Here is a 288358-nt window from a genome sequence, read left to right on the forward strand (position 1 = left end):
ACCGCGGCTAATGTTATCACACCTATCTCCCAAAAAAGCGGCTTATCGCAGCCTGAACGTTCCCTTTTATCGCGCCTATCCTATTCCAAAATGGCGATAATGGGATTTGCGCTATCATAATACCCAGCAAAAGCTGAGATAAGTATAGGAGAAAGTGGCCAAATCTGCCTGTACCCCCCAAAAAGCCAAACTAATATAGGAAAACCTTACAGAAGTCTATGGGGGAGATTCAAATGTTTGAAAAGTCGGTTGGGTGTCTGTTTTTTCATGTCTATTAGATAGGAAAAAACAGACTCCCAACTGACTTCTCAAACATTTGAATCTCCCCCTATTAGTGGCCATAATATAACTAATTGTTGTCATTAAATAGGGTCAAATGGCTGTTATATGCATTTTTTTTAAACTGTGAAAAAATGATAGAAAGCAGATTTTATAAGCAAACTAAGTGCTCTCTGTAAATTTGGGGTGTATAAAAATGGGTATAAGTATATATTTGGGTCATTTTAGGGGACTTTTTTTTTTAAAAAAGTGGAAACAATAGGATTTTAATACCTATTCCTTTAGGTAAATCCTTTTCTCTTAGTCCGTAAAGGATGCTGGGGTCACTTCAACAACCATGGGGTATAGACGGGATCCGCAGGAGACATGGGCACTTTAAGACTTTCAAAGGGTGTGACCTGGCTCCTCCCTCTATGCCCCTACTCCAGACTCCAGTTTAAGGAAACTGTGCCCAGGGAGACGGACATTTCGAGGAAAAGGATTTATTGTTAAACCACGGTGAGCATCTTACCAGCTCACACCTCAAGCATGCCGCAGAACGTGGCATTCAATAGAACACAAGCCAACGGCATAAATAATTTTCAGCACTATGCTGACAAAAACCATAACACAACCTGTGTGTAACCACAACCAATAACTGCAGATACAGTACACACTGGGACAGGTGCCCAGCATCCTCTACGGACTAAGAGAAAAGGATTTACCGGTAGGTATTAAAATCCTATTTTCTCATACGTCCTAGAGGATGCTGGGGTCACTTCAAGAACTATGGGGTTAAACCAAAGCTCTAAAACGGGCGGGAGAGTGCGGATAACTCTGCAGGACTGATTGACCAAACATGAGGTCCTCATCGGCCAGGGCATCTGTGGCCGGAGAGACCAACCAGCCACACGTGTAATGGCGGCTGCGGCACTGAAGGTGTTAACCCTCGTGCCCGGCGCCATATTAAGGGACAATGGGCGCTTGGCGTCACTGTTAAACGTACTTACGGCGCTGGGCGCGGACTATTTAAAAGTTTGTTTAATGATGTGTTTTAACATGTCATATGTAGTGCTCTATGCACAATTGCAGGAATGCATGTTTAACTGTATTTATTTTATATTCAAGATATGGTCAGCTGTATCTTAAGGGGGAAAATGCACTTCCTATAGATGTCTGAATAATCATCTCCTGTCAGTAGGAAGTGGAATGCTAATGGCCCTGTCCTAGCAGAGAGGTGTGAATGACAAAACCTTTTGATGTGTAAGTTCCTTAGAGAGAGGTGCTAATCACGGGGGATCTGGGTTTGCCTGGAGATGTGAATGGGACAGAAACATTTGTATTTTGAAGCTATGTGATAAATTTATTAATAGTGAATGTTAATCTGATACCAAACGTTGTCTGGGTGACAGGAAGGAGGATATTGTTTTATTTCACTTATATCCTTGTAAAATGTATTTATTTATATTTTCTGCGATAACCTGATTGGTTGGAGAAGACAGGGAGGGCTTACCCCCCTGTGGTACTGTGTGTAGAACTGAGATAAAAAGAGGATGCCTGTGAGCCTCCAGGTTGTAGGTAGTTGTACCATCTTTATTCTGCTGAAACATCTGATTGTATGCTGTTGCCCCTAGCAATAGGGAGGAGCCTTTTTAAAGGTTGTCATTGAGCAAATAAACATCATTGCCTCAAGAAGACTGCTTCATCTTGTGACCTACAGGGTTAGGCCAAACCTAGCCCCGTCCTCCAGCTGTCCAGGGAAGCACCTAAATGTCTCCAAGTTCCGCCTTCCGCCAGCTACCGGTAGAAGCCTAGCAAGTGGCTAGTTGGGATTCGTCAACACCACACAGGTGTGGTAAGGCAGTGCGTCGGCACATACAGAGCAGAACCGTGGTTCCAAACGCCACGGCCGGTTAGGAGTTTGGTGGTGGCAGCATAAACCCGCCCACAACGCAGTGGGTGGATTCAGTAACAGACGGTTACTGACGGTAAGCGGGAATCCCCTATGTGGTCAGGCCTCGTGTGACTTGACCTTCCATTCTGTGCGCAGCCAACGGGACGCGAAAGCGGCGAGTGCTTTCGTACGGGACCGTCCTGTCACAGCATCAAACATGTAAAACATTGCAAAAGTGTTTTAACCCGACCAAACAGCTGCACGGCAAAGTTGTAATGCCGAGATCCCCCGGGCAGCTGCCCATGCCGCGCCCACCCTTCTAGTAACATGGGCATTCACCGAATTCGGTAACGGCAATCCAGCCGTGGAATGAGCATGCTGAATCACACCACAGATCCAGTGCACAATGGTCTGCTTGGAAGCAGGACCCCCAATCTTTGTCGGGAGCCTACAGGACAAACAGAACTTCTGTTTTCCTAATATGAGCCGCCCTGGCGACAAAACTTCAAAACTCTAACCACATCCAGAGACCTTAACTTAGCAAAGGCGTCAGTAGCCACAGGCACCACAATAGGTTGGTCCTTGTAGAAGGAAGAAACCACCTTTGGTAGAAATCGTTGACGAGTTACCAACACTGCTCTATCTTCATGGAAGATCAAATAAGGTCTCTTGTGAGATCAGGCCGCTAACTCAGACACTCGCCTTGCGTATGCCAAGGCCAACCTGATGACCACTTCCCAAGTGAGGAATTACACTCCACCTTTCATAAAGGTTCAAACCAATGCGATTGAAGGAACTGCAACACCACGTTAAGATCCCATGGTGCCACTGGGGCACAAAAGGAGGTTGGATGTGCAACACGCCCTACACGACAGCCTGAAGGAAGTCCAAATGATTCTGAAAGAAAACCAAAAAGGCCGATTTTAATTGAGCCCAACTTTAGGCCCGCATCCACCCTGCTTGTAGAAAATGGATAAAACGTCCTAGCTGAACTCTGTCGTAGGATTCTTCTTGGACTCCCACCAAGAAACTTATTTTCTCCAAATACGGTAGTAATGATTTAGACGTTACCCCTTTTCTAGCCCGAATAATTGTTAGAACTACTTCCGTGGAAATACCCTTATGGACTAGGAATTAGGGTTCAACCGCCATGTCGTCATAATAGACGCACGGCCCCCGCCGCAACAGGTCCTCGCGCAAAGGAAAAGGCCAATGATCTCCTATGAGCAATTCCTTAGATCTGGATACCAAGCTCTCCTTGACCAGGCTGGGAAAATGAGGCTCACTCAAATTTCTGTACTTTTTATAATCCCAGAACCTTTGGAATGAGAGAAACCGGAGGGAATACATATACCGACTAAAAAACACCCACGGACTCTGAAGCTTCTTGTGAATACGAGATGCCATCATGCCTACTTGAGGAAATCCCAACGACATGTCACCTATTTGAAAACTACTTGGAGGAGGCCCCCCTTCTCCTGTATGGAGATCGTGTCTGCTGATGAAGTATGCATCCCCGTTGTCCACTCTTGGAACGAACATCGCTGACAGAGCGCTTGTCTGAGGTTTTTTTTACTAGCGGAAAAAACCTTGTCGCTTCTGCTATTGCTGCTCTGTTTTACATTTGTAGAAAACCGCTGTAAGCGGCCCTTAGCTCTATACCGTTTGTGTGGTGACAAGTTTTCTAACTTGACCATCTTCCTTGGAAGTTTACCGCCCTGTGTGACTGCTCCCCAGCCTCGGAGGAATGCATCCGTGGTCACTAGGATCCACTCCTGGATCCCGAACCCGCACCCCTCTAGGAGGTGAGAACTGCGCTGCCACCACAGGAGTGAGACTCCGGTCCTGGAATACAGGATTATCCTCCGGTGCATGTGTAGGTGGGAACTGGACCACTTGTCCAACAGGACCCACTAGAACACCTTGGCAAGGAACCTGCCAACTGAATGGCCTGGTAGGCCGCAACCATCTTTTCTAATGTATTGATGGATTGACACTCCTGCTGGTCTCGGAATTTGTATGACCAGACTCTGGATCTCCAGATCCTTTTACACTGGAAGAAAAAAACTCTCTGTAGTATCTAGTATTATTCCCAAAACCGACAACCGCGTCGATGGGCCATCAGTGATTCTGGCAAGTTCAGGAGCCAACCCTGTTGTTGAAGAACTGTCAGGGAGAGTGCAACGTTTTGCACCAACTCCGTACTAGAGAAGGAGAACCATCATTACCGCCATCCCCCTGGTGAAATTGGTAATGACCATCCTGAATAGCAAACCTCAGGTAAATCTAATGCGGAGGAAAATGTAATTAGACCTCCTTTATCCTTTTTCCAGATTGGATATCACTGCCCTGAGAGATTTCATCTTAGATTTGAAATTCTTTAAATAGAAATCGAGGGATGTCAGATTTAGGATTGGTATTACCTAGCCGTCTGGCTTCGGGAGCACAAAAAGGCTTGAATAACAGCCTTCTCCCTATTGTGACAGGGTACACCAGGACCATGACGTAATCCTGACACAACCCTTGTGTTGCGTCACATACTACCTCCCAGTCCGGAGGAGAATCAGTAATATTGAAGAATTGGTGAGGGAAAACGCCTGGAAACTCCAGTATGCACCCTTGGGACACTATTCGTAAAACCCACAGGTCCAAATCCATTCCAGGACTGACTGAAAAGTTTTAGACGTGACCCCATCGGTGTGGGCTCCTGCACGAGAGTCCCAGCGTCATGCGGTGGATCTGGCAGAAACAGAGGATGATTTCTGCTCCTGTGACCTTGAAGAGGCTGCTGACCTCTTCCCTTTTCTCCTTCCTCTACCTGCAAAGAAAAATGGGAATCAGTATCTATTGGGCCGACATGAACGCATCCGACAATTATGCGTCATCATCCGTTGTGAGGGAACATAGGCCCAGAAGGTAGACTTACCAGCGGCATCTACCGAGAACAAATTAACTAGGCCGTCACCAAACTAGGCTTCACCTTCATCGGGAAGAGACTCCATATCTTCTCGAAGTTAGCCTCAGCATTCCATTGGCCACGAACCCAAGAGTCCTCTATCCCTTGCAGTCACACGAAAGCATGCTGCAGCGTCCTTGAAATGACCCAACGTAAGGAGTATCCCATCTCTCCCCAGGGTATCTATAACGGATGACCAGGCAACCAACCATTTTTGAATACTACTACTCCCCCATGCGCATGTAATGGCAGGTCTAACTGACGTACGCGTGGACACATAAGTAGAATATAACGTAGCCTCCTACATATGTTCTGCTGGCTTTGTGACAGGGCCCCGTGCAGAACAGGGGGTGACACCCACTGTATTCCATCTGCGTCGGGGAAAAGAATAAACAATCGGAATCCTCTTGAGGATTTTAAACCATCTTATCAGGGCTTACCCAGACTTTCTCAAACAGAGCGTTCAGCACATGAGAATGAAGAATGTCACTTCAGCATTATTATAAATTTATATATATAAATACATATAAAAGAAAGAGCAAGATTGCGCAATGAGAATTGAAAAGTCTTTTTGTTGCAGTCCAAAGTTCGAAATGTAATTTGCCGCTGTCCTCCAGGAGTTACCGTACTCCTCAAAACATGTAAAAGAGAAAGAATGGAGGGCGCAATCGTGAGTAATAAATCAATAATAAATTACTGGCCAGCATCAACTCACATACATTTCAAATAAGGGGTAACCGGTGCAATGAAGAAAACCAGTGCAGCCTCCGGAATGCTAACACTGGTGAACGCCGCTGCTCCTCTTAATCCCACAGTCACTGCGATATCCAGCTCCACGGACCGTACAACACAGACCTCACTCGGGTGCTCCGGTACTCGGGTCAAAAGTGTCACGTCACACGTCCTGCTGGCCACGCCCAATGCGTTTCGTCACGGGACTTCGTCAGGGGGTGTGGTCAGCTTCAAGATCTCATCTAATTTATGCCAACACCACAATATTGCACCGTACTAATTAAGCCATTAACAATACAAATTTAAACAAGACTTAAACAAATTAATAGACATAGCTTATCATAATAAATTTGAAACATTAAAGAGAATACATTCAAGATATATAATAGCATTTTGCAAAAAATACAAACAATGTTAAAATACATAGAAATAACGACATCTAAAAAGGAAAATAATGAGCTTAAAATCAATTAATAATTTAACCCTTTATATTTAAATCCACATATAGTTATAAAAAACTATCTTTATATAAGATTATGTTCAAAAAGGGATATACTACAACCAGGCATTATATCACCATGAGCTGAAATAGGTGTATAAGGACACAAAGGGGTGAATAGCCCAACTTCAATGTATCCCCACAACCCATTCCGCATCAAATGGATCCTAATGCAAAAAACGGGGTAATATCATAATTCTCATTCAGCCCATAAGGGCTGATAGTATTCAAAGTGTGTATCCAATACATTTCCCTTCTTCCCAACTCCTTTGCAATATCACCTCCTCTATCCCCTAATTTTACATGTTCGATAGCTTTAAAACTAAAGTGACTGAGTGCACCTCCATTACAATTAAGAAAATGTCGCGGGACACTATGATCTACTAATTTATTGGTGATACTTCTGGTATGCTCCAATATCCGAATTTTCAGTTGGCGCTTAGTTTTGCCAACATATCGTGCTCCACACTTACATTCTAAAAGGTAAATTACCGAGGTTGTTTGACAGTTAATCATACTTTTTATATCCCAGTACCGAGTTCTATCCACATTCCATATTTTTTTCCTTTCCTTACTAACAAAAGTGCAAACTTTACAATGGCTACAAGGATAACACCCAGTCACCGGTGATTTTTTCAGCCATGTTTCCTCTGTTAAACTTTTTAAGTTACTAGGAGCCAGTGTATTTTTTAAGGATCTCGCTTTTCTAAATACGATTTTTGGATCTTTAGGTAAAAATTCATTTAAGATAGGATCTAGGGTTAAGACATCCCAATGATTTTTAAGAATAGTTTTTATTTCTTTACTCTTCGTATTATACCCCGTAATAAAGGGTATAAATGTATTATTCTCTCTTATTTGATTCCTATCTTTATACACAAGTAATTGATTCCTCTCCAGAATATCCGCTTTTTCTTTGCATCTATTAATCAGATCAACTGGGTATTGTTTATCTAAAAACCTATTTTTATAAAGTGCAGCTTGTTCATTATACTTGTCTTTTTCCACACAGTTCCTTTTCAACCTTAAAAACTGAGAGTAAGGTATATTAGTGACCCAGTTCTTCAGGTGACAGCTATTAAAATGAATATAATTGTTGCTGTCTACCTTTTTCACATAAGTGTATGTATTAATCTTTTTATCAGGACACCAGTCAGAAGAATCTAAAACCAAATCTAAAAATTCAATTTTATTCTTATGATATTTAGAGGTAAATTTTAAATTATAACAATTCTTATTAAGATATACCATACAATTATTAAAATCATTCTCACTACCCCTCCAAATAATTAATATATCATCTATATATCTATAGAATGAATGTATGAATTCTAGAAATGGGTTATTAGCAAAAATCACCTCTGTTTCCCATTTACCCAAATAAAGGTTAGCAAAGCTCGGGGCATATGGGGTCCCCATTGCACACCCACATAGCTGATTATAAAAAGCACCCTGAAATTTAAAATAGTTATTGTTAAGAACATACTTAATACATTCCAATATGAACTTTCTTTGATCTTCACTTAGGGTTTCATCTTGACATAGATAAAAATAAATAGCATCTAATCCTTCCTTATGCGGGATGCAAGTATATAACGACTCAACATCTATAATACACCAACTAAAATCCAAATCCCAGTTAATTGTATCTAGGTTCCTTAATACATGTGTGGAATCTTTAATAAAGGATTTTAAACCTAAAACATAATTCTTAATATAAATATCAACGAATTCCGATAATTTGGAAGTAGCAGAGTCAATCCCTGCGATTATAGGCCGGCCAGGGGGCTTTTCTAATCGTTTATGGATCTTAGGAAGATAATAAAAGATTGCTAACCTTGGATGTGGATTAGATATATAATTTATTTCTTCTCTACTGAGACAACTTTATTGAAACCCTCCTCTAATAAATTCCTAATTTCTTCCACTATTTTAGATGTGGGATCAGAGGGTAATCTGGTATAGGTTTTTTCATCATTAAGTAATCTAAAAGATTCATCCAGATAATCTGTTCTATTCAAAATAACTACACCTCCTCCCTTATCTGCCATCTTTATAATAATACTAGGCGATTCATCGCGCCCTACGGGCGCTCTTCACACCGTCGAAAGGGGCTACGCCCCCTTAACCCCTGCACGCCTTGCTGGGGTTCAATATTTGTATGAGTATTACCTGCATTCCTAGGTTTGTCAGTGGTCAAATATTGCACGACGAAAGGGCTTGAGATGGTGAAGGGGGTGTAGGCCCTTGCGACGGCGTTAACGTTGCCTGCAGGGCACGATGTACAGAAAGTTGCGGGTGCGGGGGGGGGGGGGGGGGCGGATGAGGCAGGGAGTATGTAGATGCTGCGGGTGGAGGGGGGGTGGATGCAGGTGGGGGGTGGGTGCAGGACCTATAACTATATGATTGTATGTGTAACAATATATAGGACACGGATAAGGATGTATGTGATATAGACATACCCGCATGAAGAGGTATACGGTGTCATTAGACACAGAGGGAAGTGCTGGTACAATGAGGAACAGAGGCAGCTGTGTCCTCTCTCTACACCGTACCATCCTTCAGGTGTAGCAACGCGGACATGTTGCGCACGCAATGTCTCCACGCGGCCGCAGCTACACCAGTCCCCTCTGCATGCGCTATGTGCGTGCCCCCCTCAGGTGCAGTAGGAGGAGGGTGCGCAGACTGGTGCTGCTCCCAGGGCCAATGGGCATGGACAGCGCGGTCATGTGCTCGGTGCTGGGCTTGCGCCCTGCGCTTGCCGAGTGAGGGATAGGGAGGAGGCGGCACAGCGGAGCATCACCAATATACCGGTAACTATGGGGGGCACCGCAGGGGGTTATGGCTCCTGTCCTCCTGGTGAGGGTTTGTCAGGGAGGTATCAAGGAGCCGGTGGTATGGACTGTGTATGGGACGCAGAGGGGTAGGGAGAGGATACAGAGACGCAGGGCGGTAGGGAGAGGATACAGAGATGCGGGGCGGTACGGAGGGGACAGAGATGCAGGGCGGTAGGGAGGGGATACAGAGACGCGGGGTGGTAGGGAGGGGATACAGAGATGCGGGGCGGTAGGGAGGGTATAGAGAGACGCGGGGCGATAGGGAGGGGATACAGAGATGCGGGGTGGTAGGGAGGGGATACAGAGACGCGGGGCGGTAGGGAGGGGATACAGAGACGCGGGGCGGTAGGGAGGGGATACAGAGACGCGGGCGGTAGGGAGGGGATAGAGAGACGCGGGTGGTAGGGAGGGGATAGAGAAACGCAGGGCGGTAGGGAGGGGATAGAGAGAAGCGGGGCGGTAAGGTGGGGATACAGAGGCGTAGGGAGGAGGGGATACAGCGACGCGGGGCGGTAGGGAGGGGAAAGAGAGACGCGGGGCGGTAGGGAGGGGAAAGAGAGACGCGGGGCGTTAGGGAGGGGATAGAGAGACACAGGGTGGTAGGGAGTGGATACAAAGACGTGGAGCGATAGGGAGGGGACAGAGAAACACTGGGCAGTAGGGATGGGACAGAGAGACGCAGGGCGGTAGGGAGGGGACAGAGAAACGCGGGGCGGTAGGGAGTGGATACAGAGAGACGCGGGGTGGTAGAGGCGGGGCGGTAGGGAGGGGATATAGAGACGCGGGACGGTAGGGAGGGGACAGAGAGACGCGGGCGGTAGGGAGGGTACAGAGAGACACAGGGCGGTTGGGAGGAGATAGAGAGACGCGGGGCGGTAGGGAGGGGACAGAGAGACGCGGCCGGTAGGGAGGGGACAGAGAGACGCGGGGCGGTAGGGAGGGGACAGAGAGGCGGGGCGGTAGGGAGGGGACAGAGACGCGGGGCGGTAGGGAGGGGACAGAGAGACGCGGGGTGGTAGAGGCGGGGCGGTAGGGAGGGGATATAGAGACGCGGGACGGTAGGGAGGGGACAGAGAGACGCGGGCGGTAGGGAGGGTACAGAGAGACACAGGGCGGTTGGGAGGAGATAGAGAGACGCGGGCGGTAGGGAGGGGACAGAGAGACGCGGCCGGTAGGGAGGGGACAGAGAGACGCGGGGCGGTAGGGAGGGGACAGAGAGGCGGGGCGGTAGGGAGGGGACAGAGACGCGGGGCGGTAGGGAGGGGACAGAGAGACACGGGGCGGTTGGGAGGGGATAGAGAGACGCGAGGCGGTAGGGAGGGGAAAGAGACGCGGGGCGGTTGGGAGGGGATATAGAGACGCGGGGCGGTTGGGAGGGGACAGAGAGACGCGGGGCGGTTGGGAGGGGATAGAGAGACGCGAGGCGGTAGGGAGGGGAAAGAGACGCGGGGCGGTAGGGAGGGGACAGAGAGACACGGGGCGGTTGGGAGGGGACAGAGAGACGCGGGGCGGTAGGGAGGGGATAGAGAGACGCAGGGCGGTAGGGAGGGGAAAGAGACGCGGGGCGGTTGGGAGGGGATAGAGAGACGCGGGGCGGTAGGTAGGGGAAAGAGACGCGGGGCGGTTGGGAGGGGAGAGAGAGACGCGGGGCGGTAGGGAGGGGATACAGAGACGCGGGGCGGTAGGGAGGGGACAGAGAGACACGGGGCGGTTGGGAGGGGATAGAGAGACGCGGGGCGGTAGGGAGGGGACAGAGAGACGCGGCCGGTAGGGAGGGGACAGGGAGACGCGGGGCGGTAGGGAGGGGACAGAGACGCAGGGCGGTAGGGAGGGGACAGAGAGACACGGGCAGTAGGGAGGGGACAGAGAGACGCGGGGCGGTTGGGAGGGGATAGAGAGACGCGGGCGGTAGGGAGGGGAAAGAGACGCGGGCGGTTGGGAGGGGATAGAGAGACGCGAGGCGGTAGGGAGGGGAAAGAGACACGGGGCGGTTGGGAGGGGACAGAGAGACGCGGGCGGTAGGGAGGGGACAGAGAGACGCGGGGCGGTAGGGAGGGGACAGGGAGACGCGGGGCGGTAGGAAGGGGACAGAGACGCGGGCGGTAGGGAGAAGACAGAGAGACGCGGGCGGTAGGGAGGGGACAGAGAGACGCGGGGCGGTTGGGAGAGGATAGAGAGACGCGGGGCGGTAGGGAGGGGAAAGAGACGCGGGGCGGTTGGGAGGGGATAGAGAGACGCGGGGCGGTAGGTAGGGGAAAGAGACGCGGGGCGGTTGGGAGGGGACAGAGAGACGCGGGCGGTAAGGAGGGGACAGGGAGACGCGGGGCGGTTGGGAGGGGACAGAGACGCGGGCGGTAGGGAGGGGACAGAGACGCGGGCGGTAGGGAGGGGACAGAGACGCGGGCGGTAGGGAGGGGACAGAGAGACGCGGGCGGTAGGGAGGGGACAGAGAGACGCGGGGCGGTTGGGAGGGGATAGAGAGACGCGGGGCGGTAGGGAGGGAAAAGAGACGCGGGGCGGTTGGGAGGGGATAGAGAGACGCGGGGCGGTAGGTAGGGGAAAGAGACGCGGGGCGGTTGGGAGGGGACAGAGAGACGCGGGGCGGTAGGGAGGGGACAGGGAGACGCGGGGCGGTAGGGAGGGGACAGAGACGCGGGCGGTAGGGAGGGGACAGAGAGACGCGGGCGGTAGGGAGGGGACAGAGAGACGCGGGGCGGTTTGGAGGGGATAGAGAGACGCGGGGCGGTAGGTAGGGGAAAGAGACGCGGGGCGGTTGGGAGGGGATAGAGAGACGCGGGGCGGTAGGTAGGGGAAAGAGACGCGGGGCGGTTGGGAGGGGAGAGAGAGACGCGGGGCGGTAGGGAGAGGAAAGAGACGCGGGGCAGTTGGGAGGGGATAGAGAGACGCGGGGTGGTAGGGAGGGGACAGAGAGAGGCGGTGCGGTTGGGAGGGGATAGAGAGACGCGGGGCGGTAGGTAGGGGAAAGAGACGCGGGGCGGTTGGGAGGGGATAGAGAGATGCGGGGCGGTAGGGAGGGGAAAGAGACGCGGGGCGGTTGGGAGGGGATAGAGAGACGCGGGGCGGTAGGGAGGGGAAAGAGACGCGGGGCGGTTGGGAGGGGATAGAGAGACGCGGGGCGGTTGGGAGGGGATAGAGAGACGCGGGGCGGTAGGGAGGGGACAGAGACGCGGGGCGGTAGGGAGGGGACAGAGACGCGGGCAGTATGGAGGGGATAGAGAGACGCGGGCGGTAGGGAGGGGACAGAGAGACGCGGGCGGTAGGGAGGGGAAAGAGACGCGGGACGGTTGGGAGGGGATAGAGAGACGCGGGGCGGTAGGGAGGGGAAAGAGACGCGGGGCGGTTGGGAGGGGATAGAGAGATGCGGGGCGGTAGGGAGGGGACAGAGACGCGGGGCAGTAGGGAGGGACAGAGACGCGGGGCGGTAGGGAGGGGACAGAGACGCGGGGCGGTAGGGAGGGGAAAGAGACGCGGGGCGGTTGGGAGGGGATAGAGAGACGCGGGGCGGTAGGGAGGGGATAGAGAGACGCGGGGCGGTAGGGAGGGGACAGAGACGCGGGGCGGTAGGGAGGGGACAGAGACGCGGGCAGTAGGGAGGGGATAGAGAGACGCGGGGCGGTTGGGAGGGGATAGAGAGACGCGGGGCGGTAGGGAGGGGACAGAGACGCGGGGCAGTAGGGAGGGGATAGAGAGACGCGGGCGGTAGGGAGGGGACAGAGACGCGGGGCGGTTGGGAGGGGATAGAGAGACGCGGGGCGGTAGGGAGGGGAAAGAGACGCGGGGCGGTTGGGAGGGGATAGAGAGACGCGGGGCGGTAGGGAGGGGAAAGAGACGCGGGGCGGTTGGGAGGGGATAGAGAGACGCGGGGCGGTAGGGAGGGGACAGAGACGCGGGGCGGTAGGGAGGGGACAGAGACGCAGGGCGGTAGGGAGGGGACAGAGAGACGCGGGCAGTAGGGAGGGGATAGAGAGACGCGGGCGGTAGGGAGGGGACAGAGAGAGGCGGTGCGGTTGGGAGGGGATAGAGAGACGCGGGGCGGTAGGTAGGGGAAAGAGACGCGGGGCGGTTGGGAGGGGATAGAGAGACGCGGGGCGGTAGGGAGGGAAAAGAGACGCGGGGCGGTTGGGAGGGGATAGAGAGACGCGGGGCGGTTGGGAGGGGAAAGAGACGCGGGGCGGTTGGGAGGGGATAGAGAGACGCGGGGCGGTAGGGAGGGGACAGAGACGCGGGGCAGTAGGGAGGGACAGAGACGCGGGGCGGTAGGGAGGGGACAGAGAGACGCGGGCAGTAGGGAGGGGATAGAGAGACGCGGGCGGTAGGGAGGGGACAGAGAGACGCGGGCAGTAGGGAGGGGTAAGAGAGACGTGGGCGGTAGGGAGGGGACAGAGACGCGGGGCGGTTGGGAGGGGATAGAGAGACGCGGGGCGGTAGGGAGGGGAAAGAGACGCGGGGCGGTTGGGAGGGGACAGAGAGACGCGGGGCGGTAGGGAGGGGAAAGAGACGCGGGGCGGTTGGGAGGGGATACAGAGACGCGGGGCGGTAGGGAGGGGACAGAGACGCGGGCCGGTAGGGAGGGGACAGAGACGCGGGGCGGTAGGGAGGGGACAGAGAGACGCGGGCAGTAGGGAGGGGATAGAGAGACGCGGGCGGTAGGGAGGGGAAAGAGACGCGGGGCGGTTGGGAGGGGATAGAGAGACGCGGGGCGGTAGGGAGGGGACAGAGAGACGCGGGGCGGTAGGGAGGGGATACAGAGACGCGGGGCGGTAGGGAGGGTATAGAGAGGCTGGGCGGCAGGGAGGGGATAGAGAGACGCGGGGCGGTAGGGAGGGGACAGAGACGCGGGGCGGTAGGGAGGGGATAGAGAGGCGCGGGGCGGTAGGTAGGGGACAGAGACGCGGGGCGGTAGGGAGGGGACAGAGACGCGGGGCGGTTGGGAGGGGATAGAGAGACGCGGGGCGGTAGGGATGGGATACAGAGACGCGGGGCGGCAGGGAGGGTCCCCAGTGAGGAAGCTGATGAAGAAAGGGGGGGAAGTAGTGGAGGGGGCGGAGTTATGTAACGTGGTGACCAGACATACAGTGGCTAGGATGGGCGGAGGGACTCACCGTTGGGGCTGTGGGTGGCTGCTGCAGGCTGTGAATAGTCCAGTATCCAGAGGCGTCTGTACTATGACATTTCCTCCCCCAGGGCTCCCTCCCCCCCGCACGGCGAAATGGGGGCGTGGCCTAGAGTAAAAGAGGCGTGGCCTCACGGGTCTTTTCTCTCTCGCTCCGGGGGTGTTTCCAGCTTGCCTGTAGATGCTGGCAGCCCCCGGAGACTGCAGAGTGTGTGTGCCGGCTGTGTGACTGGAGGAGAGTGCTGCAGGAGATGACGTCACTGCAGCACTCGGCTCCTGACAGCTGGATGTGTGTGGAGGAGGCGGCGGGTCTGTGTACGAGGGGCAGGGAGGGCTATGAGAGCCTTCTCCTGCGCCACCCGTCCCTCCTAATGTGTATGCCGGGGGCAGCAGTTGTTGTTCGGCGCGCCGTGGCTGGTTAGCCAGATTTGCTGGGGGAGGGGGGGGGGGAGAAGAAGGGGTGTGACATAGACAGGCAGCAGGAGCAGAGACTTGCTGCACATGTGGTGGGTGGGCTCTGTGACTCCGCCCACCGCTGTGACTCCGCCCAGCGTTACGGGCACAGAGTCACAGATTTCAGCAAATATATAGGAGATCATGATTATTCTCCAATTCAGAAATAGCCTTTCTCTCATCCTTACTCAAATTATCTCTACACTTTTTATCGGTTTTACACAATCCAGGTCCTTAAAAATAAGTTTAGAGAAGGTCTCAATATATGACCCTCGTGATTCTAATGGATAGAAATTTGAACCCTTCTTTAGACCAGTAAAATTCTTAATGTCTTCATCATATACCTTTTTCTTATCATTCCTCTCATTCTTCATAAAATGCCTTTTAAGGATTAAAGTTCTAATAAATTTATTAGCGTCAATAAATAACTCGAAATTATTTGGTTTTGTGTTAGGCGCAAAAGACAAACCCTTTTGCAGTAATTGAATTTCACCTGGTTTCAAATCATAATCAGATAAATTAAAAATACCTGTTAATGGTTCTGCTTTCTTTCTTTGTTTGTTCTTTCCTCCTCTCGTACCTCTCTTATTTCTTCCTGGATTTTTCTTTTTACACCAGACCTGGGACTGTGCAATTCTACTTTCTCGATGGGGTCTAAACGGTCTCTCCAGCTGTGGCCCCTCCGTAAAAAATCATTTTTATATCCCTCTCTCTTATTGGGAGTATTAAATGAAGCAAATCTATTTGTTAATGGGATTTTAGCTGTCTCTTTTTGATAATAACCCTTATACTTTTTGTATGGTACCTGTTGCCAACCGTTATCTCTATAGTTGTTCCTAAAACCACTCTGATTTCTATAGACATGTTCATTATTTCCGTCTATCTCACGTGTTTTACCATTCCTTTTTCTAACATTACCATTTTTATAATCAGTTAAATCACGTTGAAACTTTCTGACCTTCGTCTCTATAGTGTCCTTCTCTGTTTTTTTAATCCTAGCGTCACTCTCCAATTTTAATTCATTGAATTCTCTCATATCTTTAATTGGTTCAATTTTTTTTATTAATTTCAATTATCTCTGAGTCAATTTCTTTTAACTCGTGTTTCCTTTCTTTAATAATTAAACGTATGAGATCTTTTGAACAATTATCAAGTATTTCATACCAAGAGTCTATAAAGGTTTTCCTCTCATTACCAAACGTGGGTGCTTTAATAATACGTAAACCTCTAGGTATACGATCTGCTTCTAAATAGTGTTCCAATGTCGTTATCTCCCAGCTCATTTTAATCTCTTTAATTAAAAACTTTTCCATTTATGCACAAATGGCATCAAGATCACATTCGGTGTCATTTTTATTTATATTAGGCTTCACCATGTGATTCCCTAACTGTTCATTAAATATTTTATGACATTCTTCAAACCTCCTTTGTCTATTTTCCATTTTGACAAGGAGAAATCAACATACACAGAAGAAAAAGTGAAACCAACCACACAGATTGGGCCAGCAGATACAAATTAGCAAGACTAGATTCAAAATGCCGCAGTCATATAGTAACAACAAGTAAAAGAAAGAGCAAGATTGCGCAATGAGAATTGAAAAGTCTTTTTGTTGCAGTCCAAAGTTTGAAATGTAATTTGCCGCTGTCCTCCAGGAGTTACCGTACTCCTCAAAACATGTAAAAGAGAAAGAATGGAGGGCGCAATCGTGAGTAATAAATCAATAATAATTTACTGGCAAGCATCAACTCACTTACATTTCAAATAAGGGGTAACCGGTGCAATGAAGAAAACCAGTGCAGCCTCCGGAATGCTAACACTGGTGAACGCCGCTGCTCCTCTTAATCCCACAGTCACTGCGATATCCAGCTCCACGGACCGTACAACACAGACCTCACTCGGGTGCTCCGGTACTCGGGTCAAAAGTGTCACGTCACACGTCCTGCTGGCCACGCCCAACGCGTTTCATCACGGGACTTCGTCAGGGGGTGTGGTCAGCTTCAACATCTCATCTAATTTATACCAACACTGCAAAAAAAAGACTTTTCAATTCTCATTGCGCAATCTTGCTCTTTCTTTTACTTGTTGTTACTATATGACTGCGGCATTTTGAATCTAGTTTTGCTAATTTGTATCTGCTGGCCCAATCTGTGTGGTTGGTTTCACTTTTTCTTGTGTATGTTGATTTCTCCTTGTCAAAATGGAAAATAGACAAAGGAGGTTTGAAGAATGTCATAAAATATTTAATGAACAGTTAGGGAATCACATGGTGAAGCCTAATATAAATAAAAATGACACCGAATGTGATCTTGATGCCATTTGTGCACAAATGGAAAAGTTTTTAATTAAAGAGATTAAAATGAGCTGGGAGATAACGACATTGGAACAATATTTAGAAGCAGATCGTATACCTAGAGGTTTACGTATTATTAAAGCACCCACGTTTGGTAATGAGAGGAAAACCTTTATAGACTCTTGGTATGAAATACTTGATAATTGTTCAAAAGATCTCATACGTTTAATTATTAAAGAAAGGAAACACGAGTTAAAAGAAATTGACTCAGAGATAATTGAAATTAATAAAAAAATTGAACCAATTAAAGATATGAGAGAATTCAATGAATTAAAATTGGAGAGTGACGCTAGGATTAAAAAAACAGAGAAGGACACTATAGAGACGAAGGTCAGAAAGTTTCAACGTGATTTAACTGATTATAAAAATGGTAATGTTAGAAAATGGAATGGTAAAACACGTGAGATAGACGGAAATAATGAACATGTCTATAGAAATCAGAGTGGTTTTAGGAACAACTATAGAGATAACGGTTGGCAACAGGTACCATACAAAAAGTATAAGGGTTATTATCAAAAAGAGACAGCTAAAATCCCATTAACAAATAGATTTGCTTCATTTAATACTCCCAATAAGAAAGAGGGATATAGAAATGATTTTTTACGGAGGGGCCACAGCTGGAGAGACCATTTAGACCCCATCGAGAAAGTAGAATTGCACAGTCCCAGGTCTGGTGTAAAAAGAAAAATCCAGGAAGAAATAAGAGAGGTACGAGAGGAGGAAAGAACAAACAAACAAAGAAAGCAGAACCATTAACAGGTATTTTTAATTTATCTTATTATGATTTGAAACCAGGTGAAATTCAATTACTGCAAAAGGGTTTGTCTTTTGCGCCTAACACAAAACCAAATAATTTCGAGTTATTTATTGACGCTAATAAATTTATTAGAACTTTAACCCTTAAAAGGCATTTTATGAAGAATGAGAGGAATGATAAGAAAAAGGTATATGATGAAGACATTAAGAATTTTACTGGTCTAAAGAAGGGTTCAAATTTCTATCCATTAGAATCACGAGGGTCATATATTGAGACCCTCTCTAAACTTATTTTTAAGGACCTGGATTTATTGTGTAAAACCGATAAAAAGTGTAGAGATAATTTGAGTAAGGATGAGAGAAAGGCTATTTCTGAATTGGAGAATAATCATGATATTATTATAAAGATGGCAGATAAGGGAGGAGGTGTAGTTATTTTGAATAGAACAGATTATCTGGATGAATCTTTTAGATTACTTAATGATGAAAAAACCTATACCAGATTACCCTCTGATCCCACATCTAAAATAGTGGAAGAAATTAGGAATTTATTAGAGGAGGGTTTCAATAAAGGCTGTCTCAGTAGAGAAGAAATAAATTATATATCTAATCCACATCCAAGGTTAGCTATCTTTTATTATCTTCCTAAAATCCATAAACGATTAGAAAAGCCCCATGGCCGGCCTATAATCGCAGGGATTGACTCTGCTACTTCCAAATTATTGGAATTCGTTGATATTTATATTAAGAATTATGTTTTAGGTTTAAAATCCTTTATTAAAGATTCCACACATGTATTAAGGAACCTAGATACAATTAACTGGGATTTGGATTTTAGTTGGTGCATTATAGATGTTGAGTCGTTATATACTTGCATCCCGCATAAGGAAGGATTAGATGCTATTTATTTTTATCTATGTCAAGATGAAACCCTAAGTGAAGATCAAAGAAAGTTCATATTGGAATGAATTAAGTATGTTCTTAACAATAACTATTTTAAATTTCAGGGTGCTTTTTATAATCAGCTATGTGGGTGTGCAATGGGGACCCCGTATGCCCCGAGCTTTGCTAACCTTTATTTGGGTAAATGGGAAACAGAGGTGATTTTTGCTAATAACCCATTTCTAGAATTCATACATTCATTCTATAGATATATAGATGATAGATTCATTATTTGGAGGGGTAGTGAGAATGATTTTAATAATTTTATGGTATATCTTAATAAGAATTGTTATAATTTAAAATTTACCTCTAAATATCATAAGAATAAAATTGAATTTTTAGATTTGGTTTTAGATTCTTCTGACTGGTGTCCTGGTAAAAAGATTAATACATACACTTATGTGAAAAAGGTAGACAGCAACAATTATATTCATTTTAATAGCTGTCACCTGAAGAACTGGGTCACTCATATACCTTACTCTCAGTTTTTAAGGTTGAAAAGGAACTGTGTGGAAAAAGACAAGTATAATGAACAAGCTGCACTTTATAAAAATAGTTTTTTAGATAAACAATACCCAGTTGATCTGATTAATAGATGCAAAGAAAAAGCGGATATCCTGGAGAGGAATCAATTACTTGTGTATAAAGATAGGAATCAAATAAGAGAGAATAATACATTTATACCCTTTATTACGGGGTATAATACGAAGAGTAAAGAAATAAAAACTATTCTTAAAAATCATTGGGATGTCTTAACCCTAGATCCTATCTTAAATGAATTTTTACCTAAAGATCCAAAAATCGTATTTAGAAAAGCGAGATCCTTAAAAAATACACTGGCTCCTAGTAACTTAAAAAGTTTAACAGAGGAAACATGGCTGAAAAAATCACCGGTGACTGGGTGTTATCCTTGTAGCCATTGTAAAGTTTGCACTTTTGTTAGTAAGGAAAGGAAAAAAATATGGAATGTGGATAGAACTCGGTACTGGGATATAAAAAGTATGATTAACTGTCAAACAACCTCGGTAATTTACCTTTTAGAATGTAAGTGTGGAGCGCGATATGTTGGCAAAACTAAGCGCCAACTGAAAATTCGGATATTGGAGCATACCAAAAGTATCACCAATAAATTACTAGATCATAGTGTCCCGCGACATTTTCTTAATTGTAATGGAGGTGCACTCAGTCACTTTAGTTTTAAAGCTATCGAACATGTAAAATTAGGGGATAGAGGAGGTGATATTGCAAAGGAGTTGGGAAGAAGGGAAATGTATTGGATACACACTTTGAATACTATCAGCCCTTATGGGCTGAATGAGAATTATGATATTACCCTGTTTTTGCATTAGGATCCATTTGATGCGGAATGGGTTGTGGGGATACATTGAAGTTGGGCTATTCACCCCTTTGTGTCCTTATACACCTATTTCAGCTCATGGTGATATAATGCCTGGTTGTAGTATATCCCTTTTTGAACATACTCTTATATAAAGATAGTTTTTTATAACTACATGTGGATTTAAATATAAAGGGTTAAATTATTAATTGATTTTAAGCTCATTATTTTCCTTTTTAGATGTCGTTATTTCTATGTATTTTAACATTGTTTGTATTTTTTGCAAAATGCTATTATATATCTTGAATGTATTCTCTTTAATGTTTCAAATTTATTATGATAAGCTATGTCTATTAATTTGTTTAAGTCTTGTTTAAATTTGTATTGTTAATGGCTTAATTAGTACGGTGCAATATTGCGGTGTTGGTATAAATTAGATGAGATGTTGAAGCCGACCACACCCCCTGACGAAGTCCCGTGATGAAACGCTTTGGGCGTGGCCAGCAGGACGTGTGACGTGACACTTTTGACCCGAGTACCGGAGCACCCGAGTGAGGTCTGTGTTGAATGGTCCGATTTGATGGATATCGCAGTGACTGTGGGATTAAGAGGAGCAGCGGCGTTCACCAGTGTTAGCATTCCGGAGGCTGCACTGGTTTTCTTCATTGCACCGGTTTCCCCTTATTTGAAATGTATGTGAGTTGATGCTTGCCAGTAAATTATTATTGATTTATTACTCACGATTGCGCCCTCCATTCTTTCTCTTTTATATAAATACATATATACACATACATACAAATATATACATATATACACACATAGACCCCTTTGTTCGGAACAGCAGGGTCCACAGTGACTTAATACGTTATTATTATGCACTAATCATGTACTAAATGCTCTTTTTTTTCCGGATCTCATCAGGAAACATTATGGGCGACATAGGAATTAGCATCTGTCGGTATCAGGGAGTAGTAACTGGGCAAAATAACCTGTTTGCGACCCCGAGGGGTCTGAGGGAAATATAGCTATGAACAAGACATCCTTAGATATTTTTACGTAGGTGTCTATTACACCAAATGATGCAACCTTATTATATATATATATATATATATATATATATAAACTGAAAAAAAATGAAGGCGCACTCATTGAGTCTAGATATCAAGTATAATTTACTGAAGGTAACAAGCTCACGTACATCAGAGGTATAAAATCACCAGCATGCAGAAGAAATCCCTGCTGCCTTCGGAGCAGTTTCTATGTATCGAATGAACAATGTTGGCAACATTGTTTAACAGAAGCGCCTGCACTCACAGCCAATATATATATATATATATATATATACATATATAGCCCTTTCTGATATGCATCACATTATTATGCATTTTTTTACCCAGTCATATATTGGTGGTGTCGACAGGGCCACCCACCCACGTCTGTGTCCCTAATATAATTTTCTCTTGGGAAAAACATTCATCCACCTACATGTTGACACACATGTATCAAGTACCATCAGAGGTCGGTGGTGCCGACAGGGTCACTCCCACAGCCCTTTGTGGGAAGCACTCCGCCCCAGACATGCCGACACATGTGTACCAAACATGTCAGAGAGACACAGATAGCTTGCCAGCTAATAACTCAGCGCTTAATCAACAGTTCTGAACACTATAGAATGCCCCAAACCTGCAGCGCTTTTATATTAAACACATATTGCACAAATTTTACTGTAACCCCCCCCCCCCCGCCCCCCCGTTTTGCACCATGATACTGTCAGCAGTGTGAGGAAGGACTAGCATCTCTGCAAGAGAAAATGGCGCTGGCTGTATGAGCTGTGAGGGCTAAGCCTCGCCCCCGCTTTGGTCCCGCTATTTTTGTTAAAAATCTTTATACTGGCGGGGGTTAGGACAGTGCCCTGGCACCTATGTCTCCTGTTGCCAGTCTTATATTGAGGTATATATGCTGCCCAGGGCGCCCCCCCAACATCCACCCCACCCCCACCCCCGCACACACACACGCGCCCTGCACTCTGGAGTGCTTCTGTGTGTGGTAGCAAGGCGCGCAGCGTGCGATCGTTGTGCGGTACCTCAGAAACCATCACTGAAGTCTTCTTTGCTTCTTCTACTCACCTGTCTTCCGACCTCTGGGAATGAGCCCCTAGGCGTACCTAGTGATCAAACCCTCAGGAGCTAATGGTGTGCTGTAGCCAAAGAAGAAGAGCCTTGAACCTCACAGAAGTAGGTCTGACTTCTCTCCCCTAAGTCCCACGAAGCAGGGAGCCTGTTGCCAGCAGTTCTCCCTGAAAATAAAAAACCTAACATAAGTCTTTTTCAGAGAAACTCAGTAGAGCTCCTCAGAGTGCATCCAGTCTCACTAGGCACAGATTCTAAACTGGAGTCTGGAGGAGGGGCATAGAGGGAGGAGCCAGGTCACACCCTTTGAAAGTTTTAAAGTGCCCATGTCTCCTGCGGATCCCGTCTATACCCCATGGTTCTTGAAGTGACCCCAGCATCCTCTACGGACTAAGAGAAAAGGATTTACCTAAAGGAATAGGTATTAAAATCCTATTGTTTCCACTTTTTTTTTTTAAAAAAGTCCCCTAAAATGACCCAAATATATACTTATACCTATTTTTATGCACCCCAAATTTACTGAGAGCACTTAGTTTGCTTCAAAAATCTACTTTCTATCATTTTTTCACAGTTTAAAAAAAATGCATATAACAGCAATTTGACCCTATTTAATAACAACAATTAGTTATATTATGGCCACTAATAGGGGGAGATTCAAATGTTTGAGAAGTCAGTTGAAAGTCTTAAAGTGCTCATGACTCCTGCGGATCCCGTCTATACCCCATGGTTCTTGAAGTGACCCCAGCATCCTCTAAGACGTATGAGAAAGACTGATTACTCCCACCTGCAAGCCAAAAAAACACTTGTCCCACTCATAAAGCACCCCCATATACCTTTACCATACCTTGTACCCCAATTTCCATAACTTTGCACTTTTTAACACCAACAATGACGTGTCATTATTGGCCAAATAAAAATAGTTAAAAACTTCTAAGTGCCTAAGTAGTCATTCAGGGGGTGTCCCAGGGTTCTCAACCAAATCCCGCCATTTTTACCTTAAAATAGAGATTTTGCACTACTTATCACCTGCTCAGAGATGGTGAAGAGAAATCCGCGATAAACCCTATGGAGACTTATCGCCGACAACATATCACCACTAATAGGATACCGAATTATCGCATTTGCAATAATTTATCGCAAAACTGGGATATCACAGCTAATTGGATACCCCCCTAGTGTTTCTCCTGTAGCCAGATCTGTATGGGTACTGCCATATTGGATTGACCAGCTGATTTTGGATTTGTCCAATTGACAAGGAACTAGTTCCCACATGACTTGAGTCACCAATGACTGTTCGGAGTGCCCTACTTAAACCCCTCAGTTGCACCTACTCATTGCCTGTACATCCTGCACCTTACCTGTTCCTGTCAGCAGCTCCACTTCGGGTTCCTGTTTTATTACCAGCGACGGCTGCTCACCCTGGGCCTCAGGGCCAACCAAAGACTGAAGGGGGGGGGGGCGACCAATGGGAATCTGAGGACAGGTTTATTGAAGATAGACCAGCTAAGCACTGCATGCCTGTGCCCATGCGTTCTGTGGCTGCTGAATCAAAACCTGATAACTATTACTGAAATAATAAGAATTTACTTACCGATAATTCTATTTCTCGTAGTCTGTAGTGGATGCTGGGGACTCCGTCAGGACCATGGGGAATAGCGGCTCCGCAGGAGACAGGGCACAAAAGTAAAAGCTTTAGGATCAGGTGGTGTGCACTGGCTCCTCCCCCTATGACCCTCCTCCAAGCCTCAGTTAGGATACTGTGCCCGGACGAGCGTACACAATAAGGAAGGATTTTGAATCCCGGGTAAGACTCATACCAGCCACACCAATCACACTGTACAACCTGTGATCTGAACCCAGTTAACAGCATGATAACAGCGGAGCCTCTGAAAAGATGGCTCACAACAATAATAACCCGATTTTTGTAACAATAACTATGTACAAGTATTGCAGACAATCCGCACTTGGGATGGGCGCCCAGCATCCACTACGGACTACGAGAAATAGAATTATCGGTAAGTAAATTCTTATTTTCTCTGACGTCCTAAGTGGATGCTGGGGACTCCGTCAGGACCATGGGGATTATACCAAAGCTCCCAAACAGGCGGGAGAGTGCGGATGACTCTGCAGCACCGAATGAGAGAACTCCAGGTCCTCCTCAGCCAGGGTGTGCCCCTGACCAAGTAGCAGCTCGGCAAAGTTGTAAAGCCGAGACCCCCCGGGCAGCCGCCCAAGATGAGCCCACCTTCCTTGTGGAATGGGCATTTACATATTTTGGCTGTGGCAGGCCTGCCACAGAATGTGCAAGCTGAATTGTACTACACATCCAACTAGCAATCGTCTGCTTAGAAGCAAGAGCACCCAGTTTATTGGGTGCATACAGGATAACAGCAAGTCAGTTTTCCTGACTCCAGCCGTCCTGGAAACCTATATTTTCAGGGCCCTGACAACATCTAGCAACTTGGAGTCCTCCAAGTCCCTAGTAGCCGCAGGTACCACAATATGCTGGTTCAGGTGAAACGCTGACACCACCTTAGGGAGAAACTGGGGACGAGTCCGCAGCTCTGCCCTGTCCGAATGGACAATCAGATATGGGTTTTTGTGAGACAAAGCCGCCAATTCTGACACTCGCCTGGCCGAGGCCAGGGCCAACAGCATGGTCACTTTCCATGTGAGATATTTCAAATCCACAGATTTGAGCGGTTTAAACCAATGTGATTTGAGGAATCCCAGAACTACGTTGAGATCCCACAGTGCCACTGGAGGCACAAAAGGGGGTTGTATATGCAGAACTCCCTTGACAAACTTCTGGACTTCAGGAACTGAAGCCAATTCTTTCTGGAAGAAAATCGACAGGGCCGAAATTTGAACCTTAATGGACCCCAATTTGAGGCCCATAGACACTCCTGTTTGCAGGAAATGCAGGAATCGACCAAGTTGAAATTTCTTCGTGGGGCCTTCCTGGCCTCACACCACGCAACATATTTTTGCCACATGTGGTGATAATGTTGTGCGGTCACCTTCTTCCTGGCTTTGACCAGGGTAGGAATGACCTCTTCCGGAATGCCTTTTTCCCTTAGGATCCGGCGTTCAACCGCCATGCCGTCAAACGCAGCCGCGGTAAGTCTTGGAACAGACATGGTACTTGCTGAAGCAAGTCCCTTCTTAGCGGCAGAGGCCATGAGTCCTCTGTGAGCATCTCTTGAAGTTCCGGGTACCAAGTCCTTCTTGGCCAATCCGGAGCCATGAGTATAGTTCTTACTCCTCTACGTCTTATAATTCTCAGTACCTTGGGTATGAGAAGCAGAGGAGCGAACACATACACCGACTGGTACACCCACGGTGTTACCAGAACGTCCACAGCTATTGCCTGAGGGTCTCTTGACCTGGCGCAATACCTGTCCAGTTTTTTGTTCAGGCGGGACGCCATCATGTCCACCTTTGGTCTTTCCCAACGGTTCGCAATCATGTGGAAGACTTCCCGATGAAGTCCCCACTCTCCCGGGTGGAGGTCATGCCTGCTGAGGAAGTCTGCTTCCCAGTTGTCCACTCCCGGAATGAACACTGCTGACAGTGCTATCACATGATTTTCCGCCCAGCGAAGAATCCTTGCAGTTTCTGCCATTGCCCTCCTGCTTCTTGTGCCGCCCTGTCTGTTTACGTGGGCGACTGCCGTGATGTTGTCCCACTGGATCAATACCGGCTGACCTTGAAGCAGAGATCTTGCTAAGCTTAGAGCATTGTAAATTGCCCTTAGCTCCAGTATATTTATGTGGAGAGAAGTCTCCAGACTTGATCACACTCCCTGGAAATTTTTTCCCTGTGTGACTGCTCCCCAGCCTCTGAGGCTGGCATCCGTGGTCACCAGGACCCAGTCCAGAATGCCGAATCTGCGGCCCTTTAGTAGATGAGCACTCTGCAGCCACCACAGAAGAGACACCCTTGTCCTTGGAGACAGGGTTATCCGCTGATGCATCTGAAGATGCGATCCGGACCATTTGTCCAGCAGATCCCACTGAAAAGTTCTTGCGTGAAATCTGCCGAATGGAATCGCTTCGTAAGAAGCCACCATTTTTCCCAGGACCCTTGTGCAATGATGCACTGACACTTTTCCTGGTTTTAGGAGGTTCCTGACTAGCTCGGATAACTCCCTGGCTTTCTTCTCCGGGAGAAACACCTTATTCTGGACTGTGTCCAGAATCATCCCTAGGAACAGCAGACGTGTCGTCGGAAACAGCTGCGATTTTGGTATATTTAGAATCCACCCGTACTGTCGTAGAACTACTTGAGATAGTGCTACTCCGACCTCCAACTGTTCTCTGGACCTTGCCCTTATCAGGAGATCGTCCATTTTCTTTGAAGAAGAATCATCATTTCGGCCATTACCTTGGTAAAGACCCGGGGTGCCGTGGACAATCCAAACGGCAGCGTCTGAAACTGATAGTGACAGTTCTGTACCACGAACCTGAGGTACCCTTGGTGAGAAGGGCAAATTGGGACATGGAGGTAAGCATCCTTGATGTCCAGGGACACCATATAGTCCCCTTCTTCCTGGTTCGCTATCACTGCTCTGAGTGACTCCATCTTGATTTGAACCTTTGTATGTAAGTGTTCAAAGATTTCAGATTTAGAATAGGTCTCACCGAGCCGTCTGGCTTCAGTACCACAATATAGTGTGGAATAATACCCCTTTCCTTGTTGTAGGAGGGGTACTTTGATTATCACCTGCTGGGAATACAGCTTGTGAATTGTTTCCAATACTGCCTCCCTGTCGGAGGGAGACGTTGGTAAAGCAGACTTCAGGAACCTGCGAGGGGGAGACGTCTCGAATTTCCAATCTGTACCCCTGGGATACTACTTGTAGGATCCAGGGGTCCACTTGCGAGTGAGCCCACTGCGTGCTGAAACTCTTGAGACGACCCCCCACCGCACCTGAGTCCGCTTGTACGGCCCCAGCGTCATGCTGAGGACTTGGCAGAAGCGGTGGAGGGCTTCTGTTCCTGGGAATGGGCTGCCTGCTGCAGTCTTCTTCCCTTTCCTCTATCCCTGGGCAGATATGACTGGCCTTTTGCCCGCTTGCCCTAATGGGGACGAAAGGACTGAGGCTGAAAAGACGGTGTCTTTTTCTGCTGAGATGTGACTTGGGGTAAAAAAGGTGGATTTTCCAGCTGTTGCCGTGGCCACCAGGTCCGATGGACCGACCCCAAATAACTCCTCCCCTTTATACGGCCATACTTCCATGTGCCGTTTGGAATCTGCATCACCTGACCACTGTCGTGTCCATAAACATCTTCTGGCAGATATGGACATCGCACTTACTCTTGATGCCAGAGTGCAAATATCCCTCTGCGCATCTCGCATATATAGAAATGCATCCTTTAAATGCTCTATAGTCAATAAAATACTGTCCCTGTCAAGGGTATCAATATTTTCAGTCAGGGAATCCGACCGAGCCACCCCAGCGCTGCACATCCAGGCTGAGGCGATCGCTGGTCGCAGTATAACACCAGTATGTGTGTATATACTTTTTAGGATATTTTCCAGCCTCCTATCAGCTGGCTCCTTGAGGGCGGCCGTATCTGGAGACGGTAACGCCACTTGTTTTGATAAGCGTGTGAGCGCCTTATCCACCATAAGGGGTGTTTCCCAACGCGCCCTAACTTCTGGCGGGAAAGGGTATAACGCCAATAATTTTCTATCGGGGGAAACCCACGCATCATCACACACTTCATTTAATTTATCTGATTCAGGAAAAACTACAGGTAGTTTTTTCACACCCCACATAATACCCTTTTTTGTGGTACTTGTAGTATCAGAAATATGTAACACCTCCTTCATTGCCCTTAACATGTAACGTGTGGCCCTAATGGAAAATACGTTTGTTTCTTCACCGTCGACACTGGAGTCAGTGTCCGTGTCTGTGTCGACCGACTGAGGTAAATGGGCGTTTTAAAGCCCCTGACGGTGTTTGAGACGCCTGGACAGGTACTAATTGGTTTGCCGGCCGTCTCATGTCGTCAACCGACCTTGCAGCGTGTTGACATTATCACGTAATTCCCTAAGTAAGCCATCCATTCCGGTGTCGACTCCCTAGAGAGTGACATCACCATTACAGGCAATTGCTCCGCCTCCTCACCAACATCGTCCTCATACATGTCGACACACACGTACCGACACACAGCACACACACAGGGAATGCTCTGATAGAGGACAGGACCCCACTAGCCCTTTAGGGAGACAGAGAGAGAGTTTGCCAGCACACACCAAAACGCTATAATTATACAGGGACAACCTTATATAAGTGTTTTCCCTTATAGCATCTTAATATATAATAATATCGCCAAATAAGTGCCCCCCCTCTCTGTTTTAACCCTGTTTCTGTAGTGCAGTGCAGGGGAGAGCCTGGGAGCCTTCCCACCAGCAGTTCTGTAAGGGAAAATGGCGCTGTGTGCTGAGGAGAATAGGCCCCGCCCCCTTTTCGGCGGGCTTCTTCTCCCGTTTCTCTGACAACCTGGCAGGGGTTAAATACATCCATATAGCCCCAGAGGCTATATGTGATGTATTTTTAGCCAGCATAGGTACTTTAATTGCTGCCCAGGGCGCCCCCCCCAGCGCCCTGCACCCTCAGTGACCGCTGGTGTGAAGTGTGCTGACAACAATGGCGCACAGCTGCAGTGCTGTGCGCTACCTCATGAAGACTGAGAAGTCTTCAGCCGCCGATTTCTGGACCTCTTCTCTCTTCAGCATCTGCAAGGGGGTCGGCGGCGCGGCTCCGGTGACCCATCCAGGCTGTACCTGTGATCGTCCCTCTGGAGCTAATGTCCAGTAGCCTAAGAAGCCAATCCATCCTGCACGCAGGTGAGTTCACTTCTTCTCCCCTAAGTCCCACGTTGCAGTGAGCCTGTTGCCAGCAGGACTCACTGAAAATAAAAAACCTAACAAAACTTTTACTCTAAGCAGCTCAGGAGAGCCACCTAGATTGCACCCTTCTCGGCCGGGCACAAAAACCTAACTGAGGCTTGGAGGAGGGTCATAGGGGGAGGAGCCAGTGCACACCACCTGATCCTAAAGCTTTTACTTTTGTGCCCTGTCTCCTGCGGAGCCGCTATTCCCCATGGTCCTGACGGAGTCTCCAGCATCCACTTAGGACGTCAGAGAAAATTTTATATAAACAATAAATGAAAATGTGAAGCAATAAAATATCACGAGGCTTAGACAGAAGTGCTTCTCTTACTCCTAAATTGTATATATAATGAAGCATTCACTAGATGAGGAGCGATATTCTGCTCTTACATATACTGTAGCGTGTATCCATTTCCTGTGTGGAGATAATAATGACACCGCGGAAGTAATAGCGGTCATTGTGTATGTGACGATGCAGCAACAAACATACCCAGCGCGGGCTCGTAATCCTGACCGTTTCCTCCGGCCAACCTTCTGCTTTCCTATCACTCACCCTGTGGCATCTGATTAGATCTCTACAGTTTCAGAATTGGTCGGATATTGGCTGTCTCAGAAGACATCGTTCTATTTGATAACTAAAGCGTCTCACGTTCCCTTGCAAAACACTGATTTATAATATAACAATATACTGTACAATATAACATTTTACAAGGTTTAACATTATAGAATTTTCTATCCTCATTACTATATCCTGGAAATGTCTTCGAGAACAACTTGTTGTTATTATACTTATAAAGAACCAGCATATTACTTAGTGCTGTACAGATGGAGTCACACTCATCTAGGCTTCTCTGCTGCACCTAGGTGCACCAAGGGTTATTAGCATAAGCCTTTCATCTATTGTTCTCAGCTGCAATACAATACAGAGAGAACAATACAGCAGGGGATTAAGTCCGACTGCCCTGGCTCCATTAATCCTATTAAAGGGATAGACAGAACTGCCTGGAGCCTGTACCCATGGATATTTATCCCCATCACCACCCGCTGTTGTTACACAGTTACCTTACCTATTAAGGGGCTGATTCCTAGCTGGACGCAAGGCCAAACACGGATAGGTCCCCCCTGGCGATCTGTAACCTGTGCATGCTCCATAGAAAGTAATCACTGACTGCGCATGTGCTGCACATAGCATACGCACAGGGACCGAGCTGAGAAGAGCAGAGGGTTTGACCTGTGCATGCAGTGTCGGACTGGGGCATGCAGGGCCCACCAGGGGGATGCAGTGGTAGGGGCCCATGTTAGGGGTGTGGCTAGTCTGAAGAAGGGGTGTGGCCTGCCACCTCATTGGTCTGACTAACCATTAGAGAGTGCAATGTCTGGGCCCCTTCATAAATATAAACAGTAATTCAGCTGCTGCATGCATGATAATGTACCAGATTAATAACAGCAATGCATTGTAGAAAATACACATAGTCCAGTATAATGTAACATATGTATAATGTATAATTCAAGTGCACAGTCTGGAACCTGATCCTTAGAGCAGGAGGTGGGCCCCCAGGCAGTGGGGCCCACCGGTGGTTTCCCCTGTACCCCTGTGGGCCAGTCCAAGCCTGTGTGCATGGCAGGGTCACTCTTCCATGAAATGGGCATTTCTAGGGGGAAACTAGGCAGCTACCGTGGGACCCCATGGAGCAGATCTGTCTCATAGGAATGACATGGGACTGTGGGGGGCATGAAGGCCATCTTCTGCATTCCTCTGAGGTGTGTGGGTGGAGGTGGAACATCTGTAGGAGATGGATCTTATGCACTCTACAAGCGGCGGGAGTAAATCCCCGATACTTCTGATGATGGTTGTGGCTGCGGATGGAAGCAATTGGTTGGGATCCACAAGCCTGGATTCTCACAAATGGGGATGCCGGCTACTCCCATTAGCGTATGGTAGTAATCTGACTGCCGCAGCTGTATGGGAAAGAAGTCATAGATGCGTCCAACTCCACATCAGGCCCTACATGCCTCCTCCTTCTCCTTCAGCAACCAGTTACACATAAGACCCCTAACAAAGTGTTTCTGAAAACTTTTACTTGGCTTTTACAAGACTGAAACACTCTGTATCATGTACGGTATGTGTGAAATAAGAGTAATCAGGGGTCCCATAACCCCCCACACCTTACTCATCTACTACAGCAGACCTTGTTGGACATCTAGCTGAGCATGGCATATCTTTGTGGTTTTTGAAAAAACAACATTTGATACATTTTGCAAGTGGGATAGAACATAACACATCCACAGCTGCTTTTAAAAGTCAGTCAAGCTTTATTGAACATTCCAAGTACTAAAAAATTGTTGCGGGGGGCAGCATTCCCACCTCCTGAATCACAAGCCTGTGCAGTGCTACGTACCTTCACACCGAGCATCACCTGTCTGTAGCATTACTGAAAGTTTGGTAATGTCCGTTCCACTCAGTGCTGGATTTTACCTGGATGCTGGATGGTTGATGTCTAACCCCCCCACCCTCCGCCCACACACTCCCCCCATTCCTACCAGTTAGAGGGCATTGCTAGACCTATGGCACCTCAAAGCAAAATTCAACCCCCGCCCCCCTACCCAACTACTCAGTGTGGGCCAGGTGTTCACCAGTTGCGGATCCGGTGGGGGGGGGGGGGGGGGGGGTGGCAATCTTTCCCATTACACTCAGTCACAGCCACATCATACTGCAGCTACGGGCAGAGGCGGTGTGGCAACCACTTACAGTTAAACTATATATAACTATATATATATATATATATACAACCATACTGCTAGGTGACTTGTTTGTGAATCATAGTCTGCTTACGTTATCACATTATTATTTCATAGACAATTAGAATAAGGGAGACTATATAATGTTTTAAAATATATATTTTTGTTTATAATACCTACTAAATGTTAATCAGCGTTAACTTAATCCTGTATGTCAACATATATGCAAAAAATAACTCAGCCTAGTAGTATGGCTCTAGCAGGAGACATGGGTGAGTGGGTAAGTCATACTGTGTGTATGGTATGTGGCTGGCCACAGCACTGTAAGGAGCTGCCACTGGCTACACTGCAACCACTTTCTGTTCTTTTCCACATGTTTCTTTCAAGTATTGAATTATGTTTTTCACTATTCATCCACTGGAGGTATTGGCTGATGTATTAGGTGTACAGTCATGAGACCACTCTGTTCCCACCTACCAACAGCCACGTAACCCCGAGTGTTACATCATTTGGATCCATAGTAAATATTGAACATTTCTGTGATATTTATATATTATGTGTGTGTGGAAGAACGAGGCAGCACTCCAAGACTTATGATAAAATACATTTTAGTGCACACTACAAAGTGCAGGCATTACCAGTGTATTTAGTAATTATATTAAAGTATAAGTATTTAGTAATGCCTGCACTTTGTAGTGTGCACTAAAATGTATTTATTCATAAGTCTTGGAGTGCCGCCTCGTTCTTCCACATATACAGGGGGTTGCCATACCCCAGGAGTGCACACAAGCAAGCTATTGGATTTGGGGTTCAGCTGCTCTGTTGGAGTGTCGGGTCTGGACTGTTATATATATATTAGCTGTTCCACTCGTTCTTCGCACGGGAGTTTCTGATATTCATGGTTGTACATATAAATGAGTGTTAATAATTTGGTAAATCTACAGTATAGAGTTGTAAATTTGAGGCGTCTTAATGTAAGTGAATATGAATCCATGGTTCTTGGTGGTAGCAGATACGGTAAAAAGTAACAGGACCATTTTTGTTGTTTATTACATTCTACATACTGGAGGTGCAATCCAAATGTTGATCCGTTTGGGCGTTATCATTCCCGCAACGCAAGCCATGCATCGGTAATGTCGTCATTATGTCAACCCCCCTTTTCATTCCCTTAGGGGAGGTTTAGTAAAATTCTAATTGTGTAGTTTTCCTATTTCCCACCTGAAGATACCTATGTTACATTTCAGCTTCCTAACATATCGGGAAGTAAGAGAATTAGTGATGAGTCAGTCAAATCAGTGAGTGAGTGAGTGAGTGAGGCTATATATATAGCTATATATATATATATATATATATATACACATAGATAGATAGATAGATAGATAGATAGATAGATAGATAGATAGATAGATAGATACAATAAACAACACAAATAATTTAGATATTAGAACACTATGTACAGGTGACACGCGGGGACCTCAGCAATAGTCCTTCTGAGTCCAGTTGTCTGATGTCCACTTTTTCTCATCTGAGAGTTCGTTTGTAGAATTATAAATTGTATTCACTTTTTGGGTGAAACTTGCGTACGGCTCCACCTCTTCTATAATCTGACAATAAAATATATATTCACATTAGTCAGTAACAAATGAATAACAGATTCACGTTAATCACCAACCAACATTCCAAATTTATACATTGTATTTGTAACACATTAGGACATGCTCTCAGTACAGTACCTTACGTACCTGTCATCCTAATAATACCCCTTTCACACCGCCAGCTTTGAACACGTTATTGCACGTGAGTGCGCATTACCCATGTTGCTGTGCGGTGTGAAAGGGCCCAGTTGGAATAATCCGGGTTGAGTGACCCGGTATTCCAACTCGGGTAGCCAGCAGGGTTGAACATGTGTTCTCGCTGTGCTTTGTGAACAGGAACCGGTTCGATGCAACCCGTTTTCCGTTAACTGTGTGTGGACGGGCGGCGCATGGAGATCATGTGACCCTGGGACAGGGGCGAATTTAGGGGTCATGGCACCCCTCGGCACAACAGTAATGGCTGCCCACCTCTGCCTAGTTTTAATATTTAAATTGATCGGTTATAAGCCCTCATTAGATGATTGGCAATTTAATAATAAAAAAGCCATGAACTGTAACATTTTGTTTTTATTTGTAATTATTTATACATATTTACGAAGTAGGACAGCTTACAGGGGCAGTCGTACCCATTTATACTCCACACAAGATGCCGTATGGTACAGTAGAGTGGAAATATTTTGCAGTTACTGGTAAATTTCGGTCAGACAGTACCAAACAAGCATCCAAATGCTGCCCCCTGGCAAGTGCTGCCCCTAGACACGTGCCTAATAAATTCACCACTGCCCTGGGACCTCCTGTGTCAGGCCCCCCGGGTGCCTCCTGCCTCAGGTGGTGTGAAAGGGGTATAAGTGTCGACCATTACACTATTGATCCATTGAGCCTCATCCAGCTCCTAGTGCTCTGAGTATAGACTACTTATCCTGTTCCCTTATCCAATCAGCATCATTTCTGTATCTTGTTATTAGTGACAGTTGTACCGTGTATGTTCTCTTGAGCTCTTAATTACTGTGAGGAAATAACACAGCCCCCCTCCCCCTAGTCTTATACAGTGTGTTGTATGAGTGGACGCAGTGTCTTACTATCTCACTTTATTTGTGTAGAGTACTGGATGCTAAGATAGGGAGTATTCTGCTGCCCCAACTTTTTTATAGAATACAGTAGTTATTTGATAGCTACAATATTGATACCACATGCCCCTATACTGTATAGATAATATGTGAATAATAAGTGATAATATGTGCAATGTTTCACACTAACACCAACTGAGGAATCACGCAATCCTCTTATCTCTTTCTTTCTGAGATTGGGGGTGTGATGTAATCTGTAAACATCTTCCGTCCTATGGGGAGCTGTCCATTCCCAGATTACATTTTGGGGATATTGAATTAATGTTTTTGTAATTTAATAAAACGAACCAAGTTCACATAAACCTGACTAGATGCCACGTATTTGGAGACAAATGTACAAATGCAACTTTTTTGTGTGTTACTGTAGGAGAACATTTCAGTAGCATCCTATTTGCCCTCACCACATTGGGATTTTCTTGCACGTCTTCGGTGTTGTCCTTTTCCATACCTAGACAAGGCCTGGTGAATAAAAATATGAGCATGTGATATTTTTACATTTTTATGACTATATATATATATATATATATATAACTTGCAACTGTACATATGTACAAACCTGCAATGTAAATGCTGTTCTATGATATCCTGCTTCTACTGTTGCTGGGTTACAGGTAATCATACGGTTTTGCAGACCAAGATGTTATTCTCTCAGGTGTGGGATGATAGATAGGACAGTCGATAGATAGACACCATATGTTAGACAGACATTAGGTAGACATGGTCAGAAGGTCAACATGAAAACGGTAGACAGTACAAAAGATCGACAGGGTCAAAAGTTCGACATGAAAATGGTTGACACAAAAAAGTTAGGCACCATTTTTTTTTTGCATTTTTGTCATTTTTGTGGATAGTTTTGTCATCTGGGACCCCCAATTGTAGAAAAAGACATTCGCTCGCCACGCTTCAGGCTCGGTGACTCGACACAAGGTTTATAACCAGCTCTATGCCGACATGGATAGAGAATGTATGAAATAGTCAAAAAACATGTAAACATTTTTTCAAAAACTGTCTACTTTTTTTATTTCTACCATTTTCATGTCGACCTTTTGACCTTGTTGACCTTTTGTAGTGTCTACCTTTTTCATGTCGACCTTTTGACCCCTGTCAACCTAATGTCAGTCTAAGATATGGGGCCAAATGTAATAGAGTGAGAGTTTCAGAAAGTGAGAGATGTGGTAAGGTTTTTCAGGTTATTTTTAAAGCGGCAATCATTTATACTGCAAAACCAAGTTGATCTTGCTGTGTAAATGATTGCCACTTTAAAAAAACGGCAAATCCTTACCAAATCTCTCACTTTTTGAAACTCTCACTCTATTACATTTGGCTCATTGTGTCTATCTATTGACTGTTTCACTAGACACTGTCTATCTTTCATCCGGATACCACTCTCTCCAGGGGGTAAATTTACTAAAGGTCGATATAAAAATCGTTGTTATGTTTCAGGCTGTAACGTGCACATTCACTAGCAGAGTATTTTTTATATTGATTTTTTAAATGTTGCTAAATGTGCGAAAAACATCACTTTAGATTGATTTTAAATCAATTAAAATTGACCTTTCAACAATGTATCCCCAAGATTCCAAGTATGTACCATCTCCTTAATGAATAGAGATCAGACACCTGCAGTCAAAGAGGCAATTATATTCAACACAACACAGGCCTGGATTTGAATTTAACACAATTGCCCCTTTAAATTCAGGCGTGGACCTGCTGAAGACGCTGTGGCTTTGAAAATTGTGCAGCATAGTGAGTTTAGCTCATATCATTCTGTAGACCAAAATTATTGAAATAATATATAGCCGTGGAGAAGACACATTTTGGGGGAAAACCCTAACCTAGTTGGAGGACCCATAAGATTTTATCTCAGCAAACACTGTATGAGTCACTAATACCCCTTTCACATCACACAAATAACCCGGTACCGACAAGGCATATTGCCGTGTCGAACCGGGTCAGTGTGCGATGTGAAAGCACACTGGCCGATTTAGCGGGTCGCCTGACCCGGTAAATCAACCCGGTAAAAAAGAAGGGTTTTACCCGGGTTGATTACCGGGTCAGGTGCGGTGTGAATGGGAGCTGTGTCGATGCGACACGGTTCCCATTCACAGCATAGGGAGAGGCGGCGCAGGAGATGAGCTCATCCCCCGGCGCCGCCTCCACCCCCGCCCCTGCTGCTGCTGCTCCCTCCGCTGCTATGGCAACCGACCCGGTATATTGCCGGGTCGGAAAGCCAGCAGCGGAGTGCAAATGCCGGATCCCACCCGGTAAGTACACGTTTGTCTTACCGGGTAGGATCCGGCATTTGCAGTCTGAATGCAGCATATCTCTATCTCTGTACCTTTATTAGGACATACACTATGTTACAATGTACAGCTGTGTATTTGGGCCAAGTTTACCTTATTTTACCTGTACTGTGTGTTAATTATCTGAATCAAGATTCACTCAATAAACAGCGCTGCTTATAAATAAAGAATAATACACATTATCTGACATTTCCATCTGGACTACTGAAAGAAAGAAAATGTATATTTGAACCCCACAGGAGAAAATGTAAAGTATTGCAATTTAATTTAATTTTATATAGAAAAAAAGTAACTTTAGCATGTATTCATAATTATCAAGACTCTCTCTGGTGCATATACTTCAATATATTAAATTACATACAGTTATCACTAACACTATCAAGTCCCACAAAATGACACCAATAAAACATAAAAAAGTGTGTCGACCATTTCCATGTTGACCTTTTGATCCTGGCAAACTAATGCCTGTCGACCATATGGCGTCGACCTATAGACTATCGAATAACTGTATAACTATTTAATAACTGGCATACAGTAGGTCGGGTATAAATACTATTAGTTTTGAGCTGGATACATCTTAAGATTAATCAATGCATACAATGTAAATACACTTTAATTTCTGTATTTTCTCTGTACATTACATGCCTAATGGGATTCTACTCTAGATCAGTTCATTACCACCTAGCTAAATGCACTTTTCTGTGCTTAGTCCTTTTTGCTATTTTGTATCATATATAGTGTACTGTATTATCATGTTATTGTAGGATGAGTCACACCTTGCAGTCTTTCCCAAGAGGGTTACACACTGGAAGAGTAGCATGCATGGAAACATAGAAGCACATTTTAACCGCACGCAAACATCTGTGGGGCAAATGTATTTACACTGACTAAAGGCAGTATTCCTACTTGTCAGTATGTAATAAAGGTATTCCGTAGAGAAATAATGGATTTCTGACTCCAGTAGCTTCTAACTGAATGTACAGAAGTAAAGAAAAGTAAAGAAGTTGCCCATGGCGACTAATCAGCATTGAAGTAACATTTATAGTTTGCATTCTAGAAAATTATACAGAGCAGCCGATTGGCTGCCATGGGCAACTACTTCACTGGCTCACTTCTCCACTCTTTTCACTGCTTCATAAATAGACCCATGAAAGAACTTGACGTGTATAGTTTGCATCAGAGAAGGGAAAGGGGGACATGATTGAGGCTTTCAAATGTATCAAGGCTTTTTTGAAGGTATAGGAGGGAAACATTCTTCAAATGAAGAAGAGTATTAGAACACGAGGATATACACTGAGACTGGATGGAGGGAGGTTCAGGGGAAAATTTAAGGAAAAATTACTTCACAATAAGGGTAGTGGATAAGAGGAATAGCCTCCCATCAGAGGTGGTAGAGGCTAAGACTATAGAGCAATTTAAATATGCTTGAGATAAGCATATAAATATCCTTACAAAGAACTCAAAGAGGGTTGAGTTTCCCAAAAGGATAAAAAAAAGGGGCACACTATATGGGCCGAATGGATCTGTCATCAAAATCTGTGTTTCTATGACAAGATTTTTGCTTATTATTCTACTGATTATTAGCAATTTCTGCTTATTATTAGGACTCGATATATGTTTATTATTTGGTTATTATTAGGAATATCTGCTTATTATTAGGACTAGTTTCTTGGTGATTATTCTATTTATTATTAGTTATTTTTGCTTATTACTTAGGCTATATCTAAGATTATTATTCTGCTTATTATTAGTAATTTCTGCTTTTTATTAGGACTAGAATATTGCTTTTTATACTGTTTTTATTAGGAATTTCTACTTATTGTTAGGATTTGCTGCTTATTATTAGGACTAGATTTCTGCATAGTATTTCTGCTTATTATTAGGAAATTCTGCTTATTATTCTAGTTATTATTAATACTATATTTCAGTTTTTTATTAGGACTATATTTCTGCTTAATATTTTACTTAATTTAGGAATTTCTGTTTATTATTAAGACTAGATTTTTGCTTATTATAAAAAAATGTGGCTTATTAGGAATAGATTTCTGCTTATACTTCTGCTTATAAGCATTTTTGTGTATTTTTCTGCTTATTATTTTACTTATTATTAATACTATATGTTTTTTATTAGGACTATATTTCTGCTTAATATTTTACTTATTTTAGGAATATCTGCTTATTATTAGGACTAGATTTCTGCTTATTATTAGGAATTATTGCATATTATTAGTACTAGATTTCTGCTTATTATTAGGAATTATTGCATATTATTAGGACTAGATTTCTGCTTATTATTAGGAATACATTTATGCTTGCTATACCACTTATTTTAGGAATTTCTGCTTATTATTAGATTTCTCATTAGTAATTTATGTTTGTTATTAGGACTACAGCTAAGCTTTATATTCTGGTTATTATTAGGAATTTCTACTTATTATTATTACTACAGTAGTTTTCTGCTTATTTTTAGGATTTTCTGTTTATTTATTATTAGGACTAGCCTCCCATCAGAGGTGGTTAGCCTCCCATCAGAGGTGGTAGAGGCTAAGACAGTAGAGCAATTTAAATATGCATGGGATAGACATAAGGATATCCTTACAAAGAAATAAGGATCAAATAAGGTTAGTGATAAACAAAAATAAAAAAAATAAAAAAATAAGGGGCAGACTAGATGGGCCAAGTGGTTCTTATCTGCCGACAAATTCTATGTTTCTATGTTTCTATGTTACATTTATGATTATGAAGAATGTCACTGTCAAATAATTTAAATAATCATAGGAAGCTAACAAATATTTTATGCATAAGTATATCAATGTAATAAAAATTCAATATAAATTGTGCACATTACCTGAGTCTTGTATGTTGCCAGGACATAATTATCACTATAGCGAATACAAGGATGAGGATTGGCGCAGACACCCACCAAATATTATATTCTCCTGAAAGAATAAGATTTAGGAAATGATATAAATATGATCAGGCTAGACCAGAAAAAATAAACTATAAAAAAAAATAGCAAAAAATATATTACATCACACAAAGGGCGGGATTCAAATCCTTTCACCCCTTTCCACACCCATTCTGTTTCTACCCTCAGAGACGTTGTATTATTATTTCAGCTCACTAACCCCTGATTAGCGAGGCACCAAACCCTTTACACAGCTAAACCTGATTACTATGGGCGCAATATGCGAGATAACGGAGATCATTTTAGAAAGGAAATTGGGCGTGATATATCATTTGAATCTCACCCAAAATGTTAAATCGACTGAACAGTATAAAAACTAATCTGTAGAAATAAATGTAACACTACATGCTTGTATTTTTCATTTATTTGTAGATTCTTGAATTTGCATCTTTCAGGTAAAATGTCAGCGGTTCATTACTACATTTAGAAATGGCAGGAGTTGCGGTGTAGTGTGAAACTTCGGCATGGAGGTGGAAAAATTATGTTACATGCCTTCCAGAAAAAAAATTGTGGATGAAGCGCCACACATTTGTCATGTACTGTAAGCGGAGCCCCTCCTGGTTGGCAATTTGGGATTGCACCAGTAGAGGGAGTGTGTGTTTATTTGGTGTTTGCATTTTTATTTTTACTGTAAATAAAGGTCATTTAACAAATAAGTATTATTAATATAGTATTCACTGAGTTATTTACACCAATTTGTGTTTTTTATACTGGATTGTAAGTTTATAAATCAGTTACAGTATTTACTGAATTAATCAGGAGATGATTTTTTTTTATTTTAAACCACATTTATACGATACCATTGAAAGAAGCACATTTAACAAAGGAATTCAAAAACTGAATCTGGTATCAATAAACATAAAAACTTTTATTGCCTCACCCACATTTATAACATTTGTAAAATTTACTTTCATGGCAGTAATGTGTTCATCAGTTGTTTTTGAAATTTTTGTTATCAGAAAAAGTATTAAAACACATATAATACCTTTTTGAAATCCTTTCTTTGAATTATTAGCTTGATTTTCCCAATCTGAAATATATCGCACTGTTACACACATGTTGATTAAATCCAAAACTAAGCCGATTGTAATTCTGTTCCTTTCTGCATAATGTTGTATATCAATGAAATATGGTGTTATTCATTCATTCCCATTACTTTTGGCCATGCTTACAATGGTCTCAGCATATTCTGTGTCTTCTCCATTCTATTTCATGGTAGGTACAGAAAGTTGAGGAGAGTCAGACTATAACATAGAGATCACTGATCCCTATAGAGGCAACCGCTCCTAAGTGGGTCAGATTGTTGCATTAATTTACTTTACGTCTACCTTATTGTGCAACCTATTCATAGCCAAATTAAGGAGGTGGGGAGTGCAGGGCATACTGTTCCCCAGGACCCCCTCTGTCAGGGGGCCCCCCGGGTGGAGCACACGGACATCACTAGTTCTCCCTCTTGTGCAGCAGCAGATCCAGCCAGCCAGAATGTGAGCGGGACAGCACGCAGTGCAGGCAGAGGCACAGGAGTATCAGGTTTAATGAGATACCGACAAAGAAGAGATAGGATGGGGGAGAGAGCTGTAAGTGACCCAGGCATCCCAGCTTCCCCTCCTCCCCGCCTGGGTGTCAGGGTTCTGTGTAACTTGTTATCTAGTGAGAGCATTCGGCTCAAGAGAAAGACACACACAGAGTATCCTCCTGAGTCCTGTCCCAGTGTGTAAGTAGCGCAGAGGCTGCTATTACATTCTTGCAAGATAAATTATAGATTTTATTTTTGTATGTGTATTTTAAGGTTAAGTTGTCTTTGTTCCACTACAGGAAAACTTTATAAAATAGTTGTCTCTCAATTCGGTGGAGCTATAAACAGTACTCTGGAATTATTAAACTATTAGTTTAAATCTAATATACACCATGGTTTAAATTTAATATACACAATCCATACTTCTCAACATGACCCATTCCCGGAGGGACATAATGCTCTCTACCTGAACTTCCCTCTTAATTTATGATTGTAATCACCTCTGTTGAAACCTTTCTTATGAATGAAATTGTTCAACACAGGTGACGCCAATCATATATTAAGTGGGAAGTCCAGGTAGAGAGCATTTTGTCCCTCCTGGAATGGGTCATGTTAGGGGTTATGCACAGTCTAATATACACCCCCCTACCCCCGGGACCCCCTGTCTTAAGTACCCCCCCCCTGCCCAAGGCTTAACCTATTATCGGGCCCTTAACCTATTATTGATTTTGTGACGGAGCCTGCTTCTTCTCCATACTTTCCCTAGCGCTATAGGTATTATCATATAATACTGAAGCAAATATACTATTCAGCTTTTAATAACTATTTCTTATTAATAATAAATTAATATACAGCTCACAAAGTTATAACCATTTCCAGTTGTTTCTATTTTATTTCCAGCAATTTTCTCCCACAGAATGCATTTAAGTGATTGTCAATGTCCTGAAGTAAAACTGAATCATAGCAAAATTTTGCACAAATTGAGCTTGGCGGCAGACAGCGGCATTTCCTAGGGGTGCATAACATTTTCAAGCCCTAATTTTGCTTTGCTATTTCAAGACATGCTATTCTGCACATGTGCATTTGCACTTCTAGGAGTTTATAGTTATAAATAGAACTGGTAGGCCGGGGTAAAATTGGGAGCATTTCAGGTCAAAATGTTCACAGAGACCATTGCAGAATGAGTACATATTTCATGGCACAGTTTTGTAAGAGTTGCCCAACTTTTACTTGAGGATTTTATGAATGTGCTTTCTGCTTGTGTTAGAGAGCCACCTTGTGGCAGTTATAGCTTTGTGCAGGCTTTAATGTTACAAAATATAAAAGGCAGGAAATACAGTACTTACACTATTCCTTAGTCATAGTTGCCTACTCTCCTGGAGTATCCCCTATTTGCATCACAAACATGTCTAGAAGTGTGTCATATGTGTTTTAACACAACAAAGTTTGAATTATTCTCCATTCAATGTGTGCGTCCAAAGGTAGATGTCACACAGCGCCAATTAATGTTTAGTTCCTACACAGCAGATACACCTTAGCTTCTACTATACAACAGTCAACTCTAACCATTCCCAGCATCCCACGCACAGCATAGATTGTAAGCTGGTGAGCAGGGCCTTCCTACCTCTATGACAGTCTGTTATTACCCAGTCTTGTTCTTTCACTGTAGTTTCCAATTGTAAAGAGCAAATTAATTTGCTGCGCTATATAAGAAACTATTAATAAATCAATAATAAATACATTTTCTTTATACTGTAGCAGGTTAGAGTTGAAATTGAAAACTTAAACAGCTGGTGAAAGGTGTCAGTTTCAATACCCCCAAACTGCAAGCAGTGTAGGCATTACCACCAGAGCTAGCCGGCCAATCAGCATTAATATCTTATATAAAGGGGGCAATGTAATGTATCTTATGGCTGCAAAACTATGATTGTTTGTGTGTACAATAAAGTGTACTTATGCTGTAAATTATTATTTTCCAGCACTATAAATGCAGCTGACTTCATGCAATAATGACACCTGCCCCATTATAAAATGTGAGTTTGAGTAACCGATACTACATTATAGGAAAATATGAGCATTAATGAGTAAACGGTCTCTTAGACATACAAGGAATTAGATATATAGCTACATACCCACAACAGGAATGGTTATGGTTCTTCTGACAGGATCCGTAAACGTTGGGTGGGAGACGACACAGGTGGCTTCTGTCACATTCCCGTCTCTTGGTCTGTAGGTGCTGATCACTGTAGTGGTTCTGTTTCCCTCTGTGTAATTCCTACTTTTTATATCATTGTAGGACTCGGAGGTCCATGAGATACCTGCAGCTGGATTCCCACCAATAGCTCGGCACTCTAGAGACCCGGACTGGCTTAGCGTTATTAATACCAAAGGTTCAGCTAAAAGTAAAACAAAGAGTCTGAGAACCCAATGTAACTCTGCATAGAATAACATGTACTGGATAATACTTCCATCCCCCACAAGGATATGAGACATCAATAAGGAGTTCTGCGGCCAAGACTATTATACATGACACGTATCTCATAGGTGATTTCTGATAACGCTATGTTCACCCCATTGGGAATATTTTTCCTTTGTAATTCATGAGTAGTAGTTTTTGAAAAAATAATTTAATGATATTTGTAATTGCATTACTATTTTGTTAAATTCTGTCTAAAAAATTATTTTTCTTATTACAGGGGTGATCTTATGGCCGTCCATCACAAAAGTTCGACAGGTTCAAATAATCGACATGACAATAATTGACACACATATAGAGGCACTACAGAAAAGGAGGATATGGGGACATCTAATAACTATATGAACAGGAGAAGGAACAGGAAAATTGCATCTCCAAACAGGACTGCACTTCTTGGGAGATTCCATTATTATAGGAATACATCAGGGAAATGCACATGACATAGAGAAACAAGTAAGGTGCTTACCTGGAGCCACATCTCCAAGGGATAAAGAGCGCAAGATGGGGAGGTGGATGTCATTGTCCACCTAGGGACAAATAACCTGGTAAATGCTGAACTCATGGCTGTAAAAGATGAATTTAGGAAGTTAGGGACTGCTCTGAAGCAGGTGGCAACCACTGTATCCTTTTCAGAAGTATTGCCAGTACACAGAGGGGAAGACAGAACTCATCGCATCAGAAACTTCAATGTTTGGCTAAGGACATGGTGCAATGAGGAGAGATTTGGATTTATAGGCCATAGTCACTAGAGATGAGCGCCGGAAATTTTTAGGGTTTTGTGTTTTGGTTTTGGGTTCGGTTCCGCGGACGTGTTTTGGGTTCGACCGCGTTTTGGCAAAACCTCACCGAATTTTTTTTGTCGGATTCGGGTGTGTTTTGGATTCGGGTGTTTTTTTTTAAAAACACTAAAAAACAGCTTAAATCATAGAATTTGGGGGTCATTTTGATCCCAAAGTATTATTAACCTCAAAAACCATAATTTACACTCATTTTCAGTCTATTCTGAATACCTCACACCTCACAATATTATTTTTAGTCCTAAAATTTGCACCTAGGTCGCTGGATGACTAAGCTGGGCAACCCTAGTGGCCGACACAAACACCGGGCCCATCTAGGAGTGGCACTGCAGTGTCACGCAGGATGTCCCTTCCAAAAAACCCTCCCCAAACAGCACATGACGCAAAGAAAAAAAGAGGCGCAATGAGGTAGCTGTGTGAGTAAGATAAGCGACCCTAGTGGCCGACACAAACACCTGGCCCATCTAGGAGTGGCACTGCAGTGTCACGCAGGATGGCCCTTCCAAAAAACCCTCCCCAAACAGCACATGACGCAAAGAAAAAAAGAGGCGCAATGAGGTAGCTGTGTGAGTAAGATAAGCGACCCTAGTGGCCGACACAAACACCGGGCCCATCTAGGAGTGGCACTGCAGTGTCACGCAGGATGGCCCTTCCAAAAAACCCTCCCCAAACAGCACATGACGCAAAGAAAAAAAGAGGCGCAATGAGGTAGCTGTGTGAGTAAGATAAGCGACCCTAGTGGCCGACACAAACACCTGGCCCATCTAGGAGTGGCACTGCAGTGTCACGCAGGATGGCCCTTCCAAAAAACACTCCCCAAACAGCACATGACGCAAAGAAAAAAAGAGGCGCAATGAGGTAACTGTGTGAGTAAGATAAGCGACCCTAGTGGCGGACACAAACACCTGGCCCATCTAGGAGTGGCACTGCAGTGTCACACAGGATGGCCCTTCCAAAAAACACTCCCCAAACAGCACATGACGCAAAGAAAAATTAAAGAAAAAAGAGGTGCAAGATGGAATTGTCCTTGGGCCCTCCCACCCACCCTTATGTTGTATAAACAGGACATGCACACTTTAACCAACCCATCATTTCAGTGACAGGGTCTGCCACACGACTGTGACTGATATGACGGGTTGGTTTGGACCCCAACCAAAAAAGAAGCAATTAATCTCTCCTTGCACAAACTGGCTCTACAGAGGCAAGATGTCCACCTCATCATCATCCTCCGATATATCACCGTGTACATCCCCCTCCTCACAGATTATCAATTCGTCCCCACTGGAATCCACCATCTCAGCTCCCTGTGTACTTTGTGGAGGCAATTGCTGCTGGTCAATGTCTCCGCGGAGGAATTGATTATAATTCATTTTAATGAACATCATCTTCTCCACATTTTCTGGATGTAACCTCGTACGCCGATTGCTGACAAGGTGAGCGGCGGCACTAAACACTCTTTCGGAGTACACACTTGTGGGAGGGCAACTTAGGTAGAATAAAGCCAGTTTGTGCAAGGGCCTCCAAATTTCCTCTTTTTCCTGCCAGTATAAGTACGGACTGTGTGACGTGCCTACTTGGATGCGGTCACTCATATAATCCTCCACTATTCTTTCAATGGTGAGAGAATCATATGCAGTGACAGTAGACGACATGTCCGTAATCGTTGTCAGGTCCTTCAGTCCGGACCAGATGTCAGCATCAGCAGTCGCTCCAGACTGCCCTGCATCACCGCCAGCGGGTGGGCTCGGAATTCTGAGCCTTTTCCTCGCACCCCCAGTTGCGGGAGAATGTGAAGGAGGAGATGTTGTTGACAGGTCGCATTCCGCTTGACTTGACAATTTCTCACCAGCAGGTCTTTCAACCCCAGCAGACTTGTGTCTGCCGGAAAGAGAGATCCAAGGTAGGCTTTAAATCTAGGATCGAGCACGGTGGCCAAAATGTAGTGCTCTGATTTCAACAGATTGACCACCCGTGAATCCTTGTTAAGCGAATTAAGGGCTCCATCCACAAGTCCCACATGCCTAGCGGAATCGCTCCGTGTTAGCTCCTCCTTCAATGTCTCCAGCTTCTTCTGCAAAAGCCTGATGAGGGGAATGACCTAACTCAGGCTGGCAGTGTCTGAACTGACTTCACGTGTGGCAAGTTCAAAGGGCATCAGAACCTTGCACAACGTTGAAATCATTCTCCACTGCGCTTGAGACAGGTGCATTCCACCTCCTATATCGTGCTCAATTGTATAGGCTTGAATGGCCTTTTGCTGCTCCTCCAACCTCTGAAGCATATAGAGGGTTGAATTCCACCTCGTTATAACTTCTTGCTTCAGATGATGGCAGGGCAGGTTCAGTAGTTTTTGGTGGTGCTCCAGTCTTCTGTACGTGGTGCCTGTACGCCGAAAGTGTCCCGCAATTCTTCTGGCCACCGACAGCATCTCTTGCACGCCCCTGTCGTTTTTAAAAAAATTCTGCACCACCAAATTCAAGGTATGTGCAAAACATGGGACGTGCTGGAATTTGCCCATATTTAATGCACACACAATATTGCTGGCGTTGTCCGATGCCACAAATCCACAGGAGAGTCCAATTGGGGTAAGCCATTCCGCGATGATCTTCCTCAGTTGCCGTAAGAGGTTTTCAGCTGTGTGCGTATTCTGGAAAGCGGTGATACAAAGCGTAGCCTGCCTAGGAAAGAGTTGGCGTTTGCGAGATGCTGCAGCAGGCACGACCTCCACCCGGGAGAGTGGGGACTTCATATGGAAGTCTTCCACATGATTGTGAACCGTTGGGAAAAACCAAAGGTGGACATGATGACGTCCCGCCTCAACAAAAAACTGGACAGGTATTGCGCCAGGTCAAGGGACCCTCAGGCAATAGCTGTGGACGCTCTGGTAACACCGTGGGTGTACCACTCAGTGTATGTGTTCCCTCCTCTGCCCAGTGGGCTGTCACAGTCATATAGTCCTGACCCTGCCCTGCTCCACTTGTCCACATGTCCGTGGTTAAGTGGACATTGGGTACAACTGCATTTTTTAGGACACTGGTGAGTCTTTTTCTGACGTCCGTGTACATTCTCGGTATCGCCTGCCTAGAGAAGTGGAACCTAGATGGTATTTGGTAACGGGGGCACACTACCTCAAGAAATTGTCTAGTTCCCTGTGAACTAACGGCGGATACCGGACGCACGTCTAACACCAATATAGTTGTCAAGGCCTCAGTTATCCGCTTTGCAGCAGGATGACTGCTGTGATATTTCATCTTCCTCGCAAAGGACTGTTGGACAGTCAATTGCTTACTGGAAGTAGTACAAGTGGGCTTACGACTTCCCCTCTGGGATGACCATCGACTCCCAGCAGCAACAACAGCAGCGCCAGCAGCAGTAGGCATTACACTCAAGGATGCATCGGAGGAATCCCAGGCAGGAGAGGACTCGTCAGAATTGCCAGTGACATGGCCTGCAGGACTATTGGCATTCCTGGGGAAGGAGGAAATTGACACTGAGGGAGTTGGTGGGGTGGTTTGCGTGAGCTTGGTTACAAGAGGAAGGGATTTACTGGTCAGTGGACTGCTTCCGCTGTCGCCTAAAGTTTTTGAACTTGTCACTGACTTATTATGAATGCGCTGCAGGTGACGTATAAGGGAGGATGTTCCGAGGTGGTTAACGTCCTTACCCCTACTTATTACAGCTTGACAAAGGCAACACACAGCTTGACACCTGTTGTCCGCATTTCTGTTGAAATACTTCCACACCGAAGAGCTGATTTTTTTTGGTATTTTCACCAGGCATGTCAGTGGCCATATTCCTCCCACGGACAACAGGTGTCTCCCCGGGTGCCTGACTTAAACAAACCACCTCACCATCAGAATCCTCCTGGTCAATTTCCTCCCCAGCGCCAGCAACACCCATATCCTCCTCATCTTGGTGTACTGACATCTTCAATCTGACTATCAGGAACTGGACTGCGGGTGCTCCTTCCAGCACTTGCATGGGGCGTGCAAATGGTGGAAGGCGCATGCTCTTCACGTCCAGTGTTGGGAAGGTCAGGCATCGCAACCGACACAATTGGAGTCGGACTCTCCTTGTGGATTTGGGATTTCGAAGAACGCACAGTTCTTTGCGGTGCTACTGCTTTTGCCAGCTTGAGTCTTTTCATTTTTCTAGCGAGAGGCTGAGTGCTTCCATCCTCATGTGAAGCTGAACCACTAGCCATGAACATAGGCCAGGGCCTCAGCCGTTCCTTGCCACTCCGTGTGGTAAATGGCATATTGGCAAGTTTACGCTTCTCCTCCGACAATTTTATTTTAGGTTTTGGAGTCCTTTTTTTACTGATATTTGGTGTTTTGGATTTGACATGCTCTGTACTATGACATTGGGCATCGGCCTTGGCAGACGACGTTGCTGGCATTTCATCGTCTCGGCCATGACTAGTGGCAGCAGCTTCAGCACGAGGTGGAAGTGGATCTTGATCTTTCCCTAATTTTGGAACCTCAACATTTTTGTTCTCCATATTTTAATAGGCACAACTAAAAGGCACCTCAGGTAAACAATGGAGATGGATGGATACTAGTATACAATTATGGATGGACTGCCGAGTGCCGACACAGAGGTATCTACAGCCGTGGACTACCGTACTGTGTCTGCTGCTAATATAGACTGGATGATAATGAGATGTAGTATGTATAAAGAAGAAAGAAAAAAAAAAACACGGGTAGGTGGTATACAATTATGGATGGACTGCCGAGTGCCGACACAGAGGTAGCTACAGCCGTGGACTACCGTACTGTACTGTGTCTGCTGCTAATATAGACTGGATGATAATGAGATGTAGTATGTATAAAGAAGAAAGAAAAAAAAACCACAGGTAGGTGGTATACAATTATGGATGGACTGCCGAGTGCCGACACAGAGGTAGCTACAGCCGTGGACTACCGTACTGTGTCTGCTGCTAATATAGACTGGATGATAATGAGATGTAGTATGTATAAAGAAGAAAGAAAAAAAAAACACGGGTAGGTGGTATACAATTATGGATGGACTGCCGAGTGCCGACACAGAGGTAGCTACAGCTGTGGACTACCGTACTGTACTGTGTCTGCTGCTAATATAGACTGGATGATAATGAGATGTAGCATGTATAAAGAAGAAAGAAAAAAAAAACCACGGGTAGGTGGTATACAATTATGGATGGACTGCCGAGTGCCGACACAGAGGTAGCTACAGCCGTGGACTACCGTACTGTGTCTGCTGCTAATATAGACTGGATGATAATGAGATGTAGTATGTATAAAGAAGAAAGAAAAAAAAACCACGGGTAGGTGGTATACAATTATGGATGGACTGCCGAGTGCCGACACAGAGGTAGCTACAGCCATGGACTACCGTACTGTACTGTGTCTGCTGCTAATATAGACTGGATGATAATGAGATGTAGTATGTATAAAGAAGAAAGAAAAAAAAAACACGGGTAGGTGGTATACAATTATGGATGGAGTGCCGAGTGCCGACACAGAGGTAGCTACAGCCGTGGACTACCGTACTGTACTGTGTCTGCTGCTAATATAGACTGGATGATAATGAGATGTAGTATGTATAAAGAAGAAAGAAAAAAAAAACCACGGGTAGGTGGTATACAATTATGGATGGACTGCCGAGTGCCGACACAGAGGTAGCTACAGCCGTGGACTACCGTACTGTACTGTGTCTGCTGCTAATATAGACTGGATGATAATGAGATGTAGTATGTATAAAGAAGAAAGAAAAAAAAAACCACGGGTAGGTGGTATACAATTATGGATGGACTGCCGAGTGCCGACACAGAGGTAGCTACAGCCGTGGACTACTGTACTGTACTGTGTCTGCTGCTAATATAGACTGGATGATAATGAGATGTAGTATGTATAAAGAAGAAAGAAAAAAAAAACCACGGGTAGGTGGTATACAATTATGGATGGACTGCCGAGTGCCGACACAGAGGTAGCTACAGCCGTGGACTACCGTACTGTACTGTGTCTGCTGCTAATATAGACTGGATGATAATGAGATGTAGTATGTATAAAGAAGAAAGAAAAAAAAAACCACGGGTAGGTGGTATACAATTATGGATGGACTGCCGAGTGCCGACACAGAGGTAGCTACAGCCGTGGACTACCGTACTGTACTGTGTCTGCTGCTAATATAGACTGGATAATAATGAGATGTAGTATGTATAAAGAAGAAAGAAAAAAAAAACACGGGTAGGTGGTATACAATTATGGATGGACTGCCGAGTGCCGACACAGAGGTAGCTACAGCCGTGGACTACCGTACTGTGTCTGCTGCTAATATAGACTGGATGATAATGAGATGTAGTATGTATAAAGAAGAAAGAAAAAAAAACACGGGTAGGTGGTATACAATTATGGATGGACTGCCGAGTGCCGACACAGAGGTAGCTACAGCCGTGGACTACCGTACTGTACTGTGTCTGCTGCTAATATAGACTGGATGATAATGAGATGTAGTATGTATAAAGAAGAAAGAAAAAAAAAACCACGGGTAGGTGGTATACAATTATGGATGGACTGCCGAGTGCCGACACAGAGGTAGCTACAGCCGTGGACTACCGTACTGTACTGTGTCTGCTGCTAATATAGACTGGATGATAATGAGATGTAGTATGTATAAAGAAGAAAGAAAAAAAAAACCACGGGTAGGTGGTATACAATTATGGATGGACTGCCGAGTGCCGACACAGAGGTAGCTACAGCCATGGACTACCGTACTGTGTCTGCTGCTAATATAGACTGGATGATAATGAGATGTAGTATGTATAAAGAAGAAAGAAAAAAAAAAACACGGGTAGGTGGTATACAATTATGGATGGCCTGCCGAGTGCCGACACAGAGGTAGGTACAGCCGTGGACTACCGTACTGTGTCTGCTGCTAATATAGACTGGATGATAATGAACTGAAAGAGAGGGGAAGGGGCCACAGTTAAGTTGCAGGGATATTCAGGAAAATAAAACATTTACAGTGGAGAAGGTCCTAACAGAACTTTCAAAGCTAAAAGTGGACACATCTATATGGCCAGATGGGATACATCCAAGGATACTAAAAGAACTTAAAGAGGTGCTGGTAGCACCATTGACAACATTATTCAACCAGGCATTAGCTACAGGAGTAATTCCAGAGGACTGGAAAAGCACAAGCGTAGTCCCACTGCACCAAAGTGGAAGCAAGGAAGAGGCAAACAACTACAGACCAGTGAGTCTTACATCAGTAGTAGGGAGATTGATGGAAACACTCTTACAAGAAAGAGTTGTAGATGATCTCAAATCCAGCAATTTACAGGATCCCAAACAGCATGGATTCACTGGGGGGAGATCATGTCAAACAAATCTTATTGACTTTTTTGACTGTATGACTAAAGTGATGGAAAAAGGTGAAGCCGTGGATATAGTTTATCTAGACTTTAGTAAGGCTTTTGACACTGTTCCACACCACAGACTGCTAAATAAACTTGGAAGCTTGGCATTGGATACTAGGATTATTGAATGGATAAGATCCTGGTTGCAGGATAGAAAACAGAGAGTTGTGTTAAATGGAGTGCATTCACAGGAAGGAAATGTTACCAGTGGAGTACCCCAGGGATCTGTACTTGGACCAGTGCTTTTTAATATATTTATTAGTGACATTGCAAATGGCATTAAAGAGGAAGTATGCCTTTTTGCAGATGACAAAAAGGTATGCAACAGGGTAGACACACCAGGGGGGGATAAAACTTATGATTGAGGATCTAGGAAGACTAGAGGAATGGTCAAGAGAGTGGCAATTATAGTTTAATGCCAAAAAATGCAAAATCATGCACTTGGGTCTCAAAAATCCAAAGGCTAAATATAGTATTAACTAGGTGACTCTTCGTGCCCTACGGGCACTCTTCACACCGTCGCAAGGGGCTGCACCCCCTTAACCCCTGCACGCCTTGCTTGAATTCAATATTTGTATTATTTGGAGTATCAACTGCATTCCTACTTTTGATAGTGGTTAAAAATTGCATGACAAAAGGGCGTCAGATGAAGGGGGTGTAGCCCCTTGCGACAGGAAGGGGCAGGGTAGTGGGTGCCATGGATGGGGGAGGGGGTCCGGATGCGTTGTGGGTGGCTGAGGGGTGGGGGTGAAATGGGTGGTGGAGGGACAGGTGCAGGGCTGTTGCGGATAAGGCAGGGGTTCCGGATGCACTGCGGGTGGGGGAGGGGCAGTTGCGGGGGTGCAGCAGATCGGGAAGGTGGTCCGGAGGCACTGTGGCTGGTTTAGAGGTGGGTGCAGGGGTGTCACGGTGGGGTAGTGGGTCCGGAGCCGTCGTGGGTGGGGAAGGGGTGGGTGCGGGGGTGCTGCGGATGGGGGAGGGGCAGGTGCGTCGGAGGAAGACGGAGCGGTTGCGGGGGTGCAGAGGGTGGGGGAGGGGCATGTGCGGGGGTTCCGCGGGTGGGTGATGGGCAGGTGCGGGGGATGGGGGTCCGGGGGCGCTGCGGGTGGGTGAGGGGCGAATTAGATGCCATGTGGGGGCTTGCCCCAGCCCAAGTGACCGGGCAACACCATTGTCCACAGCAGAATGGCACCAAATATGGAGGTGGCAACATAGAAGGTGTGACACTCCCTGCACCCAGTGCTGCAATGTGTGCCCTGAGCAGTGAGGGGAGGACATCCTCAGCCCCAGACAGCCTGGCAGTAGTCCACAGCATACCCCTCCCCCTCTCTCTGGTGGGGGGGGTGCTGCATGACTGGTGGGCAGGGTGTGAGCTGGCACCAGAGAGGGGTTAGGCAGGCCCTGTGTGACACTTCCCCCTCCTCTGCTGCTGCTGTATTTTCCTCACCCCACACCGCTCCCCCTCCCCCCTCTGCGGACGCAGGAGTTGGGGGCTCTGACAGGGAACCTGCTGCACCAGAAGAAGGCGTGGATGGGCTGCGCAAAGGTCAGGGGCCACACCGTCCCTTCTGCAGCAGGTGTGCAGGAGCCGGGGCCTCAATGGGCGCACAGGGTTTACGGGCCAGAGAGGGTGACTGCTGCTGTGCATTGCTCTGTGCTGAATAGCACGCTGAGCAGACGCCGGTGGAGCGCTGCGATTGTCCTGCGATTGTCACGCGGCACCAATGTTGCTGCTGCTATTCCCGTTGCAGGGGCTCCCTATGTGCACAGCCGCCGCTCCGAGGACAGGGAGAGACGGATGACAGACGGACAGCTGCCGCCCCCTCCCTGCACCGCTGAGTCACCGCTCCCCCCTCCTTGCACGCCTGGGTCCTGCATTGCTCTATTCTCCTGAGCTACTCCTGCGGCAGGCCGCAGATCTCGGGTATGGGTCCTATCTATTAGCCCAGCGCTGTGACTCCACCCAGCGTTATACACACAGGCACAGAGTCACAGATCTGGGCTATTATATAGGAGATGGCACAATACTGGAAACTACTGAGGAGGAAAGGGATCTAGGAGTCACTATTTCAGATGACTTATAGGCAGGTAAGCAATGTAACAAGGCAATGAGGAAGGCTAGTCAGATGCTTGGCTGCATTGGGAGAGGAATCAGCAGCAGAAAGAAAGAAGTAATAATGCCACTGTACAGGTCATTGGTACGGCCTCATCTAGAATACGGTGTTCAGTTCTGGAGGCCATATCTTCAAAAGGATATTAATACATTAGAGACTGTACAAAGGAGGGCAACTAAAATGGTGCATGGCCTACATCACAAAACATACCCAGAAAGACTAAGAAATCTCAATATGTATAGTTTGGAGCAGAGAAGGGAAAGGGGGGACATGATAGAAACTTTCAAATATATGAAGGGTTTTAACAAAGTCCAGGAGGGAAACATTCTCCAAATGAAGAGAAGCAATAGGACACGAGGACATGCACTGAGACTGGAGGGGGGGAGGTTCAGGGGAAATTTGCGGAAAAATTATTTCACAGAAAGGGTAGTGGACAAGTGGAATAGCCTCCCATCAGAGGTGGTAGAGGCTAAGACAGTAGAGCAATTTAAACATGCATGGGATAGACATAAGGATATCCTTACATAGAAATAAGGATCAAATAAGGTTTGAGATAAAAATATGGTAAAAAAAAAAGGGGCAGACTAGATGGGCCAAGTGGTTCTTATCTGCCGTCACATTGTATGTTTCAAATTCTATGTTACTGTATGGTTGACACAATTTTATTGGTTCTATTTTTTATTTTTTCCGACTTTTTCATACTTTCCCATCCCTGTGGACCGCGATTGGCAATAGTAACCTTGCCCGAAGCATGGAGAGCAAAGCGAGCCAATACGAGGGGACAATGTACACTAATGGGGTTTTTTTTTAGGCAGAAAAGCGACAAAATACTACGGAAAAAAAATTGTGTCAATTTTATTATTGTGTTGACCATTTCCGTGATGACCTTTTGACCCTGCCGACCTTTTCCATTGTCTACCTTTTTCATGTCGTCCTTTTGCATATGAACCATTTGGGTTTATCTAATGACCCACATCCCATATCGCCACTGGAGAAGCCCCGATCACTGGCCTACAGGTGTGAGCAAAAGAATCCTTTATTTAGTAACTTAAATATGACATACAGATGTTGCAATGCTCATCTCACTGCGATGCGGCATGATGCAACACATCTTGCTGCATAGCAAGCCAGGCTACAACTATTTGCAGCTATCGATATCTCCATTAATTCCTTTAATTGTGGATTGTGGATAGTCACAGTCTGGCTATAAGCTATAAGCAGAATGCTCCTTCTGCGTGTTATAGTGTGTAGCCACCGGAACACTATTGCATTTAATTGAATCTGCCCCAATATATCCCTTTGGATTTACTTTGTTACTGTGACGTACAGTAGCCCCTCCCCCATTTATTTATAACTAAATCAGCATAAGAACAATAAACCGGATCTCTTACCTAATACTTGTAGCGTAACTGTGCTGCTATACGTTCCTGTCTGGTTTACAATCTCACAGGTGTAATTTCCCTCATCGGAGATGGTGCTGTTGTCTATCCTGAGAGACACCCGGTTTCCACCCAACTTCAGACGCATCCGATTGCTGCAGTTGTTGTATGTTTGGTTCTCTTCTCTGATGACGGACATATAACAGTGAGAGCGATCCAGGCGGTGGAGCTTCCATGTAACCATAAGTAACTTGTCTCCTGGTTGGTGTTTACAATCTAGAACCGTATTGTTTCCAGCACAAACAGATGAGATATCTGTAACAGAATAAAAGAATGTTTATTTTTATGAGATGATGTATTTTTTATTCAAAAATGTTATACACATAGAGAAAAGAAAGAAAATAAAATCTACCCCAACAACCAACTTTCCCAAATAATACTAAGGCCTAAGATTATTCCTATCAGTGTAATAGTTAGTTTGGACACGAAAAAGCAGGATTAAATATAGAATATCTAGGCTCCTGAGACTTCAGAAACAATGGGGGTAATTCCAAGTTGATCGCAGCAGGAAATTTTTTAGCAGTTGGGCAAAACCATGTGCACTGCAGGTGTGGCAGATATAACATGTGCAGAGAGAGTTAGATTTGGGTGGGTTATTTTATTTCTGTGCAGGGTAAACACAGGCTGCTTTATTTTTACACTGCAATTTAGATTGCAGATTGAACTCACCCCACCCAAATCTATCTCTCTCTGCACATGTTATATCTGCCTCCCCTGCAGTGCACATGGTTTTGCCCAACTGCTAAAAACTTTCCTGCTGCGATCAACTCAGAATTACCCCCAATATGAGAACAGTTCATTAACTAACCTTTAATCTTAAAGACTAATATGTAAAAATGTATTACTAAGTAACATTGCAGGATTGAAAATAATCAATAATGATCTGTAATCCAGTGAGGGCAGCTGGTTATCGGATCCTGTGCTGCTCTGTTACCCCCCCCCCCCGGTGTAAAGTGCATCACTTTTACTGCACCGGGGGTCACAGCAGGAACACAGTGCTCCAATGACTGGCTTCCCTCTTGGGATCACCGATCATAGGTCTCTGGGTGCAGGTATCACTTTTTTTTTTTTATACAGTGAGCAGCCTGTGGTCTATCAGACATGCATGGCTAATCACAGGGGCTGGATCCCAGCTCAGCCTTCACTGCCAGCAGGCAGAGAAGACTGTGCAGGAATCAGGGAACCAGAGGGAAACCTAGATAACACTATATCAAGATGGCGTTATTATCACAGGGCTCCCTCCGGTGTTTTTCTTTCTTATTTATAATTTCTTTTAGTTAGTTCGGGCAGATCAAATTTCCCATGGGAAATGCAATCTGCAATGTGAATTTAAGGACTTGGAGGGGAATTTTGCTAATTCTCCCCTTTAGTACATTCTGGTGATACTAAAATAATGTGAAAATGGTGTGAAAACTCCCTTTTTCAAATTATTTAAGTAAAAATAATTCTGATAAATATGCCCGTATTTGTGCACACAGACGTGTCATACTTACACACATGATACCTACAGTATTCATTAAAACTGTATTGTTGCTATCCTATCTCCTATATAATAGCCCAGATCTGTCACTCTGTGACTGCATGGATAACGCTGGGCGTGGCTAGGAGCTCTCATTGGGTTAGCAGCAGGTCTATCACACCCAGTCCACAGCTGATTGGGCAAGAAACGCCCTCCCACACAGGTTACATCCAATGGGAGGCTCTGCCCTTTGGCTGCGGTGTGTTCCCAGAACAGGATTAACAATGGGGCTGATGGAGCTGTAGCTCCAGGCCCAGACCCCAAAATAGGCCCACTGCATCTGCAGCAACATATCCTCCAACAATTTACACATAAAAATCGGTACAAATTCGAAAAGGGGGCGTAGCCAGTGGCAGGTACAGCGGCGTGACCACGCCCCTTTTCCTATACTTTTAATGGGAGTTTGGAGAGCCAGAAATTGGTACAGACCATAAAAAAAGGTCCTGTACCTGCCAAAAAGGTACAGCTGGAGGGTATGCCACTGCATCTGCAGCAAGTCTCTGAGCTGTAGGTAGGGAAAAAAATCCTTTTACTGCAGCGTCCTATGTCCTGCTGCCAGTCTGCCTGCCCCCTCTGGCATCAACAATCTCCACTCCCTAGCCGCGGTGCAGGTGGAATAAAAGCTGCTGCGGCCACCGGCATAGATGTGTATGAAAGCGATGCAGCGGAAGGCTTTCATAGCCCTCCCTGCGCCGCATACTCTCTGAGCCCCGAAGCCTCCTCTGCGCGTGATGTCACAGAAGTGCCTCCCCGACCACAGCCGCGCCCAGATCCCCAGAGGCCCTGACTCCGCAACACAGCACCTGGCTGAGATGGCTAATAATGGATAGAGTGGGTGATATCGTGGAGGGTAATGTCTGGACGCTGAATCAATGTAAAAGGTGACAGTGCTGTGAAGTGCAGTGCAGTGGGTGTGCAGTGTCACTGACACTGCACAGCACTCTCACCTTTTACATTGATTCAGCGAGTCAGTCAGTTCTGCCAGCCAGTCACTATGTTAGCACCGGTGTCCCAACGCGCCGCATTACAGGGAAGTAGACGCACTAAATAAACTACAGCTCACAGCAGCCCTTAGCACCAGAGAATTCCCACGCTAAGGGCTGCTGGGAGCTGTAGTTTATTGAGTGCATCTTTTTCCCTGTAATGCGGCGCTAACAATAGTGACTGGCTGCTTGGCTGCTGTACGAGTGTCCGGGAGAGCCACTGCCAAAGGGAGGACAGTAGCTTAGCTAGAAGAAGAAGGAGAAGCATTACCTGCCCCTCCCCCACTCGCAGTTCCTCCGGGCCCCATCCGTTGACCCCCCATGCCCCCCTCCACCACCCGCGGTGGATCCTGACCCCTCCTCCATCCACAGCACCCCCGCACCTGCCCCTCCCCCACCGGTGGCACCACCGCACTCGCTCCTTCCCCACCCGCGGCATCCCCGCAACCGCTCCTCCCCCACCCGTGATGGCTCTGGACCCCCTCCCCCACCCGCGGCACCCACGCACCCTCCCCCACCCGCGGCACCACCGCACCAGCCCCTCCCCAACCCATGGCACCCCCACAACCACCCCTCCCCCACCCATGGCACCCCTGTACCCCCTCCCCCATCCGCATCTCCCCCTCACTAGCCAACCACAGTACCTACTAGGTGATTCATCAGGCCCTGCGTGTGCTGTTCACGCCATTGCAAGGGGCTACGACCCCTTAACCATTGCACGCCCTTTGTCCGTGCAATATTTAACCACTCACACAATTATGATTGGAGGTAATACTCCATATAATAAAAATATTGCATGCCACAAGGGCATGCAAGGGTTAAGGGGGCATAGCCCTTTACGATATATATAGTAACATAGTAATTAAGGTTGAAAAGAGGCAAAATGCCCATCGCGTTCAACCTGTATTTTGTATTATGTTGAGTTGATTTTACTGTACCTGCTGAAGAATGCTTTATGACTAGTTGACAACTACAAATCATGTTACACCCAGATTAACAATGTCAATTTTTTAAATGTTGTAACCTTGATATCCTTTTCAATCAGAAATTCATCCAATCATCTTTTAAATGCATTTACAGAGTCCACCATTACCACTTTCCCTGGCAAGAAATTCCAAATCCTTATTGCCCTAACAGTGAAGAACCTTTTCCTCCGTTGCGTACAGAATTTTCTCTCCTCCAGCCTCAGCGAGTCCCCTTGTGGCGGAGCTAAGTAAAAATTGGGAGATACCCTCGCCAGTGGATTCGCAGGTGGCGCGGCTGGTAGTATCCTCAGCTCTGCCTGTAACTACCATCACTTCTCTGAAAGAACCGATGGATAAGCGTGTGGAGGGTTGTTTAAAGGCGATTTACACCCTAGCAGGTGCTGCGCATCGGCCCATCATTGCAGCCATCGGGCTGCAGAGGCTATTGAAGCGTGGGCTCCGGAGTTGGAAGCTAAGCTGCCTTCCAACGTTTCTGTTCATGCTAGACAATGTCTATTGTATATTGTCACAGCTTCTCATTACATTATGGAGGTGACTTCTGATGCCTGTGTTCTGGCGGCAAAGGCTTCTACTACGTCCGTTTTGGCTCACCGGATTCTCTGGTTGCGGTCCTGGTCTGTGGATCTGGACCCAAGAAAACCCTGGTATTGAAGGCTAAGAGTACTTCCTTTCGCTCCTTTCATCCTTCAGGGAAAGCAAAGGGTCAGGCGTACCCGAAACAGGCTCGCACTTCCATACCAACTAAGCCCAAACCTAAACGGGCCTGGGTGAATCCTTCACGAATCGTCCCCCTCATCAATTTTGCCTGACAGACGCGTCTTCGGATCAGATGAAGGCAAAAACTCTTCATTCGGTGGTACAGTCCCTCCTGGACACAGGAGTGGTAGTACAGGTGCCTCTGGCTCAGAAAGGCAAAGTGTACTATTCACCGCTGTTCCTAGTTCCGAAACCGAATGGGTTCTCTCGGCCCATTCTCAACCTCAAGTCCTTAAACAACTTTGTGAGGGTCTCCAAGTTTCCTATGGAAAATCTTGGCTCTATTGTTCTGGCCTTGGAACCTAGGAATTATATGGTCTCCCTGGACATACAGGATGCTTACCTGCATATTCCCATTGCAATGTCGCATCAGCAGTACCTGAGGTTTGCGGTTGGCAACCTCCATTACCAATTTCAGGCATTAACTTTTGGTTTGACCACGGCTCCACGAGTCTTCACCAAGGTCATGGCGGTAATGACGGCTGTACTCCGTTGTCAAGGGGTCAGGATCCTACAGTTCCTGGACAATTTGTTGATCCTGGAGAATTCCCCAGAAATTCTCCTACGCCATCTCGATCTGACTATCCGGTTTCTGGCTCATCAACTGGAAGAAATCTTCCCTGGTCCCTGCTCAGAGCATGGTGCACCTGGGGGCATTGTTGGACACTCACAACCAGTAGTTGTTCTTGTCTCAGGAGAAGGCCCTGAAGCTTTAGGACAGGATTCGATGCTTCCTATCTCATCCGCAAGTGTCGATACATTCGGCGATGCAAGTGCTAGGTCTCATGATGGCGTCTTTCGACATGGTAGGGTACGCTCAATTCCATTCCCGCCCTCTGCAGAAGCTGATTATTGCCAAGTGGGATGGCCTGCCTCACCGGATCAGGTATCAAATGATCTCCTTGTCTCCAGAGGTCCGTCTGTCACTGAGCTGGTAGCTGCAGGACCAACGATTGATCTGGGGTGTCCCTTCTGGATCTCCAACTGAGTCCTCCTGACGACGGATGCCAGTCTGAGAGGTTGGGGCACGTTGTTGGAGCAACACTCCATTCAGGGTCGGTGGACCAGGGAGGAGTCTCTCCTCCCAATAAACATTCTGGGACTGCGGGCGGTGTTCAACTCACTGAACTTGGCCCAGCATTTAATACAGAACAGACCTATTCAAGTAGTCGGACAACACCACTACGGTGGCATACATCAATCATCAGGGCGGCACTCAAAGCCGCATGGCAATGAGGGAAGTATCAAGGGTTCTTCAGTGGGCGGAACGCCATCTGCCAGCCATATCGGCAGTATTCATTTCGGGGGTCCTAAACTGGGAAGCGGACTTTCTCAGTCTTCAGGACGTACATGCCGAAGAGTGGAGCCTCCATCCAGAAGTGTTTCAACTCCTCGTCGACAAGTGGGGTCTTCCAGATGTGGACCTGATGGCCTCTCGACACATTCACAAAGTTCCGGTTTTCGTAGCAAGGACAAAGGATCCTCAAGTAGCGTTCGTGGACGCACTGGTAATTCCATGGAACTTTCAGCTGCCATACGTGTTCCCTTCGGTGTCACTCCTGCCCAGAGTAATAAGGAAGTTCAAGAAAGAAGGAGGAATCCTACTTCTGATCGCTACCGCAAGGCCCAGATGACATTGGTTCTCAGACCTTCAGGGTTTCTTGATAGAGCATCCCTTTCTACTTCCGCAGCACCCAGATCACCTCATTCAGTGCCCTTGTGTATATCAGGATTTAGCTCGGCTGGCTTTGACAGCGTGGCTCTTGAAGCTTCCATCCTGAGGACCAAAGGATTTTCTGAGGTTGTCATTCAAACAATGTTGAAGGCCCGGAAACCGGCTTCTGCTCGGATTTATCATAAGGTCTGAAATTCTTACTTTGCTTGGTGCGCATCTAACAATCATGACGCTTACAAGTTTAGTACGGACAAACTTTTTGGCCTTTCTATAACAGGGCCTGGACTTGGGCCTTCGTCTGACCTCCCTCAAGGTTCATATTTCTGCCTTGTCGGTATGGTTCCAGAGAAAAATTGCGACTTTATCTGATGTTCATACATTTACTCAGGGTGTGTTGCGGATTCAACCTCCTGTGGCTCCTTGGGACTTGTCGGGGCCAATGCAAGGGTCTCTGTTTGAGCCTCTTTATTCTGCAGACCGTAAGTGGCTTTCTCTTAAGGTATTGTTTCTGCTGGCTATTGCCTCTGTGTCAGGCTCCGGAGCCTTACCTCTGGTTGGCACGGCTGCGGCAGCAGGGAGCTGCTGGCGGCGGGTCCTCCTGGATGGATATGCGGCTGCCAAGGGCCGGGGGCCGTGGGTCTGGAGAGCCGGGCGCTGCGGCGGGGATCGCTGCGGTAAGGTCCTCTGGTGGTGACACAGTATAGTGTGTCAGAGACAGAAACTGGGTAAAGCTGTGTGCTAACAGCTAAGTAGGTCTCCTGTGCTGGGAGCAGCCATGTTGAATACTAGAGTATTACCAATGAAGTTCCCAATCAGTGTCCAGCCAATCCTGCATGTTCTCCCCTTACAAAAGGGGGCTGGCTCAGTGGGAGAGTAACAAAATAACCACTTGCGCTCCTTGCTGGTAAACAGGCTGCTGGAACTAGAAGTGACTGCACCAATCACAAGAATACAGTAAAAATAAAGAAAAGTTCCTGCGCACTTAAGAAGGTATATGACACTTCTTTTTAGGTGTCTTATAAACATAAAACCAATCCTTCTAGTTGTAAATAGATGAGGATAATACTCAATTTTTAAATGGGTTCTTCCAAACACTTTATTCAAAGCAGAAATCTCTCAATTGTAGAACATAAATGTCCCAATAGAGTCAATACAGTCAAAAAGTCAAGAGTTTGCTAAAGCTCTTATCTGGTCACCTCCTGAATACTCCAACCACTGGAAATAACTGATGGTGATAAAACTTGTAGTAAGTCGTCCCCACCGTTTTCAATTCTCTGTCAAGGTCCTCAATTAAGGTACATGCAAGACAAATAATGGGGAATCATAATGCAGACTTATACAAGTTTATTCTCAAAACTATTTTTTTACACTTAAAATGCGTACCCAAAGTGACCTTCCAGGAAGGCACAGTAACTGGCATACAGGGGAAATTGTAAAGTCCCCCCTGTTAAGCTGTACCTTCACCGAATCCTGGTTAGCAGTAAACACCAACGCGTTTCAACCGATAGGGTCTTTCTCAAGGTGTAAATGATGTATGGAGGACCAGATATTTATAGATAGAACTAAAATACACCCACTTCCTGTTCCAGTGGGTGGGATTACATTCATAAAAAACATTGCACATATATTTTAATGGTAAATTGGCACTTATTGGCCTCAAATTACATGGCATAATAATATAGAAAACATAATGTATTCATCTAGATGTCTACAGATGATTCTACAGTGAGAAACACAGCCTTTTTTAACATGCGTTCCGCCGGAAATGGCGTCGCGGTCTGAAAATAAAAGTTGGGGAGCGGTGAAGGTGTTACACACTGCTCCTCCTTCCGCTGGATATGACGTACTTCTTCCGCCAACCAGAATAGGAGGTGCATAGTAGTGCCCTCCGAATGAGTGGAACGCAAATTCTAGCTTCCGGTTCCGCCGGAAGTGACATTGCGGCTGGTTGGGGGAGTGATAAATAAGTTGTACATAGCTTCAGATGGAGAGTGCCAGTGCTTCAAGTTACCTCCTTGTGAAAGGTTCTCCAGCTCTGTGCTCCCAGGTTACTTCTGGTTCCCTGGTCCTGGTTGCTCTCAGCCATTGGTTACCTAAACGCTGCTGCAGTCCTGCTGTCTAAGTCCGTTGCCACTCGGAGAAGCGCTCATGGGGTCCCAGGTCATAGTGGAGCTCCAGGTGCTAACAGCGGTTCCCGCAAACGTCTTCATTTCTTCAAAGTCCATGTTCTTCAGCCTCGTCTTTCAATCACAAACCACAGTCTTCATTTCTTCAAAGTCCAAGATCTTCAGCTTCGTCTTTCAATCATAAACCACATCTTCATTTCTTCAAAGTCCAAGTACTTCAGCCTCTTCTTTTAATCATAAAACACAGTCTTCAGTTCTTCTTTACCGGAGTTCTTCATCTTCACTCTTCAAGTCATTTAACCATAGACTCTAATTCTACCTGTTTCTTCAATTTTTCCAATAGTCGTGTACAGCCTGATTATTCATAAAACTACAGTTTTTTACGCCCTCCGGCCAATGTTATCATTTAGTTTGGCTTCCACCCCATGAGGAGGAATTACTTTCAGCCACCTCGTTTACTCTCCTCACAGGTAGCTGTCACTTCAGCCAAAACTCGGTTGTCGGAACCCCAACTTACGCTGAGCGTGACACTCTGCTAGACGGGTGTCAGATTTGGGTGCTTTATCTTGTAGGTCCCCATATCTGATTTTTCACCATGACCGGGCGATTCTTTGAACACGTCCCGGGTACTTACCTAAGGTGGTTTCTTCTTTCTACCTTAATCAGGAGATTGTGGTTCTGGCCTTTGCCTCTCCTGACTTGTCTTCCAAAGAGCGGTCTTTGGATGTGGTACGGGCTCCCCGTATCTATGTGAAGAGAACTGCATCCCTTCGTAACTCTGATTCTCTCTTTGTACTGTTACTCACAAGCAGACCCTGGTCGGATGGATTAGAATGGTGATTGCACATGCTTATGTACAGGCTGGCCTTCCAGCTCCTGCTACCATCAAGGCCCATTCTAATTGGTCTGTGGGACCTTCTTTGGCGGACCGCCGTGGTGCGACCCTTGAACAATTGTGCAAGGTGGCTACGTGGTCCTCAGTGAACACATTCATAATGTTCTATGTCTTCGATACTTCCGCCTCCCAGGATGCTTCCTTTAGACGCCGGGGTCTTGTGCCCGCTACAGTGTGTCACCTCCCATGAGGAACTGCTTTAGGACATCCCCAATGTCATTCCCTGTGGAACCCAGTGTACCCCGCAGCAGAAAGAGGTATATGGTAAGAAGAAAAAACTGAATTGAAAGCGCTGTCCACAATAAAGGATAAATAAAATTGTATTTATTTTCTATTAATAAACCATTAATATAACACTTAAAAAATCTAAAACATATTGGCCCTCATTCCGAGTTGATCGCTCGCAAGGCGAATGTAGCAGAGTTACACACGCTAAGCCTACGCCTACTGGGAGTGTATCTTAGCTTCTTAAAAGTGCGACCGATGTATTCGCAATATTGCGATCACAAACCTCGTAGCAGTTTTAGAGTAGCTTCAGACTTACTCTGCCTGTGCGATCAGTTCAGTGCTTGTCGTTCCTGGTTGACGTCATAAACACACCCAGCGTTCGCCCAGGCACTCCCACCGTTTCTCCAGCCACTCCTGCGTTTTTTCCGGAAACGGTAGCGTTTTCAGCCACACGCCCCTAAAACGCCGTGTTTCCGCCCAGTAACACCCATTTCCTGTCAATCACACTACGATCGCCGGAGCGAAGAAAAAGCCGTGAGTAAAAATACTTTCTTCATAGTAAAGTTACTTGGCGCAGTCGCAGTGCGAACTTTGCGCATGCGTACTAAACGGATTTTCACTGCGATGCGATGAAAAAGAACGAGCGAACAACTCGGAATGAGGGCCATTATGCATATCTGCAAAGCCTATTTCTTCAGTGATCCTTATCACAGGTACCTTGTGATTACACTGACAATGAGTACTAATTAGAACAATATAGCATATATTAGGTAGTCTAATTGGCTCCACAGTGAACAATTATTAATACTAAATGTATTATTCAGCCTCCTAAATACTTATGTACACTTATAAAGAACACTTGTTTTCACAGCCCAAATATATCTGGTGGAAATGCATACAGTTGATAAATGCTTTTTCACCTCCCGCTGGGACAGCGTTGTGATGTAATGTGTCCAAAGTGTCTCTGCTGTATAATCAGGCTGAATATGTAACAAAGGGGTGTGGTTCATCAAATCGACAGTATCTAGGTCGACAATGTTTAGGTCGACCACTATAGACCTGTCGACCTAGCACATGTCGACCTAGAAACCCTGTCGACCTTCCATCCATGTCGACCTAGTGACTGTCGACCTATAGTGGTCGACCTAAACATTGTTGACCTAGATACTGTCGATCTTCAGACCGGATCCCGTAACAAAGAATCAAGTCTCCTACTAAAGCTTTCCAGCTAGTTAGCTTCTGACGGGCGTCCCCGTCTGGGCATAAGGTGATTGTGGATAAGATTCTTATGGAATAAACTAATTTCACAGTAACTTGAATGTCCACTGCAGCTAAACTACAGAGATGGCTTATCTCACCTGTTTATGCGGCTACCAATTCTCCCGCCGGGCTCCGTCTCTGCAGCACACAGCGCTCAGCAGTTCCCCTGCTGACGTCGGCGCTGTGTTCCTCCCGTTAGTGTGGGTTAGATGCAGGCGTGCAAGCGGCTTGGAGCGCAGAGATCTTCCGGCCAGTGGTTCAGAACTGCATCGGCTGTTAAGCGCTTGGCCCGTGATGGCAGGGTGGCACAAGTTCTCACCGGCTCCGGCGCTGGGAGAAGTGATGTCGGCTTTGCAGAAGCTCAAGTCCATATTCAGGGGTATAAACTTAACGCGTTTCTCAGCCTGTTACCCGTGGCTGTTTCCTCAGAAGCACTTCCGATACAGTGCTGAATCACCCAGACGGGGACGGCCGTCATAAGCTAATCAGCTGGAAAGCTTTAGTAGGAGACTTGGGGGCAGATGTATTAACCTGGAGAAGGCATAAGGAAGTGATAAACCAGTGATATGTGCAAGGTGATAAACGTACCAGCCAATCAGCTCCAATATGTAAATCAACAGTTAGGAGCTGATTGGCTGCTGCCTTTATCACCTTGCACATATCACTGGTTTATCACTTCCTTATGCCTTCTCCAGATTAATACATCTGCCCCTTGATTCTTTGTTACATATTCAGCCTGATTATACAGCAGAGACACTTTGGACACATTACATCACAACGCTGTCCCAGCGGGAGGTGAAAAAGCATTTATCAACTGTATGCATTTCCTCTAGATATGTTTGGGCTGTGAAAACAAGTGTTCTTTATAAGTGTACATAAGTATTTAGGAGGCTGAATAATACATTTAGTATTAAGAATTGTTCACTGTGGAGCCAATTAGACTACCTAATATATGCTATATTGTTCTAATTAGTACTCATTGTCAGTGTAATCACAAGGTACCTGTGATAAGGATCACTGAAGAAATAGGCTTTGCAGATATGCATAATATGTTTTAGATTTTTTAAGTGTTATATTAATGGTTTATTAATAGAAAATAAATACAATTTTATTTATCCTTTATTGTGGACAGCGCTTTCAATTCAGTTTTTTCTTGTTACAATAAATATATTGGGAATCAACAACCCAATCATTGGAGAGCGGCAGTCCTTAATAAGGAGAGGAGTATTAATGAATTGATAAAGCATTTTAGCATTTTGAGTTGGGACAGCTGACACACATTGAAGCTTAGCGCTTTTTGTTGTTTGGTATATGGTAAGAACTGACCCATCGCGTTCAACCTGTATTTTGTATTATGTTGAGTTGATTTTACTGTACCTGCTGAAGAATGCTTTATGACTAGTTGACAACTACAAATCATGTTACACCCAGATTAACAATGTCAATATTTTAAATGTTGTAACCTTGATATCCTTTTCAATCAGAAATTCATCCAATCCCCTTATAAATGCATTTACAGAGTCCACCATTACCACTTTCCCTGGCAAGGAATTCCAAATCCTTATTGCCCTAACAGTGAAGAACCCTTTCCTCCGTTGCGTACAGAATTTTCTCTCCTCCAGCCTCAGCGAGTCCCCTTGTGGCGGAGCTAAGTAAAAATTGGGAGATACCCTCGCCAGTGGATTCGCAGGTGGCGCGGCTGGTAGTATCCTCAGCTCTGCCTGTAACTACCGTCACTTCTCTGAAAGAACCGATGGATATGCGTGTGGAGGGTTGTTTAAAGGCGATTTACACCCTAGCAGGTGCTGCGCATCGGCCCATCATTGCAGCCACTCGGGGTGCAGAGGCTAGTGAAGCGTGGGCTCCGGAGTTGGAAGCTAAGCTGCCTTTTTGTTGTTTGGTATATGGTAAGAACTTACCGTTGTTAAATCTCTTTCTGCGAGGTACACTGGGCTCCACAAGGCGCCCACCCTGACGCACTTGGCTTCTTTGGGTTGGTATGGCATTAGCCGCTGACACTTCTCTTGTCGTGAGAGTGTGGTGTATGTGGCTACTAATGGTTGTCATCTCTTTTACCTGCCACTGCATTGGATTGGTTAACAAAAACGAAGCTCCTATGCACGGAGGCGGGGTTATAGAGGAGGCGGCGCTATGCATTCTGGGAACAGTCAAAGCTTTTAGCCTGTTGGTGCCTCGGATCAAGATCCTACTCTACACCCCAATGTAATTCCCTGTGGAGCCCAGTGTACCTCGCAGAAAGAGATTTAATAACGGTAAGTTCTTACCATAAATCTCGTTTTTTTTCTCCTTCCCCCCTCTCCACCCCCATTATACTTTATACATCCTTTTTTTCTACTCTCTCTAGTTGCCCCGCTAATTCTTTCTTGTCCCTCCCCCCTGGCACCTAGTTTAAAATCTCCTCCAACCTTCCAACTATCCTTCCCCCCAGCACAGCAGCCTCCTCCTCATTCAGGTGCAATCCATAGCGACAAAAACGATGGCGCCTAACTGAGAAGTCCGCCAGTGTTCCAGGAACACAAACCACTCTTTCCTACACCAATCCCTAAGCCACACATTTACCTCCCTAATCTCCCTCTGCCTCCCTGGGCATGCGCGTGGCACTGGTAATATTTCAGAGAATATTACCCTAGATGTCCTTGCCTTTAGTTTCTGGCCTAGGTCCCTATAGTCTTTCTTAAGGACATCCCATCTACCATTAACTTTGTTGTTGGTGCCAGCGTGCACCAAGACCGCTGGGTCATTCCCAGCCCCTCCCAACAATCTTTCTACACGGTCCGCGATGTGCCGTACCCGAGCACCCGGGAGACAACCGACTGTACGGCGATCACAGTCCCGGTAGCAGATTGCCCTGTCTGTCTTCCTAATAATAGAATCCCCTACCTGGCTCGGGGGTGGTCTTCTGTATACCGGCGGTCGGGCTCCCGGCGCTCATTATACCGGCGCCGGGAGCCCGACCGCCGGCATACCGACACTTATTTTCCCTCGTGGGGGTCCACGACCCCCATAGAGGGAGAATAAAATAGTGTGGCGCGCGTAGCGCGCCACCGTGCCCGTAGCGTGGCGAGCGAAGCGAGCCCGCAAGGGTCTCATTTGCGCTCGCCACACTGTCGGTCAGCCGGCGGTCGGGCTCCCGGCGCCTGTATGTTGGGCGCCGGGAGCCCGACCGCCGGCCAGCCGTAGTGAACCCCTGGCTCGGTACCTCGCTTACTTTTTTCCCCTGAATGTCGGAGGGACTGCTCCTCTGGTTGCTAGAGGGGACGGTATCCTCCAGCTCCGTCATTTCCTCACTACCATCCCCAGAATCCTCGTCCAGTCGTGCAAATTTATTGGGGTTTGTCAGATCGGAGATGTCCTGTCTCCCCCTCTTCTTCTTCCTTCTAACCGTAACCTAGCAAGCTACCTGGCTGTCCTCGTCTATCGGTGTTCCCTTCTGCAACTCCTCCACCGTTCTATCTAAGCGTTGCTGGAGAGTGTGAATGTCTTTCAGTCGTGTAACGGTTTGCTCTGGATCAGTTACCTTGGCTTCCAGGGCAGCCGTTCGCACACACCTCGCGCAGATGTACTCACCCTCGGAGGGTTGCTCCAGGTGCACGTACATTCTGCACGACATGCACTGAGTGAGGTCCTCAATCACGGCCCCTCCCATTTCAATGACTAACTCCCTGTTACTTACAGAAAAAGAATGCAAACAGTACAAAGTAATACAACAATACAATTTATGCAATATGATACTGTACTACGGCCTAGCTATTAATACTATGTATAATAATGTGTCAATGCAAAACAGTCAATATAGTAATGAAAAATGATACTTGAGTGTTCGGGGGGGGGGTTCAGGACCTCCTGCAGCAGCAACTACTTTCAGGTACCTTGTTCACAGTGTCCTGTTCCCATCTCGAGCCTCAGTCAGACTCCCCACAGTGCCCAGCTCCCATCTTCAGCCGCAGTCAGACTCCCCACAGTGCCCTGCTCCCGTCTCCAGCCTCAGTCAGACTCCCCACAGTGCCCTGCTCCCGCCTCCAGCCTCAGTCAGACTCCCCACAGTGCCCTGCTCCCGTCTCCAGCCTCATTCAGACTCCCCACAGTGCCCTGGTCCCGTCTCCAGCCTCAGTCAGACTCCCCACAGTGCCCTGCTCCTGTCTCTAGCCTCAGTCAGACTCCCCACAATGCCCTGCTCCCGTCTCCAGCCTCAGTCAGCCTCCCCACAGTGCCCTGCTCCCGTCTCCAGCCTCAGTCAGCCTCACCACAGTGTTCTGATCCCGGCTCCAGCCTTTTAATTGGTTTTACTCTGATTTACTCGGATCTCAAAGAGGCATCTTATTGGCTCACAGATGTCACGTGTTTTGGATATCCAATAAGAAAAATCCAGGAAAAAAACTGAACCCACTCCAATATATATACTTCACAGCATACAGCCTTGGCGCTGAAACGTCGGCAAGCTATGCCTTTTTCACCTAATGTCTAACTAAAAGTTACACTTTTTTTCATCAGTCCTCAGTGTGCCACCTGGATCTTTTGTATTGGGAGTGGGCCAACGCCAACCCCTCTCTAAGGGACCATACACTTGTATATATATGTATATCTATATATATAATATATATACATAGTATAGTCATGTGATCTCAATCTACATACTGTACTTACATATCACACAAGTCATTGAACATATGACACTTTGGATATTTGGATATCCAGTGATAGTTTTCAGATAGAGGGCCTAATTCAGATCTAATCACAGCAAATGTGTTAGCAGTTGGGCAAAACCATGGAGGTCATTCCGAGTCGTTCGCTCGGTAAATTTCATCGCATCGCATCGCAGCGATTTTACGCTTAGTGCGCATGCGCAATGTCCGCACTGCGACTGCGCCAAGTAATTTTGCTATGAAGTTAGTATTTTTACTCACGGCTTTTTCATCGCTCAGGCGATCGTAGTGTGATTGACAGGAAATGGGTGTTACTGGGCGGAAACAGGCCGTTTTATGGGCGTGTGGGAAAAAACGCTACCGTTTCCGGAAAAAACGCAGGAGTGGCCGGAGAAACGGGGGAGTGTCTGGGCGAACGCTGGGTGTGTTTATGACGTCAAACCAGGAACGACAAGCACTGAACTGATCGCAGATGCCGAGTAAGTCTGGAGCTACTCTGAAACTGCTAAGAGGTGTGTAATCGCAATTTTGAGAATCTTTTGTTCGCAATTTTAAGATGCTAAGATTCACTCCCAGTAGGCGGCGGCTTAGCGTGAGCAACTCTGCTAAAATCGCCTTGCGAGCGAACAACTCGGAATGACCTCCCATGTGCAGTGCAGGTGGGGCAGATATAACATGTGCAGAGAGAGTTAGATTTGGGTGGGTTATATTGTTTCTGTGCAGGGTAAATACTGGCTGCTTTATGTTTACACTCACTCCATTGATGAGTCATCTACTCTCCAGGAAACCTCGGTGGAGAGTAAGGTCAGTGTGGTAGGACGGCACTTTCGCTTTGGTAGATGAACTTGTTCCTTAACCCTTTGTTGTTGTCAAAGGCTGTATAAATATAATGATAAATAACATAATAATAAGGGACCACTTGCTGGCGTAAATTAACCCACCCAAATCTAACTCTCTATGCACGTATTACATCTAGCCCACCTTGCTATTTTGTTTTGCTAAGAAACCTGATAGACCCCCATAGTCAGTGATATGGGTAGTGAAGAAGCTATGCTACAGCTGACCGGCTCAGACTGATGCATAGATGGGCATCTGCTGCTCTCATCACACAGTAAGTGATCTGGGGCAATTTCCTCATAATTACAAGTCCCTGCAGACTGCTTAGTCCCAGCCCCCAAATTGTCCCTTGGCAGTATGTACCAATAACTTTCAGTGAAACTTTTACATAAACTTTGTTTCTGAATAAGCATAAATGTTTTATTCAATACAGAATAATGATCCCTTTCATAATAAATAAATGGTAATGTATATACAACTGGAACCGCGCTCATCTGCGGCCGCTCCATCACAAACGTGCACTCGCGGCGTGACTAGGCGATCTATCCACCTATTCACGCCGGGAGAGCACAGAGACACTCCCATTCTGAGATTCTCCGTCCGGGCTCGCAAGTGAATAGAGCGCGTCTCCATCGCGGTCGCCTGGGGACACTGTCAGCGTTGGGCGCGCTTAGTCACAGACAGAGCCACGATTAGTGTGGCTCCATCTGTATATATATATATATATATATATATATATATATACAATTATATTTTGACATCATTTTTTCGAAACGCAATCTTATACTGTAAAGGGGTTTAATTTTTGTTAACTTCTATTTTAAATATATACGGTATGTTCTACAAGTGGACTGGTCAAACTGGCCTTCTCATCTGTCAGAACCACCTCTACATTTGCCGTGTTTGTCTGCTGTTTTACGGCACGCTGCTTGATGTATAAGGAGGATTACGATCTTTACGACAACACTCAGAATACTGATGTGTATTTTGCCTTTTGTAAATTTGAAAATAGAAAAGCAGTGATTTCATTCTATGAAAAGAGGTACCAGTACAAAGTACCAATACTCAATACAAAGTACCAGTACTCAATACTAAATACCATTACTCAATACAAAGTACGAGTACTCAAGCCAAAGTACCAGTACTTGATACAAAGTACCAGGACTCAAGACAAAGTACCAATACTCAAGCCAAAGTACCAGAACTCGATACTAAGAACCAATACTTAAGCCAAAGTAACAGTACTCGATACAAAGAACTAATACTCAAGCCAAAGTACCAATACTCAATACAAAGTACCAGTACTCAATACAAAGTGCCAGTACTCAAGCCAAAATAACAGTACTCGATACAAAGAACTAATACTCAAGCCAAAGTACCAGTACTCAATGCAAAGTACCAATACACAATATAAAGTACCAGTACTCAACCCAAAGTAACAGTACACGATACAAAGTACTAATACTCAAGACAAAGTACCAATACTCAATACAAAGTACCAATACTCAAGACAAAGTACCAGTACTCAATACAAAGACCCCCATTTATCATGCCTTGGAGAGTGATAAATAGCATGGTCATAAAGTACCAACCAATCAGCTCCTAACTGCCATGTCACAGGCTGTGTTTGAAAAATGGCAGTTAGGAGTTGATTGGCTGGTACTTTATCACTGTGCTATTTTTCACTCTCCAAGTATTGATAAATCTGGGCCAAAGTACCAGAACTCTAAACAAAGTACCAGTACTCAATACAAGGTACCAATACTCAATACAAAGTACCAGTACTAAAGCCAAAGAAACAGTACTTGATACAAAGAACTAATACTCAATACAAAGTACTAGAACTCAGGTAAAGTAAAATGTTAATGCAAGATTTACAGTATAGAAGCTTCCACACTCCGGATAAGAGCGCAGAAGTTTATTAAATTAATTTCTTAAAAACTTTCACTGATTTCTTCCTGTTTCAAGAAGTAGTTATAAGAATTATAAATGAAACAGAAGACGGAAGTCTGTACTGCGTAGCATTGCGCAACATCAGAAACACAAACATTGCAGAAAAGTAACAAGAAAACCACAAAGTTAAATGGTTTAATGCAGGGGTTCCCAAAGTCAGTCTTCAAGTCATCCTAACAGTCCAGGTTTTAAGGATATCCATACTTAAGCATAGGTGACTTAATTAGTACTTCAGTTTGATTATACTACCTGTGCACAAGCATGGAGATTCTTAAAAGCTGGAATGTTGAGGACCAAGTTTGGGAAACCCTGGTTTAATGAACAGAAATACATAAAGCAAAGTTATGCTGAATATTTCAGTAACATAAAAAATAAAAAGGAAGGAAATAAAAAAATAAAAGAGGATAAAACAGTAACAGAACCCCACCCAGGAGCAGATAAAAAACAAAGACAAGAACAGGTAAGATCAGGATACACTATGCATAATGATCCCGTGTGGGGATAGGGTTAAAATCCCGGCAGTTGGAATCCTGACAGTTAGAAGACTGACAGTGGGATTCCAACTGTCAGGATCCCGAATGGATCCCAGAATTTAGTACTAGGTTGGAGATATGCATAAGGGGTGGGTTAGGGTTAGGCTGCGGGGGTGGGTTAGAGTTAGGCTGCAGAAGGGGAAGGTTAGGTTTAGGCTGCCGGGGTGGGTTAGGTTTAGGCTGCAGAAGGAGAAGGTTAGGTTTAGGCTGCGGGGGTGGGTTAGGTTTAGGCTGCAGAAGGGGAAGGTTAGGTTTAGGCTGCGGGGGTGGGTTAGGTTTAGGCTGCAGAAGGGGAAGGTTAGGTTTAGGCTGCGGGGGTGGGTTAGATTTAGGCTGCAGAAGGGGGAGGTTAGGGTTAGGCTGCGGGGGTGGGTTAGGTTTAGGCTGCAGAAGGGGGGAGGTTAGGGTTAGGCTGCGGGGGTGGGTTAGGTTTAGGCTGCAGAAGGGGAGAGGTTAGGGTTAGGCTGCGGGGGTGGGTTAGGTTTAGGCTGCAGAAGGGGGGAGGTTAGGGTTAGGCTGCGGGGGTGGGTTAGATTTAGGCTGCAGAAGGGGAAGGTTAGGGTTAGGCTGCGGGGGTGGGTTAGGTCTAGGCTGCAGAAGGGGGGAGGTTAGGGTTAGGCTGCGGGGGTGGGTTAGGTTTAGGCTGCAGAAGGGGGGAGGTTAGGGTTAGGCTGCGGGGGTGGGTTAGGTTTAGGCTGCAGAAGGGGGGAGGTTAGGGTTAGGCTGCGGGGGTGGGTTAGGTTTAGGCTGCAGAAGGGGGGAGGTTAGGGTTAGCCTGCGGGGGTGGGTTAGGTTTAGGCTGCAGAAGGGGAAGGTTAGGGCTAGGCTGCGGGAGTGGGTTAGGTTTAGGCTGCAGAAGGGGGAGGTTAGGGTTAGGCTTCGGGGGTGGGTTAGGTTTAGGCTGCAGAAGGGGAAGGTTAGGGTTAGGCTGCGGGAGTGGGTTAGGTTTAGGCTGCAGAAGGGGGAGGTTAGGGTTAGGCTGCGGGGGTGGGTTAGGTTTAGGCTGCAGAAGGGGAAAGTTAGGTTTAGGCTGTAGAAGGGGGAGGTTAAGGTTAGGCTGCGGGGGTGGGTTAGGTTTAGGCTGCAGAAGGGGAAGGTTAGGGCTAGGCTGCGGGAGTGGGTTAGGTTTAGGCTGCAGAAGGGGGAGGTTAGGGTTAGGCTTCGGGGGTGGGTTAGGTTTAGGCTGCAGAAGGGGAAGGTTAGGGTTAGGCTGCGGGAGTGGGTTAGGTTTAGGCTGCAGAAGGGGGAGGTTAGGGTTAGGCTGCGGGGGTGGGTTAGGTTTAGGCTGCAGAAGGGGAAAGTTAGGTTTAGGCTGTAGAAGGGGGAGGTTAAGGTTAGGCTGCGGGGGTGGGTTAGGTTTAGGCTGCAGAAGGGGGAGGTTAGGGTTAGGCTGCGGGGGTGGCTTAGGTTTAGGCTGCAGAAGGGGGAGGTTAGGTTTAGGCTGTGGGATGGGTGGATTAGGGATAGGTGTAGGGTGAAAATACTTACCATGATTCTGACTATCGGGATCCCGACTGCCGAGGGTTTTGTACGAAACCCCCGTATCTCCCCCTTTTCACAGGACAGTTCCCCCTTTTCCACATAATTTTAATACCTAATGAACCTAATCTAAAGGAGCAAGGTGGCGTAAATTCTACATAGTGCAGGCATTCCCAACCCGGTCCTCAAAGCACACTAACAGGTAGTAGTGATATTCATGCTTGAGCACAGGTGAATTAATTAGTACCTCAGTTACTTTGACTTAACCATCTGTGCTGAATCCTGGATATAACTAAAACCTGCACTGTTAGCGTGCTTCGGGACTGAGAGAGGGAATGCCTGACATAGGCCCTCATTCCGAGTTGTTCGCTCTGTATTTTTCTTCGCATCGCAGTGAAAATCCGCTTAGTACGCATGCGCAATGTTCGCACTGCGACTGCGCCAAGTAACTTTACTATGAAGAAAGTATTTTTACTCACGGCTTTTTCTTCGCTCCGGCGATCGTAATGTGATTGACAGGAAATGGGTGTTACTGGGCGGAAACACGGCGTTTCAGGGGCGTGTGGCTGAAAACGCTACCGTTTCCGGAAAAAACGCAGGAGTGGCCGGAGAAACGGTGGGAGTGCCTGGGCGAACGCTGGGTGTGTTTGTGACGTCAACCAGGAACGACAAGCACTGAAATGATCGCACAGGCAGAGTAAGTCTGGAGCTACTCTGAAACTGCTAAGTAGTTAGTAATCGCATTATTGCGAATACATCGGTCGCAATTTTAAGAAGCTAAGATTCACTCCCAGTAGGCGGCGGCTTAGCGTGTGTAACTCTGCTAAATTCGCCTTTCGACCGATCAACTCGGAATGAGGGCCATAGTGTTTTTATCTAATTTGAGGTCTACCAGGTAGTATAGGGTATAACAGGGTATATTTATATTTTATGAGATAGTCTGAACAAACTGCAGGCAGGTGGATGCTGGTTTTGCCATTTCAAGGTGACTGAAGCCCCGGGCCTGCAGACACAGGGTAGAGCGTTCTCAAGAGAAACCACTCTCCAGGCAAGATGCATTCTGGGCCGTTTACAGCATGGATCGCTATAGGGACTAAGGGGTCTATTTACTAAGCTTTGGATGGTGATAAAGTAGATGGAGATAAAGCACCGGCCAATCAGCTCCTAACGGCCATGTTACAGGCCGGGTTCGAAAAATGACGGTTAGGATCTCATTGGCTGGTACTATATCTCCATCCACTTTATCTCTCTCCCAGGCTTAGTAAATAGACCCCTCAAACTGCAATTGTCTCAAAACTGCTACTGCTAAAAATCGCATGTGAAGAGACGCCCAGAAATGGTAAAAAATGCCCACCGACGCCATCACAACTCTGCAATCCATACCTGGTTGACCCATGCCTACTCAGAACACTCCTCCCAACATGACCCTCTCCAGGAGGGACACAATGCTCTGCCCTGGACTTTTACTGTATGATTGCTGGCACCTGTGCTGAACAGGTTAATGGATAAGGAAGGTGTTTCAGCCCAGATGCGCAGGGGCGTATCTACACTTTGGCCAGGATGGCACTCGCCATGGGCGCCGGCAGAGCTAGGGCACTGCCCGGCTGTGCCATCCGTAGCCACTGGGTTTAATAAAATAGTGACAGTGAATGGTGTAGGGTGGAGTGCAGATGTGTCTGAGGAGCCGCATATCCCAGACTCCCAGTCATCATTGCAGCGGCGGGGAAAGGTGGGGGAGATTCTCCGTTCGTATCTGAGCCAGCCAGCCAGGTTGGGAGGGACCGGCTGTAGACACCGCTCTGTCTCTCTGTGTGACAGCAGGTGGTGGAGCTGCTTTGTCTGCTGATCCTCCCTCGGACATATCAAAGGCGCCATGTATGGAGTGGGTGACGTGCTGTTACGTGGGCAGCGGCGGAGTGACTGGGCGGTGGGCGCGGACTCAGCGCTGGAACATGGGTGAGAAAGGAAGCTGTATCTGTGCTTGCGGGAGAGGGCAGAGGGCAATGGCGCTACCGGGTAACAGAGGATGAGGGAAGGGTTGGGGTGGGGGAGACATTTAGTGGGTGAGTGTTTTGACGCAAATGGATTCTAGAATTTCAATATACTATTCCTCCATATCCCCTCTCCCATCTTCCATAATTGAAGATGACAGTGAGGGAATGGCATGTTGAGGAAAAGGCATATGGGGGGGTATATTAAGGTATTTGGGTTATAGCCTATTGAGCAGGTGTATGGGGGATGGTCTATTGAGGGGAAGGGGTGTATGGGGGGGAGATGTCCTATTGAAGAGAAGAAGTAAATGGGGGGGTTGGCTTATTGAGGGATAGGGGTAAGGGGTATGGGTGGGGAATTGAGAAGTGGTATATGGGGGGGGGAGTTGGCTTATTGAGGGGTAGGGGAATTGAGAAGTGGTATATGGGGGGGGTACATTGAGGAGAGGGCCTATTAGGAGAACTGGGGTATGGTGGAAAGCCAAATTGGGGAGAAGAGCTGCAGATGGCTGGCATTTGGAAGGCACATATGTGGTAATGGTGATGATGAGACTCTGGTAGTGTAGATGAGAACGGATATCGGGTTAGATGGCATGCTATGGAAAAGGGATATGGGGAGGGGTGCTGGTGTTTAAAGTAGATGGGATATGGATGGTGCTGTCATGAGACGTTAGCTGGCATATTGAGAATGGGTGTGTGTTAAAGGAGAAGGGTATGGGGGGGGGATGATGTGTTAGAGTGAAGGGACACTGCTTTTTTTTTAAAGAAGGGAACAGACTTGGAGGGGTTGAATTGTGGGAAGGGGAAACCGTAGAATGGCTGATATCATGGGACAGTAGTTTTCACTCAGCTACACAGCAATTGTTCAAACATATGTACTGATGGTGTAATCCTATTTCAAATATGGGGGGGGCGTCAGCCCCGTAATTTGCCAGGGGCGCTCGGACCCATAGAAGAGGGAAGTCCAGGAGCAGAGCATCAGCTTTGCAAATGCAATCCACAGCAATGCAAATGAAGTAGGACGTGTATACACACCTCCTTGCTGCATTTGCGATTGCATCGATGTGAGCGCGTCATCTGCGACGGCAAGCTGAGTAAACCTAAGCTTACTCAGGCTTGTCGTTGCAGGGTGGCTTACATGGCCAAGGAAACTGCATTTCATGACGCGGTCCTTGGTCTTGCCATTCCCGGAAAATGAGGGCAACACCTACCCATTTCTGGCAATGACACTGGCCCCTCCCCCTGAACGCCTCTGTGTGTCAATAAGGCAGAGGCGTTTGCATTCCTGCGATGCGATTGCAGGACCCATTCTGCATTCCTACACACGACAGGGATCCAGACAGGTGACCTGGGGGCCGTGGGGAGTTACCAGAGAGGGGCCGCGTCTGAGCTATCAACTACAAGTGCCGTGATCCATCTAAATTATAATCCATCCATGCTAGCTGTGGCAGCCCGCACCCATGCTTATTATTATTATTTACCAGAACCCACATTGAATGTATCTGGAGTCATGACATCCAGAACTGACCAGTTTTCATCCACAGTATCATACCTTCCATTATTTCAGAAGCCCGGGACGGGACTCCTGTGCGTCTTCGGCCAAAAAGGGGGCGCGGTCTATATGAAAGAGGACACACAAGCCACGTCCTCATTTTCCATTACAGAGGGGTTGGGATGGCCATTCTGGGTTGTGCAGAGACTGCACAAGATCTGTTCGTACAGCTCAGCTACACATGCGATCGCACACTTGCACAGCTAAAATACACTCCCCCTGTAGGCGGCGACTATCTGATCGCAGCAGTGCAAAAATCGCTGCCTACCGATCAGGTCTGAATGAGGGCCTCTATATCCTGAGGGCATACAACTGAAGATTATCTGTCCAATCTTTCTGGTTGGAACAAAAATCTGGGAATGTCTGGGAGCAAATGACAATTGACCATTTGCTCTCAGACTCAAACACTGGAGAACAGACAAAAATGGACTTTCAGACAAATTGCTTAAGTTTGTTTCATTAAACCAATTTATCTGAACAACCGTTTTGTCCATTTTCTGGATTTTGGGAGCAAATGGTTGATTGTCATTTGCTCCCAGACATTGGCAGATTTTCTTTCCAATCAGTCAGATTGGGCAGATAATCTGTGAGGGCGTCTGAGTGGGCCATAATGTACGACATACTGGGCCATAATGTACGACATACATTTGTCCTAAACCCCAGGGCCGGATTAAGGGCCACATGGGCCTGGAGCTGAAAATATTAACGAGTGTATTGGGAGAAACGGGGGAGGTTTGATCAGTGCTGTGTGGGTGTGGCCAGAGCCCTGTGGGCGTGTACATCCTCTACACTATCAGCTCCAATGTCTACCTAAATATGTAAAAATAAAAGAAACTGCATAATTTGTGAGAAAGATAGAAATGCAATCTTAATGGTTATGTTCCCTGAGATTCGAACCCTACTGAACCTCCCTCCCCGAGTCCGGATCCGAGTCATGCTCGGGTTTTCCCACTTGACTCGTAAACCAGAACGAGGCAAAACGTCATAATCTTACGGGGTTTGGATTCCATATAAGGAGCAGCGCGTCACCGCCATTTTCACTCCGGCATTGGAGAGTGTACAGAGAGGACGTGTCTCCGTTATCTCAGTGTCCACACTGTCCGTGTCTTGTGCTGCATCTGTCCAGTGACAGTGGTTGTGTCCTATGCTGCCATATGTCCCGTGCTGCTGTATAGGGTGCTGTGTTGTGCTGCATCAGTTCAGTGGTGGTGTATTGTGCTGCATCAGTCCAGTCACAGTGGTGTCCTCTGCTGCCATATGTCCAGTGCTGCTGTATAATAATAACAAGCCCCTTACAGTGTTGCTGTGTTGTCTTGCATCAGACCAGTGGTAGTGTCCTGTCCATCAGCCAACAGTCATTCCAGTGACCAGTCACAGTGGTATCCTCTGCTGCCATATATCCAGTGCTCCTGTGCCGCATATTGTGTTCTATAACTCCAGAAAAATAATGGAGAACAAAAATTTGGAGGATAAAAATAGGGAAAGACCAAGAACCACTTCCTCCTAGTGCTGAAGCTGCTGCCACTAGTCATAACATAGACGATGAAATGCCATCAACGTCGTCTGCCAAGGCCGATGCCCAATGTGATAGTAGAGGGCATGTAAAATCCAAAAAGCCAAAGTTCAGTAAAAAGACCCAAAAAAAGAAATTTAAATGGTCTGAGGAGAAACGTAAACTTGCCAATATTCCATTTATGACACGGAGTGGCAAGGACGGCTAAGGCCCTGGTCTATGTTCATGACTAGTGGTTCAGCTTCACATGACGATAGAAGCCCTCATCCTCCCACTAGAAAAACTAAAAGAGTTAAGCTGGAAAGAGCACAGAAAAGGACTGTGCATTCTGGTATGGTATCACAAATCCCCAAGGAGAGTCCAATTGTGTCAGCGGTTGCGATGCCTGACCTTCCCAACACTGGACGGGAAGAGGTGGCTCCTTCCACCATTTGCACACCCCCTGCAAGTGCTGGAAGGAGCACCCATAGTCCAGTTTCTGATATTCAAATTGAAGATGTCACTGTTGAAGTACACCAGGATGAGGATATGGGTGTTGCTGGCGCTGAGGAGTAAGTTGACGATGAGGATTCTGATGGTGATGTGCTTTGTTTAAATGAGGCACAGGGGAAGACACCTGTTGTTCGTGGGATGAAGCAGCCCATTGTGATGCCTGGGCAAAATACCAAAAAAAGCCACCTCATCGGTGTGGAATTATTTCTCTATAAATCCGGACAATAGGTGTCAAGCCGTATGTTGTCTCTGACAGTCTGTAATAAATAGGGGTTAGGATGTTAACAACCTAGGAACATCCTCCCTTATACGTCACCTGCAGCGCATTCGTCAGAAGTCAGTGTCAAGTTGTGAAACTTTGGGTAAGAGCCTCAGCAGTCCAATGACACCTAAATCCCTTCTTCCACTTGTACCCAAGCTCCTGCAAGCCACACCACCAACTCCCTCAACGTCACCTTCCTCCTCAGCCATGAACGTCAGTAGTCCTGCAGGCCATGTCCTCGGCAAGACTGATGAGTCCTCTCCTAACCGGGATTCTTTGGGAGGATCCTTGAGTAGTACGTCTACTGCTGCGGTTGCTGCCGCCGCTGCTGCTATTGCTGCTGCTGGGAGTCGATCGTCATCCCAGAGGGGAAGTCAGAGGACCACTTGTACTACTTCAACTAATTGACTATCCAACAGTTCTTTGTGAGGAAGATGAAATATGACAGCAGTCATCCTGTTGCAAAGCGGATAACTGAGGCCTTGACACTTATGTTGGTGTTAGACGTGCGTCCGGTATCCGCCAATAGTTCAGTGGGATTTAGACAATTGATGGAGGTATTGTGTCCCCAGAACCAAATCCCATCTAGATTCTACTTCACTAGCCAGGCGATACCGAGAATGTACAGACGTCATAAAAAGTGTCACCAGTGTCCTAATAAATGCGGTTGTATCCAGTGTTCACTTAACCACGGACATGTGGACAAGTGGAACAGGGCCGACTAAGGACTATATGACTGTGATCACTGGGTAGATGTATTGCCTCCCGCAGCAACAACAGCAGCAGCGGCACCAGTAGCAGCATCTCGCAAATCCAATCTAGTTTCTAGGCAGGCTACGCTGTGTATCACCGCTTCCTGTAAGAGTCACACCGCTGACCACCTTTTATGGAAACTTAGGGACATCATTGCACATTGTCTTACCCCGCTTAGACTCTCCTGGGGATTTGTGATATCGGACAACGCCACCAATATTGTGCGTGCATTACAACTGGGCAAATTCCAGCACGCCCCATGTTTTGCACATACAATTAATTTGGTGGTGCAGAATTTTTTTAAAAATGACACGGGTGTACAGGAGATGCTGTCGGTGGCCCGAAAAATTGCGGGCCACTTTCAACATTCTGCCACTGCGTGCTGAAGACTGGAGCACCACCAAACATTCCTGAACCTGCCCTGCCATGAACTGAAGCAACAGGTAGTAACGAGGTGGAATTCAACACTTTATATGCTTCAGAGGATGGAGGAGCAGCAAAAGTCCATTAAAGCCTATACATCTACCTACGATATAGGCAAAGGAGGGGGAATGCACCTGACTCAAGCACAGTGGAGAATGATTTCCGTCTTGTGCAAAGTTTTCCAACCCTTTGAATTTGCCAACCAAGAAGTCAGTTCAGACACTGCCAGCTTGAGACAGGTGATTCCCCTCATCAGGTTTTTGCAGAAGCAGCTGGAGAAATGAAAGGAGGAGCTAAGACAGAGTGATTCTGCTAAGTATATGGGACTTCATTCGCTTAACCAGGATTCAAGGGTGGTAAATCTGTTGAAATCAGAGCACTACATTTTGGCCACGATGCTCGATCCTAGGTTTAAAGCCTACATTGTATCTCACAGGGACCTGTGATGGTGGATTCCAGTGGGGACAAATTAATACTCTGTGAGGGGGATGTACATAGTGAAAAGGGTGAGGTTTCGGAGGATGAGGATGAGGTGGACATCTTGCCTGTGAGAGCCAGTTTGTGCAAGGAGAGATTGATTGCTTCTTTTTTGGTGGGGGCTCAAACAAACCAGTCATTTCAGCCACAGTCGTGTGGCATACCCTGTCGCTGAAATGAGTGGTTTGGTAAAGTGTGCATGTCCTGTTTATACAACATAAGGGTGGGTTGGAGGGCCAAAGGACAATTCCATCTTGCACCTCTTTTTCTTCTTTGCATCATGTGCTGTTTGGAGACTATTTTTTTAAAGTGCCATCCTGTCTAACACTTCTGTATATGTCCAGTGGTACTGCCATATAATTCCAGTGTTATTGCTGTATAATTCCAGTGTTATTGCTGTATAATTCCAGTGGGAATTGTTTGTTTCGCTTGGCTTAGTCATACAGCTACCTCATTGCACCTCTTCTACATCTTTGCATGAGGTGCTGTTTGGGGCCTTTTTATTATATCTGCCCTCCTGTCTGCCACTGCAGTCCCACTCCGAGATGGGCCAGGTGTTTGTGTTGTCCACTTGTGTCGTTTAGCTTAGTCATCCAGTGACCTCGGTGCAACCTTTTGGCCTAAAAACAGTATTGTGAGGTGTGAAGAACAGACTGGAAATGAGGGGAAATTAATGTTATTGAGGTTAATAAATACCGTAAGATCAAATTTACCCCCAAATTCTGTGATTTTAGCCGGTTTTATGTTTTTTTCAAAAATCATCCAGATCCAAAACCAAAACACGAAAAGTGCCCGCCGCACATCTCTAGTTATGATTTATGGACGATCATGCGGCCAGCTGGTGGCTAGTGATCATCATGCTGCCATGATGAAGGGCCTATTTTTATGTGTAGGCCTGGAGCTCCATCTGCCCCATTGTTAATCTGCTAAAATCCCTTGCGTCAACTGTATAGCTTGCAGTATAATTGTATTTCATTGAAATAATAAATGTAAAGCCCAGCAGCTGCAACATGCTGAGTGTACAATCAGACTGATATTGTGTGCATGCTTTATTACAGAGAATTCCCCATCACACTGAGCTGTGGGCACCTGATTTCAGGGAACCTCCTGCCAGTCACGGTTATGTCAGACTTATTCATCAGCCTACGCTGTGCCGCCTGCAGACTATGAGACTGCACAATCACTGTGTCTGCCTATTACTTGTGGTTAGACAATGTAATGTCATATTCTCACATCATCAGGTAAGACTGTTGTGGCTTTGGGGAAAGCGGCAGACACAGAACTGTAACTGGGAAACATAAAACAACAGTACGCCTTTATAGAATAGTTCTGTGACATTGGTGGTATTGGAAGAGGAACATGGTTGGTCGACAGTAAGTAGGTCAATATGGTTTCTAGGTCGACAGGGACTCTAGGTCGACATGACAAAAAATCAACATTAATTTTTTCCATTTTTTTTCCATTTTTTGAACTTCTTCATTCTTTCTGATCCACATGGACTACAACTGAGAATAGTAACCTTTGCCAAGCGCTGTGGTAGTGGGACGAGGCACCTTGTGAGGGGACACGGTGTACTAATTGGGGTTTCTGGTCACTCTACGAAGAAAACGACACCAAAAATATTAAAAAACTCACGTCGAGCCTTTTTCATGTTGACCTAGTACATGTCTATCTAGAGTTCCTGTTGACCTAGAAACCATGTCAACCTACTTACTGTCAACCAATAGTGGTCAAACTACAGTAGACACTGTCGCCCTAAGTCAAGTCTATCTAACATACCACACCCGTATAGAACATACATGCACAATGTTTCTCCAACAGATCTCTACAATATATAATAACATCTTCTGTTCACTATATGGCTCAATGATACAAGTTTGTCTACTGCACCACATGGAGAGGAGGGGCCTAATCAGAGCCAGCATACAGGGCCCCCATCTCTCTTAAACTGCCTCCGCATCGTACAGTGCCAGTCTATACTGGTCATGTGACAACATTATGGGCAGAGCCGGCCCTAACCAATATGATGCCCTAGGCAAGATTTTGGCTGGTGCCCCCTTGCACAGATGCTAATTCCGCCTCTGACCCTGCACCTCTTTCCCAGCACCATCACCCCTCACCCATAGCAGTCCTCATTTTGGTGCTCCTACCCCCTATATTTTATTTGCACATTCGGTGCGCAGCCCAAAACGGGGGGTATTTTTGCTGGGAAGGGGCATGGCCACACAATAAAACCCCCAGTTGAAATAACGCCACACAGTACTGCAACTTTATTCACGTTATATCATGCAATAGTGTCTCTTATTCACGTTACATCACACAGTAGTACCATGTTACTCCTCACAGTAGTGCCCCTTATTCACATTATACCACCATATTGCTCTTTATTCACATTACACCACACAGTAGTGCCCTTTCTATACGTTACGCCACAAAGTACTGTAGTACACCTTATACACATAATGCCGCACATTAGTAATGCAGATAGAGCCGCAGTAACACAGAATATAGGCATGCTGCATATCACTTTAATCAGCAGAAGCTGCTTGTGCCCCTAAGCATTCCAAATGCCCTAGGCATTTTCCTGGTTTGCCTATGCCTAAGGCCGGCTCTGATTATGGGGGTCAGGCACGGAGACTGCACATTCACCCATCCTCTCATATGGCACCCCTGGATTTATTAATCACACTTTGCAGTAATGCGTTCTCATTGGAGTTGCATAGAACCCAACCCACATTCTGCTCTTAGCAACTGTGTCCATAAATTACTGTGATATTTTTCAGCAGTGCCATAACTAGGGGGGTGACCAGTGCTAGTCCCGCTACGGCCCTGTTCTGCAATACTGCAGGTGGAATTGGAAAGATGTATACTGAAAACCCTCTGACTACATAGAACCTTCATAAACTTCAACTTTTTATTTTTCTCTTCCTTAAATGTCACTTGTGCATCTCTTCATTTTGTAATTCAGCATTAGTAAGGGTCTTATTTTATAGGAAAAAATAGCAATATTATTCAAAAGTTTTCTTTCTGATTGACACAATAGACTCAGTCACTCATAGGGGTGTATTCAATTCACGTCGGAAACTGCCGTCTTGTTGGAAAGATGGCAGTTTGCGACTTTTTTAGGTCGGAATGGGTTCTGACCTATTCAATCGGGCTGCTTTTTTTCCCGACAAGTTGGCAATTCTGACTTGTCAGAAAACACGTGGATCTGCGGAATAACCACGGATCCTCGTACTTTTGTCAGAAACGCGGCCAAATCCAACAGGTTTTGTCCCTGTTTCCGGCAAAAAAAAGTAAAAAATAGTCAGATTGAAGAGATGAGATGGGGGAGCGGGGACATGTATGAGGGGAGCGGGGACATGTATGAGGGAGCGGGGACATGTATGAGGGGAGCGGGGACATGTATGAGGGGGGCGGGCACATGTTTTGAGGGGTGTGGGGACAGGGGAGAATTAGGAGGAAGAGACGGCGGGCAGGTGAGGAGGACGGGAGAGGAGATGGGCGGGGACACGTCATGAGGGCGAGCAGGGACATGTAAGAGGGGACGGGGACCATGTGATGAGAGGAGGAGCGGAAACAACGAACAGCAGCAGCATGGGCAGGACACCGGCACTCTGCATTAGAGGACCCTCCCACCAGACAAGTCAGAAATAGGTGACAATAGGGGCATGAGATAGTTGTCGGGAATGGACAAATCTGATAGTCGGATTTGGCCGCTCATTGAATACTGCATTGTCGGATCCTTTCCGTTGGAAAAGGATACGACAAGCATTGGGGTCAATTCTATTCAGCGACAGTTGAATAGCGCCGGGAGTTAGCTCCCGTTGCTATTCAATTCAGCTCATGTTAAGTCGGCGAAGGCCCGTTCTCGCCGACTTAACAGGTTGAATTGTCGGGAGAATGGGCGTTCTCCCACTTAACTCCCCGCCTCGATGCTGATTCCCGACTGAATCAGCCTCGTGCCGGCCGCGTGGCAGCACTTTTGTCGGATTTCCTCTCTCATCCCCCAGGGGTGAGAGAAGAATTCCCGACAATTGGTGTCACTTGGCGCTGTATTGAATAGTACCGTGAGCTGAATAGAATTGAGCCCATTGAATACACCCCACAGTTGTTAATACAATAAGTAACAAAAAAAGTTGTTTTTAACTTAATTGAATACCATAACATTTTTGGCATTAGTCAGTTAGGAGCAGCGCCCACAGTGCGCACGTCAGCCGAAGTTACTGTAAGCCCCAAATTGTACACACCGCTATGGGGCTACAAATTAAAATGTGAAGTTTAGGAAACAATCCAACGACACACATACACATTGCCCGTCAGTCCTCGTTTGCTGAACACTTAGAATTATTCAAATACATACAGTATTTTATTTTTATAGAATTTGTCATTAAAATTGAATGAATCTATGTAATCTGCAGAAACTACACAACTAACATTTCATAATAGTAACGACATATACTGGGAGAATATCAGACCAGTAGGATACTTGTATATAATTTAGGTTCAGTCTGGGAATTATAGGCCCTCATTCCGAGTTGTTCGCTCGGAGATTTTCATCGCATCGCAGTGAGAATTCTCTTAGTGCGCATGCGCAATGTTCGCACTGCGACTGCGCCAAGTAACTTTGCTATGAAGAAAGTAAGTTTACTCACGGCTTTTTCATCGCTCCGACGTTCGCATTGTGATTGACAGGAAATGGGTGTTACTGGGCGGATGCACGGCGTTTTAGGGGCGTGTGGCTGAAAACGCTACCGTTTCCGGAAAAAACGCAGGAGTGGCCGGGGAAACGGTGGGTGTGCCTGGGCGAACGCTGGGTGTGTTTATGACGTCAGCCAGGAACGAAAAGCACTGAACTGATCGCACAGGCAGAGTAAGTCTGAAGCTACTCAAAAACTGCTAACTCGTTTGTGATCGCAATATTGCGCATACATCGGTCGCACATTTAAGAAGCTAAGATTCACTCCCAGTAGGCGGCGGCTTACCGTGTGCAATGTTGCTAAAAGCAGCTAACGAGCGAACAACTCGGAATGAGGGCCCTTGTTCGCTTGGTTACTAGAATCTCAAACTTGGCAGAAACATTCAGCTCATTTTTAAATGCAACGTAGATTAGGACAGAAATGTTCCCCGTCCACAACCAATTGCAAATGTGCCCCTGCAGGTTCAAAAGATGTTCTGCCTTTCCAAATACTATATACAGTATGGTCCTGTAACTGAGTGACACCATGATCAGATGTAACAGCCAATTTATATTGCAAATAAGCTTCAATTTCAGTCAACTAAAGATCAAAGAAAACAAAAACCAGGATAGATAGATAGATAGATAGATAGATAGATAGATAGATAGATAGATAGATAGATAGATAGATAGATAGATAGATATTGTACATAGATAGATGAAAGATAGATAGATAAATAATTTTTATTCAGCGTGGTCTATATCTCTGTATAGCCACAACTACATATAAATACAATGAATCAAGGTCTTACCTGCCATAACCATATGTCTGTATGTAAGTATTAGTAGTTTCAGGATAATGTGCGCCTGCCAGAGTTGCATACTGAACTTCTCACACTTCATGTAGAAAGGATATGGCAGCGTGCAGTGCTGACACAGCAGAAGTTATTCTGCATTTCTGCTTATTTTCCATCAACTTAAAAATAGGTTCTTAATACCCTGCTCCATGAAGATAAGGCAGACTGGGCTGGAGAGGGTCCTATCGTACAATACTCCCTAGCTGCCGGCTTCCTGTATCTGTATTGTAGTGACACAGAGGAAACACTGATATACAGTAGATGTTACTGTCAGCGACTTGTGATGTGCAATAGATGCTACAGTAACATGTTATTCTGTGACGCGCACAGCGTGACTCATAGCAGAACCCATACAATATGACATTTGCCTTGATAAATATCATCCACTGTAATGTAGCCGACTACTGTGGCAGAATGTCTTGTTGTTTCCTTCACAGTTTTGTTTTTTTGTCGGTAAGTCAGAAATGTAAAATTCTGTAAATATAGAATCAATTTTATTGAATTCGTAGTAATTCAAATATCATATAGCGTAAATTACTTTACACTAAATCTTTTGATTAATTTTGTTCAATGCCAAAAAGTTTAAAAAAAAACTAACAACGACATAAAAACTGCCCCACAGGTGTAAAGTCTGGCCAGACATAGCGAGTGGCAGGTTGGTAGATGTGTATAGCTTACCAATCAGCCGCTCAGTCAGCTCATTCGCCGGTTGGCGGATCTGTTCGTTTGTTCGTTGTAGGCTACCGGTGGGGAGTAGAGATGAGCACAGACCCCGTGTTTTGGGTTTGGTACTAATTTCTCATCGTGCTTTGTTTTTGAAAAACCACCATCAAGTGTTTTGGGTTCGGTTTCGCATTTGGTTTTGGATTTCTTAGAAAACTTGATTAAAAAAAACGCTAAAATCATATACAGTAACTTGGACCTGTTTTTGTTCCTATATTATTATTAGCATCGATAATAATAATCAATTATATTAATTTGCAGTCAATTTTGCCCCCCTCACCATACACGCTTGTATGGGGTGATATTTTTAACTACTTTATGGCGCCATTTGTTCATGTATAAATCCATTTTGTATTTGTATAACTTCATTGCTTTATATACAGTATGTACTTTTTATTAGGATAAGTGCTTTTGCAGACATATAGGCACAAGTTACAAATATAGCTCCACAGCTGTCTTTCACCTTTGACCTAGGGACTGCATCACTGCATCACTGCAGCGGCAACGAACTCAGTCTGAATTTTTTTGTGTGTGCACCCCGGGAGCCCTGCGAGATGCTAAAAGCATCTCAAGACTGCGATCGCCTCTGCCTGATTGACAGGCAGAGGCGGTCGTGGGGTGGAAGGGGGCGTGCCAACGGCATTAGAACGCCATTGGCGGGGCACAGTCCGGACAATGTGGGCAAGTCCGGACCATTGGGAGTGTGGGCTGCGGTGGCTGCGTGACGTCACACGCAGCCTCTGCGACGCGGGATTCAGCGGATAGCTCCCTGCGAGAGTGCAGGAACTGCGCCGGCAAGGAGCTACTCGCCGGGTCCAAAAGTATCGCTGTCGTGTGATGCTTTTGCACCAGCGCAGGGCGGAGGCAGAGCCAGATATGCGGGGTGGACTAGCCCTGTGCTGGGCGTCCCCCCACATGTCAGAGTTATTAATTTTAGCACATCTACGATCAGATCTGAACTAGGCCCCTAGTGTGAAAGACATAGGCCCTCATTCCGAGTTGATCGCTCGCAATGCGAATGTAGCAGAGTTACACACGCTAAGCCTACGCCTACTGGGAGTGTATCTTAGCTTCTTAAAAGTGCGACCGATGTATTCGCAATATTGCGATCACAAACCTCGTAGCAGTTTTAGAGTAGCTTCAGACTTACTCTGCCTGTGCGATCATTTCAGTGCTTGTCGTTCCTGGTTGACGTCACAAACACACCCAGCGTTCGCCCAGGCACTCCCACCGTTTCTCCGGCCACTCCTGCGTTTTTTCCGGAAACGGTAGCGTTTTCAGTCACACGCCCCTAAAACGCAGTGTTTCCGCCCAGTAACACCCATTTCCTGTCAATCACAATGCGATCGCCGGAGCGATGAAAAAGCCGTGAGTAAAAATACTATCTTCATAGCAAAATTACTTGGCGCAGTCGCAGTGCGAACATTGCGCATGCGCACTAAGCGGAATTTCACTGCGATGCAATGAAAAACACCGAGCGAACAACTCGGAATGAGGGCCATAGTGAGCAGTGGCGGAACTACCGCCGGTGCAGGCAGTGCCTTGCACTGGGGCCCGCCACTGTCCAGGGGCCCAAAGCATGTAATGAGTCAAACTGACTCCGAGCATTCACAGCGGCGGAGAACAGCCTATGGTGAAGCAGAGGGACAGCCGCAGCAGCGCCTCCACCAATTACACAGCTCTGCTGCGGGTCCCTCCTCCACCTACCTCCTCCTCCTTCTCACCTGCCGGGATCTCTGCAGAAGCTTCACCGAGGAGCCTGAGCCAGCGGAGGGAGTAAGTACAATTCTTTCTTTCTTTCTTTTCTGTCTGCCTTAATGTGTAAAAAAGGGGACGCTGTCTGCCGTAATGTGTAAAAAAGGGCACACTCTGCCATAATGTGTAAAAAAGGGTATGCTGTCTGCCGTAATGTGTAAAAAGGGGACGCTGTCTGCCGTAATGTGTAAAAAGGGGAATCTGTCCGCCATAAGGTGTAAAAGGGGCTCTACCTGGTGCAGTGATGCTACTGTGCGGCATAATTTGAATAATCGAGACTACTGAGCACCGTTATATGAATTGGTATTATTTTGTGGCCACACCCCTTCCCCACGAAGCCATGCCCCTATATTTTTTGCATGTAGGGGTGGGGCTCCGATGCCGTTTCTTGCACACAGTGCTAAAATGTCTAGTTACGGCACTGTTGCTAGGTATCCATTTCTCTGGCCCTGAATAGGTCCCCCTCACCAGATCCTCTCCAGGGATGAGGGGGTGGACTTGGATGAGATGAGGGGGGGCCCAAAGCATTTTGTCGCACCTGGGCCCACCGCTCGCTAGTTCCGCCACTGATAGTGAGTGTGGTGTGTACACAGCTTTTAGGCTGGCTGATTGTAATAAATACATGTTCCTATTGTCAGTTTCTCAGTCTAGTAAGCTGTTTGGGTATTGTGTTCATAAGTTGGTTAAAGGGGAGACTTGTCATGTATAAGATAAGATATGAATCTCACCAAAGATCACCCAAAGAAAGAAAAATCAAACATACTGTATATAGTACAAAATTTTCTTTTTACTTTTAAAGACATTTAAAAAGACATACAATTTATCATAAAACCAATGAACCCATACACATGTCTGAGTACAAGAAGTTGGAATAGATTCCACCCTCACCGTTAGCAAAAGGTGTGAGCTCTGTGTGGAATTCACATACACCAAGATACGCGTTTCGTCTTAACGACTTCATCAAGGGTATACAACAATAACATTCAGATTTACTGCATGGACATGCTCATTTCTTGAGTTAGTCTTTGAAGACCATAAATCATGAGAGGTGGTGGCACAGTTGCTCTATAGTAGGGATTTTGTTTAGATGAAATTTGAAGATGGCATCCCAAAGGGTTGTCCTGTGTGAATATGACACTTCCAATGTGATGACAAAAAATAGGTTCACTGGTATACTGTAATGAATTCACGCTGATATATTTTTGGTGGAACCACAGTAGTATAGAACCAAGCTCCAACTTAAAGCATGTGCGCAGGTCACCAGTCTAACTGGAATCTAGACTGGTGACCTGCGCCCATGCTTTGAGTTGGAGCTTTGTTGGAGTCTGATTTTTCTTTCTTTGGGTGATCTTTGGCGAGAGCGTTTATTTTTAAGGAACTTTGCCCTGACCATCTGAATCCTACCAAACCTCAATACATTGAACATTGGATTGACCTACTGGAGCGAATAGCTTCTTTCCAAACTGTATTTACAGTCATATTCAGGGGTGGATTGGCCATAGGACTCACCAGGAAGAGTCCTGGTAGGCCGACGAGTCTGTGGAGCCGGTTTTGTGTGTTGTTATGTGGCCCCACCCCCCACATGACAGGCAGCCACCCGCACTCAGTACACGGCACTGTCCCCATTCATTCTGTTATTCCTTCTCTGCAATATACAGTAGCCATCCAGTGATGTTGCCATGGCTACCAGGTATGTTATACTGTACCTCTTGTGCTGCCCATGTCGGACTTCTACAAAATTTTACAGGACCACTTCCAGTTCCCAATCCACCCCTGGCCTCAGACACAACTGCAGCAAAAGATGCAAGGAAGGCCGTAACTGCATACAATCAGGTCCTATGATGAGGAAAACCACCACCCCATCATCAGGCCACGCCCCCATTAGGGCTGCTTCCATAAATTTTCCGGGCTGGTTTTCCATCCCAATCCACCCCTGGTCATACTGTATAAGCGCACAGAGATATTAGAAACATAGAATTTGTCGGCAGATAAGAACCACTTGGCCCATCTAGTCTGCCCCTTATTTTATTTTTTTTATATTATTTTTTATCACTAACCTTATTTGATCCTTATTTCTTTGTAAGGATATCCTTATGTCTATCCCATGCATGTTTAAATTGCTCTACTGTCTTAGCCTCTACCACCTCTGATGGGAGGCTATTCCACTTGTCCACTACCCTTTCTGTGAAATAATTTTTCCGCATATTTCCCCTGAACCCCCCCCCTCCAGTCTCAGTGCATGTCCTCGTGTCCTATTGCTTCTCTTCATTTGGAGAATGTTTCCCTCCTGGACTTTGTTAAAACCCTTCATATATTTGAAAGTTTCTATCATGTCTCCCCTTTCCCTTCTCTGCTCCAAACTATACATATTGAGATTTCTTAGTCTTTCTGGGTATGTTTTGTGATGTAGGCCATGCACCATTTTAGTTGCCCTCCTTTGTACAGTTTCTAATGTATTAATATCCTTTTGAAGATATGGCCTCCAGAATTGAATACAGTATTCTAGATGAGGCCGTACCAATGACCTATACAGTGGCATTATTACTTCTTTCTTTCTGCTGCTGATTCCTCTCCCAATGCAGCCAAGCATCTGACTAGCCTTCCTCATTGCCTTGTTACATTGCTTACCTGCTTTTAAGTCATCTGAAATAGTGACTCCTAGATTCCTTTCCTCCTCAGTAGTTTGCAGTATAGTGCCATTAATACTGTATTTAGCTTTAGGATTTTTGAGACCCAAGTGCATGATTTTGCATTTTTTGGCATTAAACTGTAATTGCCAGACTCTTGACCATTCCTCTAGTCTACCTAGATCCTCAATCATTTGTTTTACCCCACCTGGTGTGTCTACCCTGTTGCATACCTTTGTGTCATCTGCAAAAAGGCATACTTTCCCTTTAATGCTATTTGCAATGTCACCAATAAAGATATTAAAAAGCACTGGTCCAAGTACAGATCCCTGGGGTACTCCACTGGTAACATTTCCCTCCTGTGAATGCACTCCATTTACCACAACTCTCTGTTTTCTATCCTTTAACCAAGATCTTATCCATTCAATAATCCTAATATCCAATCCCAAACTTTCAAGTATATTTAGCAGTCTGCGATGTGGAACTGTGTCAAAAGCCTTACTAAAGTCTAGATAAGCTATATCCATGGCTCCACCTTTATCCATCACTTTAGTCACACAATCAAAAAAGTCAATAAGATTTGTTTGACATGATCTCCCCCCAGTGAATCCATGCTGTTTGGGATCCAGTAAATTGCCGGATTTAAGATAATCTACAACTCTTTCTTTTAAGAGTGTTTCCATCAATTTCCCTACTACTGATGTAAGACTCACTGGTCTGTAGTTGTTTGCCTCTTCCTTGCTTCCACTTTTGTGCAGTGTGACTACGTTTGCTCTTTTCCAGTCCCCTGGAATTTCTCCTGTAGCTAATGACTGGTTGAATAATTCTGTCAATGGTGCTACCAGCACCTCTTTAAGTTCTTTTAGTATCCTTGGATGTATCCCACCACCCCATATATATATTGTACTGTATATATATCTCACACACACATATTCCACAGTGCTTTACAGAGAATACTTGGTTATTCACATCAGTCCCTGCCCCACCAGAGCTTACAATCTATATTTCCTGTAACATGTACACATACATACATACATACATACATACATGCTGGGAGCAATTTATTTGTCAGGTGCCAATTAACCTACAAGTATATTTTTGGATTGTGGGAGGAGACCAGAGCACACACACATGTAAGCACTGGATCAACATACAAACCCTTGATCCTGACATTGGTATATCTATAATGGGTTCAGGAGGGCAAAACAAGGCACAGGTGCCATTTTCCTGGAGACCTGTACATGAGTAGTAGACTCTGAATTTGTGCCAGAGTCTACTGCTCATGTGCAGGTCTCCGGGAAAATGGCACCTGTGCCTTGTTTCCGGGGACATATCGACTGCACATGTGAAAATCACTGGGAAAATGGCTGCCACACCATTTTCTGCAGCAGTGTGGCCGCAGCCAAAGAGGAGGGGGCCCACACTCTCTTAATCCGCCCGTACTTCCTGAATTAATTTACTGTAGTCACCCCCCTTCTGCAATATTTTAACTGTCTATCTTCCCTCCAATTTCAATGTGTGTCTTTTTCTATTTTTTTTTTAATATAAGAGTATTCCTTCCCTATCCTCTGTAAAAGGACTCTAGTCTATATTTAATTACCTTTCCAGTGGGATATTTAATGTGTTGCCTGACATACCCAGCAATGGGGGTCATTCCGAGTTGATCGCTAGCTAAAAATGTTCGCTGCGCAGCGATGATGCAAAAACCGGCACTTCTGCGCATGCGTATGCGGCGCAGTGCGCGCACGCGACGTACTTTCACAACAGGCGTCGCATTTTTACACAAGGTCTAGTGAAGCTTTTCAGACGCAATGACAGCCGCAGAGTGATTGACATGAAGGGGGCGTTTCTGGGTGTCAACTGACCATTTTCAGGGAGTTTTCGAAAAAACGCAGGTGTGCCAGGAACAACACAGGCGTGGCTGGGCGAACGCAGGGCGTGTTTGTGACGTCAAAACAGGAACTGAACAGTCTGCAGTCATCGCAAGCGCTGAGTAGGTCTGAAGCTACTCTGAAACTGCACAATTTTTTTTTTTAGCCGTTCTGCGATCCTTTCGTTTGCACTTCTGCTATGCTAAAATACACTCCCAGAGGGCGGCGGCATAGCGTTTGCACGGCTGCTAAAAACTGCTAGCGAGCGAACAACTCGGAATGACCCCCAATATCTATACTTATGCTTGCATCACTTAGTAGTTCCCTGACAGAACAGATTGGGAGCATATAATCGTTACTGATGTCACTTCCTCTGAGAACTAGGTTACTACTGTACCTCTAATAACACTCTTTAATGTCAGTACTTACTTATATGTACAGTGACACAGCTCAATAACATCTGACATCAAGCTACAGTATGCTGTACATTATTCATCTTGCAAACGGTAGAAATAATAACATTCACACGTGGCATCTATAATGCATTTGTACAACTAACCCTAACAGGTACAGTACAGTTGAAACAAGAAATATAAACCTCCCTAGTGCATGTAGCGCAAGAGCATGTAACAGGAGAAAACAACAAGAGAAAATCAAAATAAAGTATGTACGTCCCTGTTTTAAGACTGTAGAATCAGGTATTTGATTTTCAGGTTCTCCAGACGGATGATGTTCAATATAGATGTCACAACGAGAAATATGAAAATAAAGAACATAAGAACCAATGTGTAGTATTCCACATAAGAATTTGTTTCAATCCCAAAATTTCTTAAGATTAATATGGATGAATGACTATTTGAATACGGTGCGTACCCCAAAACTCACAAAGGAGAGTGGTGTACAGGACACATAAAGGTTTCTTTTACGATCTCTAGGTTTTCATATATGGCGTACCGAAACTCACACTTGATGATGTGGTAAGAATCCTATAAAGGTATCTTTAGTTCGTCTTCCTTTTTCACAGCCAGAAATCGTTAAATTGATCTCATACACCCTCGATTTCATGTGAAAAAAACAGGAAAAGGAAGACCAATGTGTAGTATGTAAAACAACCACGTTTTGTTTAAACTTGAACCTCGCGGTCGGGGGTAATATTTCAAACACACTAGATGTTTCTTCAAGAAATGACGTACCCCAACTTACACTTGAAAATGCGAGATAAGTCCTATAAAGGTATCTTTAAATAGACCTGTTCCCCAATTTCCTGTTTTTTTCACATGAAATCGAGGGTGTATGAGATCAACTTAACGATTTCTGGCTGTGAAAAAGGAAGACGAACTAAAGATACCTTTATAGGATTCTTACCACATCATCAAGTGTGAGTTTCGGTACGCCATATATGAAAACCTAGAGATCGTAAACGAAACCTTTATGTTTCCTGTACACCACTCTCCATTGTGAGTTTTGGGGTACGCACCGTATTCAAATAGTCATTCATCCATATTAATCTTAAGAAATTTTGGGATTGAAACAAATTCTTATGTGGAATACTACACATTGGTTCTTATGTTCTTTATTTTCATATTTCTCGTTGTGACATCTATATTGAACATCATCCATCTGGAGAACCTGAAAATCAAATACCTGATTCTACAGTCTTAAAACAGGGACGTACATACTTTATTTTGATTTTCTCTTGTTGTTTTCTCCTGTTACATGCTCTTGCGCTACATGCACTAGGGAGGTTTATATTTCTTGTTTCAATTGTGTATGTGGAATGTGGTGACATTCATTTTAAACCTCTAAGTGTTACAGCAGCATTGCGCCATCCAGGTACACTATCCTATTTTTCTGTTATCTAGGTACAGTACAGTGTACATTGGCCCTCATTCCGAGTTGTTCGCTCGCTAGCTGATTTTAGCAGCATTGCACACGCTAGGCCGCCGCCCTCTGGGAGTGTATCTTAGCTTAGCAGAATAGTGAATGAAAGATTAGCAGAACTGCTAATAAATAATTCCCTGCAGTTTCTGAGTAGCTCCAGACCTACTCACAGATTGCGATCAGTTCAGTCAGTTTCGTTCCAGGTTTGACGTCACAAACACGCCCTGCGTTCGGCCAGCCACTCCCCCGTTTCTCCAGCCACTCCCGCGTTTTTCCTTGGCACTCCTGCGTTTTTAGCAAATACTGTGAAAACGCTGAGTTTCCACCCAGAAACACCCACTTCCTGTCAATCACACTACGATCACTCGAGCGTTAAAAAAATTTAGCTCGAGCTTGTGTAAATCTACTAAGTTCTTAGTAAAATTACTAAGCGCATGCGCTGTGCGTACCATGCGCATGCGCATTTTCCACCTATTCGCTGCGTTGCAAAAATCGGCAACGAGCGAACAACTCGGAATGACCACCATAGGTATATTGCTGGCATAACCCCCATCAATGTTGCCAATTCAGAAATGCACAGAGGCAAATCGTCATCAAATGCTGTACACAGGTGAGATGTATGATTTTATCTCCGGTTATACTGTATATATGGATTCATGCTCTGCTCAGTCTCTATACCAATGATTTCTGCAGCATGCCCAGTATATGGTATGGCTGGCGTATCGCCTGTGAGTCTTCTTTGGTTATACAGTAAATGGGGATTAGGAGCCTTATAGTCTACATACAGGACTACATTACACAAGCTAAGTGCTAATGGTTTAATGTCTTGTTTCCAAACCAGACATGATTTTCCATATGTGCTCCTTGCAGACGTCTGGCTCCTACATATATCATACAACCATACAGTGTCTGTATATCTGTACTGGATCCAGGGCTGTTGTCTCATATGACATTTTGCAGACTGCATCATTCCTTTGACGCTTGGCTATAAATAGTATTTTCTTTTTGGGTGTACATTGCGTATGGCTCAAATTCTTGATTGTCCTGTAAGAGTAAAGACAATATTAGTTACATAGACCGCCCAGTTCTGGTACACAGTAACCCTAGTTATCACTATGCTTTCTGGGAAGTTAAATCCTAATAAATGTCAAATATTTAAAGTTTTCTTACTAATACAAGTATACGTGCCAAATACATTTATAGAGAAAACAAGCTTCTTTATAAATCAAAAAGAGAAATATTACCAGCATTGAGAGGCAGGGGGCGGGGCCACGATGATGCGATTCAGCATCAATTGCGTCATCTGGCACTCCCGGACCGCCCACTTCAGACAGCGGCTGTGGCCGGTGATGGAGGGGTTGCTGGGCAAATCGGGGGGGGGGGGGGGGGGGGGGGATATTGCGTGCTGACAGTGCCCGGCCAGGAGTGCCACCCAATTTTCAGGAGCCTAGGCAAGTATAATGGCAACCCTCTAAATATATATAAAAATTAAAGAAGAATCTGGGTAGAGCTTAATAACACACTCAAAAAGTACTGTACCAATAGAATAAATAGTTTTAATAAAAAGGAGAATTTAATACCTACTGTACCGGTAGTTCCTTTTCTCGTAGTCCGTATTGGATACTGTGAATTGATCAGTATAGATCGGGTCCACTCGAGCCTGGCACTTTAAGAAATTAATAGTGTGTGCTGGCTCCTCCCCTCTATGCCCCTCCTAGCAGTCTCTTGAGAGAAGGATACTGTATATCACAAAACAGTGGTGAGGTAATGAACCAACACACAACAATAACAAAGATAGCAGACCTAACCAAAACAGAGGAAAGCAATGCTAACTATACAGTAGAAAGATAGCAACGCTAACCAAACATGGAACAGGGAAAGCAACAGCAAACCCAACCAAGAACACTTACAACCAAGTAAGCAGGAAACGAAGCACTGAGGCGGGCGCCCAGTATCCACTACGGACTACGAGATAAGAAATTACCGGTAGGTATTAAATTCCCCTTTTCTTTAACGTCCTAGTGGATACTGGGAATTGAAGATTACCATGGGGACGTTCCAAAGCTCCCAGAACGGGTAGGTGAGAGTTGAGACCCCTGCAAAAACCGCTTGACCAAACTGAAGGTCATCCTTGGCCAAGGTGTCGAACCTGTAGAACATTACGAACGTGTTTGAACCAGACCAAGTAGCTGCCCAGCACAAGTGTAAGGCCGAGACAGCACGGGCAGCCACCCAGGAATAACCCACCGACCTTGTGGAGTGGGCCCGAATAGAACTCGGCGGCGGTAGAGCTGCTCAAGTATAGGCTTGTTGAATAGTCAACCTGAGTCACCTAGCAATGGACTGTTTAGAGGCAGGGCGACCAATCCTAGTAGCATCATAAAAGGACAAAAAGCGAATCCGACTTCCTGTGATGAGCAGTCCTGATGATGTAGACCTTCAAAGCCCTAACCACATCCAGGGACTTTGGAAGTGTTGAATAACACTGGAACCACAATTTGTTATTCATATGAAAGGCCAACACAACCTTCGGCAAAAAGTGTGGGTGAGTTCTGAGTTCCGCCCTATCATTATGAAATATCAAGTATGGGCTCTTATAGGATAAAGGCCCCCAATTCCGACACCCATCGAGCAGAAGCTAAGGCCAGTAACATAACTGTCTTCCACGTTAGGTACTTCAAGTCTACCCTATGTAAGGGTTCAAACCAATCCGACTGGAGAAAGGTCAAGAACACATTGAGGTCCCACGGAGCTGTGGGTGGGACAAAGGGTGGTAGAATGTGCATAGCCCCCTTTAGAAAAGTCTGTACTTCTGGAAATACGGCCAGTTGTTTCTGGAAGAAGATAGAGAGAGCCAAAATCTGAACCTTGATGGAGCCTAATCTTAGGCGCTTATCCACTCCTGCTTGCAGGAACAGTAGAAACCGGTCCAGATGACATTCCACAGGGGAAAATTTTTTACCCTCGCACCAAGATGTAACCACCTTACGGGCCTGGACCATAGTTGAAATAACCTTGGAAGGGAGACCCTTTCTAGTTAAAATCTCCCTCTCAACTTCCACGCCGTTACACGTAGCAGCTGTAAGTCTGGATAGACAAACGGTCTTTATTGAAGAAGGTCCTTGCGTTGCGGCAGAGGCCAGGGTTCTTCCTGAGCCTGAGTCAGGAGGTCCGCATACCAGGCCCATCGAGGCCAATCTGGGACAACCAGAATTGCCTGAACTCTTTCCTTTTTTATTATTTTTGAAACTCTTGGAATGAGAGGAAGCGGAGGAAACAGGTACACAAACTGGTAAGTCCATTGTGTCATCAGAGCGTCTACTGCTATCGCTTGTGGATCCCTCGTTCTGGAGAAGTGATGATGGAGCTTACTGTTGAGACGAGAAGCCATCAGGTCTATTTGCGGACAGTCCCACTGGTGAATGAAGGTTGTTGAAACACCTGAGGGTGAAGGCCCCATTCCCCCGGATGGAGGTCGTGCCTGCTGAGGAAGTCCGTTTCCCAGTTGTCCACTCCTGGAATGTATACGGCTGAGATGGCCATTGCGTTGGCTTCCGCCTAGAGAAGTATTCTTGACACCTCTCACATTGCGGCCCTGCTTCTTGTTCCTCACTGTCGATTGATGTACGTCACTGCCATGGCGTTGTCTGACTGCACCTGGATGGCCTGATTCCAAAGAAGGTATGAGGCTTGCAGGAGAGCGCTGTAAATTGCTCTGAGTTCCAGGATGTTGATTGAAATTGCAGATTCCTGACACGACCATTTCCCCTGGAAGTGCACCCCTTGGGTCACAGCCCGCAACCCCGGAGGCTGGCATCCATTGTTAACAGAGTCCAAGACTGGATATTGAAACTTCCGACCCTCCACCAGATGGGACACTTGTAGCCACCATAGTAGAGTTATAGTCTGATGCATGTGCAGGTGAGAACCTGACCATTTGTCCAACAGATCCAGTTGGAATGGCCATGCATGAAACCTGCCGTAATGTATCGCCTCGTAAGAGGCTACCATCTTGCCCAGCAAGCAAATGCAAAGATGAATTGAGATCCTACGTGGTTTTAATACCAAGTGGACCATAGACTGGATTGTCAAGGCCTTGTCCAATGGAAGGTAAACCTTCTGAGACACCGTATCCAGGATCATTCCCAAGAATTTAATTCTCTGCGATGGTTCCAAGTGAGATTTCTTGAAATTGAGGACCCATCCGTGATCTGTAAGTAGACGAGTAGTCAAGATGATGCTGCGCAGCTATTGTTCCTGGGACATAGCCTTTATCTGGAGATCGCCAAGGTACGGGATTATGTTGACCCATCATATGCAACTGCAACATCATCTCTGACTTTCGTGAATACCCTTGGGGCTGTGGAGAGACCAAAGTGTAAGGCCTGAAATTTGAAGTGTTGGTCCAGTACAGCGAACCGTAGGAACGCCTGATGAGGTGGCTATGGGGGTCATTCCGAGTTGATCGCTCACTAGCAGTTTTAAGCAGCCGTGCAAACGCATTGTCGCCGCTCACCAGGGAGTGCATTTTCGCTTTGCAGAAGTGCGAACGCCTGTGCAGCAGAGCGCCTGCAAAATCTTTTTGTGCAAAACAAGACCAGCCCTGTAGTTACTTATCCTGTGCGTTGATTCTAATGACGGAGGGATGGCTTTTGACGTCACACACCCGCCCAGCGAACGCCCAGCCACGCCTGCGTTTTCCCTGACACGGCTGCGTTTTTCTAAGCACTCCCTGAAAACGGTCAGTTGACACCCAGAAATGCCCTCTTTCTGTCAATCACCTTGCGGCCCTCTGTTTGCGACTGAAATCGTCGCTAGAACCAGTGCATAACCACAAAGGACTTTGTACCCATACGACGCACGTGCGCATTGCAGTGTATATGCATGCGCAAATTAGCCGTTTTTTATACTGATCACTGCGCATCGAACAACGACAGCTAGTGATCAACTCGGAATGACCCCCACTATTTGGATATGCAGGTATGCATCCTTGACATCCAGGGATACCAGGAACTCCCCCTCCTCCAGATTTGCTATCACTGCTCTCAGTGGTTCCATCTTGAATTTGAACACTCGAAGATAAGGGTTCAGGAATTTGAGGTTCAGGATCGGCCGTACAGAGCCGTCCGGTTTCGGAACTACAAAGAGGCTTGATTAAAACCCCTTTGTGTGGAGTTGAGGAGGTACTGATACAATAATTCCTGTTGAAAATAGTTTTTGAAATGCCTCTTGTAAGGAAACCATTGCTCTAGGTGAAGCTGGTAAGCCTGACCTGAAGATTCTGAGAGGAGGGAGTTCCTGGAATTCCAGCCAGAACCCATGGGATACGAGATCCCTCACCAAAGGATCCCGGCAGGACTCTGCCCATATGTGGGCAAAGTGTTGAAGGCGAGAACCTACCTGAAAATTGCTTGCTGCTGGGGCCACCCGTCATGCGGAGGGCTTTGTGGAAGAGGATCCAGAGGCCTGGTCCGTAATTCCAGCAGCCGCTAGTTTACAGGCCTTACCGCGAGTTCCTCTAGCAGCATTGGGAGGCACCTCTGGCTCTGCCTCTAAATCTGGCTACATGAAAGGACTGCAGAGAGGACCCAAGATAGGGACGTCTAGCAGGTGGCACAGCAGACGGCAGATATGTAGACTTACCTGCAGTCGCCTGAGATATCCACTTGTTCAGTTATTCCCCAAACAAGGCATCACCTGTAAAAGGAAGGTTCTTTACCCCTTTCTTAGAATCAGTGTCTGCTGACCATTATCGCAGCCACAAGGCTCTGCGAGACGAGACCACCACAGTCATGGTACGGCTGTTAATGATACACAGTTCCTTAACAGCCTCACTCAGAAAGTTTGCAGCATCTTAGATATGTTGAAGTAGTGTGTAACTATCTCCTCTTGAGGTAGTCTATACAACCCTTTTAAAAGAATATCAGAACATTTGACCATGGCTCTGGAAATCCAGGCGCACACTATGGTAGGGCATTGGGCTACACCTACTGCAGAATAAATAGACTTAAGAGTGGTCTCTATTCTGCGATTAGCAGGCTCTTTGAGAGAAATGGCCCCAGGTACAGGTAGTACAATTTTACGTAACAGCCTGGGGGTTTGCCCAGATTTTCCTATCCTCTATAGGACACAGGAAGGAATTTAGTACCTGTTTAGGAGTGACAAATTTTTTTTGTCAAGATTTAACCATGCAGCCTTTGCCAGAGAATCTAATTCTTTAGATACTGGGAAAGCAGCAGAGGATTTTGGCTTTACGTTAAAATGTAATTCCTCTGTAGGTTCTGCTTCCTTATCAGGAATATTGAGAACCTCCCTAATAGCAAAAATTAGGGCCTCAACTCCTGGGGACAGAGAATTATTCTCGTCCGCCCCTAACTCATCCTGTTAGGATTACTGGTTGACAAGAATGTGTCCATAGACTGTTTCAGGGTATGCCTCTCTTGTTTAGCCATATGAATTTATGTTTGCAATCATATTTTTAAAGGAATCCATCCACTCAGGTTCCTTCACATCACTACCCTGTGAAGGTAGCGAGCATTGGGTACTCATTAGAGACCCTTGTGAGGAAGGTGTAAACCTAGCCTTGCATTTGTGACACACCCAATCCGAGTGTGAGTGCGACTACCTTATCGATGCGGGGAAACCCCAGTTCTTGTTATCCGGCAGTTCAGAGATACCTGCTGGGGACTCAAGGAGCAAGTAACACTAGGGTTATGCAATTAGGGTCTTTTATTATTCCACAATTGCTACAATCTGCATGTATACTACGTCACCGGGGCGAGAACCCCTGTATTTCTCTATGCTGTCAGACATCTGGTTAATAAACAGGTCACTTCAATAATGCTTCTGCACTCTCATCAACAGTAAGTGAGTTACTTTATCTATAGCTTATCTCCTATATAATAGCCTTGTGACTCTGTGCCTGCATTTCTAACGCTGGGCGGAGTCACAGTCACAGATCTGGGTGGCTGGATGCTGGCCAGGAACAGTTCCCTCCCTCGGTCCGCCCATCCCCACCCAGTCTCCTCCCCATCTCCGCCCAGTCCCCTCTTTCCCTCCTCCCCATACACTCCTTGCACCCTGGTGACACTGCACCCGGTGACTGCTCAGCTGCCACACAGTCCGGAGGAGAATGCCATGGACGACCTCTGACTGCCGCACCCACGGCACCCACAGCCTGCACAACATCCGCCCCCATTTGCGGCACACGCCCCACCACCACACCTGCAGCACCCACTGCCCCTCCCCCACCCGCGCCCCTCCACCCATAGCACTCACATCTGCAACACCCCCACCCCTCCCCCACCCATAGCACCCACGTCTGCAGCACCCCCGACCCCTCCCGTGGCACCCCGACCCTCCCCCACCCACGACACTCCCGCCCCTCCCCCACCCACGGCACTCCCGGACCCTCCCCCACCCATAGCGCCCATCCGCGGCACTCCCGTCCCTCCCTCCACCCACGGCACACTCCCCTCCCCCAACCACGGCACTCCTGCCCCCTCCCCCACGCGTTGCACCCACACCTGCAGCACCCCCCGCACCCCCCCTACCTGCAACACTCTCACCCCTCCCTCACCCGCAGTACACGTCCCTCCCCCACCCACGGCACTCTCGCCCCTCCCCCACCTGCGGCACTCCCGCACCCTCCCCAACCCGATGCACCCACACCTGCAGCACCTCCTACCCCCTCCCCCACTCGCGGCACATCCCCCTCCCCCACCTGCGGCACTCCCGCACCCTCCCCAACCCGATGCACCCACACCTGCATCACCATCCGCACCTCCCCCACCCGCAACACTCCCGCCCCTCCCCCACCCGCAGCACATGCCCCTCCGCCATCCACAGCACTCCCTCTTCCACCCATAGCACCCACACCTGCGCACCCCCCGCTTCTCCCCCACCCACCGCACCCCCGTCCCCTCCACCACCCGTAGCACCCACAAACCGCAGCACCCACAGTATCCACCACATCCACCACATCTGCCTCATGCCCCCTCCCCCGCCCATATCACCCACACCCGCAGCACCTCCTGCCCATTCCGCACCCACGGAACTCCCGCCCCCACCTGCAGCACCCCTGCCCTTCCCCACCCGCAGCACCCACCACATCCGTCCCCCACCCCGGCACACGCCCCTCCCCCACCCGTGGCACTCCAGCCCCTTCCCCCACCCGTATCACCCACAACCCGCAAAACCCCCCACCGCTGCCCCGCCTGTGGCACCCCCCCACCTCCATACCCACCTCTCTCCCCGCTACATCCCCGCACCGTCCACCCCACCCTCCCCCATACCCACCTCTCCCCCCCACCCGCACCTCCCTTACCCGCGGCACCCACAGCTTCCACCACATCTGCCCCCCACCTGCTGCACACGCCCCTCCCCCACCCGAAGCACCCACACCCACAGCACCCACCACCCCTCCCCCACCCGTGGCACCCCCGCACCCCCATACCCACCTCTCCACCCCCGCACCCTCCACCCCTCCCCCACCTGCGGCACCAACAGCATCCGCCCCCCACCCACAGCACACTCCCCCCTCCCACCTACAGCATCCACCACATCCCCCTCCCTCCTGCGGCACTCCCGATCCCTCCCCCACCCATAGCTCCCCCACCCATAGCACCTGTGGCCATTGTGTGCATAAGTGACACTGCTACCCATGGCCATTGTGTGTATAATCGACACTGCTACCTGTGGCCATTGTGTGTATAAGCGACACTGCTACCTGTGGCCATTGTGTGTATAAGTGACACTGCTACCTGTGGCTATTGTGTGTATAGGCGACACTGCTGCCGGTGGCCATTGTGTGTATAAGTGTCCCTGCTACCTGTGACCATTGTGTGTATAAGCGGCTCTGCTACCTGTGGCCACTGTGTGTATAAGCGCCTCTTTTACATATGGGAATTGTGTGTAGAAGTGGCATTGCTACCGGGGGCCATTGTGTGTATAAGCACCACTGCTACCTGTGGTCATTGTGTGTATAAACTGCTTTGCTACCTGTTGGCACGTTGTGTATAAGTGTCACTGCTACCTGTGGGCTCTGTGTGTATAAGCGGCTCTGCTACCTGTGGGCACTCTGTGTATAAGCACCACTCCTGCCTGTGGTCATTGTGTGTATAAGCGACTCTGCTACAGTACCTGTGGGCACTGTGTGTATAAGCGTCTCTGCTACCTGTGGGTATTGTGTGTATAAGCGTCTCTGCTACCTGTGGGTATTGTGTGTGTATAAGCTGCCCTGCTACCGCTGGCCACTGTGTGGATTCGTGGCTCCGTTACCTGTGGCCACTGTGTGTATAAGCTGCGCTGCTACCTGTGTCTATTGTGTGTATACGCGGCTCTGATACCTGTGGCCACTGTGTGTATAAGCTGCGCTGCATACACTACCACTATATACTACACTATGTTATTCATTGTGCTCTGCGGCCACTCTTCAGGCCCTCACAAAGGGCTACACCCCCTTGACAATTGCACGCCCTTCCCCCTTGCAATATTTACCCACTAGCATAAACTTTTTGGCAGGTAATACTCCATATAATAACAATTATAGCACAGCTGAAGCCCGTGCAGGGGTTAATGGATCGCAGCATCTTGCAGCGATATTTTCTATCTAACACCTTCCCTCTCTTTATCCTCTCCCTACCACCCTGCCTCTCCCTATCCTTTACCGATCACACAGTGTTTCTGTACATTCCCTTTCTCCCCCCCCTACGCCTCTCTATCTTTTCTCAACTGGACCCCATTTTTGTATGCCCTCTATACTGCCCTGCATTTCTGGATCTGTTATCTACCGGCCTGCGTATGTTCAAAGGCGTGCAGGTGTTAACGGGGCGTAGCCCCTAACGACTTTGTGAAGAGCGCCCGTAGGGCGCGATGAATCACCTAGTATAACATATCACAACAGTGCGATTAATACTAGTATGTCCCACTCACTATTTTAGGCTAGCAATGGTATACCTTTTATTACTAACACTTGCAAGTGTGTGGTAAACAAAACCCGACCTGTGCACAGGGATTTAAGTCTCTATTTCTGTAAATAGGGTGTACACCCACAGTCACTGTCCCATTCACCGTTGCTGGGTAGCAGAATCTGCATTTGGGCATGTAACCCAGTGTTAATATGAGCTAAGGAAGGAGAGAAGGGGAGACATGTGTCTTTGTAATGGCCCTGGCTCAGTACTGTGGTGGCTAAGAGGGTACCCAATAGCCCTGGTTCAAATCTGTGGTGGCGGTGCTGATGCCCAGTGTCCCTGGCTCAAACCTGCGGTGGTTGTGAGGGTGCCCAGTACCTTCCCCAGTTGCCAGCTCCAGCTGGATGTTGCAATCCCTGACTCACACAGTATTACTCGGTCACTGTAGTCTCATCTAGACGTGCCCACACGGCAGCTGCCTGTGCGTGGTAGGCCTCTGTGGAAGTGATCGCTGCCTGGCTGTCTTCAATCCCAGGTCACGCTACTGTGGGTGCTATGAGTTGCCGCACTCAGCCCTGACCCCTTGTCCTGCTCCGGTAACACAGCAGCTGCGTCACTCCTGGTCCGTGCTACGTGTGTCCACACACTGGCCCTCCTGCGCACTCTCCACACTGCAGCTCCTGCTCCTTCCTCTGCATGTACCGCTCCAGTTGCTCAGCTCACTCCTCACACAGGTCAGGGGTTATCATAACAACAGGCTTTTTCCTTCCTGCTTTACAGAGCTGAGACTGCCTTTCCTGGGTCCTAGTGCCCCTCTTGTTCCATTAATCCTGTGTTGTCAGGAACTTGAATAGTCTGAGGGAATCTCTGATGTCTATAGGGCATAGGTCTGCAAACTCGGTCCTCATTACCCCACACAGTGTATGTTTTGCAGGTAACCCAGCAGGTGTACAGGTGTATTAATTGCTCACAGACACATTTTAAAAGGTCCGCAGGTGGAGTTAATTATGTCACTTGTGATTCTGTGAGGAGACCTGCAAAACATGCACCGTGTGGGGTCCTGAGGACCGAGTTTGAGAACCTGTGCTCTAGAGGGCAATCTTGCAGGGGTCCCTCCTGGGACAGGGGAACCACACATGCACTACTGCTTTTGTAGAAAACACAGAGTTAAGAGAGAAAAACACAGTGCAGTATTATAGAGACAGCACACTTATTCTAGACAACCCTGAATGGAGTGACACAGAGAGAAGTTTGGACCAGCACACGATACCTCAGGCAGAGCAGCGCCCCGCCGGGTATATATATTATGTGTTATTTACCTCACAGCGATGAAACCACTGACACTGTGCTCCCCCCTTCACTATAACCCCCTGGTAACAGTGAGCATTGGTGATACAGTGGGTCCTGTGGAGGAGCAGCCCGCATGAAGCCTGTACAGCAGCCGCAGCAGCAGGAAATGGCGCCTCAGAGCCTCTTGTCCCGCTCTCCGGGAAGCCCCGCCCCCGTAATGGCGGCGGTCCCTCTAAGTTATTTATACTGGCATCTCCTTAATATAATAAAAAACGAGTGTGGAACCCCTTTTTTATGTAGTCGCCTGTGTGGGTACTCAGTAGGCACCACAGCCCGTAGCTGGGTGATCACTGTCCTTTTGTGCCGGGGAGCCGCTAACTGGGACCCCAGTGTATTACTCACCGCACCGCACCGCATCTTCGGCATCTGTTAGGGGTGGCAGCATGCTGCCGGCGTGGGCTCAAACCTGAGGGGTATGAGAAACATCATCTCAGGAGCTCAGTGTCCTGTCAGTGGGTATACGAACCATTAACTCTGAGGAAGTTGGTTCGGTCCCCCCAGTGGGCCCTCCACATTCGGCGACCCGCCGCTGAACTGCCCGACGGCCGATTCGGCAGATGGGCGACCCGGCGGCGGGGGTAGGTGATGGGGGAGTGAAGTTTCTTCACTTCCCACCTCACCTGGCTCCATAGCAGTGCAAGCTAATATGGATGAGATTGTCCATATTGGCCGCGCATCGTGCATCGTTGGTGCCTACACACTGAATGATATGAACAAGTTCTCGTTCATTAATGAATGAGAACGTTCATATCGTTCGGTTATATTGCCTAATGTGTAGGGCCCATAAGTCCCTCGACGCAGGCAGACTGGTTGCCAACCAATGCTGCCTGAGAATAATAAACTAAAATAAATTTCTGAAGAAAACTCTGGAGAGCAACAGAATGCACCCGGCTCCTTGGGCACATTTTTCTAAACTGAGTCTGCTAGGAGGGGCATAGAGGAGTCAGCACACACTATTGATTTCTTAAAGTGCCAGGCTCCAGTGGACCTGATCTATACCCCATGGTAATCTTCAATTCCCAGTATCCACTAGGACGTTAGAGAAAAATGTATAGTAATAAGCACATATAGAATTAACCTCCCGGGGGTTAGAGCAATGTAAATATAATATTAAATATATAACATATGCGGTATATGATTATATAGATAAATAGCAAATAATGTAATCAGCCAATACAGTGTCCTGTGATCCAGCTATGCTTATATGTACGGAATGCCACAAATATAGCCACCAAACAGCGGGCCTGTATCTTCTGCGCGTTTCACCGCACAGCAGGGCGCTTTTTGAAAGGTTTAATACATTGATGATGTCTTCATTCTGTCTCTATTATCTATGGTACGATGCTAGATGTTCTTTGCTCATAAACAAAGCTTTACTGAGGGTTCTAATTCCAGTATGACAGTTTGGTGAACCAGCCAGGATATGGCGTTAGTGAGCTGGGTCAGACATTACTGTGTGTGGTCAGAAAGTCAGCCGGACAAAAACAGCAGCTGTGTAGTCTGAAAAGCAGAAGAGAGCATTTAGGGGGATATGTGTCAAACCACAGCAACAGACTAACTTCTAGCTATCAAGTAAATTCTATAAACTGATAGCTAGAAGGAGGTTTGATACATCACCCCTTACCTCTCAGAAAAGTGTCTGAATCTACAGGCTGAAGTAGGATGTCTGCAAGGATTTGAGCATTACATACGATACAGCTCTATTACCCAAACTGTACCAACATACAGTACATCTCTTCACTCATCTCAAAATATTACCCAAAATATTACCCAACCCGACCTCTCCGCTCTGCACAAGATCTGCGTCTCTCATCCACACTCATTACTCGCTCCCATTTATGATTGCAGGACTTTCCTTGGGCTGCACCCACTCTGTGGAATGCCCTCCCACGCACAATAAGACTCTCCTCTAGTCGCCAAACCTACAAGCGTTCCCTGAAAACTCCCCTATTCAGGCATCTTATCACATTCCAGAACCGCTCACATAACCTTCATAAGCTTTCTTATTCAATTACATCATACTTACCTACTCTCCCGGAAGCTGCGGGAGGCTCCTGTTTTTTGGGGTAGCCCCCCGCACCCCTGGAAGAGTGGGCAGGTCTCCCGCATCCTGCTCGCACCCTAGTGATGCGAGCAGGTAGGATAGATTACCTCCCGCAATCGCGGGTCCGTCGGGTGGAGTAGGGTTAAAATGACGCAAATCGCGTCATTTTAGCCCCGCCCCCTTCCCGCGGACCCGCAAATCGCGGCATTTCCCGGTGCAGGGGCGGGGCTTGGTGATGTCACAGTCCGGCCCCGCCTCCCGAAGACACCTGTAGGTAAGTATGAATTACATCCCCTCTGTACAGTCCATAGATAGCCTCACATACAGTATTTTCTCTTTCTGCATTTTCCCATCCCCCTGACCTAAGGCAAACATCACTGTGTGACCATATCATACAGCCCACCAAGAACTTTTGCAATCTGGTGGACCATTGGGGGTCATTCCGAGTTGATCATAGCTGTGCTAAATTTAGCACAGCTACGATCAGGCACTCAGACACGCGGGGGGACGCCCAGCACAGGGCAGAAGTGCCAAAGCATCGCACAGCAGCGTTGCTTTTGCAGTTTAGGAGTACCCCCCGGCCAGCGAAGCTCCTGCGGCTGGCCGGAAGAACCTCTTAGCTGCCTGGGTCCCATCGGCTGCGTGTGACGTCACGCAGCTGCCGTGGCCCGTCCCCCCAATGGTCCGACCACACCTGCGTTGGCCGGAGCGCGCCGCCGTACAGCCCCCTCCCGCACAGCGACCTCCTCTGCCTGCCAATCAGGCAGAGGCGATCGCTAGGCAACGATGGTCTTCGGCCTTTCTGACCCGATCACACTGCTGCGAACAACTGCAGTGTGCAATCGGGTCGGAATGACCCCCATTATGCAATAGATTACACCTATCCTCGTGTATCAATGCCTAGTTCCCTAGAAATTGAGGAGGGGGCAGGGGGGGGGGGGGGGGAATGGTCCAGATTTATCAAGCCTTGGAGAATGATAAATTGCACAGTGATAAAGTACCAACCAATCAGCTCCTAACTGTCATGTTACAGGCTGTATTTGCAAAAATGACAGTTAGGAGCTGATTGGTTGGTACTTTATCACCGTGCAATTTGTTACAACTGGGTGTAAAAGGACGGATGGATGAGATTGTGAAATATAAACATAAGTGTAACCTCAGTTAGAGCAGAAAGCAGGCAGAGATCCGCATAGGCTCGAAGCCACATAAGCACCCGGATTTTTTCTGACATGTGTTGAGGATAGGCAGGGCTAGCCTTAGTGATTGACAGTGTGGTCAGGTGATCGATGGGTGCCTATTAGGGATAGGTAGGAGGAGTATACACAGGGGTATATAGTTTAGGGTTTTGGCAGCCATCTTCCTCTTGACAGTTTTTCTTGGATGCCCTCCCACCCTCCCTGTAAGGTTGCTTGAGGCTCGCTTTTCGGACCTCTATTTTTCATTCATAGCAGGCTTTGATAGCCAGATGGGCGGAAAGTCGCTACCAGCCAGCGGTCAAAAGTTACATAAGTGGTCACTGTGGGGCACCCCCTTTTGATTGAACAGCGGGTATGCCCTCCCCTTGCGGGTGGACTATGGATGTTCCCGTACGGGTTCGTCCACGGCTCTGCTAAAGTAAGGGGGGTGAGCCTGCGCAGTGCAGGTTATGTTAAGGAGGCGGTTGTGAGGCCCCTCCTATTTTATGGTTTATTATAGTTGACTGGTGCTGGTGAGTTGGTAGCGCCTATTCTCGCCATCCTCCAATATTCTTAGTTTAAACGACAGGTCACCAAACAATAAATATCTGTTTGACCTTTAAAAATCTAGCAGTTGGTGTCCGTGTGTTTATTTCTTAGTGATAAGCTAGCTAGTTATAAATGTTAAGTTCGTCGGAATAAAGTCATGGGTGGCTTATTAGTAAAATAATGATTACTTTCGATCTTAAAACAAAGAGAAAATGATTCCAGATAATTAGTGAAAGTGAAAACTCTGCAGCTCATGCAGAAAGAGGAAAACATCCTCCCCTGGAGCGGAAACTCAAACAAATACCTGTGTTGTATGACTAAACACTTACAGTAAGAACAGAAGTGTCGTGTACACACACGGATTGCAGTGTTTGTGTGAGAAAGTTTCTTCTCATTTGTTTTAAATCTATGGGGGAGGTTTATCAGATCTTATTAAATCTCCCCGGGTGTTTGTTAGCAGACAGGAAATGCATGTCAGCAATTTGTGTGACTGAAGGAAATCTCCTCTTCAAAACTCTCTTTATATCTTGTTGGGTGATCAGTTTTTTATGCAATAAGTTGTCAAGTTGTCTTTATACTGGATATTCTGTCTATGTTAGTGCTTCTACTGCCTTCATTCATCTTACTAACAGTGGAAGCAGAGAGGGTGCCAGGAATACACATATACAACAGCACAAAGGAAATAAAGGTTAAGGAAATAAAGGAAAGTGCATCCTTCCAGAAATGACTGTGCAAGCTTTGCTTATAGAGAAACATATTACAGTGTATATGTATGTAGTATATTGTGACAAAAGCACTGGTGAGGTTGTACATGGGAGATACAGTATAATTGTCCCAGGTTTCTGACAGGAAAATGTCTGTGATTGCACACAGACTAGATAGAAGTATGGACTTTAGTAAAATCCAGTTAAGGCTTCCTGGGGGTATGGATGGAGAAGGCAGGCTCCATCATTTAGGTCCATTTTGGTTTGAAGCATACTTGCCTACTTTTAAAAAAGCATTTCAGGGAGATTGTGAAAGTAACACCTATCAGCGCGGGTGTGCAGGGCCGGATTAATAATGGGGCTGATGGAGCTGCAGCTCCAGGCCCATCCTCCAAATTAGGCCCACCGCATCACAGATCTCTGTGCTGCAGTAGGCAGGAAAAAAATTCCTTCAACTGCAGCAGCCTGCGATGTCATAAGGGGGCCGCGCCCCCTCCGCCCTAAACATCGAAGACGGGACCCCACTCTCACGGCCGCGCCACTGGCGCCACTCACACGAGGGCAGAAAGCTTTCCCTCCACCGCATATACAGTTGACTCGGAGGCACCTGAGCCAGATGACGTCACAGCGCGTGACGTCTAAAAGGGACCGCCCCACTACTATCGCACCGGGCGTCCAGGACTCCACTACACACTCACCAGCCCAGGGCAGGGCTCTGAAAACAAAGTAGCCCCTCAGTGAAGGCAGCCTGGGGTCGATTCAACAGCAGGGTGACTGATATCCTCCAAACTAAGGTGAGGTATCAGACCTGTCACCTGCTGGCTGCTGCTGATGTAATGTAGTAATGTGGCATACTGATGCACTATTAATTACATAGGTATGTATGTATATATGAATGTATGTGTGTGTGTATATATATATATATATATATATATACTATATAAAAAAAAATATATATATATATATGCGTGTGTCTGTATGTGATTTATATATATATATATATATATATATATATATATATATATATAATATAGTGTGTATTTTTTAAAGGAAAACCAGGATGTATAAATGTATGTGTGTATATAAATAAATTTGTACTATACATGTGTGATATATATCATTTATTTTCAGGGGATGTAGTTAATTTGCCGCCAATCTGTGAAATGCAGATGGCCGACAGAAGCCTGGTATTCCCAATCAGGTGGTTGCCCACCCCACCACCTGACGGGCAATATAATAGTGTGGCGAGCGAAGATCTAATAGTGTGGCAGAGCGTGGTGAGCCTGCAAGGACAGTCACTGCGCTTGCTGCCGGGATTCCAGCTGTCGGGATCCCGGCGTTGGTCTCCTGACCACTGGGCTCCCGACCACCGGCATTTCTTACCGAACCCATTTTTACCAAAGAGAACTGCCAGCACTCACAATAACAATGGCAGCTTGCCCTGAAGCACAATTATAATGGGACATACAGATGGAGCCACCCTTGCGGCAAAGAAGTCGCGCCATGTGTGCCAGTGAATGGCTGCGTGCATATGTATGTGCACGGCCATAGCGAATACATTAACTAGGCACCAGGCGCAAATAATTGCAGCTCAGCGCACCAAATTGCACCATAATGCATATGCCCACGGACGAGGCTGGCTACATCTGTATGTCTCCAGCAAACAGCACCCAGAGACTTCTTGCTGGCAAACAAGTATTGTGGCCGGAGAGCCCCAGCCACGAGGGAAATGGCCGCCTGCAGCACTGAAGGGGTTAACCCCTAGTGCCCGGCGCCATTTTCACAGACAAAGGGCGCTTGGCGCCAGATTTGAAAATACTGTGGGCGCTAGGCGCCGTGTTTATAACAGTGTATAAAATGTTTAAAATGCTGTATTTTAACTGTGCCGTGGTCCCGGACCCCTCCGGAGACCACGGCAGGGAGGACAGCCCCCGGCGCGCTCAGCAGAGTGTGCACGCCGGGGGAGAGGAGGCAGCCGCTGACCGCCGGAGTCCGGGAGCTCCGCTCCCGGCAGCGGTCAGTGTAGCCCCGGGCGCACTGGAGTGTGCGCGCCGGGGAGAAGGGTGAGCGCTGCGGCTGGGAGCTCGGCTCCCGCTGCAGTGCTCTATGTGAGAGCCGCCGCTGGGGGCCGGGAGCTTTGCTCCCAGCGCCTCAGCCCAGCACGGGTGGCCAGCCGCAGCAGCCGGGACGGACGTCCCGGGCTGCTAGTCGGCGAGGGGGGTGCGCTGCAGCCCGGCTCCCCGCCGGACGCTGCAGCGAGGCCACAAGACAGGCGCCGCTCAGGGGGGACCAGGCTAGCCGGCTCCCTAGCGGCGTGGGCACATTAGGCGGGCCAGCAGGATGGTGAGCGCTGGGGTCCGGGAGCTACGCTCCCGGCGCCTCAGCGCTGAACAAAGCCAGAGTCACAGCGGCCGGGACAAGTGTCCCGGGCCGCCGGGCTTAGGTACAGGGGGGTGCGCCGCTGCGTGCGGCGAGGCCACTGATTAGTGCCACCCTGGGGGGACAGGGAGAGCCAGCTCCCTGGAACCCCAGAGGCAGAAAAGCAGGCTGGAGGATGGGGGAAGCCAGCCCCATACCTCCAGCACACAGAGAGCCCTCGCAGCCAGGCTGCAGGGCTAGGGAAGGCACTGCAGTGCCTGAGTATGTAGAGTCTGTGCAGGGCACAGGCTCAGTGTATATTTAAAAGGGGAAATGTACAGTGTGATTTTAAAATGTAATGTATTTAAAGATAAAATGCACTTACTTGATTGTGTGTCCCAGGAGGGGGGAATCCATAGCTGTGCAGGCTGATGGATTCTCCCAGACCTTTTCCCTAAAAACGGAATGCTTTCCCATCCAGCCTCACAGTTCCAATGGGGACAGGGAGAAAAAGAAGCAGCTTAGCTATAAGACAAGCTGAGTGGTTTCTTGGAGCTCCATGGAGATCAGCCGTAGTGGACCAGAGACCTGGACCGGGGAGCCAGGCTGCCCAGCTCTGGAGCCCAAATCCAGGCTGCAGGCAGTGAGAAGGGGTCCCGGGCAGGTTTCTGGAAGTCAGTTTAGGAGGGAAAACCTCCCCCCAGCCAGACTGAACGGCACCGTGGGAGTAGCCTGCTCTCCCAGATGGGAGAGACAAAGGAGACCGACCACTCCCCACTGTCCATTGGGAACAATGTTGTGTGTGCATGAGACCAGAGCATGCACAGCTCATGGGTAAACATTGATTGGTTGTACACCACAGGGCGGGCTTACCCCCTGTGGTAAGGGGTCTTGGAGAGGGATAAAAGGAGGGCAGTTGGCCCATAGGATTGTGTATTGTAACATCTTCTTCTGCTGAAACATCTTAATTGTATGCTGTTGCCCCTAGCAATAGGGAGGAGCCTTTTTAAAGGTTATTTTGAGCAATAAACACCTTTGCCTCAAGAAGACTGCTTCATCTTGTGACCAACAGGGTTAGGCCAAACCTAGCCCCGTCCTCCGGCTGTCCAGGGAAGCACCTGACGTCTCCAAGCTCCGCCTTCCGCCAGCTACCGGTAGAGGCCTAGCAAGTGGCTAGTGGGGATTCGTCGACACCACACAGGTGTGGTAAAGCAGTGCGTCGGCACATACAGAGCAGAACCGTGGTTCCAAACGCCACGGCAGGTTAGGAGTTTGGTGGTGGCAGCAAGAACCCGCCCACAGCGCAGTGGGTGGAGTCAGTAACAGGCGGTTACTGACGGTAAGCAGGGAATCCCCTATGTGGTCAGGCCTCGTGCGGCTTGACCTTCCATTCTGTGCGCAGTCAACGGGACGCGGAAGCTGCGAGTGCTTCCGTACGGTATCGTCCTGTCACAGAAATTGGTGGCATAGAGGTGGGATAATCCCAGGCGGCTTTTCATCACCTGATTGGAGAAGCCGAGTTACTCAGGAGAGGAGTAACTGCAGCGCAGGAGGACGCACAAGATGGCGGAATTCAGCGGAATGTCCAAGGAGGATCTGGAGATCGTATGCCAGGGGAAGGGTGTGGACATCCCTTTCAACGCGTCCAGGAGCGTCATGCAGGCGGCGCTCAGGAGCTGGGAGGAGTCTCAGGTGGAGGTGGAAAACACTGACGGCGTCAGCATCGCAGAGGACGACCCAACAGTGGACCTTCGCACAGGACCGGTGAGATCCACAAGCCCCGCCCTCTCTCACAACAGCCATGTTTCCCAGCAATCCCTAGCAGGGCCAGGATCCCAACGTCCCAGGGGGGGCGACCCGGATACCCTAGCAGATCGGCTAGCGGAATTGGGGGAAAGGGCAACGGAGCAAGAACGCATGCTTGTCATTCGGATGTGGCATGCGGAGCGGGCACCACAGGCCGTGGTACCCCGGGAGCCGTTGTCAGCTGTTGTACACAGATCAGGACGAGTTCAGTTTGCCAAGTTTGCAGACAGTGATAGGGACATTGATGGACATTTGCAAGTTTTTGAAAGGACTTGTAAACTACATGATCTACCCAAGTCAGAGTGGGTGAGACACCTTGTGCCCACTCTGCATGGAGAGGCCTTGGAGGCCTATCGAGGAGTGGCGACGGAGGACTGCGGGAACTACGACGAAGTCGCAAAGGCCCTCCTCCAGCGATTCTTCATCACTCCAGAGTCTTACAGGAAGAAATTCAGAGACTTGCCTAAGAATCCTAGCAGCACCCATGAGCAGCTCGCCACCCAGCTGCGGCAGTACGTGGTGAAGTGGGTGAAGGATTCGGAAGCCACTACATGGGACGCACTGATCGACCTGATCTGCAGGGAGCAGTTCTACCGCCGGTGTGCCCAGGAAGTGAAGGAGTGGGTGCTAGATCGGGAGCCACCCAGCTTAAAGATGGCTGCCCAATTAGCCGACAAGTATGTGGCAATTCGGCCACGGGGGCAGAAGCGCCCCGCCAGCAGCCAGCTCCAACAGACTGTACCACCAAGGGGACCACCCTCTTCAACTCATCACCCCCAAAGACAAGCATCTTCCAACATGGGTGCTCTTGGCCAGCAACCGCACCGCAGCGTCCCTGCAACTGATCAGAGATCATCGGTGCCACGACTGGAGAAGAAGTGCTACGGCTGTGGGAAAATCGGACATCTGAGGATGAACTGTCCTGCATCCCAAGCACCCCAGACTCGTGCCCCAAATCCGAGCGCTGGAGCCCGGCTCGCTTGTTTGACGAGAGGAGATGAGCCTACAGAGACTGTTCCCCCTCCAGTCAGTCCGATGGAGTGTGGAGAGAGACAGGTGCACTCTGCGGAGAGAGTCACCTGCATGGCCAAACAGCCCCTACACAACATGTGGAGGCACCTGCAGCCAGTCCACGTGGGACCCCTGCAGGGAGAAGGCCTAAGAGACTCTGGGGCCTCAATCACTGTGGTGAGCCCCCACCTTATAGATCCTGCTGCAGTATTGCAGGGTCGCATTGCCACGGTCACCCTGGCAGAAGGAACAGAAAAAGTGGTTCCCATGGCAAGAGTCTACCTGGACTGGGGAGCTGGACCAGAGTTGCGAGAAGTTGCCGTCATGGATGGTCTCCCAACTGATGTGGTCCTAGGAAATGATCTGGGTGGTGGGATCGTCACTATGTTTGTTGGCGCCATTCCCCGGAGTCAAGTTCCAAAACCACCGTTGACATCAGCTACTCCAGCACAGCCCAGCCCAGAGGAAAAGAATACAGCTGCTAGACAACTGCCAGCACAGCCAACCACAGCATCAACCAGCCCAGAGGAAAAGATCACAGCGGCTAGATCAGTACATCGACCCCGCATGCCTTTTGCCTCTGGTATGCCTACGTCCCCTAGCAACGCAGAGGATGTCGGTTCCAGCTCGTGTGATCCTGTGGGGGTGCCCAATGATGTTCCTGACCCAAGTGGTTTGCCAACTCCGGCGGTGAGTATGAGAAACCACATTGACTTTTCCATGACTGACCCCTACCAGACTGACCCTAGTAGTCCCCACCTAGATCCCCCTGTAGAGTGTCCCAATTTAGGAGAAATTGAGGGCCACAGGCAGGAGTTTAGGGAGGCTCAACTCTCTGACCCATCCCCGAAAGGCATGAGGCGCCACTCTGGCAGCGGCCTTGACAGGGTTGGGGCGGGGAGGTTGACCTGGCGGGAAGGGTTAAGGTACAGGGTAGCCAGGAAAGTGGGAGGGGATAGACCAGATAGGGAATGTGTCCAACTGGTCCCCTCAGGGAAAGTTCCTGCGCAACCGGTGTCGGTTGCCAGTGAAACCCCTTTGGACAGTAACCCGGAGACAGACCGTACCCTGAAGTGCCTGACACAGAGCTTACCCTGGTCTGGAATGTCGGATGACGCCCAGACCAACTGTAAGGCTGGTGCCATGCGTTGGCAGCCGGGGCACTCCAGCGGTTGTGTTGTCTCTGGGCCTCTGCCCATAGGAGAACCCTTGCAGCAAGTTGCTGTGGACATAGCAGGTCCCCTGCCTGTGCGCAGTAGATCGGGGAAGACACGCAGCCTCCCTGTGGTGGATGCCACACAGGATCCAGAGACTGGTGGTCTGGCCGCCATCACTGTGGCACAGGTAGCGGACGAGGAGGGAAGAGTAGACCTAGGTGACAGGGTAGATTTCCCGAGTCATAGGTCGACAGAAGGGGATTGGAGGGCAGGTCTGACAGTTAGGGCAGACCGTTGCCAGATAGGTATGACGGAGGTGCAGTGCCTGGGGCACCATGTGGGAGGAGACAGGGGTAGGCCCAACCCAGAGGGGGTGGAGGCAACCAGAGGCTGTCCCCGACCCACATCACCCAGACCGGTACTGACCTTAGAACCTGTAAGGCCCTACGGACATGTTGTCATTGACTTTAGTCCTGTAGTGAACCCCTTGACAGAGATGGCTAGGAAGGGCATTCCCCAGTCAGTGGACTTTGCACCCGCTTGCGAGTTGGCATTCCAGTCATTGAAGGAGGCTCGGGTACCCGCTCCAGTGCTGATGGCGCACATTCTTGACCCGGACTGTGTGTTACGAACTATTGCGCCACTGCACGGACTGGGAGCTGTACCAAGCCAGAAAGAGCCATATGGGCAGGAGCACCCTGTGGCCTGGTTGAGCAGTATACTGCTATTGTGGGAGGTGGGGTATGCCACAGTTGGGACACCGTGGGTGGCACTTGTTTGTAACCGGCCCCCCACCGTGGTGACTTACCACCTACCTGTTAGGTGGCTGCAACCGACCTTGGGGGAATTGGACAGACTTTTGTGGTGGAGCCTTGAACTTGGACTTCAGGTGGACTATTTGAACATTGTGCACCCACGAAGAGAGGCCCACTACACTATGGATGAACTGTCTAGGCCAGAGCCTACACCCCCCAGGTAGCGTCCCCTTCACCCCAACGGACTGCGGGACCAGGACCCAAATCGTTGGGACATGGGTCCCTGGTTGACCCGCTTGAATGGGGGGGGAGGAGTGTGGCCGGAGAGCCCCAGCCACGAGGGAAATGGCCGCCTGCAGCACTGAAGGGGTTAACCCCTAGTGCCCGGCGCCATTTTCACAGACAAAGGGCGCTTGGCGCCAGATTTGAAAATACTGTGGGCGCTAGGCGCCGTGTTTATAACAGTGTATAAAATGTTTAAAATGCTGTATTTTAACTGTGCCGTGGTCCCGGACCCCTCCGGAGACCACGGCAGGGAGGACAGCCCCCGGCGCGCTCAGCAGAGTGTGCACGCCGGGGGAGAGGAGGCAGCCGCTGACCGCCGGAGTCCGGGAGCTCCGCTCCCGGCAGCGGTCAGTGTAGCCCCGGGCGCACTGGAGTGTGCGCGCCGGGGAGAAGGGTGAGCGCTGCGGCTGGGAGCTCGGCTCCCGCTGCAGTGCTCTATGTGAGAGCCGCCGCTGGGGGCCGGGAGCTTTGCTCCCAGCGCCTCAGCCCAGCACGGGTGGCCAGCCGCAGCAGCCGGGACGGACGTCCCGGGCTGCTAGTCGGCGAGGGGGGTGCGCTGCAGCCCGGCTCCCCGCCGGACGCTGCAGCGAGGCCACAAGACAGGCGCCGCTCAGGGGGGACCGGGCTAGCCGGCTCCCTAGCGGCGTGGGCACATTAGGCGGGCCAGCAGGATGGTGAGCGCTGGGGTCCGGGAGCTACGCTCCCGGCGCCTCAGCGCTGAACAAAGCCAGAGTCACGGCGGCCGGGACAAGTGTCCCGGGCCGCCGGGCTTAGGTACAGGGGGGTGCGCCGCTGCGTGCGGCGAGGCCACTGATTAGTGCCACCCTGGGGGGACAGGGAGAGCCAGCTCCCTGGAACCCCAGAGGCAGAAAAGCAGGCTGGAGGATGGGGGAAGCCAGCCCCATACCTCCAGCACACAGAGAGCCCTCGCAGCCAGGCTGCAGGGCTAGGGAAGGCACTGCAGTGCCTGAGTATGTAGAGTCTGTGCAGGGCACAGGCTCAGTGTATATTTAAAAGGGGAAATGTACAGTGTGATTTTAAAATGTAATGTATTTAAAGATAAAATGCACTTACTTGATTGTGTGTCCCAGGAGGGGGGAATCCATAGCTGTGCAGGCTGATGGATTCTCCCAGACCTTTTCCCTAAAAACGGAATGCTTTCCCATCCAGCCTCACAGTTCCAATGGGGACAGGGAGAAAAAGAAGCAGCTTAGCTATAAGACAAGCTGAGTGGTTTCTTGGAGCTCCATGGAGATCAGCCGTAGTGGACCAGAGACCTGGACCGGGGAGCCAGGCTGCCCAGCTCTGGAGCCCAAATCCAGGCTGCAGGCAGTGAGAAGGGGTCCCGGGCAGGTTTCTGGAAGTCAGTTTAGGAGGGAAAACCTCCCCCCAGCCAGACTGAACGGCACCGTGGGAGTAGCCTGCTCTCCCAGATGGGAGAGACAAAGGAGACCGACCACTCCCCACTGTCCATTGGGAACAATGTTGTGTGTGCATGAGACCAGAGCATGCACAGCTCATGGGTAAACATTGATTGGTTGTACACCACAGGGCGGGCTTACCCCCTGTGGTAAGGGGTCTTGGAGAGGGATAAAAGGAGGGCAGTTGGCCCATAGGATTGTGTATTGTAACATCTTCTTCTGCTGAAACATCTTAATTGTATGCTGTTGCCCCTAGCAATAGGGAGGAGCCTTTTTAAAGGTTATTTTGAGCAATAAACACCTTTGCCTCAAGAAGACTGCTTCATCTTGTGACCAACAGGGTTAGGCCAAACCTAGCCCCGTCCTCCGGCTGTCCAGGGAAGCACCTGACGTCTCCAAGCTCCGCCTTCCGCCAGCTACCGGTAGAGGCCTAGCAAGTGGCTAGTGGGGATTCGTCGACACCACACAGGTGTGGTAAAGCAGTGCGTCGGCACATACAGAGCAGAACCGTGGTTCCAAACGCCACGGCAGGTTAGGAGTTTGGTGGTGGCAGCAAGAACCCGCCCACAGCGCAGTGGGTGGAGTCAGTAACAGGCGGTTACTGACGGTAAGCAGGGAATCCCCTATGTGGTCAGGCCTCGTGCGGCTTGACCTTCCATTCTGTGCGCAGTCAACGGGACGCGGAAGCTGCGAGTGCTTCCGTCCGGTATCGTCCTGTCACAAGTATATTCCACAATTGACATTTCTGGGCATTTACCCTGTTGTCAGGACCACATACAATACATTGTATGTACTGTATGTGGTCCTGTCAACTGTGCGGATGCCCTGAAACATTCATTGTGAACTATATTTGTTAGCCAGTATATACAGTACATGTTCACAATGGGCTGTTTTAGCCCTTCAGCAACACCGTGCTAAAATAGCCTGCTGTGCTGCCATCTCCACCATGTAAATAGGTTCACATGACATCATGGCATCACTGATGCCGAAAGCAAGCTCCTGCAACCTGCCAGCCCGGAATCCTAGAGGGAATAATATAATCTTAGAGGGAATAATAAATATATATATATATATTCCTGAGAACTGAACCCTACCGAACTTCACTACCCGAGCCAGGACGAGGCAAAACGTCATAATCCTGCTGCTGGATTCTCGCGGGGCTTGGATTCCATATAAGGAGCCGCGCGTCGCCGCCATTTTCACTCTGGCATTGGAGAGTGTAGAGACAGGACGTGTCTCCACCCTAAGTGTCTTTGTGGGAGGGATAGTGGGGTGGTGATTCCAGTGCTGTCTTGTGCTGCTCAGTCCAGTGTAGTGTCTTGTGCTGCATCATTCCAGTGTTGTCTTGTGCTGCTCAGTCCAGTGTAGTGTCTTGTGCTGCATCAGTCCAGTCACAGTGGTAGTGTCCTCTGCTGCCATATGTCCAGTGCTGCTGTATATGTCCAGTCCATTGCAGTGGTGCTGTGTTGTCCTGCATCAGTACAGTGGTGGTGCTCCGGTACTGCCGTATAATTCCAGTGGTACTGCCGTATAAGTCCAGCGATACTGGTGTAGAAATCCAGTCCAGTGGTACTGCCGTATATGTCCAGTGGTACTGCCGTGTTAATCCAGTGGTACTGGCGTATAAATCCAGCCCAGTGATACTGCCGTATATGTCCAGTGGTACTGCCGCATAAATCCATGGTACTGGCGGATAAATCCAGTCCAGTGGTGCTGCCATATAAGTTCAATGGTGCTGTCCTGTGTTGTATATTATTTACTCCAAATAAAGGGGTAATTAATATTTAATCCAAATCATTTTTAAAGGGTTTGCCCTGTGTGGTGTAGAGGTATGCTCTCCTTTGCTGCATTTTGTCATATAACTCCAGAAAAATAATGGAGAACAAAAATGTGGAGTTTAAAATAGGGAAAGATCAAGAACCACTTCCTCCTACTGCTGCCACTGCTGTTACTGCTGCTGGGAGTCGATCGTCATCCCAGAGGGGAAGTCAGAAGACCACTTGTACTACTTCAACTAAGCAAATGACTGTCCAACAGTCCTTTGCGAGGAAGATGAAATATGACAGCAGTCATCCTGTTGCAAAGCGGATAACTGAGGCCTTGACAACTATGTTGGTGTTAGACGTGCGTCCGGTATCCGCCATTAGTGCAGTGGGACTGCAGTGTCACTCCTAGATGGGCCAGGTGTTTGTGCTGCACACTTGTGTCGCTTAGCTTAGTCATACAGCCACCTCGGTGCAGCCTTTTGACCTAAAAACAATATTGTGAGGTGTTCAGAATAGGCTGGAAATCAGTGGAAATGAATGTTATTGAGGATCAAAATTACCCCCAAATTCTGTGATTTTAGCTGTTATGTTTTTTACAAAAATCATCTAGATCCAAAAAAATACGAAAGGGTGTATGTATGTGTGTGTGTATGTATGTAGTTTCGGTTCAGTAGAACTACAGTAGTAAGCAGGGGCGGATTGGGATGGAAAACCAGCCCGGGAAATTTCTGGAAGCAGCCCTAATGTAGGCGGGGTCTGTTGAAGGGGTGGGGTATGTTGAGAGGGGTGGGATACTCTTCATAGAGCCTGACACAGCCGTCCTTGCATCTTTTGCTGCAGTTGGGCCGCTAACATTTATGCTAATTCTACTACATAACCCTTCCATGGTGGCATTTGTCTATTCTCACTATATACAGTACTTTACTGTCCTAATCAGTGGTCATTACTTAGTCTGGCTCAAGTTCAGAACATGGGAACCCTGGTCTATTAGTTTCACTATTCACGTGGACATCTAATGGGAACAGTAACCTGTGGCAAGCAAAGTGGAGTGAGCCGCCCCGCCCGAAGTATGCCCACGATGGTACATTTATTGTTTTGACCAGTGTAGTTATATTAATCCAAGGGATCTCATATTCTGAACTTGAATCCTTAGTTCTGCTATATTCCTTATGCTCCTACACTATATTTTTGTTACATTCTGTGGTATGCGGTTAACTCGTCGAGATCCCGACTGTCACAATACCGATGCCGGGATCCCGACGGCGGGGGGCACCATACTGCTGCCGATATACCGGTGAAGTAGATCATTCCCCTTCTATGGGTGTCCACAACACCCATAGAGGTAGAATAGAACCTGAGGTGATTGAAGCTTGCCACCGAGCCTGCAAGGGGCTTCGTTTTGCTCGACCCCCTGCCGGCATTCTACCGCTCAGGATGCCGATGTCAGAATACAGATGGTAAATCATACCGAACCGCACTGTCTCATCTGTACCTTTTATCCTCTTTCTTCTTTGTACATTCTGTCATGCCCTACACTTTACTCTTGTTCCACTTCACTTATTATATAGTCTCTCCTTTATTTTATCATAGTAATATTATTCTCATTATCTTTGCTCTTCGTCCTTTACTTTCTCCAAATTTCTCTTTTTAGTTTCCTTAATTTTTTATCTGTCCACGCTCTCATACTACATACTCATACTATATTATACAGCACACAGATCCCTTTCCCTCTATACTACAACACACACAAGTCCCTGTCCCTCTATACTACAACACACACAAGTCCCTGTCCATCTATACTACAATACACACAAGTCCCTGTCCCTCTATACTACAACACACACAAGTCCCTGTCCCTCTATACTACAACACACACAAGTCCCTGTCCCTCTATACTACAACACACACAAGTACCTGTCCCTCTGTGTTAGAAAACACACAAATCCTTATCCCTTTATATTACCAAACCCAAGTACATGTCCCTATTTATTACAACTCACGCAAGTCCCTGTCCCGCTATATTACAACACACAAGTCCCTCTGTATTACAGCACACACAAGTACTTGTCCCGCTATATTAAAACATGCAAGTCCCTGTCGTTCTATATTACAACACACACAAGTCCCTGTCCCGCTATATTAGAACACACAAGTCCCAGTCCTTCTATATTACAACACACAAGTCCCTGTCCCTCTATATTACAACACACAAGTCCCTGTCCCGCTATATTAGAACACACAAGTCCCTGTTCCTCTATATTGCAACACACAAGTCCCTGTCCCTCTATATTACAACTCACAAGTGCCTGTCCCTCTATATTACAACTCACAAGTGCCTGTCCCTCTATATTACAACTCACAAGTGCCTGTCTCTCTATATTACAACATGCAAGTCCTTGTCCCTTTATATTACAACACGCAAGTCCCTGTCACTCTGTATTACAACACACACAAGTACTTGTCCCTCCATATTACAACACGCAAGTCCCTGTCCCTCTATATTACAACACGCAAGTCCCTGTCACTCTGTATTACAACACGCAAGTCCCTCTATATTACAACTCACAAGTGCCTGTCTCTCTATATTACAACATGCAAGTCCCTGTCCCTTTATATTACAACACGCAAGTAACTGTCACTCTGTATTACAACACACACAAGTACTTGTGCCTCTATATTACAACACAAAAGTCCCTGTCCATCTATATTACAACACGCAAGTGCCTGTCTCTCTATATTACAACACGCAAGTCCCTGTTCCTCTATATTGCAACACACAAGCACCTGTCCCTCTATATTACAACACGCAAGTACCTGTCTCTCTATATTACAACACCCAAGTACCTGTATCTCTATATTACAACACGCAAGTCCCTGTCTCTCTATATTACAACACCCAATTACCTGTATCTCTATATTACAACACGCAAGTCCCTGTCTCTCTATATTACAACACGCAAGTCCCTGTCCCTCTATATTACAACACGCAAGTACCTGTCTCTCTATATTACAACACCCAATTACCTGTCTCTCTATATTACAACACGCAAGTACCTGTCTCTCTATATTACAACACGCAAGTACCTGTCTCTCTATATTACAACACCCAAGTACCTGTCTCTTTCTTTATTACAACACGCAAGTCCCTGCCTCTCTATATTACAACACCCAAGTCCCTGTCTCTCTATATTACAACACGCAAGTCCCTGTCCCTCTATATTACAACACACAAGTCCCTGTCCCTCTATACTGCAACACACAAGTCCCTGTCCCTCTATATTACAACACACAAGTCCCTGTCCCTCTATATTACAAAACACAAGTCCCTGTCCCTCTATATTACAACAACACACAAGTATCTGTTCCCTTTTCTTGACTCTTTACACTCTTTGAAGCCTCTTTAGTCTTTATACTTTAGTCTCATTTATTTTGTCTTCCTTTTTCTCCATAATAGCTTACTGACATATTTTTCTTCTAATCCCTGACATAGAGCCTCTTAGACCCCTTTCACATCGCACAAATAACCCGGTATCGACACGGCATATTGCCGTGTCGAACCGGGTCAGTGTGCGATGTGAAAGCACACTGGCAGATTTACCGGGTCGCCTGACCCGGTAAATCAACCCGGTAAAAAAGAAGGGTTTTACCCGGGTTGATTACCGGGTCAGTTGCGGTGTGAATGGGAGCCGTGTCGATGCGACACGGTTCCCATTCACAAGATAGGGAGAGGCGGCGCTGGAGATGAGCTCATCTCCCGACGCCGCCTCCACCCCGCCCCTGCTGCTGCTGCTGAGCTCCGTTGCTATGGCAACCGACCCGGTATATTGCCGGGTCAGAAAGCCTGCAACGGAGCGCAAATGCCGGATCCCACCCGGTAAGGACACGTTTCCCTTACCGGGTAGGACCCGGCATTTGCAATGTGAATGCAGCATTACTTGCCTTATTCTCTCACTCTCTCTATCACATACTTTTCTTTGCCACCTCAATTTATTTTCTTTCACTCCACTTTTATTTTCATTAGTATCCATATACCTCTCTGTCCTCTCCCTCATCACTTCTTCTACTACATCTTACTGTACTTTACCGTGCACTGAGCTACTGAACCTCTTCTGCCCCTGTAGTCGGTTCAGTCAGTTCTCTGCAGCAGAGCAGTGCCGAGTGCTAGCCACGCCCCCTACATGACGTCATGTCTAGTCCGGAGCTTGCTGTATGAGGAAGTGCTGCACGGACTGCAGTATCACTGGCAGTTGCTGTGCACTGTGTGCAGGGGCCGTTTCCAAGCTCTGCCTGATCGGAGCTGAGCTCCGATCGCGGCCGGAGGCCAGGTGGAGGGGTGAGTCAGCCCGCTAAGGGGACAATGGGACCGGCCAACCAGGAACTGGCCCGGTGTCCCGGCGTCCCAATCCGCCCCTGGTAGTAAGGTCTACAACAATAGGTTGACACATGAAAAGGTGTCATATTTGCTGTCAGAGCACAGGGAACCCCAGTGAGTGTACTGTGTCCCCTTGCTTCGGGCAGGTTACTATTCCCAATCGTAGTCCATGAGTATGGTAAAGGATGAAAAAAAAATAATAATAATAATATGTTGACCATTTCAACCTGTCAACCTTATGGACATATCGACCATTTACACATCGACCTAATGACCATGTCGACTATTTGGTGGCAACTTATTGACTGTCTACCTAGACACTAAATCTATAGATTGCATAATATATATATATATATATATGTATGTATGTATGTATGTATGTATGTATGTGTGTGTGTGTGTGTGTGTGTGTGTATATATATATATTATATTATATTAGTAAATCCGTGTAGCCAGCATTAGATTGATATGATTGATGGTAGGTGGATCGCTATGCTCTCCGTGATGCCCCACCCTGATGCACAGGCCACACCCCCATATCGGTAGTTACTCCCCTACCATACTGGTCACACACTCTGTGGCGACGCACAATAGGCCTTTTATACATTTCAGCTCCAGGCCCATCAAGACCTTAATCTGGCACTGCGGGTGTGTACTGCTACATCGGGGAGGCGTGTCATGAAAATGACTTACATCCAAATATAAATGAGCCCCAAAGTTAGTAAGATCTATTTGTTGAAGAAAAGACAGTGATATTTTGCAGGATTTGTTTGTGTATTGTGTCTTACAAGAGGTTCCATATATTGTAAGTGGCCATAGGGATCCATTGTGCCTTATAACCAATGCAGGGAAATGGCACTAAGGATCCCATTTGAATGTATGTATCTCTGATTTATTTTTCCCCCTAGAATGAGGGAGATTGATGGACTTTTCAGGGAGTGAGGGAGATTGCTGCTATTTCAGGGAGTCTCCTGCAGAATGAGGGAGGGTAGGCAACTATGGGTTGAAGCCTGAAAACAGGCTGCACAGTGAACAGCACTCAGAGACTAATAGAAAAATAACACGCTGATACACCTGTCTGATGCTGATGTTTCATTGCATCCACTCATTGATCAAGACATATAATATATATATATAGTTGGAGAAGGTGCCCGGCACTCCTGGTCCTGTTAGGGTGTAATGCCTGGGTGCCCTAGTGGTATGACAGTTGAGCAAAATAAGACAGCGTCACTCCAGGACTTTGAACCTTTAAAAGTGTATTGAAACAAATCACATGTCCAACGTTTCGGCGTAAAGGGGCTGCAGGCCCCGAAACATTGGACATGTGATTTGTTACAATACACTTTTAAAGATTCAAAGTCCTGGAGTGACGCTGTCTTATTTTGCTCAATTAAAAAAATAAAAATATATAAACATTTTATTTTTATTTTTTAAGTGCAAATTCTGAAAAAAGGTATGGTTTGTATCCAGTACTGCACAGAAATGAAAAATCTGGAATCTAATTTAGAATAAGCACAAACAGGTTCAGTTAAGTACAGGGGTCATACTGCAAATACCTAATAATGACTAAGCAGCAAAGACAAGCTAATAGACAAATTAGTTCCACTATCCATGATGTATAATAAATACAAATAGAGCCACGTGAGGAAGTTCTACAGGTACCATCTGCAGCGATATAACTTTCAGAAGGAGTTCCATAATTACCCCTCCACCTTCATCCTTTACCTCTTCAGTTCCATCCTGTAGCTGAGGCGGGGTTGTGTTAAGTGACATTTTGAAGCATTTTCTGCAAATGAAACATAGATAAATGTTACAATTTCAACCCGTGTCACACATGCTGATCTTAATTCCTATGTGGCCCTATGCACCTATTTTACAGCCTATTTGTGGATGTAGACACAGCGCTCGGCGGAATAAGATGGCGGTGACTGCGCTATAGCTATATTTTGCATATTATGATGCAATGCGGTCGCAGGCAACGTGGCTGAATTGTGGTCAGCCACAGAAACCTGATTTACTATGCAATAATCTACATGGCCAATGCGTGGTTACCATGTGTCCTCAACTCAGAATGAGGCCAATGATTGGAAGGTTCTTTGCTGAATAGTCTAGGCACAACGCTTAACCATAACCCTAATTCTGTGACCAAGAGCAAAGTAATATGTTTCACAATAATATATTCTTATGAAACATCAAGGGTTAGAGACTGCACAGTCTCTCTGAGGTGGCAGTGACACGGTGGTGCCATTTCTGTGTCTGTGACTGACGCCGTTCACGGATATACAGTATCTCGTATCGACCCTGCAGAACAGCCAATGGCCGATTTATCTGCAGATAATCAGGGCATCCTGCAGCGTGTACGCAGAGCCGTAACTAGACTTTTTGGTGCCCTGTGCCAGAGAGAGGATTGGCACCCCCTACCCGCATTCTTTTCAATAGGGATATAAGGCGCATGTCTCATGGGGAAGATGACAAGATTGATCCACGAGAAAGTCCCCTTCCCATATGATAGATAGAGATAGATAGATAGATAGATAGATAGATAGATAGATAGATAGATAGATAGATAGATAGATAGATAGATAGACAGACATTTATAGACCACTGCAAGAAAATGGATTTGGACACAAATCCTCTTTATACCACATTCATGCACATTATTTGAGAGCTCGTTGTTATTCAGTCACAATACCCTTTATTAAAGAACACATTTTAATATACTGCCATACCCAGGAGTCAAACCTGTAACCTGTTGAATTCTACTCAAACACCCTACTCGTTGAGCCATTTGATCCGGCATAGAAGCTATTAGTACTTTGTAAAAACAGCATTGTAATTGATCAGATCTATGTAGTGTGCAGCCACACATCCAGTCTCTCGCAGCCACACACTACATAGATCTGCTCAGCCGCAATGCTGATCATTTTCTCACAAAGTACAAAGTTAGCTTCCAAAAGTTAGAATTCTCTGGCTTAGAATTATCTACCTTTATATGCAAGGGAAGATATCTGAATTAATAGATTGTCTGACCGCAATGCCACATGAAATGGGTTTGAATCCTGGGTATGTCAGCATCTTGAAATGTATAAATGTGACTGAATAAGAAAGAAATCTCAAGTTAAATTAATACAGATAATTGAGAAGTGCAGCCAACAGCACCCCCTACCCTGAAGCGCTATGTTCGGTGCCCCCTCCGCACACACCTAGTTACGACCCTGTGTGTACGGCTGCTCTGCAAATTGTCCATATACAACTGAGCAGGCACATGTAAATCCCCGCCCATTTGTAATGTCAGACACAACACATCGGGCCGACAATCGGTAAGATAGATCAGCCAGACACTTTTTAATAGGAGACCCCTGTATGAAGTTCCCCGGACTCCCCATTGCCTTAATTTTGCCTTGCTTATCTGAAACACTTTAGCACCCAGTATCCACCCAACTCCTCCTATTGGATGGTGGAATCATCTTGTACCCCCATAATCGCCAAAATGCTAAAATATTTTTCAGGGAGGCTGCTGCTGAACATCTAAGGCCCCCTGGGTGCACCATAGAGCACTACCGTTCAATCCTAATCATAGGCGTGCGCAGGGGGGGTGCCTGGTGCGCACAGGCACCCCCTAATGTCTGGCACCCAATCTCATATGCCTGATGCAATTATCGCCGAGCAGGCTGATTACTGTCCCCTCTGCGCTGCACCCTGTCAGGACTGTATTACTGACCGGACGCCTGGGTTAATCAAGGGTGCCACTGCCACCGGCTTTCAAACTTCCGGCTCCACCTCCATGTACAAAAAAAGCATGATGTGATGTGATTACGTCATGCTGCTCGCATGCCCACCTCTTTCCTTCTATGCTATGCCAACGCCAGCCACTGATGAGGAGCAGAATGCAGCCAGCGTTCCTCTTAGGAAGACAAATTCAATACTGGCAGGCAGTCGGCAGCAACATTGACACGTCACTCGTTTATCCAGCAGCAGCAGTACTAGTCTGCGACTGTCAGTGTCAGTGAGTGGATGACTTGTAAGTAAGCTGCTGCAGCTTGCAGGGGAAAGAGAGGGGGACCCAGACCAGGCTGAAGAGGAGCAGTGTAATTGCAGTGAGTGCCATCAGGGGTGTTTGTTTGGTGCACACAACAACATCTGACAATGTATCTGCTTTATTAGGATTGGTACAAGGGTGTATATTTTATATTGCGTTGACCGTCAATAGATTGTGCTAGACACACCCCTCCGATGGTGCACCCCCTAATAAAATGTGCTGCGCACGCCAGTGATCCTAATTAGGACATGTTTAACAAATTTGACTATACAAGGATTTTTGAAATTCAAATACTGTGTTCCTCTTCAATAGAGGTTACCTTATAAAGCCCAGGCAATTATAATAGACGTGCAGAATTGTGTCTAACATAAAGAAAATAAGGGACTGAATTGAGCTGTTGGACAAATTTGAAATATAAGGACTTTTTCAGGGAAAAATATTTAAAACCTGTGACTGTTGGGGAATTTGTGACTACAAATCCATGTGATTAATTATACTTAAAATCTAGAGTATTTGTACAAATGCCGGCTTGCAGTGTTACAAATAGGGTTTGTACTGCGTTTCTCTGATCTGCAGTGTTTAAATTACCCTAACAGTTTCTATACACAAAAGGCCTAAGCAATGGCTAAAGGAACAAGATGGGAGATTCTGGGTTCATTTTGTTTTGTTCTTCAAAGTGACACATATAACAAAAGATAACACAAAGTCACCTCACTCTCATGATTAATCAAAGACATATCCCTCCCTCCACCACTTCATCTGCATTGTGAAAGCATACAATGTCCCCCTCAGCAACTGACCAGGGCCCCTGATGTCCCCCTTTAGCATGCCCAGGCCCAGGTAAACAGTACTCGCTCTGCCATACCTCTCGGTGCCACTACCCAGAATGCATTCTGGTTGCCATTTCATTATGGAAATCAGTGTAGCCTCATAATTCATTAGATGGTCACCGTGCCAGCACTCTTGGTTATTTTAATATTTGCACACTCACATTTTATTAAGACTACACTTTATTATATTAGGTTAACTAGCGTACCATAATATTTCCTTATGTTGCTCTGTGTAAGGGCTTGTATCTTTTAAGTGCTGCTTGGATTTATAAGTGTGAGTTGTAAACAGCAAAAAGGTGAGTTCTGATTATTCTCTGTCTATCCATATAGGGATAGTAAAATTGTGAGAGGAAGTTAATCTGAATCTGATTGTTTGTATCTATACTGTTTCTTTTTTGTTTTAATATATCTGTACTGGGGGGTTTTTTTTTGAGGAAAAAAATAAGAATTTACTTACCGATAATTCTATTTCTCGTTGTCCGTAGTGGATGCTGGGGACTCCGTAAGGACCATGGGGAATAGCGGCTCCGCAGGAGACTGGGCACAAAAGTAAAGCTTTAGGACTACCTGGTGTGCACTGGCTCCTCCCCCTATGACCCTCCTCCAAGCCTCAGTTAGGATACTGTGCCCGGACGAGCGTACACAATAAGGAAGGATTTTGAATCTCGGGTAAGACTCATACCAGCCACACCAATCACACCGTATAACTTGTGATCTAAACCAAGTTAACAGCATGATAACAGAGGAGCCTCTAGAAAAGATGGCTCACTACAGCAATAACCCGATTATTGGTAACAATAACTATGTACCAGTATTGCAGACAATCCGCACTTGGGATGGGCGCCCAGCATCCACTACGGACTACGAGAAATAGAATTATCGGTAAGTAAATTCTTATTTTCTCTGACGTCCTAGTGGATGCTGGGGACTCCGTAAGGACCATGGGGATTATACCAAAGCTCCCAAACGGGTGGGAGAGTGCGGATGACTCTGCAGCACCAAATGAGAGAACTCCAGGTCCTCCTCAGCCAGGGTATCAAATTTGTAGAATTTTACAAACGTATTTGCTCCTGACCAAGTAGCTGCTCTGCAAAGTTGTAAAGCCGAGACCCCTCGGGCAGCCGCCCAAGATGAGCCCACCTTCCTTGTGGAGTGGGCATTTACAGATTTTTGGCTGTGGCAGGCCTGCCACAGAATGTGCAAGCTGAATTGTACTACAAACCCAACGAGCAATAGTCTGCTTAGAAGCAGGAGCACCCAGCTTGTTGGGTGCATACAGGATAAACAGCGAGTCAGATTTTCTTACTCCAGCCCTCCTGGAAACATATATTTTCAGGGCCCTGACAACGTCTAGCAACTTGGAGTCCTCCAAGTCCCTAGTAGCCGCAGGCACCACAATAGGTTGGTTCAGGTGAAACGCTGAAACCACCTTAGGGAGAAACTGAGGACGAGTCCTCAATTCCGCCCTGTCCGAATGGAAAATCAGATAAGGGCTTTTACAGGATAAAGCCGCCAATTCTGACACGCGCCTGGCCCAGGCCAGGGCCAACAGCATGACCACTTTCCATGTGAGATATTTTAACTCCACAGATTTAAGTGGTTCAAACCAATGTGACTTTTGGAACCCAAAAACTACATTGAGATCCCAAGGTGCCACTGGAGGCACAAAAGGAGGCTGTATATACAGTACCCATTTTACAAACGTCTGAACTTCAGGGACTGAAGCTAGTTCTTTTTGGAAGAAAATTGACAGGGCCGAAATTTGAACCTTAATGGACCCCAATTTCAGGCCCATAGACACTCCTGTTTGCAGGAAATGTAGGAATCGACCCAGTCGAAATTCCTCCGTCGGGCCTTACTGGCCTCGCACCACGCAACATATTTTCGCCAAATGCGGTGATAATGTTTTGCGGTTACATCCTTCCTGGCTTTGATCAGGATAGGGATGACTTCATCCGGAATGCCTTTTTCCTTCAGGATCCGGCGTTCAACCGCCATGCCATCAAACGCAGCCGCGGTAAGTCTTGGAACAGACAGGGTCCTTGCTGAAGCAGGTCCCTTCTTAGAGGTAGAGGCCACGGATGCTCCGTGAGCATCTCTTGAAGTTCCGGTTACCAAGTCCTTCTTGGCCAATCCGGAGCCACGAATATAGTGCTTACTCCTCTCCATCTTATAATTCTCAGTACCTTGGGTATGAGAGGCAGAGGATGGAACACATACACTGACCGGTACACCCACGGTGTTACCAGAGCGTCTACAGCTATTGCCTGAGGGTCCCTTGACCTGGCGCAATACCTGTCGAGTTTTTCCCAACGGTTTATAATCATGTGGAAGACTTCTGGGTGAAGTCCCCACTCTCCCGGGTGGAGGTCGTGTCTGCTGAGGAAGTCTGCTTCCCAGTTGTCCACTCCCGGAATGAATACTGCTGACAGTGCTATCACATGGTTTTCCGCCCAGCGAAGAATCCTTGCAGCTTCTGCCATTGCCCTCCTGCTTCTTGTGCCACCCTGTCTGTTTACGTGGGTGACTGCCGTGATGTTGTCCGACTGGATCAACACCGGCTGACCTTGAAGCAGAGGTCTTGCTAAGCTTAGAGCATTGTAAATGGCCCTTAGCTTCAGGATATTTATGTGAAGTGATGTCTCCAGGCTTGACCATAAGCCCTGGAAATTCCTTCCCTGTGTGACTGCTCCCCAGCCTCGCAGGCTGGCATCCGTGGTCACCAGGACCCAGTCCTGAATGCCGAATCTGCGGCCCTCTAGAAGATGAGCACTCTGCAACCACCACAGGAGGGACACCCTTGTCCTTGGTGACAGGGTTATCCGCTGATGCATCTGAAGATGCGACCCGGACCATTTGTCCAGCAGGTCCCACTGGAAAGTTCTTGTGTGGAATCTGCCGAATGGGATTGCTTCGTAGGAAGCCACCATTTTTCCCAGAACCCTTGTGCAATGATGCACTGAGACTTATATACTGTCCCTATCTAGGGTATCAATATTCTCAGTCAGGGAATCCGACCACGCCAACCCAGCACTGCACATCCAGGCTGAGGCGATTGCTGGTCGCAGTATAACACCAGTATGTGTGTAAATACATTTTAGGATACCCTCCTGCTTTCTATCAGCAGGATCCTTAAGGCGGCCATCTCAGGAGAGGGTAGAGCCCTTGTTTTTACAAGCGTGTGGCGGGAAAGGATATAATGCCAATAACTTTTTAGAAATTATCAGTTTTTATCGGGGGAAACCCACGCTTCATCACACACCTCATTTAATTTCTCAGATTCAGGAAAACTACAGGTAGTTTTTCCTCACCGAACATAATACCCCTTTTGGTGGTACTCGTATTATCAGAAATGTGTAAACCATTTTTCATTGCCTCAATCATGTAACGTGTGGCCCTACTGGAAGTCACATTTGTCTCTTCACCGTCGACACTGGAGTCAGTATCCGTGTTGGCGTCTGTATCTGCCATCCGAGGTAACAGGCGCTTTAGAGCCCCTGACGGCCTATGAGACGTCTGGACAGGCACAAGCTGAGTAGCCGGCTGTCTCATGTCAACCACTATCTTTTGTAAAGAGCTGACACTGTTAATTCCTTCCAACAGTTCACCCACTCAGGTGTCGACCCCCTAGGGGGTGACATCCCTATTACAGGCAATTTGCTCCGCCTCCACATAATTTTCCTCCTCATACATGTCGACACAAACGTACCGACACACAGCACACACACAGGGAATGCTCTGATAGAGGACAGGACCCCACTTGCCCTTTGGGGAGACAGAGGGAGAGTTTGCCAGCACACACCAGAGCGCTATATATATACAGGGATAACCTTATATAAGTGTTTTTCCCCTTATAGCTGCTGTATTGTTAATACTGCGCCTAATTAGTGCCCCCCTCTCTTTTTTAACCCTTTCTGTAGTGTAGTGACTGCAGGGGAGAACCAGGGAGCTTCCCTCCAACGGAGCTGTGAGGGAAAATGGCGCCAGTGTGCTGAGGAGATAGGCTCCGCCCCTTTTTCGCAGACTTTTCTCCTGCTTTTTTATGGATTCTGGCAGGGGTTAAAATTCATCCATATAGCCCTGGGGGCTATATGTGATGTATTTTTTGCCAGCCAATGTGTTTTTATTGCTGCTCAGGGCGCCCCACCCTAGCGCCCTGCACCCTCAGTGACCGAAGTGTGAAGTGTGCTGAGGAGCAATGGCGCACAGCTGCAGTGCTGTGCGCTACCTTGGTGAAGACAGGATGTCTTCTGCCGCCGATTTTCCGGACCTCTTCTTGCTTCTGGCTCTGTAAGGGGGCCGGCGGCGCGGCTCTGGGACCGGACTCCATGGCTGGGCCTGTGTTCGGTCCCTCTGGAGCTAATGGTGTCCAGTAGCCTAAGAAGCCCAATCCACTCTGCATGCAGGTGAGTTCGCTTCTTCTCCCCTTAGTCCCTCGATGCAGTGAGCCTGTTGCCAGCAGGTCTCCCTGAAAATAAAAAACCTAAAACTAAACTTTTCACTAAGCAGCTCAGGAGAGCCACCTAGTGTGCACCCTTCTCGTTCGGGCACAAAAATCTAACTGAGGCTTGGAGGAGGGTCATAGGGGGAGGAGCCAGTGCACACCAGGTAGTCCTAAAGCTTTACTTTTGTGCCCAGTCTCCTGCGGAGCCGCTATTCCCCATGGTCCTTACGGAGTCCCCAGCATCAGAGAAAAAAGTGTGAGGTGAAAAGCCAGAGGGGTTAAATCAGGTGTGAGTAATCAGGAGGAGGAGGGGCTGACTAAAGCAGCTGGCTGAACCTATATAAGCAGTGATTAGACTCTTTGGAGCTTGCTCTGTGTAAGGGCTTGTATTTTTTAAGTGCTGCTTGGATTTATAAGTGTGAGTTGTAAACAGCAAAAAGGTGAGTCAGAATACAGAAAAAGGTGAGTTTTATAATACACAATCAGGAACACACATTTGCAGTACCATTAAACTTCTGGTGAGGCTGCAAGGGGATGACCTTGTGAGTGAGTGAGAGGGTCTCTTACTTGGAGTAGCAGAGGGGCTGTGATTGTGCGTGTGTGAGGGGCTTTTTTTTTATTTTTAGCAGGAGCTGGAAGCCAAGTGAAAAGGAGGTGCAGTGAGCTGGAACAACTGCAACTGCCAAGTGGAGTATAGGTGCCGCAGGAGAGAGTACTACGGCTGCATAAAAGTGAAGGACCAAGAACCGCACAAAGATAGATAAGTATAAGCCAGCTTAATTATTGTATAAGTGAGATTGTTTGTCTTCTACTTTTTATTTTTGCTGCTTTTTCTTTGAGAGTAACAGGGAGTTAGACCTTACAAACAATATGGGAGGGGCTGTGATTGAGGACCTCACTCACTGCATGTCGTGCAAGATGTATGCACACCTGGAGCTACCGGCCCAGTGTGATTACATCTGCACGAGGTGTGTGCGAACGGTTGCCCTGGAAGCCCAGGTATCTGATCTAGAGCAAACCGTTACGCGACTGAGGGGGATTCACAATCTCGAGCGTAGTTTAGACAGAACAGTGGAGGAGTTGCGGGAGGGGTCACTGGTAGAAGAGGATGATGATCAGGTAGCCAGTTGGGTCACAGTTAGAAGGAAGAAAAAGAGGGGGAGGGCTCGACATCTCCGAACTATCAAACCCGAACAAATTTGCCCGATTGGACGAGGAATCAGAGGATGATAGTGAAGAAACGACGGTGCCGGAGGAGACTGCTCCCTCTAGCATCCAGAGGAGCGGTCCCTCTGGTACGGTTGGGATAAAAGATAGGGAGGTACCTAGTCAGATGGTGGTGGTAGGGGATTCTATCATCAGGAAGGCAGATAGGGCAATCTGCTACCGGGACCGTGATCGCCGTACAGTCTGTTGTCTCCCGGGTGCTCGGATACGGCACATCACGGACCGGCTAGATAGATTGTTGGGAGGGGCTGGGAAAGACCCGGCTGTCTTGGTGCACGTTGGCACCAATGACAAAGTTAGCGGAAGGTGGGATGTCCTTTAGAAAGACTATAGGGACTTAGGAAAGAAACTGAAGGCAAGGACATCTAAGGTAATATTCTCGGAATTATTACCCGTGCCACGCGCTAATCCAGGGAGGCAGAGGGAGATTAGGGAGGTAAATGTGTGGCTTAGGGATTGGTGCAGGAAAGAGGGGTTTGTGTTCCTGGAACACTGGGCGGACATCTCAGTCAGGCGCCATCTCTATTGTCGTGACGGATTGCACCTGACTGAGGAGGGGGCAGCGGTGCTGGGGGGGAGGATGGTTAGAAGGTTGGAGGAGATTTTAAACTAGGAGCCTGGGGGGAGGGTTTAGCTAGAAACTACGGGTCATGCAGTGAGAATAGTGGGGATGGCGGTAGTAAACGAAATGGGGGAGAAGTTGGGGGGAGAGTAAGAGCAGACGGTAAGGTTACTAACATGGGTACTAAAAGAGATTTTACCAAAGCACTAACCAATGACGATAACAGGTCATCCTTGCTACATAAGGTGAAAGATGTCCCTAACGCAAGGGAAAATACTTATCTTAGTTGTATGTATGTAAACGCCAGAAGCATTACTGGTAAAAAGGGTGAACTAGAAATACTTGCAGCAAGCAAACAATATGATATTATAGGCATTACTGAAACTTGGTGGGATTAATCTCATGATTGGACAGTCAATCTAGAGGGCTATACACTGTTTAGGAGAGACAGACTAAATAAAAAGGGTGGAGGGGTGTGTCTTTATGTAAAGCCGTTTTTAAAACCTAATATATGGGAAGATATTCAGGAGGGTACTGTAGACACTGTCGAGACATTATGGGTAGAAATTGCATGCGGGGAAAAAGGAATAAAAAAGTTAGTATTGGGTGTATGCTATAGGCCGCCTGGTATCAACGCATCTGATGAGGAATTGTTACTAAAGCAAATTTAAAGAGCAGCAGGAGTAGGAGACATAGTAGTGATGGGAGATTTTAACTATCCAGAGATAAACTGGAAAAACGATTCATGTGATACTGCTAGGGGCAATATGTTTTTAAACACACTTAATGATAACTACTTAGTGCAACTAATTGAGAAACCAACTAGGTACAATGCAATCTTAGACCTGGTATTAACAAACAATGGGGATTTGGTATCAGGTATTATAGTAGGGGAACCCATAGGAAACAGCGACCACAGTATGGTCACATTCAGTATCAGTTTCCATAAACAGCCCTATACTGGCTCAACTAGGACAACTTTAGCAAAGCAAATTTTGAAAAGATGAGGGTATTTTTCAGGGATATTGAATGGGAAGGTTTGTTTTTAGGAAAAAATACTACGGAGAAATGGGAGGTACTAAAATTCCTGCTAGCTAAAAATACACTCAAATTTATTCCTATGAGCAGCAAAAAAAGGAATAAAAATCATAAACCGATGTAGCTTAACAAAAAGATTAAGGAACTTATTGGCAAGAAAAGGCGAGCATTTAAAAAATACAAATCTGACGGGGAAGCAGAGTCATTTCAGCACTATAAGGAATGTAACAAAATTTGCAAAAAGGAAATAAGAGCGGCTAAAGTAGAAACTGAAAAACTAGTAGCAAAGGAAAGCAAAGCGAATCCCCAAAAAATATTTAAATACATGAATAACAAGAGATTAAAGAAGGAGAGTATAGGCCCTTTAAAAGACAAGTTGGGAGTCTTAAGCAAAAATGATAATGACATAGCGGACACACTAAATGAGTTTTTTTCAACAGTATTCACTAGAGAGGACCCAATTCAGGGACTGACACACAATCTCAATAATGAGAATATCCCACTGATAGGTATTTATTTAAGCGAGGAAGTAGTCTGTGACCGATTAAAACATTTAGAGATCAATAAATCACCAGGGCCCGATGGTATTCACCTAAGGGTTCTAATGGAGCTTCACTCTGAACTGGCAAAACCGCTATTTTTGATTTTTAAGGATTCAGTTATATCAGGTATGGTTCCCAAAGACTGTCGTATAGCGGAAGTAGTGCCTATATTCAAAAAGGGAAGTAAAGCTGAACCAGGTAATTATAGACCAGTTAGTCTTACATCTATAGTGGGGAAAGTATTGGAAGGTATTCTAAGAGATAGTATTCAGAAGTTCCTTGAAGTCAATAAGGTCATTAAAAGGAATCAACATGGGTTTATGAAGGACAGATCCTGTCAAACCAACTTACTTGGCTTTTATGAAACAGTAAGCGCAAACCTAGATCAGGGTAAAGACGTGGATGTAATCTTTTTAGACTTTGCCAAAGTGTTCGATACTGTACCACACTTGAGACTTATCTACAAGCACAAGAATCAGGGCTAGGAAGCACAATATGCACTTGGGTCAAAAACTTGTTAGATAATAGGGAGCAGCGCGTTGTGGTTAATGGATCTTTTTCAACTTGGACTGAAGTGCTAAGTGATGTGCCGCAAGGCTCAGTATTAGGACCGCTATTGTTCAATATTTTCATTAACGACCTAACAGAAGGTCTAGAGAGCATGGTGTCAATTTTTGCAGATGATACCAAATTGTGTAAGGCTATAAATACAGAGGAGGAAGCCGAGTCTCTTCAGAACGACTTAGTTAAATTAGAAGCATGGGCAGCCAAATGGAGAATGCGCTTCAACACAGGCAAGTGTAAGGTAATGCACTGTGGTAACAAGAACAAAAATTACACCTACCTACAAAATGGGATAAAATTAGGGGATTCTGGACTGGAAAAGGACTTAGGTGTCCTCATAGATAGCAAACTAAGCAGTAGTACCCAAAGTAGGACTGCAGCAAAGAAGGCTAATAAGATATTAGCATGCATAAAACGGGGTATTGATGCTAGGGACGAGAGTATTATACTCCCGTTATATAAATCACTAGTGAGGCCACACCTTGAATACTGTGTACAATTCTGGGCACCGTACTACAAAAAGGATATCCTGGAGCTAGAAAAGGTTCAGAGGAGGGCGACCAAACTAATTAAGGGCATGGAGACGATGGAATACAAGGAAAGGCTTGAAAGACTAGGCATGTTTAAATTGGAAAAGCGGAGACTAAGAGGGGATATGATCAACATCTACAAATATATAAGGGGACAATACACAGAGCTTGCGCGGGACCTGTTTTTGGTCAGATCAACACAGAGGACTCGTGGACACTCGCTCAGGTTAGAGGAGAGGAGATTCCGCACAATACGGCGTAAAGGCTTTTTCACGGTAAGGACAATACGTGTTTGGAATTCCCTGCCTGAGGGAGTTGTAATGGCGGAATCTGTCAACACCTTTAAGAATGGGTTAGATAAATTCCTAATGGATAATGTCAAAGTCAGAAAAATATCTCTATACACACTGCCATATTTGCACCCCATACTGGTCCGCGCTGCGCATGCGTGCGCTCTCCCGTGAGTGCGCATACCCGCTGTTGCGTGCACCCGCTGGTGCTCGGTATGCGTATTTACGGTAAAGTTTATGTAGTCGTAGCGTGCGACTCAATCGTTACATATTTTCACTAATAATGTATTTTGTAGATCATGGTCCCTTTGATAGATTCTGAAAGTTTGGTTAACATAGCATGTTCCTGAACGGAGAGATTCCTCTTTGTATTGTACGAAGGGTCTAACAGGGGTCATACAGTGGTGTTTGGTACCCATCGGAAGAGTATTTAAATAGCAATATTCCGGTGTTGGTTTGGAGCGGATTAATCGCTCGTGCGAATAGTTATGGACATAAGAAGTTTATGTCCATTTACTATTATTTGTTCTTACTTAGTCATGCGGCGGGAAACCCAGTATCCCACCCACCTGAGCTGTTGGAAACAGTCACAGCCCACCTGTATGAATCAACCTATGACCTTTTGTTATAATGCGAAGCCGAATTCCTGTGTCCAATGGACAATGAGATTGTAGGGACCATTGAATTGTATTGTGTGTGGAGCATAAAAGACGAGCCTGTGGCATCCAGCTTTCACTTCTCTTCAACGGTTCTCATTGCTGATAATCGGGAGCTGGATGTCCAGAGGCGCTTGCGATCGTTTCCCCTTGTGCGTAAGTTTTCTCCGTAATCATATTGTCTTACTGTGAGCCATCTCTCTCTCTCTCCCTTCTCTTTCTCTCGTATTTTCCCTTAATTGTATTGTATTGTATTTCCCGTGTAGTTATCTGGTTAGTTAGTCTATGTTATATTGTAGTGTATCATTTGTACTGTGATTCCTTTTTGCAAGTATAATAGTTATAATACATATAATAGGTTTTGGACCCTAAACCCAGGTATCTGTGTATTCTTTATAGTGTTAAGTATTCTCTGAGCGTCGGTGACGCTCAAGCAGCTTTGTAGTTAATCAGGTTACACCAGGTTGCACTTACACTCTGTCTCTACACTAAGGTATACTGTGTATCTCATTGTTAAAGGTATAGATATAAAGGTTTTAACGTTGTGAGCGTCTGCGCCGCTGGTGATCTCCTCGTGGTCCCGAGCGTCCGCTAGGCCTTAGCGACTCATTACGTTAGTCGGCAGCCAATAGCGTGCTTGCCGTGATCTCTGAGCCGTGAGCGAACGCAACGCTTGAGCGTCTCGACTACAGCTGAGCGATTGTTACTGAACTTGCGTACCCTTACGGTACTTCTTACGTAGATAGCGTACAGTGTTCTTAGACCTCATAAAGGGTGATATATACGATAAATATTCTGCTTTATCAATTGCGGGCTCGTCCTGTCCTTCACATATCTGCACTAGGTAGATCAGCAGACATTATCCCTCAGCAAAGGGCGGGAGGTTGTATCCCTCGTAGTGCTGACGGGATAAGCGTCTGCTTCGCTTAGGTAAAGAGTGCTGAAGGAATCCGGGAACCGGAGGTAAGAACAAAACGCTAGTGGGTTTTTTTTAGTTTTTTTTAAACTGTTTATTTTTTTTCTGTCTTGCGTACACACGCACGCACACATATATATATCTGCATTTCTTTTTCAATTGTGTATTTTCGTATATCACTCTCCTGTCTGCCAGATTTATAGTTGATAAACGTGCTAAAAGAGATTTGCTGTTATTTCATAATTTAAGAATAGAGGTAATATAGTTAAAGTGTAGACAAACACACAGTTTTGCCTGGGAGATAAGGCGAAGTCAGTGTGGTATGTGGTAGATGATCAAGGATCATCTACATTGATAAAAGTATAAATTGTGTTACGGTGGATCTTTGCTTTGCGTGCACGTGTCCCTAACAAAGACTTGCGTACGCAATCCAAAGGCCAACGCACGCAGCGTATATTACGCAACGGAGCGTCCGGTTACGCCCACGTAGCTCAAGTCACGATAAGTTGATTTTTAACGCAACGCGGTAAATAGCGCAACAGGCGATAAATAACGCAAATCTATTTTTGGGTATCCGAAATTTAAATTAACAGATCCTGCTCCTAATTGGTAACACATCTGGTCTAAAGGAAAATTTCTGCGCAGAAATAGAAATAGAAACAAAAGTGTACATGTGGTGAGTGAGTGTTTTCATACATTTATACAATTTTGAGGTTGAACCAAAAGAAATCACCGAGTACTCGTGAGGAACATACGTGTAAGTGACATGCACGGTGGCTAAGGAGGCATCCTTGGTTAAACATAATATATGAGCATTAGAGTATAGCGGACCAGGAGGTAACAGACCAGGAGGTCATACAGCAACAGACCAGGAGGTCATAGCAAACCAGCAGGTTCAGGTACAGTAGACAAGGAAGTCCGCTATACAGTCCACAGGCACAACACCGAAAAGGGTTGGTGCAACACCCATATAGGCCATACAAGCTCGCTGAAGGAATTCGCAGCCGCAATTTTCGATTCCATTGGTCTTTCCGTACATAAGCTTAGTTGCTTGTGTGCTGAACGATTGTACTGCACGTAATTGTGTACAGTAGTTAGTAATCTGACCTAGTACCATTAGAGTAAAGGGGTCACAAACGCTATTTGTACATTCTGACGTGATTTGTGTAATTTTTTATTTTAATAAAAAGGGAAGTTCGCTGGTCACTCAGGAATTATCCAACAACCCCACCTTTACTGGAAAGAGTAAGTGTTCTTCGGATAACCCTCGCATGTTCCAGTAAACAAAGGTTTATAGGTGCCCTGGATCGAGTGCGCCAGCACCATATCGGTGTGATCAGGTCGCATTGGTCGGCGTGGGCGAGCGAGTGAGGTGCTCGGTAAACTTCACCGCCTACCTATCGTGAATATTTTGGTTTTCTGTAAGGGTTCGCTGAAGACCCTGATATAGAGATCAGAGGAAGAGTAAGCAACACCTGCAGATTATGGGGGCCAGTTGTTCAGGAAGGGGGCGATCAACCTCGGTTCGGGTTGACCCTGTAAACCGACCAGTAGGATCGGCCAGGTACGTAATGTGTGAGAAATATGGAAGTCACACAGAAGTTTTATGTGATGAATGGGAGAGAATGACGGTACAAGACAGGGAGAAATTCCCAAGAATAGGTAGCTTCAGCCCAGAGGTGTTACAAAATTTAAGGAGGAGGATATGTCTCATAAAATCAACAAAGAGACGAATCCAGCATTATGATTGTTTGCAGTTGTGGCAACAGGAGGGTGAGATACAGAGAGGTTTGGCTCAGGCAGCGGGATCTGGGTCGGTCAGAAAACTGATAGCCACGGCCCCGCCGCCACCATATATTGCAGGAGAGAAGTTGATTGCGGAGAAAGACGCACTAAGGTGTAACACACAATCACTTAGTAACCATGTAAATGTTAAAGATAATGTTGAACCATTAACCCATGCAAGTATTAACCCGTGCAAGTTGTACCCTGTTTTGAACTTTCCTCAGGAGTGTGATCAAGAGGACGAATCGGCAACGATTTCAGCGCTCTCTCTAGCAGCCACCATAGCAGAGACCACAGTAGGCACAGCTCCACCCACGAGATTAGTAAAGGCCCCTAGCGGAGGGATAGGTGAGGTCGTATCAACTGGTAAGTACAGCACCATGCATTATGCTGAAACTATTTCACCACAGCCTGTAGAATCTACACAGAATGAGGTTGTTAGAGTTAACCCTGTTAGAGTAATAGCAGTGCCAAATGGGAAAACAGACACATCAGGAGCCACTCCCATTAGGAACATTGCCATGTACACCCCATTCTCCCGAATGGAATTAAGGACCATAGTGTCTGAATTTCCTGACCCCAGAAAAGACTTAGTTGCCAGTCAAAAATACATCAGAGATTTAGGTAACACTGTAGAGCCCAACAATAAAGACTGGCAGATATTGCTGAGAGCATGTTTACCCTCCAATGTCGACGCAACTCAATTTTTAGTTGATTGCGGATTAGATCAGGATGTACCTCTTACAGATGTGTACAACCAAGATAATGTGAAAAGAATAAACTTACAGTTAAAAGAGTATTTCCCAGCGGTAGCTAAATGGAATAAGATATTCTCCATTAAACAGAGGGAGTCAGAGACAGCTGCAGAGTATTTTCACAGAGCATTATTAGAAATGGCAAAATACACAGGCATAGAGGACATTAAAACAGACACAAACCATCGGGAAGTAGCAGTATCGGTACTGATGGATGGTTTAAAAGAGTCATTGAAGACTAGGGTACAGACCACACAACCATGTTGGCGAGGTCTGTCTGTGGCTACTTTGAGAGAGGCTGCTATTGATCACGATAGAAACATCACCAGACACAGGGAGTCACAAAGTGATAAGTTAATGTCAGTAAGTATACAGGCCCTGACCACAAAGCAGCCTGCGTATGTACCACCAAACCCTGTGGGTAAGTCAACTGTGGTAACATGTTATTTTTGTCACAGACAGGGACACTTTGCACGAGACTGTAGATCAAGAAATATACAAAAATCTTACCAACCCCCTAGACAACGACACGACACACGACATTGGGATCAGGGTCCACAGAGACGGAGTTATGAGCCACATACAGGGGAAACAAAAAGATATCCCCCAAACAGAGACTGGCATGCCTCTGGTAGTTCCCAACTATCTCCCTCACAAGTAGTTGCTGCCAGCGGGATTCAGGGAGGTCACCATACCCAATAGGGGTGTGGCCATACCTGTAATCTGCAGCCAGTAAAATTGATTGCCAACCTTGGAAGTGAACCCGAGGTCGCAATTAATGTAGCTGGTAAAACTTTAAACTTTCTTGTAGACACAGGGGCGGCCAAGTCAGTGATAAATTCGACAGTGGGCATGAGAACCACTGGTAGGACAATTCCAGCCATGGGAGTAACAGGAGTAGTCCAGCACTACCCTGTTAGCAAACCAGCCGAGATTACAATAGGGCCTTTGCATACCAAGCATTCCTTTTTGCTGGCTGCATCGGCACCAACTAATCTCCTGGGAAGAGACTTACTGTGTAAAATGGGGTGCGTCATTTATTGTACTCCTGAAGGTGTATTCTTGGACATACCTGAGAATCACGCTCAGGAAGTACGAGACATGTTAGACTCCCCATCAAAATTAATGTCACATACCATTATGACAAATAGGAACCCATCCCAAGTAGAAGAGATGACATCTCAGATACCAGAGTCACTTTGGACAAAAGACGGACAGGACACTGGATTAATGGCAAACGTAGCTCCAGTAGTTGTACAAGTAAAAGATGGTAGGATAGCTCCAAAAATCCCACAGTATCCTCTGAAGCCAGAGGTGGAGTTAGGAGTTTTCCCAGTAATAGAGCGCTTGCTACAACAGGGCATTCTGGTAAGAACGTCCAGCACTGCCAATAGTCCCATCTTCCCTGTTAAAAAGAGTGGGGGGAGGGGTTACAGGCTAGTGCAGGATCTAAGGGGGATTAACAAAATAGTTGAGAGTCAGTTCCCCGTAGTGCCAAATCCAGCTGTCATCCTAATGCAAATCCCTCCCACTGCCAAATTTTTCACTGTTATTGACCTCTGCTCCGCTTTCTTTTCGGTACCTCTGCACCCTGACAGCCAATATTTGTTTGCATTCACATACAGAGGAGTCCAATACACGTGGACTCGATTACCCCAAGGTTTTATAGATAGTCCAAGTATATTTTCTCAGGCTTTGCATGATTGTTTACAGTCTTTCCAACCAGAGAGTGGATCAGTATTGATACAGTATGTGGACGATTTACTGCTGTGTTCAGATTCACTGGAAGCATCCCTGAAGGATACGAAACAGCTCCTGTTTCATCTTTCAGACACAGGACACAAGGTTTCCAAAGACAAGTTACAATTATGCCAAACTAAGGTAAAATATTTGGGACACTGTCTAACACAAGGACCGAGACACCTGACCGCTGATAGAATCCAAGCAATTAGAGACATGACTCTGCCACAAACCCAGCAACAGATCAGAACGTTTTTAGGAATGTGTGGGTATTGCCGTAATTGGATCCCAGGGTTTTCCATTTTAGCGTTACCTTTGCAGGAAATGGTCTCCTCAAACAAACCTGATCGGATTTTGCATACAGACGAGTCCGAAACAGCATTTGAGAGACTCAAACAGTGCCTAACGCAGGCACCAGCACTAGGTATGCCAGACTATGGGAAACCCTTTGAACTATACGGAACAGAAAGTGCTGGTTGTGCGGCAGGTGTACTAACCCAAAAGCACGGTGATGCCAGCAGGCCAGTTGCATACTACAGTGCTCAGCTAGACACGGTAGCGCGATCCCTCCCCACATGCTTGTGAAGCGTTGCTGCGATAGCATTGCTAGTGACAAAAAGCGAAGATGTCGTGCTAGGCCACAACCTCACAATCCATACGCCACATGCAGTGTCAGCCTTATTGAATTCTGCCCAAACCAGACACGTCTCATCAGCGAGGTTTACAAGATGGGAATTGGCACTAATGGCCCCCGTAAACATCACCATAAGGAGATGCAGTGCATTAAATCCTGCAACATATCTCCCAGGTGTGCCTGGTCAGGCACAAAGGGTGGAAGGTGAGAGTGATGGGGAAGGAGGATTTAATACAAAGGAAGATACACATGATTGTATGGAATATTTGACCCAAAATTTTACCGCAAGGCCTGACATCAGTGATAACCCACTGGAAGATGCAGAACTCACGTTCTACACGGACGGTAGTTGTCATTGACAGTCAGACTCGGGAGACTTGTGTACTGGATACGCAGTCGTAGATGACCAAGACACCATAGAAGCGGAACCGCTAGGCCCACCTCACTCAGCCCAGGTTGCTGAACTGGTCGCCCTAACCAGAGCATGTGAATTGGCTAAGGGTAAGTCAGCCAATATCTACACCGATTCTAGATACGCCTTCGGGGTAGTTCATGATTTCGGAGCCCTATGGCGCCTCAGAAATTTCATGACGGCAGCTGGTACACCGATAGCGCATGCAGCTCACATAAAAAGGCTTCTAACAGCGATACAGGAACCCGACAGAGTGGCTGTTATCAAATGTAAAGCACACACATATAGCCAAGACCCGGTATCACTTGGTAACAGCCGAGCAGACGAAGCTGCTAAGTTAGCAGCTGCTACCCCCATACAGACAGACACCACACAATTGATGGTATTTAATACCATCAACACACAGAAGTTGTGTGAAATGCAAAATTTGTGTTCCACACAGGAAAAGGCAGTCTGGAAGGCAAAGGGATATGGCCAGGAGTCCTCAGGACTCTGGACGGCTGGACATGGTAAACCAGTGGCCCCCAGAGCATATCTTCCATGTCTGGCTGAAGCAGCTCACGGGTTTACTCATCTAGGCAAGGAAGGGATGTGCAAGTTGGTAAGAGCATATTGGTGCGCCCCAGGATTCTCCTCTCATGCGAGTAAAAGAGCAATGTCATGCCTTACCTGTTTGAGAAAGAATATTGGAAAGGCAATACCTACAGAACCATCCCATATCCCACCTGCCAGCGGCCCTTTCCAGGTAATACAAATTGACTTTATACAATTACCCCCTTGTCGGAATTTGAAATATGTACTTGTCTGTATAGATGTTTTCTCGAATTGGGTCGAAGCATTTCCGGCGGCTACAAATACCGCTATGTTTACAGCTAAGAAAATTGTGCAGGAATTTGTATGTAGATATGGTATCCCTAGAATAATTGAGAGCGATAGGGGTACCCATTTTACAGGTGATGTCTTTCAAGGAATGTGTAAGTTGATGGGAATTGATAGCAAGCTGCACACTCCGTACCGTCCACAGGCGAGTGCAAAGGTCGAAAGAGTGAACAGCACTATTAAAAATAAATTGAGTAAAGTGATGGCAGAAACAGGATTGACATGGCCAGAAGCTTTACCCATTGTTTTGTACAGTATCAGAACCACTCCCAGGTCCCCTCTTAATCTGTCCCCCTTTGAAATCTTGTTTGGTCGACAACCGCATGTCATGATTAACCCTCAGGATGATTTGAAATGTAACAACGAAGTGACTGTAAAGTACTTGATTAACATGAGTAAACAGTTAAGGAATCAAAATGATAATCTAAAGTTGGTGATTCCTGATCTACCTGATAGTAATTGTCATGACATTGAACCTGGGGATTATGTAATGATACGGAATTTTCTACGCTCAGGTTGCCTTATTGACAGATGGGAAGGACCATACCAGGTCTTATTGACTAGCACCACAGCATTAAAGGTTGCCGAGAGAGAGACTTGGGTTCATTCGTCCCACTGCAAGAAGGTTGCTGATCCAGAGAAGTCCCGTGATAAGGAACAGACGGTAGAGGTTGTATCACTGGAGTGTCTGTTCCAGGAGGACTGAGGCAGCACCTGAGCCTTGAAAGATCACAAGACCAAGAGCCGTTGTCGACTCCCCACTCCCTTTTATTGTTTTTCTCCACTTCCCATCCCCTCTCCCTTGAAATTTCTTTTTCCCCCTTCTCATTCTTCTCCATTTCCTCCTCAAAGATGGACTTGCCCCAAGAGACTGTGATCCGGATTTTCCTGTTGACCATGATGTTGACCAGAGCAGTCTGTTCCGGCGAGAGTACCATGGAGGTCGAGAGAGGTTCTGGAATGGGTTCTGATGATAAAGATGGAGGCGTAGTTTTCCAAGATCAACCTAACCAACAAGCAAAGGCGAGTATCAGAAAACGATCCGATAGCATTGACCATAGAAGAAATTGTGACGGATTGTTAGCTGAAGAAAACTGTATCTGTAGGCTCTGTAACAATGTCATTGAGGATGGGTGCATTAAGAAATGCCAATCCAGTTTTAATATCCATATGGACCGGCATCCATTGAGTGACTATCACTCCTTAGTGGGTAATGTGTTAAACAAAACAGATTGTTGGGTATGCTCTCAAGTACCTCAAGGTCATAGCAAATCAGGGCTATTACCATTTCCTTTAACGATAGGGGAGGTACTTGAGTTAAATGGTGGGAGACCGGTGGACCGGAGGTTTAATATCTCCAGCCCTCCTAGTTTGAAGCTCCACCAATACCATGTGGATAGGTCCCTACTATGTTTCAACATCTCCAATCCCAGAAAGCCAGGAAATTGGGAAGTGTCATGGAGTAACCACACCATGACCTTTTCACATAGAGCAGATAGAATGCCTACAGATACAGAGCTTGTACGCCACATAGCCAGTAGAGGAAAATCTTTCCGGTATAGGTATACCTTAGGGAATAGGATTACTAGAGTTGGAGAAGTATCACCAGGATACTGTGCACATATCGTACAACCTGATACGTGTACTAAGCAGATGGAAGAATTAGGGTCAGGAGATTTCACATGGAAGGTGTGTAATATGGTTATGTCCTACTCCGTCCCATATGTTCTCCCCGATGATGCATATTTCATATGCGGGAGAAAGGCGTACAAGTGGCTTGCCCCAAACTCTGAAGGATTGTGTTATATTGGAAAAGTACTGCCTGAAGTAATGACTGTGTCACATGACAAAATGAAAGACATACACCGTGGTGCCCAAGCTCCTTATACTCACACCCACTACGAGCACGTTGTTAAAAGGCACCTTATAGAGAAGACAGAGCATCCGGCCTCTGATCTGATAAATGAATCCACCGGGATTCAATTCTTAATCGCGTTAGATTTCACCCGCACCGCTAGAGGAGTGCTGAATTATAAATACATATCGGCGCTCGCAAATTTGTTAGATAATATCACTGAAATGTATGATGACACGTTTAGATATACTGGAAGGGAACTTCAAGCTTACAAAACAGAACTGGTACAGCATAGAATGGTTCTTAATTACCTCACAGCAGTGACAGGCGGATATTGTGTTACATTGGCAACACAGTACGGCGTGAAGTGTTGCACGTATATCACGAATAGCACCGAGGATCCGGTCGAGGTCATAGACCAAAAGATGGACGATATTCTCCAATTGAAGTGGGAATTTCGCCGAAAACACAATCTCACTCTTGCTGCTGTAGGTAATGAGCTGACTGGTTGGGTGTCATGGTTGAACCCGCGAAATTGGTTCTCCGGTTTAGGAGAGTGGGCTCAAGGAGTCATAATGGATGTTGGGAAGTTTCTTCTATGTATCTTGGGTGTCATTATATCGATTGGATTGATATTTAGATGCGGTCAGGCTTTAATGAAGTGCAAACAAAGTACAAGAGTGATGAGTTTGAGGAGTGAGGAAACTGTAATTAACCTGGATTTGATTTATGACCCAACGATAGAAACAATGATGTGATGAAAATGCGATTATACGGTCCGTTTCTTTCACCTGTTTTTCTGCTTTTCCCCAAGATAAAAAAAGACCCCCTTGGACGAGGAAGTTGACAAGACGCTATACAGACAACGGATAGACCAAAGAAGAAGTTTTGACCACTTGAGATACGGACATTTTATGAACTTTGCCATGGATCCCCAGTTTCCCTAGAATTCTTAAACTTACGCTAGCCCAACATTTTTTTTGTAAATCTAATGGCATTGACAAAGCTTTTTGCTCGCCCCTAATGGGCAAAACAGCGCAAAGAAGACGACTTTCAACTGATACCGAACAAAACTTCAACCGACAGATGTACATTAACCTGACATAGAATATCACTGCATTTTCCATAAGTGTTCTTTATCTTCATCTCTACAACCCTCAGGTAATGACACACATAGTCGATAGGGAAAACAGGCACAGATATCAGCAACCACATACCTCCCCCATTCATTTATCAGCAACTAAAATGTGCTTCCCCATTTTGTTACAACTGAAAGCCGAAATGAGCTCGGTAGAGTTTGACAGCCCATCCACAGACCCTTAATACGGGATAAGAAGGAATTCAAATGTATACTTCGCAATACCTCGAAGCTTGATTTACAACACGTACGGCACGATGATACATGACCCCCCAAACATGGACTCATACCCACATGCTTCTTCTATCTCACTAGGTCATACCCTCTTCACACCTTCTCCTCTCTTCTTCCTTACCCAACCATGGAAATAAATTAACCCCTGACATATATATTTTTCTCCTTTTGAAATGTTTTAAAAGGTGGCAGTTATTATTGACTGCCAAAGGGTGGACTGTCAAAGTCAGAAAAATATCTCTATACACACTGCCATATTTGCACCCCATACTGGTCCGCGCTGCGCATGCGTGCGCTCTCCCGTGAGTGCGCATACCCGCTGTTGCGTGCACCCGCTGGTGCTCGGTATGCATATTTACGGTAAAGTTTATGTAGTCGTAGCGTGCGACTCAATCGTTACATATTTTCACTAATAATGTATTTTGTAGATCATGGTCCCTTTGATAGATTCTGAAAGTTTGGTTAACATAGCATGTTCCTGAACGGAGAGATTCCTCTTTGTATTGTACGAAGGGTCTAACAGGGGTCATACAGTGGTGTTTGGTACCCATCGGAAGAGTATTTAAATAGCAATATTCCGGTGTTGGTTTGGAGCGGATTAATCGCTTGTGCGAATAGTTATGGACATAAGAAGTTTATGTCCATTTACTATTATTTGTTCTTACTTAGTCATGCGGCGGGAAACCCAGTATCCCACCCACCTGAGCTGTTGGAAACAGTCACAGCCCACCTGTATGAATCAACCTATGACCTTTTGTTATAATGCGAAGCCGAATTCCTGTGTCCAATGGACAATGAGATTGTAGGGACCATTGAATTGTATTGTGTGTGGAGCATAAAAGACGAGCCTGTGGCATCCAGCTTTCACTTCTCTTCAACGGTTCTCATTGCTGATAATCGGGAGCTGGATGTCCAGAGGCGCTTGCGATCGTTTCCCCTTGTGCGTAAGTTTTCTCCGTAATCATATTGTCTTACTGTGAGCCATCTCTCTCTCTCTCCCTTCTCTTTCTCTCGTATTTTCCCTTAATTGTATTGTATTGTATTTCCCGTGTAGTTATCTGGTTAGTTAGTCTATGTTATATTGTAGTGTATCATTTGTACTGTGATTCCTTTTTGCAAGTATAATAGTTATAATACATATAATAGGTTTTGGACCCTAAACCCAGGTATCTGTGTATTCTTTATAGTGTTAAGTATTCTCTGAGCGTCGGTGACGCTCAAGCAGCTTTGTAGTTAATCAGGTTACACCAGGTTGCACTTACACTCTGTCTCTACACTAAGGTATACTGTGTATCTCATTGTTAAAGGTATAGATATAAAGGTTTTAACGTTGTGAGCGTCTGCGCCGCTGGTGATCTCCTCGTGGTCCCGAGCGTCCGCTAGGCCTTAGCGACTCATTACGTTAGTCGGCAGCCAATAGCGTGCTTGCCGTGATCTCTGAGCCGTGAGCGAACGCAACGCTTGAGCGTCTCGACTACGGCTGAGCGATCGTTACTCAACTTGCGTACCCTTACGGTACTTCTTACGTAGATAGCGTACAGTGTTCTTAGACCTCATAAAGGGTGATATATACGATAAATATTCTGCTTTATCAATAAGGATATCCAGGGGTATGGTGCATAGTCATGCATTATAGTTACTATAAATAGGGATAAAATGCAGCGGCTGACAGCAGCATCAGTCAGAAATTGTAGTCAAATCATCATGCATAGGACACCACAAATAGGTTGAACTCGATGGACAATTGTCTTTTTTCGGGTTCACTACGGCTGGCCGGCGGTCGGGCTCCCGGCGCCCAGCATACCGGCGCCGGGAGCCCGACCGCCGGCTGACCGACAGTGTGGCGAGCGCAAATGAGCCCCTTGCGGGCTCGCTGCGCTCGCCACGCTACGGGCACGGTGGCGCGCCACACTATTTTATTCTCTCTCTATGGGGGTCGTGGACCCCCACGAGGGAAAATAAGTGTCGGTATGCCGGCGGTTGGGCTCCCGGCGCCGGTATACTGAGCGCCGGGAGCCCGACCGCCGGCATACAGAATGCCACCCCTTTTTTCAACCTCAGATACTATGTTACTATGTCAGCAACGCTGCTGTTTGGTTGGACAACATTCAAGACCTAGCTAGTTCCTAATATTGGTGGTCAGAGGCAATGCACATATGCCTGAGCTGAGTCCTTGTGGTAACTGTTAGGGACCATTGGGAGCAGCGGCGTTTCTAGAGAGGAGGGGACCCGTGTGCAGACTCCGTGTGTGGGCCCCCTCCTCTCCTGTAGCCGCCACCGCCGCTGTCCGCGCTGAGACTCTGACATAGTGCCAGAGTCTACAGCGCATGCACAGGACTTCAAAAAATGGCCGCTGTGCCATTTTTACGGAGTCCTGCGCATGCGCTGTAGACTCTGGCCCTGAGCTAGAGTCTTTAGCGCTTAGTGCGCTAGCAGCGGCAGTGACGGCTACGGGAGAGGAGGGGCCACACACCTCACCAATGGATGCCGGAAAGGTAAATATTGAAAAAATGGGTGCAGTGTGTGTGGTGTGTGCCCTCTCTGGACCCAGGGGCCCGTGTGCACCGTACACACTGCACCCATTATACATACGCCAGTGAGTGGGAGTAGGGGCGGACTGACATTATTCAGATGCTAACACGAGTTCTCTCTCCTCTATGGTGCTTCTCCAATGTCAGGATGGGTAGCTTAACACTGGGTTGATAGGTGCAATAGCTTCAGGGCTGCCATTAGAAACTGTGGGGCTCGGGACTGACAATAGGCACTCTCCCCACCCCAAATTTTAAAAAAAATAATTCCTGTGCACATACAGTACTCTGAGCAACACTATATCGTGCCCCACAAAGTAGTGCCCCTTGCGCCATTATAAGCCCACACAGTAATTCCCCTCACACCATATTAAGCCTCCACAGTAATGCTCCAGACACCATATTACGCCCCCACAGTTATGCCCCCCAGTAATGCCCTTATTACTATACTATTCCCCCACAGTTATGCCCCTGTCACCTTATTATGCCCACATAGTAAAAAAGCCCTATGCGACAGTACCTGCTCTCAGTTCTGCCCATTGTCAGGGGTTTTGCTCATCAGGGGGCACCCTTCAACCTTTTCAACATGTACCTCCCAAAATGGCCTCCTCCTCCTCTATCATTAAAAATAACTGTCTCCTCTGAGGCGGCGGCCATTTTGGGAGGGACATGTTCAATACTTAGAGCTGGGGCCCTCTTAGTAGTGGGCAGCAGTGGGCAGTAGAAGGTGGCATGCAGCCAGGGCCCTCCAATCTCTGTCAGAGCGGCCGGGCCGTGACAGTTGTGCCCCCAGCACCCCCCTGATGGCGGCTCTGAATAGCACAATACTGTAGCGTGTGATCCTTTGAGGGGACATTCATCAGGACTAATGCAATAGACCCATCTACAGGGGCCTGATCCTCGTGGGTTTAGTAACAAACTTTCTTCTCAAAACTACAGCAGAGTCTCTAGCAGAGTCTCTAGCAGTACTGTTATCGGCCTTCTCACTTGTCTTGTCTCTCTCATTAACTAGCCAGTCTTACTGGTGGGGGAATGTATATGTTACGGGCACAAATGTTACTGGTATAACTTATTACAACCGTACACATTTTTCTTACCTGAGTTGTGATCGTTTCCAGTAGACAACGTATCCTGTGAAGAAGAGGAGGATGGGAATAATTGCCAGCACCCACAGGCTGTAAGTCTCACCTCCTGTAGAGAGAAATGTGCATATAGTAACTGTTCATACCAGGAGTGCTGGCTGAGATTAATATTTAATTTCACCAAATGCACAGTATAAAACTAAGGGCCTAATTCAGATCTGATCGCAGCAGCAAATTTGTTAGCTAATGCACAAAACCATGTGGCTAATTCACACCTGATTGCGTTCGGCTGCCGTTTTGGGGGCATGGTTTGGGCAATGCAGGCATGCTTGGACCGTGCGGGGGGCGGACCGTGCCAGCTGCGTGACATCACACGCAACCACTGTGACCAGGGACACGGCGAAAAGTCACCTACCAGCGCAGTAATGCTGCGCAGGTAGGGACTTAATCACCCCGTGCGCTAGCATTGCTGCCGTACGATGCTATCACACCCATGCGGTGGTCGGAGGGCCAGACATGCAGGGTGGACTAGCCCTGTGATGGGCATCCCCCCCATGTCAGGGTGGCCGATCGTAGCCGTGCAAAATTTTGCACGGCTACTATCAGGTCTGAATTAAGCCCCATGTGCACTGCATGTAGGGCAGATGTAACATGTGCAGAGAGAGTTAGATTTGGGTTGGTTATATTGTTTCTGTGCAGGTTAAATACTGGCTTCTTTATTTTTACACTGCAATTTAGATTTCAGTTTGAACACACCCCACCCAAATCTAACTCTCTCTGCACATGTTACATCTACCTGCCCCTGGAGTGCACATGGTTTTGTCCATGTGCAGAGGTTTGCGATCGGATAGTCACCGCCCAAACAGAGTAAATACCTGCCCCATGCAAGTCTGAATGCGCTGTGCGAAAAGTTCTGCAAATCGGTTCACAATTCACTCACCGCCAAATGATTTTCCTGTCTGTGCGTAGCCCAGGACTTATTGCTACAGTGTGAGAGAATTAGGCTGATCGGTGCCGGAGCTGACGTCACACACCCGCCCTGAAAACGCTTAGGAATGCCTGAGTTTTTCCTGACACTCCCAGAAAACAGTTACCACACCCAAATGCCCGCTTCCTATCAATCAACTTGCGTACGCCTAACGATCAAAAAATATATATTCTACAAAATATATTTTTAGATGCTGTAATCATCTGTACAAATTATTTTCAGCCTCAATGTAGGATCAGTTCCTGAAAGTTATGTTCAACCTGGAAAAGATTCCACTTCATACAGCGTTTTACGCAAAAGTACAGTATGTAGTAATGCGCACACGCAAGGCCAAACTGCAAAAGAAATCAGCTTCTTTTTCATTGTTTGTACTGTGGTTAAAATTGCTTTGAAATGCCTGGAAATTAAGGTTATTGGGATTAATACTACTCTAGGAACAAAAAAAGGCCAAATCACGTGATTGTAGCTGTTTTTGAAAATAGTTTGTAAAAAAAAAAAGAAAAATGAAACCAAAATCAGCAAAAATGGTCTGACATATCTTTACCAATAACTAGATCAGGGGCCCAAGGAAGGTAGAGTATGTACTGTATGTAGGTGAAGGAAGGATTGATTAGTAATTTCATTTAAATTTAATGAGTCATTGCGGGCATTGGTGACAGTCTTTATTGCATATACAAGAATTTTAAATGATTATTGCACTAATCTGACTTTTACTTTTTCTGCGATTTTACATGCCCTGATTTAAGCCATCTATGCCTCTCCTTTTAATTGTTCAATTGTTCATCCTCCATATCTATCAACAAACACAGTGGGGTACAACACACACTACAATTAGTACAAAAAATGTACCACCTACAGTGTCACACAATCTAACGCTACAATTTACTTTCACCTACAGTGTCAAACAATAAGTGCATGAGTCAGAAATAGTCATCGAACACTGTGGTTTAATTTTACCAACAGTGTCACACAATACGTGTATGAGATGAGCACGTAAATATATTACTGTGGTACCACCTTCACCCGCAGTGTCACACAATACGTGTATGAGATGAGCACGTAAATATATTACTGTGGTACCACCTTCACCCGCAGTGTCACACAATACGCGTATGAGATGAGCACGTAAATATATTACTGTGGTACCACCTTCAACCACAGTGTCACACAATACGTGTATGAGATGAGCACGTAAATATATTACTGTGGTACCACCTTCAACCACAGTGTCACACAATACGTGTATGAGTCAGAAATAGTAATCGAACACTGTAGTTTAAATTCACCAACAGTGACGCACAATAAGTGTATGAGAACGTAATAATACTACGGTCTGACTGGCAGTGTCAGAGTACTTATTAAAATAAAATAAAATTTGTATAGTACACTGGGGTACAGCACAAAAAAAATTATTTTTTAAATTATATATTTAGGCTGTTTTTAGCTTTTATTATTTTAATTTTACACTGGGGCGGAGCCTCTGGATGGACGGACAGATCATCCTTTTCAGATACAGCAGACAGAGCACCGCTGGACTGATACTGATAATATTACACACCAGTCCCTGTATGTTATACTGGGTTCATATGATTAACATTGGGGCAGAGCCCCCTGGGTGTATGGACAGACAGAGCACCCCTTTCAGATACACCAGCCTCACGCCAGCCAGACAACACAGTACTGAGATGGACACGTCCGTTCAATACACTCTCCACAGCTGGAGTGAAAATGTTGCTGATCACCGGGGACCTACGGATGGAGCCACGATAGTTGTGGGTCCGTCTGTGACTAGACTCAGATCCACACACACAGCAAACTTGGTAGAAGAAGCTGCTACCACTGGACATGTGCATCAGCTCTGCTCTGTCCCTTACACTGCATGATGTGGCTACAGTTCTAGTAATCCTATTACAGTATATACCATTGCTATTGTTTTCATAATTCGAGACACTTGCCAAGAGGAGGGGGTTTCCAGGCAACCAGAAACCCCCCTGCATTTGCCTATGTATGTATATATATATATATATATATATATATATATATATATATATATATATACACATACACACTGCTCAAAAAAATAAAGGGAACACTAAAATAACACATCCTAGATCTGAATGAATGAAATATTCTTATTAAATACTTTGTTCTTTACATAGTTGAATGTGCTGACAACAAAATCACACAAAAATGATCAATGGAAATCAAATTTATTAACCCATGGAGGTCTGGATTTGGAGTCACCCTCAAAATGAAAGTGGAAAAACACACTACAGGCTGATCCAACTTTGATGTAATGTCCTTAAAACAAGTCAAAATGAGGCTCAGTAGTGAGTGTGGCCTCCATGTGCCTGTATGACCTCCCTACAACACCTGGGTATGCTCCTGATGAGGTGGCAGATGGTATCCTGAGGGATCTCCTCCCAGACCTGGACTAAAGCATCCGCCATATATATGTGAGTGCCGTGCTATTTTGGAGGAATATATATATATATATATATATATATTTATTATCCAGGATGCGGCACTAGAGGATACGGTCATGGAATAACGATAATGGCAGCAAACCACAGGTTCAACGTTTCAGTTTATCAACTGTTTTCAATAGCATAACAAACACCACACAATCTTACCTTAATATACCCAGCATCATCACCATGTGAAACAATGCAGCTGCTGCTGCCCCTTGTCAGTCCGTATCAGATGACGTCACCACATCTCCGTCGCGTCCGGTGATGCCATTACGCCGCTCACCACGTGAGCGCCACCACCGCAATCGTTGCTAAGCAACCGTACACAGCATTAAATTCAACAATTATCTAGTTAAGATTCCTCAACGATCTAAACATAGTGAGCATAATAAGTACATTATAGCGGGCATCCAAGTCGCAATTCTTATGATAATTAGTTGGATGCATATAGTCATAATTGAAACATTTGTTCACAAGTATCTAAGGCGCTCATGTCATGTAACGCTAGATACATAAACACCTGGGACCCATAATATTCATGGCAAGCATCCGGTCTCATACTATTTTACAATGTGTTACTTGGGAGGTTCGTAACCACCAAAACCAGACAATCCCAACAATCAAGGAAGGTCCCCATCCTGAGTAACACATGCATACACACTATACACTTTCATTCCCAACACTCCCCAACACTGTCGGACTGGGGTGAGAAGGGCATACCTCCCAACTTTGTCCTGGGCCAAGGAGGGACACCGCACGCGCTCTCAAAAAAGGGGCGTGGCATGTGCAAAAGGGGGCAAGGCTTCGCGGGAGGACCCGCGATCGCGAGACATGCCCCAGTTTTCGTCACTGAAGGGGCATGCCCAGCACTCCGTGAGCCGCTGGCATGCCCCCTCTCTCTCTGTCTCCAATGAATAGACGCTGTGCGCATGCGCACAGCGTCTATTCACCGCTGCTCTGCTAAGCAGGGCAGCGAGAGACAGAGCCTCCCAACTGACCCCCCCACCGCGGGACACTGCGGCCCGCGGGTGGGACAGCGGGACAGTCCCCAAAAAATGGGACTGTCCTGCGAAAATCGGGACAGTTGGGAGGTATGAGAAGGGGTCCCACTGGGGAAAGCAGTGGTAGTGGCACAGTTTTGGGGGTGTCGTCAGTGTCCAAAGGGGGTGTGGCCAACCACATTGGTCTGCCTAACCATTACAAAGTGTATGGTCTGGGCCCCTTGATAAATATATATAGTAATTACTGCTAGTGCATGCATGATAATGTACCAGATTTAATAACAGCAATGCACTGTAGAAAATACAACACAGTCCTCTGCAGTATAAGGTAACATATGTTTAATGTGTAAGTCAAGTGCCTAGTCTGGAAACTGATCCATAGAGCAGGGGGTGGGGCCCCTGGCAGTGGGGCCCACTGGGGGGGGTTCCCTGTACCCCTGTGGGCCAGCCCAAACCTGCTCCCCAACATCTATGGGGGCTGCTTGGCTGTCAAACTTGTCATGTTCCGGAATGCATCATTGTTATATGCTGTTGTAGCTGCGCTTGCCACAGATTCTATTCCCATCCTATGGGTGTCGTGGACATCCACGAGTGGGAATAGACCCTGTGGGTCGGCAATCCGTCGGATGGCATTTTCAGCGTTCGTGATTCCGGCATTGGCATGGTGACCATCGGGATCCCGAGCACTGGTCACATGACCACTCCCAGATGCAGCAGGTCAGAAACCATCAAAATTGCAAATTGTTGGCTTTATCCCAACATGTGAATCATCTCATTCTGTTTTACACCTGAAAAGTTTAAAACTGTTTCCACAAGTGATCATTTAAAGATAAAATGATTCCACAAATCACCCTGCACAGAGGATTATCACATAACATTGTTGCTGCTTCCCAAAGTGACATGTCTGAATTTAATTTATTACAAACAGCCAGCATTTCTGACCACCAGATGTTGTAGGACTGGGCTTTCCATTGAAACTTTATGAAATGCAGTTAAAAATAAACTAAATTGGACATCTTAAAAGCCTCCTTAAATAAATAGAATTCACAATATTTATACTTTGGGGTTTTGTACTCCATAGTAGTACCCTAATTGTATGAATCGTATTAGTGCCCTAATTCACATTATGCCACACAGTGCCCCCAGTTCACATTATGTACTAAGCATTTAAAAGTGATAAAGTGGAAAGAGATAAAGTACCAGCCAATCAGCTCCTAACTGCCATGTTACAGTTGTGTTTGAAAAATGACAGTTAGTAGCTGATTGGTTGGCACTTTAACTCTCTCCACTTTTTCACTTGCCAACACTTAGGTGGTCATTCCGAGTTGTTCGCTCGCTAGCTGCTTTTAGCAGCATTACACACGCTAAGCTGCCGCCTACTGGGAGTGAATCTTAGCTTATCAAAATTGCCAACGAAAGATTCGCAATATTGCGAAAACACTTCTCTGTGCAGTTTCTGAGTAGCTCGAGATTTACTCTGCCAGTGCGATCAGTTCAGTGCTTGTCGTTCCTGGTTTGAGGTCACAAACACACCCAGCGTTCGCTCAGACACTCCTCTGTTTCTCCAGCCACTCCCACGTTTTTCCCAGAAACGGTAGCGTTTTTTCAAACACTCCCATTAAACGGACAGTTTCCGCCCAGAAACTCCCACTTCCTGTCAATCACACTCCGATCTCCAGAACGAAGAAAAAACCTTACAATGCCGTGAGTAAAATACCAATCTTCATAGCAAATTTACTTGGCGCAGTCGCAGTACGAACATTACGCATGCGCAATTAGTGGAAAATCGCTGCGATGCGAAGAAAATTACAGAGCGAACAACTCGGAATGACCACCTTAGTACATTTGGCACACAGTGCCTTCAGAACATTGTGTTACATTGTAGCCCCCCCCCTCCTCCCGCAGACAGCAGAGCAGATAGCAGGGACCAGCCAACTCTTAATAGAGGGGGGTACTATCTATAGTAGGAAATTCCATATCGAGTGCAGATCTTCTTCATTTTGGCACACGGTCCCTTTCTGGAACAGTCCTAATCTCGGAGCTCATTCCTTTTCCTCACTTAATAAACTCTGTAATCATGGAGAAGATTACTCTCCAACAGAGTCGGGTCACTGATTAGCTACAGTAATAGCAGATTAGGTATAACCCACCTCAGGGAGATGCATCACATCAGTGAGGATCCTTATTGAGAGGGGGATACAAAGGCCGCTATACTCCTTGGGTGCCCACGAGTCCCCCTTTTCAAGGCAAGCAGCGGGCCCATTCCAGTTGATTTGCAGGGACTTCTGGGAGCTTGGTAGACATCTACATGACCTGGGTGCATGGTAGCACGTTGTATACAGACTCAATTACACACAGATGTACAAATGTCACATACCAAACTAATCAGTGTAATCTTGTCCCTAGATGTAATCCCTGTTATAGTGTAATCAACCCAAAATGGCATACAGTAGCTTGGCACAGGGTGGCATACAATGGGTCAGATGTATTAACCTGGTGAAGGGATAATGAAGGGATAAAGCAGTGATAAGTGCAACGTGATAACGCACCAGCCAATCATTGCGGGTTTGAAAAAATGGCAGGAGCTGATTCGCTGGTGTGTTATCACCTTGCACTTACCACTGGTTTATCACTTCTTTATCTCTTCTCCAGGCTTAATACATCTGCCCAATGGGGGTAATTCAGACCTGATCGCATGCTAGGTTTTTTCGGTGCGCTGCAATTAGGTCAAAACTACGTATGCACCACAATGCGCAGGTGCATCGTACGGGTACAAAGCGTATCGTTGCTGAGCGATTTTTTTTTTTAACGAAGAATCCATTTGCACAGCGTATCGCAAGGAGATTGACAGGAAGAAGGCGTTTGTGGGTGTCAACTGGCCGTTTTCAGGGAGTGGTTGGGAAAATGCAGGCGTGTCCGAGTGTTTGCAGGGCTGGTGTCTGACGTCAATTCCGGGCCCGGACAGGCTGAAGTGACCGGAGCAGCTGAGTAAGTTCTGGGCTACTCACAAACTGCACAAAACTTTTTTGTACCGCTCGGCTGCACATGCGATCGCACACTTGCAAAGCAAAAATACACTCCCCTATAGGTGGCGACTATCTGATCGCAACAAAAAATAGCTAGCGAGTGATCAGGTCTGAATTAGGCCCAATGTTCCTCCACTGAATGGTAACAATCCCAGGATACAGAACTGGTATCGGTTATATGATGACACACTCTCTGTGTTATTTATTTCCATTTCCTTGGGTTACATATCAAAAGTGCAACGGGATATGCTGGCGCTATATAAGTAAATGGTAATAAATAAAGAACTACATTATTTGGGGGTAGAAACAAGCTTGCTGTCCCCTGCTTTAGGCATAACCAGTCTAGACTACGGTACTGGTGCTGTGTGTTCAGCAAGGGGGTGACGGATTGACTGAATTACTTGTTTTACTGGAAATTGGATGTTAGAATGAAATATTTGAGCCATTAGCAATAAGCGTCCCCCAAGCAGCCAGCACCCATATTACATTCATACCAGTAACTCTGATTCAGGCTGTTATGTTATAGAACTGGGTGCAGAACACTTACTGTACCTACCACACACTGAGATGGATTTCTCCTGGGGACCCATAAACGTAGGATGAGATACAGCACAGGTCACAGAGGTCACATTGCCGCACATCACGCTGTATACACTGGTCACTGTCCATGTCCCATCCAGATTCTCTGCTCTTGTTGTGTTTATATCCTGTGACTGTGGGACCCAGGAGATGACTGCTGCCGGGTACCCCCCAATGGCCCTGCACTCAGGAGACCCCTCTCCGCTCAATCCCAGGGTCACAGAGGGCTCAGCTGCGGGGAGGAAAAATGAGGGGATAATGTCTGTTTACAAAAATAAATTTAAATATTAAACACACAGGGGTAAATTTACTAAGCTCCCGATTTTGACCGAGATGACTTTTTTTCTTCAAAGTGTCATCTCGGTCATTTACTAAGAAGTGCAAAGCAAAAAAACACAAAACACTGCCGTGAAAAATTACAACTCGTAAAAAAGTGCTAAAAAAAAACAGACCTGTTTTTTTTTCCCGTAATTTGATAGGCATGCACGGATCCATGAGATCCGTGCATGTATATCAGTGGGAAGGGGTGGGAAAATGTTTTTTTTTTTTTTTTTAATTGCGTGGGGTCCCCCCTCCTAAGCATAACCAGCCTCGGGCTCTTTGAGCCGATCCTGGTTGCAAAAATATGGGGGGAAAAATGACAGGGGTTCCCCCATATTTAAGCAACCAGCATCGGGCTCTGCGCCTGGTCCTGGTCCCAAAAATACGGGGGACAAAAAGAGTAGGGGTCCCCCGTATTTTTAAAACCAGCACCGGGCTCCACTAGCTGGACAGATAATGCCACAGCCGGGGGTCACTTTTATATAGTGCCCTGCGGCCGTGGCATCAAAAATCCAACTAGTCACCCCTGGCCGGGTACCCTGGGGGAGTGGGGACCCCTTCAATCAAGGGGTCCCCCCCCCCCCAGCCACCCAAGGGCCAGGGGTGAAGCCCGAGGCTGCCCCCCCCCATCCAATGGGCTGCGGATGGGAGGGCTGATAGCCTTTGTTGTCAAATAAAAGATATTGTTTTTAGTAGCAGTACTACAAGTCCCAGCAAGCCTCCCCCGCATGCTGGTACTTGGAGAACCACAAGTACCAGCATGCGGTGGAAAAACGGGCCCGCTGGTACCTGTAGTACTACCACTAAAAAAATACCAAAAAAAACACAAGACACACACACCGTGAAAGTATAATTTTATTACATACATACACACATACATACATACATACTTACCTATGGCCCCACGCAGGTCGGTCCTCTTGTCCAGTTGAATCCAAGGGTACCTGTTGAATAAATTATACTCACCAGATCCAGGGGTCCAGGCTCCTCGGCAAATCCAGGGTTAATCCACGTACTTGCATAAAATAAAAAAACGGTGTCCCGACCACGAACTGAAAGGGGACCCATGTTTGCACATGGGTCACCTTTCCCCGAATGCCAGAAACCAACTTTGACTTCTGTCTAAGTGGGTTTCTTCAGCCAATCAGGGAGCGCCACGTTGTAGCACTCTCCTGATCAGCTGTGTGCTCCTGTCTTCACTGACAGGCAGCACACGGCAGTGTTACAATGTAGCGCCTATGCGCTACATTGTAACCAATGCTGGGAACTTTCTGCCCTGCGGTTGACCTAAAGTGACGTCACCGCTGAGCAGAAAGTTCCCATCATTGGTAGTACTGCTACTAAAAACAATATCTTTTATTTGACAACAAAGGCTATCAGCCCTCCCATCCGCAGCCCATTGGATGGGGGGGGACAGCCTCGGGCTTCACCCCTGGCCCTTGGGTGGCTGGGGGGGGGGACCCCTTGATTGAAGGGGTCCCCACTCCCCCAGGGTACCCCGGCCAGGGGTGACTAGTTGGATTTTTGATGCCACGGCCGCAGGGCACTATATAAAAGTGAGCCCCGGCTGTGGCATTATCTGTCCAGCTAGTGGAGCCCGGTGCTGGTTTTAAAAATACGGGGGACCCCTACTCTTTTTGTCCCCCGTATTTTTGGGACCAGGACCAGGCGCAGAGCCCGATGCTGGTTGCTTAAATATGGGGGAACCCCTGTCATTTTTCCCCCCATATTTTTGCAACCAGGATCGGCTCAAAGAGCCCGAGGCTGGTTATGCTTAGGAGGGGGGACCCCACGCATTTTTTTTTTTATTTTACATTGTTTAATTAAAAAAAAAAAAAAAAAGAACCCCAGCACGGATCACACAGATCCGGCCGAGATTGATTTAAAAAAATAATGGCAGTGTTTTGCTAATCACTGCCGTAAAATTAGGTAAAAAAACACGAATGACATCGACATCGGAAGAAAAGAAAAACCCGAATACGACAGCTTAGTAAATCCATTGTAATCAATTCAAAAAGTTGCAGTTTTACACTGTCGATGTCATTCGTGATTGAACTTTGACCTATTTTCGGAAATTACGAATGTTAGTAAATGTACCCCACAGTATAAATAACATTGTAGATAACGGAATACCCGTGCTTTGCTATGGGATGAGGATAGTAAATTAGAATAATATATATATATATATATATATATATATAATTACAGTAAATAACACACCTATATACAGAATACTTCAGAGGTATGTATTAAAGAACATTGCAGAAGGGTGTGCAGTGTGGGGCCCCCTGGACCTAGGGGCCCTTGTGCACCACACACTCTGTGGGGAGTGGGCACCAGCAAAGCACTCTCTCAATACCCTCGCTTACTCAAAAGGTTTTTGGTTGGTTGGACCAAGACAGGGGTGTATTTTCCTATTGGCCAGGATGGCACTTGCCAGGGGCGCCAACCGAGGAGGGGCACCGTCCAGGGGTGAAACCCGCGGGCAGTAGGTAGATTCACTTTTAGAGGCAGCAGCTATCCCCCTACCCCCGTGTAGTTCCTCACCAGCAGGGATGCCCAGTAATGATCAAAGTATGCAGCAGCGGCTGCTGGGGGGTCTAGTTTATGTAGAGGTTCTTGTCTGTATTGTGGTGCGGTGCTGGACCCCGGCGCCAGTTACAGTGGCTGCTGCTGCTGCATTCTTTCATCACAAATGGGCATTTCTGCTGTTGAGGAACTACACTGAGGTGGGGGGATAGCAGTCGCCTCTAAAAGTGAATCTACCTAAAAGTGCTGCCTTTAATAGTATAATCAAAATGGGGCATATGTGTGTCTGGCACTGTGCGGGCATATGTGTCTCTGGCACTGTGGGAGTATACGTGTATCTGACACTATGGGGGCATACGTGTATCTGACACTGGGGCCATTTGAGTGTTCGGCACTGTGGGGGCATTTGAGTGTCTGGCTCAGTGGGGGCATTTGAGTGTCTGGCTCAGTGGGGGCATATGTGTATCTGGCACTGTGGGGGTATACATTTGTATCTGGCACTGTGGGGGCATATGTGTATCTGGCACTATACTCTGAGGCATTATGTGTATCTGGCACTGAACTACTGGGGTCATTATGTGTAACTGGCACTATACTGGGGGACATTATGTGCATCTGACATTATATTGGGTACATTATGTTTAATGAGAACTACTGTTGGTACTGTGTGTAAGGCTGCTAATTGTGTGTGTGCGCATGTGTAGGGAGTATATTTTTGTAGGGGGTGTGATTATATATTTATAGTTTGATATCATAAAATAAAATTGTGAGGCCACACCCACTTTCCCAGGAGCATGCACGCCTTCCCATATATATATATATATATATATATATATATATATATATATATATATATGGGCACTACTGTGTGGTATAATGTGTATAAGGGGTACTACTGTGTAGCATAATGTGAATAATGTACATTACTGTGCTGTGTAATGTAAGGCACACTACTGTGGTGTAATTTGAATTGGGGGACTATTGAGTGGCCACGCCCCTTTTGTTGGCACACGTGCTTTCCCTATTTCATGTATGGGGGCGGCACCAGTTCTTTACTTTGCCAGGGGCGCTCGGACACCTAAATACACCCCTGGACCAAGATATAATTTGTTTTGCCAGACTGCAATCACTGATGGCTACACTATACAAAGATCATTTCTGTGACTGCCATACCTTACATAGAGAATAGTAATTACTGCCATAAAATACACAGAGTATTTTTGAGAGTACCTACAATTCAAAGGCCAGTTCTGAGTCTGACACACAACACGTAGTAATGACCGCCATACAAATACTATGAGCATTTTTGTGACTGCTACAGTGTAATGATTAGCATTACTACCTCACAGCATTACTACCTCACAGCACTGTTCGATTCCTACCACGGACCTAATTGTGGGAAGTTTGTATGTTCTCCTCATACTTTCTTGTGTTTCCTCTTTGTTCTCCAGCTTTCCAAAAATAGACTGGTAGATTAGTTGGCTCCCAAACAGTGTGTATGCATGTGGTGGGGAGCATAGAATGCAACAATGGGAATGGCTAAATATTCTCCATAAAATTATGCAAAATATGTGTGTGCTACAGATGTAGCCAAGCTTTATTAGGCTACTCAATCTAATAAATAGTAATAAAAACATTAAACCAACCATACAGCATTAATCTCCACCCTCATAAAATCCACATACAGTACTTAAGCTTACCCCCTTATTACCTTTCTTGGCCTAGTGTGTTCAGCCCATCTCCGCCCCAGCCCTCACCAGCCCCACTTACCTTTCAGATACATCCTTCATTTTTACTGTAGGTGGACTCAGAGGTGCCTCCCAGCTGCCTAATGCTAGTGCCTTCCCTTAGTAATAACATCAGAACTCACTTCGTATATAAATATTATAGAACATACGTACAGTATAATAACATTACTTGTGCAGTATAATATTAAACATCCTAGTGACATTTGGTGGACCCCTTCGTTCTAAGTAAGCATTCGTTACCTCTTATACCCATAAATAAAGACACGGAGACTTGGATTTGGCAGAAAATTGCTAGCTATTTATTTGACCCTAACCATAGCACACCTGTAATGAAAAGCTTTGGTTAAGATGCCGAATCAGCCGGCATATGGTGGCAGAAAAAAGAACGGCTCTATTAAACTGACGCTAACCTTAAAAAACTGCTAAATTAAAAACTATCTTAATTTAACTACAAACTATCCAAAAGGGTAATAGGTGCTAGCTCCACCCCCACAATGACTTCCCAACCGGAGGGGTGCCCCATTCCGCTGCCATCCCGGTCGGGTGGTCGAGCGGCAAATAAGTCGATGGAGGTGAGTGCACCTAAACCAAATCCAACTGTAAATCACTACAGCTTACCATACAACTACAAACTGCCGTTCTTTTCCGCCAACAGCGAAAGACTCCTCCCCAGAGTCTTCGCACCGCCACCATAACCTCACCCTAACTCCTGCAACACTAGGACTAGATCCTCCAGGAAAAACATCATCCCCTCATTGGATAGGTGCGCACCATCAGGCCGAAAAAGGTGACTGTCTCGGAACCGAATCCTAGGGTGGCGAACTACCTTGCCTCCGTGGGACAGCACCCACTTTGCCACCGCCCCATTCAACTTCTTTCTGGCCTCATCAATTACGCGTCCGTCCGCACACCTCGTCAACTCAATCTTGGCACCATCAATGAGAACACCAATATGCAATTGGTCCATGCCGCGGCCACACTTGCCAGATCCTGTATCATGGCCCACCGCAACTCCAAAGACGTCCTCTTCCCCAGGTCGTTGCCACCCAGATGGACAACCAATACTCTAGGAACTCCATGCTTGCTGGCCTGACTGACTAGTCTACTCCTCAGATCTTTCCACATCATTCCTCGCCAACCAAGCCATCTAACTCCCTGAGCCCTAGGAAACCGCTGAGCCCCAGCCGAGGCTAAAAACTTTGCGGCCCAAAAAACATACGAGTGGTCCACTACCCAAACGGTCAAGTCATCAGCAAACCAACCTGAAGAGGAGGAAAAGGGGGTAAAATTGGTTACTAAATATCTAAACCATAATTCAGTAAGTGCATTAACCTGAAGGATCTGCCAAAAATAAAAATTTTGTTTCCGAATATTGCAGAAATCTCGGCCTAGCCGATCTGCACGAGCTTCGAGCCAATTTGAAGCATAACATGAACACACAAATGGGGAAATTGAAACAAAATGTAAGAAAATAAAAAGTGGGGGGGGGTAAAAAAGGGGTAAAACATGTAAGAACTCAGCTGGAGGTGAAAGCGTAAAGACCTGCTGAGGGACTCTGATTAGAACAGATCAACCGAATTGAGGATTAGAATTCAGTCCGTCAAGTCAGGCAAAAAATCGCAAAATAACTTCAGACCCCCCATGCCAGCAACGGCGAGTAGCTAATCCCTGAGTAGGATAAAAAGGGGGAAGACAAACAAACGCACAACACCATAACGTACTGAACTGTACAACATGACTGAACAACTGTAATTAAAACCCAACAAACTACGCGCGAGCCAACATCTCACGCAACGGGGCGAATATACCGTCTGTAACTCGACGACTTCCATCGCCCCACCGCCTGGATCTCAGCCATGGAAAATCCTGCCGTCGCAGCCCCTATGCGGAAGGAATGCGTCCCGAACGCAGCGGGTGGAAGGCCCAAGCTCGCAAGACAGCGACCCAGCATCCAACGAAATTGATACTTCGTTACCGGCAGCCCGTCATAATGCAGCAGCCATGACCCCCGACCGCCGGGCCGCACTGCCGCATACTGTACTGCCAAACTTACCGGGCAAATGCTCTCATCCAGTGCCGGAACCAACGTGACCCAACGACCTCTCCCCACTTGGTCCGTCTTAGAGCGACGCAATCTGCAAAGCAAGGACCTCTCACCCACCACCACGTCCCCGACCAGCATGTGCGAATCTGCTCGCTTAGAAGGCGCCACCAATTCCGAAACCCTAAAGGCCCCGTGGTAAGCCATTGAGAACGCCAATCTGAACAACAGCGACTCAAACATGGACGATGCGACACCTCCTACCGCCCTGATGACAGCCGGCAACAAGGCCGCATCAATGGGCCGCCTCCTGTCAGGCGGCGTCGGCGCGACTCGCGCCCATCCCTTCATTGCCTTCAGCAGAATCCCACTTTTCGTCACATCGGTGACGCCCTTTATTTTGCTGAAAAACGAAATCCCAGCCAAGTACCGGGCAACCACCGCTCTGGACCTACCCGTAACATACAGCTGCCAAATAAAAGAAAGCATCATCCGATGCCCGCTCTTAGCTTGTGAATTCCGTCCTTGAACAAACTCCTCCCACTCGCTCCAGGCTCGCCTGTAAGCCGTAAGCGTAGTTGGCGCGACTGACCGCAACGATAGACCCTCCAGTCCGGCCCGATCACCTGCCAAACATAACCGGGACAATGAAAACCATGCTCGTCGGCCTCGGGTGCCAACAAACAAAATCTTTCCCACTGCCCTCGCGATAACGCATCAGCAATTCCGTCCTCTAGTCCCGGCACGTGCTGCGCACGGAACCAGACGTTCCAACGTATGCACGTCAACAGCAACTGCCCCAGCACCCGCAGAACGACCAGCGACTTCGCCCTCTGGTTGTTAATCGCCGAAGTGGAAAAACAGCGCTCGGATGCTGAAAAGCAAGTCGCCGCACCGTGGTGAATTTGCCGGGCCCGCGCACAGGAAGTCATCGAGGTAATGTGCGACCCCGTGACCCCCTGATGAAGACTCCACGCACCAATGTAAAAAAGTGCTGAAACGCTCCAAAAATTAGCATGAAACGGAGCATCCCATCGGCAAACATTTGTCGATGAAATACTCCGCTCCAATCCGGAAACCCATAAAACGGAATGAGTCCGAGTGTAATGGCAGCAACCGAAAAGCGGACTCAACATCCATCTTAGCCATGAGGGCCCCGGTCCCGTAACCGCGGACCATCTCCAACGCTTCATCAAACGACTGATACACCACCGAGCAATGAGCCGGCGGTATTGCGTCGTTGACCGACGCCCCCAACGGGTAAGAAAGATGCTGAATGAGCCGGAAGGCGCCTGGAGTCTTCTTGGGAACCACCCCCACTGGAGAGATGACCAAGTCATCCACCGGGGGCGATGGAAACGGCCCCTCCATCCTGCCCAACCTGACATCCTTATCCACTTTCTCCCTCAGGACTAACGGCAAGGCTCGGGCAGACTGGAGGTTCCGCTGGGCACGCACGGACACCTCGCTCGCAACAGGCAAGCGAAACCCAAACTGAAAACCGGAAAACAAAAATTGTGCATCCTCCCTATTCGGATACAAGTCCAACCACCAGCCCATCGTCTCCAATTTAATTGGTGTTGGCGCTCTGCGAAGTGCTCCCACCCGCGGCTTGTCTGGGGTAAGTTTGTTTACCCCGGGCACCCTGCCGACTGCCTTAGAAACAGGAGGACGCTGGGTGGGACCCGCCACATTCCAGGCACGAGTGTCGAAAATGACACTGCTTGCCGAAGGAACACGCCGCGTTGTTAAACGCGAAACATTTTCCTTTTGTGGCGGCACGCCCCCCTGCGCGGACGGTCGACCTACCTGACGTGGCCAATCTGCCTTCTGCGCTGGACCCTTGGGCGGACGACCCTGCGCGGTGCCCGTCCGCCCCCGGCTTCCGGGGCTCCTCCGCATGTTGCGAAGCCCGAGTGACCTTGAGCCAGACCTCAACGTCCTTGAACTAAAGTCCATGACCTGCAATCCGTCCTGCTTCTCCCGGAATTCCTGGTCGTATCTACGCCACTCCGATCCCGCCGACGTGCGCTGCATGTCGTGCACGAGATGCACGTACCGGATTATGTTCATGTGCTCGCTTGGCCTGTCCTCCAGGTAACACGCCGCGAAGACCCAAAACCCAGCCAGCCAATTATCGAAGGTACGGAATGCCTCCGTCCCGATACCCTTCTTCGCGGCCGCCGCCTTATATTCCCTTTTCACGTCCTTCGTCAGGACGAACACATCAACGAAGTCCCCTCTGCAAATCTTCTTGCGGCAGCTATCTCAAAGCCCCCGCATAACGGCAGTATATTCGCAGCGCACGACCCCGGGCAAATCGCGGCGCTTCTTGGCCCTACGAGCTTCCGCGCTAAGCCGCTTGCGCCTCTTCCGCCTCTTCTGCTGGCCCGCTGCCCTCTTGGCGAATTTTGTCGCCCGCTTCCTTGCCCTAGTCGTGCTACTGACTGCGGACACTTGCGACGATAGAGAAGACGAAGAGGAGGAAGAGGAAGAGCTGCGAGAACTAGCGCTCGTGGAGTACCTGATACCGACTGCACCACCTCACCTGATGCCGCCGACCCCAACATGGAATCCTCCGGCGTGGCCAAACCTCCGTCTTCCTCTTCGTATTCGGCCATCTCCACTTCCCCGAGGTCCCCTGTAACAGAGAAAGAATGGGGGGCCCAGCCCGCACTTGCGGCGCATGCCGCGCCCTCCGTGAGGGGGGGGTTGCCGCCGAGCACCCCTGAGCGTCTTGCCCCGAACCCCGCTCCAATTCTGCAGTGGCCGCCCTGAGCTCCCGGCAGGCGCGTGCCACTCACTGCGCTGCAGAAGCAGCCCTCCGACCACCGGCCCCGCCTGCCGCCGCAGGATCGCCGGAACTAGCAGTAGTCCTCGGGGAGCCAGCCACTGCTAACGGCCCTAAAGCCTCCACCACAGTGGCCAGGGCCGACGCCAGCGCTCCGGAGGGGTCGCGACCCCCCCAAAACGAGCCCTCGGGCCCCGAGGAACCTCCCGCCGGGGCCCGCGCGCGACCACGCGCCCGCCGCCCGACTGGCGGCAGCCGGGCACCCAACGCCCGCTGCCCCGGCGGGAAGACGGGGGCGCCCCTGTCGGCGCCCTCGCTCTCCGCCTCCGAGAACGCCACCTCCCCCTGCGATCCGGAACTATCTCCCGCCGCTAGGTGGAGACGCCCCGAGCATAATCCGCCCGCGCCGCCGCCCTGCGGCCGCTGACCCATTCCCTGTCACCCCTCCTCCCCTGCGGGGCGCTGTCTTCCGGCCCCATGGGAGTATTTAGGGGAGACCGAGAAACACGCGGCGCAGCAGCGCGCGCGCGCACTGCGCCGCTGACATTGGGCACGGGCTTGCGCGCCTCCCGCGTGCGTGCCTGGTCACCTCGTGCAATTGCACTGCGGTGCTCATAGCGCACCCCCACTTGTGCCTCCTGCCTGCCCCCCAAAAATGTCCCCCCTCGCCTTTCTCCCCGGCCCCCGCCGGACTCCGGCTGCCGGGGAGTTACTAGCAATGAGCAGGGTGACAACAGGGCTGGCGGCGCCGCTGCGCGCACCCCGTGCGCACGTCCCACTGGTCTCCGACACAGCTCCTCCGCCCGCCACACTGCTCCTACCCACCGCGCGAGGCCCTGACACAAGCCCCGCGCAGCGAGCCACGACCCCCGTCCGGCCTCTACCCCCCGCCCGGCACTCAGCTCCGGCCGCGGCAAGGAGGGAGAGACAGGGGCCGCCTGTGCAGCAGCCGCCGAGCGCCCGCTGCGGCGCGCATGTGCGCGCCCGCGGGTCCCGGACACCGCCACTTCGCCAAGCGCTCCAGGAGGCAAGGGCTGATGCCCGCCTACCTCCGAGCCTGGCTGACTCTCTGGCCTACCCCGCCGCCCACGCCCGCCCGGCAAAGCCGGCCCGGCCCCCAGCGGCGAGGCCGATCTGACCCGTCGAGCAGCGCTCCTGCCCACGCCCGTGGAGGCCGCAGGGGACGGAGCCCCGTCCCCCAGGCCTGCCATCCCTTCCCCCGGCCCAGCTCCACCACCAGAAGTGCGGTATCGAGCTAGGGTCCCGGCGGAACGGCGAGGGCGGGAAGCCATAATAATACAATTAAGGGAGGGCTGTTAAAATCCTAATCTTAACTGCACAAACAATATGGGGAGCTCTGCACTGCAGCACTCACCCAGCACAAGGCAATTTCACCAACAGAGAGAAACAAAATGGCCTATCCTTCCCTATATATACTAACCCTCCCATTTTTCAAGGGATGTACTTTCCTTCCAGCTAGGTCCACCCCTCACAAGATGTTTAACTCATTCCTTTCCAATGCTGTCAATTCTCTCTCCATAGAAGCTGTTACTTACCTGATACATGTAATGTAGTTACACTGATGAATGTCCCAGTATGGCCAGTTACTATTTCACAGGTGTAGTTTCCTTCATCAGATATCAGAGCACTATCGATGGTCAGTGATAAATTGTCACCTTTAATTCTCTGATTACAGCTGTTGTTTGATTTTGAATCATCTGAAGCCATTCTTGACAGTAAGCATGTATAATTATTCTGGAGCTGAATCTTCCATATTACAGACATGAGGGTCTGATCTGTGATATTGTGACATTGTAGAACAGCAGACTCTCCGATTCTAGCAGATGCAGTTACCGACATCACAGTATCTGAAAGCCAAAAAATGATGATACATATTAGTGGTACCACTACTTGTTTTGAATCTAGGCATCATGTGATCCTGACTAGAAAGGCCAATCCCGGGATCAGGATCGGCGGGATCCCGGGATTTAGGGCCAAAAACATCCGGGATTCAATCGTCTAATCCCAGGGATTGAGGGATCAGCGTTGAGCGTCCTCAGGCCACTCAGATGCTGCTCGGCTTCCTCCTTCCGGCTCCCCCAGTCACCGCTGGAGGAGAAAGAATGTGGAGTTTCCCACCCACCCGCGGTATATGGTTAGTTATGTATGCGGGGTAGGTGGGGTGGGGCGAGGGGGAGGCCGCATAATTAAAAGCCAATCCCGGTTATCCCGGGAATCCTGGGATTGGCCATTTTTCAATCCCGATACCCGGGATTGAAAAAATGGCCTGGGATTGGCTTCCCTTATCCTGACAATGTAAATGGTAATTGATCCAATACAGGGGGGACTGCAATGTCTGACTTAGGGTTCTATTTAAAAAAACAAAGTGTAAAGCAGGACAAAAATATCAACGCTCTTCTCGCTTTTTGCCTTGTTTATATTTTTGAAGTGTCGTGACATCCCTTTACCTACTGTATACTGCCCTACTTATGAAGTCTCCTCTATCCTCTCATACTTGCCTACTTACCTGGAATGGCCAGGGAGGCTCCCAAATATTGGGTGGCACTCCCGTCCCCCTGGAAAGTTTGACAAGCCTCCTGCACCCCCATCCAGCTGCTCGAACCCCCCCCCCCCCCCCCCCCCCCCCCGGCCAGCACAAGTTGACGAGTTGGAGGTCCATGTGGGCACAATGATGCAACTCATGCTGAACCTCGTCATCTTAGCCCCCCCCCCCTATACAATGCAGGGACATGCAGTGAGGTAAATGGCTGAGGAGGCACTGGCTAGCACCAGAGACAGATTAACATGCAATATATGAGCTAAAGGGTACATCTGGGCATTATACACAGGTGCGGCAGTATATACATGTGGGCAGCATTATACACAGGTGCAGTATATACATGTGGGCATTATACACAGGTGCAGCAGTATATACATGTGGGCATTATATACAGGTGCAGCAGTATATACATGTGGGCATTATACACAAGTGCAGCATTATATACATGTGGGCATTATACACAGGTGCAGCAGTATATACATGTGGGCATTATACACAGGTGCAGCAGTATATACTTCTGGGCATTATACACAGGTGCAGCAGTATATACATGTGGGCAGCATTATACACAGGTGCAGTATATACATGTGGGCATTATACACAGGTTCAGCAGTATATACATGTGAGCATTCTACACAGATGCACAGTGTATAGCTCCTAGGCCCTGGTTCTTCTTAAAAGCCTGCAGTGTTTCCCCTGGGAGCCTCCCAGGGGAGGATGGATCCTCCTGGGGAGGAGGATGATGGAGAGTCCCAGGCTGCAAGGCCTGAGGGAGGCCCTGGGAATTCTGACATACCTATTGCAGTGGAAGCCTCAGTGCTGGAGGATTTGGACAGTACAGCATTTCCAGTGAGTGTGGGTCCGGTGATGAAACAGGATCCCCAACTGGAGACCCCCAAACCGCAGGATGCCGGCTCTCTGAGTGAGGTAACTCAGGGAGGTGATAAGGTGAATGAACTTGCCTGTGGTGAGGCGGGGGTTAGTGTTGCAGGTGGAGATGCTGAGGTTTCTGATTGCAGCCTGGAGGATTCAACATCCTCTAATGAGAAATACATGAATATGAGTCTAGAGGAATTAAGAATGGAGCAGAACCGTATATACTCTCGCATTACTTATAAAAAAAGAAGGCGTAACTGTAGCACCAGATGGGAGAGAGTTGCCCTGAAAGATGAACTTTGGGAGCTAAATGACACTTTGGCTGCAGTTAAAAAGAGGATTAAAATGTTGCACGATCAGGCTCTATTGCAAAAGGAAAAAGCACTGCTAGAGTCCACACCAGGACAAGAATGCGGATGTGATGGCAGCCCGGTCCCGGTGGGTTCTGTGGCGGCATCTGGGCTCATATTTCCAGTGGAAGACATGGAGGTGGGCAGCCAGACTGCAGAAGAAGTGGTGGATATCGTGGGTCATGATGGAGGTGAAACCTCTGGGACTGCGTCTGGTGCCGTGGATACCGAAGGGAACCCTGCGATGACGACATCCTGTGCTTTCCATGAGGGGGAGGCGTCTCTCCCAGAGAGAGTGCTGGGTGGTGGCAGTGCAGGGGGCATGGTGGCTGCCGGGTTGACGGCGGGTGCCGGAGCTCTGGTGGCTGCTACTGCTTCCTGTGGACTTGCTCCCGATGCACTTGTCTCTGAAGCTGCGGATATGGGGACGGCGCGGGCCGTGGTAGATGCTGAGGCTGGCTCTCCCTGTAAGCCAGCAGCGACTGGCTCTGGCTTAGTCGCTGTGGTGGCTGAGGGGGGCGGGGCCAAAGACGCATCATGTGTGATATCGCGAGTGACATCATTAACTGCATCAATGGGAATTCCGGAGTATGAAGCCATATTGAAAACTGGGCAAAGACTGGCCCAAGGACTGCCGGCAGTTGATAAGAGCAGCTTAACCCCTGAGGAGACTACACTGGTAGAAACAGTTTACGGAGATATGGATATGCCTGTGAGGGCTTTAGCGGCCGTAAGCTTGATCCAGGCAAACCAAACTAGGATGGCTGGTGGGGCTGGTAGTGCGGGTATAGAGGTCAGTAAGAAAGTAAATGTTCAGGCACCCAAGGGTCTCCCTGTAATCCCTCCTGTGGTTAGACCAGGATCTGGTTCATATGCCAAAACTTTGGAGGGTTCTGGTTGGGCTAGTACTGGTCCTCAGCTTGGGGTAAGTGGGGGTCAGCCTATAAAAAGGCGCAATGTGGTTCAGTTTAGATGGGTAGGGGAGGGGGAGGCTCCTTCAAAGTCGGAGTTCTTGGATGTAGTATTCTCGCTTGGTTTTAGGGCCGCAGACCTTTTTGCGTGCATCCATCCGGTGAGAACTCCCGACTTTGATCTGAGCTTCCTCTCCCTGAATGGCTTGCAAGCTTTTGGCTCCCAATGGGAGAAGAACAAGACCAAGGAGCTGTACTGCCATTTTAAAACCAACACCATCACCAGGCAGGATAGGGTAAAGATTACTGTTCTGGTGCGCAATGAGTCACTACCGTCTGCGGATATTGTATATTGGTTGTCCAGGTCCTGCACAGTGTTGTCCCCGCTTGAGAAATTTGATTACACTAAGGGGGTCTGGGGTGGTGCCTATTCGACCTTTGTGAGGTTGCACCAGGTAGGGGCTGAGACTAAGCACATACCATCTGCTGCTTATATTGGCCGTGACCGGCTTCAGTGCTTCTATCCTGGGCAGCCCAGAACTTGTCACAAGTGTGGTGACTTTCGCCACCTTAGTAATGATTGTACGGTTGTTAAATGTGCTTTGTGTGGCCAGATGGGGCATGGGTCCCGTGAGTGTAATAAGGTGAGGTGCAATCTCTGCGGAGCGGATGGCCATCCCTATAGTCGGTGCCCTAAAGCATTGCATAATCATGATGCAGGGGTGGTTGAGGAGGCACTAGAAATCAGGCCCAGTCATGAGGATAACATGGTGGTTGCTTTACAGCATCAGGATATGTTGAGGAAACTAGAAGCTGGCGGGGTAGGGAAAGTACAGGTTGAAAGGGGGGAAGCATCTTTTCAGGCAGTGAGTAAAGGCAGGAGGAAGAAGCTGAAAAAGAAGGGGGTGGACGTGGTATGCTCTAATAGGTTTGACGTTTTGTCCTCTGCTGATGATGAGGATGAGGGGGAGGTAGTCATGGTTGGGGGAAAAGAGCTAGTGTTTGTTCCGAATACTTCTAAAAGTAAAAAGCCAAAACAGGCCTCTAATCTGTCTGTTGATGGGGTGGCAGTTACGGTCAAAGCTAAACAGGAAAAGGGGGGATGTGGTAAAGTTCAGAGCAAAACCAAGCACTTAGATAGTTCTCAGGGGGATCTAGAGTGGGATCCTACAGGGACAGAGTTAAGCCAGGCCTTGGTACCGTTATTAAATAAGATTGAGGTAGTGCAGAGTTCAGAGGGGAAGGCCCCTCAATCTCCAGGAGAGGTGATGGTGGTGGAGGAGACTCATAGCCTTGAGGCGGAGAGCCTTAGCTATTCTCCTTTGGCGTCCTCTGGTGGGGATGATCCTGGGGGCGGTTCTTGTATTAGTGCCCCAAAAGTCCCTGATCCGGATCCTCCCCCAGACAGGGTTGCAAATGGGGAGGGGTGTGATATTAGGGAGGGTGTTGTTGTACAGGGATCTAAGGGTCTGTTCTGTGACACTGCAGTCTCAGTTGTTGGTGGGGTGGAGGAGGGGGAGGTGGAAGAAATCTCTTTGTCTGATGAGGATGTTCTTCCCTTCGGGGTTACGTGTAAAAGAGTAGGATCCTCGGATGAGGATTCTAAAAGACAAGCAAAGAAAAAGTGAATGGGGTCCTACCTCTATAATCCAAGAAACATGGATCCCCAACCTATACGATGTGCCACCATTAATGTGGCTTCCGTGTTTTCTGAACGTGCTCGTTTCTTGGCCTTCGATTTTTTCAACGCGGTTGATGTTGACTTTTTTATTTTTGCAGGAGACCAGGGTAGGTGACTTGGCCACACTCCATCGGGCCAAGTGTCAGTGGAAGCGGGGGCCTTCCTTCTGGTCTCTTGCGGCCGAGGCGTCCAGTGGGTTGGCAGTACTTTTTACTGATATGGTAAACGTGCACAGGATTATAGATTTACAGGTAGGTAGGTGCATGGTTTTAGATGTCAACCTGAGAGGACATGACCTGAGGCTAATAAACATCTATGGGCCCCATTCAAAGTGGGACAGGAAATGTCTTTTCAGGGAGATAAAACCGTTTCTTTTTACGGCCCGGCAGATTGTCTTTGGAGGTGATTTTAACACCGTCATTAGGCCAAAAGACAGAGGGGACACAAAGGCGACCCTGGGCTATGATTCCAATTTTCTAGTTAGCATGGTTAGAGAGGCTGGTCTGGTGGATGTGCACGTTCGCCATTTCCCAGACCTCACAGGTTTCACCTATCATTGTGGTAGTCGTAGGTCTAGGATAGATAGGTTTTTTGTTAAGGAGTCCTCGAAAACTTTGCCTCCTGAGACAAAGCCAGTAGAGTTCTCCGATCACGTTTTTCTGTGTGTTGCTTTGAACGTCTCAGAAACCCCTCAGAGAGGGCGGGGCCTTTGGCGTTTGAATTCCGAGCTCCTAAAGGAGGAGGGAGTTAGACAGTCCTTTAGAGACTTTCTTCAACTACAGGAAACGCTTCTGGAGGCTGGTTGGAGTAGGTCTGAGTGGTGGGAGGAGTGTAAAAAGAGGACTCGAAGGCTTTTTCAAAGGCTGGTAGCCAGGAAAAACTTGACAAAAAGATGTATCTACCAGAGCCTGAGAAAGAAACTGGATTTCTTGATCTCTGAGCGTGGAGATAGTGGGGAAATCTCCCGGGTGAAGGCTCAGATGAAGGAATATCAGTACGATCGCTTGGCTTCTTTGATTCTGGAGAGGGATTATGGAAAATACCACTCGCCTGATCCCTACCAGAGTTGCAGAAAATCAGTTGATTTGAGGGAGGTCTGGGGCCTGTTTGATGACCAGGGTACTCTTCATGAAGACAGGGAGGGTATTTTGGGAGTCATCAGGTCCTATTACTCCAGCCTTTTGTCTGAGCAGCCACTCATCAGAGAGAGGATGGATCAGTTTCTGAGGGAGACACCTGGACTTGAGCAACTTGATCCTTCTTTTGACTCTTTGGGCAGTGATGTGACAGTGGAGGAGGTCAAGAGAGCCATAGACGGTTTGTCTATAAAAAAATCTCCGGGCCCAGATGGGTTAACATCTGAATTTTTTAAAGCTTTTTCAGACATATTGGCTCCTCATCTCATGGAGGTATTTAATGAAAGCCTGGGTAAGGGATCACTCCCTCCCTCTATGAGATCCTCTGCTCTCATATTATTGTCTAAAGGTAGGGACCCGGTGCGTGTTGAGAACTGGCGCCCCATCGCTCTTCTCAATACAGACAGAAAGATTCTGGCAAAGGTACTTTTTAATCGGCTGATGGAAGTTTCCGGGCTGTTACTTTCTCCGTCTCAGCATTGCACTGTAAAAGGCCGAAGCACCTTTAGTGCTGTCCTTGGCATCCGGGAGGCTGTGGAGCAATGTCGTGCTGAAAAATGGGGCAAGTATTTGCTGGCATTGGATCAGTCCAAGGCTTTTGACCGAGTTAATCATCAGTACCTGTGGGCTGTGCTGGAGAGGTATGGTCTTCCAGCGAGGGTGGTAGATTGGCTACGTGTCATTTACAATCAGGCTGAGAGCTTCCCACTTGTCAATGGCTGGGTAGGCCCTGCTTTTGCGGTCGACTCGGGTGTCCGTCAGGGGTGTCCCCTGAGCCCCCTTCTATATGTATTTGCAATTGATCCTTTTGTGCGGAGGATTGAGAGTGGTGCTGTGGCAGGGGTTCAGCTGGGCCCTGGGTTGCCGCTGAGGGTGGTGGCCTACGCAGACGATGTTACTGTGGTCCTGTCATCTGTGGAAGAGGCACGTGGCATGGAACATCTTATCTGTGAGTACTCTGAGGCTTCGTGCTCCAGAATCAATCAGGATAAGTGTGAAGCTTTCTGGATGGGGGAGGAAGGTGATGAATTTACCCTTCCGGATAGCCTCCCCCGCGCCAGTCCAGAGATAAAAATTTTAGGTATCAAATTTGGCCGTGGTGATTATGCCACTCAGAATTGGGAGAAGAGGCTGGAAGATGCTACCAGGAAGGTGCAGTCCTGGAGAAGGTGGCAACTTTCTCTCAGGGAGAGGGTTGACTTATGCAAAACCTATCTGATTCCGCTTTTTCTGTATGTCAGTTATGTGTGCTTCTTGCCACAGTCTTTGTGGACCAAGATGAATTCTTTATTCTTCCTGATGTTATGGGGGAATAGAATGAATCTGGTCAAGAGAGGGATCACCTACAGATCGAGGGAACAGGGGGGGCTGAGTATGGTCAACCCTGTGGTGTTTTTTGCTACAACGTTTTTAAAACTGAATCTAGGGAGTTTGTTTCTAGGAACTCCCCCTCGATGGGTAGAGAGTTTTAGGGCCTGGGTGTTTCCCTTCCTCAGGTTATGGATGGATGGTGGCCAAGTAAAAACCTTTCGAGTCCGGCATGGCTACCTCCCGATCTACGTTATACTGTGCTTGAAGATGACGAGGCTTTGGGGGCTGGAGGTGGGTGAAGTCAAAAACTTCTCTAGAAGGGAGTTGGAGAGAAGAATTTTGCAGACTCACTTTTATGCTCCGCTGTCATTAAGGGACTGCCCAGACAGTGTCTGCTCAGATGGGTTGTCTTTGATTAATTCTCAAAGAATCCCACTGAAGTTCAGAGATATTGCCTGGCTTTCTTTCCAAGGGAGGCTTTATGTGCGGGGTAACCTCAAGTGTCGAAGTGCCAATGATCGTGGCTGCCCACGTGAGGAATGTCTAGGGGAGGTGGAGACAATGGACCATTTCCTCCTTGAGTGTCCCTTCAATATAAAGGTTTACAGAGCGGTATCAAGGGCCTTACGCATCCCGTGCCTTTCGGGGCTTAGTTACCCTGAGTGGGTTTATGGGGCGTTCAAAGGGTATAGAAGGTTTGATTTAACCACAATTTTTATAGTTAGTTTAGCAGTTAGGTTTCACACATGGGGTGCACGGTGTCAGGTTTCCCTCAGAGCAAAGGTCCTCCCCTGTGAGGAGGTGGTGGGAAATATTCTGCACGAGGTTAAGAGGATGATGGATATGGATAGGAAGAGGTTGGATGCTGTCGGGTGGTCCAGGCTCTGGCGCCACCTGAAACCCCCTTGAGTGGGTAGCAGAAGTCCTTTTCTTGTTCATCTTATGGCTTCCTATCCTTCACCTTCCCGTAGATTTTCTTTTTTCTGTTTTTTTTCATTAAAGCGGTTTGCATGTGACTAAAAGACTTCATTCATCTTTTCATTGCTTATGGTTATGAGATGTGTTGTTCGAATACAGTAGGTTGTTTTTTGCTTAGATGTTAAGCAATTTTGACATTGCGTATAGTTATACAAGCTTTGTTGCTTTTTGGTTTGGATTATTGGGCAACAATTCATTGTATATTGAATGTCCTATTTTTATGAGTTTTACCATATTTATGTAATGTATGTTGCAATTTTTTCTTAATAAAAGATAGCAGTATATACATCTGGGCATTATATACAGGTGCAGCAGTATATACATGTGGGCATTATACACAAGTGCAGCCTTATATACATGTGGGCATTATACACAGGTGCAGCGGTATATACATGTGGGCATTATACACAGGTGCAGCGGTATATACATGTGGGCATTATACACAGGTGCAACAGTATATACATCTGGGCATTATACACAGGTGCAGCAGTATATACATCTGGGCATTATACACAGGTGCAGCAGTATATACATCTGGGCATTATACACAAGTGCTGCAGTATATCCATCTGGGCATTATACACAGGTGCAGCATTATATACATGTGGGTATTACACACAGGTGCAACATTATATACATGTGGGCATTATACACAGGTGCAGCAGTATATACATCTGGGCATTATACACAGGTACAGCAGTATAAACTCCTGAAAGAGTTTATACTGCTGGAGTTTTGATAAGAGATGTGCAGAAAAGAGAGGCTGCCTCACCTGCCATAGACTTTATACTCTAAAGTTTTGGCTATAAAAATGATTAGAATAATGCAAAGAAGATATTTCAAACAAATTCTTTGTATTTTTCATATACTTTATACAGTCAAAGCTCTGGCACAAACGTTAGTATGACAAGAAAGACTCTGCCTCACCTGCTTCACCCCACCGCACGTCACTGATACAATGCCTGTTTTCTTGCAGCATCAGATCACTTTGCGTGAACATTGGTCATCTGTGTAATCATGTTACATAGGAGGACCTGCATTTTCATGCAGTCAGGGCCTACTCCTGGACTCAGATGTACCTGATGCTGATATCATAGGCGCTGATTCCGTGGGTGCTCCCGGGCCTGAGCGCCCATGGACAATCAGAAGCACCCACGGAACCAGCCACTGCCCCAGTTACCGCTAGCCACAGCCCTTGTAGTGGATTGAGACGCGCTGGGGGCTGCGGAAGCACTTCCGTACAGTGCAGTGTAAAAAACCCCACCAAAAATGGCCACCACCAAGGAGGAGACAGATGCTAGAGGTCACATTTGAAGGTTTTTTTTTTACACTGCTTTGTACGGAAGCGCTTCCGCAGCCCCCAGTGCGTCTCAATCCACTGCGGGGGCTGCTAGCAGTGGCAGGACTATCAGCACCGCACCGGGGCCCGTGACAACATAGAGGGAGGTGGTCCAGCCGGAGCCAGGAAGAGAGGAGGGGGAGCCCTTCCCTTAGGCGACAGCTTCTGCGGGACCAGTACCGCCCCCTCCATTCCCTGTACACTAACGCAGCACCGCTCTCCTTCCCCTCTAACATGATTCCCTATAGTCTATGGTGTTTCTCAAACTGCGCCGATGCATCTTAAGGGGTGCTGCTGCCAGGAAGTACAGTCATTGTCAGGGAGCCCGCCTCTCATGACCAGGTAAAATGTACTAAATCTATTTTTTATTTTATTTTATAAAACTATAACACATTATGATGGGCATTACGGTGTGTGGCATAATGTGTAATGAGCATTACGGTGTGTGGCATAATGTGTAATGGGCATTACGATGTGTGGCATAATGTGTAATGGGCATTATAGTGTGTGTCATAATGTGTAACGAGCATTACAGTGTGTGGTATAATATGTAATAAGCATTACGATGTGTGGCATAATGTGTAATGAGCATTACGGTGTGTGGCATAATGTGTAATGGGCATTACGATGTGTGGCATAATGTGTAATGAGCATTACAGTGTGTGGTATAATATGTAATAAGCATTACGATGTGTGGCATAATGTGTAATGAGCATTACGGTGTGTGGCATAATGTGTAATGGGCATTACGATGTGTGGCATAATGTGTAATGAGCATTACGGTGTGTGGCATAATGTGTAATGGGCATTACGATGTGTGGCATAATGTGTAATGAGCATTACGGTGTGTGGCATAATGTGTAATGGGCATTACGATGTGTGGCATAATGTGTAAGCATTATTCACTGCCGCTGCTGCCCTTTCATTTCCACTCCCGCCAAGCACCCACCAGCAAAAACATAAATCGGCACCTATGGCAGGGATGACATCTGCCAATGGTTGTCTCATATTGTCCTGCATGGCTGGTCTTCTTCCACCAGGGAACTGTAACATGACCTCAAGTCTTTCTTCACCTTCCTCAATGAATTAACCCCCTCGGATGGCATCCTCCTGCACGGTCAGCATTTCACGATACCTTATGTCCTTAAAGGTTTCTCACCAGGCCCATCAGGGGGAACCCCAGGCATGAGACTACCATATGGTGGGCTTAAGATACCCTATTTTGTCCCTCTCTGACTGCTCACATTCAGCAGGATGTCTCTACCTGTGCACCTGATGTGCCATCATGCCAATGACCCACTCATTCTCTGTGAGATTCTTGACCTCCCTTGGTCTATCATTGCAGTATGGAAAGAAAAAATCCAGAGCACAACAGGGAGTAATGAATAAATAAAACCTTGTTATTTATTTATACAAAAAATGTCTTTGAGAGGATTACATCTCCTTGCTTACTGCTTTGACAGATGAAAACTGAAACACTTGTATAAGATATTTATCAATAGTAGCAATTCCTCAGGGGGGAGGGCAGACTGACATGCGGGGCGGACTCCCGGATGTCAGGGAAGATGATCGTAGCTGTGCTAAATTTAGCACAGCTACGATCAACTCGGAATGACCGCCTATATCATTATACTTGCAGCGGCTTTGGATGATACCTGCTGTCCGGCTATCACGGTCGACGGGAGCCGTCACCAGTCACCTCCAGACCGGACTGTGTTTAGGAGCTGACCACCACAATAGCTCCAACGTATGAATTGAATCCTTTGCCAAAGGAGAGCACTATTGGAACAGTGCAGTAAAGGGAGATACGTACTTTAATTACTCATTTTTATTTTTAATTTTTATTCCCGTTTTTTCATATACAACTTTTGTGTGCCCGCACATGTCTAAAATCTATACTGTTATATCCAGTAGATCTTCTCACCACATATACCGGAATGTAAGATAATTACAGAGCCCTGCACCAAAACATTTACCAGCTGGATTACTCTTAGGGGGTGATTCCGAGCTGTTCGCTCGCTAGCTGCTTTTAGCAGCATTGCACACACAGAATTGTGAATAGAAAATTCTTAGCAGTTTCTGAGTAGCTCGAGACTTACTCCTACACTGCGATCAGCTCAGGCCGTTTCCTTCCTGGTTTGACGTCACAAACACGCCCTGCGTTCGGACAGCCACTCCCCCGTTTCTCTAGACACTCCTGCGTTTTATCCTGGCACGCCTGCGTTTTTCCGCACACTCCCAGGAAACGGTCAGTTTCCGCCCAGAAACACCCACTTCCTGTCAATCACACTCCGATCACTTCAACGATGAAAATTCTTCGTTCGAACGTGAGTAAATCTACAAAGTTTTGAGCTACAATACTTAGCGCATGCGCAGTGCGTATCATGCGCATTAATCACTCCGTTGCGAAAAACGGCCACGAGCGATCAACTCGGAATGACCCCCTTAATCATGAGGTGGGAATCATTATCTTTTGGAGAAGAGAGCAGAAATTCTGGGCTGCACTGTGGGGGTCACTTCGAGTTGTTTGTGCGCTAGCAGTTTTTAGCAGCCGAGCAAACGCTATGCCGCCACCCACTGGGAGTGTATATTAGCTTAGCAGAAGTGCGAATGAAAGGATCACAGAGCGACGGCATAATTTTTTTGTGCAGTTTTAGAGTAGCTCAAAACCTACTCAGCGCTTGTGATAACTTCAGACAGTTCAGTTCCGGATTTGACGTCACAAACACGCCCTGCGTTCGCCCAGCCACGCCTGCGTTTTTCCTGGCACGCCAGCGTTTTTTTCAAACACTCCCGGAAAACGGTCAGTTACGACCCAGAAACGCCCACTTCCTTTCAATCACTCTGCGGCCAGCAGTGCGACTAAAAAGCTTTGCTAGACCTTGTGTGAAACGACATCATTCATTGCATTTGTACGACGCGCATGTGCATTGAGCCGCGTACGCATGCGCAGAAGTGCCGTTTTTTTCCCTCATCGCTGCACAGCGAATGAATGCAGCTAGCGATCAACTCGGAATGACCCCCTGTGTCACTTAAGTGTTAATTTTTTCTGCATCTTATCCATCAGAATAGATACCGGTGTTCTAGTAGTAACGGTTTTTAGGATGGATACAAATGTGTATTCTTACTAAATTAGATACTGTGGGGTACATTTACTAACATTCGTAATTCCCGAAAATAGGTCAAAGTTCAATCACGAATGACATCGACAGTGTAAAACTGCAACTTTTTGAATTTATTACGATGGATTTACTAAGCTGTCGTATTCGTGTTTTTCTTTTCTTCCGATGTCGATGTCATTCGTTTTTTTTTTACCTAATTTTACGGCAGTGATTAGCAAAACACTGCCTTTTTTTTTTTACAATCAATCTCGGCCGGATCTGTGTGATCCGTGCTGGGGTTCTTTTTTTTTTTTTTTTTTAATTAAACAATGTAAAATCCCCAAAAAAAATGCGTGGGGTCCCCCCTCCTAAGCATAACCAGCCTCGGGCTCTTTGAGCCGATCCTGGTTGCAGAAATATGGGGAAAAAAATGACAGGGGTTCCCCCATATTTAAGCAACCAGCATCGGGCTCTGCGCCTGGTCCTGGTCCCAAAAATACGGGGGACAAAAAGAGTAGGGGTCCCCCGTATTTTTAAAACCAGCACCGGGCTCCACTAGCTGGACAGATAATGCCACAGCCGGGGGTCACTTTTATACAGCGCCCTGCGGCCGTGGCATCAAAAATCCAACTAGTCACCCCTGGCCGGGGTACCCTGGGGGAGTGGGAACCCCTTCAATCAAGGGGTCCCCCCCCCCCAGCCACCCAAGGGCCAGGGGTGAAGCCCGAGGCTGTCCCCCCCCATCCAATGGGCTGCGGATGGGAGGGCTGATAGCCTTTGTTGTAAAATAAAAGATATTGTTTTTAGTAGCAGTACTACAAGTCCCAGCAAGCCTCCCCCGCATGCTGGTACTTGGAGAACCACAAGTACCAGCATGCGGCGGAAAAACGGGCCCGCTGGTACCTGTAGTACTACCACTAAAAAAATACCCAAAAAAACACAAGACACACACACCGTGAAAGTATAATTTTATTACATACATACACACATACATACATACTTACCTTATGTTCCCACGCAGGTCGGTCCTCTTCTCCAGTAGAATCCAAGGGGTACCTGTTGAATAAATTCTACTCACGAGATCCAGGGGTCCAGGCTCCTCGGCAAATCCAGGGATAATCCACGTACTTGAATAAAACAAAAAAACGGTTGCCCGACCACGAACTGAAAGGTGACCCATGTTTGCACATGGGTCACCTTCCCACGAATGCCAGAAACCCACTTTGCCTTCTGGCTAAGTGGGTTTCTTCAGCCAATCAGGGAGTGCCACGTTGTAGCACTCTCCTGATCAGCTGTGTGCTGCTGTCCTCACTGACAGGCGGCACACGGCAGTGTTACAATGTAGCGCCTATGCGCTACATTGTAACCAATGATGGGAACTTTCTGCCCTGCGGTTGACCTAAAGTGACGTCACCGCTGAGCAGAAAGTTCCCATCATTGGTTACAATGTAGCGCATAGGCGCTACATTGTAACACTGCCGCGTGCTGCCTGTCAGTGAAGACAGCAGCACACAGCTGATCAGGAGAGTGCTACAACGTGGCACTCCCTGATTGGCTGAAGAAACCCACTTAGCCAGAAGGCAAAGTGGGTTTCTGGCATTCGTGGGAAGGTGACCCATGTGCAAACATGGGTCACCTTTCAGTTCGTGGTCGGGCAACCGTTTTTTTGTTTTATTCAAGTACGTGGATTATCCCTGGATTTGCCGAGGAGCCTGGACCCCTGGATCTCGTGAGTAGAATTTATTCAACAGGTACCCCTTGGATTCTACTGGAGAAGAGGACCGACCTGCGTGGGAACATAAGGTAAGTATGTATGTATGTGTGTATGTATGTAATAAAATTATACTTTCACGGTGTGTGTGTCTTGTGTTTTTTTGGGTATTTTTTTAGTGGTAGTACTACAGGTACCAGCGGGCCCGTTTTTCCGCCGCATGCTGGTACTTGTGGTTCTCCAAGTACCAGCATGCGGGGGAGGCTTGCTGGGACTTGTAGTACTGCTACTAAAAACAATATCTTTTCTTTTACAACAAAGGCTATCAGCCCTCCCATCCGCAGCCCATTGGATGGGGGGGGACAGCCTCGGGCTTCACCCCTGGCCCTTGGGTGGCTGGGGGGGGGGGGACCCCTTGATTGAAGGGGTTCCCACTCCCCCAGGGTACCCCGGCCAGGGGTGACTAGTTGGATTTTTGATGCCACGGCCGCAGGGCGCTGTATAAAAGTGACCCCCGGCTGTGGCATTATCTGTCCAGCTAGTGGAGCCCGGTGCTGGTTTTAAAAATACGGGGGACCCCTACTCTTTTTGTCCCCCGTATTTTTGGGACCAGGACCAGGCGCAGAGCCCGATGCTGGTTGCTTAAATATGGGGGAACCCCTGTCATTTTTTTCACCATATTTCTGCAACCAGGATCGGCTCAAAGAGCCCGAGGCTGGTTATGCTTAGGAGGGGGGACCCCACGCAATTTTTTTTTAAAAAATAAGCACTTTCCCACCCCTTCCCACTGATATACATGCACGGATCTCATGGATCCGTGCATGCCTATCCAATCACGAATAAAAAAAAAAAGGTCTGTTTTTTTTTAGCACTTTTTTACGAGTTGAAATTTTTCACGGCAGTGTTTGTTCTTTTTTGGCTTTGCACTTCTTAGTAAATGACCGAGATTCATACTTAAACAGCCGCGTTTTGACCGATGGTGTATTCATTCGTAATTTTTTACCTGAACTTGCAAAAAATTACGAATGCCCTCATCACTGCCGTGATTAGTGTTTAGTAAATGACCGAGATTAACCGAGATGACACTTTGAAGAAAAAACGGCATCTCGGTCAAAATCGGGAGCTTAGTAAATATACCCCTGTATTACTACTATTGATATATATCTTATACAAGTGTTTCAGTTTTTATCTGTCAAAGCAGTAAGCAAGGGGATATAATCCTCTCAAAGACATTTTTTATATACAGGATGAGTATCCCTTATCCAAAATTTAAAATCACACATTTCCGGTTGCCCTACTGAGATAATGACACATATGTAGATATATTATATTATATATCTATATAATATATCTATATATACACATAATATATAATATATTTGTCATTATTTCAGTAGAGGACCCAAAAATGTGGGAAGTAAGGGATACTCGACCTGTATATAAATAACAATGTTTAATTTATTAATTACTCCCTGTTGCGCACTGGCTTTTTTTCTTTCTTTATTGTTTCATATCAGGGGTCAGAGAATAGGAGGACAGCCAGGAGAGGGCAGTATCATGTAAACCAAGTGAGTGAAGGATTTACAGGAGGAAAGCACGTAATTGCTGATATTCAGGAGGGCAGTTTAAGTGGAGTGTAGAGGACAGAAGCCAAACTGAAATGGGTCAAGCAGGGAGTGTGAGGAAAGAAAGGCACTAATAGGCCCTACACACTCGGCGATGTGCCGCCGAGCTGCCCGACCGCCGATACGGGCGACGGGCGACCCGGCGGCGGGGGGATAGTGACGGGTGGAGTGAAGTTTCTTCACTCCCCCCGTCACCCGGCTCCGTAGACTTGCAGGCAAATATGGACGATCTCGTCCATATTGGCCTGCATGCACAGCCGACATGGCCCCAGCGATGAACGAGCGAGGGGGCCGCGCATCGTTCATCGCTGGGGACTCCACACTGCACGATATGAGCGATATTTCGTTCATTAATGAACGAGCTCGTTCATATCGTGCAGTGAAATCAGCATGTGTGTAGGGCCCATAAGGAGGTATTAAACAATGCTATCAAGGAGTTTGAAGGCAAATGGGAGGAGAGAGATGGGTTAGTAGTTGGAGAGAGCATGCTTGAATGCAGAGGGGGCAGTGCCTGACAAGAGGGGGAGATTGAGGAGGTGGGCAAGATGGGGAGAGGCAGGAAAGAGGTACAGTAGGAGGTAGGATGGGATAGGGTCAAGGGGGAGATGAAAGGGGGGGACTGGATGAGGGCCATGACTTCATCTCCAGATACAAGGGAAAAAGAAGAAGTCAGAGTGTGTAAGATGGATGGGAAGGGATAGACTGTGGAAGCAGGGGGCAGGGTGCATAGCAGGGTCTGGTGGGATGTGATGTCCTGATGTATAGAGTGAATTTTAGATGTGAAGTAAGTGGCAAAGTGTAGAGAGTGAGAAGTGTGTGAGGAGGGGGTGGGCAAAGGATGGAGTTGAAAGTGGTGAAGAGATGCCAGTGTCTGAGGACTGGAAGGAGATGAGGTTTTTGAAATATGATGTTTAGAGAGGGAAAGGGCTGAACTGTAGGATGAGCATGGCTGGATTAACAATGGGGCAGATAGAGCTGCAGCTCCAGTCCCCCTGTTGAAAATAGGCCCACAGCCCAGTGAAAGGGCCCATAGCTGTCAACATTACAATGGGTCAAAGTAACTCATTGCATGCCGTCACCAGCACTTTGCCCGCAGCCAGAGACACTGCCCCAGTCTGTACATACATTGAAGTCCTGGCTGGAGTGGGAGGAGGGGCCACTTTCCTCTCGAGTGCCTCCTCCCCCCAGACCAGTAGTGTTGCTGCTCTGTTGCTCGGTGACGTGAACTGCCCACCGGGGTGGAGGAGGAGCGGCTCTCCCCACTACTCTCAGCTCCCCCCCCCCCCCCCCAGAATTAGTGCTGCGGATGAGGACTGCCCAGCCAGAGGGGGGAGGGGCCTCTATCAGCTCCTCCCCTTTCCTGATGGGGCTCAAGGTACTGCACGGGTATCACAACGCAACGGCCACACAATATAGCCCTGGGATTCGGCAGCAGCTATTCTTGGCTGCCCTAAGAGACCACCTCCGCATCCATTTATACTGCATTCCTGGATGCCAGAAGGTGAGAATGGAGGAGGTACTGAGCTGCCGAAAAGACCAAGTGATGAGAGCAGGTAAACATCTAGGGAGCAGACTACAAATTATAGGGAAGGGGGAGTCAAGACACAGTAATGTAAATAAAGACTAGGAGGGCGGGTACAATAATACATCTACAATACAGGCTAGGAGGGGAGGGGCACACTACTGCACATAGCCACATACAGATTAGGAGGGGAGGGGGGCACACTACAACATATACAGATTAGGAGGGGAGGGGGGCACATTACAACATAAACAGGCTAGGAAGGGAAAGGGGGTACACTACAACAAATACAGGCTAGGAGGGGAGGGGACACACAAATACACATATAGACAAGAAGGAGGGATGGCAGACTGATGCATATACAGGCTAGGAGGGGAAGGGGGCTCACTGATAGATATACAGACTAGGGGGGGAGGGACAACACTAATGCATATACTTTCAGTGGCCATGTCCCCTGAATTTGGCAGGCACAACATAACTCCTGTTTCATTTTCCAAACCCCCACTTCGAAATTCCCACTTCGACAACCACTGTATGTATGTGTGTGTGTATGGGTCTGTTGCTCTGCTCCTCTAATAAGTGGTTGAAGGCAGGCACTTGCAATAACCTCCATGGAGATTGCCGCACCCATGGCACAGACCACACACCCTATTTAGACCAATCTCACCACAGTACTTGTTATATCTCCTACCAAGGTACATAATAGGCCCTTCATAAATTTCTGCTCCAGGCCCATGTGGACCTTAATCTGGCACTGAGGATGACAGTAAAAAATGTTTTGGAGGAAGGCTGCCTTAGAGCATGATTTTCTCCACTGACGCTCTGATGTTTGTAAGCACTTTTGCAGGTACTGTATCTGGGGCATTTTGGAAGTTCAGGGTTGAGGTGTGGATCTGTGAGGGTAAGTAATGATGACTGGAGCAACAGAGTCAAGAGCAGAAGTAAGAGAGGCATTGTATAGGAAAGTGGCTTGTTAAGGCCAGTTGAGAGAGAGAGAGAGAGAGAGAGAGAGAGAAAGAATAGGAGAAAGAAGTGAGTTGAGCTGAAAGGATAAGGAAACAGTTTTGATAACCTCAATGTTATGATTAGTGATGGTAGACTTGGGATGCAGGGGTGAGGAGGGTCAGAGGAATAAGATAAAAGAGAGAAGGTTAAGGTCAGAGAGGGGAAAGGGGAGTTGGAGTAATTTGAAATATCACATCAGTAAAAGAAGACCAGATGAAGTGGAACGGTAAGGAGGTTCATTAGAAGAGACCAAACTATGATGTGAGGGCGAAGAGTTTAGAAGCAAAGGATTCTGCGGGGATATCAATGGGGATATTGGAGAAGAACCAGAGGGATGGTACATGACAGCTACTAAAAGGTGAGCAGGTTGGAGGAGGTGTGTCACGGCTGAGATTGTTTGTGAATTCAGACTAGTACAGTGAGCTCAGTGGACAGAATCGGGCTGGCTTAGTGAATGATCCGCTCATCCAGACGTGGCAGTCAGGCAGTATACTCTATGAGGAAAGGTGAGCAGCTATAGATACTGGAAGCCACCAGTGCAATGGGTAGTTGGGTTGTCACCTAGTGGAGAGTCACATGAGAACTGGTGAGTTGATGGAATGCTGGGAGGATCAGCAATGCAGGAAAGTCACAGATCACTGGCTGGAACCAGTGTGATAGCTGTTGACGAGGCTGAGGAAAACAGCAATGACTGTAGATGGAGCTGAGAGCATCAGCAAGGACTGTAGAGGAGGCTGAGGGCATCAGCAATAACTGTAGACAAAGCTGAGAATGTCGGCAGTACTTGTACACGAAGCTAAGGATGTCAGCAATACTTGCAGACAAAGCTGATGATGTCAGCAATGACTGGATGAAGCCGAGGATGTCGGCAATGCTTGTATATGAAGCTGAGGTCAGCAGTATTTGTAGACAAAGCCGAGGATGTCGGCAATGCTGTAGACAAAGATGAGGATGTCAGCATTACTTGTACACGAAGCCGATGATGTCGGCAATGCTTGTAGACGAAGCTGAGGATGTCAGCAACACGGGTTTCCAGATGCTGGGCAGCTGAGGTAGCACAATGAGGATTCTGTATGCTGTGCAGTGCAGTGTCGGCACTGCTGGTTTCCCAGTATCTGTGATGCAGTGGTTCTGCACAATGAGTACTGCAGTGTTGTAGACAGCAGTGGCAGGTTTTCCAGATACTATGGTGCGCTACCTTTGCGCAGCGGTGAACTGGAAGCTGGTAAGAACCAGCAGAGTCTCTAATGCCACTAGGGATATAGGATAGTCCCTCTGGATCACTGGCCCTTTAAATCATCCAGGAAGTCAGGCAGTGCAGGGGGGATGGTAACTTGCACTGAGTCTATTACCAGCAGGAGATTCTGGAGCTCACTCCAGGCTGAGAGACACCAAAGCACTGACAGCTTGTTAGTGCTGAGACCTGTAACTTATACTGAGCGCTTACAGCTGAGTGGATGAACGGCTCACATGATGTGGAAGCGATTCTGGATGGGCTCCTGGAACATCAGCTGACTGGAGACTGTCATGGCGACGTCCATAGCTGGTTTTGGAGGGAGATCCAGCATTGTGGAACCACATGGAAGTAGTAATGGCCGCAGAGTCAGCGGAGACTGTATCTGGTGACCACTGGAGACAGGAAGGCATGTAATATAATGATAACATGGACAATGCTGTGTAGGCACAGCATGGAGAAACTTGCTGAATTCAGTATTCACACAGAAGGTTAATCAGCATTTATGTAGCTCGTTAGCAAGTCTCAGTTCCCAGGCAATTTATGGTACTGGAGAGCTGTATTCCCAGTGAGCAGAAAACATGCAGGATATAGGACAGATGGCAGAGGTAAGTCACCAAATGTCAGGGTCGGACTGGCCACAGGGGAACAGGGGAAACCCCCAGTGGGTCCCACTGCATCTGTGCCCACCTGCTCTTCTAGGGACCAGGTTCCAGACTCTATTCTAATGCACTTGAATGATAAATTATACATAAATTACATTTTACTGCACAGAACTATAATGTATTTTCTATATTGCGTTGCTGTTATTAATGTGGTACATTTCCATGCATGCGCTAGCAGTGTTTACTGTACTGTATATATGTTTATCAAGGGGCCCACACCATGCACTCTGTGATGGTTAGCCAAACCTCTGGAATGTCTGGCTACTACCCCACTGGAGCCTGGTCACACCCTTTAGCATTGACCACTACTACTGCATTCCTTCGGTGGGCCCTTCATGTTCCAGGTCTGACACTGCCAAATGTCATGATTTTAATCAGGATTGTGACAAGGTGTATAGCATGAATCTCAAATGTAGAGAATGTAAGGTATGGTTCTGAGGGTATGAGTTGTTAGGGGAAATCGGAGTATAGAAGGACCCCAACACAACACCACCGCCGTGGTCACCCCCGAGCAGGGGTGTAAACTGTAAAGGAATGTGAGGCCAGCAGAGGAGAATTGTCAGAGGTGGAAATCCAGGTTTCAGTAACGGCTAGGAGATCCAAAGAGTTATAGATGAAAAGGACATGTGGAGGAATATTGAAGTAGACTGTGTTAGAAGATTGAGGATGCAAGGGCAAGCAAAAAAGCAATGGGAATTAAAACATGGCTTTCAAAGCTGTAACGACAAATTGATATTTGTTGTACAGATATGCAATCAGATGTGTGTAGAAAACTCATAGGGGTAAATTTACTAAGGTCCCGATTTTGACCGAGATGCCGTTTTTTCTTCAAAGTGTCATCTCGGTCATTTACTAAACTCAAATCACGGCAGAGATGAGGGCATTCGTATTTTTTTGGAAGTAGTTGTAAAAAAATACGAATGAATACACCATCGGTCAAAATACGCCAGCAAATTAGTAGAACTCGGTCATTTACTAAAAAGTGCAAATCTCCAAAGAGGAAAACACTGCCGTGAAAAATTACAAATCGCAAAAAAGTGCTAAAAAAAAGCAGACCTGCTTTTTTGAGCCGTGATTGCATAGGCATGCAGGGATCCATGAGATCCGTGCATGTATATCAGTGGGAAGGGGTGGGAAAGTGGTTATTTTCACACAAAAAAATGCGTGGGGTCCCCCCTCCTAAGCATAACCAGCCTCGGGCTCTTTGAGCCGATCCTGGTTGCAAAAATATGGGGGGGAAAATGACAGGGGTTACCCCATATTTAAGCAACCAGCATCGGGCTCTGCGCCTGGTCCTGGTTCCAAAAATACGGGGGACAAAAAGAGTAGGGGTCCCCCGTATTTTTAAAACCAGCACCGGGCTCCACTAGCTGGACAGATAATGCCACAGCCGGGGGTCACTTTTATATAGTGCCCTGCGGCCGTGGCATCAAAAATCCAACTAGTCACCCCTGGCCGGGGTACCCTGGGGGAGTGGGGACCCCTTCAATCAAGGGGTCCCCCCCCCAAGCCACCCAAGGGCCAGGGGTGAAGCCCGAGGCTGCCCCCCCCCCCCATCCAATGGGCTCCGGATGGTGGGGCTGATAGCCTTTTGTGTAAATGAAAAGATATTGTTTTTAGTAGCAGTACTACAAGGCCCAGCAAGCCTCCCCCGCATGCTGGTACTTGGAGAACCACAAGTACCAGCATGCGGCAGAAAAACGGGCCCGCTGGTACCTGTAGTACTACTACTAAAAAAATACCCAAATAAACACAAGACACACACACCTTGAAAGTAAAGATTTATTACATACATGCACACAAACATACATACATACTTACCTTATGTTCCCACGCAGGTCGGTCCTCTTCTCCAGTAGAATCCAAGGGGTACCTGTTGAAGAAATTATACTCACGAGATCCAGGGTCCCAGGCTCCTCGTCGCATCCATGTGTAATCCACGTACTTGAATAAAATAACAAACCGCAGACCCGAGCCACGAACTGAAAGGGGATCCATGTTTTCACATGGGTCCCCTTTCCCCGAATGCCAGAAACCCACTCTGACTTCTGTCTAAGTGGGTTTCTTCAGCCAATCAGGGAGCGCCACGTTGTAGCACTCTCCTGATCGGCTGTGTGCTCCTGTACTGAGTGACAGGCGGCACACGGCAGTGTTACAATGTAGCGCCTATGCGCTCCATTGTAACCAATGCTGGGAACTTTCTGCCCTGCAGTTGACCTAAAGTGACGTCACCGCTGAGCAGAAAGTTCCCACCATTGGTTACAATGTAGCGCATAGGCGCTACATTGTAACACTGCCGTGTGCCGCCTGTCAGTCAGGACAGGAGCACACAGCCGATCAGGAGAGTGCTACAACACGAATGACATCGACATCGGAACAAAAGAAAAACCCGAATATGACAGCTTAGTAAATTAGTCGTAATAAATTCAAAAAGTTGCAGTTTTACACTTTCGATGTCATTCGTGATTGAACTTTGACCTTTTTCCAAAAAATACGAATCTTAGTAAATTTACCCCATAGTCTGCACAAATAGTTAAGTGAAGTGGTAAGTTCTTGCAGTTTCCACACAGGGAGTTCACAGTTTGTCAGGCACAGTACAGTAATACAGAGGGCAGGTGTTTGTTGAGGAGAGTTAATGAAGTCACATTTGTAGCTTCAGAGCAGTCCTTCTGTAGTAGTATTTTATGGTAGAACATCTTCCTTCTGTTTTCCTTCAGATTAACACCTGTGTAAGGATGTGCCCTGTGGGCACATCCATGCTGCTGTCCCTAACTGGGGGCAGCTTGTCTGTCCCCAGCGCGGAGTGTGCGGCGGCGGGTGCCTGGTGCAGGGATCGGATGTTTCCCTGCAGCAGGCTGGCGGGGAGCGGCGCGGCGGCGCTTTAAACTTGGCGCCGCTCGGGCTGCCAATCAGAAGCGCCGCCCGCGGCGTTTGAATCTTGGCGCCCTCCGGGAGCCAATTGCGGCTCCCGGAGCGGCAGCCAATCGTAGAGAGACGCGGCGAGCCAATCGGCGCTCGCCGCGTCATAGGCCCCGCCTCCGGCGTCTGACGTCAGACGCCGGGCGGGAGCCTGAAGAGGAGGCCGCGCCGAAGATTGAAGAAGAACCTTATCAGGCACCCCTGTACCCGCCCCTCCCTAGACCACTGGGTGTTCGGGCATTAGGCCCGTGGGCACAGTCAGGCCCTCCCGGCCTGTGGGCACGTAGTCGGGCCCTCCCGGCCCGTGGGCATTTGGTCGGGCCTCCGGGCCCGTGGGGCATGTAGTCGGGCCCTCCAGGCCCGTGGCCACGGTTAGCTGGGGGAGCCCCCAGCTCGGATAGGCAGGTCCTAGGTCTGGGTGCAGTTGGGCACTAGGCCCTTAGGAATAGTCAGGCCACAGGCCTGTGGGCAGTTAGGCGGGCATTAGGCCCGAGGCACAATCCAGGCACTAGGCCTGTGGGGGCATTAGAGGGCATTAGGCCCTAGTGTATTTTGGCCATTAGGGAATATTAAGGTGACCCTGGGCACAAGGCCCAGGTCACCTAACGGGCAGCAACAAGTTAGGCGGGCGCTAGGCCCGTGGGCGAAGTCAGGCCTCCGGCCTGTGTGCAGTTAGGGGGGCGCTAGGCCCAGTGAATCAGTGTTTCCCCGAGGTGAGTAAAGGTGGCGCTGGGCATTAGGCTCAGGCCACCCTGAGAGTACGGTAGGTGGGTGAGCTGTGCGGTCCCCACTACTGGGTGTTCTGAGTCGGGTAGAAAAGGGACAACACCGTGTGATATTGCATTCCGATATTGTGATGTATGTTACCGTGCAGGGCAAAGTGTCTGTGTTTGTATAGTTTTGTTGCACCACACCCACAGAGCTAGTTTGAGGGCTCTGCCGTTGTATTTAGTATAGGGTGTGACACTAGGGTAGAGTTAGGCCCTGCACGGCTGTTTCTCTTTGCCTCCTTACAGGGACCTGTAAGTGGAGAAGATCGGAGTGCAAGACTTGTGACGGTGAGTAGCATTCGTGTGCGTTTGTCCCTTGTTTGTCCCCGAGCGCCGGAATCGGGATTGCTCACGGACGTGAGAATCCCTTTTCATCACACTACGTGCGAAAGCGCGAGTGTGTGAAATCTGGGTAGCTGAGGCTTTGTGCCGGTGATGACCATTCACCCAGCCGGTGAAGGTCGCGGCCACCCCTGGGGTATCCCCTGTTCCAGCGGAAGAAGGGTCGATACCCCCTTTAATGTAAACCCTTCTCTCCTCAGCTAGGTCGTCGGTCAGCTCCGAGAGGGAATCGCCGTGTCCGGATCCGACTGAAAAATTCCAGGTCCGTTGAAGCTTCCGGTACCTGAAGGTGAGAGAGAGTGGCGCCTGGTGAGTACCGAGTCTACACCTGCACGGCAGCAGGCACCACCACACGCACCGCATTACCACCCTCTCACATTTTGCGTAGTCGGCAGGATAAAAGAGACCGGATCACGGACACGATGTGGAACGCCACCAAGAAGACCTCCCTGCGGACGGCTCCGGAGAAGACTCACCCCCGGATGTGTGCGGACCAGAGCGACTGGGTGACGGTGTCTGGGGCAGACATCCTGAAGATGGTGCAGCGGTCGGTCCAGCGTGGAAAAGAAGAGCGCCGGGAGAAGGGGCGCAAGAAGGCCGCTGTGACGCCCTGCAAGAAATGTCGGCAAACAGGTCACTTTGCCGACGAGTGTACTTGGCGAGAGACGTCCCCAAAGAAGATGGTCCAGGAAGCGGACCGAAGACGTCAGAAGGGCCAAGCGAAGAACGAGTCCTGGTGTTTGCTCTGCGGAAACTACGGGCATGAGCACAACAGTTGTCCCTGGGACGAAGAGTTGAGCCAAGACGAGGTTGATTCCTGGTGTGAAAACTGTGGAGATCCCCGACATCGGCTCCTGGAATGTCCATGGACGGAAGACAGGACGGACTACGAGGCCACGGTGAAGCGGATGACGGAGTCTCGTCAGCAGCTTTGGGACCGGGTGGCTGCAGAGCCTGTGTGTGCGCTCTGTGAGGCGAGAGGACATGCGCTTCCCGATTGTCCGTGGAACGAAGACCGGATGATTGCGGATGGTCGCGCCCAGAGATGGGAGGAGGAAACCAGGGAAATGGAGCGGAAGGCCTTGCTTGAAGTTAGTTCGCAGGTGCCCATTTCCTCTGAGCCGGAACCAACGGGTGAAGGAGGTGGACCAGGAACCCGTCTTGGAAAAGGTGGCAGTGGCCCTCCCTTGTTGGAAGTGTCGGCGACCAGGACATGCGGCCAGTGAGTGCCCCTGGGAAGATGCCGCGGACCTACTTTGTCCCAAGAAAGTGACCCCAGTAAGGCAGAATCCTTTCCCGCATGAGGCGGAGGTGGACGACTGGGAGGTGAAGAGACCACGCTGCAAAGAAAAGCGTGAAGACCCAGTGACTGAGACGTCCGGAATCTCCCCGCAATGGAACCGTCCACGACCAGGACGTGCGGAACAGGAGTGTCCTGGGTACCAAGAGATGCCAGCGGAAGCAAAGGAGTACGCTGAGGAAGTAACGATGCCAGCGGAAGCGCAAGAGTACGCTAAGGAAGCAGAGGTGCCAGCGGAAGCGAAGAAGTACGCTGAGGAGGAAAGTAATACCCCAGTCCAGATATCGGAGGAGGACTCGGACTACGGTGAGCTGTCCGCCGACGAATCCCTCCCAGAACAGATGGAGGACGACTCTGGCATCGGAAGCGCCGACGAGAGTGACTGGCAGGATCGGGTGGAGTCATGCTCCCAGTTGAATGCCCTCCGTGAAGAGGAGGAGATAGTCCTGGAGCAAGAATACCTGCCAGGAGTGCCGAAATGGACAGACGTACGGGGACAGGACTGCGATGCCGTGGGAGGACCTGTTCCAGAGGAAGAGACAGGACCTTTGGAGATGCCCCACGAGGAAATTCGACATGTGGTGGCTGTTGCCCGGGAGGAAACGGATGCCCCGGAGGATTCCGCTGTTGGGTGGTGGTCGATACCACACCCGGAAGACAGGGACGAAGCCACAGACGATATCGGAGGTCAAGAGTGGGTGACTGTTGTCCCCGTGGAGGAAGATTCCCCTTGGTGGCCAACGTCAAGCGACCGTGAGGAGATGCCACTCCCCCAGAGGATCCGTCGATGGAGGTCAGGACGTAAGAGGAACCCGGAGCTGGAGGAGGAAGGGTGTGGGGTCACGGCCGGTCCAGGCTGGGCCCTCGAACACAACCTCGCCGGAGGGACCTCGGAATTCCCTGACCCGCGGACAATGGAAGTCGTGAGGAACTTTGTAGGGACTACAAAGGAAAAAGGGGGGGGAAATGTAAGGATGTGCCCTGTGGGCACATCCATGCTGCTGTCCCTAACTGGGGGCAGCGCTGGGGCAACTTGTCTGTCTCCAGCGCGGAGTGTGCGGCGGCGGGTGCCTGGTGCAGGGATCGGATGTTTCCCTGCACCAGGCTGGCGGGGAGCGGCGCGGCGGCGCTTTAAACTTGGCGCCGCTCGGGCCGCCAATCAGAAGCGCCGCCCGCGGCGTTTGAATCTTGGCGCCCTCCGGGAGCCAATTGCGGCTCCCGGAGCGGCAGCCAATCGTAGAGAGACGCGGCGAGCCAATCGGCGCTCGCCGCGTCATAGGCCCCGCCTCCGGCATCTGACGTCAGACACCGGGCGGGAGCCTGAAGAGGAGGCCGCGCCGAAGAGCGGCAGAAGACACTGGCGGGAGCGGACGATAGCGGGCACGCAGAAGAGCGCGAAGAAAGAAGATGTCCAGCGGCGGCTGGACGCGGCGCGACGACGACGGCGGCGCCGCTGGCCAGGACGGGCCAGCGGCCGAAGATTGAAGAAGAACCTTATCAGGCACCCCTGTACCCGCCCCTCCCTAGACCACCGGGTGTTCGGGCATTAGGCCCGTGGGCACAGTCAGGCCCTCCCGGCCTGTGGGCACGTAGTCGGGCCCTCCCGGCCCGTGGGCATTTGGTCGGGCCTCCGGGCCCGTGGGGCATGTAGTCGGGCCCTCCAGGCCCGTGGCAACGGTTAGCTGGGGGAGTCCCCAGCTCGGATAGGCAGGCCCTAGGCCTGGGTACAGTTGGGCACTAGGCCCTTAGGAATAGTCAGGCCACAGGCCTGTGGGCAGTTAGGCGGGCATTAGGCCCGAGGCACAATCCAGGCACTAGGCCTGTGGGGGCATTAGAGGGCATTAGGCCCTAGTGTATTTTGGCCATTAGGGAATATTAAGGTGACCCTGGGCACAAGGCCCAGGTCACCTAACTGGCGGCAACAAGTTAGGCGGGCGCTAGGCCCGTGGGCGAAGTCAGGCCTCTGGCCTGTGTGCAGTTAGGGGGGCGCTAGGCCCAGTTAATCAGTGTTTCCCCGAGGTGAGTAAAGGTGGCGCTGGGCATTAGGCTCAGGCCACCCTGAGAGTACGGTAGGTGGGTGAGCTGTGCGGTCCCCACTACTGGTTGTTCTGAGTCGGGTAGAAAAGGGACAACACCGTGTGATATTGCATTCCGATATTGTGATGTATGTTACCGTGCAGGGCAAAGTGTCTGTGTTTGTATAGTTTTGTTGCACCACACCCACAGAGCTAGTTTGAGGGCTCTGCCGTTGTATTTAGTATAGGGTGTGACACTAGGGTAGAGTTAGGCCCTGCACGGCTGTTTCTCTTTGCCTCCTTACAGGGACCTGTAAGTGGAGAAGATCGGAGTGCAAGACTTGTGACGGTGAGTAGCATTCGTGTGCGTTTGTCCCTTGTTTGTCCCCGAGCGCCGGAATCGGGATTGCTCACGGACGTGAGAATCCCTTTTCATCACACTACGTGCGAAAGCGCGAGTGTGTGAAATCTGGGTAGCTGAGGCTTTGTGCCGGTGATGACCATTCACCCAGCCGGTGAAGGTCGCGGCCACCCCTGGGGTATCCCCTGTTCCAGCAGAAGAAGGGTCGATACCCCCTTTAATGTAAACCCTTCTCTCCTCAGCTAGGTCGTCGGTCAGCTCCGAGAGGGAATCGCTGTGTCCGGATCCGACTGAAAAATTCCAGGTCCGTTGAAGGTTCCGGTACCTGAAGGTGAGAGAGAGCGGCGCCTGGTGAGTACCGAGTCTACACCTGCACGGCAGCTGGCACCACCACACGCACCGCATTACCACCCTCTCACACCTGTATAACACCAAAATTATGCCTAAAATGTAAATGACACTATAAAAAACATGCACTTAGATTAATATGCACTGTACATCCACAACGCCTTATACAGCCTACCGAATTACCTAGCATGGAGCTGCTGGTGACCATGCCCTTACAGCAAGGCTGCGCCCTCATTTTCCAGGCGCTTACCTTCTGAAGGTGCAAATGTCCATATTTTCAATTGACAAATGTTGGGAGGCAGGCTATAACTAAAATAGATCTTGTGTGTAATAATGGATAATAAATCTGAGGACCTAAATCAGGATGCGACTTCCCCTCCAAAAGGTAGGCATAGGTTGCAATTAGATAGGACTTTTCCAATTGCACTGGCCCACAGGGGAACAGGGGAAACCACTGGTGGGCCCCAAAACATGATGCCCACCTCCTCCTCTAGGGATCAGGATCCAGACTGTGCACTTTAATTAAACATTTTACATACGTTACCTTATACTGCACAGGACTGTTGTGTATTTTCTACAGTGTATTGCTGTTATTAATCTGCTACATTATCATGCACTAGCAGTATTTACTAGAGTATATATATGTATCAATGGGCCCAGACCACGCACTCTGTAATGGTTAGCCAAGTCTCTGTGGCAGATGGCCACACCCCTAAACACGGGTTCCTACCACTGCATTTCCCCGATGGACCCTTCCTGCCTCGGTCCAACACTGCGGACCAGGCTATTTCTCGGCCAGAACATCTCTAAAGCAGCAGGCTGTTACAGATGTATCGGATGTGCTGCATGTAGTCATGTAGAAGTGGGCGCTTATATAACACACACGCACTCCGGCAAGAAATCCCCACTTACGTATGTGGGTAAGACAATTTGCAGCTTTAAAGGGGATGCAGCTAATTTACCTACAATCAAAATACCAATGGTCAATTTACAGACAAGGTCAAAATACCGACATGGTCAAAAATGTCTACAGGTCAAAAAATCCCCATGATTTTTTCATGATTTTTTCATTGAAACCGACTTGTTCATACTTTACCATCCCAGTGGACATGGAGGGGGAATATAATAGTGTGCCCGAAGCACTTGCCATGCGAGGGGACGTGGTACACTTATACTGTGTCCATGTCAACCTATGTCGACAGATTAATTTTTTAAAACTGTTGACATTTTAAATTACAGTATTTTGACCATGTCAACATTTTAAATTTCTGTATTTTTACCATGTCGACATTTTAAATGTCAGTAATTTGACCTTGTCGGTCTTCTGACCATCGGTCAATTGTTGTCGGGATTTTGATTGTAGGTATATTATACTGATCCCCCATTTCGCACGATCACCACCTTTCCGTTGCAGGGCAAAGATGTGGATCAGCCAATGGCTAGGCATTTTAAAAATGCAAGGCATTCTCTAGCACCTTAAGATATAAGTTGGTGGACCATGTTGCCCAGTCATTGATAGGTGGCGATCGTGGTAAAAAGCTATTACTAGAAGAGGCTCAATGGATATTTAAGCTTAATACTGTGTACCCTATGGGCCTTAATGAATCATTAAGCTTTGCCCCTTTCTATAATTAAAATTGTTATAGCAAAATATACTATTTTATATAAGTTTTTGTTCAAGATGGTATAACAAATGTACTTATATAATGGTAGATAAATATCATGTGCAGTCTGTTAACGAGTCATGTACGTTGTGCACTGAGAGATATGGTGTTTGTTATTTGGTTGCTAGGACACTGGCCTGACCCCCGTACTAACCGTGCGCATGACGTCATTATATTTACACCAGGAAGCCGGGCGGAGACTTTCATCTTGGTCTTGCTGGATGGAGTTATATAGGTAAGCGTTTTTATGTTATTTGTATCCTTGAAAAAAGTAAACATCTGAAACATTGGAGTACTTTGGTCTCATATTTCTTATTAAATCTGTGGAGTGCCACCGTTATAGATAGATAGATAGATAGATAGATAGATAGATAGATAGATAGATAGATAGATAGATAGATAATCAGGGACGTTTTTAGAGAGGAGGAGGCCCATGTCCAATTGCAGCATTGTAGAGTCTGAGCACTAGAAGTCTCAGACTCTAATCTGCATGTGCAAATCTCTGGAAAAATGGTGTGGTGGCCATTTTCCCAGTCATTTCTCTACTGCGCATGAGCAAAACTCTGTGAAAATGGTCGTCATGCCATTTACCCATAGATTTCTGCAGCCAGGTTGGCATGGCCAGGGGGCGTGGTGTGGCATACTAGGGGTATAGCAGAGTGGGTGAGGCTGGGTTTGGATGGAGCGGCGTTGTGTCCGTAAAACTGTGTCATCGCGTACACACTTCTGCTGCACAATGCCAAGATTACAGTTATTGTGAGGCAGGGGGCAGGACCACAATGACGAAATTCACCCCAACTCGAGTCATCGCCCATCGGCTGTGGGAGGGTTGTGTGAGGCTGCGGATTGGTGCAGGCAGGTGGCGACTGGCCGGGAGATTTGCCCACTCTTCCGGGGCCATTCCAGAGTAGGTAAGTGTGAATCTTCTGCCCACCTTGGGATGCACAAGAAGGCTTGGTATCTGCACACTCAATATATAATATTTTAATAGTCTGAGTGTATGTGGTTCATCACCATACACCCACTAACATGAGCCCCTCTCTTGTATCATGGACAATGCTCAATGTACTCAGGAGGTGCTGTCAACTACAGTAGACGATAACTGAGACTATGAGGAAAAAAGAGGAGGAATCTGTGTTGTTGACACACTAGGAAAAGGGTTTATTATCATAAAATATAACCTTTATTATTATATATTAAAATAGGATATATATTCATTTATTATCCCAAACTACAGTGAAACATAGAGGTTAAAATCGCAAAACTAACAAATATGTGAATCCAAAAGAAATGAAAAAAAGTGAATAAAGAGTTAAAAACGTGTCCACATGTGCTTACTAGTGTATAACACTCTCAGGTTACTATAATTATCTGAGTGTTACCGACATTCAGTCATTCATATTATGACATTATCAAAAAACTATCTCAGTTTATAGTAGATTAGTCCCACTGTCCAAATCATCAATCTTAAAGGTTTATTTTATCACATGTGCACCAGCCACTCAGCAGATATCACCTCATAGGAAAGCTTCCATAATCAGCGGAGTAAGTTCTCCCCAGTCGCCCGGAGGCATGATAAAATGTTGGTGCCCCCCCCCCCTCCCCCCACACAGACATATATGCCATATACCAGATATCTGGTACTCAGGGTTAACAGTAGCAGCGTACTCAGATGCCTTTCACAATAGTAGTATAGACATACATACATACATACAAACACACACACACACACACACACACACACACACACACACACACACACCTTTCACTTACACACACACACACACACACACACACACACACACACATATATATATGCAAAGTAGTAATCAGCAGCACTCCATACAGTTCAATAAATACATGTTATGCCGCTGCCTTCCACATGACACCCATGAAATGGATGTCCACAAACAAAACAAGCAGTTAGCGGCACTCACGGCTCCCCAGGCAGGGAATAAACGAGACTCAGTCAAGTACGGTCAAGTATATATTAGTGATGAGCAGGTTCGGTTCCTCGGAATCCGAACCCGCCCGAACTTCAGGTTTTTTTACACGGGGCCGAGCGACTCGGATCTTCCCGCCTTGCTCGGTTAACCCGAGCGCGCCCGAACGTCATCATCCCGCTGTTGGATTCTCGCGAGGCTCGGATTCTATCGCGAGACTCGGATTCTATATAAGGAGCCGCGCGTCGCCGCCATTTTCACACGTGCATTGAGATTGATAGGGAGAGGACGTGGCTGGCGTCCTCTCCGTTTAGACTAGAGTACTAGAGAGAGACACTTGATTTACTAGTAATTTTGGGGAGCATATTATTAGGAGGAGTACTACTTGCTGCTGATAGTGTGACCACTGACCAGTGACCACCAGTTTAATTAATCCGTTCTCTGCCTGAAAAAAAACGATACACAGTGTGACACAGTCACATACCATATCTGTGCTCAGCCCAGTGTGCTGCATTATATGTAATACTGTATATCATTATCTGACTGTGCTGAGTGCTCACTGCTCACACAGCTTAATTGTGGGGGAGACTGGGGAGCAGTTATAGCAGGAGTACATATTTTAAGTACAGTGCACACTTTTGCTGCCAGAGTGCCACTGCCAGTGTGACTGACCAGTGACCACTGACCACCAGTATATTGTGATTGCCTGAAAAAGTTAAACACTCGTCGTGCTGTGTTTTTATAAACGCATTCTGCTGACAGTGTCCAGCAGGTCCGTCATTATGTAATATATACCTGTCCGGCTGCAGTAGTGATATATATATATATATTTTATATCTCATTATCATCCAGTCTATATTAGCAGCAGACGCAGTACGGTAGTCCACGGCTGTAGCTACCTCTGTGTCGGCAGTCGCTCGTCCATCCATAATTGTATACCACCTACCCGTGTTTTTTTTTTTCTATCTTCTTGATAGTAGTAGCTTACTTTAGGAGTCTGCAGTGCTGAGCTGACAGTGTCCAGCAGGTCCGTCATTACATAATATATACCTGTCCGGCTGCAGTACTAGTGATATATATATATTTTAATTTTATCTCATTATCATCCAGTCTATATTAGCAGCAGACACAGTACGGTAGTCCACGGCTGTAGCTACCTCTGTGTCGGCAGTCGCTCGTCCATCCATAATTGTATACCACCTACCCGTGTTTTTTTTTTCTATCTTCTTGATACTAGTAGCTTACTTTAGGAGTCTGCAGTGCTGAGCTGACAGTATCCAGCAGGTCCGTCATTACATAATATATATACCTGTCCGGCTGCAGTACTAGTGATATATATATATTTTAATTTTATCTCATTATCATCCAGTCTATATTAGCAGCAGACACAGTACGGTAGTCCACGGCTGTAGCTACCTCTGTGTCGGCAGTCGCTCGTCCATCCATAATTGTATACCACCTACCCGTGGGTTTTTTTTTTTCTATCTTCTTGATACTAGTAGCTTACTTTAGGAGTCTGCAGTGCTGAGCTGACAGTGTCCAGCAGGTCCATCATTACATAATATATACCTGTCCGGCTGCAGTACTAGTGATATATATATATTTTAATTTTATCTCATTATCATCCAGTCTATATTAGCAGCAGACGCAGTACGGTAGTCCACGGCTGTAGCTACCTCTGTGTCGGCAGTCGCTCGTCCATCCATAATTGTATACCACCTACCCGTGGTTTTTTTTTTTTCCATCTTCTTGATACTTGTAGCTTACTTTAGGAGTCTGCTGTGCTGAGCTGACAGTGTCCAGCAGGTCCGTCATTACATAATATATATACCTGTCCGGCTGCAGTACTAGTGATATATATATATTTTAATTTTATCTCATTATCATCCAGTCTATATTAGCAGCAGACACAGTACGGTAGTCCACGGCTGTAGCTACCTCTGTGTCGGCAGTCGCTCGTCCATCCATAATTGTATACCACCTACCCGTGGTTTTTTTTTCTTTCTATCTTCTTGATACTAGTAGCTTACTTTAGGAGTCTGCAGTGCTGAGCTGACAGTGTCCAGCAGGTCCGTCATTACATAATATATACCTGTCCGGCTGCAGTACTAGTGATATATATATATTTTAATTTTATCTCATTATCATCCAGTCTATATTAGCAGCAGACACAGTATGGTAGTCCACGGCTGTAGCTACCTCTATGTCTGTAGTCGCTCGTCCATCCATAAGTATACTAGTATCCATCCATCTCCATTGTTTACCTGAGGTGCCTTTTAGTTGTGCCAATTAAAATATGGAGAACAAAAATGTTGAGGTTCCAAAAATAGGGAAAGATCAAGATCCACTTCCACCTCGTGCTGAAGCTGCTGCCACTAGTCATGTCCGAGACGATGAAATGCCATCAACGTCGTCTGACAAGGCCGATGCCCAATGTCATAGTACAGAGCAAAACACCAAATATCAGTAAAAAAAGGACTCAAAAATCTAAATTAAAATCGTCGGAGGAGAAGCGTAAACTTGCCAATATGCCATTTACCACACGGAGTGGCAAGGAACGGCTGAGGCCCTGGCCTATGTTCATGGCTAGTGGTTCAGCTTCACATGAGGATGGAAGCACTCAGCCTCTCGCTAGAAAAATGAAACGACTCAAGCTGGCAAAAGCACAGCAAAGAACTGTGCGTTCTTCGAAATCCCAAATCCACAAGGAGAGTCCAATTGTGTCTGTTGCGATGCCTGACCTTCCCAACACTGGACGTGAAGAGCATGCGCCTTCCACCATTTGCACGCCCCCTGCAAGTGCTGGAAGGAGCACCCGCAGTCCAGTTCCTGATAGTCAGATTGAAGATGTCAGTGTTGAAGTACACCAGGATGAGGAGGATACGGGTGTTGTTGGCGCTGGGGAGGAAATTGACCAGGAGGATTCTGATGGTGAGGTGGTTTGTTTAAGTCAGGCACCCGATGAGACACCTGTTGTCCGTGGGAGGAATATGGCCATTGACATGCCTGGTGAAAATACCAAAAAAATCAGCTCTTCGGTGTGGAAGTATTTCAACAGAAATGCGGACAACAGGTGTCAAGCCGTATGTTGCCTTTGTCAAGCTGTAATAAGTAGGGGTAAGGACGTTAACCACCTCGGAACATCCTCCCTTATACGTCACCTGCAGCGCATTCATCATAAGTCAGTGACAAGTTCAAAAACTTTGGGCGACAGCGGAAGCAGTCCACTGACCAGTAAATCCCTTCCTCTTGTAACCAAGCTCACACAAACCACCCCACCAACTCCCTCAGTGTCAATTTCCTCCTTCCCCAGGAATGCCAATAGTCCTGCAGGCCATGTCACTGGCAATTCTGACGAGTACTCTCCTGCCTGGGATTCCTCCGATGCATCCTTGAGTGTAATGCCTACTGCTGCTGGCGCTGCTGTTGTTGCTGCTGGGAGTCGATCGGCATCCCAGAGGGGAAGTCGGAAGACCACTTGTACTACTTCCAGTAAGCAATTGACTGTCCAACAGTCCTTTGCGAGGAAGATGAAATATCATAGCAGTCATCCTGTTGCAAAGCGGATAACTGAGGCCTTGACAACTATGTTGGTGTTAGACGTGCGTCCGGTATCCGCCATTAGTTCACAGGGAACTAGACAATTTCTTGAGGTAGTGTGCCCCCGTTACCAAATACCATCTAGGTTCCACTTCTCTAGGCAGGCGATACCGAGAATGTACACGGACGTCAGAAAAAGACTCACCGGTGTCCTAAAAAATGCAGTTGTACCCAATGTCCACTTAACCACGGATATGTGGACAAGTGGAGCAGGGCAGACTCAGGACTACATGACTGTGACAGCCCACTGGGTAGATGTATTGCCTCCCGCCGCAAGAACAGCAGCGGCGGCACCAGTAGCAGGATCTCTCAAACGCCAGCTCGTTCCTAGGCAGGCTACGCTTTGTATCACCACTTTCCAGAATATGCACACAGCTGACAACCACTTACGGCAACTGAGGAAGATCATCGCAGAAAGGCTTACCCCAAATGGACTCTCCTGTGGATTTGTGGCATCGGACAACGCCAGCAATATTGTGCGTGCATTAAATCTGGGCAAATTCCAGCACGTCCCATGTTTTGCACATACCCTGAATTTGGTGGTGCAGAATTATTTAAAAAACGACAGGGGCGTGCAAGAGATGCTGTCGGTGGCCAGAAGAATTGCGGGACACTTTCAGCGTGCAGGCACCGCGTACAGAAGACTGGAGCACCACCAAAAAGACCTGAACCTACCCTGCCATCATCTGAAGCAAGAGGTGGTAACGAGGTGGAATTCAACCCTCTATATGCTTCAGAGGATGGAGGAGCAGCAAAAGGCCATTCAAGCCTATACATCTGGCCACGATATAGGCAAAGGAGGTGGAATGCACTTGTCTCAAGCGCAGTGGAGAATGATTTCAACGTTGTGCAAGGTTCTGCTGCCCTTTGAACTTGCCACACGTGAAGTCAGTTCAGACACTGCCAGCCTGAGTCAGGTCATTCCCCTCATCAGGCTTTTGCAGAAGAAACTGGAGGCATTGAAGGAGGAGCTAAAACAGAGCGATTCCGCTAGGCATGTGGGACTTGTGGATGGAGCCCTTCATTCGCTTAACCAGGATTCACGTGTGGTCAATCTGTTGAAATCAGAGCACTACATTTTGGCCACCATGCTCGATCCTAGATTTAAAACCTACGTTGGATCTCTCTTTCCGGCAGACACAAGCCTGCAGGGGTTCAAAGAACTGCTGGTGAGAAAATTGTCAAGTCAAGCGGAACGCGACCTGTCAACATCTCCTCCTTCACATTCTCCCGCAATTGGGGGTGCGAGGAAAAGGCTACGAATTCCGAGCCCACCCGCTGGCGGTGATGCAGGGCAGTCTGATGCTGACATCTGGTCCGGACTGAAGGACCTGCCAACGATTACTGACATGTCGTCTACTGTCACTGCATATGATTCTGTCACCATTGAAAGAATGGTGGAGGATTATATGAGTGACCGCATCCAAGTAGGCACGTCAGACAGTCCGTACGTATACTGGCAGGGAAAAGAGGCAATTTGGAGGCCCTTGCACAAACTGGCTTTATTCTACCTAAGTTGCCCTCCCTCCAGTGTGTACTCCGAAAGAGTGTTTAGTGCCGCCGCTCACCTTGTCAGCAATCGGCGTACGAGGCTACTTCCAGAAAATGTGGAGAAGATGATGTTCATTAAAATGAATTATAATCAATTACTCCTTGGAGACATTCACCAGCAGCAATTGCCTCCAGAAAGTACACGGGGATCTGAGATGGTGGATTCCAGTGGGGACGAATTAATAATCTGTGAGGAGGGGGATGTACACAGTGAAAGGGGTGATGAATAGGACGATGATGATGAGGTGGACATCTTGCCTCTGTAGAGCCAGTTTGTGCAAGGGGAGATTGATTGCTTCTTTTTTGGTGGGGGCCCAAACCAACCCGTCATTTCAGTCACAGTCATGTGGCAGACCCTGTCACTGAAATGATGGGTTGGTTAAAGTGTGCATGTCCTGTTTATACAACATAAGGGTGGGTGGGAGGGCCCAAGGACAATTCCATCTTGCACCTCTTTTTTCTTTTTTTCTTCTTTGCGTCATGTGCTGTTTGGGGAGTAGTTTTCTGAAGGGCCATCCTGCGTGACACTGCAGTGCCACTCCTAGATGGGCCAGGTGTTTGTGTCGGCCACTTGGGTCGCTGAGCTTAGTCATCCAGCGACCTCGGTGCAAATTTTAGGACTAAAAATAATATTGTGAGGTGTAAGGTGTTCAGAATAGACTGAATATGAGTGTTAATTATGGTTATTGAGGTTAATAATACTATGGGATCAAAATGACCCCCAAATTCAATGTTTTAAGCTGTTTTTTAGTTTGTTTTTTTTAAAAACACCCGAATCCAAAACACACCCGAATCCGACAAAAAAAATTCGGTGAGGTTTTGCCAAAACGCGTTCGAACCCAAAACACGGCCGCGGAACCGAACCCAAAACCAAAACACAAAACCCGAAAAATTTCAAGTGCACACCCCTAGTATATACTATAATAGAGTATAGATCAGGAGTAGACAACCTGTGTCACTCCAGCTGCTGTGGAACTACATATCCAAAGCAGCCTAGTCACTGTTTTGGCAAGCTTTAAGTGAGCCTACACACTATGCGATTTCTGCTTTAAAAATAAATGATATTGACATTTATGTCATTATCGTTTATTTTTAGCCTGAAATCGTCCAGTGTGTTTGGGGGTCAGATTGGTGAACGATGAACGATGCGTGCTCCGGTACGTTGTTCAGCGTTCACCAGTATTGAGCTGACATTCAGTTCAACCCGTCGATGTCGGGCTGAGCTGCATGTTCGGGAATAGCGGCGGTGACGTCACTGAACCTTATCGCTAAACAATAATATTCAGTGTGTACGCACTGTATGGTTGAATGCTATATCGTTCGATATAGTCGTCCATCGCCGCCATTCCTCCATAGGGTAAAGGGCCAGTAACCAAGCTTAATCACAGTCTCAGTTTAATTTATTTATGTACAGAAGTAGTAATATGGTATCACTAGAGCTGGATTTAGACCTCATGGGGCCCTAGTCAAGTTTGCGCCCCCTCCCCCCACTTTTTTTAATACACTATAGATAGTTTTTTTTTTTGTGGGGAGTGGACAGGACTGCCTTATATTACAGAAAACCATAAACCACATTGGCCCCCAACAGGAAAAAAAAAACACTGGACCCAACAAGAGAAAAAAAAAGCACCGTATAATAATACCACCTGCTGTGATGACCTACATATAATACCAGTAAAGGTGCCCATTACATTACGTCAGTGACATGCGGTGGGGTGAGGCAGAGCCAGAGTTTTAACTGTATAAAGTATATGACAAATACAAAGAATATGTTTGACATATCTTCTTTGTATTATTCTAAGCATTTTTATAGCCAAAACCCTGGAGTAAAAAGTCTATGGCAGGTGAGGCAGTGATCCCCCCTTCCCATGCCTATCTTTTCCGCACATCTCTGATCATAACTCACCAACTTTCCAGGAGTTTATACTGCTGCACCTGTGTGTAATGCCCACATGTATATACTGCTGCACCTGTGTATAATACCCACATGTATATACTGCTGCACCTGTGTATAATGCCCACATGTATATACTGCTGCACCTGTGTATAATGCCCGGATGTATATACTGCTGCACCTGTGTGTAATGCCCACATGTATATACTGCTGCACCTGTGTGTAATGCCCACATGTATATAATGCTGCCCCTGTGTATAATGCCCACATGTATATACCGCTGCACCTGTGTATAATGCCCACATGTATATACTGCTGCACCTGTGTATAATGCCCGGATGTATATACTGCTGCACCTGTGTATAATGCACACATGTATATACTGCTGCACCTGTGTATAATGCCCGGATGTATATACTGCTGCACCTGTGTATAATGCCCATATGTATATACTGCTGTACCTGTGTATAATGGCCGCATGTATATACTGCTGCACCTGTGTATACTGCCCACATGTATATATTGCTGCACCTGTGTATAATGCCCAAATGTATACCCTTTGGCTTATATATGTGTGTGTAAATCTGGCTCTGGTGCTAGCCAGTGCCTCCTCGGCCATTTACCTCACCGCACGTCCCTGCATTACATTACACTGCCCGGGGAGCACATTATATTATATTGCCTGTGCATCCCTTCAGATTACACCAGTAGTGGTGCCACCTGCAATATATTTTACACCAACATGGTTCCTAATATAAATGAATCATAGAAGGATACTTATGTTATAGTATATAGATTTAGATCACATAATACCAACAGAGATAACCAGCACTTTGCAGTATATTGGTATAGATCTCAATAACAATTCCTTGTGACAGCTTCTGGAGTAATGTGGGAGAGCAGACACAAAGGGAGACGTTTGTAAAAGCGCCTCATGCTCATTCTGGTGGATCCAGACACTGAGCTCGCAGGCAAGGCGGACAAGAGGTCGGTGACTATATTTAGGGTACACCCGTCCTGGAAACTCTCCACATGGCAGTTGTGAGGAGAGTTTATTTACCTGATGATGTCCAGCTGCATTTTATTACTATGCGATGCGCTGGACTTGGAGGCCAGCCCAGTGGGGAATGTCTCTTTCTCCCAGTTCTCCCAGTGGCCCAATCCGCCCGTGTGGCTGGCTGCGGCTGGTGGTGGGACCTCCGATGCACTGCAGATAATGGGGCTCTGGCAGGGTCGGACTGGCACACAGGGGTACCAGGGAAACCACCGGTGGGCCCCACTGCCTGAGATCACACTCCTTCCTCTAGGGATCAGATACCAGACTGTGCACTTGTATTATACATGGTAGATATGTTACATTACACTGCACTAGACTATTGTGTATTTCAAGCCTCTGTGGAGTCTGGCCACACCCCCTTTGTAGGCTGACCACACCCCTAAGTATGGGCCACTATCACTGCATTCCCCCGGTGGGCCCTTCATGCCCCTGTCCAACACTGGGCTCTGGGAGTGTGGGGTGGATGCAGTGCTCCCCTGGGAACATTTTGCAGACACACAGTAACGGAGATCAGTGCCAGTGGGGTGTAGTATGTAGCTCGCCACGCTGTGGGCACGGTGGCACGCCACGCTATGTATTCTCCCTCCAGGGGGGTCGTGGACCCTCACAAGGGAGAATATTTGTCGGTATGCCGGGTGTCGGGATACTGTGAAGACCACCCGTGCCAGTGTTATACCCTTTTCAGACAGAAATGTCTGAAAATCCTGGCTTTTACCCGGCATTTCAGTGTTGGGTAGTTTTGCCAGTCCCTGCCTGACCCCCGTTTCACACAGACAGGCAAATCACTGGGTTAAGAATTTCTACCCGGTAATTTGCAGATCAACACAGGTATTTTGCCTGTGTGTAAGGGTCAGCCCGCCCGGGTAGAAATTCCCTGGTCTCCAACCCTGATAAATTCCTGGGTCGAAGTACCAGGAATTTCAACATGGGTTGACACAGAAAAAGGACCCGTGTTTTTTGGCAAATTACCGGGTAGAACTTCTTCACCCGGAAATGTGCCTTTCTGTGTGAAAGGAGTATTAGTGATATTAACACTGGTCTGAGCCTCTGTAACCTTAAACTAGAAGCCAGCCTTTGTGATAGATCATGAACGGGACAGATTTAGTCGGCCCAGCCATCGGCCCCTTGGGACATGCTGGGCCCTAGGCGTGCACCTAGGTTGTCTTGTAGGAAATCCATGCCTGCTCAGCACTATAAGTTCCCGTGTACAAGGTATCTATGCTGGTTAGTTTCACAATCTTAATGAATATGACTGGAAGCTGATGAAGCACTTCCTGTGTCATTGCTCGTTGCAGTTATCACATTGTACCGAACCTGCTACACTCTGGTTACCATGGATCAATGGATATCAATCATTCCCCTCCTCCCAACCCTCAGATAAAGCAATTATCTTACTATGATATAATATATATATACTGTATATAGTAAATACCTGCTGAGACTATATTCCTGCATACAACCATCATCAGGAGCAGCAGAAACATGTTGATAGTAGCAGCTGCATATCAGGACTGTTATCTTCCATGCAGAGAAAGTCTTTACAAAGTTTCCACGGTCATTCTGTATCAGCCGGAGTGGAGAAAACACTTCTCGCTCCCGTAGGGTCAGATGTGTTCTGCTTTCTCTCTAAGCTGCACAGTTACAGTATTCTAACTGTGTGGAATAAGACTTCCTGTTGCCCAGAGGTTACAGAGTATATTCTGACTGCTGAAAGCAGAAAACAAACTACGGTTGGTCCTCTAATAGGTGTTTTCCACAGAAGAGCAACACTACTCATTTATTTATTCATTATATAATATTTTACCATGAGAAGTGCACGAATCAAGCCAGGGCCGGACTGCCCATCTGGCACTTCTGGCAAATGGGCTGGTGGGCCGTTCCTGCCGTTCAGAGACCTGGGAAGGTCGTGCACAGCGCAGCCTCCTGCTCTCTCTTGTGGACGCTCCCCCGCCCCCTTGCCTGTCTCCATGGAGATGGAGGCGTGCCGCAAGTTCACGCTCCCCTGACTCGCGGCACGCCCCCACCCATTTTCATGGAAATAGAGGCATGCTGCAAGTTCAGGCCCCCCTGACTCGCGGCACACCCCCACCCACTTCCATGGAAATGGGGGCGTGCCGTGAGTCCACTCCCCCTTGACTCGCGGCACGCCCCTGTCGCTAGTGTCTGCGCACCCCCCTTTATGGGCGGACGCATGCACATGTGCATGCCAGGGCTGAATTCCGCCCCATTCCGTCCCTGGATCAAGCTGATTTTCAAGTCTTTTGAAACACTCTGGAAACAGTTAAAAACGTTAAATCAAATTCCGACCTGATTCCACCGTCTACCTTTTACCTGTCAACCTCTTGTACCTGTCGACCTAATGCATTTCCACAATATGGTGTCGACCTACTGACTGTCTTTCTAGATACTGTCGACCTATGGTGCGTATACCAGACAATCCACCCCGACTTGTTCCATCAGATGTTCCAGTTTACGCCTGTCCTGAATTTGTGTTTTAAAAATGTTACTTTTTGCTTTTCTTGTCTCCACCATGTGAGAGAGGGTTTAGCTTTCTAATACATAGTAACATAGTATCTGAGGTTGAAAAAAGACAATTGTCCATCAAGTTCAACCTATTTGTGGTGTCCTCTGCAGGATGATTTATCTAAAGTTTCTGACTGATGCTGCTGTCAGCCGTTGCATTTTATCCCTATTTATAGTAACTATAATGCATGACTATGCACCATACCCCTGGATATCCTTATCCAATAGGAATTTATCTAACCCATTCTTAAAGGTGTTGACAGATTCCGCCATTACAACTCCCTCGGGCAGGGAATTCCAAACACGTATTGTCCTTACCGCGAAAAAGCCTTTACGCAGTATTGTGCGGAATCTCCTCTCCTCTAACCTGAGCGAGTGTCCACGAGTCCTCTGTGTTGATCTAACCAAAAACAGGTCCCGCGCAAGCTCTGTGTATTGTCCCCTTATATATTTGTAGATGTTGGTCGTATCCCCTCTTAGTCTCCTCTTTTCCAATGTAAACATTCCTAGTCTTTTAAGTCTTTCATTTTATTTCATCCACTCCATGCCCTTAATTAGTTTGGTTGCCCGCCTCTGAACCTTTTCTAGCTCCAGGATATCCTTTTTTGTAGTACGGTGCCCAGAATTGTACACAGTATACAAGATGTGGCCTCATTAGTGATTTATATAATGGGAGTATAATACTCTCGTCCCTTGCATCAATTCCCCGCTTTATACATGCTAGTATCTTATTAGCCTGTTTTTGCTGCCATCCTATTTTGGGAACTGCTGCTTAGTTTGCTATCTGTGAGGACACCTAAGTCATTTTCCAGTACAGAATCCCCTAATTTTACCCCATTTAGTAGGTAGGTGTTATTTTTGTTCTTGCTACCACAGTGCATTACCTTACACTAGTCTGTGTTGAAGCGCATTCTCCATTTGGCTGCCCATGCTTCTAATTTAACTAAGTCGTTCTGAAGAGACTCGGCATCCTCCTCTGTATGTATAGCCTTACACAATTTGGTATCATCTGCAAAAATTGACACCATGCTCTCTAGACCTTCTGTTATGTCGTTAATGAAAATGTTGAACAATAGCGGTCCAACTAGGGGGCACAAACGGGGGCACAACTGTACTGGGGGCAATACCACTGGGGGCACAAACAGGGCACAACTGTACTGGGGGCAATACCACTGGGGGCACAAACGGGGCACAACTGTACTGGGCGCAAACCACTGGGGGCACAAATGGGGCACAACTGTACTGGGGGCAATACCACTGGGGTAATACCACTGGGGGCACAAACGGGGCACAACTGTACTGGGGGCAATACCACTTGGGGCACAAATGGGGCACAACTCTACAGGGGGCATAACTGACCACGCCCCTTTATGAAGCCACGCCCATATTTTCGCCCGGGGCGCCACAAGGGCTAGAACCGTCTCTGGGTGTAACTTATACCGGCTTTGCACCTCACGCACCATCATCCACTTAATGGAATGTTGGCAATCGGAACGTCCTGACACGTAACGGCAGCACATCGCAGCTGCGGCATCAATCATTTTACCACTAGGGTTGCGCAGTATAAGTGGCAATGTTGCAATACCATAGTTATTGGTGATGCGCACTGCCGCAGGTCACATCTCACCAGCACATTTAACTCAATTGCCGCCTGGGGGGTAAATTTACTAAACTGTGTTTGGTTCAAGTTTAACTACGCTGGCCATTGCTGGGATACATGGGAGTTTTCTTAGACCAAACACTCAAATTTACTAAGAATGGTTTATGCACCCGTGCTCAGGGCCGACCCTACACATACGCACAGTACGCAACCGAGTAAAGTGCCGTACATAGAGGACGCACTTCCGGGTGCATACTGTAATTTTTACTGACTTCACTGTCTGTCATTGATAGTCAGTCAGTGTTGCCAACTCTGAAATGAAAAACAAGCAGCTGATGACTAAAAAATAAGCCCCAAACAAGGCCAAACCAATCCTAAAAAGCGCAACTTAGGTCGCAGATGCCCGAAAATCGTATACAGCTGATTTGCGACCATCACGCACGTGCTATCATGAATGCGTTCACATCATGATTGACCGGCTAAAGGGTGTCGGGGTGCGGTGTTCAGGTGTTCAGGGGTGGGGGGTGTCACAGGAAACACAGGCATTTCATGGCCGCGTTCGGCGCTCCCAGCATGCGATTTTAGTGGTTGCAACCAACTCTGAAAAACCCCCTTAGGGCCTAATTCAGTAAGGATTGCAAATTCTGCTTTTTAGCAGAATCTACAATCTTTTCAACTGCATGCTGGGGGCTGCCAGGTCAGGTCAAGGCTGTCCTGCATGCTTACCACCGCCCACGCACTGCGACCACGCTGTAATTGCGATTGCGCCGCAATTACAGCGTGATTTCAGAAACTGTGGATGCCTCCTGCCGGTGACAACACACAGCAGCCCCAAAAACGCCGCCGACATGCTCCAGTTTCTCCAGTGCCATACTGAAAAAACTCGGTCGCCACCCCCTGTCCGACCCATGAACGGGATCCGGTCTGAAGATCGACAGTGTCTAGGTCGACAATGTTTAGGTCGACCACTATAGGTCGACAGTCACTAGGTAGACATGTATGGAAGGTCGACAGGGTTTCTAGGTCGACATGTGCTAGGTCGACAGGTCTAAAGGTCGAAATGAGTTTTTCAAATTTTTTATTTTTTTATTTTTTCATACTTAACGATCCACGTAGAACGGTAAAGTGTGCCGAGCGAAGCAGTAGCGGAGCGAAGGCACCATGCCCGAAGCATGGTGAGCGAAGCGAGCCATGCGAAGGGACGCGGTGCACTAATTTGGGATTCCGGTCACTTTACGAAGAAAACGACACCAAAAATAAATAAATTCCTCATGTCGACCTTTAGACCTGTCGACCTAGCACATGTCGACCTAGAAACCCTGTCGACCTTCCATCCATGTCGACCTAGTTACTGTCGACCTATAGTGGTCGACCTAAACATTGTCAACCTAGACACTGTCGATAAAACGAACCACACCCCCCATGAACACCTCTGTCTGTCAGTAAGGCGTAGGTGTTCGCAGTTAAGACGGTACCTGCGCAAGCACGAGTGGGTCCCATCACCTAAATTGCGGTAGATGCAACCTGAACTAGGCCCTTAGTTTGCAGAAAAACTCTTACTAGAATTTTTTCACTGTTTTAGAAAAATACTTATAACAGCCATTTTACACAATTTAAGATCCCCAAATTCATCTATTCATCCGCAACCTCTCACCTATAACTTTGTGAGGATCTGTGTTGATTGGATGAATAACTAATTATCTTTGATGGTCGGTGCCAGTGGTACCTAACAAAAATAACCAAAATAAAAACACCCAAAAAACAAGCAGGAAAAAAAGTAATAAGCACAAAAACAAGCAAATAGCAAACCATCGCAAAAAAAAAGCAAATTGACAAAAAAAACAAGCCCAATCCTGCTTGTTATAAGCTGAATTGGCAACTATGTAGTCAGTGCTGCACTGCTGCTGCGGACCCGTACTCCCCCATCCCCTCCCGCGTAGTGCTGCATGATGATGATCCTGAATATGTAATGAGCGGCACAGCGTCATGATATCACGCCGCTCATTACATATGCACACACTGGTCTGGGGCGGGCGGGAAGGACGCCACTGCGTGGGAGCTGACTCAGCAGCCAGCCAGCGGGGGGAGTGCCCTCTGTACTACAGTCAGTCTGACAGAGTCTGTATTTACATTCAATATGAATGCTAGATCCCAGACCAGATCATGTGAGTACCCTAGCTGAACCCACTGTTAGTCTACATATTATCTCTCAATATATCTAAAAAAAATATTGTATGCCAGGCCAGTTGAAGTCAGGCACGGCCCAACGCATACGCCGACTACGCAGCTGCGTAGAGCTCCGGACCTGTCAGGGCGCTGATGAGGTCACTGTCTCTCTACTGCCCGCCGCTCACAGCCCGCATCCTGACGCTCACCGTCCGCATCCTGATGCTCGCCACCCGCGACCTGGTGCTCAACGCCCACCGCTCACCACCCGCGTCCTGACGCCCGCCTCCAGACGTTCACCGCCTGCCACACACCTCCCACTGCCCACCACGGCGCTCACCTCTTAACCTGCAGAAGGCAGGGACCCCTTCTCTGTCAATGCACAGGACTCCATTCTCACAAGTCCCACCATGGATAGTAACAACCAGGCTCCAGAGACCTGGAACTGCCTGATGCTCCGCCTACCCAGTGACGGCTCTGTCTCCACAGCCCTCCCCCGATGACAGGGAACAGGGGGAGGGAGTCAGTACAGTGCCTACTGACCTACAGATAGAAGGTATGTGCATGGCAGAGGCAGCTCCGCCTGTACGATTTGTATATGTGTCAGCGTGCCCCCTATGCAATCTATATAATGTGTATAAGCAGCTCCTCTGTGGTGTAACATGTATAAGTGTCTCCTCTGTGGTGTGATGTGTACAAGCAGCTCCTCTGTGGTGTGACGTGTATAAGCAACTCCTCTGTGGTGTGACGTGTATAAGCAGCTCCTCTGTGGTGTGACGTGTATAATCAGCTCCTCTGTGGGGTGACGTGTATAAGCAGCTCCTCTGTGGTGTGATGTGTATAATCAGCTCCTCTGTGGGGTGACGTGTATAAGCAGCTCCTCTGTGGTGTGACGTGTATAAGCGTCTCCTCTTTGGTGTGATGTGTATAAGCAGCTCCTCTGTGGTGTGATGTGTATAAGCAGCTCCTCTGTGGGGTGACGTGTATAAGCAGCTCCTCTGTGGTGTGACGTGTATAAGCGTCTCCTCTTTGGTGTGATGTGTATAAGCAGCTCCTCTGTGGTGTGATGTGTACAAGCAGCTCCTCTTTGGTGTGATGTGTATAATCAGCTCCTCTGTGGGGTGACGTGTATAAGCAGCTCCTCTGTGGTGTGACGTGTATAAGCGTCTCCTCTTTGGTGTGATGTGTATAAGCAGCTCCTCTGTGGTGTGATGTGTATAAGCAGCTCCTCTGTGGTGTGATGTATATAAGCAGCTCCTCTGTGGTGTGATGTGTATAATCAGCTCCTCTGTGGGGTGACGTGTATAAGCAGCTCCTCTGTGGTGTGATGTGTATAATCAGCTCCTCTGTGGGGTGACGTGTATAAGCAGCTCCTCTGTGGTGTGATGTGTATAATCAGCTCCTCTGTGGGGTGACGTGTACAAGCAGCTCCTCTGTGGTGTGACGTGTATAAGCAGCTCCTCTGGGTTGTACTGTGTATAAGCATCTCCTCTGTGGTGTGATGTGTACAAGCAGCTCCTCTGTGGTGTGATGTGTATAAGCAGCTTTTCTCAGGTGTAACGTGTATAAGCGTCTCCTCTGTGGTGTGATGTATATAAGCGGCTCTTTTGGGGTGTAACATGTATACGCCGCTCCTCTGTGGTGTAACGTGTATAAGCAGCTCCTCTGGGGGGTAACATGTATAAGCGTCTCCTCTTTGGTGTGATGTGTACAAGCAGCTCCTCTGGGGTGTGACGTGTGTAAGTAGCTCCTCTGGGGTGTAACATGTATAAGCCGCTCCTCTGTGGTGTGACGTGTATAAGCAGCTCCTCTGTGGTGTGACGTGTATAAGCGGTTCTACTGGGGTGTGACGTGTATAAGCAGCTGTACTGGGGTGTGACATGTATAAGCAGTGCTACTGGGGTGTAATGTATATAGGGGGTAATTCTGAGGTGATCACAGCAGCAAGTTTGTTAGCAATTGGGCAAAACCATGTGCACTGAAAGGGGGACAGATATAACATGTGCAGAGAGAGTTAGATTTGGGTGGGTTATTTTGTTTCTGTGCGGGGTAAATACTGGCTGCTTTATTTTTACACTGCAATTTGGATTTCAGTTTGAATATACCCCACCCAAATCTAACTCTCTCTGCACATGTTATATCTGCCCCTCCTGCAGTGCACATGGTTTTGCCCAACTGCTAACAAATTTGAAGCTGCGATCAACTCAGAAGTAGGCCCCTAAGCGGCTCTTCTGTGGTGAATGTGCATAAGCTGTTCTACTGGGGTGTAATGTGTATAAGCGGCTCTACTGTGTAATGTGAATTGATACTATTCTGTGACCACGCCCCTTCCCCATGAAGCCACGCTCCTATATATTCCACTAAGGGGCACCAAAATATATAGTCGCATAAAAAAAATTAGGCTTGGCCCGGCCTTGCCCGTGCTTAGGGGGTCATTCCGAGTTGTTCGCTCGTTGCCGATTTTCGCTATGTTGCGATTTGTTGCTAAATGCGCATGCGCAAGGCATGCAGGGCGCATGCGCTTAGTTATTTAACAAAAAACTTAGTAGTTTTGCTCTGGATCCTGCGGCGCTTTTCAGTCGCACTGCTGATCGGTGTATGATTGACAGGAAAGGGGCGTTTCTGGGTGGTAACTGAGCATTTTCCGGGAGTGTCAGGGAAAAACACGGGAGTGTCTGGAGAAACGGGGGAGTTGCTGGCCGAACGCAGGGCGTGTTTGTGACGTCAAACCAGGAACTAAACGGACTGAGCTGATCGCAATCTGTGAGTAGGTCTGGAGCTACTCAGAAACTGCTAAGAATTATTTATTAGCAGTTCTGCTAATCTTTCGTTCGCAATTCTGCTAAGTTAAGATACACTCCCATAGGGCGGCGGCCTAGCGTGTGCAATGCTGCTAAAATCAGCTAGCGAGCGAACAACTCGGAATGAGGGCCTTAGTCCTGTTTAACAGTGTGCTTGTTCAGTCGTGTTTGTGCCTGAATTCTAAAGTCCTGCTTGTGAGCTGCGTATTTGGAGAAGCCTGTGCAGATCAGTGTGCTCTTTGCTGTGCTTCTCTGTGTGTAAAAGTAAAGAAAAAGCTAAAATCCAAAAAATTGCATGGGGTCACCACCCAAAAGCATAACCAGCCCCAGGCTCTTTGACCCATTTTGGTTCTAAAAATAAAGGAGAAAAATTGCATAGGGATCATCCGTATTTTAAGAGCCAGCACCGGTCTCCACTAGTAGGGGTGAACCCACGTGTGTTCCTGTAAGCCAAACAACGACCACTACCACAGGAACAGAACTGGTGTATACTCAAGGGGGTAGGGGTGGCTTTATTGTGGGGGTTCCCACTTCCTGAGGAATATTTTGGTCCGAGTTTGCTCTGTGTTTATAAATACAATTCTTAGTAAATTTCCGTGTTGCATTCTTTTCAATTGAAAGTACTTGCGAGTTGGTTCCATGGCGTATTGACCTCTATTTGCAGATTTGTCTGTGTTTTGCGGTTCAAAATCCTGAATGCAATCTGGGGCAAACACGATTGTTCCTAAATGTTCTCCTCAGTGGGGGTCATTCAGACCCTATCGCACGCTGCAGTTTTTCGCAGCGCAGCAATCAGGTAACTACTGTGCATGCGTATGCACCACAGTGTGCAGGCGCGTCGCACGGGTACACAGCGGATCGTTGTTGGGCGATGGATTTAACGAAGAATCCATTCGCACAGCTGATCGCAAGGAGATTGACAGGAAGAGGGTGTTTGTGGGTGGCAACTGACCGTTTTCTGGGAGTGTTTGGAAAAACGCAGGCGTTTCCAGGGCGGGTGTCTGACGTCAATTCCTGGAACAAAAAGGGGGAAATTCAAATATTTGAGAAGTCAGTTGGGTGTCTGTTTTTTCCTATCTAATAGACAGGACAGACAGCCAACCGACTTTTCAAACAGTTGAATTCCACCCAAAGACTGAAGTGATCGCAGCGGCTGAGTAAGTTCAGACCTACTCAGAAACTGCCCAAAATGTTTTTGCAGAGCTCGGCTGCACATGCGTTCGCACACTTGCAAAGCGAAAATACACTCCACCGTGGGCGGGGACTAAGCGTCTGCATGGCTGCTAAAAGTAGCTAGCGAGGCATCAACTCGGATTGAGGGCCACTGTCCATAATTTGCTCCACCAATATTCTGAGATATAAATCAGATGAGTTTGTATAAGTCTAATGTTTAAATTTGAAAACAACATTAAAATATTGCTGGAAATATGAGTGAGGGCGTCATTGTTATATGTAATATGGATTTGGGGAATTGGAAGTATAAGAGGAAGTCGGATTACAGTTATTTCTTAGTGACTGAACTTCTCCTAAACTGTGGGCCGCAGCAGCAGTCAGATGTGAGCTGGAGAATCAGACATGGGTGGGTCTCTAACCTTCTGCTTTATGCAATAAATGTAAGTAATGTACTCTACATGAGAATAGGTGGTCATTAGGGGGTCATTCAGACCTGGATGCAGCTGCGTGTTCGCACTCAGCGGCAGCATCCAGGGGTTCTGCCCACGTGCACCAGCTGCAGTTTGCGTGCACAAACCTACACCTTGCAGCCGTATCCTGGAAGGATTCAGCTGCAAGGTGATTGGCTGCGGCGGCCTTCTGGGGGCGGCAACACAGGGGCGTGTCGGCTGCTTTTTCAGGGCGGCTGTATGACGCCACACACAGGCACTCTGATAAAAAAAATGGCGACGGACTGCCTGCCGGCGCAGCCAGGCAGCGCAAGCAGGCGTCGACCGTAATTCAATACATCTGCAATTAAATTGTGGATGCATCATGAGGCAGTATCACACATGGCGGCCTTGCTCTGTGCTCGGCGGGCTCCCAGCATGTCAGGAGACGGACGCAGATCTGGCTGCGTATGCGACGGTCTGCATTCATCTCTGAATGATGTACTTAGTCATTATTACAGCCAAGCGTACAGCTAGAAACTAAATGTTCAGACGGCCCTATCCAGATTCCAGAGAGACAAGCACACCTTACCCCTTATGCTCTAATGCATGACGATTGTTGTGCCAGGTGCTTAAAACGAGAAGCAGCTATCTTCCCGACGGACGTGATCCCGGCAGTTGATATACCGACGCCGGGATCCTGAAGATCATCTCAATCTCGGCATCTAGATACCAACGCCGCATGGGATACTGGCATCACAATACTGATAGCTGGCATCCCAACATCCTCGGCTTCGTCTACGAGTATTGCTGATATCCTCAACTTCATCTATGAGTATTGCTGATGTCCTCAGCTTCGTCCTCAAGTATTGCTGATACCCCCAGCTCCCTCCACAGTTTCATCCACCATTGTTGCTGATGCCCTCAGCTTCTTCTACAGTTATTGCTGATGTCCTCGGTTCTTGTCTACAGTCATTTCCATAGACTTCTACCTCTTCAAAGCTACCAGACTGGTTCCAGCCAGTGACCCGAGCCTCTCCTGCATTGCTGGTCCTCCCAGCATTCTGTTACTCACCAGTCCTCACGTGACTCTATAGGTGTTTCCCAGCTACCCATTGCACTGGTGGCTCCCACCATCAGTGTTCCAGTACCCATAGACGGTCACCTACCATCACAGTTCATACTGCCTGACTGCAGCGCCTGAATGAGCAGACCAATTCTTAAACCAGCCCAGTTCTGCCCACAGTGCTCAAGACCAGACCCAGTGTCCAGCACTAGTCCGGGTGCACAACCTAACTCAGCCGTCACAGTAAGCACTGACCCAATGGATCTGGCTATCAGTACTGGGTTAAGTTCATATCTGTTTCAAGCAATAGCAGCTCATCTGGAAGAATTTGAGTTAGTACAGCGTCAGATGGTAAAAGGCTTACAAGAATTATCTGCCCAACAAAATGGGTTTCTGTCATCCCTGTCCTCTTCTACTACAGGCTCCTCAGCTTGTGATCTGCCGCAGAATCCTTTTGGGGTAACCAAGACCCTTCGCCTTCCAATGCCTGGAAAATTTGATGGGAACCCTAAACAGTGTAGAGGGTTCCTCAACCCCTGTGATGTACACTTCACGCTCTAGCCTGAGAACTTTTCTACTCCCAAGACTAAGGTGGCCTTCATTGTCTCCCTGTTGTCCAGGAAAGCCCTGGAGTGGGTGTCACCCATGTGGGAAAGGTCAGACCCCCTTCTCAGTGACTATTCCAAATTTCTGGAGTCGTTCCAGGGAATATTCAATGAACCAGGTCGACTTACCTCTGCCTCTATAGAAATCATGAGGATTCGCCAAGGTTCCAGGACCATTGGTCAAAATATTATTGAGTTCCAGACTTTAGCCTCCGAAATTTAGTGGAACGAAGAAGCCCTCATCGCGTCTTTTTGGCATGGTCTCTCACTCAAGGATGAATTGGCCTCCTGTGACTTACCAACAACCCTCAGGGACATTATGTCATTGTACAATAACATTGATTTGCGCTTCCTAACACAGAGTCGCAAGAGATACTGCCTTGAGAGGGCTCGGCCTCGTCCAGCTCCTCGTCCTAGCTCCCCAGATTTGGATGTTGAACCCATGCAAATTAATCATTTCAAGCTCTCTGCCAAGGAAAGGCAGCACTGTTTACAACAGAACATATGTCTGTATTGTGCAGAAAGCGGTCATTTAGTTTCTGCCTGTTCCAAGTGTCCGGGAAACGGGCGGTCCTAGGTTCCAAAGGAGGGCTTAATCTAGGAGTCCAAAGAGTCTCTCCAAGTAAGTAGGATTCAATCATTTTGGTATCCCTGCAGCTTCCCACCGGCCTCAAAGCCTGTTTGGCCCTGTTGGATTCCGGCGCAGCAGAGAACTTTCAGCAGTATAACATACCAGTTCAGAAGCTTCCTTAACTGTACATGGGAGTATTATTTCCCACGGGACTATCACCCAAGAAACTTGTGCTTTGAGTCTCCTTGTAGGAATACTCCATTCCGAAGTTCTTTCTTTTTTTTGTATTACGAAAGTCTTCTCAACCAATTGTTCTCGGCCTTCCATGGCTTCAGCAGCATAATCCTCAATTGGATTGGAATACCATGGAAATTCTTTCCTGGGAACCGGCATATCACTCCCGGTGCTTGCAAAAAGTCATTCCTGTCTGCAAAGCCGAAGTTCCCATTCCGGAAACATTGCCGGAGCCATACCATGCCTTTGCGGACATCTTCAGTAAAGGAGGGGCAGATAAACTACCACCTCATCGAGAATGGGACTGCCACATTGATCTTCTCTGTCCTGTCAGACAGCATGGTACTTTAAAAAATCATGCCCCAAACAGCACATGATGCAAAGATGAAAAAGAGGTGCACCGAGGTAGCTGTATGACTAAGCTAAGCGACATAAGTGTGCGGCACAAACACCTGGCACATCTAGGAGTGGCACTGCAGTGTCAGACAGGAGGGCAGATATAAAAAAAAAGGCCCCAAACAGCACATCATGCAAAGATGAAAAAGAGGTGGCATAAAGTAGCTGTATGCCTAAGCTAAGCGACACAACCAGTTGGCCCATCTAGGAGTGGCATTGTAGTGTCAGACAGGATGGCACTCAAAACACAATAGTACTCAAACAGCACATCATGCCAAGAAGTAAAAGAGGACAATGAGGTAGCTGTATGACTAAGCTAAGCGACCGAAGTGTGCGGCACAACACCTGTCCTATCTAGGAGTGGCACTGCAGTCCCACTGCACTAATGGCGGATACCGGACGCACGTCTAAAATCAGCATAGTTGTTATGGCCTCAGTAATCCGCTTTGCAACAGGGTCTATATATATGGCAGTACCACTGGACATATACGGCAGGATCACTAGACTAGATTTATACGCCAGTACCACTGGAATTATACGGCAGGATAACTGGATTTATACGGCAGTACCGCTGGACATATACGGCAGTACCGCTGGACATATACGGCAGTATCAATGGACATACTGTATACAGCAGTATGACTGGACATAAACGCAGTATCACTGGACTTGACTTATACGCCAGTACCACTGGAATTATACGACAGGGTCACTGGAGTTATATGCCAGTACCATTGGAATTATATGGCAGGATCACTGGAATTATACAGCAGGATCACTGGATTTATATGGCAGTACCGAACCCCACCGAACTTCACGTCCCGAGCCCGGCTCGGGACTTCACCCCAGACTCGAAAACCAGAACGAGGCAAAACATCATCATCCCGCTGTCGGATTCTCGCGGGTTTTGGATTCCATATAAGGAGATGCGTGTCACCGCCATTTTCTCTCCAGTCCTGGAGAGTGTAGCGAGAGGACGTGTCTCTTCAGAGTCTGTGCGGGAAAGTAATGTGGCAACCTGCTTTTATGTGTCAGTCCAGTGTTGTCTTGTGCTGCATCAGTCCAGTGGTGGTGTCTTGTGCTGCATCAGTCCAGTGGTGGTGTCTTGTGCTGCATCAGTCCTGTCACAGTGGTGTGTCCTGTGCTGCCATATGTCCAGTGCTGCTGTATAAATCCAGTCCAGTGCAGTGGTGCTGTGCGTGTTGTGCTGCATCAGTCCAGTGATGGTGTCCTGTGCTGCCATAAGTCCAGTGCTGCTGTATAAGTCCAGTGCAGTGGTGCTGTGTGTGTTGTGCTGCATCAGTCCTGTAGTGGTGTCCTGTGCTGCCATAAGTCCAGTGTTGGTGTCTTGTCTTGTGCTGCATCAGTCCAGTCCCCGTGGTGGTGTCCTGTGCTGTCATAAATCCAGTGCTGCAGCTGTATAAGTCCAGTCCAGTGGTACTGCCATATAAGTCTGGTGATACTGCCGTATAAGTCCAGTGGTACTGCCCTATAAGTTCAGAATGTAAGCTCTCATGAGTAGGGCCCTCTTCCCTCATGTGCTCACCCTTTTCTTACTTTTATAATTCTCAACTGCCCAAATCACGCAGTTTTTTGGCCACCTGGAACTTATCTCTGTCGTTTACTGGTGTAGTTATGCTTATACCCCTTTCACATCACACAAATAACCCGGTATCGACACTACATATTGCCGTGTCGAACCGGGTCAGTGTACGATGTGAAAGGTCCTTTGACGATTTAGCGGGTCGCCTGACCCGGTAATTCAACCCGGTAAAAAAGAAGGGTTTTACCCGGGTTGATTACCGGGTCAGGTGCGGTGTGAATGGGAGCCGTGTCGATGCGACACGGTTCCCATTCACAGCATAGGGAGAGGCGGCGCAGGAGATGAGCTCATCTCCCGGCGCCGCCTCCACCCCCGCCCCTGCTGCTCCCTCCGCTGCTATGGCAACCGACCCGGTATATTGCCGGGTCGGAAAGCCAGCAGCGGAGCGCAAATGCCGGATCCCACCCGGTAAGTACACGTTTGTCTTACCGGGTAAGATCCGGCATTTGCGGTCTGAATGCAGTATTAGTTACCCTGTACTTGTCCTAAATTGTTTTCAACTGTAAGTCACTGTTTTCCTGTTTTATTATGTGCATATGTGCTCTGTAATTGGGCGCTGCGGAACCCTTGTGGCGCCATATAAATAAAGGATAATAATAATAATAAATACTGCTGTATAAGTCTGGTGATACTGCCGTATAAGTCCAGTGGTACTGCCGTATAAGTCCAGTGATACTGCCGTATACGTCCAGTGATACTACTGCATAAGTCCATTGGTACTACCGTATAAGTCCACTGGTACTGCTGTATAAGTCCAGTGATACTGCCGTATAAGTCCAGTGGTACTGCCGTATAAGTCCAGTGGTACTGCCGTATAAGTCCAGTGGTACTGCCGTATAAGTCCAGTGGTACTGTCGTAGAAGTCCAGTGATAGTGCCGTATACGTCCAGCGATACTGCCGCATAAGTCCATTGGTACTGCCGTATAAGACAAGTCCACTGGTACTGCCAGGGCCATCTTAACAGCAATGTAGGCCCCTGGCGGTGGTGGGGGGGGGCCTATCTTATGCTCACCATGTAGGACCTTTAGCAGTAATTTCTGCTAATTACTCCTTTACTGCACAGATGGGGCTAAACTGTAGAAGGGGGCATTGAGCTGAATTAAGAAGCCCTGGTACATGACTTCCGGGGTGGTAGTGGTTTTTTAATATGTAGGGGAGGGGTGGATAGTGGAGTTGGCTTATTATTTATCATTTTCCAGTGGGAGGGCAGCTTGCTTGACTGCAGATATCTCAAGTTCCTGAAAATATATTTCTTGGCTCTGAATGGGATAAAAAACTAGGTTCTGGGCACTTGGCGATCAGAGTTCAGGAGCCAGAGCAATTCACCAATGAATATCTAAAACTGTATATTAGGCATTTGGATCTGGAGCAGGGACCAGCTGCTTGAAGGTTGATATCTCTGGTTCTGGGCATAGTAGATACAAGCTGCCAGTATCCACCAAAAGGGGAGAGTCCCAGCTTTTGGAGTTTACCCTCATAAAAACTGTAGGTCATACAGAACCCGAGATATCTGGCTGGGAAGAGCAATTAACAGGCTTGGATGGGGACCACTGCTTTCAAGTCAGATATCTCTGGTTCGCCAGGGCCGATTTTAAAAAATCTGGTACCCCTGGAAAGAGGGGACCCTCAGCTATAGTCATCCCAGAGGAGAGGTCAGAAGACCACTTGTACTACTTCAACACTACTTCAACTAAGCAATTGACTGTCCAACAGTCCTTTGTGAGGAAGATGAAATATCACAGCAGTCATCCTTTTGCAAAGCGGATAACTGAGGCCTTGACAGCTATGTTGGTGTTAGAGGTGCGTCCGGTATCCACCGTTAGTGCAGTGGGACTTAGACAATTGATGGAGGTAGTGTGTCTCCGGTACCAAATACCATCTAGATTCCACTTCTCTAGGAAAGCGATTCCTGGACTGTACAGGGACATTAAGAAAAGTGTCTTCAGTGTCCTGAAAAATGTGGACAAGTGGAGCAGGGCAAACTAAGGACTACATGACTGTGACAGCCCACTGGGTAGATGTATTGCTTCCCGCAGCAACAACAGCAGCAGCGCCAGTAGCAGCATCTTACAAACGCCAACTCGTTCCTAGGCAGGCTACGCTGTGTATCACCGGTTTCCGTAAGAGGCACACCGCTGACAACCTCTTAAGGAAACTGAGGGACATCATCGCACAATGGCTTACTCCAATTGACATTCAGCCACTGCATGCCACTCCTAGATGGGCCAGGTGTTTGTGCCGCCCACTTTGGTGGCTTAACTTAGTCATCCATCAACCTCGGTGCACCTCTTTTTTTCTTTGTAACGTGTGCTGTTTGGAGGCTAGTTTTTAAAAGTGACATCCTGTCTGACACTGCAGTGCCACTCATAGATGGGCTAGGTGTTTGTGCCACACACTTGTGTCGCTTAGCTTAGTCATACAGCAACCTCGGTGCACCTCTTTTTTTCTTTGCATCGTATGCTGTTTGGGGCCTAGTTTTTAAATCTGCCATCCTGTCTGCCACTGCAGTGCCACTCCTAGATGGGCAAGGTGTTTGTGTTGTCCACTTGGGTCGCTTAGCTCGGTCAACCAGCTACTTCGGTGCAACCTTTTGGCCTAAAAACAATATTGTGAGGTGTTCAGTCAGAATAGACTGGAAATGAGTGGAAATTAAAGTTATTGAGGTTAATAATACCGTAGAATCAAAAATACCCCCAACTTCTGTGATTTTAGCTGTATTTGTGTTTTTTCCCAAAAATCCTCCAGATCCAAAACCAAAACCCGAAAGGGTGGTTTTGGCAAAACCAATCCAGTTCCAAAACACGAGCAGGGATCCAGATCCAAAACCAAAACACGAAAAAGTGCCCGCCGCACATCTCTAGTTTATATGTCACCCTACGGTGTAATTATCGGTGAGGGACAAGATTTTATTTGCTTCTGTTTGACCACATATGTTATGATTGGCAGCCACCAGCACTGGTTTAGCCTATTACATTGACCATACATTTGTTTAATTGGTCCTGGACCACCAACTCAGAGCTCCCCTGCACGTGTCCTGAGGCACCCCAGGGTGCCACGGCACACAGTTTGAGAACCACTGACTCAGTTCAAGTTATCAGTTTCTGCAGAACACCGAGTTACATTTTCAGTCTCTTCACAATTTCCATCTGCCTCTTCAGTACAATCCCTCAAGATATCTCGAGGGGCAACTCCATAAAAGAATTTGAGGGCCAAATAGGCCTGAGAATAAATAAGCGTCCTGGGTTTTTTAAAAGAAGGAGCCTGGGACAGGGAATGGGAGAAAGGGGGAGGGAAGAGGGAGGGGGGGGGGGATAGAGCAGGTAGCATAGCAGCATCCTATAGGAAAAAGGGGAGGAGAGTTACCTGGGAGGTACAAAAGACCAGGAATGCCAGGCAGGCTCCCTCTTTCATGCTGATCAAGGATCCAAGAAGGCACCCACCTCACAGCTCCTGGAATCAAGGAAAGGAATAAGTACAATTTCATTATTAAGCCTCCCCGCGCTCCCCCTCTCCTACGCGTCAGTTATAACCACACTGCAGCCCACAATCTAAGCCCCCCTCCATATATTCACCACAAAATATACTTAGGCTCTGCCACAAACGCAGCACTGTCAGCTAGCATCCACACCGCAGCATGCGCAGGCCCAGGAGGAATGCACCCCCCCCCCCCCCCCGGCGTCTCATCCAGGCAGACGCGGTAGCGCTCGGTTCACCACGCGGCGCTGCTCCCCCCGAGGGCCCCGGCCGGGATCGGCGGGACCGCCGCCCGCGTCACCCCTCCATACGTGGCTGGCGCACGGCGGCCCGGAAGCAGGCTCCGGCGAGCCAGCCCGCAGCCAGTCACAGGCCACACACCCCCTCCTTCCGGCGCCGAGGGATCGCGTCACGCTCGGCGCCGCCCAGCCGCAGCAGCAGCCACAAACCCCGGCTCCGGCGGGACAGGCCCCACCGCCGGAGCCCACACTTACACCCCCAGCGACGCGGCACAGTAGCTGCGCGTACCCACACAAGCTGGTACGCGCCCAGAGCGACAGCAGCCGCAGATAACGGCTCCGGCGGGACAGACCCCACCGCCGGAGCCCGTGCACACACACCCCCCAGTGCTGCAATTAACCCACCCGTACCCTCCAATACTGTCGCGGGGCACCCTCACGCCGCAAGCGCAGGCGGGGCAAGCTGCGTACAGCCAACCGCAATACGCGGCGACGCAACAGCTGGGGTGGGGGCAGCAGCCCACAGTGCTCCCCCCCCCTGGTGGCAGGCAGGCCTGCACCTTCCCCCGGCCCATTACCCACATTGGCCGGGATACTGGCCCACCAGTACCCAACCCCCATGGTACCCAACCCCGTCGCAGCCCACAGCAGCAAGCCAGCACGCACACCCAGGAGCAGCCCACCACGGAGTAACCACACACCAGCCATGCGGCCTACTCCTCCCCTTAGAGAGCGGGCCTTAGCAGCAGCAGGGTCAAGCAATGGAGGCAGGGGCCAGCGGTAGAGCGGGGGCAGGGGACTCCGGACAAAAGCATGGGGCACAGGCCCCCCAGCCGCTAGAAGGGCAGTAGCAGCGGCACCAGGCGGAGCACCCTCAGGCGCAACCAGCGGATATGTTACACATGTCCTATGTGAGTTTACAGGTTCCAGCCTCCATAGAAGGTAGACAACCGGCAACCGGGTCATCAGCGGATCAAGTCGCGGCGGGCGCGCTGCGCGACGAGGGACAGAACGGAGCGGCAGAGAAGGTCAATCAGACACCCGTGGCTTCAGGAACAGGTGAGCAAAAGTCTTTTTCTAGCAGTAGCGAATCATACACTGACTCTAGCGACTCATCTAGGCGGCGACAGTTCAGAAAATATTTTAAACGCAAAAGGAGTAGCAATAAGCGCAGCGGGGAAGACGGGGACGCGGGGCCAGATTCGCAAGAGAGCATGGTGCACTGTGCCAATACAGCAATATTGAGGGGGATTAGGCCAAAGATAAAGGATGGTATACGTAAGGGGAAGTTCGTAGACGTCTTCGCAATGACGGAGGAAGCGAAGCGCAGTCTAGATGCGGCTAAGGCAGCGGGCGCAAGGGAGGAGGAGGCGCGGAGAGATTACGCGCATTGGACGGAGGGTATGTATGTTTTCGCAGCATGCTACATTGAATCAAGGCCGGCCGAAGCCTTGAACATCCTCCGTTACATGCACATGATACATAGCATGTACATGACGGCTAGAGCATGGGTTTGGAGGCAATATGACGAGAAATTTAGAAAAAAGCAAGGAGGGTTGAAGGTCATTAGCTTTGGGGTGAAAGACGTAGAAGTTTGGCTGGAAGTCAAAAATCAGGCGGCGCAAGCGGCAGAGCGCAGGCAGCCCTTTCTGCCAAAAGCAGGCGGTAGCCCCGCGGCAAAAGGAAAATGCTATGCGTTTAATTTAGCCCTATGCAGCAGGGGAGCGGGTTGCCGTTACAAACACACATGCATGCGCTGCAACGCAAATCACCCAGCCAAAGACTGCAGTCGCGGCCAAGGTAAAGGGGGGGATAAGTAAGGCACCCTCCCCAATAAATACTGAACCGCTACAGCGTTGGCTAGGCCGCTACCTGCTAAGAGGGGAGGCGGTCTTTTTGGAAAAGGGGTTCATGGAGGGTTTCAAGTTGCCACTAGAGAGGCCAGTGTCAGCAGTAGCGAAGAGGAATTTAAAGTCAGCAAGAGATTTCCCGGAGGTGGTCAGGGCCAAAATAGACGTGGAAATTCAGTTGGGGCGCATGGCTGGACCATTCCCCTCGCCGCCCCTAGAAGGGCTGTGCGTTTCACCGCTAGGGGTCGTCCCTAAGAAGGAGCCAGGGAAGTTCCGGTTGATTCAGCACCTATCTTTTCCAGAGGGCGAATCAATAAACGATGCCCTAGACCCCCAGGCTTGTAGCGTATCATACCAATCGTTCGAGCAGGCGCTAGCTATGGTACATGGTTGCGGCGAAGAGATTTTGCAAGCGAAAGTGGATATCGAGTCCGCATTTCGCCTGCTACCACTCCACCCAAATTCCTTCAAGTACATGGGTTTTAAGCTAGGGGAGCAATACTACATAGACAAATGCTTACCAATGGGTTGCTCTATTTCATGCGCTTTCTTCGAGCGGTTCAGCATTCCTAGAATGGTACGTAAGGGCAGGGACAGGCGCGAGCGGGGTAACACATTACTTAGACGACTTCCTGCTAATGGGCCCTAAGGGCAGCCAGGAGTGCAAGGAGCTATTATTCTCGACGCAGGCGCTTTTCAGTCAGCTAGGGGTCCCGATAGCAGCAGAGAAGACGGAGGGGCCCACACCAAGGCTAACGTTTCTAGGCATAGAGATCGACACGGAGCTTGGCCTTTGCCGCCTACCGGTAGAGAAGATAGAAAAGCTGAAGGGCAGGCTGCAGGAATGCGCAGGGGCGGAAAAAGTCACGCTTAAACAGATGCAGTCGCTGTTAGGATTGTTGAATTTTGCATGCAGGGTCATTCCCATGGGCAAAGTGTTTTGTCGCAGGTTAGAGAAGGCGACCTGCGGGGTCAAGAAAGCGCGATATAAGATACGCATATCAAGCGAGCTGAGGCAGGACATGCGGGTATGGTTGGAATTCCTAAAGGGGTTCAATGGGGTCCGAGTATGGCTACCCGAGCCGGTGCACAGCACAGGGCTACAATTGTACACCGACGCCTCTGGGGCAGTCGGCTTTGGGGCTTACTTGTGGGGGGAATGGTGTGCGCAGCCCTGGCCGGAGGCATGGCGAGCGGCCGGGTGGACAAAAAATATGTTGCTGCTGGAGCTCTTCCCGATAATAGTGGCGGTGGAGTTATGGGCAGACAGGTTGGCAAACAAAAGCATAGTGTTCTGGTGCGATAACTTAGGGGTGGTACAGGCGATAAGCAACCAGAAAGCGGAATCACCACAAGCGCTTAGGCTACTGAGGCACCTAGTGCTGCGCTGCTTGCAAAAGAACATAGACTTCATAGCACGCCACGTCCCAGGGGTGGAAAATGAGATTGCGGATGCGCTTTCCAGGTTCCAGTGGAGTAGATTCAGGACGCTCGCGCCACACGCCAGGTCGGAGGGTTTACACTGTCCTGATTATATCTGGCAGATTATCAAGCTGGGCTAGCAAGGCTAGCACGAAAGGCAGTGGCACCGCGGACGCTGAGTACGTACGAGGCGGCTTTCAGCGAATGGCAGGCGTTCAGGATAGAAAAAGGAGAGGCGGGTAAGAACGCTCGCGAGGAACTGTTGGAGTACGTGTGGCAGGGGTATAGCGAGGGGAGATCTAAGGCAGCAATGTCCGCAGCACTGGCAGGGATAGCATACGTATCAAAGCTTAGGGGGGAGGAGGACCCTACAAAGTCATTTTTGTTGGCAAAAGCCCTAAAAGGGTGGGCAAGAGAGCAAGCAACGCCAGGCGACGTACGCAGGCCCATAGGACGCCCCATGCTTAAGAACTTAATAGAAGTAGTCAGTCGCATCGCAGAGTACGAAAAAGGGCTATTCCGCCTGGCTTTTTCCCTCGCCTTCTTTGGGGCCTTCAGGGTAGGGGAGCTGGTAGAAAGCTCCAAGAGTTCAAAAGATTCGGGCCTACTGTCAGGCAACGTAGCGGTGGAAAAAGATAGGGTGCTCTGCAAGATACACAAGTCGAAAACAGATCAGTTAGGCCGGGGGCGCTGGGTAGCGATAGGCAGACAGGAAGAGGAAAGCACATGCGCAGTGACACTAGCAAGTGATTACGAGCGGAAACGCCCGCAAGGGCCCTGGCCGCAGTGGCTAGTGCATGATAGCGGATCCCCCCTGACTAAATTTCAGTTCCAAAGCATATTCAAGAAAGGCCTGCGGGCCTTGCAGCTTCCCGTGGGGCAGTACGGTACCCATTCCTTTAGGATAGGATCGGCAACTTGCGCGGAGGCCGAGGGGTTGCCAGCCAGCGAGATCAAAAAGCTGGGCAGGTGGAAATCAGGAGCGTACAAGGTATACTTACGCGCGGAAAAGCAAGACTAGAAGGCAGCGCGGCGTCTTTCGCGAAACCCAGGCCTTAAGCTGCCCGCCATAAATGGGGGAATGAAGGACTTTTTCCAATTTTGCCCTCAAACAAAAAGAGGTTTTGTGGTTTTCACCTTCATATGGGTCGCGCGAAAGTTCGCACCATAGGTCCGCATACAACAGGGGGTAACGGATATGTGTAATTCTACTTTTCAGGAGGGCAAAAGAAGGACTGGAGAGTCTGGATGGTCGGCCACTCGTATATTTACTGGGCCAGCAGACACAAATCAGCAGGGAGCTTAGCACAAAAGTGGGGGGCAAAGGTAGAATGGATAGGCATCAGGGGTTTGAGGTGGAACGGGCTACGGGACATGTTGCTATGGAACGAGAGGGCACAGGGGATACCAGGGAGGGTTGTAATACACCTAGGGGGCAACGATCTGGGAAAAAACAAGGGGAGCGAGCTGATTACGGCAATCCAAGCCGACATACAATGGCTGAAGGGCCGGTGGCCTAATACAGGGATCACATGGTCCGATATAGTCCCAAGGGCACAGGGGGGCCCGGGGTTAGAAAGGGTCAGAAGAAAGGTGAACAAGGCGGTAGCCCGTCTCTTAACGGGAGAAGGCGATACAATCGCCAGGCACCCGTTGTTGAGGTACGGAGAGGAAGGGCTGTACAGGCAAGACGGGGTACACCTGACAGAGAAGGGTTTAGCTTTATTCTTGGGCGACATAGCAGAAAGCGTCAGTGGGAGGCAGGAGGTAGCAGCGGGTGGCGGGCCTGGGTTCTAGGAACCAGGCTATGGCAGCAAGCAGTGCTCCTCGGCAGTCTGTAGTAGCGCAACGTCGGTTGGCCGGCACTTCCCCCAGATACTCGGCGAGTTTGTCGTGGCCTCAAGGGCCGACACGGTCGTCATCTTAAGGGTGGACCGGTGCTATGCCAATGGTGGGAAGTGGTACCGCTCAGCTAACTTGCGCAAGGGCGGGACTTAGGTTCTGCCCCGTTGTTTAATTTAGAGGAATTAATATGTAGGCTGTAGCCGGGGGTACGCACTGCTTTCTCGCCACCCACTTATAGAGTACCAATTCTAATTCGATCAATAAATTTGGCTGTGACCTTTTAAATCGCAATTCAGTTGTCCGAGTGTTTATTGGGGAGAAAAAGGGGTAGGGGGTGAACGGCGAGGGCGTTAATAAAATCAATGGACGGCTTAAAGAATTTGAGGGCCAAATAGGCCTGAGAATAAATAAGCGTCCTGGGTTTTTTAAAAGAAGGAGCCTGGGACAGGGAATGGGAGAAATGGGGAGGGGAGGGGGAGGGGGGGGGGATAGGGCAGGTAGCATAGCAGCATCCTATAGGAAAAAGGGGAGGAGAGTTACCTGGGAGGTACAAAAGACCAGGAATGCCAGGCAGGCTCCCTCTTTCATGCTGATCAAGGATCCAAGAAGGCACCCACCCTCCCACCCAGTTGGTAGGGCAATTGGCCCTGGTAATTAGGAATTGAATTTTGTTATTTTCGGTGGTGGCACCTGTAGGCCAGTCCAGAATTTTCATTATCACCAGGGCAAAGGTGAGGTAACTGGAATTTGAAATTAAGTTTATGTCCGGTGGAGGCACCGTCAGGCCAATTCGGGCTTTAATCATGGTCTGGCAAAAGAGGTCCAGCAGGCGCGGCAAGCAGTGCTCCTCGGCAGTCTGTAGTAGCACAACGTCGGTTGGCCGGCACTTCCCCCAGATACTCGGCGAGTTTGTCGTGGCCTCAAGGGCCGACACAGTCGTCATCTTAAGGGTGGACCGGTGCTATGCCAATGGTGGGAAGTGGTACCGCTCAGCTAACTTGCGCAAGGGCGGGACTTAGGTTCCGCCCCGTTGTTTAATTTAAGATAAATTAATATGTAGGCTGTAGCCGGGGGTACGCACTGCTTTCTCGCCACCCACTTATAGAGTACCAATTCAAATTCGATCAATAAATTTGGCTGTGACCTTTTAAATCGCAATTCAGTTGTCCGAGTGTTTATTGGGGAGAAAAGGGGGTAGGGGGTGAGGGGCGAGAGCGTTAATAAAATCAATGGACGGCTTAAGTGATATAGAGGTGTGCACCTGTGTATGCACTGTGTGCCTCATTTCTTGTTTGTGCACAGGTGCAATTGCAATTTTCCAGGCTATGGAACTGCTAATGTCAGCAAGTGAAACTGCCACCCAGAAATAAAAAGACACCCACCGCACACTCATTTGCAATTTCGTACACATCGATTCACAACCTATGTACAAAAACGAGGAACATCAGTCTCAAGGATGGACCTATGTCTACACAGACTGGACACAGCAGCAGTGACGTAGGCGACATGTCTATGCACGTATGAGTTCGTAGCCGACCGCAGATCGGCGCCCTGAAAACGTCCGTGACACGCCTGCCTTTTTCTAACCACTCCCCATGAACTCCCCATTAATATCTCCAAATGGTCACTTCCTGTCAACCATGAAATCCTCATTGTGAGCGAGATCGCAACGGCACCTTGGCGCATCGCACACATCGCAGCATATGCGCAGCCTTTCAACAATGGCTCCTTTGCGAGAACATCGCCCATTGCATACAAACGTGAATTAGGCCCTACAGATGGAGCCGCACTCATCTGAGGCGGCTCCATCGCAGGCGAGCACTCCCGGGGCGTGATAAGGCGATTTGTCCGTCTAGTCACACTGGGAGTGCACAGAGACGCTCCTAGTCAGAGCGTCTCCATCCCGGCGTGTGACGGAGATACTCTCCCATTCTAGTGAATGGGGCACGTCTCTGTCACAGGCGCGGCCGGCCGGAGACTCTCTCGGCGTTATTCGCACAGGCGGAGCCACGACTAGCGTGGCTTCATGTGTATGTGGACATATACAGTAGGCTCATTAGTGCAAAATAATTTGGGTTGCCTATACACATGTTCTGTTGCAAGCAAATGAGCCTTATAATCCATTATGTTAATAATAAAATAATTATTTCAATGTTTTATAATTAAACATGTTTTGTGTCATTTAAAAATGATTTCCCATGTCATTCTTTATGTAAGGAAGCGTCAAACTATATCCCCCAGGCAAACCACGAACTATAAACCAGGTCACCCGCTGTAACTATCTTACTTCCGCATATCTGTATTATGGGGGTAATTCCAAGTTGATCGCAGCAGGAATTTAGGGGCAGATTTATTAAGCTCGGTGAAGTGATAAAGTGGAAGGTGATAAAGGACCAGCCAATCAGATCCTTACTGCCATGTCACAGGCTGGGTTTGAAAAATGACAGTTAGGAGCTGACTGGCTGGTCATTTATCACCTTCCAATTTATCACTTCACCAAGCTTAATAAATCTGCCCCTGAGTTAGCAATTGGGCAAAACCATGTGCACTGCAGGTGGGGCAGATGTAACATGTGCAGAGAGAGTTAGATTTGGGTGGGGTGTGTTCAATCTGCAATCTAATTTGCAGTGTAAAAATAAAGCAGCCAGTATTTACCCTGCACAGAAACAATATAACCCACCCACATCTAACTCTCTCTGCACATGTTATATCTGCCTCCCCTGTAGTGCACATGGTTTTGCCCAATTGCTAACTAAATTCCTGCTGCGATCAACTTGGAATTACCCCCTATATTATGGTTGATAAGGCATTTTGGGGGACATTTAGTAAGCAGTGATAAGAGTGGAGAAGTGAGCCAGTGGAGAAGTTCCCATGGCAACCAATCAGCACTGAAATAACATCTATAATTTGCATACTATAAAAGGATACAGAGCTGCTGATTGGTTGATGGGGCAACTTCTCCACTGGCTCACTTCTCCGCTCTTATCACCGCTTAGTAAATGTCCCCCTTTATTTCTTACAATTATTTATTAAAACGTTCGATGCTCAGACATCTTTAAATATAATAATTTTTTCTGTCTATAAAAAAATGACAACATGCCGTATTTAGCAGAAAACAGATAATGATTCTGGTGAAATTACCTTTATATTGATGGTTTGTCTCCAGTTCTGGCCAGCGTTTTTTGTGGTCGGTAACCACAGATATATTTCCGTCACACAATCTGCTAGCACATGGTGGCTGAACAGGAAATTATACATCATTGAGGAGAAGAGATCTTGTTTGAGGGTCTGTAGAATTGTAGTAAATAGAATGCAGTGTAATGTAACATTTAATGACTTAAATAAAAGAACAGTAGCTTGTTCTATTAATTAGTTACCTGGAATATTTGCATGGGATGAAACCACTGCCAGATGGACCTTTCCATTGTCCTTTGGGGTGGTGGGGGATAATGTTACAAGGGGGATACAGTCTATAGACAAGCCCTAGGAATATTTTTCACGTCAATATTTAAAAACATTTTTAAATACATTTTTTACTTAATTAAGACAAATGTAAATTTTTGAAAAAATAATGTTTTTTGGTTGATGGGTTAAATAACTACCAGGTGTTCCCAGGTCTTCTGCTATTATTTTTGAAAGATCAGATAAGAATTTTTCTAGATCACAAGGTGGGTACCTTTTTCTCTCAGGCTGTCAAGATCTATTCCTCAGCCTGGGCCAGTCACTGCTGATTTCTACACTTAAATAAACTTGGATGTGATAAGTATTACTGTGTGGGCATAATGTGAAAAGGGCACTATTACTGTGGGCATAATGTGTAAGGGGTGCTAACTCTGTGTGGCACAAGATGTAAGCGGTACTACTACTACTGTGTGGCATAAGGTGTAAATGGCACTATTACTGTGGGCATAATGTGTAAGGGGTGCTAACTCTGTGTGGCACAAGGTGTAAGGGGTACTACTACTACTGTGTGGCATAAGGTGTAAGAGGCACTACTACTGGGTGGGCATAATGTGTAAGGGGCACTACTACTGTGTAGCATAATGTGTAAGAGGCACTACTACTTTGTGGGTAAAATATGTAAGGGGCACTACTACTGTGTGGGCAAAATGTGTAAGGTCACTACTACTGTGTGGCATAATGTGTAAGGGGCACTACTACTGTCTGGCATAATGTGTAAGGGGCACTACTACTGTGTGGCATAATGTGTAAGGGGCACTACTACTGTCTGGCATAATGTGTAAGGGGCACTACTACTGTGTAGCATAATGTGTAAGGGGCACTACTACTGTCTGGCATAATGTGTAAGGGGCACTACTACTGTGTGGCATAATGTGTAAGGGGCACTACTACTGTCTGTCATAATGTGTAAGGGGCACTACTACTGTGTGGCATAATGTGTAAGGGGCACTACTACTGTGTGGCATAATGTGTAAGAGCACTACTACTGTGTGGCATAATGTGTAAGGGGCACTACTACTGTGTGGCCATAATGTGTAAGGGGCACTACTACTGTTCGGCATTATATGTATAAGGGTTACTACTGTGTAGTGTAATGTTTATAAGGGTCTCTAGTGTGTGGTATAATGTGAATAAAATACACTCTTGTGTGGTATAATGGGCATAAGGGCAACTACTATGCAGTGTGATGTGAGTAAGGAGAACTACTGTGTGGCGTAATTTGAATTGTGGGTACTATTGTGTGGCCACGCCCCTTCTCAACAAGAGCACACCCCTTTTTTGTCACACACGACTTCCTTATTTAAATATGGTTGGAGCAGCTCCTTACTTTGCCAAAGGCGCTCAGACCCCTAGATACACCCCTGGCGCAGTCTGGCTGAATGTCTAACATGTCCTTGGAAGCAGCAGCAGCAATGCGTATAAAACTGTAGGGTAATGAGGTAGGAGGTGTCTGCTATAAATAGTCGCCTTCTGCATGTATGTGTGATCCCCTGCGGCATCCATAGATGAACTGGATCGCTCTGCGGCACCATTGGCCGGTAGAGTAAACCTCACGTTAAGCAAACTGGCCGCCGCAGCTCTGTCGCTGAGGCCTGGAAATCTCCATTGCCTCCGATTTATGAAATGGGGTCACTCGCCACCTCCTTCCTGCCCCTGTATGGCTGCAGACTGTCAATCAGCTGACTTCTGCAGCCGCTTTGCGAACAAGAACGCAGGACCCTACTGCACATGATCATCAGGACACTGTGAGTTCCACATTAGTGAATCAGGCCCATATATATTTAGCACAATTCCTGAGAGGGCCGCACATACGTATTACAACTGCTGGGTAAGAAACCTGACAGCTTGTACAGCAGCGGGACAGCTGAATATCGGGGAGCTCTCCTGTTAGGCTGTTAGATGTGTGTAGAATGATGATCTTTATGTGATACTTGTTCAAAGCCCGTCACAATGACGTCCACCAGGGCCGGATTATATTAGGAGGGCGGTCGCTACTCACACAGGAATGGCAAAGTGTAGGATGGTGTGGCCGTGGCGCCCTCTCTTGGTGGTGTGGTGTTTATGACCAAAGCAATGGTCACTCTAATAATAGGATGTTAGGTTCAGTGGTATTGTGAAGATCTGAATAATGGTGTTTTCAATAAAACATATTTAATGACATATATCACATATATACAAATAAAAGCATACCAAAATGGTAAGCTTGGAGCCGTAGGTGTTAGAAGAAGTAGGGTGAAAAAATGATACACCCTGCTTAGGCTCCAAAGCTTACTGACAAGTCATGAGTCCCTCGATGGATGTGGTTGAGTGTGCAGAAAAAGCTCAGGTCACTAATCAAACAAAAAGGAAAGCATACCGGAGTGGTAGCTAAGGAGCCGCAGGTCTCGATGAAAAGCAGAGTGGTCTAGACTTCACCCTGCTCTGGCTCCAAAGCTAAGTCACAGAGGCAGACGTCCCGCGGATGAAGAGTGTAGAGCTTCCGATGTGTTCAAATAGCCAACGCGTTTCGAGATTGTCCAATCTCTTCCTCAGGGCTTGATGGTGATGTCTGTCTCCAGAGATGGCTTTTAAAGATGGTGGCGAAGTGCTTCCAGGTCATGGGTCAATTAGTTGGCAAATGTTCATTTCCGTATGTTTATAGTTTTGATTGTTTTTGAATGGATATGTGTGGTTACTAGAATTGATTTTTTGTAAACAAGTAACATAATGAGTGCTGGATTAATGAAAATCAGCAAAAAATAAAAAAAAAACACACAGGAGCTGCCGGGTATTTGGAAGTCATTTTGCTGGGAGGGATTCAGTATGATATGGCGGCTGTCGGGATTCTGTTGGTTAGGAGACTGACGCCGGGATCCTGACAGCAAGAATATCGGCGGCGAGCGTAGCATGTCCCCTTGCCGGCCCGGCTTATTCCCCCTCGGGTGGTGGCATGGGCCACCACCCAAGTGGAGATTCTGGCCGGCAGGTGGCATTCTGCCGGCATTTCAAACGGTGCCGGGATTCTGGTGTCGGTATGCTGACCGCCGATATCCCGACAGCCGTCAAACTGCTTGACTCCAGCTGGGAGCCGAGGCTCTGTCCTGCTGAGTGTGGGTGAGTGTGTGTTAGTGACATGCAATGAGGTAAATGGTGTAGCGTTAACCTTTTATATATATATAGATACTGTATATCTGCAATTGGCAGGCTATAATAATGTAATAATGCTGCACTATATGTACCGGTACTGGCACGTGTAAGCTCACCAGTCCCCGCACAGCTGCCGGCCAGTATGGGGGGTAGAAGATACCAGCAGTCTGGGAATGGCCTGCGAGCACAGGACCCCGCCCCTCTGTTGACGCACAGTTGATATTTAAAGCAACTGAGCCAGTTATCTGCCTCCTGCTCACCCGCATCATCCGCAGCCCCAGTACCTACCTCTCCTCCTCCCAGTCACCCCACTGCTCGCCCGACACGGGGTCTCACCACTTCCTGCCAGACTGATTCACCTTCTCCCCCTGCCAGTAAGTGGTCACAGGTGTCCCCTGTGCCTCCACTCTGGGCCTAATTCAGACCTGATTGCTGCTGAGCGTTTACGCACAGCAGCCGATCAGCTCTGAACTGCGTATGGCGCATGCCAGACAGCCGATGGCCATCTCAGCCCTGTGATCGTCTCTGCCTGATTGACAGGCAGAGGCTGTCGATGGGCGGGCCGGCGGCGTTGGGCTGCCGTTTTGGGGGCGTGGTCCGGGCAACGCAGGCATGCCCGGACTGTGCGGGGGGCGGGCCGCGGCAGCTGCGTGATGTCACACACAGCCACTGTGGCCCGGGCAGCGACAGGTAGTTCCCTGCTAGCGTACCAGAGCTGCGGAGGTAGGGAGCTACTCGTCAAGTACAAAAGCATCGCTGCTCTGAGATGCTTTTGTACTTGTGTGGCGGGAGTAGGGCCTGACATGCGGGGCGGACTAGCCCTTTGCTGGGCGTTTCCTCGCAGGACAGGGAAGCTGATCGTAGATGTGCTAAATTTAGCACATCTACAGTACGATCAGGTAGGAATTAGGCGCTCTGAGCGCTGCGGGAGCGTCTGGTGGTTCCTGCATCCGGTTCCTGGTTCCTGCTCCTATATGTCCCTGAGTCCCAGGATGGCGAGTAATCTGGGGTTGCAGCATAGTATATGGAGGAGAGGGTGCACAGTATGTGGTATATAGGGGGGGTGCAGTATATGGAGGATGGGGGGACTTGTAGAGGGGTATGGGGGTGCAATGTATACAGGGGCAGTATATGGTTGGGGGTGCAGTGTACATAGGAATGTGTGTGTCTGTGTCACACAGAGGTGACTATATAGAAAAATTCTGCATCTCTCTCCACTGTCCCTATCTAACCCCCACCTCCACCTCCCCCCCATGGACTATCTGCCCCTACCCCCCCTCTCTCTTCCCAGTCCCTATCTAACCCAACGTCTCCCCCCTCTCCCACCCCCCATGGACTATCTGCTCCTACCCCCCTCTCTCTCTTCCCAGTCCCTATCTGCCCCAACCCTCCTGCCCTCTTTCTTTTTCCCCCCAGTCCCTATCTTCCCCTACCCCACTCTCCACTCCCCCCTCCAGTCTCTATCTGCCTCTACCCCACTCTCCACTCCTCCCCTCCAGTCTCTAGATGCCTCTACCCCACTCTCCACTCCTCCCAGTCCCTATCTGCCCCTACCCCCACTCTATCTCCCCAGCCCCCTCTCTCCGTATGCAGCAAGAGTGAAACAGTCAGATCAGTATTATTAATAATTGTTTGTTCTGTTCTAAGTTTCATCTCTGTCTTCCATGTTCTCACCGCTCTTTTGATAATGTCATGTGCACAATGCTAGGTAAAAAAAAAAGACTATAAGCTTTGGTGAGCCACACAACCACCACTATGTGCGAAGCCTCTCATCACACGATGATTGTGGTAGGAGACCCAACACCATCACTAACAAATGGAAGTGGTCACAGCATTGTCAACACAACCTTGACCAAGCTCCGTGGGGAGAAATTATACTACCGTACATCAGGGCTGCAGCAATGGAGAAATGCAGGCAGAGAATTGTGTTGCAGCTTGGCCAGATTGTGCTGCTACAGGGGAAGGGTAAGGCTATGGTAGGGGAGGGATAGGGTTAGGCACTAGGAGGAGAGCTAGGCTACAGAATGGGAGGATTAGGCACTAGGGGGAGGGTTAGGCACCAGGGGAAGGGTGTGGCTACGGGAGGGGAGAGTTAGACACCAGGGGAAGGGTGTGCCTATGGGAGGGGAGGGCACCAGGGGAAGGGTGTGGCTATGGGAGGGAAGGGTTAGGCACCAGGGGAAAGGTTAGGCACTAGGCGAAGGGGAAGGCTATGGGAGAGGAGGGTTAGGCACTAGGGGAAGTGTAAGGCTATGGGATGAGAGGGTTAGGCTCTAGGGGAAGGGGAAGGCTATGGGAGGGGAGGTTTAGGCACTAAGGGAAGTGTAAGGCTATGGGATGAGAGGGTTAGGCACTAGGGGAAGGCTATGGGAGGGGAGGGTTAGGTATTGGCAGTGCCGGTGACAGGGGAGGGGCAAAGGGGACATCTGTACCAGGCCCCAAGGATCAGAGGGGCCCCGAGGATTTGCCACTTAATGCCCGGCAGGCATTTGAGCCATCTTGTTCAAATAGGGCAACGAGCTGTAGGTGGTGTGGGCGCAGTCTGAGAGTGACACGAGCCTCTCACACACAGTGACTGTGCGGCGAGAGTGTGCATGGCGTGGCGGGTGGCGTGGCATGGCGTGGTGTGGAGCAGGTGGGGGTGCTCTGTCTTCTGTATCTGAAAGGGGTGCTGCTAAGTCTGCCGTATCAGTCCTTGGGTGCTCTGAATGCACTATCTGAAAAAGGGGTGCTCTGTCTGCTGTATCTGAAAGAGGTGCTCTGTCTGCTGTATCTGAAAGAGGTGCTCTGTCTGCTGTATCTGAAAGGGGTGATCTGTCCATCAATCTAGGGGCTCTGCCCTAGGGTAAAATTAAAAAAGTAAAAGCTAAAAACAAAAAGCCTAAAATTATAATTATAAAAAATATATATATATTATTTTGTTTGTACTGTACCCCAGTGTACTATACACTTTTTATTTTGTTTTCATAAGCGGTTTGACACTGCCGGTCAAACCGCAGTATATTATTTCCTACCCATACACGTATTGTACGATGCTGTTGGTGAAAGTCAACAGCAGTGTTCGACTACCATTTCTGACTCATACACGTATTGTGCAACGCTGTTGGTAAAGCTAAATCACAGTGTGTAATAATATATATTTCTGACTCATTTGTGGACACTGTCGGTGAAGCAAAACAGCAGTGTGTAAAAATAAATATTTCTGACTCCTTTGTGCGACACTGTAACTGCCGGTGTGTGATATAAAAAATAATAATACATATTTCTGACTCATTTGTGCGACACTGTCTGTGAAGCTATACCGCAGTGTGTCAAAATATATAATTTTGACTCATTTGACCTTTAACAGCAATTACCTCCAAAAAGTACAGATTGTGGATTCCAGTGGGGATGAATGAATAGTCTGTGAAGAAGAGGATCTACTGTACACACTGATGGGGGTGAGGAATCAGATGCTGATGACGACATTGTGCCTATTTAAAGGGGTTCACTACGGCTGGCCGGCGGTCGGGCTCCCGGCGCCCAGCATACCGGCGCCGGGAGCCCGACCGCCGGCTGACCGACAGTGTGGCGAGCGCAAATGAGCCCCTTGCGGGCTCGCTGCGCTCGCCACGCTACGCTCGCCACGCTACGGGCACGGTGGCGTGCTACGCGCGCCACACTATTTTATTCTCCCTCTATGGGGGTCATGGACCCCCACGAGGGAAAATAAGTGTCGGTATGCCGGCGGTCGGGCTCCCGGCGCCGGTATACTGAGCGCCGGGAACCCGACCGCCGGTATACAGAAGACCACCCTATTTAAAGTACTAAAGTCAGTTTGTGCACTGCCCATTGCCAGCTTGTTTTGTGGGAGCCCAAATAAACCAATAATTTCAGCCACAAGTGACAGTCCCTGTTGCTGAAATGATTGGTTTGTAAAACTGTGCATGTCCTGTTTTAATATACAGTATACAACATAAAGGTGGGTAGGAGGGCCCAAGGACAATTCCATCTTGCACATCTTTTCTTTGCATTATGTGCTCTTTGGAGCATTTTTGGGTATAGTTTTTAAAACTTCCATCATGTCTGCCACTGCAGTGCCACTCCTAGATGTGCCACGTGTTTGTGTGCCACCCACTTCTGTCACTTAGCTTAGTCATCCAGCTACCTTGGTGCAACCTTTTGGCCTAAACTGGATGAAAACAATATTGTGAGCTGTTCAGAATAGACTGGAAATGAGTGAAAATGAATGTTATTGAGGTTAATAATACTGCAGGAACAAAAACACCCGCAAATTCTGTGATTTTAGCTGTTTTTACGTGGTTTTTAAAAATAAAATAAAAACCAGAAGCAAAACCAAAACCATACAAGTTCAAAACCTGAAACAGATCTAGATCAAAAACCAAAACCCAAAAAATGGCCCTGCGCCATACTTGCCTACTCTCCCGGAATGGCCGGGAGGCTCCCGAAAATCAGGTGACCCTCCCGGCCCCCCGAAAGAGCAGGCAAGTCTCCTGGAATCAGGGGTTCCCCTGCCTGTCCGCCCACTTAGTGTGCAAAATGGGCAGTCCGGGCAGTTGATGACGCGATTCTTGCTGAATCGCGTCATCATAGCCACGCCCCCTGCAGTGTAATGCCGGGGATCGCGGCATTACAGAGCGGGGGGGCGTGGCTTAAAGGATGTGCCAACGAAACTCTGCCCCCATCCCACCCCTGCTCCACCCCTGTCCCGCCTCCGGTCCACCTCCTCCCCATGTCACAGCCCTCCCCTGCCCCCTTGGTGAGCCGACCTGGCTGCTCTCTCCCGCAGAGACCAGCCAGAATGTCAGCAAGTATGTCCTGCGCTCACCCCTATAAAACACTATTTTTTTAACACAAAGTGATCTGTTGACAAAATGAGCTATAGTCACATGTTTAAGCAGCTAAGAAAATGCAGATAAATGGTGCACAAATGTGATTGCGTTCCCTAATGTCTGTTGTATGACGGGTTTCTCTACCACTGACTTCTCATTCAGAGGTTGACACTGTTCCTATTTGGCTGCAAATGACCGATGTTTTCTGTTCTGCTGCTCTAGGCAGAGCTTTATTGTCAGGCTGCAGGCATTTGGGGGCAGTGACAGGGAATATTACCTAAATGGAGACTCGTCATCTCTGGCATTAGTCATCTCTGTTTTGAGGGCATGCCAAAGCTAGCGACTGGCTTCTTGGGGTGTAGATTCACTAGCCTCGGCAGCTTAGTTGTGGTGGACAGTCGGTGAAACCTTATGGTTCCTCAGATGTACAGTGGCCCACGTGATATTCCCGATGTTGATCCGATCCAACTTCGGGCACATGCATTGGATCTGAGAAGAATGACGAGGACGTCTCATTACAAAAGACAGCACCAGGCAGTATCTTCAGAACTTCTCAGATCCATAGCTACCGAAGGCGCAGCACCGATCCTTCTTACGTCCAACCTCTGAATCAGACTCTTGGTTATTCAAAAATAGAGGCAACCCCATTCTAATTATTGTTTCCTATTGGCAAATTATTTACAAATGCTTCCTCCTGTGATAACAATGACCTACTTACAGTATCTACGCGGTTGGAATTTCCATTACAGTGAAGTGTGTACTGAAAGCTTACTGCCCACACAAGTGCGATCTGGCAGGTGTGAGATTGTTTTCATTTTACACCTTGAATTTCAAAAAAGCCGTACAACCACTAACCAACTCCTTTGTCTTTTAGAGTAAAATATATTTACAGTTGTTATATGTAAAGTTACCACATATTGGTGTAAATGTGACCGCTGCAACCATTATATGCATGAGTTCCAGCTTCAAGCTACTAGACATTCAGTCGGTCTTTAGAAAATGATTACCCACCCTTAACCAACTGTATGTAGCATATGTTAGCAAAGCGCTGATCAATAAACCTGTATATAACAGCTAGACACAACACAGGGTAACATAAATTGATCATTGACCAATAAGAGCAGTACATGCAACCAGTGGCGGTTCTTGCCACGGGCAAGCAGGACTTTTGCCCTGGGCGCCGCCTTCCGGAGGGCGCTGGCGCCTTCCGGAGGGCGCCGCACCGTGGCAAGATCCGCCACTGCCGCCCGCTGTGTCCCCCGTCCGCTGCCCGCTGCCGTCCCCTGTGAAGGGAACTAGACGCTATGCGTCTAGTTTCCCTTCGTGGAGAGTAACTGCTGAGCGGTGCGCGATGACGTCATCGCGCACCGCACAGCAAAGGTCCTCTCCACGAAGGGAACTAGACGCATAGCGTCTAGTTTCTCTTCGTGGAGAGGACCTTTTGCTGTGCGGTGCGCGATGACGTCATCGCGCACCGCTCAGCAGTCAAGCGGCGCTTTGAATGTACAGGGGGCGAGACTCACCACGCCCCCTGTATTAGGTCACGCCCCTTTCTCGCCCGGGGCGCTCTGCGCCCTGGAACCGGCCCTGCATGCAACCAGAAAAGACAGGCCGCACAGACCAGAAAAAAAACCAACAGTGCCCCTTGCAAGAGTCCGCACGCTCCTCCACCATAGATAATGTAATCTTCCGTACACTTGTGAAGGACTCTGGTGCATTGGGACTAGAGATGAGCGGGTTAGGTTCGTCGAGATCCGAACCCCCCCGAACTTCACGTGGTTTACACGGGTCCGAGGCAGCCTCAGTTCTTCCCGCCTTACTCGCAAAACCCGAACGAGGCAAAACGTCATCATCCCGCTGTCGGATTCTTGCGAGATTCGGATTCCATATAAAGAGCCGCGCGTCGCGCCATTTTCACTCGTGCATTGTAGATTCAGCGGAGAGGACGTGGCTATGTTCTCTGCCTGAATAGCTCAATATCAGCTAAATATCAGCTCAATATCTGTGCTCAGTATCAGTTCTGCATTGTGGTGACCAGTATATAGTAGTACAGTACAATAGTCCATTGCTGCATCTTACTGCTCCGTGTCAGTTCTAGTATCCTCATCAGTGCTCAATATCTGTGCTCAGTATCAGTGCTGCATTGTGGTGACCAGTATATAGTAGTACAGTACAGTAGCCCATTGCTGTATCTTGCTGCTCCGTGTCAGTTCTAGTATCCTCATCAGTGCTCAATATCTGTGCTCAGTATCAGTGCTGCATTGTGGTGACCAGTATATAGTAGTACAGTGCAGTAGTCCATTGCTGTATCTTGCTGCTCCTTGTCAGTTCTAGTATCCTCATCAGTGCTCAATATCTGTGCTCAGTATCAGTGCTGCATTTTGGTGACCAGTATATAGTAGTACAGTACAGAGCAGAGGTCCGGCACATACAGGATCGATGAAAGACCTTTGTAAGCGGCAATGCAGGCAGCGGCTGAAATGTTGCAAACGGGTAGTGCTACAACGGGTGACGTTGCAACTTTTCAGCTGCTTCCTGCATTGCCGCTTACAAAGGTCTTTCAAAGGGTTAGGGTTAGGGTGTATGTGCCGGACCTCTGACGCATCTAGTGTGCCGTCCATTGAGACCATAGGACACATTCACGACTGCGTTGTTCATCGTGATCCCCGGGCCGCGCTCGCTGCAGCGCAGGCCACCTGCTCTGGTCTCCGTGATTTCCATTCCTGTGCCTCCGTAACGCCGCCCGCCAACCGGAATCTGCAGAGGTACCCACTTGGACATTGATCCTTGCACTTGTGCTATAGTGTTGGAGTGGGATTTCGGTTCCAGAAAGGGGGTAACTATTATTAAGTTGTAAGGAGGACACATCCCGCACTGGGACGCCAGTGACGGGTTAATTAGCATTTTTTAATTGTAACAATATCAATTGTGATAATTTATGTGTCTTTTTTAGTAAATTGTTATATGGTAATCCAGTCTCTTGGTTTTTTGAGTGAAAACAAACATTCCATAATCATCACTGTGTACTGTATTCACTAAAGCGCACTTACATCTTTAGTGTTGTATAATTTGGTTTAGGCTCTTGCAAAGCCTTGGTTTGTGCAGGTAAGTGAATCCTGAACAGAAGTGAATCAAATCACTAATAATTGTGCCAGGAGTATTTGGTGTTTAAATACACCTATTGTTTCCTACCTGCATACCATCTCCTCCTTGCACACCATCTCCTCCCTGCACACCATCTCCTCCCTGCATACCATCTCCCCCCTGCACACCACCTCCTCCCTGCACACCATCTCCTCCCTGCACACCGTCTCCCCCCTGCACACCACCTCCTCCCTGCACACCATCTCCTCCCTGCACACCGTCTCCCCCCTGCACACCACCTCCTCCCTGCATACCATCTCCCCCCTGCACACCATCTCCTCCCTGCACACCGTCTCCCCCCTGCACATCACCTCCTCCCTGCACACCATCTCCTCCCTGCACACCATCTTCCCCCTGCCATCTCCTCCCTCCATAACACCTCTTCCCAGCAACCAAACTCCTCCCTGTATACCACCTCCTCCCTGCACACCACCTCCTCCCTGCATTTCTCTGACTAGCGATCCATGCTAAATTAGGGCTAATGACCGGCAAGTCGTTGTAAAATTTGGAAGAAAGAAAGAAAGAAAGAAAGAAAGAAAGAAAGAAAGAAAGAAAGAAAGAAAGAAAGAAAGAAAGAAAGAAAGAAAGAAAGAAAGAAAGAAAGAAAGAAATGGATGGGCAACTGTCTGCGGATGTTGAAGGCAATTCATTATCTGCTTATTTGCTTGACACAAGTACATCAAATGGACATGAAAAGTCACCCAGAGTTTGGCTAGGGATACATACGATATCCCGGCGGATGAGATGCCGGTGTCGATTATATGTCAAAGTAGTGAATCCTGACAGGGGACGGATAAGTATGTTTACCCTCCCCCTTACCCCCTAACCCTCCCTTCCTGTAGCCTAACCCTAAACCCCTCCCCTCACCCGCGCGGTCTAATCTTAACCCTCCCCAGTAGTGCCTAAACCTAACCCCCCTTTCTACAGCCTAAACCTAACTGTCCCTTCTCCGCAGCCTAAGGGTTATTACACATGCGGCGTCTTTTGGCGGCCGGGAAAAAGCCGGATGGTTTTTTCTCGTTCCGGTATTGTAATTAATAATGTAAAGTGTAGGGTGCTTTCAAATGGCACGGCCCCGGCACGGCTGCCGGGTTGCAGACGGAAATATCCACTGGAACGTCAGGCTGCCGGGCCGGGGCCGTGCCGTCCGTGTATGCAGTGAACCGTGTGTGTGTATGGGAGCTTTCACACACAACAGGTTTTTTTCAAGCCATGTCTGCTGCTGCACATGCTCCCAGCATTACACACGGCTCAAAGCCGTTGTGAGTGAAAGACTCGGCCGGATGGCAAAAAGCCAGACAAAGTTAGTCCAACTTTTTGCCATCCGGCCAAAAATGCTGTGAAACAGCCCTAACCCTCTCCCTGGAGTCTAGCCCTCACCTCCCTCACACTGCGGCTTACCAATCAGGAGTCCCTGCAGAGGTTGTTCGGCATTCTGGATCCTGGCAATGTTTTTTTAATTAAAATATTGCAACCAGAGGCGTAACTAGGGTTTTTGGAGCCCAGGGCAAAATGTAAAATGGCAATCCCCTCCCCCCCAAGAATTTTTTTTTTGCAAAAGAAGCATGTGCACGCAATCGAAGGGGTGTGGCCACTGAAAATGGCCCACAGTGCCAGTTTCATTGCCCCCCAGTGCCAGATACATGCCCCACAGTGCCAATTGCATTGCCCCCCAGTGCCAGATACAATGCCCCACAGTGCCAGATACATGCCCCACAGTGCCAGATACAATGCCCCACAGTGCCAGTTACATTGCCCCACAGTGCCAGATACATGCCCCACAGTATCAGTGGGGCATTGTGACCAGATACAATGCCCCACATTGCCAGATACTTGCCCCACAGTGCCAGTTACATTGCCCCACAGTGCCAGATACAATGCCCCACAGTGCCAGATACATGCCCCACAGTGCCAGTTACATTGCCCCACAGTGCCAGATACATGCCCCACAGTGCCAATTGCATTGCCCCCCAGTGCCAGATACAATGCCCCACAGTGCCAGATACATGCCCCACAGTGCCAGTTACATTGCCCCACAGTGCCGGATACTTGCCCCACAGTGCCAATTGCATTGCCCCCCAGTGCCAGATACAATGCCCCACAATGCCGATTACATGCCCCACAGTGCCAGTTACATGCCCCACAGTGCCAGATACATTGCCCCACAGTGCCAGTTACATGCCCCACTGTGCCAGTTACATGCCCCACTGTGCTTTCTCCCCCCCCCGCCCCCTCCCCCCCGGTCACTTACCGAGTCAACGGCGCGGCGCCGCCGCTTGTTCTATGTGAGGAGAGGAGAGCGCCTCTCCTTCCCCTCACCGCTCCAGGACAGGTCTCCGGTGGCTGTGTGGAGTCGGTTCACTAGCCAATCAGAGCTCGCGGACCGGCAGCCAATCAGGCAGTGAGGGGAGGGAGAGACAGTGCGCTCTCCTCTTCTCACATTTCGGCTTTCAGCGTGACAGGGGCGAGTGGGGTATGATGCCCTGGCCGCCAGCGCCGCCCCCCCTCTCCTGGGCCTGCCAAGGCGCCCAGGGCACGTTCCCCACTCGCCCTACCCTAGATACACCTCTGATTGCAACTATGTTACATGAGACATTTCACAAATAAATATACCTCAAACAGTGTTGCACTAAGGATTCTCTCTCTTCCCTGCTTGAGGTATTCTCCCCGAGGTGGAACTCTTGAAAGGAAAACGAAAAACCTGGAACAAACTCTTTTTTTCCTTTCAAAAAGGGAATTGTATTGTATTAATTTCTATTCATTTTATTCCCACAGCGCCACTGGGTCTCTCTCCTTTCCATTGTAGCCACATAATATTTCCAGTATTGGAGAAATAATACAGTATACATATCCAATACTTAATAAACAAGACATTCAAAAAACAAGACAAAGACAAGGGGTGGGGACACAAACATTCAATCAGGCTACACATTTCCCGCCAGGACGGCCACATGACATAGCGCGCCATAGCCAATAGCTCCATCGAGTTGGAGCTGTAGTGGTGTTAAGGTTGACAAGAATCTCAAAATATATCTATCCAGCTAGGGACTTATATAGTGGGTTGAGGGAAGGGGGGGGGGGGGTGCATATCTCTCTCAGGGTCGTTCTTTTCAGCGAGTCGAAAAATTTAAGGATATGAGACCTAAGCATGGGATCCAGAACTTCAATAAACGGTCCCCATTTCTTATAGAACAAATGAGCATGCTAGTCCACACCGTAAAAGGCAGATTGTCTATCATAATACATAGTCCACTTCACCATACCCAGAAGTTGCTCTAATCGGGGGGGGGGGGGGGGGGGATCTATGGATCCATTGCGTCAGAATGGCCTTCTTTGCCAATGTGAGAAACACATAGAGGAAGGGACGCAATGGGAGGATCTCAGCCGGTAACTCCCCATAAGAGAGATGCAAATCCAGCAGTGCCTTAGGTGATAAGGGGAGACACAACCAAAATTTACTGTTTAAATACCATAAAAAAAAATTCCAAAATCTTTGTATCTTGGGGCAACTCCAAAATCCATGCAACAGGGTTGCATGGGGTGCTCTGCATTTAAGACATTGTCCTGAATCCAAAGGCACCATATGACTCCTCTGACTAGGGCATATATATGCTCGGTTTAAACATTTTACATGGATCTCCTGTAGGTTCGAGGAGTGTAGAGCTTTAAAAATACCTGGTAAAGGGTGGAAAAAATCAGTTAGGGACCCTTGCATAGAGAGGTCTACCTTCCATTTTTTGAACATCTGACTCCATAACTTATCCCCAACACTAGGGAGAAGGTCCCAATATAACCATTTTGTTTTATAGGGTAGCTTAGCAGTTCGAGTGAGTAAGGAGGTGAGGGAGTCAGAACCACCGGGGTGGAGTAATGGGTCAGGGAGGGATTGTACATAATGTCTAACTTGGAGATACATGAAGAATTCCGATTGATGTACACCATACCTCTCCACCAGCCCAGAAAAAGAATACATCAAACCTCCAGGATCAAAAACATCTCTGATGCTACTGATTCCCTTAGTCCGCCACACCTCAAATTTTGCATTCTCCAAGGGAGGGGTAAAACAAGGATTCCCACAGATAGGAATAAAATCAGTACGGCCAAAATTCCTGTGCAGTGCTTTATTTATTACTTTCCAAGCAATATAAAATAATAGATTCGTTTTCGCTTGTGAAGGGAGCAGGGTGAGCGGAGTGTGTAACAAGGCCTTCAAGTCATAAGGTGACACTAAAGCCTGCTCAATGTGATAATTCGTGTATGTGGTTTTTGCCATAAGCCAGTCATTTATATATCTGAAAGCCACCGCCCTAGAGAAAGTAAGCAGATCCGGGATCGCAAGGCCCCCTCCTCCCTCCGCAACTTAAGTTTAGCTAATGCTAATGCTATTCTAATTTTTTATTTGCCCACAGGAATTTTATGCACATTTTATCATAGAGAAGTGCATCCGCTCTGGAGAGTTTAAGGGGCAGTAACTGGGGCGAATAAGAGATCTTTGGCAAAATAATGCTCTAGAGGACCGCCGTGCGGCCTAGCAAAGATAGAGGGAGCGCTGATCATGATTGGAGCTTGGTAGAAATAGCCTGTAGTATGGGTGTAAAGTTCATCTTGTAAAGATCCGATAAGCCGGGTGGCAAATAAATCCCAAGATACTTCAACTTGGTTTTGTTAACAGTAAATTGGGAGAGGAGAGGCAGGGAGGACATACTAAGTGCTGTCTGAGTCAAAGGGAGTAGTTCAGATTTTAAAGTATTCACCTTATAACCAGCAAAGAGGCCGAATTCTCGAATTTTTTCCATTATGGCTGGGATGGAGACTTCAGGGCGGGATATAAAGAGTAACATATCATCTGCAAATAAGCTTATTTTAAGTTCCTGGTCATAAATTTAAATACCTGAGAATGAAGGGAGCCCTCGCAGTGCCAGAGCTAGAGGTTCTACAGCCAGCGCAAATAATAGGAGCGATAACGGGCAACCTTGTCTGGTGCCCCTTCCCAACTGCACGGGATCTGAGAGAAATCCATTACATAGGATAGCACACTGGCTAGGCCCGACGGGAACCCAAATCTCGCTAGAGTGGTATATAAATGACCCCAGCTCACCAGATCAAAGGCCTTTTTGGCATCTAGCGAGAAGAGAAAATGTGGGTCCACATTCCCCGTGTGGCCCAGCCAGTACGCCGCCGCCAGTATCTTGCAAATATTACTAGTGGAATGTCTCCCAGAGATAAATCCCGTTTGGTCGGGGTGGACTACAGAAGGGAGGAGGGGTTTCAGTCTGCCTGTGAGAATCTTGGTAAACAATTTATAGTCTACATTTAAGAGCGAGATCGGTCTGTAGGACCCAGGGAGTTGTAAATCTTTGCCTGGTTTAGGTAAAAGACGTATAAAAGCATCATTAAAATATGAGGGTATTTTATGAGCTATTAGGATGACATTAAAAAGGGAAGTAAGGGGGGGGGATCAATTTTGCAGAGAGCAATCGGTAATATTCCCCAGAGTAGCCATCCGGCCCCGGGGATTTTAAGGGTTTCAGGTGTTTAATGGCCTTCTCAACCTCGGACTCTGTTATGAGTGAGCAGAGACGTTCTGTCAAAGAAGGTTCCACCCGGTGTGGAGAAATAGAATCCCAGAATGACTGTTTAGCATTCTCATTAACAGAGGAGGTTTCATAAACAGTAGCGTAAAAATCTGATAGGACTTTCGCTATGTCTTTAGATTTAGAAGCCAGAGAGCCATCTGATTGCTTAAGTGGATGAATGAGAGAATTAGAAGTAGATCCTTTCAATAAGTGTGATAACAATTTGCCTGTCTTATTACCAAAACTGTAAAATCTATGATTCTTATGAAATGTGTGTTTATCTCCCAACGCCTGCAGAACTGCATTAAAACAAGCCACTTTAGCATCTAAATATTGGGATTTTATAGCGGGGGAGGGGTTCTGTTTGAATTTCTGATAGGCCTCGGTCAGTCGCTGTTGTGAGTTCTTAAAAGTAGAAGCGAATGTCTTTTTCCTTCGGGAGACATATTCAATGAGACGTCCCCTAATGACCGCTTTAGAGGCCTGCCAGAAAACCAAAGGATCATCCTGCGCCATCTGGGCATTAGTAGCGGAGTAGTCATCCCAAAATGACTCCAGGTCCTTACGAAATTCTATAGAGGAGGAGAAATCTGTGGGAAAACGCCAGCGCCTAAAGGAACCTACATCTACCTTAGTGGACATGGAAGCCCAAACAACAGAGTGGTCCGACAACGCCATTGGTTCAATAGAGGAATCAAGGGCATGTAGAACCAGGGAATCAGAGACCATCAAGTAATCGATCCTGGACAGGGAATGATGAGCAGCGGAGAGGCAGGTGTATTCCCTATCCGTGGGGTGTAAAAATCTCCAAATATCTGATACCTGTAGCTGTTGCTCCATATAAGGGATGCCAAATTTAGGGGGATTACGGGTAGAGGTGGATTCCGGGCCATAAGTCCAGCATCAGAGTAGGAATCCGGACACACAGTTCAAAAGCTTAAATCGACAGGCATTCAGGGCATGACAGCTGAGTATATAGATTAGCTCTCGTCTTCTTCCATCCTGTTATTTCCCTCCGATAGGAAACTCTCAGCATCTGCAGGCGTGGAGAAGTCCTTAAAGGAGTTTCCATCAAAGATTCGTAAGCGTGCAGGGTACAACAGCGCAAATTTACGACTGGCCGACAACAGTGATGAACATAAGGGTGTAAAAGCTTTTACAATTAATAAAGCTCTTTATCGAATATACATCCTCTTCCCCATCTATTTCTATAACTTTAGTCCGATTAACGGCATACACATCACATCACTCAACACCAACACTTTTAATTTGATGTTCACACATACATTCGATAAGCAGAAGATAAATTATTTGGATCTGACTTTAGAGATTGTTGATGCGAAAATACAAACGTCCAATTACATTAAGGAGGTTGGCAGTAATGCCTACCTTCATTTTTCAAGTGCGCATTATGCTCCTTGGAAGGAGAACATTCCAAAAGGACAATTGTTACGAGTCAAACGTAATTGTTCCAGAAAAGAGGTCTTTGTTAAACAGGCTCAAACTATGATTGAGTCCTTTGATTCCCGAGGATACCCAAAGAAATTGTTAAATAGGGCTTTTGAGGAGGTTTCACATATAGACAGGGAACAGTTATTTTTGGATAGTAATGCTGTACAAAAAAGGAAAGAGGAGAATTAGCTTTCATAACTAAGTATAATAATAAATCAGGAGAGATTAAGAAATCATTTAGTCGTAATTACAATATTTTAAGGCAGGATCCCATCTTAAAAAGAGAGCTGCCCCCATATCCTAAAGTTATCTATAAGAAGAATAGATCGTTAAAGACCATCCTGGCCCCGAGTCTATTAAAAAAGGAACGAGATAAAGAAAAGAAACGAGAGGGGGAGGGTGGAAGCACCTGGCTCCCTATTAAGACTATTGTTTTTTTTTAAATGTGGGAAAACCCGCTGTACCACCTGTATGTATGCCGTTAATCGGACTAAAGTTATAGAAATAGATGGGGAAGAGGATGTATATTCGATAAAGAGCTTTATTAATTGTGGCACAGATTGGGTTATATATCTGCTCGAGTGTGATTGCAGATTAAAATATGTAGGTCGGACGACCCGAAGTTTGAGAGTCAGGTTTATGGAACACAGACGAAATATTCTGAATAAAAAGATGAATCATAGTGTATCCAGGCATTTTGCGGAACATCACCGAGGGGACCCCAGCTCATTGCGAGTTATAGGATTGGAAAGAATCAGCAATACTATTAGGGGAGGAGACCGGTTCCGCAAGTTGTGTAAACAGGAGGTCTTTTGGATTTTCAAAATTAATTCGTTTCATCCACACGGTTTAAATGAAGCAATGGAATTAAACTCCATAATGTAGAATCTACCCTTTATTTTTGAATTTTACTCATCTGGTGTCTCGAGGTGGATAACAATTTCTTGAATAGATGTGTGATACCTCCCAATGATGATGAATAAATAAATAAACACTGGGAAATGTTTATCATCAAACACTATGTTCAGTGTTTTTAAGATTAAGAATAAGTAGGAATATTGGGAAGGATATTTAACGTTAGGCCAGTCCCCATTGATCTGGATACATAAATAAATATATCATACGTATTTTTTGGTGTTGATGTGCCCATACTAGGATGAATAGAGAGAGTGAGGGTGAAAAGCATCAATATTCCTGGTTATACTGCTTACTATGATTGAATACAAGATAAGGGATCTGACTAGTCAATTTGCTGCCCTTGTAATTATAATTGTGTCCGTATAGTTTGTTTATCGATAGACTATTATAAACCACTAAAAACTTCCGATATTACTACAAATACTGTCCTGTCCATATAATATAAATATGTTTCGTCCAGTCCCTCTAGTTTGTTTAATAACAGACTATTAATGATTTTTTGAGAATGTTTTTTGTACCACTATTTCAACATCATCCTGTGTATGTAATATAGGGTTGTTTCCGTGTAAAGATCAATGCAGAGAGCCGGGGGTGACATATGGGAGGTAAATACGGAGTGTTCTGTGGTGCCGCCCCCGTATTCCAGGCATGCCCCGGTCTTGGGCTGTCTGTTATACGGAGGTGATGGTTGCCAAGGACGCTCGTAATGGTAACAAGCACTGCCCCCTTACGTATGATGTTAACACGCAGCGTACGGAAAGCGCCAGTGTCTTTTTCCTGGTCTCCGAGACCGGATGTGAACGGCGGAACTCCTTATTTGGACATATTACCCGGTCATGTGACCGGGACATGAGACTGTGTAATAGGCTATCTAGCGGTATCCATGGAGACAGGGTTTTGTTGAGAGATCAGACCAATGAACATCCAGCACGTACAGCTGCAGTATCACATGATTAAGGTCATGTGACCGGCTGAAATAACCTTAATTTATATGTCTATGGTCAAATTATGGTTTATAAACCTCGATTTTTGAATTTTTTAATGGATACTAGAAGGGTCTGTCTTCTTGCTGCTGTTTAGAGAGATTTAGACTGTTTTTTATTATTTTACAGATTTGTGTTTACATAAGTTGCACATGTGTTAATGATGTATGATTATTATAACTCCTATATAAAGGGGGTAGAGCCAGTGTTATATCACCTTTGAAAAAGCTGCCAAGTGACAGTGAAACGTGTTAGGGGGGCCACACCTCTGACCTGGGCACTTCTGAGGATTCCTGCAAGTGACATACAGGACGTTGTTTACCATCTGGAGATTCCAGTCCTTTCGGTGTGGACATTAGCAAAGGGAGAACCACCATCTTCGTTGCGTCGGATAGAGAGATTGCTCCAGATCCCCGCCAGGTGGGATACCCGGCTGAATTACCACCAGGGACTTGGTAAATATTCTCCTTCATCTGGATACCTGTTTTTTGCACGTCAACGCATGCGTTGCAGGACTTGTCATCATCCTCTAACAATCAGCTGTATATCGGCTATTTTTGCACAAAGACTGCCCCAAGTGAAAAATCACTGACAGAGAGTGGCTTACTAAGGCTCAGTTTTTATATTGTGTGTTCAGCACTAGTAGTGCCAGATTATATTATCCAGTTGTTTATGTACATGTGTATTTGTGATATTGATTTTAATTAATATATAAATATATTTGAGCGCAGTTGGCATTTCTTGTTTATCCATATACATGCCATAAACAGGGCTGATTGTAGAGGACAAGGCTTTGACAATTTCAGTAATGGATTCAGTATGATGTGACTGACACCGGCATCCCAAACTTGAAGATCCCGACGCTGGAGGAAGTAAGTATTTTTACCCCCCCCCCCCCTCCTCCCAAACCTAACCCTAACCTCCAGGACGTGGCGGCTGGGGCTAACCCCCTCTAATGCCTAACCTTAACTCCTGCTAGGGCAAATATTGGAGATATACAGTATGCTGAGGTCCTTACATGTTACATTGGGGGGCTACTTGAGAAAATGGGGGTACCTTTGTGGGATATCATGCAAATATTATTTGATAAATAGTTCCAATAACAGTATACATTATGCATAGAGCTACAGGTGGACTTTTATTAGTCGTGGAAGCATAACAGTTAAAACTTCTGTATTCTGCTTAGTAACTACTCAAAGTGAAAAGCACAAAAGGTGAAATGAAAGTAAAATATAGTTATTTCTGACTGCAATATCTACATTACATGTCACACGTGTATAGCGCATCCTGTGGGTTTTGGTGAGAACACTGTATCCACAGGTCTGAGATCAAATAAAACATCAGACGTTTTTGAAGACTTTTTTTTTGCAGATTCAGCAATTTGCATAATTAATCTGACAGCGCGCGTGCGTGCGCGCATGCGTATATATATATACTAGGTGATTCATCGCGCCCTACGGGCCCTCTTCACACCGTCGTAAGGGGCTACGCCCCCTTAACCCTTGCACACCCTTGTGGCGTGCAATATTTTTATTATATGGAGTATTACATCCAATCCTAATTGTGTGAGTGGTTAAATACTGCACGGACAAAGGGTGTGCAATGGTTAAGGGGTGGAAGCCCCTTGCAACGTGGTTGAAGGAGTAGGGGGTGCAGGGAAGAGGTGGATGGGATCCTGGGGTGCCACGGGAGGGGCGGTTGCAGTGGTGCCGCAGGTGGGGGAGGGTGCGTGGGTGCTGTGGGTGGAGGTCCGGAGGTGCTACAGGTGGGGGAGGAGCAGTTGCGGGGTTACCCCAGGTGGGGGAGGGGTGGATGCGGTGGTGCGACGGGAGGTACAGGGTCGCTTCGGGTGGGGGAGGGGATCCAAAGCTATCGCGGCACTGGAGGGGGTGTGTGTGGGTGCCGCAGATGGGGCCCGGAGGTACTTTGAGTGGGGGAGGGGCGGGTAATGCTTATCCTGCTTCTGCTCCTGTCAGCAGCTAAGCTGCTGTCCTCCCTTTGGCAGTGGCTCTCCCAGAGACTCGCACAGCAGCCATTCACTATTGTTTGCACCGGTGTCTCAATATGCTGCATTACAGGGAAGAAGATGTATAAATAAACTACAGCTCCCAGCAGCCCTAAGGGGCGGAATGCTTTGGTGCTAAGGGCCGCTGGGAGCTGTAGTTTATGTAGTGCATTTACTTCCCTATAATGCGGCGCGTTGGGAGACTGGTGCTAACAATAGTGACTGGCTGGCAGAACTGTGTGACTGGCTGAATCAATGTAAAAGGTGAGAGTGCTGTGCAGTGTCAGTGGCACTACACACATGCCCGGCGCTAGCCGCTCAGCAAAGGGATGCAGTGCAGGGAGGCGGCAGGAAGGAGAGGTATTCTCCCTGTTCTGCATCCCTGTGCTGAGCTGCTGCTGCTGCTGCTGCTGGCTGCTGTCACACATGCAGCGACGCTGGAAGCACAAAACCTTTTCTCCCCCTCAGCGCCGGCAGCACAAAACCTCCTCTCCCCCCTCCCCTGTGTGACATTCAGTGGCCGGGAGGGAGCCAAAGTGGGTGGAGCTATATGGGAGTAAGGGGCGGAGCTACACAGGACCATGCTGCAGCAGGAGGATAAGCTGCTACAGCTTCGGCCAGCCAGACTTCATTAGATAAGTGTCTGGAAAGAGAGTGAGTGTGTGTGTATAGACAGTGTCTGTGTATACTGTATATATGTGTGACTGTGTATGTGTTTAATGAATGTACAGTATGTATGTGTGTGTGTTTGTATATATGTGTTGTGTGTGTGTTTGTGTGACTGTTGCATAATGTGTGTGTTACTGGTACAGGGGGCGTTACGTGTGCAAGCAGCACTGGTACAGGGGGCATTATGTGTGTAAGAGGCACTGGTACAGGGGGCGTTACGTGTGTAAGCAGCACTGGTACAGGGGGCATTATGTGTGCAAGCGGCACTGGTACAGGGGGCGTTACGTGTGTAAGCAGCACTGCTACAAGGGGCATTATGTGTGTAAGAGGCACTGGTACAGGGGGCGTTACGTGTGTAAGCAGCACTGGTACAGGGGGCATTATGTGTGCAAGCGGCACTGGTACAGGGGGCGTTACGTGTGTAAGCAGCACTGCTACAAGGGGCATTATGTGTGTAAGAGGCACTGGTACAGGGGGCGTTACGTGTGCAAGCGGCACTGGTATAGGGGGCGTTACGTGTGTAAGCAGCACTGGTACAGGGGGCGTTACGTGTGTAAGCGCCATTGATACAGAGGGCGTTATGTGTGTAAACGGTACTGGGAGAGGGGGCGTTACGTGTGTAAGTGTCACTGGTACAGGGGGCGTTACGTGTGTAAGCGTCACTGGTACAGGGGGTGTTACTTGTGTAAGCGTCACTGGTACAGGGGGTGTTACGTGTGTAAGCGGCACTGGTACAGGGGGGCGTTACGTGTGTAAGCGGCACTGGTACAGGGGGCGTTACGTGTGTAAGCGGCACTGGAACAGGGGACGTTACGTGTGTAAGCGGCACTGGTACAGGGGGCGTTACGTGTGTAAGCGTCACTGGTACAGGGGGCGTTACGTGTGCAAGCGGCACTGGTACAGGGGGCGTTACGTGTGTAAGCAGCACTGGTACAGGGGGCGTTACGTGTGTAAGCGCCATTGATACAGAGGGCGTTATGTGTGTAAACGGTACTGGGAGAGGGGGCGTTACGTGTGTAAGTGTCACTGGTACAGGGGGCGTTACGTGTGTAAGCGTCACTGGTACAGGGGGTGTTACTTGTGTAAGCGTCACTGGTACAGGGGGCGTTATGTGTGTAAGCGGCACTGGTACAGAGGGCATTATGTGTGTAAACGGTACTGGGAGAGGGGGCATTACGTGTGTAAGTGTCACTGATACAGGGGGCGTTACGTGTGTAAGCGTCACTGGTACAGGGGGCGTTACGTGTGTAAGTGTCACTGCTACAGGGGGTCTTACGTGTGTAATTGTCACTGCTACAGGGGGTGTTACTTGTGTAAGCGTCACTGGTACAGGGGAGGCGTGACATGTGTAAGCGTCACTGGAACAGGTGGGCGTGACATGTGTAAGCGTCACTGGTACAGGGGGCGTGACATGTGTAAGTGTCTCTACTACAGGGGTCATTATGTGCGCTGTGCGTTTGTAAAGTATGCAAGGGTGCAAATTTATAGTTTGCAGGGGGGCGCCGAACACCCTAGCACCGGCCCTGACTGCACACCCACTGCACTGCACTGCACTGTCACCTTTTACATTGATTCAGCGTCCAGACATTACCCTCCGCGATATCACCCTCTCTATCCGCTACATTAGCCATCTCGGGGCTTCCAGGCCGGCAGCCCAGGTGCTGTGTTGCGGAGTCAGGGCCTCTGGGGATCTGGGCGCGGTTGTGGCGGGGAGGCACTTCTGTGACATCACGCACAGAGGAGGCTCCGGGGCTCAGAGAGTATGCGGCGCGGGGAGGCCTATGAAAGTCTTCCACTGCGCCGCTTTCATACACATCTATGCCGGTAGCTGCAGCAGCTTTTGTTCCACCTGCGGGGCGGCTAGGGAGTGGGGATTGTTGATGCCGGAGGGGGCAGGTGGACTGGCAGCAAGACATTGGTGGTCATTCCGAGTTGATCGCTCGCTAGCAGTTTTTAACAGCAGTGCAAATGTTATGCCGCCGCCCAGTGGGAGTGTATTTTAGCTTAGCAGAAGTGGGAACGAAGGGATAGGAGAGCGGGTACAAAAAATTTGTGTGCAGTTTCAGACCTACTCGGCACTTGCGATCACTTCAGACCATTCAGTTTTTCCGAACACTCCCTGAAAATGGTCAGTTGACACCCAGAAACGCCCTCTTCCTGTCAATCACTCTGCGGCTGCCTATGCGACTGCAAAACATCATCGCTAGACCTTGTGTAAAACGACATCGCTTGTTGTAATAGTACGCCGAATGTGCGCATTGCGCTGCATACGCATGCGCAGAAGTGCCGAGTTTTTGCCTGATCACTGCACAGCGAACGAATGCAGCTAGCGATCAACTTGGAATGACTCCCATAGGACGCTGCAGTAAAAGGATGTTTTTTCCCCTATGTACAGCGCAGAGACTTGCTGCAGATGCAGTGGCATACCCTCCAGCTGCACCTTTTTGGCAGCTACAGTCCATTTTTTTTTTATGGTCTGTACCGATTTTTGACTCTCCAAGCTTCCATTGAAAGTATAGGAAAATGGGCGTGGCCACGCGCCTGTACCCGTGACCACGCCCCCTTTTCGAATGTGCATCAATGTTTATGTGTAAAGTGTTGGAGGGTGTGTTGCTGCAGATGCAGTGGGTCTATTTTGGGGTGTGGGACTGGAGCTGCAGCTCCCTCAGTCCCATTGCTAATCCTGCTCTGTGAAAACACAGCAGGCAAAGGGCAGAGCCTCGTATTGGATGTAAGCTGTGTGGGAGGGCATTTCTCACCCAATCAGCTGTGGGCTGGGTGTGATAGACCTGCCACTAACCCAATGAGAGCTCCTAGCCACGCCCAGCATTAGAAACCCAGGCACAGAATCACAGGGATATTATATAGGAGATATAGGGAATGTCCCGCACTCTCACCCAACCAAAACAACTGCTGGGGTGCCCCAATCCGAGCCTCATCCCACAAAGGAATGAACCCATAGTACAGTGCAGAGTTTTCCACTAACCACGAAAATGATAGCACTCTCCAGACAAAAATCAATGAAGTCAAAATAATATCTTTACTTATAAAAATCAAAACAGTTTCACATATAATGGTAATCTCTCACCAACGTTTCGGTCCCCAATCAGGACCTTTCCGAAGGAATCCAACAATCCAGCTGTGTCAAAGAGTCAAAAATATGCAGTATACATGGAGTGGAACTGGACAAGCAGAACACGCCTCCCATGCCTCTGTTAAATACCCAACAAACCAGGAAGTGACACCAGATCACTTCTGCTGCATTCCAAGCTGCATTCCAAAGGGCGGAAGTGACATCACTTCTGGCCTCATGTACATCACTTCCTGTCAAGGCTGCTTGGTTAAATCAACAATACTGTACATTTTGTATAATAGTGTAGATGTAAGGATGCCGAAGTGGTATGAAGCCGGTGGCCGTGTAAGTGAATCACTGCTTACCTCCGTCTACGCGCACACTCCGCCCGCTCCGCGTTGATTTCAGAGGACGTTCCTTCGGGGTTTCCGCCCGGGACTTGCCGGCTAAAGGGGAACAAGAAAGACTCTCACTGCGGGCCCACTTCTCCCTTTACCTAGGGGATAAGTGGCACACCAGGGGTGGCTGTGACGTTCACCGATTAGGTGAATGTCATCATCGGCCCGTGGGCCTCAGCTACCCAATCGTCACCTATTGGCACTTGCGCACCGAGGTGGGAGCGAGCCCGCTAGGCCTAGCGGGAACCCGCGACCGGTGCTCAACACAGACAAGGACACACACTCACAAATAATACTCACGCTGGTACTCTTGTCAACTTGCTTAATGCGCCACTCCGCTCCTGGGGAAAAGGATGACAGCAGCCTCCCTACAACTAAACAACGGCTAACAACAAACTGAGCCTAACTACTATGAACTGCAACAATTTACTGGGACGGCTACTTCACCTAATCGCTAACAACAGGCCAAGCAAACACAAGTTCAATGCGAGTACAATATAAATGGAGAGTACCTTACCATCTGGTCCGACGCAGGTTCTGCCACCTCGCCCTAGTGGCGACCAACTCTCCACGGCTCTTCCCCACCCTGGGAGTGTACCCAAGGCGTGAGGGTCAGCCGACCCTCCGTGCCCAGCCTACAATGTACCCCGCTCGAGCGGCCGCACAGCACGCTCGCCGAGGTGTGCAAAGGGCAGGGCTCCGCTTAATATAAAGACACCACGATGATCTCCCCCTCCTGTTGGTGGGTACCGTGGGATGACCCGAACGTAGTGCCCTGGGTCACCTTATGATTCCCTACCCCCCCTCTGGCTAGGTGCTCTTATGGCCCGCAGGCCTATGGCCCGTTATGCCCCCGGGCCTAATGCCCGCCTGACTGCGTGACTAACAGGGGTTCGGGCCTAACGCCCAAAACCCCTCAGAAGAGAAGGGTCGGGTCTGGCCTTGCAGGCCGCGGGCCGGGTGGAGCCCCGACTACGCGCGGCCTCCCAGGCCCAGACGCACCGACCTAATTGCCCACGGGCCGGAAGGGCCCGACTATCTGCCCACAGGCCGAGAGGGCCTGACTATGCCCACGGGCCTAGCGCCCGATCACCCGGTGGTCTAGGAGGAGTGAGACTCGGCACGAGGCCGCTTACTGGGCCGTAGGGAGAGGCCGCGGTGGGGAGCTTCGTTAGCTCTTTTGCCTCCCACACACCGCAGCACTCTCCTCCGGGACCTCCGGTAGGCTCCTCTTCCGCGGTCGTCCCGACGTCTTCTTCCCGGCCGACGACAGCCTCTCCGCGCTGGGACCTCTTCGGACTTCTGCCTCCTGGCCGCTCCCGTCGCCGCTCCCGTCGCCGCTGCCGCCGCCTCTGTCTTCTGTTCCTCCGTCTTCTTCTGGAGCTCTTCTCTGCTCCGTCCTCGGCGCCGACTGACTGCTCCCGCTCCGCCGCGTCTGTTATAAGACGCTGGGAGGGGGCGGCGCTATGACGCGGCGAGCCTGGATTGGCTCGTCGCGGCATGCTTTGATTGGCGGACCGGGCGCGAGCCCTGATTGGCTCCTGCCCGGCGCCATCCTCGCCCGCGATTGGAGGGGCTTGAATCCCACCGGATGCAAGCCCCTCCGTGCTGCGGACCCGCCGCAATGCCGCCGCTGACCGGGGGAAACGGGGGCAGTGACTTCCCCCGTCCCCCCCAACCCGCTGCCCTCTCACATTTCCCCCCCCTGTTTCCTTTGTAGACCCTACAAAGATGCGAGCTGCGGCCCACTCGAAGTTTGGGTCCGCGAAGCGGGGGGACGGCAACCCAAGGGTAGTTCGAGTTGAACGCCTGGGCAGGGTTGCTGAGGTGGGGACGGAAACCTCTGGCACAGAAGTCACCAGCTCACCACTCTCGGCTGACTCTCCCGATGGCGGAGGGTCCGGAGCCCCTTCAGGCGGCGGAGTCCACCAATCATCCTCCTCCGATCCCGGAGTAGCCCCTGGGACTGTCTCCATGGGGAGCAGGTCCTCAAATAGGTAGGGACGCAGCATGTTCCTATGTAAAGTGCGGGCCCGCCCACTCCCGTCTTCCGCCTTTACTTCGTAAACGGGGTTGTCAGGAGACACTCGCCGCTGCACGATGTATGGCATCACCTCCCATCGTTCGCTCAATTTGTTTCCAGAACGTTTCTCGCGGACTAACACTCTTTGTCCCTCCGCGAATGGTTCTCCTAGCGACCTCCCGGGGTTAGGGTGCAGGTTGGACCCGATGTTCCCCGCTGCCACCTTCCGGGCGAACTCCAGTCGGCGTTTCTGCTCCTCAATCCACCCACTGTGCGTCCACTCTTCCTCCTCCGCCGGTAGGGACAGATCGAGGTCCTGTAGGGCTTTCTCTGGTCGGCCGAACAGCAGAAAATAAGGCGAGAACCCTGTGGTCCGGTGTACTCTGTTGTTGTATACCCACACCAACTCCGGAACAAAGCCGGGCCAGCGCCGCTTCTTGTCAGCCTCCAGGACCCTCAGCATTTGCAGCAACGTTCGGTTGAATCGCTCGCAGGCTCCATTCCCCTGGGGGTGGTACGGGGTGGTCCTTGATTTATTCATGCCATAGGTGCGACACAGCCGCTCCATCACCCGACCTTGGAAGCATGCACCTTGATCCGAATGGAGGCGCTCCGGGCAGCCATACCTTCGGATAAAATGCTCCACAATGGCCTTAGCCGCCGTGTCGGCAGTCTGGTCCATGGTAGGGACAACCACTGTAAATTTGGTGAAATGGTCGGTCATCACGATGGCATACTGGTACCCATGCACCGACTCCCCTATCAAGACATAGTCCACCATGAGGAGCTCCAGGGGTTTGGTGGTCCGAACGGTCTGCACTGGTGCCCGTTGTTCGCCACTTTTGGTAACAGCACACCTCCTACATGTCTGACACACGCTTTCCACCAGGGTCTGTAAACCCGGGAAGAAGTACTGCCGGCGGACCCATTGCAGGGTCTTCTCTGTACCAAAATGGGCGCCTTCTTCGTGGGCCTCTGTCACCAGACCACGGGCCAACTCCCTGGGGAGAACAACCTGCCACACTTGCCGGAGCTCATGCTCGAGATAAGCCTGGCGGCACAATACCCCTCCTCGTACGGCCAATCGTTCCCACTGACGTACCAGCCTCTTGCCCCACGGGCCAAGCTGCAGCCTCTCCGCGGAGGACGGCCAGTGGTCCCGCTCCTTCCACCCTCACACACACCGCACCTCCTGGTCTTGCCCTTGTGCTGCCGCCCAGTCCGGCAAGGCCTTCTGTAGTAGGATCCCGCGTGTTGCCTTGGGCCCGGTCGGGCTGGGGGTCATCCTGGCAAGATCAGGGATCTCCTGACCCTCTCTCTCTTCGTCCGTGGGCCCCGTAGGTAGTCCTACCGGGTAGCGGGACAGGGCGTCTGCATTGGTAATCGCCTTGCCTGGCCGGTATCGGATCTTAAAGGAGAACTTGGCCAAGCGCGCTACCCAACGCTGCTCTAGGGCGCCCAACTTGGCTGTATGCAGGTGCGACAGGGGGTTGTTATCCGTGACCACTTCGAAGTCGGTGGCGGTCAGGTACTCTGCAAACTTCTCGGTGACCGCCCAGACGACTGCCAGCAACTCCAGCTTGAACGAGCTGTAGTTGTCAGGGTTCCGCTCCGACTCCCGGAGACTCCGACTCCCATATGCGATAACTCGCTCCTGGCCCTCCTGCAGCTGGGAGAGTACAGCCCCCAGGCCTTGGTGGCTCCCGTCGGTGTACAATATGAATGGCTTGTCAAAGTCAGCATAAGCCAGCACGGGGGCCTGGGTGAGGGCTTGTTTAAGCCCCGTGAAGGCAACCTCCTGTGCTTGGTCCCACGCCACTGCCCGATTCCGCACATCTGTGGCAACACCTCGCAACTGTCCATGCAGGGGGCCTGCAATCTTGGCAAAGTCTCGAATGAACCGCCGATAGTAGCCGACCAATCCCAGAAATGCCCTCAACTCCGTCACATTGCCCGGGGTCCTCCATTCCTGGACTGCGGCGATTTTATCGGGGGTGGGCCGTACCCCTTCCTCCGAGACTACATGGCCCAGGTATTCCAAGCTGGACTTCAAGAGGTGGCACTTCCGTGGTTTCAATTTGAGGCCGTATTGTTCCAATCGCTGGAGCACTTGTTCCAACCTATGCAAGTGTTCCTCCAGGGTGGGGGCGAACACTATAATGTCGTCCAAATAGATGAGGATGGCTTCGAAGTTCAAGTCCCCGAGACAGCGCTCCATTAGGCGCTGGAACGTGGCCGGTGCATTGGAGAGCCCGAAGGGCATTTGACAGAAGTCAAAAAGCCCCATGGGCGTAACGAATGCCGTCTTCGCCTGATCCTTCTCCGCGACGGGCACCTGCCAGTACCCACTGGCCAGATCCAGCGTGGAGAAGAAGCGCGACTTCCCTAAAGCTGCCAGTGATTCTTCAATGCGGTATAGCGGATAAGCGTCCCGGACGGTGCAGCTGTTCAACCTCCGGTAGTCCACGCAGAATCGGATTGTCCCGTCTTTCTTCTTCACCAGCACGATGGGGGCAGCCCATGGGCTCTTACTTTCCCTGATGACGACGTTGGCTAACATTTGTTGTATCATGGTCTTGACCTCCTGATACAGCTTCGTGGGAATCTGCCGATAGCGCTCCCGAGCGGGCAGACTGTCACCGGTGTTGATCTCATGCTCTATCTCGGTCGTGTGACCAAAATCTTCCTCGCTGCGGGAGAACGACTTCTGTCGTGCCCACAACATTTGCTTTACCCGGTCCACCTCTGCTGTACCAAGGCCCTCCAGTGATACATCCATCTGGTTCAGGATCACGTCCCCGTTCCACTCCGCGGTGGGTTCCTGTTTTTCCTCAAGGGCAACGGCCAACGTCCAAGGCTCGCATGCGTCCGGCTTTAAGGTAACCCTAGGGCCGGGTTCAATGCCACCCTCGGGGATAGCCTCTAAATGGGCCAGCACCGACCTGCCCGGGATCTTAATTGGTGAGTTTCCCAGGTTGCACACCCGTAGGGGTACGGTGCCATTCCGTACGACCGCTACGGTTCTGGCCAGCAGCAACCCGGCCTCCACTTGCCTGAACCAACAAGGTTCTATCACCACTTCCCTTCCTTCTAGCCGCTGCTGCGCACGGACGGGTACTTCCAGGACCACCTCCTGTCTCGCTGGGATCCTCACCCTTTGGTTATGCCGCGTCTTAATCAGGCCGAGGGGGCGCATGGTTTCCACAGAGGCGGTCTCTTCGTTCCGCTGAACGACTCTCTGGAAAGCTTGCTGCACCGGCTTCTGCACACCCAGATACTTCCAGTACTGGGGGCCCTTATCGTGTACGAGTACCCGATCTAGACTCCGTAGGATGTTCATCCCCAGAATCACCGGCCCATGGTGAAACTCCTCGCCACTCACCACTACGAACCCTTTTTTTCCAAGGGACTGCCCATACACCTCCACCTCAATCCACACGACCCCTGTTACGGGAATGGGAAGGTTGTTCGCGGCCACGAGGGTTACCCAATTCCCGACACTGGTGGTCGTGAGATGGGCATAATCTTCCCTAAACCGCTTCTCGGACATGGTGGACACTTGCGATCCGGTATCCAAAAGGCCACATTGATCCCTTCCTCCTAACTTTGCCACTACCGTGGGACACTCACCGAACAAGTCCGATGAGTCGACGACGTCTACTTGTGCGCCGCCTTCCCCCGCGGTTTGTCCCGTTACCGCGAGGGACCTTAGTTTAAAGGCCTCCTACGCCCCTCCCGTCCGGAGCGGCGCCCCGGGCAATCCCGAGCGAAATGTCCAGGCTCCTCACATTCCCAACACACCAACTCGCGGGGTCCCCTCGGGCGCACCTCCCCGACGTCCAGCGGTCTCCGTCTCCTTTTTCCTCCGAGGGTTCTTTTCCTTGGCCCGATCCTCGTCGTCCCAACCCCTCCTTTCGGGGTCGGCGTCACGGCTTTCGGCCCGTTCCACCCTCTGCCTTAACTGGGACACCTCGTCCTGGACGAGAAGGAGCGTGGTGGTTAGCTCCTTGATACACCCCTCCAAGGGACTAACCTCCGGCGCCCGGACCCTATCTATCGGTTGAGTGGGTGGTGCGGACACGGCGCTGGAACTAAGCTCCGCATTTTCCTCTTTCTTCAGCGCCATCTCTAACACTTCGAAGAAGGTGAGCTCGCCATCCCCATCGACCTTATCCTGGAGGTAGTTCCGCAGGGACCTGCTCCTCAGTCCACCAATCAAAATACCCCTCAAGGTGGAATCCGGGTCCCCCGTCATCAACTCCTCATCTTCCCTCGTCTGGATCTCACTCATGTATTCCTGGATTGTGTTTGCGAACTGAGAAATTGTCAGACTCAGGTTTGTCTGTGTCCCCGGAGGGGGCGCTAGTGGGTCAGTGGAGGTGGAAGGGAGAAAGCGAGGAGGCTGGATTAAGTTTCTGCGCATGGGCGCAATGATATTTATTGTACAGCAGGTTCACAACGGCAGTAAAAATAAACAGTAATAAATGCAAATGTCAATAGTGCAGCATGGAAACTGAAAGTCTATGGCAACGGAAATATGGCAGATGGATGAATGGTAACTGATGATAATAATAACAGGCAGGAGATAAACTGGTATGGGAACCAGAGCAGTTTAAAACGTGGAGCCAGCAGAGATGGTAATGAATGGCAAACCTGGTAGCAGAGGCAGGAGACTGACGATGTCCACAGTGCAGGTGATGAGGCACTGGCAGCAAGCAAGCTGCATCACAGGTGGGGAGATGGAACACACCTGGAGTCAGTCTCTACTGCTTAGGCTGAAGCACACTGAGATGATGATTAGTGTGAAGCCTGTAACAGAAGCAGGTGTTGCTGAGGCTTGTAGTTCCACGGAGCTGTGAAGATAACCAGGAGCACAGAGTCTCAGGTAGATGACCAGGAACACGGAGAACAACAGGTAGGTATCCAGGAACACGGAACAACAGGTAGGTATCCAGGAACAGGAACCAGATCCAGACACATGGGTCGCAGGAGTGACACAAAGTTCAGGATGCCTGCAGACTGATCCTGCAGCTTCATATATACCCCCTGTTGCACAGTCATTGGTGGAGTGAGGAAAAGTGGGTGCGGCCAAGCACCGGATTGGCCGCCGTATGCTGACTGCTGGAGGCTGTCATGGCGGCGCCCATGCCGCGGCCCAGCGGGAACGCGGTGTGCTACACGCCCGCTGTCACAGGAGTGCTCCCAGGCCCAGGATGACGTCTGATGGCAGAGACGCGGATGACAGATGATCGCAGGGACCCAGGACGGAGTCCGCAGCGGTGGACAGATGTCACCGTGGTGAGTCGATTCCTGACAGAAATCGTCTCATCTTCCCTTTGAACCCGCGCGAATACACGCTTCTTCAGCGTGGTGGTGGCCTTCTCCCCATACACGCCCTTCAGGATGGTGAAGACGTCAGCCAGGCTTTTACGAAGCCGCTCGGGGCGTACTCTCACGGTCTTCCAGGCATCGCCAGTCAGGACCTTCAACGCCAAGTTCACTTGTACCCGTCTCGGAATCTGGTAGAGGTCGATCGTGGTTTCCAACTGCTCGATCCACTCCGTCAAGGGCATATTCTGCCCGTTGAACTTGTCAAGGTGGTTGAGGGCCGCCCCTATGGGTAACCTGTCCCGAGGCGGATCGTTGGTAGCGTCCTTCACCTCCTTGGAGGACTCGTTACCGTCGTCCTCCGGCTGTTCCACTTCCCGATCCATCTTCTCTAAGGATCCTGCCGACTACGCCAAATGTAAGGATGCTGAAGTGGTATGAAGCCGGTGGCCGTGTAAGTGAATCACTGCTTACCTCCGTCTACGTGCACACTCCGCCCGCTCCGCGTTGATTTCAGAGGACGTTCCTTCGGGGTTTCCGCCCGGGACTTGCCGGCTAAAGGGGAACAAGAAAGACTCTCACTGCGGGCCCACTTCTCCCTTTACCTAGGGGATAAGTGGCACACCAGGGGTGGCTGTGACGTTCACCGATTAGGTGAATGTCATCATCGGCCCGTGGGCCTCAGCTACCCAATCGTCACCTATTGGCACTTGCGCACCGAGGTGGAAGCGACAAGGACACACAGACAAGGACACACACTCACAAATAATACTCACGCTGGTACTCTTGTCAACTTGCTTGATGCGCCACTCCGCTCCTGGGGAAAAGGATGACAGCAGCCTCCCTACAACTAAACAACGGCTAACAACAAACTGAGCCTAACTACTATGAACTGCAACAATTTACTGGGACGGCTACTTCACCTAATCGCTAACAACAGGCCAAGCAAACACAAGTTCAATGCGAGTACAATATAAATGGAGAGTATCTTACCATCTGGTCCGACAAACACAAGTTCAATGCGAGTACAATATAAATGGAGAGTACCTTACCATCTGGTCCGACGCAGGTTCTGCCACCTCGCCCTAGTGGCGACCAACTCTCCACGGCTCTTCCCCACCCTGGGAGTGTACCCAAGGCGTGAGGGTCAGCCGACTCTCCGTGCCCAGCCTACAATGTACCCCGCCCGAGCGGCCGCACAGCACGCTCGCCGAGGTGTGCAAAGGGCAGGGCTCCGCTTAATATAAAGACACCCCGATGATCTCCCCCTCCTGTTGGTGGGTACCGTGGGATGACCCGAACGTAGTGCCCTGGGTCACCTTATGATTCCCTACCCCCCCTCTGGCTAGGTGCTCTTATGGCCCGCAGGCCTATGGCCCGTTATGCCCCCGGGCCTAATGCCCGCCTGACGGCGTGACTGACAGGGGTTCGGGCCTAACGCCCAAAACCCCTCAGAAGAGAAGGGTCGGGTCTGGCCTTGCAGGCCGCGGGCCGGGTGGAGCCCCGACTACGCGCGGCCTCCCAGGCCCAGACGCACCGACCTAATTGCCCACGGGCCGGAAGGGCCCGACTATCTGCCCACAGGCCGAGAGGGCCTGACTATGCCCACGGGCCTAGCGCCCGATCACCCGGTGGTCTAGGAGGAGTGAGACTCGGCACGAGGCCGCTTACCGGGCCGTAGGGAGAGGCCGCGGTGGGGAGCTTCGTTAGCCCGGTGGGCTCCTCTTCCGCGGTCGTCCCGACGTCTTCTTCCCGGCCGACGACAGCCTCTTCGCGCTGGGACCTCTTCGGACTTCTGCCTCCTGGCCGCTCCCGTCGCCGCTCCCGTCGCCGCTGCCGCCGCCTCTGTCTTCTGTTCCTCCGTCTTCTTCTGGAGCTCTTCTCTGCTCCGTCCTCGGCGCCGACTGACTGCTCCCGCATGCACCTTGATCCGAATGGAGGCGCTCCGGGCAGCCATACCTTCGGATAAAATGCTCCACAATGGCCTTAGCCGCCGTGTCGGCAGTCTGGTCCATGGTAGGGACAACCACTGTAAATTTGGTGAAATGGTCGGTCATCACGATGGCATACTGGTACCCACGCACCGACTCCCCTATCAAGACATAGTCCACCATGAGGAGCTCCAGGGGTCTGGTGGTCCGAACGGTCTGCACTGGTGCCCGTTGTTCGCCACTTTTGGTAACAGCACACCTCCTACATGTCTGACACACGCTTTCCACCAGGGTCTGTAAACCCGGGAAGAAGTACTGCCGGCGGACCCATTGCAGGGTCTTCTCTGTACCAAAATGGGCGCCTTCTTCGTGGGCCTCTGTCACCAGACCACGGGCCAACTCCCTGGGGAGAACAACCTGCCACACTTGCCGGAGCTCATGCTCGAGATAAGCCTGGCGGCACAATACCCCTCCTCGTACGGCCAATCGTTCCCACTGACGTACCAGCCTCTTGCCCCACGGGCCAAGCTGCAGCCTCTCCGCGGAGGACGGCCAGTGGTCCCGCTCCTTCCACCCTCGCACACACCGCACCTCCTGGTCTTGCCCTTGTGCTGCCGCCCAGTCCGGCAAGGCCTTCTGTAGTAGGATCCCGCGTGTTGCCTTGGGCCCGGTCGGGCTGGGGGTCATCCTAGCAAGATCAGGGATCTCCTGACCCTCTCTCTCTTCGTCCGTGGGCCCCGTAGGTAGTCCTACCGGGTAGCGGGACAGGGCGTCTGCATTGGTAATCGCCTTGCCCGGCCGGTATCGGATCTTAAAGGAGAACTTGGCCAAGCGCGCTACCCAACGCTGCTCTAGGGCGCCCAACTTAGCTGTATGCAGGTGCGACAGGGGGTTGTTATCCGTGACCACTTCGAAGTCGGTGGCGGTCAGGTACTCTGCAAACTTCTCGGTGACCGCCCAGACGACTGCCAGCAACTCCAGCTTGAACGAGCTGTAGTTGTCAGGGTTCCGCTCCGACTCCCGGAGACTCCGACTCCCATATGCGATAACTCGCTCCTGGCCCTCCTGCAGCTGGGAGAGTACAGCCCCCAGGCCTTGGTGGCTCCCGTCGGTGTACAATATGAATGGCTTGTCAAAGTCAGCATAAGCCAGAACGGTGAGGGCTTGTTTAAGCCCCGTGAAGGCAACCTCCTGTGCTTGGTCCCACGCCACTGCCCGATTCCGCACATCTGTGGCAACACCTCGCAACAGTCAATGCAGGGGGCCTGCAATCTTGGCAAAGTCTCGAATGAACCGCCGATAGTAACCGACCAATCCCAGAAATGCCCTCAACTCCGTCACATTGCCCGGGGTCCTCCATTCCTGGACTGCGGCGATTTTATCGGGGGTGGGCCGTACCCCTTCCTCCGAGACTACATGGCCCAGGTATTCCAAGCTGGACTTCAAGAGGTGGCACTTCTGTGGTTTCAATTTGAGGCCGTATTGTTCCAATCGCTGGAGCACTTGTTCCAACCTATGCAAGTGTTCCTCCAGGGTGGGGGCGAACACTATAATGTCGTCCAAATAGATGAGGATGGCTTCGAAGTTCAAGTCCCCGAGACAGCGCTCCATTAGGCGCTGGAACGTGGCCGGTGCATTGGAGAGCCCGAAGGGCATTCGACAGAAGTCAAAAAGCCCCATGGGCGTAACGAATGCCGTCTTCGCCTGATCCTTCTCCGCGACGGGCACCTGCCAGTACCCACTGGCCAGATCCAGCGTGGAGAAGAAGCGCGACTTCCCTAAAGCCCCCAGTGATTCTTCAATGCGGGGTAGCGGATAAGCGTCCCGGACGGTGCAGCTGTTCAACCTCCGGTAGTCCACGCAGAATCGGATTGTCCTGTCTTTCTTCTTCACCAGCACGATGGGGGCAGCCCATGGGCTCTTACTTTCCCTGATGACGCCGTTGGCTAACATTTGTTGTATCATGGTTGTTAGGGTAATAGGCTTACACCTTAACTATCAACGCCTTAGTAGCCCTTCTGTCTTGGAGATTCATGGTTCTGGATACAGCCGGCCGGAGAGCAAGAAGTCACACTAGACACAATGCCAGTATAACACTGCTCTGTCCTATGACAGAGAGAGCTTTTATTTATACCAAAAAAGAAGTGGGCTTTAACATGCCCTCCAATCACAGTGAAGTATAAAGTTAGCTAATCATATATATATTACAAGTTTCAGTGACATAGAAGGTAATATTCAGAAGACACAGTTCCAAAGTATTCCTGGAGTCTGTCTTGTCAGAGAATGAGGCGATTGCTGAAGATCTCTATTTCTGTCATTCTCTGTCTCCTGGCTTCACATTCTTATCTTGTAAAGTATTTTAAGGAAACCACCTGTTGTCTCACACATACAATACAAGCAACGATGACCTTATAATATATGTAAAGGGACATATATACAGTCTTTAGAATATAGTGAAACAATAATACAGCAAAAGCATTTTAATCAATATTACTCTCACAAACCCCTCTTTTGATTAAAATCTTACTCTTATCCTGCCTTACACATATTGTAATAGTAATAACCTGAGCACTTCTGATACCTTATATCACCTCATATGTTATCATAAGAACCACATATGGATGGATGTCAACCGATCATTCGGAACCCATACTCCGATTAAACTATGACAATACTATTCCTTCTTAAACCATTAGGGGATGTGAGTAATACATACATGTACTTCTGTTTCCCATGTTTTTAGGTCTTTTGCATTTGCTAAATGTTTCTTCCTTTATGCTCGCAACAAGCGCTTTTTGCTGGGGTCATACTTCTAGTAATCATTTTTCTGAAACTATAGGATAGATAATGGTTCCAAAGGATAAGCAGAATCAATAGTACTATTATCCCTATCACTGGATGTATCAGAATGTTATATGCTTTAGAGAATGATGGAGATTTACCTGTAAATATATCCCACCAATGATGCTGTACGTTTTCCCTTTAATTCTGCTGCTATTTCTGCAAATTTTGCTGCTTCTGTAATTGTTTACATCTGTACGTGACGAGCTGAATAGTTTACTCTCTCTAGATGTAGTTCACGTTTTATCGTCTTGTTAATGGCATTGATAATACCTTGAACCTCTTTTGAGAACATCATTTGCCCCCCTGGTGTCACCTGTTCTTTAATATCTCTAAACTAAGTATTGTTATTAACACGTAAAAAGGATTCATGGTGACTTGATCTTCACAGCCAGCTTTATAAGGCGTGTATTCAGGTGTCTTTTAACTCAAGTTTGACTGCTGTAGGGGTTATTAGTAGACCCTGGAATGGACCATCAAAGCGTGGTTCTAGTGCTTTCTTGACATGCCGCTTAGTATAGACCCAATCTCCTGGTTTGTAATGAACATCATCCTACAATGGAGACAAGATCTGGAAGAGATGGAAACACTGTATTGTGTACATTAATCATTTGTTTGCTTAACAAGGTAACATAAGTAGTCATATCTCCATGATTACGTCACATCTGCTGGGGAAAATAACATCCTGTCTTAGGTGCTGTCAGGAATAACACTTCATATGGTGTCAGTTTGTGTTTCTTATTGGGTGTTGTTCAGAGTATAGGGCTATAGGTAGACACTCTAACCATATTTTCTTTGTTTCTGACATTATTTCCTGTTTCTTTTTTAATTTAAGGGTGCTGTTTCAGGTGTTCTACTCTGCCACTCGCCTCTGACCTGTGGAGGGGGTGTGTGAAATGCCTAACTGATACCCAAGTCCTGCATTATGTGTTGCATTATTTCTCCTATAAAATGAGTTCCTCTGTCCGATCAATTGTTTCTGGAACCCCATATCTGCAGACCACATCTTCCATTAGTTTCTTAGCTGTTTGGTTTTCCACTATTATACATGCTGTTTAAAGTGCATTTAGAATACACAAAGTGGAAAGCTGCTCAATCAGATTGTAATGTCACTCAGGTGCTAAAAGGGGAGGGGCATTAGGGAACACAGTTTGTTTTTTTCCTATAAAGTGCATTTAGTTCAGCTTCTTGCGCAGAAAAGTGTGGTTGGAGTTCTTGGACCAGGACTTCATCCATTGTTGTTACTGCATAAACTGTACATGGTGACCATTCATGATAATACCTGGATACATCCATAAACAGGGTAAGATCTGCATTGTCCAATACCAGTTCGATAACATTATCAAGAGGATACATCTCTGATTTCATAAGTTCAAATCAAACATGATGACATTTTTTTTTTTTTTGTGTGTATGTCCAGAGTTTGCTGTATCTTCTGTCATCATATAGTTCATCAGATAATGTGTACTTTCTCCCCTCTTTTGAATCCTCTACTGGTAACAATGTAGCAGGATTCAATACCGTACAACGTGAAATGGTGACATTCGTAGGACTCAACAGCACTACTTCGTATTTGGTCAATCTAGCTCCTGATAGATGTTTGGTTCTTGCTTGAATCAGAATTTCTATAACTGCGTGCGGTACCTGTATTGTTAGGGGTGGTTAAGCACAATGTCTGAAGTCTTCTCTCTAAGTTTCAGGTGGACAGGTTGTACTGTCAGTAATCCAACATCTGTCTTTCCTTTGGACCAGAGTTTATGGTACCTGGTCTAGCCATTCTGGAAATTGATCACCTTGTGGCTTCTGTTCTTCCATCAACATTGTAGCAGCTAGTACAGCTTGTTGAAGCTTGTCGCTTGTTCTTGTGGATAATGTTATTTCTTTACTTGTATACTGTACTGTGGCTTGAATGGCTGATAACACATTGGTTCCAAATAAATTGACTTGACAGTCTTCAGAGATGAGGAACTGCACAGGTACTAAAATGACTTCTTGTCCCACACTGATTTTGCAGGATTGCTTTTCTTTAGAGGGACTATTGTACTTGCCATTCCTGTTCCCAATATAGTTTCTTGTGCTTGCAGTTTTGTTGGTACCTCCTGTTATCTTAATATAGTTCATCTTGTTCTGGTATCTACAATACAGTCCAATTGTTCCCCTCCCGGTGGGGTAAGTGTGGTTGTTACTTTGGATCCAGGAGAGTCAATTACTTGGACCAAAAGGTACAGTTCTGGAGCGCCTGTTTCCTATGGGCTGGCTTCAGAGGCTGCCCTGTTCTGAGCCCATGTCTTGTATTCGGAACATTCCTTCCTCATATGTCCTTGTTCATTGCTAAAGAAACACAAACCCTTTGTCTTCGCTTCTTCTGAAGAGACTTTCCTTTAGGGCTTCTTTCCTGTGTTTCTGGACATCTGTTACTTGGATCTTGTTCCTGTTTCTTGCATACATGGACAGTTATTCTGGTTACAGAGCTCTTTTCTTTCTGTTTTCTTTTCTTCTCTTCTTGTCTTTCTTCTATGGCCTCTAAGACTTGTAGGAGTGATTCCATGGTTAAGGTAGAGGCTTCTGGTCTAACCTGGAACAATTCTCCTCTCAGGGTTTCTGTGAGATCATTTAAAAAATGTGTTTTCAAAATCCTTTCATGTTGGGTATTGGCCACATCAAATCCTCCATCTATATGTCCTTGATGCACCATATCATGGTACCGTCTGACAGTCTGACCACTCTTCTGTTTAACATCTGGAAATGCAGGTACTCTGTTTCTTTGCTGGTTACACCAGTGTTCTAATCTGTGCATGTACTGTTCCCCGCTTATCTTTGTCCTTTGTGCATCTTCTGCTAGTGGGGCTACTATGTTTGCAGCTGCTCCTGCTGGATATCCTCTTACTTCAGCTTCAGCTGATGAACACAATAACACTGAGTTTAGTTCTCGAATATCTATCCAAGATCCTGTCCAAACAAGATTTATTCTCTTCATATAATTCAAATATGCATTTGGACATTTGCGTGGGTATGGAGCTCAAGAAATGATGTCATTCATGTCTGATGCAGCCCATAGTCTGTGGTGTTCCTGTCTGCTAGTCCCGCAGCATTAAGGTCTCTAGTGATTTGTACAGATACTGGGTATGCCATGATAGTCTCTTCAGGATATGGTGGTGGCTGTATCTGATAAAACATCTGGACATGTGGTGCACAGGTATTACATGGACATGGTGTACTAAAGTCCCCTGATTGCATTTTCTTACACTGTTCTTTTGTATGTATTATCCTTGTCCCAATAGTCTGGGGACTATTTGCCAGAAACAGGTTGTTCTTAGAGATTATGGGTGTGTTCTGGCTATTGTCACAGTGTGGTTCGTTGGGGAGTACCCAATTGTCACAAAAGGGGCAATGTTGATATCCTTTAGGTATACATTGGTGACATTGTGGACACTTTCTCTGTCTTAATTCCTTTTGCAGATCTGGATATATTGGATTGTATGGTTCTGAAGAAACTGTATACCACTTGCCATCTCTTTTCTTCAGTACCACATTAGGTTCTCGTGAGTGTAAGGGTGCTGCAGTTGTAGTCAGAGTTGGTGCTGTGTTAGGTACAAATGGTGGTGGTACCTGAATCAATGGTGTCACTTGTGGTGGTGGTGGTGGTGGTGGTGGTGGGTTTACTACTGGTGCTGGTACTGGGATCTGTATGTCCCATGCTATGTCTTCTAAAAATGTTTGTTCTTTTTTGTTGGCAGATATTCTGCAGCTACTTTCTTCCACATTTCTACTTGATGTTTCTTTTCTTTCTTTTCTATCCAAACATTCTGTTCCCTTAAAAATATTTCCCATCTCTTGAAATCTAGAGTTCCCTGAGGGGAAAATCCTGCCCTTTTGAATACTTTTTGTATTCCCTTAATGGCTTCAGGACCTTCCTTTTGTCTGACTATCTCAATGGGAGTCTTGGGCGCTAGGTCCGCCATACCCTTGCTCCCCTGTGCCCCCATATGGGTTACTGGTCACAGTTACCTTAGTGCCCCCGTATGAGTTCCCGGTCACAGATACTTTATGTATAGTCTGACCCTTTCAAGGTCCTTATATTCCCCTCTCTCTAGATTCAATTACCTTATATACTGCAACTTCTATTACCTCCTGTATTATTTTGTAAAGACAAAAATATTTGCCCTGCTTTTATTCATGGGCAAATTTAACATCAGTGATACCCAAATAATGCCTTGTAATTTCTTTAGATATTGTGGTCTGATGAGTGTGTTCTCTGACTAATATGGTCAGTGCGTGTTGTGCCTTTATGTGATTCTCTAATGTACACCCCTGGAGTTGTTCCTAGAAACAGGATCCCCCGTAAGTGTGGGTATGGGATCTCCCTCTGTTTGGAATACTACAACTCCTGTACAATACACACAACTAAGATTAGACCCTTATTCCACCATTCAGTATTTTCCTAACACCTTGTACCCCCTGCCTAAGTTATCAAAGACAGTATAATATGACCAACAGCGCTTAGAGACACACTAAAGTAATTATCCTAATTTCTGTACCCTCCATCTAGAATCATAGAAAGAATGGGGAAATTGGAAACACTCTGCACCAGCTAATAATTCCTTTTGTCATATCTATGAAAAGATCCTGACTAATATCCGTCAATAAGTTATGAATCTACTACTGGATATTCAGAGACAAAATTAGTTGACCAGTAGAAGAGAAAAGAATGTCTCTTTGTTGGTGCACGTAGAATAATTAAAAATTAACTTTTAATAAATACATTAAAAAATGTCTGATAACGAAATAAAAATAATATAACAATAATATATTTATCATACATACTTTTCAGTGAATAAAGTGGTTAATAAAGTGAAATTTAAAAAAAAATCAAGGCTCGCTACCTGTATCATGTATTTATTCATCAAATAGTTTGAATATATTACTATAGATCAGAGTCCAAATATCAATCTCTGATTGAACCGTTATGTGTGGGGAAAGAGGGTATTAACAGCCATCACCTAAGTGTTCCATAATTACACCAAGAATAATTATTCAATGTTCCACATATACTGTGTCAATATATATTGTAGTCTGCCTGGTGATTATTTACCTCCATTATACTGAGCTCATACATACATACATACATATAGATTGTTCATACTATATAGATCACATTCATGTTATCTCTAAGTGAGAGCCTGCTACCTATGACAGATATATCTTTATAGACTTCTTAAACTACCAGCTATTCAATAGTGTTTACAGTTGTCACAAATTAATATAAGTGTAATTATTCCATCTGTTCAGTAATAGCTGAAGTTGTTACAGATTGATACAAATATGACTATGTATCAGAATCACTGAGTACTCCCTCCAGTTACATTTTCATAAGTTCACTAAGTTACTTATGAATTTTAATGAATTCCCATAACTTCAGTATATAATACCCCAGTAGATCTCATAATATGTCTGATGGTTTTGTTATAAGGTATTTGACAGCTTCCCTCATTAATATAGTGAGAAAACATTTCAATAGTGCAGCCTTATAAGTTCTCTACTGAATTCACTCATATAAGTCATTCATGTTCAGAGTCTGTGCGTCTACTATTTCTGATACTCTGAACTTCAGGGTATCCTCTTAAAAAAATAATGTTTCCTATATATGTATGTATATCTGATGCAACAGGTATATAGAGCTGGACCATAGGACACATACTATGCATCTATACAGAAATAAAACTTACTGGATAGTATGTGATCACCTTACACCAATCTTATCTTACATCTTGTGACAGATATTTTCTACTGAGATGTGTTCCTACAATTTTTGTTGCTGCAAACACTTAACATTTAAGCAAAAACAAACAAATGGAGTTCTAACATAAATCTTGCAATCTAGACATATAACACAAATGTCATACAAGACACCCTCCAGCCTTAGGAGCCCCGTAGGGTCACCTAGAGGAAACGTGAAGGACCCTGACCTGGAATCGCGGGTACGTATCCGGACACCTTACATAAGAATGTCCACGTATCACTTCTTTCTCATGAGAGCCAAGGTCTATATGCAGAAAAGATCTTTGGACCCAGGGGCACCTATTCCCAAGAAGACAGGACAAGCCTTTAGGTTGCATCCAGGAAGGGGTAGTCTTTGGTCCTCTGATCAATTCTGCCAGCTTTTTATATACATCTCATGTACCACTCATACAACACACTCATATCATGCAGTCATACACTGATAACGAGATAACTTATACTTTAAAGACAGAAGGTTACTGGATTCTTGGATCCCGCTAACCCGTCCCCACTGAGCCCCACCATACCTCAGGAAGAGCTGAAAGAGAGTAAGAAGGTGCCAGAGCACTTGTCTTTGCTTACCCCACTGTACAGATTTATTTCAGCTGGTTCCTGGGCATCAGCGGTTGGTCTGGTCAGTGACGGCAGGAATGTAGGGGAATCGCGGACAAGACCCCCAGGAAATGTTAGGGTAATAGGCTTACACCTTAACTATCAACGCCTTAGTAGCCCTTCTGTCTTGGAGATTCATGGTTCTGGATACAGCCGGCCGGAGAGCAAGAAGTCACACTAGACACAATGCCAGTATAACA

General features: G+C 47.8%; 2 protein-coding genes across 6 annotated transcripts; both read right to left on the reverse strand.

Annotated features, from left to right (window-relative positions):
* Positions 1-32567: 32567 nt before the first annotated feature.
* On the reverse strand, positions 32568-88832 carry LOC135050312 (cell surface glycoprotein CD200 receptor 1-like). Of its 2 annotated transcripts, XM_063956715.1 has the most exons (7): positions 88501-88832; positions 55606-55908; positions 43561-43824; positions 40898-40942; positions 39793-39883; positions 35043-35100; positions 32568-33523 (listed from the first exon to the last, which is right to left on the reverse strand). In XM_063956715.1, exons 1-7 carry the CDS (start codon positions 88589-88591, stop codon positions 33395-33397), a joined length of 981 nt encoding a protein of 326 aa, XP_063812785.1. In that variant the 5' UTR covers positions 88592-88832; the 3' UTR covers positions 32568-33394. The 2 variants fall into 2 exon arrangements, with proteins under 2 accessions (XP_063812785.1, XP_063812786.1); XM_063956716.1 differs by lacking the exon at positions 40898-40942.
* Positions 88833-98206: 9374 nt separating this feature from the next.
* LOC135050313 (cell surface glycoprotein CD200 receptor 1-A-like) lies at positions 98207-217630 on the reverse strand. Of its 4 annotated transcripts, none has more exons than XM_063956718.1 (6): positions 217443-217624; positions 175798-176109; positions 164789-165043; positions 156762-156855; positions 129792-129852; positions 98207-98446 (listed from the first exon to the last, which is right to left on the reverse strand). In XM_063956718.1, exons 1-6 carry the CDS (start codon positions 217492-217494, stop codon positions 98369-98371), a joined length of 852 nt encoding a protein of 283 aa, XP_063812788.1. In that variant the 5' UTR covers positions 217495-217624; the 3' UTR covers positions 98207-98368. The 4 variants fall into 4 exon arrangements, with proteins under 4 accessions (XP_063812788.1, XP_063812787.1, XP_063812789.1 ...); XM_063956717.1 differs by having other exon boundaries at positions 129771-129852; positions 217443-217622; XM_063956719.1 differs by lacking the exon at positions 217443-217624 and adding an exon at positions 177598-177807 and having other exon boundaries at positions 129771-129852.
* Positions 217631-288358: the final 70728 nt, after the last annotated feature.

This window comes from Pseudophryne corroboree, chromosome 2 (genome assembly GCF_028390025.1).
Source record: "Pseudophryne corroboree isolate aPseCor3 chromosome 2, aPseCor3.hap2, whole genome shotgun sequence".
Taxonomy (NCBI): domain Eukaryota; kingdom Metazoa; phylum Chordata; class Amphibia; order Anura; family Myobatrachidae; genus Pseudophryne; species Pseudophryne corroboree.

Bases quoted from the DNA above. Each gene is read 5' to 3' on its own strand.
- LOC135050312 (XM_063956715.1), bottom strand. From the start codon at position 88,591: ATGAAGTGTGAGAAGTTCAGTATGCAACTCTGGCAGGCGCACATTATC. The intron at 55,909-88,500 runs GTAAGACCTTGA...ATTCTGTTACAG, and splicing joins CAGACATATGGTTATGGCAG to ATATCTCATCTGTTTGTGCT. The intron at 40,943-43,560 runs GTATGTAGCTAT...GATATATTTCAG, and splicing joins CATAACCATTCCTGTTGTGG to ATTGGGAAAATCAAGCTAAT.
- LOC135050313 (XM_063956717.1), bottom strand. From the start codon at position 217,494: ATGTTTCTGCTGCTCCTGATGATGGTTGTATGCAGGAATATAGTCTCA. The intron at 176,110-217,442 runs GTATTTACTATA...TTTGGCTTTCAG, and splicing joins CAGGAATATAGTCTCAGCAG to ATACTGTGATGTCGGTAACT. The intron at 165,044-175,797 runs GTAAGTAACAGC...TCCTCCCCGCAG, and splicing joins AACTACATTACATGTATCAG to CTGAGCCCTCTGTGACCCTG.